Here is a 288,358-nt window from a genome sequence, read left to right as displayed (position 1 = left end):
TCGGCATGGCAGGGAGATGATGGCAACATCTCCATAGCTAAGCCTAAAAGGAAGATTTGCTCTCAAGGGAATATGAGGGAGAAGAGGGAGATTCTCTTCTGAAAACATTTCAAGTGTCTGAACTACAGGTCAATGACTCTCACGTCTGTGCCTAGGGAGATCATGGAGCAGATTGTCCTGGAAATGATGCAAAGCCACATGAAAAATAAGAAAGGGCTTGGTGACAGCCAACATGGCTTCACTAAGAGCAAATCACACCTGAATTACTTGGTGGTCTTCTACCACAGCCTCTCATTAGAATGTTGGCTTCTGAAATTTCTCCTGCTTAATCTTCTGAATTATTCTAGACAAAATACGGTAGCAACCCCAAATTTAAACTTATTTCTTTTGCTTATTTGCATATAAATATAGATGCCTTCCCTTCATCCACGTATCATCTCTGTCCTAGGCCACTTCTGAACTTTTCAAAAGAAACACAGAAATGCTTGTCTTTCAGATTTATATTACTTTGTTTCAATTTATGTAAGCTACACCAAAACTAGTATAGCGCATTTTTCTTCCATTATTTTCCAGTTTTGTCCACCTTCCACTGTACCACTGGCAGTCTTCTACTTACAAGGCCTGCAGGGATTTAGGAAGACAGGCTTAGCTTCTGGAAGGGGGAAATTGAGCTTCAGGAAGCCCACATAGAGAAGATGAAGCAAGGATCTTAAGACAACTGGGGCTTTAGAGAAGCACAGAGGGCTGAACAGAGGAGCAAGCTGTGCTGCAGAGACCTGCAGCCCAGTCAGAATCACCATTAGTTTCTTTCTAAGCTCATCCAACCCTGCTGTTGATTGTTTGCCTTTTTTTTCCTCCCACAGTGCAGTACCACATATGATATAAGCACAGGGAATGCAGAGCTGGAGACAAAGAAGTGTGAGAGTGAGGGAAAGGAAGAAGAATTACTGGAAAGTGTAGTTCAGAGGGGGTCTTCTCAGAGTTCCATTTTTTCCCCACTTTTTTTTTTTTTTGTGCACAGATCCATCTCTACTGCACAGCTTTGTTCCACCATGTATCCTACAAACACAATTTTTTCTAGCAAGGGACAGTCATATCATGTGATTATTGGAAAACGTTAGGCAAATTCTGCTGATGGTTTCAGACCCTTCTCCATTTGCACAGCTGTGAATTACCATTCCTTTTTCTGAATAAGAGTAATTTGCTATGAGACCCCCCAGATAATCATATATAACAACATTTCTGCATCTTCCCTGAATTTTGGAGATACAGCTTAGTTTTGGAAATCCTGACTCCTCGTACATGTATTGATCACTATTAATGGGATGGAAATACATTACCTTTGTCAGTGGTTTTCATTTGTTTTTAACCACCTGCTGCCTTAGTGGCTAGAGATCACAAAGAGACTGCACTGCAAAACATACACTTGGTGTTTCCAGTGACCAAGCAAGGACTTGACTCCAGTCAGCTCAGCAGTATCTTAAATACCCCTCTTAACTGGGCATGTTCCCTTTAAAAGAAAAATGAACACTAAATTCTCAATCTTGTACTAATGAGTGGCGAGGTGTAACCATAGTGGTGGCTCACTAGAAAATGTGAGTTCCGGAGCTCTGGAATAGCTCTTTCCACTGAAATTGCCCTAAAAATACAGCAGCCCTTAATAAACTGTTGTCTGCTGCAATTTGTTTTTATCTCTGTGAACTGACCTCCCTCTGTGTCGAACAGTCTTTGAAGGCTTTGTGGAAGTCTTGGATTTGGGGCTGGGCACATCTCCGTTCTCAGATGGGGTTGTGTCCTTAATAGGTCCTGGTAAAGGAGCTGGCTCATGGATAATCAGGACATCATCTTTATTGTGCTGGCCCAGATGCTGCTTAGCAAAATCAAAGCCTTTCACACTGGGGGCTTGTAGCTGTGAGAAAAGAACAAAGACAAGAAACAGGAACAGTGAGTGACAATGAGTACAAAGGCCTTGGTTCAGATCTGCAAACAATGGCCACTGAGAGGATGGTCAGGCCATGGCAGTCTCAGGAAGGAACACGAGAGCACTAGGGAAAAGAAAAAGAAACTCTCCACAATTCTGTCACCTTACTGCAGTATATGATACACAGTTCAAAATTCCAAATCAATAAATCTAGTTAAAAAACAGACTTCTGACGCTGCTACTGTTTTTACTGCTAGTTCTTTAGATTTAATCATTGTGTGGGGAGCTTTTTGTGTACTTATGAGTGCAAGGCTGTAGACACCTGTGTACAGACGGAAATGGCCACCACCACCAGGTCATATTTCCATTTCTTCCAACCAAAATGGATGCAGGATTTTAGATAATTTGAATACTGTCACTGCTGATCTTTCTCATTTTGAGCTCCCCAAATCTGGGAGTGCTTGTACAAACACCTAGTTCATCTGATGAAAGATAAACACTCTGCAGATCTGAGTTAAACAGCAGCCTGGCAATGACTTGTCAGCCAGTATTGATGCCTCCAGAAAAAAAATGAAAATCTGAATTTTTTATGAATTTCATACTGAACAGACAGAGAAATATACAAAAGGATTTGGGATTTAGAGAAATTATCCTAAAGACCTTATTCAATAGGCATCTTGCTTGAGAAAGACACAGAATTCAGCCTTTTACTTTCATAACTGAATTTATAAAAAAAGCTAATCTCACCTTATCAATGACTTGATTCAGACTTAATCAAGGCTCCAAGTTTCAAGCTCTCTGCTTATTTTTTGGGGGCTTTGGAGCAACTGGAAGATCTGAAGAACTAATTAAAAGAAAGTTTTTCCTCAAACCCCACTCAATTTCATGTTGTTTAGAAGTTGAAAGCAGAAAGAAACGTTGACAACTTCCAGTTGCAGAAGCACATGCACACTAAACCTGCTGCACACCACAGGCACAAAATCCTCTGTGTGCTCCCAGAGTTGATTTCCTGCAAAGTGAAGCAAGTGCTGGAGTGCCTTGATGGGTGCATCTGGTTCCAGATGTTTAAATGAACCCCTTTTCATAAAGCTTGGCATGCCAGCACAGCTAACTGCAAACACACTCCTCTGATACCATGCCAAAGATAAGCTTGCCTAAGGAATATTCTGAAACAATCTCTTCAAAATATTTTCTCAGTAAGCAAACATTTTCCAAATGTTTCTTGCACTCGAGCAAGCTGCCTGTTTAAGCCAGTAGATGGCAATAAAAGCTCTTCTGTAAAATCCAACAGTTTATCTGCTGAGGTTTTGGAGTTAATTTCTCACAAAATGAGTAAGGTCATTATTGGAACAAATCTGGATGTCTTCTGCCATGTCCATTTGTCCTGGGCTTCACAACAGTCCCTTCAATTCAGCATTATGGATGATTTATTGAATTTATGAAATTTATATTGAATTTATGCAAATAACTGCAACCACTGATTCATAAAGGCACCAGGGAGCTACACCAGGGAGCTACACTAGCTGAAGGTGTAACTGTGTCTCCATTTTTTTGAGTCACTGTCATCTAGTGAAGCCTTCCTGAAATTTTCTCCCTTTCAGATGTTAAACATTTCTCTTCAGGACTTTGCTTACTTCATAAAACCCCACCCCCAAAACCCTCCAAAAATCCCCATCCCCTTCCCCAAACACTTCTGAAGACAAACTTTTCACTTCTGCTGTCCGAATTATCAGGCCAGCCTGCACCACTACTGAAACTTCTTAGCTACCCCACCTCACTTAGGGCCTATCTGAAGTTATGTCCATTCTCCTAGAAGATACTCCTGTGTATGACATTCTCCCTTTGAGCCTCCAGTGGCTTCCCTTCTTCCACCCTTTGACACTCCCTGCCTGCCCAGCCCTGCTGCTGCTTCCCAATGATCACACTCTCTGGTTCACTGCGTTCCCCTCCACAGACTCCAGTGTCCTTAGCCCAAAGATGATGACATTCTTTACCATGTGCTAGGCACAATTCTTCCACAAATCAATCTGGTGCTTCTCTACCCTTTTCTTATCAACCTGCAAAGTTACCACTGCTTTTTGAATAGTGTGATGGGTGGGGTGAGGAAGGACAACTGAAGAGACAAACATTCCAGGAAAACTGGAGTTACCAGGATGGTTTTACTAAGATTGCTCCATGTCTGAAACATGAACTTCAACCTATCCTGGAGTCATTCCAGCAGACTGAGTTTGTAAACCTGTTTGGGAGTAAAAAACCATACAAAAATATAAAATTTTCATTTTTTTTTCAACTTTAAATAGTCTTTTTCATAGTTGCAGTCCAACATGACCTTTTATCTAAGCACAGCCACAGGAACAGATATATTTATGTGTCCAGGCACATGTGCCACAGCATATGTATGCGTGAATGTTTATCTGCAGACAGACCACACATCAGCTGAATTAAAAGGCTGTCAGTACTGCAGAGACCAGCACTCACACTGTAAGAAATGGCAGTAAAGATTATCTGAAACAACCACCAACGACTGGATCCTCTCACACACAGGCATTGCAATAAAGTCTTGAGTTAGAACATCATAAACTCAGTTCTTCCAGAAACCCTCTTGCTCTCTCCCACCCTGCTGGATCCTTGGCTTAGACTGGCCCTTCTGCTGTTAGTCAGAGCTGGGCAGAATGTAAGAATGCTATCTGCAAAAGCAGGATCCCCATCTCATTTCACACAGAGGCTGGCAAGCCCCACTGAAAGGAGAAGGGGATGCAAGATGAGTCTTTTATGCATGTTTACAGCTATGGTGGCTGAGACTTTAGAGTTTCATGGACACTGGCTGGCAACAGAGGACTGGCCAAGCTCAGCTATCATCACCCCAGGCGCCACAGAACCTATAGCTATATTCCTTATATATATATATATATATATGTTCCTTATATATATAGGTATTTCCTTAAGTTGGAGCCAGGTAAACTCCTCAGCTGGTGTTACTCTTCCCTTGACAAGCAGAACCATTCTCTCTGCTCCACTCTCTCTTCCTGCCAGCTGCCAGTGCCGGTTGACAGCACCCAAGAACCTGAGGCTCATCAGTCTTTACACTTTCAACACCTGGAGTCATAACAAGCTCTGTGTAACACAACGGAGGAAAAACACTCTCAGCTTTACAGGACAGCTCTACAGACCTCATAAGCACAGAACTGCTGTAATCCTCTGACAATTTAACTGGTAAATCTATAACAGGGCTTTGTCAACCCCATGCAAACATTTTCCTAAACCTTTAAAACTTAAGCCAGAAACTGGCAGCAAAAGCATTTCCCTCACACCAAACAACCTTCTTGTTCTCTTCAACAACCTACACCCCCTAAGGCCCAGAATGTGCACTAGAGCTTCTCCACAACAATTTTTAAAATTCAGACCGAGCATTTCATTTTCTCTTAACCTTGTTCTCTGGAAAACAAACTCTTCTTCTCATCTTAAAAAACAGTTTCAGTATCAAACTGATACTTGAATGGAAATGGGCTGAATGTTTCAAGTCTTACAGAGTTCTGTACAGCCAAACATTTCTAGATATCTCCTGCTAAAAAAAACTTCAGATGGCACTACCAGCTCCAGCCAATACAAAGATTGTATGCATGTATGTATGTGTTTGTGCACATGAACGAAAAAACATGATAGAAAAAGATGACAATACATACAAAACATGATACATGACTCAATAGAAAGATGGTCCTCAAAAATTATAAATTCACTTGTTAAAAATAATATTATTTGAAAAACAGAAATAATAATAGGATTACCACTGTAGAAATAATATTGACATAAGCCTGTTTTGTTTTCTTAAAAACACAATCTACGCTTCTCATACTTCTCCTTGTAGACCACGACAACATTATGACTTAAGTGAGAAATGACAGCAGCCAAAATCCACATTTCCAGTGAGAAGTGTCTGAAAGACACTGAACCACAACTCTGCTTTTTAAAAAAAAAAGACAGATCACTGACTCAGTGAAATGAACGGTGTTACTCCTGACTGAAGATGTTTCCAACGTTTTCTTAGAAATTTCTGTGTGTCACCTGCTGAGTTCCTTCTTTTCTTTAGACCAAGTTATGTAACAGGTTGCATCACTCTGCCCATCTTGGGACTGGTAGTCAGGATACCATGCGTGGATCAGTCATCTATTACTCATATTTTAATCACCACCAAGAAAAGAATGTGGTAGCTTTCCTAGAGCACTTTTAAAGTTTTGCTGATATTGCAATTAAGTTGTGCTGATACTGTTACTTGTTCAGGTACTGAAAATGAGCATCTTTTCACCAGCCTCAGGTGCCTTTACCCAGGACTGCACAAAACCAGTCTTGGCAAAGATTTCTTGATTTAAATATAAGTTGTTAGAGGTTTTAATTTGTCTTTAATATACTTGTGAAAAGGAAAGAGGTAAACTACTCTGAAGCTTACCATCAAAATGAGCGTGTCTAAATTACTGCACTCATAAGGAATTACATTATTATACAAATGCAGAACCTGCCAAAATCTTAGAGAAAGATGATTTTATATTGCTAAGTCAAGAGAGTTTTTAATTCTACTGTTACATACTGAATGAAATATTAAAAAAAAAACCCACCCAAACCAGTATTTGAAGCTCAATTCAGAGAAAAATCAAATAATTTCTGCAGGAGCCAACAAAATCTGTGCACCTCAGTTAACTCGTATTGCATAAAAACAGGGTAATAGTTTCAGCATTGTTCAAGCCACTGAAATACAAAATGGTTGCCAATATATTGTTTTTTGGATGCAGAGACACACCAGGAATGTCAACAACCTGTCTTCAAGAAAGCAAATGCTGCTAACAGTTCTGTGAATAATTGCAGCAGAAAGCAGAAGAAAAGAAATATACTTAACTCAGTATTCTCCCTGTAGTTCCCACAAGCAGCATTTGAATTTGGACACAATATGAAGAATAACGTATCAAGACCATTTTCCACTGATTTTATACCATGGCCTTGCCTTGCTCCTTGTAGAGCCAGCTGAATTGAGCACAGTCTGTTAACATACATTTGTAAGGAAACAGAGGAGCTAAGGAGCTAAGCATGTGCTTTAGTGTCAGTGCATAACCTGCAAACAGAACAAGAAACCCTATAAAGAAGTCCTGCTGACTTACCACCTTACTGTCATGCTAGCATATAGAATGTTACTGGATAAAGAAACTTTTCAGGAAAAAAAAAAGTCTACAAGCTTAAATACAGCAAGCCAACGAGACACACTGCTCTTAAAATTAATGCGGGTTGAAGATGTAAGTCAGCGTGATTTATGACAGCTTAAAGATACTACACATTGCCAACTGACTTCACAACCTGACATTCACACCACCACTCTTGTTCATATCCCCAGGGCACCATAACATGAGTTATAGTGTGAATTCCTTGCATCACTCTCATGACGCATCAAAAAGGATAAGAATTTGTAGTTGCTTGTGTGCTTGGTAGAGTCTTCTTCATTTTAACTCTTTTCATTATGTGTCTACTATTTCATCCAAAAAGTCATCTACATATTCTTCCCACAAGGACCATTCATCCATATGGTTTGCAGTCACTGTTCCACAAGATATTTCAAAATACCTACCAGTCTACCAATAAATAAGAATTTAGAAGTACTGAGGCATGTTCACCTTCCAGAGTCTTATTTTCTTATTCAGCTCATTATTCTATTATCATTCCTACATATCTTTCCACATAAGTACAAACTCTGTATTTTTGTTTGCATTGCTCTCCTTTGACATAAACCCCTTTGGGATGATGGCCAGGGACTGCCTGTAAAGTATGCATACAACATATACATATGATTCAATAACAATAATGCATATCTGATTTAAGACACAAAACCCCTTCATTCATGAGAAAAGCATATTAGAAGATCTCATAGAAGGAGAGCTCTGACTTCACAGCCACCTTCAAAATACTGAAAAAAGACCCACTTGTATCCCTTGAGGTCTTTTTGTCCTTTGTGTCTTTTGTGCCATTGTGTTTCTTTTCTGACATGGGATATTATACAATGTATTTGTACCATAAGCCAAACTTCTTTAAAACAAAACCCCAACACTAAGCATCACTGAGTAATGTGCAGAGGTGTTCCTTCACTTTTGGTGGTTTAGAAAATATGTTTAGGGACCAAAACAAGAAGTAGTCTCTAATTTAAATACCTTTACTTGGTAACAGTGTTGGTATGTAAACGGAAGCGCACATGCAATGACAGTTTCCTGTATTTATTACATCTTACTTGGGATGCCACCACCCTCCCACTACAGTGGGGTGACAGCCTGTGCCCTCTGAGGCAAGCCTCAAACCAGAAGCAGGATTTTGAGACCTGTGGGCCAAAAAAGAGGCTGCAGGTCCAAAATGCCACCCATTTTCTTATCTTAGACCAACTACCTCTACACAAATTACATTTCCCATTCATCATCACAACAGCGCTTCGGTCAACTATTGCCATTTCTGGGAATAGGTAAAGCAGTTGAGCAAACCTGTCCTTGGGGAAAAGAAATATGCCTAGAGCTGCCTGGGTTTCTCCCATCAAGTTGGGAAAAAGTAGGACACTGTATAGCCAGCACTGGCACAGAAAATCAGAACAAGCTGATGTACAGCCTGTGGTCCTCTTTCCCTCTGCTGGAAAGCCAGAACTGTGTTACTGCTTACCACCAAACAAATAGTAAGGAAAGCAGGAATCCCACAGAAAATACCTCCTCAGGAATTTTGCTTCTGGAGTAGGATTAAAAACAAATAAAGAAAACCCCAAACTTACAAAACTTTATAAAGCCTGAGATTCTCAAGACACCTGTCCTGAAATATTTTCTTAAGACGGATTCTTCTCGTGGATTTCCATCATCTCTCTTCTTCTCCTTTGTGCATTTCTTCCTGCCACACTAATATTACCATGACAGCTCAGTAAATTTCACAAAATACAAGAGGGATCATGTTGTTGAAAGCCCATAACTCTGAGTACATATATGCCCACAGGCTGCTGAGATAACTGCTGTAACAGGCAGAATTTTGTTCCTGAATCACACAGTTTTAGCTCTCCTTCTCAGACAGAAATGCCTCTGGGTGGATACTATCTTAATCACACTTTGCACACTGGTTGGAGAGAAGTGTCAGAAGTAAGTTAGAAGAAGATTGGTAACTTTATACAATAGACAGGTATTTTTCATCCCTAGGTTATGTTAACAATTGCTCCTCTAAGTCCATGTACATAACTCCAACACCAGCTGCAACCTCTAAGAGAAGACAGCACAACACATTAAAAAATTACAAATTAAGGGAACTCTTTTCTAAACTTGTGAAGCAAACAAATACATTCTAACATGACTCTCACCATCTGCACAGACACAACACAGTCCAAAAACACATCCTCTTACAAATAATGAGAAATGTTACCACTTTTAACTAGACTTCCAAGATAGAGCATAGGTCAGCAATTTTCATTTATCTTTTCATGCTGGTATTTTGTTGGGTTCAATGATTCACATATTTATATACCTAAAAGGGGTTTAATGTGCACAGAAAGTACATTCCCATGTACTGCAGAAATATTCTGCTTGCTGAAATGAAACTGCAAGTTTCAAACACAAGTGTGCAGTGCATTAAAACCTTAGGCCACAATGATTCAATGTTGGTGCATTTCCATGCTCCCAAAACAGCTAAATTCCACAGTAGATTCTCTATCATGTTTTTTTAGGAGAGAAAAATTTATTTCTCCAGTGTATGAAATGAGGAGTATATATACTCCTCATTTCAGAGGTTTATTATGCTTAGGATGGCACAACATTTACCTGTATCTTGAAAACAGATTCTTTTTGTTTAACTCCTTTTGAAAAGTAACCACTACATAAACATGACTCCATAAATCCACTGACCACCTACATTTTGAATGGTATATTCAATTCTACTCTCCCCCTCTCAAAACAAATGGAACAGAATTAGAAAATGTTCATGTTATTTAAAGGCTCAAATGCCAGTTCAAAAGAAGGGATTAGAAAACTGGGGCTCCTCTGATTTGAAAAAGAGGTGACAGAGACAGCAATATGACAGAGGTCTATAAGTCAAGACTTGCAAAGATGAAGTGCCTAGGAATCAGCTGTTCCCTGCCCCCTCCAATACAAGGACTAAGGGCCATCACAGAAAAACTTAGAAGTAGCAGGATAAAAGCATGGTGAAACAAGATCATGTGGTTCCTCATGTAACATGCTGTGGAAACCCCTGTCAGCAGCTGAGGTGAGCTCAGAAGGACCAAACAAGTTAATGGAAAAGATTTATGTGGAGGGTTGCTAAATATCATCACTTCTAGCCACAAATAACTGGAAGCTGAAGAGTTACTCAAGGCAAAACAATCCATATACTTGCCCTGTCCTTCTCCCCTTCTCTAGGCTTTTCCTTGTGGCATCTGGGCTAGCTGGCCTTTTGGAATGATCTAAAGATAGATACTCAAATGTTTCTAAGAAAGCAGATGGAGACATTTTACTTTTAATACCTATTTGTATAAGCAGCGTATCTAAGTGTGGCATTTTATTTCTACCGCTTGTGAATAGCTAATCCTCATTACAGAAAGAGTTACTACAAAAGACTTCTTTCAGAGGAATTGCCATCAGAGAAATGTATTGTTGAGAAGTAATTAAGATATTGAATACTCTATCCCTTGTTAGAATCCAGCTATTGACTCTGAAGGAGATCCTGTATGCCATCCCCAAGAAGACAACAGTTTGGATAGTAAGTCAAGGTAGCTATTAGAAATGAATGGTATTTGTTATGCAAACATGAATCTCTTGCATAAACTCATGTCAGTTTTCAAGTAGTTTTTATAAGATTGGTGTCAGCTGCCTTTCTTAACATGAGTCTCTTTTGACTGAATTTTTCTGCAACGCAGAGCTGTTGCCTGACATTAGACAGATGAACAAAAGGATTACAGGATGTCAAAACATCACAAGAATTATTTGCATCAGGAGCAGAAGCCTAGTATTTAGCCTCCAGCAGGGCTGGCCTCTGATCTTGAAAACATCCAAGAGATAGTCTACAGACTATACAATAATAAGCAAAATTCTCAATTCAGAGGTGTAAAGTTACACCTGACACCTGACATTCGGATATCAGATATTCCTGCTTAGAGGGGGGAAATAAAAATCCACACAAGTGCCTCTCAGACATCTTGCAGCAGGCATGACTCATTACCTGTGACCGTGAGCAGATGAGAGCAGACATGCAAGGGCTGGTGACAGTCCCCAGGAGATGATGACACTTGAGCTGAGCTGTGCTGGCACAGCCCTCCAGCACTGGCATTACCTGTGCTGCAGCTCCAGAAGGAGGTGCAGGACTTGGTCCAAGGCTTTGAACGCTCCACCTGTGCCAGGTGTAAACACCCACAGGAGGGGCACTGAACCAGAAGGACACTGTCAGTCTCTAGGAAGCACAGTGGCATGCAGAAGGCTCCAGAGAGGAGTGACATCTGACTGGAGAAGCAGACATTATTCCCCTTGGGTTTTATGATGCACCCTTGGATACACAAGGAACTGAGCAAGCCACTCAAAGCTATCACTGCAAAAGCAAGTGACTGACTGACTTGAGCACACCCAGCATTTAGAGGAGAACATCCAAGACTTTCTAAATAAACTGCCAATTAGCTTGTCCAGTTCTTGCCATTAGGGCAGGGAGCCTTTCCCTGAATAATTGTCTATAGCTGAAATTATCTCTGAGAAGTCCTAGGAAGGGATCTGATATTTTTCTTCAAATGCTTGTAACACAGAAAGGAAAGTGAAACCCCTAGAGAAGCAGGCTCCATTTTAATTTTTGGATGTCCAGAGAGAAAGAAATAATACTGCTGACTCTGCTTCCATTGTGAATAACATGTAAAACGGTTGTTTTGCTCTCTGGGGAAGAGAAAAGAAGTGGTTTTGCACAAAAACATCAGAGGCCCAGTACAGGTACAGAGCAAAATGATGGTTCAAGCATTAAAGAAATTCATTGAGTTTTTCATGAAGAAAAATTCAGTTGCCCACAAAAGGCACAGCTTCTTTGCAGGGAAAAAAAAAAAGGCTTGGGACAAGCAAAAGGTTGGGACAATGTTATGGTGGATATAGGCAATGGCAAGAGAGAAAATCTTGTTATTTAGAAATACCATCTTTTTATTTCGTAAGGCAAGGACATCTTAATCCAGTGCAACAGCCCAGGTCACATCAAGGTGAATTTCCAGTAGGATGCTATGGCTTACAGAACAAGTCATGAATATTTGATGTGCCCTTTAAATATCTTAGTATCATCTCTTCAAAAGAATTATCCTTGCACAGACCAATGAATCTTGCATAGATTCACTGCTCTCCCGTTTCCTTAACTCTCAGTTTTAAAAGCATAAAAATAACTTTGATCTAAGCATCTTTTCCCATTTAATCTCCACAATGGAAAAGGAAACCTAACATTTTACAGGTGTTATTAATCCTGTTCTGACGCAAAGGGATGGATTAGCAAATCACAATCTCTTCAAGATCCTTTATTTTTCCTTACTTCATGATGCAACCTGGTTTTGCTAGTATCAGTTCCCACAAAAGATTTCTTTCCCATGTATTTATGTTTATATTCACTGAGGCAGCAGATAAATAAAAAATCCCTTAATAACAGGCTTCATCTCAATATTCTTTGCAGGAAGTAACATTATGAGCCTTTTAAAGCAGGATCCTTGTGCCATCCTGTCTGCAAGACACTGATCCTGTCCTGAAGCTGGAAGGCCAGATGGAAAGAACACAAACTGGTGGAGTGGTACAGCCAAAGTGCAGAACGAAATATCCCTGCTGTTATCTACACTGCCTTGGAGAATGAGCTGGCCTTCAGGGTGGGGCCAAGCAGCACATCTGGACTCAATTCTAGCTTCAAGGCTGGCACATCAGTATTCATGCAATCTTGGGAGATTCTGTACACTTGTCACCACAGGATCTAGGTATTTTTCAACACAGCCATGTCCACTCAAGTGGGAAATCTGCTATTACTGAATATCACAAGTGAGGGACAGTGACCCAACTACTCTAAAGGGGTGTCCACAGAGCATTTAAGGGATCAAAGCCAATTGGCTGTGCTGGCATGATATGCTGGCAGTATGACTGAATTGCTGTGTAGAACAACTCCCTGGTGAGCCTCACCCACCTCACCAAGGTGCACCCAAGCAGCCAAACTCCACACACCCAAAAGTCATGTAGGGTCTAAATGCCAGCAGATAACAGCACTGGGCTCCTTCATCAGAAGACAGACTGTGAGGTTATGAAGCTTATGAATTACTTTTATTGGTGACCATAGGAACACAGAAATCACACTTACTCTGTATAAGTAAACCTTTACATATGAAAGATTAAAAATAAAACTTATATTGCCTCAGTGAATACCAAAATGCTTCAGGAAAATCCAGGAGTTCCAAAGCAGAATGAAACAATTAAATGAAAGCAGAGAAGAAAGGAAGCATATGACCAACACATGGGGCTATGGAATCCAGTAAAATTTGTAGGGTCTAAGAATCTCCCTGAAAAGGATAATGCAATTTGTAAGAGAGATTCTAACTAAGAATAAAAAGCTCCTGCATAACCTGTGGCTTACTTATGCAATCTGCATTTACAGTACATTTACAGAGTTCTCTCTCTCCATGTTCCAAGAAATCAGCCTTTTAGTCTTGTCTGCAGCACGAAGCACACAGGCTTCTTTTAAGTCACAGGTAACATAATCTGCTCTCAGCTTCTACTGTAAATTCTAACAGATCATTATGCTGCCCACTGAACTGCTATGTTAAAGTGGCTAATTGAAGACACTGAAGAAAGACTGGTGACACCCCTGGAGATCCACCAGCAGCAGGATATCTGCTATCAGCTGAACAAGAAACAGGTGTCTCAGTTTCTTATCTTCCAATCAACACACATTTTCAAGCACAAAACACATTACAGACTTATCACAAGGTTGAAAAGTATTGTCTCCTATTTCCAGCCATATCTATGCTAATGAAAAACTCTGTATTTACATGAAATTTTTGTTAAATATTAATGGAAGTGAGAAGAGCTAGCACACTATAAATGCATCTTTACGTTTTTTAAACATGAAATATAGATTCCAAGAGAAAAACTCAGATCTTTAATCTAAATATCTTTCTATTTACAGACGTAGTGCAGGCTTTCACCTTCCTTCAGTACCAAGGTCAAGCTCTGAAAATAGAGAATGGAAATGTGGCTGTGGTGAGGAAGAGGAAGCCTAGTCCATTTTTATAGACATAAATCCCAGACCATTGATGATGACACTCCTTTGATTACTTCTTTGCATTTACTCTAATAAAAAGTATAAAATACATAGAAAATTTTAAAGGGCAGATCAAAAATTTAAAGGATCAGATCAAATGTCCCTAATAATTTCAATGCTGTTTTGAGTGTCTGGGGGTCTTAGGGGGTGGTTGAATACACCCTATTCTGACCAAGAATTCCAACCCACTGTTTGAAGACATGAAATCCCAATGACAGCCTGATAGTAAGGAAGCCAGAGTACTGCTTTTATTCCAGGCAAAGGAGGAAATGGTCTGCAAACTAGGTTCTTCCAGTTGCTTGATGTGCAAAGTGATAAAAATTTAAGACGCTTTTTATGGCTTTACCTCCAGTGGCACAAGGACTGAGCTGGATGTCCTTACTGGTTCTTTCTAGTTTGCTTACAGCAACTTCCCCCAAAGAAGGCAAAGTGACAGGTTCCCTAGGCAATCCAAAATGAGACCTGAATATAAACAAGTTTGAGGCTTCTAACTCATGAATGATTAAGATGAAGAATACTGTGGAAGCAGTGGGGAAAAGCAACTGAGCCATTTTCTTAAAAGGAAGTAATTACATGAAAGATGTTTCTGGCCTTACAGTCAGTACAACCCAACTTCCTTACAAAAAAGCTTGTGCTAGCAGAGAGGAACAGAAAATGTGATCAAACAGAGTACTGAGGGTAACAGCCCTCTCTTGTATGACCCTTCTCAAATTAGTCAAAACTACTGTGGGGAACTTCCTCAGTCAAAAACGTGTGTTACATATTCCCCCAGCAGAGGTGAAACAAGGTACCAGGGGGTGGTGTTCATCAAAGGGTACCACTTGTTGCCAACCTGGATTCCAACACACAGTTCTCAGTCACAACACAAGTGGAAGTTGCTATTGATTTGTTCTGACTGCTTTGGAAGTGTGAGCGCTTTCTGCTTCTCTCATCTTTCACATCATTAATTATCTTGAAAAGAGAGCATGGTGTACAGACAAGGCTTGTTATGGAGAAAACTGTGTGATTGAACACAAGGTCACAGTGCAGAACGTGACTGCAGTACCACAGGATTAGCACAGGCAGATTATTCTGCCTTTATTAATGCTTCTGAAGGTATAGTCTGTAACGAGAATTTCTGACACACATAGGTTCTCTTTGGTTGTGAAAATAAAGTAGCCTTTCAGGCACTTTATCATTCTTTTTACTGAATACATCCTTTGTGAAAAACCTGGATCACAAATTTTTTGATTTACACTCTTGGGCAAGAAAAGGACAAGAGTACTGAATTTCTCACTATCCTAAACAACACTGGCCAACAAACTCACTTATGCAGGCACACACAGATCCACTAATTTATGTCCTAGTACTGCAACAGGTTCTCAAAATTGCAACAAAAAGATCCCTGGCAGAACATAGAGCAGCCAGGACAGGTTCTAGCAAATTCTAGTTCCAGTATGAGGTATGATGGGTGGTGCACTTTAGCTGTCAGATTTGGTTAGCAGAAACTCTCCAAAGAAAAATTCAGCCTTCTGGGGAAAACAAGGTCAGTGACTCAAGACTCAGTACATTTCTTCTTATTCAGTCCCAGCCACAGCCTTGAAATGAAGTGATAAAGACGATTTCCTTTCAGCCTCAGTGCCCACATTTCTGAAGGATGGATCTATCTAATGCAGTATCAAATACCCAGGAGAATAAATAAAACACTATGGGATTCTTAACTTCAACTATCATTAGACTGCTTCCCTCCTTCTTTTTTTTCCCCTCTAAACTGGAATGCTCTGAAACTGTCTTTACACATGCTAGTTAAGGATGCCAGGTGCTCCCCAGAGTCTCACATTCCTTGTTTTTAGAATACCCCAGCTCCTCTCAGCACAGCTTCCCCGTTTACCTTCTGTCGCTGCTGAATGTTGCTCACTGTGTCTGGCTGAAACTCCAGCTTGTCTGTCCTGCACAGTTTCCAGTATAAAATAATAACAATCAGGAGCACCACAGCAACTGGGACTGCCACCCCAACGATAATCCAGAGGTTGCTGTTCTGAGTCTCTGACGTGGGCTCCTTCAGCCTCTCCACAGCTGTGAAGTGAAAAGGAACATAGCAATAGTACATGGTTATATTTCCAACTGAGGACACTTCAAGGTTATGTATTTTTATGTTCCTGTAAATGCTAGTTAAGGAATTTATCAGAAACCAGCTGCACATCACAGGAAATGCCATACCACTGTAAGTTAAGGGATGTCATGCTCAGGAAGCATGGGGCAGGAGATCAATTGTCCTGGCCCACCTTCTGAAGAGCTTACTTAAAATACTAATGAAAATGGCTCTTCTGCCACATCATCCTGTAACCCAAAACTAAGCTGACACAGTGAAATGGGTCTAAAAAAATTACCACTAGCAAAGGTGAGATAGACTGTCCAACACTGCTGCCTGTTCCCTGCTTTAGGCAGTATTACCAGCTGCCTCTTCTCTTTAACATTCTGTTATCAAAACCAATTTGAACCTCCTCCACAAGGTGTATAGTTCTGCCTTGCTGATTACTTTTTTTTCTTCTCTCTGTTTTATTGTCAGTGTGAGATCCTTTGGCCCCAAGCAGAAAACAACTGCTGGGAAGTGTAATCAAACAAGTTATTCTTGCAAAAGGTAAACTGAAATAAATGAAAAACTTTTATTTGTTAATTTTGCACAGTGCTTAATTATGGGACTAAAAATCATAGCAATAATACATTCCTAGTCAGATTTATGTACTTTATAAAAATGATGTTTTTAAGGTAAAAAGAGTATTTCTATTTTTTTTCTATTTATCATTTTATTAGTAATCATTCCAGTGATGAGCCTAGAACTTAAAGAACATAGAATTCTTGTGGTTTAGATATCTAACAGTTCATTTCTGGCATTATGTTTTCTGTTACAAAAAAAAAAATCTTTTTTTGGTCTAGTTTCTTCCAATAGAAGCACTTAAAGATTTTTATGAATCTGTGACTCTTAGAAGAACTTTTAAATGACAAGTCAAAGATAAAAAGTTTCAACATGCACTATAAGCTATGAACACTTTATGAAATTTGTTCAATATTTATCATTTTTGTAAAGAGCATTTATTCTTGCAATGTTTTTCACTTCTGTCTAACCAGCATTACAGTCCATTTATGGATATTGAGGAGACGTATATGAGCTATTGACCTATCTGTACACAACTGTTTTAATGAGGGACAAAATGTAGGAACATATACAGATGGTACAATTATTACTATTTTCTTTCTTTTCTTTCTGCAGAGAATTTTAAATCTCAGACACATGCTTGTTCTGTTGGCAAAATACCCTGTGGTACCATGTAACTCACACCTCCATATTGCACAGAAATGAGAAAAGGTAATTAAGCATTCATACCAATGATGTATTTTGCAGATCATACTTGTCTCTTCCTCAGATACAATTAGGAAAGAAACTTAAAGGTAACACGGAATTTTGAGTAGGTATTCTGTCTCGCTACTAACTGAAAATGGGTTTAATTATTTATATACCAAGCCTCCTGAATGAAGTAATTATATGAGTTTACATGACCTATCCTATTTATTCTGATGGGTATCTAGAAAAAAAATCACATTACTTTTAAATTATATTCATTTAAAGATCATATTGCTTATATACTGCCTATGGACAAACAAGTAAAACCAAGGTCAATCATATTCCACAGAAGAAATAAATGCCCCAACTACCCTTAGTGTACATCTTTCATAGAAAAAATAATTCAGACAAAAAAGCATTGACTGGTGTTAGAATACACTGCTAAAGGAAACACTCAAAACTAGAATACACTCAACTAAAGGAAACACCCATTTCATACCCCTGCACTCCCATCTCCCAGCTGTGGGGTTTGTCCAAGCTCCTGGACAAGACAAACTGTAAATACTGGCCTAGCCAGGATGACATGAACATGGCAGGAAGGTCTTTAGTCAGCACTGTGCTTTTCCAGCACAAGCACACAGTGAATGCAGTGAGGCTGGGCTTAAGGACCCTGCTGCAACCCTTAGCTCAGAGAGGCAAAACAGCACTGCACAGCTCACTGCAAGGCTGCTAAAATTCATTTCCTCAGCAGTGGCAAAGCTGCAGCACCCCAAAAACAAAGCACTGCAACAGTGGGCACCATGCAGTGCCATAACCTGCCCAGGTAAAGCCACCCCTCCCGTTTGCCTTTGCTGGCAGTGGTGTGGGTGGGACAGGGCTTGACAGTGGTGTGGGGATGGCACAGGGCTTGGCAGACGTGTGGGGATGGCACAGAGCTCTGCAGTGGCATGGATGGGACAGGGCTTGGCAGAGGTGTGGGGATGGCACAGGGCTCTGCAGTGGCATGGATGGGACAGGGCTTGGCAGAGGTGTGGGGATGGCACAGGGCTCTGCAGTGGCATGGATGGGACAGGGCTTGGCAGAGGTGTGGGGATGGCACAGGGCTCTGCAGTGGCATGGATGGGACAGGGCTTGGCAGAGGTGGGGATGGCACAGGGCTCTGCAGTGGCATGGATGGGACAGGGCTTGGCAGAGGTGTGGATGGGACAGGGCTTACGCTGTGCAACGCTGCCCTCGATGCGGTACCCAAGGATGATGGCAGCCCGCTGGATGTCCACTCTGTTCATCAGGTCTGAGCACTTCAGAGCACTCAGCCTCTCCCCATCTTGGTCCTCCACGAAATAGATCAGCTCCACGGGGTTATCAACACCAACTAAGCGTGACACGTTCACAATCTGAAAAGAAATTGCAAAGCTTTTACATTTTAAGTTGTATTTATTTGCAGCTCCCATACATTTTGTCTTAAGAGTTCATACTCTCTCTCCTCTGTTGTAACTGAAAGGAAAATTTCAAGGGAAGTGATCCCTTAAAAAATATATTTTTATGACTAACCTTTCCTTTTCTCCCCACTACTTGAATCATAAAAATGTACACATCTGGTAAGTAAGAGAACTGCTTTCACTCTAAAGACGCCAACACTGTGCCACCCTGGAAGCTTCTACTGCCTTTAGCAATGGTTGGTTAGAAGAAGTGTGACTGCACTTTTCCCTTCTCTAAATGCCTACTCTAACTTTGATTTGTTAGTCATAACGCACACACCTCTTTGCTCCAGTTTTTCTAAATGTTAAGCAGCTACACAGGTGAATATTCTGTTAGCATCAAATAAAACTGTTTGCTCTGTTTCAACTTAAGCACTTGCACAATCACCTTCATCCTGCACACAGCTCCCCTTGGCATCCACCCTTCTTCAGGAAGGAATGTATTGGACGCTGTGGGAAGGAATTCTTCCTACCTACATCTAAAGACATTAATAATCAAAAGAATGCATGCTATGAGGAAGCCCTGTAGATACTCTCTAACCATCAAACATCTACATTGCATATGAGAACCACATAACTTTGAATTCCTGTAAAATTACATCTTTTTATATAACGACTCTCCTCTGTTTAACCATTTACCATGTAATGGTGAGCTCAAACTAGAATTAGGATAAACAGTAAGAGGTATGTGATTTTTTTTTTAAAGAGTTTGAAGGGCTCTGGAAGGAATTGACATAAATAGAGCGGAGTATTTTGCTTCCTTCAGAATTATCCTTCTGCTATGAAGGACATACTTAATAATTTATTATCTCAGAAACTGCCCATAGGCCTAAAGTAAAGCAAACACATAAATGTTTGCATGTGAGGCTTACAAAAGCAAATCTTTATATTGTTTTCTTTCCTAGCTTCCAACTAAACAAATCATGTTGAAGGAAAGAAGTACAATTTCTAGCTCAAGAGGAATGATGTTCTGGTTTTGGGGAACAGCAACTCAACATGTCCTAAAAAAGAATTCCCAGTAATGGTAACAACAAGATGTATATATAAATATATGTATATTAAAAAAAAAGAAAAGATGAGAGAAAAACAAAACAAGAGAAAGCACAATTGTCATAAAAATCTTCTAGGACAAATCAAGTGAAAGCAAAAAGTAACATTCAGTATCAGCCATATTTGATGCAAGAAACAGAATATCTACAAATAGAGCAGAAAAATGTGCAGATCTCTGAAATGCAGCAAGAGCTGCTAACAGGACCCATTAAATGATGCTGCTGCTCACCTGAACACCATTCCCTCTTCTACCAGCTAAGGGAAAACAAATCCCTGACTGAAGGTAACAAAACAGCATCAATAAATGAGGTTTCAACACACATATTTGGCAGCTGTAATGCTAAATCTGGCTTCACTGACCTCAAATATAGAATTGGTTAACAAATGCCCACAGCTTTGTATTATATATTACATTACATCTGCTTCAGGAGGGTTGCCACAGCCTGATTTCAGTGCACAGTGCAGCAGAATGTACAGACTGGTATCTGCTCCCAGCACAGACGAAACCTTCCCAAACAGCATTTAACTCACATGGTGGGTGAGGGAGCTGAAAGGCCATGTGGGACTGAAAATCAATGAGTTCTTAGTTTTAATTTTATGAAGCTCCTCTGTGCATAGCCAGAGAATCAGAGAAAATGAGAAAATTCTTAAACTGAGCTGTCATATATTTTACAGCCTGTGAAGAATCCAAGGAGTATAATTATGTGTGTTACACATATCAGGTCATGGTACCAAGCTGCCTGTATGGGTTAACAAAGGAACTTCTCCACAGCTGCCTTTAGAAAAGGCAGAGGGTAAGAAGGACAAGATTTCGGTGCAAGTTGTCACAATGGAAACTGGACAAATTTTAACACAGAATTAAAAACAACAGCATTTGGCTCCCTATGCTGAGAAACAGGGATGAGTGAGAACAGTGAGAGTGGAGAAAGGAATAAGTAGCTGGAGGTATTTCAGCACAGTACAGAGAACAGGAGAACAAGCACAAAAAAATTCAGTGGAGGTGCAGGCTAGTGCTGATGAACTAAACTCACTATTTTAAGCTAAATTTTATCTGAAATAATTTCTTCTGAATACACAGTATTTTATGACTGCTCACACCATACAGAGAGAGAAGCTTCACAGAGAGAAGCTGCAGACAAAATTTCCAAACCATGGGGAGATGGTTATGGATTTCTATTCTGGGAAAGTTGGTGCTTAGCAGGGTAGTCTGGGAGCAAATACAAGACAGTTAGATTTGTACATAAACCCAGTACCTGTGACAATAGCAGTACCTCAATTTTCATCTAGATTTTCCTTACAGATTTTTGTAACTAGCCTCTGAGTTTGCTGGAACACAGGAAATGGCATACTGGCCTGAACTCTTTTAAATCTGGTCAAGGAACTGAGGCACACAGTCACTGTGCCTGTTTGTTACAGAGTTTCTGGATTCTAAGTTTTGTGACACATGGTTCCAAATTATACTCTTTGTGCAGCTTCAGACTGCTTTAGTCTCTGTCCTTGAGAATGATAAGAATGCAAGCAGAGACAAATAGTATTTGCCAGCCATCCAGCAAAGCAGCCTACATGTAAGGAAGCATTTAAGCATTTTACATTTACACTTTGGCAGTGAGAGATGACATAGGGAGAGAAGAGATAGAAGAATTTTAAATGCAGAAAGTTGGGGGGGGAAAGAAAAAGAAGAAAAAACTAATTCAACTCCTGTGTACATAAATGATACCATCTTTGTTGATACTAGATGTGCATTTAACCTCCACAGAGGAAAGGCTTAACTGTGTTCAGGTGTCAGTAAATTTAATTTAAAAAGTGTTTTCAAGTGAATATCATAGGTCAGTGAACAGAGTTGCCTTGGTAACAAAATCTAGTTGGTAATTTCAGGCACGGAAATACAAGTGGTGGGGAAGTTTCCAAGGCATTTTCAGAGTCCTGGGCAGCCAGTGGGATGTCCTGGTCAGCAATCCCCACAGGAGCAAGGAAGGCCTGGTGAGCTGTTTCAGGGTCTGGAAGGCATGAGCACTACTGAGAAACAAGCAGATATGCACACAGCATCTCCAGGGCTCGTGCAGGAGGATTATTTCCTTTTCTTGCCTTCCTTCATCATACTGGAAAAAAATAATTGAAAAAGATGCTCTTTCTGTCTTATTAAGAGTAGGATTTTAGTGTCTGGGCAATTAATTCAAGCTGTACTGTGGTCAGCACACAGAGGTACAAGCAGGCTGTGAGCAACCTGACAGGAGGGGTCAGTTGCTGCCTGGGATGGCTGCTGGAGGGGCAAAAAGCCTCAGAGGAAAAGGTGAAGCAGCAGCAGTGCCCAAAGGCTTCACTTATAAACCTAAAAACTCACAGCAAGCCTTTATTTATAAACCTCAAAACTCACAGCAAGACAGGCTTTCCTCAGCCAGGAGAGACACACAAGCTGTCAGCAGAAAAACACGAGAACAAATTTTTGCCTTAATGAAAAGCTCAATTCAGTCATTGCATTCTCTCTCTCATAAGCTGCTACTCCTCACACACATTGCAAATAAAATGCTGCCTAACATGTTCTTTAAATCAGAACATTGCTCTTTGTTTAATTCACTAGGATCAGCTTTTCACTTTCTATTAGGTTCAAAGGACAAAGTATGTTGAAATAAAGGAAAATTTATTTTTTTTCTTAGCTGCTGCTGTATTTTTAAACTACAATTAAGCCCTCTAATTCCTAAAAAGTGTAATGAGTTATTATAGTAAACTTTGATATAATAAAATATATATTGTAGCTATTAAAATATAAATATAGCACAGATGTCTGCAGATGCAATGCAAGCCACAGTAAGCACATGCCTTCAAATTTGCAGCAATGGAAGATGCTCATTGAAAATATGTATGACCTACTCTGTGAAATATTAATACAATGTCACACAAAAATCAGTGGAAATATCAGAAGTACAACAACTAGGTGTGAGGCTTCAGCAGGGGTTTTTGTACATAATGGTTACAGACCTTTTTCTCTTTTTATCATGGAGTGCCACCTGTTAGCACAGACAGTGAAACAGGAGGGGAAAGCCTGCTATTTGGGTACCCTCCAAAGCTCTTCTTCAGACTGCCCAGGCTTAAAGCATAATTTTTCACATTCTTAGGTACTAACACATGCCTTTAGAAATGAAATCTAAACCTCAAAAGGTATCACTTCTATTTCCTGAGCACGTGAAAGGAAACTAATATGCCTGCAGTAACATTCACAAATAATTGCTTCACCTCTTGACCTGCAGTCCTGATTTTCCACAGAGCTTAGAAATGTCACATTTCAATACACTATAAATATATTTCACCTCAGGAAAAACTCCAGTCTAGAGGGTCACAAGGCAAGTGAAATGTGAGTCTAGTCTTTAATGGATATATAAACATGTTCTGTTAAAACTGTGCAACACTTTTGGTGCTGGCAGCTTTTTTTCTTATTTTCACTGTATTATGCTCTACTATCATAGCAGTCATTGATTTGTGCGCAGGAAAATGTGAATTTAAGCACAAGAAACATTATTAACTCTCCCAGAAGATACAAACACAGCTTATAAACTTGGCTAAGAGGAACAGAATTAACAGCAGTAAAAGGTTTATGGCAGATGCCTATGGACAAGATCCTCAGCTAACAGGGGAACATCCTGGAAAGGAACTATCCTTCAGTCTGGAGCTCACCATCACTGCAGCTGCACACCACAGCCTCTCAGGCTGTCTCACCTGCCACACACCTGAACATCCTGCCAAGGCAGCACCAAGGAGCTGTGGCACCTGCAGGTACCTGCTGTTCTGAGCACACCCAGCACACACACTTCACTGCAAGGTTTCTCTTCAGCCTCCCTCCCTCCACATCTCCTTTGTTCAGCTCTAACCCCACCTGAAAGGGTGGGCTGGGAGCACCTGGAGAAGCCCTGTGATGGTAGGATGTGCTGACTGTAATGAATAGAACCCTCCTCTGCCCAAAGCCAGCAGTTGGCAGGCTCTTTGCACTAATTAAGTGGCATAAATGAGCAGCACTGCTGTCTGGAACATGAGCTGCAGACCTTATCTTATGTCCCAGTACATAACACAAAGTCAAAAGAAAAAAATGCTGCATTTTCACTTTCCAAAATACCACTCCTTATCTAAAAAGGATCTGCCTATAATTTTGTGCATGAAAAAATAAACTACCTGAGCTTTATTGTGCAAAGTCATAAAACTGTAATCTAAACATACACATTTTATAGGCTGTGGTATCTTCGCTAGCAACATAAGGAATATTTGTTTAATTTATATGCAAAAGGAGGACAAAGGCATAATGAACAAAGTGCAATAAGAGGTGCTGGGAATAGGAGATCTGAAGCAGACACCTATTAGCAGCAATTCGAAGCTGTACAGAAGAAAAATAAAATAAAATCTCTATTACTGAAACAGATGTTTCTGAGACAGGAAAGCAGAAGTAAGAATAGCCCAACATCTGGAAATTTAAGTGGTAGCAAAAACCATAGGATTAAATTAAATAAAGACAATAGGTCTGAAATGCAAAAAGGGCATCTGGGAGGTAAACCAACTGTCAATGAATTAGTTGGAAATGGTAATTTTTAAGAAGATGAGCCATTAAAAAAGTACTCTGGCTTTCAGATTGTTGAACTGACTAAAAAGAACACATCAGAATTTAAAACTTTAAATTAAATAGTAAAGTCTTCTTGGACTTTATGTGAATAAATCCACCTGTGACTCTAAAACTCTAAAGCAGCACTGGAATTCAGATAATAGAAGCTGCTATGTGTGCAAAATTTGGTATGAATAATCATTTTTACCTGAAATCCAACCCTGTAACCAGGAGTACTGCAGCAAATAAGAAGTTAAGGGGTAGAATGTACTACTCTACTGCTGCACCAAGCCACACATGATTCTACTTTGTATTTCTCCACCATTGCCAAAACATCTCAGAGAGCTGTGAAGTAGCTGTCCCAGAAGATAAGTGTTTTTCAGATGATCATCCTGTCTCCTTTTGCTAGGCACTTCATGTAAGCCAAACAAGACAGAACATTTTTAAAGCAAGACAGAACATTTTTAAAGCAAGACATTGGTAAAACAATTTTCACTGCTGTTTCTATGAAGCCATCAGAAGTTTTTAGTAATCAGTTATTTGCATTTGTTATGTTTAGCTTAAAAGACATATGTGGTGCCTGAAAGAAGACCCATATTTTGGGTGCAAAACACAAGTATCACCAACTAGCTAAAGGTGACGCATGCTTTTGAGTTATATTTCTTAACTCAAAACCTGAGCACTTTGTTAACACTCATGTTAAATAATTCAGTAATTTATTATCCTTTATTTCTCATCCTCTTAGTACCTGCACAATGTTGCTGCCTGCAAAGCTGGCCCGTCTCCAGATCCTGCCTCTGAGCAAAGCCTCGTTGAACAGGTGAGCGAGTTTCCGCTCCATCTCAGCCCGGAACACTTCCTCCTGAATGCGCTGGTCAACCACACCCAGGAGAACTGCATGGCACAGAAAACAGCCCAAGAAAACAAATTCATCAGTAAAACTTCTCAGTTTCTTCTCCACAACTTCAATTACAAGCTTTGAGTCGCCCTGGGACAGCTCAGGGATAATTCGAGAGCACCTGACCTGTTCAGGTGGAGGTTACTTGCTGAAAAAGGGACACATTTGGTTAATTTGGGGGAAAAAAAAATTCAGGCAGAGGATTTTTTTGGAACCTTAACCAGGCTAGACAGATCCAGGATAGTAAGGAAACTATTTAAATTCTAAAAATGCATAAAATCGTGAGCATCCATCCAATGAATTTTTAAAAGCTGCTAAAAGAGAAAACTTAGTCTAAATCGTCTGCTTCAACTAATTGCAGTCAAAAGTGTTGTGTTCAGAAGTGATACTGAGCTGGGGATGGGGAGGGCAAGGTTCTTGGAGAAAAAGTAGAATAGCAGCACATGAATGAAGCTGTGTATTCAAGTGCAACTCCCCCAGGTAAGATTAACAAGTGTGCCAATCACAGCACAAAAAAATGGTTTGCAGCCTTGCTTACTTGGCAACCAGGTACCCTGGGTCACTGGGGCAGCTAATGCTGAGAGGAATCCCTGAAGGAAGAAGAAAAAAAGGGTGGACTTTTACTAGCAAAATGGCATCCAGTTAGAGAAATGTGGAGTGAATGGAGCAGTAGTCATTCAAATGATCCAACTGAACAATCCTCCAGGACAGCAAACCAACTCACTGCTGACTGCATCAAATAAATTCAGTTTTAATTCTCCTCCACTAAAAATATATCTATTTTTTAAAAGCTGCTTTTTCTGTGTTTGGACATTTATTCTTTTAAGTGTAGAGCTTAATAAAAAGCCACCAGTTAGATAAAAACAATTAAATATAATTTTAAATTTTTAAAATTTTAAACAAATCTATTAAAGCCACGTTTTCAATTTGAAGATTTCACTGCAGATGTCAGAAAAAGGAAACATTTTCATGATTTTTCACCCAGATCAACAGTATCTGTCTTCTGAATTCAATCACAGACTAAGTATCTCAGAATTAAATAGCAAAACAGACAGTGACCTAAGGCTATTATATACACCAAGCAGAAAACTGTTCTTGCCTGTGTATTGGATTTCAGTATCAATAAATTATGTTTAATAGCATGAATTGTATTCTACAACAGAGGGAGAACACTGTATATCCCAGCTTTTTATGACTACTGGGATACATGCACGTATATCGGGGTAATTTGATATTAAAAAATCTTTACATGCATAGATTCTATCATTTTCCCATGTCGTGATTCATTACCCTTAAAATACAAAACACTGACTGAAAGCAATGACTCAGCCAAAGTCTACCAGCTCTTCCCAGAATCCTGCAAGAACTGAGACTACAAAAAATTCCTCTGCAGGGGAAAAAAAAAAAGTTGCTGCAATTTGCTTTCAAAATCTTACAGGCAGAACTTTATTTAAACCCAAGGGAATGTGATTTTAGAGCTGGAAGAAGCCTTTTTTTACTGCAGGAGCTAAGGGAATTTTCAGCAGCAATGGACAATCCTAAAGCTGAGCAAGAGAGGGAGCAGGTAGAGCCAAAAAAGCCAACACAAATCTCTAAGGAAGGATGCCACTGGTTATGAGACACATGTAAGAGATTCTCCCACATCAGTGAGCATTATCTGAAATTCTAAATCTTTCTTCTCTGAAACAAACCATGTGGACATCAGAAACTGAGGTGCAATTTGGTTTCCTGCTTAAAGAGTGAAGTGGTGACTAGTGGGAAGAGATGGGGAAACCTGGAAAAAAGAGCAAGTCTATACAACAGGTGAACTAGAGGTGATAAAAGCTACATGAAGACAAGAGAGTATCCAGTGGGGCACCTGCACCCTAAGAACAAGTTTGGTAGGCAAAGCCTCCTCACCAATCAGGCTTAAAAGCAGCAGGTAAGACCTACAGGAGGGAGGCAACCTCAACACCCTTTGAGCACCTAAATGTGACAGTTCAAGCACATCTGTAAATTACAGAATAAAACACTCAGAAGACTTTGGTGGGAGGGATCTTCTGTGAACGAATCAGTAGAGATCAATGAAATGTCATGAAACTCTTTTATGTACTCAGAATTCATCTATTTTCTCTCTGTTTTTTTCTGGGCATGTTTTGGTAGAAAGTGTCACACAAATAAAAATTTAATTTTCACTTAAAATAGATACCTAAAAATCAATGTGGCATATTGACAACATGCAGAGTAGATACTTTATGCCTGACAGTCTGAGCTGTTTCACTAAGAATGAACGGCCTTGTAGACAAAAAGTGCTTTGTGTGCATTACCATGGAATTTCAGTAGTTAATTCTAGACCAGGGATTTATATTTCCCAGATATTTCAGGTCACTGGGCCTTTGGTTTTAGAATTTATTCAGCTCAGACATGTTATTACCTCATAAAAATGCAGCACCCCTAAGCTATTGATATTTATGCAGGCTAGTTATCCCACTACCAAAACTAATTGCACTTTTACTTACTCACAGAGACCATACATACCTGTTCTCACCCAGGAAGATTTCATCAACTGGGACACATTAAGCTTAGGATAATGAAAGGCTGAAGAAAAAAACAGAATGGAAGAAAAACATCCATAAGAACAGTTTTCTAAACAACGTACACAAAACCAGAAGCCACTAAATAATTTATACTGTCAGCAAGCATCTTATTTACACAGATGCACTTCTGCTCCTGAGGCAATGCAGACACAATAGCAAGGGAAGTGCTCCCAATGTACACTGCTGAGTTTGTCTCTAACAAAAAGAAGCTAAGTGAAACAGTCAGATTTATTACGTGAAAGACTCCAAGCTGCTGCACCGAGCTCATTGCTCCCAGGAATTAAAAAGCTCACTGTCTGAGCTGTGACTCTTACTGAGCTAGCTGCAGGATCAGACTCTCGCTCAAAGGGCAGTGAGGCACCTCCTGAGTGTCTCAGGATGAAAATAAGACCTGCTCTGAGGCAGAAACTACAAGGAAACAATAAATGTAAAGCAGAGAACTAAACATATATGATTTGTGTTCCAGACGTGCAGTTTTTTTACAAAACCCACAAATAACACTGCTACAGACAAACCTCGTGGCTTTTCTGCTTGGCTTGGTGGCTTCAAGTTTTCCTAATTTCTCAATTTTTCAAAAAAAAAAAAAAAGCTCTGCTCTAGAGGGAAATCCTTGCCCCAGTAAGGAAAACAGTCTATTTCTACTGACTTCAGTATAGATAAGATTTTTCCCAAGATTTCCACTGGAGAGCAGTAAAGACATGTTGGGAAAGAAGTGAAGATGGGGGCTGGGCCAACAGTTTCCTCAAGGGAAGTCTTAAGCTTCACTATGGCAATAAGGAAATGGAATGGTCTTAACTTTCTCAAAATATTTAATCCAGATGCAGTTTGCTAAGCATTATACAAAGGTTAATTTTTAAACCATTTCATGAACAGAAAAAAACACAGCACATAACAATTAAATGACCTGGCCCATGCTGGATCAATTTAGAACAAAGATGTCTACAGTTGTGGACTAGTTTGCCACTACTCCACATTTCAGGGAAGTAGAAAATTGAAGTTTTTCTAATTTAATGATGCAAGAATTTGTAGACAAGCCATTCTCTGTCAGTGTACCAAAAATCTGATTCTTTTGCCCATTAAAAAGCTTAGGAATTTTTTGTTTAAGGTAAAAGCAAAAGAATCATTAGTTACATTTTACCTTTTATTTTCACAGATTTATAACTAATTCCTACTGGAAGAAAAAAATAAAAGAAAATTTGGTTATTCCACCTTTATTTCAGTAATAGCAGCACTAGCTTCAAGATGACCACCGGGCTGGGCACTCTGTGACTTACTATTCAGAAGGGTGTTGGAACATAGTCCTTTTTTTCTGAACAGGAAACACTGGCCCTCTATGCAACAGATCACAATGCATTAAATTTCCAAAACTCTCAGACAAGCAAAAAGCACCTCAGAGTCCATTTAAACACACCCATTTATTTTTGGCATCCTGATACTCGATTCTACTGATTGTAGCTTTTAGACTGAAATTCTATTTACTCTAGTCATGCAATTGTTTACTTCCATTTAGAAATGGAAGCTGAACAAAAAAAAGCATAAACTAAACTGAAAACTGATTCTGTTGTTTTCCAATGCATGGAAAGAGCACGATAAGGAAATCAAAAACCTTCCAGTGACCATAATGCTTTGAACTCCTAGCAATTTTGAGTTTTCTCTTCTTTAACCCAAAATCATGTTTCACTTCAATACTTACTGTGCTCTTCACACTTTTTCTAATTAGTACTTGAAAATTATTTAATTCATGCAAATTGCTGGGTGACTATTCGTTTAAACTTTCCACGGAATTAATGCAACTTAAAAATAAACCAACTTGAGCAGAAAATCTTGACATTGAAAAGGAAGATGTGCTGTGATCATTGCCAACTAAGACTAGGTTCTAAAACCTGACAAAGAATGCTGAAAATTGCCAGAAGTCAGCCAATCCAGGTTCCAATTCTTATACCACAGGTCACTCTAGTGTCTCACTGACACACAGACCTTGGGCTCATCTGGAGTCTCAGCACTTGCAGCAAGATCAAATTTGCAAGAGTTCTGATGTCCTCTGGAACTAACAATCACAAACAGCACTGACTGATTGTTATTCTGAGGGGGAAGCTGGATAGACAAAATGCAATTATTAGCTAGATTGCAGCTGGTCTGCTAATGACTCTGGATGCATTAATGAAGTAGATGCTGGCATCATTAGGAGATGCCAACAGGCAGCCCTGGAGCACCATACCGTGTAACAGCATTGATTTGGTGCTGAATGAAAAGGGAAAGGGTCACCTGCTCACCAGAGACATACTAAGAGCAGTCTAAAGCACACCACTCAGGCAGTGTGGCCACTGCCAGATGTTCCCAGGATCTCTCTCTCTCTTACAGATGTGTGGGACCATGCAGGATACAACTGGTGTCATGCTGATCATTCTTATTTCTGATCAACAGAGAACAGGAGTAGAAAGCATGGAGGGAAGGCAGGATGTGAAATGAGAAGGCATTAAATGAAAAGTAAGATTCCATGCAGATACTGGGGTGTGGGCAATAGCAACACACTGTGACTTTAAAACCTGATCTAAAATCCACCCAGAAAAAAATGCCAAATATTTCTGCAGTCTTTGGACCACATCATACAATTTTATATTTATCCTATTGGCCTTGCAACATCTCTAAGATAGCCAAAATAGATGACATGCATCAAAGTGCTACTTAGAACTGAAAAAATAGCAAGTCCCAAGGCAACCCTCTCTACTTAAAGTCCTAAGAAAAACAAAGAGCTTTATTCAGGGTAAGTTCATGAAGGCAAATATTGCCATCTACTCCACAGCTAGCCTTTACCTGTACCCCAAGAAATCTGCTAGCCATAAAGAGATACCAAATATATAGTTTCCTGTTATTTTTAATGAACTAGCACCCAAACCCTGTGATTAGACTTGGTTTTCTTTCTGCTGACTTGTAGGTCATGACCATCTAACCAATTTACAATCTGAAACGTGAGCTGTAAGGTGGACAATGAAAAATAAGCACGAGAAAGGTAAACTGGACATTTGAATAGAAACATGTTGCTTAAGTCACCTAGAAGTCTTGTGAGGAAAGAAGAAAGTCTGGAAGTTTCCAGGTTTTGCCATTTTGATAGCCCTATTCCTGCAAAGAACAGTCCACATCTGCCAAACAACTTTCACTCCTGATCCTGACTCTATGTGAGTGGGGAAAAAACTGAAAAAGAATTCCTGGTGTTAATGATGGGACAAACCACACAATTAAAACTATAAACAGGACATATTATTTATGTGAATAAAAACCATGTGAGGACAGTGTGTGAAAGGCAATGCAAAGTGAACAAGTGGCAAGGAGCAAATGCACTCTTTGGAACAAGGCTCATATTTGAGATATTGATGTCATGGTCTCACTTAACAATGTAGGGATGCACAAGTAGCTTTTCTTGGGTATGATCAACTTCAACCCCCAAGGTTGGGGGTTGAGCCCTGGCACTCGGCTCACCCACAAATAATTTCTTTAGATGCAGCTACAAAGCTTACAAGATCATGCACAAAGTCCTTAAGGGAAAAAGAAAAGCCACTACCAAGAGTATGAATTGTTAGCATGCCTGATAAACTAAGGCACAAATGGCACAGAACAGTATGCCATGGAACATTTCATATTTACATATGAACACTGACATACATAAATGGTTTACATCTAAATATCCAACATTCCTAGAAAAAAAATCACACTGAAAGCAAAGGTTTGCATATTAATTGGCACAGACCAAAGCAGCTATATCAATCTAAGGTGTTGTAACACCTTCCCTGCTACAGTTGCTCTGTAGAGTTCAGGGCCTCGAAAACAAAAACATTTAGGCATCTCCCTGCTAAAGTACCTTTGAGGATCTGGCTGTTGGTCACCCTCAACAGTCTGCTGAATAAGATGTTTCAGGAAGGATCTGCCCAATGCTGCTGAGCCTTTGCACAGGATTTTTGGCTCTGAATCTGAAGACCTAAAACCCTTAGGCTCAAAATCCAGTCACAGCAGCAGTGTAAAAAACTGTAGGAACAGCTAAAAATAACTGGCTGTGGTTGTCTCACTGATAAAAGAGTCTGAACTACATTCATCATTTCTGTGCTTGCTGACAGAAGGACCCACAGCTCCAGTAATCTGAGAAACTGTGTTCCCACTTTGCCAACTTACCAAACAGCACCAGAGCTGGTATTCCAGAACAGTGCCTATTAAAGAACTACTGAGACCAAACCAGACCAGTTCAAACCCAAATATGCTGTCCTACAATGGGCTCAATCTACAGTAAATGTGAGCTCTCCTAACAGCAAGAAAGTTGCTGACAAGATGGTCCTTAATTTAGGACACCTTATCCACCAAATCCTCATGTTTTCTACATTGCAATCTTTGGGAAGATCTCATAGTTCCTAAAAATCCTGAGCTCTCCACTCATCCTGCTTTACTTTGTTTTGTAATTGACATGTGAGTGACCACAGGGCTCCACTGGCACTGGCACCATCCCCACTGAACAGACACTGTACACATGCAGGTAGTAAACACAGGGACAGCTCCTGACATGAGCATTAAAGCAATTTCAAATTTCCTAAGTACCATCAGGAAAGGAAAATAGAATCATAGAATTGTTTGGTTTGGAAGGGACCTTAGAGGTCACCTAGTTCAAAGCCCAAGGAGAAGCATGTACATTCATCTTTAATGGGAATGTCTTCCCCTTATGACCAGCCTCTCTTTCAGGCTACACCAGCCTTGGTAGAAATTCTGTTATCCCTTAATTGCACTGTAGCTCCATTGCACAATCCAGAAGATGGATTCTCAGCAAGGGGCAAGCTGCAAATGCACAAATATAATTTCAGAATATGTGGACAAGACTAAAAGCTGTAAGAGCTGATGTAGGCTCTTATAGGAAAAAAAGAGTCCCTCAACACCAAAAATATTACTAGAGACTAAAAGCTACCTAAACTCAAGCTCAAATGCATAAAAGAGAGGACACAGAGTAAAGAGAGGTGTCTTTCAAGCAATCAAGGCAAGAGCAACATTTTATTTGCATTCAGTGAGCAATAAAGACCATAGCCCACAAATGTGAGTTGTTCTGTGGCTTCCAAGATAAAAAGAAATGCTGGTCATCTATGGACAGGGATTCTCAAGACTTGGTCCTGGCTCAACTAAATAGACCTACCACTGCACAGAGCTCACACTTTATGTGAGACCAAACAAGAACAGAAATGCTTAACAGCAATATGTCAACAACCTCATACTTCTTTTAATTGGTTATGCGAGTAGAGGGATCAAAAATGCTGAAAACATGAAATAAAAAGCTTCAAAAAACTAGTATGTTTAGAGTGCATCCAGTAAATGGGGAAGTATCCTGTGCAACCACCTAGATTGAAAGCTGCTAAGAAGAGCAACTTTTCTGTTGACAGTGACTCTCTTTACAGTAATTTCACTGACATACACAGCTGCATAATGAACACCAGCTACTATTAGACCTGATTTTCCACTAAATGTTTAACTATATTGTAAAACTCACTGTGTCAGATGTTATGCATCTCTACAGCTCCCAGAAATAACTCCGAAAATTAAAAAGCATGGTGAGAGAGGAGAAACGGGGAATTAATGGACTGAGTCAGTGACACCCACCAGCAGGAAAAGGCAAGTACTATTCTCCCATGATCTTGCTTATGTTCCTGAGTCATCTGAAAAATCTAAAATCTAACATAAGTTGTCAAGGCCAAGTGTCAAGCAAGCTCTGTTATGCAGGCAGTTCCCACTCATCTACGTTTAGGATGATGGTGGTCTGAAAAAAAAGACTTGCCATGCAAATGTACATAAAAAGTGAGAAAGGTAATACTTTAAAGCATAACAGACTGCATAGACAAATTAATTCAGACTATGTGGGCAAATATCAACTTATGTAGCCAGCGTACCAGGAGTTTCTAGAAGTCAGAGACATGGTTAAGAGCAGCTGAAAGTACTGAAACTCCTGACAATTAGCAAAGGTCTCTCTAGACATAAGCACAGACACACACCTTGCACTGCACTTCACAGCAATACTGATCTAAGTGATTTTCTTATTTTTAGATCTGGACTAAGACCAATGAACTGATGAAGCCAGGTTAAGCACAACTGACCCAGCACACAAGGAAAGTATGATGACAAAAGCAGCAAGATATTGTAACACCAAAATGTGAGCAGAAACAGGCACAGATCTGCCCTGCAGAACTCATGATTCAAGTTAGGTACTTGAAGCTGCATTATCACTTATGCAAGAAATTATTTAAAAATTGTACAGAGGGAAAATACTGGACAGAAGCATTCTGCAGTACTGGGTAACAGCAAATACTCACGTTCAGCAATCTGCTGCACAGGGAAGCCCAGGTAGAAGCTGAATTCCACCACGGACAAGTTTCTGAGCTGCTCGCTGACTTCAGACCCATTGAGAAAACCGTACCTGTCTCGGATGGCAAAAACAATGCTCACAGGGCCCTGCCGAAATGCCACCCCAGGCCTGCTCAGAGTTATATTCAGTATCTGAAAAGACAGCATTGAAGCAGGGTTAGCAAAATCTAATCACTGCCATTTCCATCCCTTCCTTGACAGACTTTTCTTTTCCTCTTATATGAAGAGGGGGGCAATTCACATCAAGACAGAGGAACATCTGCTCCAGATTTGTTCAGCCAGCTGAGTCTCAGAAGAGGCAAAGTTACATGTGAATTCCTCTTCAAAGAGTCATCCTTTAAGGTCAATCATAATCCAGAATGATCTGACAGCTACAGCCCAAAAAATGATGAGAAAAAACCACCTAGCGGGACAGACAGCAAAATAAATCTAGTTGTAAATAAGTCTTACATGAATGCTTAGATACATGGAACAGAAGAAAGGGATTGATTATGGCAAAAAAAGTTCTGAAAATGGATGTTCTCTTGGTAAAAATTTCCTGCACCATGCACACCCAAATCCACCAGTTGTTAGAAGCCTTTTTGTGGCAACAATATAAACAGCAAATGTATTCATGTAGATAAACCTCTTCTGAAAAATAAGAAGCATTTAAAGTAAGTTGGCTAAGCTAATAGTCCAAGAAATTGTTTTATATGTTCTGTCTTCAGTCTATGCAGTGACACTGTGTTTCAAGTTGTGAGCACTCTTCTATATGTATTACATAGTATTTTAGACACTCTAATATTTGTCATTTTTCTTCCTGAATTTATTTTAGTGTACAACAGATGGGTATTTATGGTGTCAGTAAAACAACATAATAAAATTTTTACTGAGTTTGGTATTACAACAAAGTTAGATTAAATTTAAGAATTCAAACAGAAGAGGGAGTTGATCTCATTAAATTGAATTACTGATTTTCCAGGGAGCTCTAAGCTCTGTTGTGTGATTCAGGGCTCTGCACATGTGCAATACCTTTCATGTGTGAAGTTCCAGTAGCAGCTGTCCCAGACATCATATACTGTAAGTATTTCTAGATCTCAGAAGCAACCAGCATGTTTGCTCACATGATGGCAGGGTCATGTAACTCCTATATTCCCCAACAGGGTGGGGAAAAACAGCATGGCAATGAGACCTGAGAGCTTTCTTCCAACAAAAACTTTTTAACCACACCTTAGTCTTTTATAGTAAACTATGATGGGAGTGACTCTGGTAAGGGCTGTAACAGTTTTTATTTGAGAAATTATAAACCCTATCATATTCAATAATGCTTTTGGATATAAACCATCACCTTGGATATTTTTTTCAAAAAGCTTGTAAAAGCTTGCAATATGTGTCTTGTTATTTTTTAGGGGGAAAAGCCCAACTGACTTCATGACAAAGCCTTGTAGGTCTACATGACCTAGACTGCAAGTGACAGCCAGAGAACACCTAACTCATTTTATTGTCTGGAAGAAACACAGGACAAGCAAAGGTGAGGGGGGGAAAGGGACAGATACAAACCATGCTCATCCTCTCACCTGCACAGTGAAGTTGTAGGACTCCTGGTGCTTGTTCACCTCCAGGAATGCCATTGTCAGCCCCCTCTCAATGCGCTGGCTAAAGGTGCAGAATCCAATATCCACGTTTCGAGGTACAAACTGAAGCACTGAAAGCAAAGGGCAATTATTCCTACAGAAAAGTACTTCCATGAGAGAGAACAAAACAACAGAATTCACAGGGCTATCATTTTCTTCTTTCACGAAGCTAAGGACACCTTCAGTGAAACACCAGATGAAAATACATTAAAAATACATTTTGTGTTGCTGTAGTAAATTCTCTGCTCACTAAGATTGGTTGCAGCAGTAATTAGATCTCTAAAAGATACTAGTGACAAATACTGTTTCCTCTTGTATACTAAAAGACCTTCACTATATACACGTGGCTAACTTTACCTCACCTGACGACTGAGTTGGCCACACTGAAATTCTGAGCACCCAGCCAATCCATGAAAATCTTCAGAAAATAAAGCAACAAATATCTCTTTCTTGTAGCCTGAAATACAGTATTTAGCTTGCCTAAAAGACTACATATTGGATCCATGAATGCACATTAGTATTTGTCTAATACTTTCAAAACACTTAGTAAGCTATCTGTTAAATTTAGATACAGACATCTTTAAATTCAGAAGGAGAAAGAAAGAGCACAAGACAGAAGGAGTAAGGGTAGTGGAAGGTGATCAGGCACACAGACCTTAACTACATGCACATCTGTGGATTTCCACATATAGCCTTACCCAAAGAAATGCTATAGTTAGCTTACAGATCCTAACAGCAATGTTATACAAGGTTCCAACCCAAAAAATACACCTCCTGTCTATTTATACAACCATGTTAAGCAGAGGAAAAAGACATCACACCTGCACAGTTGAAGTGATGTCTTGCCATACAATTATTAACACAGCACAACAACACACAAAGCGTATCTGAACAGAAGTACCATGTTGACATTTATTAACCCTGCTTGTATGCTCAGTCCCTGTCACTACCTCATTACACAGACAACCAACCAGGCAAGCAGTTTTATCATGCAAACAGGGCCCAAAGAAGATTTTAAATGACAACACTGACTCTCAATATCTATTACATGGGTACTGTTTTGCTTTAGATTATTAGCAGTCAAACTTTGCATGAACTGCTGCAATACAGCAGCCATGGAAAGCTGAATACTACATAAGCAACCCTCCTGCTCATGTTATACATGAGCAATCAATCCTCCTGCTCACCAATTCTTCTACATCACAACAACACAAAAAGGCAGCTTTTAACATAAATTTAATCTGAAATTGACACAAGTATTACAAAGTAGCTGCACTGTGATTTTATGAATAAACGTTTCATGGATTTTTTTTTCTCTTCTCACCTTGAGAAGCAAGAGAAAGAGCACAACTATTTTGCAACGTACCAAAAAAAATCCTGAAAAAACACAGGAAGTGATGGGTTTAACTGTTTACAATTTACCACCTCTCTGCCACAGACCTGCAAATTATGTCATTAACAAAAAGAATTAAGATTCACAATAGGGTTTTGACTTGACCTTGCACTGCAAGTGAAGAAGTGTGAATCAACAGGAGCTACCTTTTCCCCTCTGTGTAGGAGGAACTCACCTGTTTGAACCTGGAATCTGTTGTCTGGCACAGTGAAAGAAGGGTGCAGTGAGAGGATGATGGGGGCCTCCCCACGAAGAAGACTGCTGTTCACAAGCACATTTATGACAGCTATTGCCGTGTAAACAAAGGGACCAGATGTCACCAAGAAAGCAAATTTGGGGGAAATTTTATAAACCTACAAAAAAAGAAAAAAATCTGAAATTAAGAAAATCCAAATATGTCAATGTTAAATCTGGCAACATTTTAGACCTACACAGTCTCATGCAGTTCAAAGCCACCTCATTGAGAGGCAGGAAAATGCAGTCTTTATTTTTCAAAGAGCAGCAGAAGCACAAACACAAGTGCTGTGCCTTGCAGTCTCTGCTCCAGTGCATCAGAGACAACTCCCCTGTGCCAGATGCACCTGCTGGAATCTCTTCAGTACAACACACCAATCTCAGCACTCCTTCATTTATCACATTCCCACATATTAGCACTCCCCCTTCCCTACATTCCCCTGGTGTACATAATATTTCCCATACAAAATTCCTGTTTACTTACTGAACTGCTTGCATAGCTTCTGCATTTCAGTCATACATCACATAGTGAATGCATCCTATACCATTCATATGTGGCACACAAGGAGTAAAATACACATAACCAATGTTCCTTAGATATAATTTTCACACTCAAGAAACTTTCTTCCAGGGAACACTTCTATCTGCTTGTTTCAACACAGTTACCACATTACAACTCTCCTCTTCCAATTCATGTCCTGACTTTGAGTCTTCTTAAAAACCCTGAGGAGCCTTAGACATCATGTAAAAGAAATGAGATTGCAAGTTAAATATAAACCTTGAACCATGCAGACACTCTTATCCATCATTTCTCAGCCACCTAAGTAGAACAAATGGAAAGGTTTTATTTATTTAAACATACTGCAGTGTCTTCCCTCCTTCAGAGAAACTCTCTGAACATTAAGAACACCTGTTTCCCCACCATTACTTTCTTCCTTCCTGGGTTACTCCCCCAGTTTGCTTTATTTGCCTGTGGCAGTCACACTTCAAAAGTATTTTGGGATATCCAACATGATGGCCTCATGGATAAATCATGTAAACCAGAGACCCAGAGTTTCTGATAAATTCACTGAAGGGATGCCAGCACCTTGCAGGTGCCATGCTGGTGAAGGGATGTGTTAAACACCTTAAGCTTCAGGAACAGCCTTATAGAAAACCACAGTGCCACTAAATTGCGACCCACATATTCCTTTTTGGTATTTCTGCTGTAGTATAAAGTGATGGCAACTGCTGCTGAGATGAGACAGCAAGCAGCTCCTTCCTGTCTTCTAAAATGCCTGCATTTCAGAGAGCTCATCTCCACCAGAAGAAACTACCTCAGCAGCAGAAGGAAATGAGAAAAAATAATCTATGCTGCTCATTATGCCTTTCTTCTTTCTTTGCCCACAAATATATGCAACATCCAACTTTTATTTTAAATGGATTTAGATCCATAAAACTCAAATTTGTTTGATATGAATAATGTGCACAGCTCCTTTCATTTCCTCTTATCTGAAATTTTATTCTTTTATCTCATGATGAAATAATCTCCGCAGCTTCAGTTTGTCAAACAAACAGCAGTTAAAAATGGGTAACACATGCCAAAAGAAAGTTGCCCATTACTTGCAAATGAGACTGCTTAAAAGGCAAGAAAAAGAGGAATTAGAATTACAAATCTCAGTGACAATTTGCTGGTGATTTCTGAAGCAGTATATGCTGAGGAAGAGAGGGCTGCTGCAGCCAGCATATACTTATGCACGGGAGTTGGGTATTTCAGACACAAAAGCAAGGCTCTGTAACCAACTCACCTGCCTCCATCTCTGACTGGTTGTGCTGCCCCACAGACAACCAGGAAAGCAGCCCTGGAATTAACTTTTTCAGCTCAACAGCTAACACTGGTTCCCTTCTGTGCTGCACTGCATCAGAAGAGCAACAGCAACTCCAGAATGGACATCCAAAATAAAAATCCACTTTTAACAGTAATTTTGAGGTAGGCAGATTAGAACCACTACAAGCTATTTCTGCTTGAGGTATTGCAGGGTTGTCTAGAATTAGCTCTCTTCAGCCTCATCCATATGACAGAAATAACAGACCCACGACAGCCTGATGCTGTCTACAAGCTAATTCACAGAGAGGCCTACAAAATTATCAAGGCTAGATGAGCACAGCTCATGACTCTGGAATCATGATTCATGAATGAGAATAGCTGCTCTTGGCACAGCTCTAATGGTTCACAGACCCAGCCATCCAATCGAGCTCTCTCTTGGAAGTTTCACCTCTACTGCTAGGACAGCTGGATGCTAACAAATTAGGTGGCTGAACCATCACATTTTAGAGTGTCGCTATTAAAGTACACAAGCATGGATTTCTTATATTAAAATGTACAAGTATTTTAACTTTAGCACCTTGGGCCAGAAAGCCAGAGAAGCACACAAAACTCCACGTGCAGTTTGGAGCCATCCTCGCTGCAAAAGCAGAAACCTTCAGCAGAAGCAGAGAACTCTTCCAACACCTCGAGTTAAGCTATCCCTGCTCCCAAGTGCAATGACTGGCCCAACTCTGCTGCTCCCAGGACACAACCTAGCTCATTCCAAGCTACCCTCACAAGAGAGAGCACGTCCAGCACAGAAAGCTTTTAAGGCTCAGTTTCCTAAGGCTAGAAGAGTATTTAGGAAAAGCATGACTGTATCTTTTCTTTGTCCCTTATGATGTTTCCTAAGCATTTGCTATTGATTATTGTCTGCTAAAATACTTGACCAGATGCACCTTTGCCACAACCCAATCCATGCCTACACTCCACTGTACTACGCTATGTAAACATCTGGCAGAAAGCATCAACAACTGATTTTCTCACCACCACCTTATTAAGAATCCTATAAAGAGCCTGTAGAGGGTGTTTAACTTCCTGAAGATGGACTACAAAGGCTCACAGGTCTTAAAATAAAGCTTCTGCTTCTAGGCACGTTAGGATCCTGAGGCAGCAGTTCTCACTGGTTTTGCACACCTCTACAATACCAGCCACAACTTCAGTGAAGCAGAGATGAAGCCAGTGCAAGCCCACAAGGTGGCATCTTTGGAAGAAGCATTTACCTGGCAATGACCTGATCTCCACACTTTGGAGGCAGAGTTCACTGATTTGGGAATATAGGAACTGGTAGCTTAAGGACACACCACCAAACCCACATTAAATACAACAACCTAGTGGCTAAGGTAAAAATGCCAGATGCATGATAAAATTTCCAAGTGCAAATGAGGCTGGCAAAAACCCTTTTCCTGCTGGCATGAACTTAATGGCACCAGGGGTCCTGGCAGTGAGTCACTGCCAACACTACTTTATTTTACACCCCAGTTCAAGTCAAGTCAAGAGAACATTGTCTTACAGATCCTACCCAAGTGTCATAAGCTTTACATTACAGAGTGCTGACTAAAATTACTCTTACTCAGACAATGGGGTCTTATTCTTTTGCAGATGCAATATGTTGAGACCAACTAAAAAAGACTTTGAAATTTTTGGTTATTCTCACTTTGCTGTAAGGATTTTTCTAGGGAAAAAAGTGACAGAAGCTTTTTTTTCATTTGGCAGGATCCTACCTCCTCTTTTTTCCACTTCAGCAACTCACAGTGTTTGAAACAATAAAGTAGCAGAGGCCAAAGTTTCAACTGAAAAAGCTGAGGGCAAGAAATGCTTTAATCCTCCTTTCACTGCTAAACTTGCTTCTTATTTAAAGTGAGCAGCAGTTATAGCCATCACAGCCATGGATTTTATTTTTAAAGCATACATTACTACAAAGTTAAATTTAACCGGACTGTCTCCTGATTTACTGTACATTACATCACAGCAAGGGAACATCTGTGAGCTGTAATAAGAGACACAGTAAAAAAGCAGCTTAGAGAAGTGCACTGCTTTACCATAACTTGCAAACACACACATGGTTTCTAGGTACTTTCAACTAACAAAGGTCAGGTCTGTTTGATTGATTAAGTTTAGCAAGATGGAGAAATTCTGTTTAAAATACTGCATTACATCACCACTCAACACACTGCTGTTATAGACAGCTCTTTTTTGAACCAACAGTTTTGTTAGTATTCCACAGTTAGAGGTGAAAACATATTTGCTAGTGATTATTTTTAGTGCAGAACCCATATGATAGCAGCATTCTAGAATAAGCAAAACTGATTCAGCAAAGATCTCTTTCCTTTAGATAAAAAAGATTTTCCAAAGGATGAAGCTAGACTAGCTGCATTATTTATAAAAACAGTTACTTCTGAGAAGCCTTAGGACTTCTTGGAAGCTTTCTCCCTATTGAGAGCTTTACAAGGCAATAGTAGGCATGAAAGGCAGGAAATTAAAGGGAAAAATATAAAGTGGTATATTGAATGCTTGTTCCAATTAACCTTCAAATATTAAGTAATTGATTTTGTCCTACTGCTGTTAATAATAAGAACATAAGTGCTTCCATATTAATGAGCTGTGTAAGGTCACTGAAAATTAAATGTTTCTATCATTATGAACATCTGACTTCTTCTTGACTATTCCAGTTTGCACAAACTAAAGGTATAATTTAGAGAACCAGAAGAAAAATCTCTTTTATATATATATATATATATATATAAAATCTAAGTAGCTCACGAGCAGTTGTTGCTAAAAAATAAACTACTCATAATTTAGAGAGGCAGCTCACTGTAGCTGAAGTTTGGCAGGAATTTATAACACTCCTATCTTGACTGAGTAGTAGAGATGTGCATCCTCAAACATCAGACAGGAGTTGTTTAATTACTGAGTGCAGTGATCATGGGAGATGCCAAAATTAAAGGCACCAAGCAATTCTGTGCACAGAGAAATGCAAGTTATGTTCAATGAACTGCTACTTGAGTTAACTACAGAACAAAAATGAGATCACTGACTCACAAAAGATCATCTGGTACTGGGCTGTGACAACTAGATGAATACAGACATGCAAAACTGCAAGTGCAGCTGAACGTCATCTACACCAATAATTCTACTGAAGTATTTCCTCACCACTGATTACACAACAAAGGTAACCCCAAACTATCCCTGTGTCTTTTCCTCTCAGAGGGTTTGACACAGAGGGAACAGAGCACCTTTAACCCTTATTTCAACAATTGGAAGTTAGAAAACAATATTGAAATCTTGTTCAAAGATGATTCCTTGAATACCAAAGCAGAGAAAACATTCAGAAAACCCCAAGAGTACAGCTACTCCTGTGAGGGAAGTAAGGACAGGAGTTACACCTACCTGAAGGCTTAGAAATAACATCTTACTACTGCACACCTGATTTTTTCCCCCCTACCTTTTCCATCTGCCAAATCAGGCATTCGGGACTCCACCACCTCCCCTGCAAGTGTTGATGGTCTCACTTATAACATAAAATAGCACAAGGCTGTGCAGAAGGATTAATTTTGTTTAAAGTGCCAATCATGTAATCAGCTAGCAGAACAAACAGATCTGCTTAACAGGTATTTTGAAGAGTAAAAGTTCTTCAGTTTCAATTCACAAGACAAAGGAGGTGAGCAGTAGATTCTGGACATGACTTGCTCACCTCTAGCAAAACCAAGAAAGGTCTGTCCTAGAAAATGATGGCATTCTAAAAGTAAAAAAGTTGACATCATGTTCAAATTAAAAAAAAAACAACCAAAACAACCAAAACATGACTAACATTTAACTTAAAATAAAGTTCTCTGATACAGTATCTAAAGACCGTTTGAATTACTGTTTTAGCTTTTGAACTAAACCCCTACTGTATTATATTGACCAAAGATTACTTGTACACACTTCATACCACTTACCTCCAGCTCTACTGATCTCCTGAACTGAACTCTGAGCACTTCTCTGATGGATTCACTGACATTTCGCAGAACAGCTCTTCGGGCCAGCACTAGAAATTAACGTCAGTCAGAAAATACCTTTTAGCTTCATCTCTAAGGTTTTTGTTCAAAGCTGCATTTTCAACTGTGCAGTGCATGAAAAAGCAGGTAGTGAGATCAGTTGCATCAAACAGGTAAGATGAACAACAAGGATGGGGTGAAGGTGTGACTGTATCCTAAAAAGTGACTGTAAAGTTTAAGGAACTGTAAGTTTATTTTCTCTTGTTTTGTTTTTCCACAGCTAATGTCTTCAGCCTTCTGATAAAAGAAACTTTTAAAGAGCCACTGAGGCATTCAAATGGGAAAGTAGCAGCATATTTGGTCTGACTTGTGAGTGAGTTCGCTGTCACAACACAGTTAAAAGTTTTGTAGGCAACACAAGGAATGCAGATAAGGTCAGACAAAAGCCAGAGAAAATATGCATCGACTTTTCTCTTAAATAAAAAGTAAGCAAACATGACATTAATTAATGAAAGGGATATCCACAGAGTTAGAAAGAGCTTTAAAATCCCCACATCCCAATAGATGTCACGTCTGTTACAATCACACTTGACACTGTGACTGTGGGTTAAGCAAACAACTGGAAAGTGTTGTGTTGTCATCCTGCATTTACTTTCCATCAATTACTTGCCTACAAAAGTACTCAAATTACATTTTAAAAAAGTCTTCCTCATCACTAGCATAGCTAGATCACCTATATATCTGGAGGATGAGATTATGCTCATTCTGCTTTATTTCTTGCAACTAAGTCTTGAGAGTAAAAAAAATTGCTCAGCACGAAAATGCAGCACTTCTGCAGCTGCCCTGGATTAGTTTGCTGGCACTGTTTTGTTAATAAGCTAGGAAGAGGCAGCAAAACACCAGAAAAAGCAAACACAGATGCTAAGACAATTAATTTTCAAACACACTAATGTCACTTTTTCTGGTTACAAACACACCAAATCCAATTGAAAGTAAGTATGGGAGGAGGTAAGATACAAACATAAGCTAGTAAGGTGAAATTATAAACATGGTTGCAAAACCCAAACTTTTTTTAAACCAATTCTCCTCTTAAATATGACAACATTACCTCACATGCAGGTGTTTTTTAATAAACAGCAGCAACAACTGAAAGGAGAAACTTACTCAGTCAGAACAATAAACAGTTTGGCAGAACAGTACCATGACAGTAACATTCATTTACAACCAATGAAATGATAAAGCAGCCTCTAACTCAGCACATTTGTATCAGCAATTTTTGAGGACAATTTCATTCTCTGTGCAGTGTAATGTATTTGTAACTCTCTCTCACAATGGACTTCGTTCAAGTGAACTCTATTATTTTTAACAACAAATGATAAATCAATGCTTTTACAGCTCTTTGTCTAAATTTACACCAGAAGGTTCACTTAGTTAATCCAAAATCTGCAATTTAGCTAGGAGTTCATGTTACAGTGGCTTCTGAAAACCAAAATGAAAATGCTGGGGATATCTTACCTGCAGTGACTAAGTAGGCGTCGGGAACGGTGATGTCGCAGACGTACGGCTGCCTGGTGGTTGTCACAGCAGAGGTCACAGCCACCACTTCAGACAAAGTAGTGGTCCTCAGAGGGGTGGAGGAGATTGTCCCTGGGCTGCCTGTAGCACTGGAGGAGATTGTCCCTGGGCTGCCTGCAGCACTGGTGGCAGCGGTGGAAGGAGCTGATGGATCAGCACCAGCAGTTACACTGCTTCCTGATGGAACCTCATGTCCAGGGGGAGGGCTGGCAGTCACAGGGAATTGTGTGGGAGCAAACGACGAGGTCATGGACAGAGATGCTGTAGGAAAGGGCATTATGCTGATGGCGTCAGCATCTGATGCAAGGATGTCAGGGTCTGTGGGAGGAAGGGCTGTGGGGACACTGCCCCTGCTGCCAGATGTTAAAAGCAGCGTGGGGTTAACTGTAGCACCAATATCCTCATCAGAACCCAGAGCAGTTGAAAGTAGAGATGAAGATATGTTTAAGACAGGAGTTGCTGGGAAGGTAGTAAACGAAGAGATTAGATTTGTTTCACTGAGCAAGATGCTGCTGGTAACAGACTGGGTGTCGGAAGTGGGCAGCACCAGGGTAGGAGCCACAGAGGGAGAGGTGGAGAGGGAAGGCTCCAACTGAGAGGTAGCTCCTGTGGCAGCTGAGGTAAACACAACTTCAGAGCCCACTGGCAGTACCGAGGATGCTTCCAGAAACACAGATGACTCTGAGTGAAACTCTGATGATGGCATTATTTCAGGAACCTGCGCATCTGGAAGGGATGATGTATTTGAATGAAAGTATGGTGTTTGGCTAAGATGTAACTGAGAAACCTCGGCATCAGTGGCAGAGCTGACAGTGGTAGCTAAGTCCCAGCTGGTAACATCCTCAGGAAGTACTGATGTCCCAGTCAACAAGGTCTGAGGTAACAGTGTTAATAAATCACTTTGCGTGACAGAGTAAGAATTTAGCATGGTCACTGATAAAGACAAGTAGCTAGATTCAATAAGAAACGGTGTTGATAAAAGATTGGATGGAAAATCTGAAATATTTAAAGACAGTTCATCACTTGTAGATGTCTTGCCAAGCAAAACCATGGATTCTGATGGCATTAATTCTGGCAGTTCCAGCAAGGTTGTCCGACTGATTGCAAACGACGCAACTGGCTCACTGGGGGTGATGGCAGAGTCCAACAGAGCAGTGGTGGCACCAGGAAATTCTACATGAGCACTTGGAGTCAATGAAATTGTTTCCAGAACAGGGAAGGTCTGGGAAATTGAGATGTTCAGTGATGTTTCCCCAGGGAGCTGATAGAAGGAGGGAGATATTGTTATAGGTGTTGTAGTGTCTCTAGTGCTTAATAAAAACATGCTTGAGTCAGGGATTTCTGCAAGTCTTGAAGAAAATGAAACAACTGGTCTTGATGGAAAAGAAGTATCAAAAATCTCAGGTGTAGGTTCCTCTAATTCATACCCATCAGTAATTATAGTTGTAAATGCAGTTATGCCTTGTACTTCAGAGGCTCTGATGGACAAAGTTTCAGCATCATCGCCTGAGCCCACATCATGTTCTGGGGCAAAGCCTGCTTCTGGCAGAAGGGAAACAGAGTCACAATACAGACAGTAACTGTAGGATCTCGTGAAAGGCACTGGACTCTTGAGCTCACTGACAAGCTCTGATTGACTTGGTATTTCTGAACCAGCAGGCAAATTTGGTGCTGTAGTGGAGAAGTCATGTGTAAACAGGCTGGCATTAAGAATTGTATTTGAGTTCACAGAAATGGCAGCTGAATCAAGAGGGAAAGACACAAGTGGAAGACTAATAGGATAAAAAGCAGGCTCAGCACTGGCTGCTGAAGCTGGTGTGAGCCAGGGAATGCTTGGAGTGGGGTAAGTCCTTCGACTGAGAGATTCTGCTGCCCTGCTACTCACATGGGTGTAAACATCACCATACAGGTCTGCACCTTGCACTGTAGAATCTGGGGCTCCAGGGCTGGTTTCACCCAGCAGCTTGAGATGGAGAGGAAATCCTTCTGAAGCACCCCCAAAAGGCAGAGCTGTTAAACTTGCATTGATGTTTTCCTGTGCCACAACTCCCACGTCAGAAGGAATGGAAGTGAAAGGAACAGCTGTATTTGGAGGGTACGACAGCAAATCTCTGCTTGCTGTTAGTTTTTCAGGATCTGGTACAAAAGGCTTTAGCTCCATAAGAGTGTGGCTGCGTTCAGGGACAGCACTCAAGGGAGTCTTCTGCTGTGCTGTTTCTGAGATATCATACAGTGAAGAAAGGACAGATAATGAAGGTGTTAGCAACACAGTTTCTAACATTTCTCTTGATGGCTCTACTGTATTAACTGAGTGATGATCTGTTAAAACTGCAAAAGACTTCACGGGAGGAGTCCACTGTGCCTTTGAAAAGGAGCTAATAAATTCATCATCACTTAGGAATACCTCATTGCTCCTTACAGAGACATCTACCAACGGCGTACTTCTCCCTTCTGAAATCATGGCTGTTTCTTCTTGGCTAAGTAAAGTCCCATCAAAGGAAGTGGTAACTGATGATAAAACTGTTTGAAGCAAATGACTTTCTTGGGACTCCAAAGTACTTCTTGCTAAGGCTGTTTGTGTCCTGCTGCCTGATATGCTTTCGTGCACCGTTGAGAAAAAGGAAAAATTCTGCTGTTCCAAGGATCTCTCATCTAAATCAAGAGGGAGAGAAAAAAAAAAAAGCCAAAACACAACAGATCAGCACAAGCGGTAAGATTGCCATGAGCGAATGTCACACTGAATATTTCTGGAGACAACTGCCCAGAATTCAAGGGTGAAGACAAACTAAGTAAAAACCCTCCACAAGCAAGTCAGCACAAATAGTAAGATTTTTTGTGAAACTCCATTCCTTGGAAATGAACAGGACAACACAAGCTCCTCTCAAAGCACTTGTATGTCTCTACCGCAGCACTCCCGAGGGACCTGTGGAAGAGCAGAAAGTGCCCCCCTCTTACCTGGGCAAGGTTACACTCCATGGCAACTAGTGGTCTCTCAAAGCAAACACATCAGAAAAGGAAACGAGGAACAATTCACAGGAAAATCTACATCATTTTAGGTGTTTTCCTCTCCTTTAGTATCCCTTAATTTTCTCTGGTTTCATTCTTTCTTAATATTAAGGTCACTAAAAGATCTACTCTGCTCATGAACCAGATCCTCCCCCTCATATCAGAAATGAGTGACACCAGAGATGAAGAAGGGTTCCCTTTTTCATAAGGCCTGGTATCAACAGGAAGAATTTGCTAACACGTTTGTAACATGTTATTTTTACATTGTCCACCATTGCTTCCTTACACAATTGCTATGTTTATTCACAGCCCTATAGGACTGCTCTCTTTAGAGGCCACCTGTAATAAAGCCTTCACTCCCCTAGTTTGCAGAGCTCAAGTAGTAATGGCCAGATTCAAACACAAAGGAGAAAAAGTTGAGAATTCACTACATATTTCAACAAACAAAATACTCTCCTCTCTCAAAAAGCATTCTTGGGTTACAGAGAAGATCTGTATATAAGCTTTTCCAAGAACAGATGAGTTTGGCAGAGAAAAGGCTGATTGCTTTCCTGAAATGTTGAGATTGGATTAATAGCATTCAGAGCTGAATTATTAAAGGAAATCACAGAAAACTGCAGCAGAATAGTTTTCAAGGGTACACACAAAGCATTCATCTTTAAGTTATCTAGCATGCCTGATCACCCTATTTTCACATGGGAGTGTCCAGGCAGTGCTGCTGGAACCCACTGGCAACACCCATTAACAAGGCTGGAGGGGCAGGAATCACATCCAGTTAAACCACCAGGGACCAGTTTAAAGTAAAAACAAGCATACACATTACAAAGCGCTGGACAAGTGATACAGTACACAGCTCAACTGCAACCACATCTGTAACCCTTTAGAGGATGCCTTGAACTCAGTAACTCACAGAAAGTCCTGCAGGAATAGCTCACTCATCTGTCTCCCAGTGTCTAACATCACTTTCCAGAGGTGACAAAACTGCTGTTCCTATCCCCTTCTCCCTGGTCTCTCTGCTGAACTCCTTGACACAACTTTTCAAGTGCTGACACACTGATTTGATAAATTTTGAAGGTGCTGATCTGAAAAGCACAACTAGGAGAGTTAATGCTTACCACTGATCACACCTAAGTTAATGCTGTGATTATATCCTTTATTTTGCAAATTCCACGCACAACGTTTTGTAGCATAACAGATACTATTCTCTCAAGCAGTCCCAATCCATTTTTTTCCTCCTCAAACTCACTGTAGGCATTACCAGCTTTATGATGCTTAGTTGGAGTACGATGATAAGATATCCTGCCTTACAATGCTCTAAGGTGAAGAACAAGAAGACAAGAAAAACACTCTTGTAAAAGCTATGTAAGACAAGTAAACAAGTCCATCCTCAACCTCTTCAGCACAGGTCAGATGCTTGAACACGACACGGTGCAGAACAGTGCAGCCACCATGCAATAACAGCTTTCACAAGGAGTTAACATGAGTACCAGACAAAGCAGCTTCCAAGAAGCACAGAACCAAAATGCACCCCGACACAGCTCTGCTAGCTGACCAAAAGTTGCTCAACTTTTTTTTCATTGCTGAAAGACTCCCTGGCCTCATTCTTTTCTTTGACTTACGCTTCCAACCTTTACTTTTCTCTTTGTGACATTCTGAGTAAGCAGGGAGTTACTTAAGGAAGACTTACAAGGCTATGGACCAAACATTGCCAAAATGAACCACTTCTCTCCCTGTATGCATGTGCATTTCCTTTTAGGCAGCCCTGTAAAATCCTGCCCAGCTTGGTACTTTGGACACCAAACCCTTGCTTACAGTGAATTCCACATTGCAGACAAACATGGTACCAGAGAAGGTTACTCCTTCTTCACCACAGCTTCATGTTGTAAATCTCTGCAGCAGTGCACAAGGCAGCTGTGACAGCTCCAACATAATGAGCACAGTAAATACAGCTGACAGTTAATATGACCAGACAGAGCTGAATACTCATACTAATTAGTAACTGCACTTTTGATCAGGTATCTCCACAAATCTTTGACTCAAAGCTAGAGGTGATGCCACAAAAACAATTCTACTGCCTGGCTATGCCTATACTGTGCACCATGTTCCTTCACCCACAGAGAGCCACTTTATTTTTGTTCAGCTTGATTGGGGAGCTGGCACATGGCAAGATCCTGCTGGAAGTAAGTAAATGTCACAGAAAAGATGCTCTGAAGAGTTAAGGGCATAACCCTAAGCTTTCCAACAGATGTGTAGAACAGGCAAGGCTTTAAATTCTTTCTGACTTTAGAATATGGTTTTTAAATTTTTTGGATGGTCTGATAATATTTTTTTCCTTGAAAGACAAAGGAATAATAAATTAATATTTCATCACACACTTGTGCCTTGCCTCTTAATGTAAAGAATCTTGCCACTGATGCCAGGAAGGAAAGAACACAACTTCTGAAATAAATGTTTCATTTTTTGGAAGGAAAACACATGGTGTCTTGAGAAAGTTACAAGCTCTAGGACAAAGTAAGAGCACTGTTACCTATGGTAAGTGGAAATAGGAAAAATTCACCTACGCATGCAGGATTTTGAAAAAAACCAACCAGCAAGTTTACAAGTTGCTGTTCCACCCTATTTACTCTGCTCAGTGTTTCAGAAGCAGGGAGCATTAGTGATACGCCATTAATAATACAAATTAGTGTTTTCTGTCAACTCCACAGAACAGTGCACCACTTGAATAGCGCTTGTCAGGACTGAGCGTGCCTCTCAGGGAGAGCAGATGGGACGCGTGGCAGATGTGTTTGGGAGCAGCCAGACAGCCCACAAAGAGGCAGGAAAAGCAAAGGAGAAAGGGAAGGAGGAGAAGGCACACCATGGCATGACAATCAGCGCAGAGTGGCCGCTCTGGCTGTGCTGTGGGACAAAGGAAGCAGACAGATTGCACATGTTCTGCTGCATCTCAATGCCATGGCTGCACAAAGCTATTGATGAGTATCAATGCTGACTTGTTTGTTTGCACAGCTGTCACTGTCGGGTGACTGTTCCCCGTTCCCGTTCAGATGGGCTCACATCAGACAAGCCAAACTCCACCAGGCTGATAACAATATGAAAAAGAATAGATAGCTTAGGGAACAAAGCTGTGATCCCAAGCCACAGCAAAGGCAAGGAAAGGCGAGCACTAGTGGCAGGGGCCACAGGAGTCACAGATGGCACTGCTACAATGCCACAGCTCAGACAATGACATTGGGACATGGGAGGAGCAATAACATAGGAAATCTGCTGGTGGCCAAGCTCTCTGCTGCTCCTGCTGCCCCCCAAAACAACTAGCTGGTGTCACAAGTAATGAAACCTGTCACTGAAATGAGCGACCCCTGAAACTGCCAAATCTGAAATTATAGCAGCACACCCGTGCCCCGCTAAGGCTGCTGCAACGTGTGAATTTGGCAAGGACAGAAGCTTCTCATGACTACAGCAAAGGACTGCTGCAATCCACAGAGTTCTTTGGTGACAAAAATATACCATGTCTGCACGCCAGAAAACTACAGCAAGTTCATAAACCAGAAACTAGACTAGTCATTCTTCCAGATAGCAATTACAGGGATGCAGATTGCATTCTTCCTGTAGCTGCAGTGCTAAAAAGTAATGTCTGCTCAGTAACCTGTAATAAATAGAAGAAAGGATGTTTTAAACATATATTTGTAATATACATATATATATATACACGCATATATACATTACATATGTATACTGATATGCTTTTCTATATTCTTCATTTATAACAAATATACTTCCATGTATTTTTTAAATGTAGGATCCAGATGTAATCTCACCTCTGTCAGTGATGCCTCATGTGACTTCAAAAAAGTTGCATCACTTTTCTGCGCTCTGCTATTAAGATATGGCAATTGTACACTACCACAATTCTCAGTATTTACTAAAAAGTCAGTAATTTTCTTTATTATCATGATATTCAAGCAAAGACAGGTACAGGCATGACAACAAAGACAGGAAATCTTTACTTGTAATAAAAATTAGGCCTTAACAATAGAACAAGTAATTTTCACTCTACTATTTTTGAGAAACTAAGTTATGAATAATAAAGTTTGCAAACAATAGAAAATGCCAGCAGACTAGCAGCAAAAAAGCTCAAAACATGTATCACTTAAAAAAAAAATCTTCAGAGTACTAACACAATGACCAACAAAATTAAATTTTAGTAGCTATGTTTTTAAGGCAAGGAGAAAAACTGCTCTGTTACTGCTACCCATTGTTTCAAACAGATGTGTTTTAGGTAGAAAGGCAATCAATGCTACATACATTACAAATATTACGGTAAAATTCCTGACTAATTACATAACAGGAGCTCCCAAATTATTAAAATTAAAGCTATGAGCTCACTAGGAATAGTCACCACTTGAAACATTTACCTGATTATGGCATGGAGCAGCATATCCCACTAAAGGGAAGCTTTTGATAACATATATTTTAACTTTTTCTTCCAGAAATGGGTAGTAGGAAATTGAATGCAGCGTAGGACTCAAGACCACCCAAGGGTAGAAAGAATGATAGAAGCAAATGGATCTGAAAAAAACTTAACTCTTCCTCCTACAGCTTAACACTTAATAACTTCCTAATTTATTTAACAGGATTTAGTACAGCTTCCACCAAAAGAGCTTGTATGCATTAGGTCATTGCAAAAAATTTATATAGCTCCCTTGTGCAAGCCTCTAACTAAATTTCTTAGGTGTCTGGCTTGTAGGAAAATACCAGTCACAGAAGCATGTGCAGACGAAAAGCTGTCTGCTTTCTTCTCTGGGAGGCATTAGGCAGGGATTGAACAGTGACAATAATTACCCCTGGCACACAAAAGCCAGGGAGAGGAGGGGATGGGAGCCTGAACTGTCCCTCCCTTCCCAAGCTCCAGCTCACAGCTGCTCTGCGGGGCTCCCAGCAGATTTTGGAAGGTTCTAGTCCCTGGAGCGTATGCTGCACCCCTGCCCAGTGCACCGTCAGGGCAGCAAGGGACACAAACCATACTAAGTCTCAACAGTTCTTTCTCAAAGATGTTGATTTTCTTACTGTAAAAGAATCTCTCACCATTTACCAGATGCTCATATGAATTTTAACTAATGAAGCTGCTGGTACCACCTGAAAGGCTAAAAGAAAGAGAAAGTAATGAAATTGAAAAATTATGCTGTCTCAGACCTCTTTCTCACTGCAGTTTGATGAAAAAATTTCATGACACAAATATCTGTATTATGAGGAAAATAAGTGTTACTAGGAAGCAGCAGGAAAAGTGAGTGCCTAGGTACACACATGCTCACTTTTACATACTTCAGGTTTGAATACATAGCCAAAAAAGATCAGGAACATCTTGAAGTCATTCTTCACCCACATGCACAGCTGTGGTTCAGCTGCTGCCCAGGTGCAAGTAGACAAGAACCTCTCCCTGCTGCACAGCAAATAAGCACAAGCTTCCATCTCTGTATGAGGAGAAAAAGTGCACCACAGCACAAAGGGGCTAAGACAAACCTGCTGGCCAGCAGAGTTATGAAGGCTTTGTAAAGAAAGAGGTTTAGAAGGCAGCCTAACTGCATTTCATACTCCAGTCAAAACATACACTACAAAATCCTCATGAACTCTTGCATTTGGCAGCCAATACCAAGGAACCTGTAACAGCAGGCACTGGCACTGACATTTTTTTCCTTCTCCAACACTTAAGCCACCCTCAAAATTTCCTTTAGGACATTTGCTAGTAACCATCACGTTGTTTAAGACCTGTAGGCAGTCTGAGATTCCAACTTCCACTCTATGGCCAATGGAAGAGCTCAGGAAGAAACTTGTGATCTATGCTCTGATCCAGGAATCTTCCTAACATGGCCACTGCTGAAGCAGAACAGGACCCTTTAGGAGTTTACAGTAAATGGCAGACTAAAAGAAAAAGAACCCACAGTTTTATTTGTCTTTATTTCATGCCGCTATAACACATTCTGTTTTGCATGAGAGAGATCGAAAACTGTGCAACCCAAGGAAAGCTTCCTGTAACAGAAGGTAACAACAAGCAGACCACCAGGTCAGGCATTAAGGGCAGGAGAACATACAGAAGGGGTCAGAGTGAGCCACTCCACCATCCACTCCATAAACACAAGCACAAAGCGAGATCCACCTCCCAAACATTACTACAACCTTTGGAAAACCGTGACTCAGCTAAGAAGTGGGCTGGGAACAAAGCCCATGCACAGAAGAGTTTGCTATGCCTACACAACACCTGCAAACCCCAAGGATACAGAAATCCTCTCCTGTGGAACTGCATGAAGCTCTTACAGCACCAAGATGCCTCGAGCTGACAGTCCCTCTCTAGAACTCCTCTGAAGCAAATTAGCTGTGACAATTCACTCCCTTTTCCAACATCTCAGAGAGGAGAAAAGTAGATGTTTATGACACTGAAGCCTTCCATGGCCACTGTGCCTTCCTGCAGACCATCACCCACAGCTGAGGACAGCAGTGCCTCCATGCAGAGCTCGGTGCTCCAACAGGACCGGCTGTCTGGCCACGCACACACAGGCACAGAAACCACACATCAAATCCCAGTTCAAAGTGTAGCTTTTGCTGGGAGCATTCACGCTTTTTTTGGCACTTCGTTGTACATGACATCATTGTGTGGGAAGCCATATGCTAGAGATAAAGTACACACAAACTTGAATTGACTTTACAAATGTTAATTCTAAGAAAAACTCTCATCAGATTTGCTCATTGGGATAACCAGGTCACATTTTTAAAATGTAAAAGCTTTCCTTCCCCCCACTTCCTTTTTTTTTTTTTCCTTTTTAATTGCTTTCTGCACAGCAACTTGATTTTTAGTCTCTAAGCAGGCAGTGTCAGTTTTCATCCAACTGAATGACTAGTGAAAAGCTTTATGTTTATACTCAACACTGCAGTGTCCACCAAAATGCAGATCCTGGAAGCTTCTGAAAAGACCAAATAAATTCCTACCAGCCTCTTTCTTAGTGCAGGTGACAGATCACTGAGTGGCATTTTGCACACAAGCAAAAAAATACATCCTTAAAACAAAACAATTTTACTTCTTACACTACATTATCACTATAAAATCTCTACAAGCAATGAAATGAGAGAGCCTGAAGACAAGAGTAACTGTCTAATTAAAACAGATCATACGCTGTATCCTAGAAACCCAGTTATCCACAGGGACTCTCTTCATTGACACATATCCTTAACTGTGCTGTGCTACCAACAGAGGAAAAATACCCTTGACTGAGCTTTAAGTTGCTCAGGTCAGCAGGCTTGCTGCTCCAAAATCCTGTTACTTCAAGGAATAAATGGAAGTCCCAACCTGCAGCACCTGAAAGCAGCTCCTGTGAGAGGCTAATTCACAAGGCTTCCGCTGCAGACACAAAAGCACGATGAAAAAATCTGAAGATGAGATTTTCAGCTGGCAGGGTACCATCACTCTGTATTGAACTCAGAACAACAACTTCATTGCTCCGGGGCCAGATCGCAACAATATGCCTGTACATGCTTAATTTTTCAAACAGTTGTGTATGAATAAGCAAATAATACCAAAAATCTCCTGCTCAGTTGGATATGAAGGCATTTAGTGGTACTCGCAGCATGTATCACTTGGCAAATCAAGGCACATGAAAGAGAATCTGTCAACGCATTTTCCCAGGAAAAGGAGATCTCAAAGAAAAGCTGGGAAAGAGAGCAGAACAGTCCCAGCTACCCCAGCCTTTGAGGCTGAAAATAAGCGTTTCACCAAAAGAGTGCTGAAAACATGGAAAGAAAAGAGACATTCAAAGAGATGGAGCAGAAATTCAAGAAGTACTCATGTACATTTAAGTGGAGGTTACCTAAGCTTTTTCTTTACAATGTGCAATTGTTATTGACCTTGACCTCGCCTGGAAAAAGAGAAATTAAAAAAAAAAAAAAAAAAAGACATCCCACCCTGTAATAAATAGAGCAACTGCATAACACCAAAGATCAGGCTTCTGCCATAATTCATACCCATAGAACTTCCAGAAGGCAATTTCCTGGCAAAATTACTAGAAAGAAGGCAACAGAAGTATTACTTTAAACAATAAGACCTATACAAGAACTTAACCAAAACAAACGAAAATTACCTTCTCTAGAGGTTGTCAAACTTAGGCATCCATTTACAACATAGACAAATTCAGTGCAGATATTTTTATTAGAGATTCTGGAACTGCACTGGCTTTAAGAATAATTATGTTATCAAGGATGTTTTCCTGTGCAAGTATCTCAAGATTTAGCAACTCATTCTTGTCTTTTTGTTCTTTTCTCCTTAGCAACATACTCCAAAGATGACAAGTAAAGAAACTGCAGTAGCTTGCTTCTGCAGAGAAATGAAACTTGCCCAAAGCCTTTCCTTCCACGTCCTTAATGCAATCCAACAGCCCTCATCAGCGCTCTCAGAGCAGTCTGCTGGAAACACGTTATCCTGAGCTACTGCTGCCCAAGCTTCCAGACCTGGGAACAACTTCATGACCAGCACAAATGAGTTCAGCTCAGCCAGCTCCAGCCAGGTTAGACCCTCTTTTCCCAGCCCAGAAGTTGGTGAAGCTGTGACACCACCAGTTATCAGACATACCCACTAAAATACCCAGGATTGTAAGGTGTGAGTCTTCTACTTCGCGGTACTCTTTTTTGCTTTAGAGTCGTGTGGCATCCCAAACTTAGCATAAAGGAGCTGTGGATACTGAAGTCCCCAAGTCATGGCAGTAAGACTATCCTGTAATAAGAACTACAGTTTCTCCATGGCCCAAAGAAACTTCATAGCCTCAGTTAACAACAGGAAAAAAAAAAAGCAGTAAACATTATGTTACTAAGAGTAGCAGAAAAAACCATAAAAGGATCTGCTGGAGGAAACGATGAATATATAGATAATCCAAAAAGAGAATCTAAGCATAGATTATATATTTCTTATGTACAGGACAACCAGGAAGGTAACAAAACAACTGTCAAGAGAAGTATATGGGAGTGGAAAGCATTTCAGTCATACTTTATGGGGCAGTCTGCTCACAGCATGTTTTACAGGAACAATATCTCTTCAGAAACATCGCAAAGTAAAACTTTCTAATTCATATATTGGAATTGGAAAAACAACAATAAAAAGGGCAGGCAAGGAATCTCTTCTTACCAAAACTTAGGACATACCAGCCAATTTAGAAACAATCTTGGGAAACAGATCCATTCATGTGCCTTTCTCAGGCAAGACTACCAGCAGAGCAACTGAAACACATTTCAGAACAACTGAGCATTAAAAAAAACAAAGAAACCACAGCACAGCTCGGAGAAGATGTTTGTATTATAACTGACATTTGTTAGAGGCATTCAAGAAAACATATTTACCTTAAAGCAGCAAGGAGGAAAAAAGTGGGCAAGGCATCATTCACAGGTGGATAACACCAGCCAGACTGACACATTCAGAAATAATCACTGCACACTTGTCACCTTGGCTGACAACGACTATTCAAGATCCTGCAGTACAGCACCATGTCAGCTTGGCTGGGAATTGCTACCAAAGCAAATGATGACACTGAAGAAATGATCCTTCCAAGTCCTTGACAGGACCTTTCCTGGCCCTTTAGCTCCCTGGGTCATCTCATCCCTCCACGTCTCTACTGTGCAAGACTACCTAAGGTTCCAAACTCCCCCCATTAAAGCTCAGACATGAGACAGCAAGGGCTGGAAATTGCAGCACACGTTGATCAAGCACAGGTCCAGAGATACCACTCTATGTACCACACATGGCACTGGTAAAAACAGTCTCTGCTGAAAAGAACTGGGCCAGGTTTAAAAGGAACTCAGGTGAATCTCACATATGGTTAAAACCAGCCTCATTCCCATGCACTCTGGAGAAAGCAACTGGGAAACAGGGCTGAGATGCATTCTGGCTGCTGTGTCTCCAAGACAAAGACAAGTAAAAAGAATAATATCCAGAACAGTAAGCATGGGTGTCACAAGAAGCATACAGGCTTCTCTTCAATTCAGACCTTGGTATTTGTTTTGACACAATCTCATCTGCATTTTAGGACAACACAGAAGTTTAAACTAGTGAAGTGTGATGAGTTCCTTCATTATGTGGGACCTCTCAGGACAGTACACAAAGATTTTAGAAGATGAAATACATACACCTTAGATTACCAAGAAACTTGGAAAAACTGTAGGTTTTTTTCTGCTTATGATGTGGTCAACCTATCTAATTCAATCTATCTACTTAAAAAGATATTGTCACATTGAATCTGGTGAATTACCAGGTTCCTTTCATAGGAACACCTCAGGACAACACTATGTTTAGAAGCTGAAAGAGCCACCCACTGGATTCTAAACTGAATTTAGAAGTTGGGGGTTGATGTCACAAATAGCTACAACCTTTCTACTTAAAAAATATCACTGCATTGAAACTGAGGCTGCCACTGTTCTCCACAAGGTACCACACATTTAAAGCATTTCCCTTCCCTTTCCAGATTTTCCCAGAGGAAGGAAATAAATTCAGTTACATCTGTAATAAGACAGAGCTGTGGGAAAGCACAAGTTCAGTTTTATAGGGAATAATGACCTGAGTTTCAAGAATAAGAACACAAAGTAGAGACAAGACTGATGCACATTTTATAATTTGAAAATATATATGATTTTCCAAGATAAAAAACAGATGCTATTCTGCTTTACTGCATGCTCAGTACAATTTAAAATAATTTCAGGCTTCTTCTGTTGATTTTTCAAAAAAACTGGCTTATCAACACAATGTCTCCAAACAAAAATGAAATGAAAATGACTGCACATATTATTAACTACTTCCACTTTTATCCAAGATAATGATAAAATACACAGTATTGTTAAAATACACTGGATAAAGAAATAACACTCATCTGATAATTTCCATAGTGTATCAGTCTTAAGAAACTTACTGCTCAAAAGAGTCCTATTTAAACCTGAAATGGGTTCAAAAGAAAGGGGAAAATACACTAATGTTCTCTAGTGAGTGTTTGTGACAGAGTACAATGTACAAAAATGCTCCTTCATATATCCCTTAGAAAGTTGGAAAATCCACACCTGTACATAAATGCTCCTTCACGTATCCCTTAGAAAGTTGGAAAATCCACACCTGCTTAAAGGACAGAGACTGCTAAAGGAAAGCACATCAGGTATAACCAAACATTCTCTTAAGAGCCAACCCCAGATCCTGTACATTGGGATCATTCCCCTTTCTTAGGTGGAAGGGCTAAATTCAAGATCCCCATTGACAGTTGATGCATTTTTTTCTAATAACCTAATCCCAAGAAATAACATTACAGATAACTATACGTCCACACCTTTGAAACCACCAAAAGTGCTGAGACACCCCAAATTAAATTTCTTGAAACAACTACTTCAAATACAGTTAAATAAATAAAATTATCTCATGAGAAAATACTTTCCTATGGAGAAGAGCAGCCACAACCAATTAAGTCTTCTGTATGAAGTTGATTTCAATTATTTAAGTGGCTACACATGCATATGGGTATTTTCTCCCCTTACCAAAGCTTGGCTTTTCCCAACTCACAATGCCTAGGTGTCCATTTTCAAAAAAAGGCCAGTGTTTATGGATCACAGCACACACACTCTGTACTACTTTGGCCTGTATTGTCAAGCTAGCATACAATTTTTATTTATGCTAAAGGAAAGCAGGTCAATCTTACACAAGTTATGAGCTACAATTTACTCTATTTCATTCCCTGTGCTTTCAATTCCCCCCACAACAAACAGTCACTTGAGAGTGGACATTTAGCCTAATTGTCTCTCACTGCAATATTCCCACTATCCCATGAATACTCTCTTGCTATAAACTGACCTAATATAGAGACTGGCACAAATACAGTTACCATAGACTTAAGACATAATATCTCCACTCCCTGGATAGAAAAAAAACCACTTCAGTGAGGGTTTTTCCCCCAAAGAATAATTAGAATAAATTGTTCTGAAAACACAGGGAAGTTTCTATACTCTTTTAAAGTGGACCAGATGGGGCTCAAAATGGTCTAAAGAAAAGACTTTGGAGTACAGGTGCTCAGTTATCCTTTGCTTTTAATCTGACACAGGTATTCACACATCTGTCAAGTGCTGTTATCCTAACCTGGGGAGGTTTGCACACAGAACTTCAACTACACAGAGAATTCAGTTCATTAACTAATACTGGACTGCCCAGGAAAGGATGTGGTACAGATAAAATCTGCTAATTAAAATGAAAAGAGAAAAAGCACTGGAAGTATCATAGTTTGAGCTTTGCTTTCAATTCAAATTCATGATATTTAAACATTTCCACTTGCAATGATCTGAGCCTTAATTCAAAATTTGGAGTAAGAATTTTCTTTTCTGTGCAGATTTTCTCCTGCAGGGCCAACATTACATGGCAGCCACCACAGTGGGACAACTCAGCTTAGCAGTCCTAAGCAGAGCCCCCAGAGTGCTTTAGGAAACAGTGGCTCTCATCCAGCTGACTGCACAAGATTCTTCAGGAAGGGATACGAACCCAAGTGGGTAGTCTCATGCTATGATACTAGAAAAGGAATTAAATGAGCTTTTTGTGTGACTTTGTCTAGATTTAGATGCTGAACTTAAGGAAAAATATGGTCTAATTATAAATAATCCAAAGAAAAATACACAAGTGGAGGGACAGAGGTGCTCCAATGAGGAAACAACTGGGATAAATTTGGGATTAATCATCCTAAAAGAAAAATTATTAGAGTCTAAAGAGAAGGTGCAGAATAAAACATGCCAATTGTTTTCAAGCTTATGTAAAATTATAGAAAGAAGGAGTAATCTGTTTTCCACATCTATACTGGATAGCTCAGCAATTTACTACCAGCCATGAGGATGTTTTCCAAAGGCCAGTCTGTATTGGAAAGGATTGCTCCAGGTGATCCAGGAGCCTCCATCACTACAGGTCTTTAAGAACAGTTAAAAGAACCACATCAGGAATTACAATTTCAGCTGATTTTTGCTTTAATACTTCTTTCAGACCTATTTCTTCAACAGGCTGTGCTTATGATCATCCAAACTTTCCCACTACTTGAGAAAGGAACCTCTCTAGGATATGTGAAATCAAAAATATTATCTTATATATAGTGAGATATATAGATATATGGATGTAGATACAAAATATATATATATATATTCACCATAAACATGAAGTTGCCAAGGAAAAGGTAAACTAACACACTTAAAGGTATGCTGAGTGGGGATTTTAATTAGTGATTATAGGGAATTCCCTATAATCTTAACTGGCCATTAGCTGCCCATGGGTAGTAAGCAAAGTGCATAGAACTAGAAGAGCAACAGAACAATATGTTCTGTATTCAGCTGGATAAAAGCATATACAAACAACTTCACACCACTGAGAACTTGGCAGTGAAAGGGACCAGTGTTTGAGAGCAGTATGTGTAGGACTTAGTCACCAGTTGTGCATCCTTTGTGGTGAATGTGTTATTTACAGCATCTCTGAACAACCACAGAAACTCATTATAGAAGCACAACTTGTCTAGCTGTGCTGTCAGGGACCTTTCTCAAGTGAGGCAAGCCTCCAAATTCTCTTTTTTGCCTTCCAGCATTGCCCATTCTCTTTCAAAGGCCACACTGTTCAGTCCTTGATTACAACGGGAATAACAAGTCAAATGTTATGAAAGACTCAAATAAACCAAGCAGCATTTCCACCTGTAAGCAAATCACAGCTGATGTTCAGCTCCCCAGAATTTGTTTCTGCATCTTCTTACAACCATAAGAAAGGAGAAAGAACTTATAACAGTTTCTTAGTTATTACCACAGACATTTTAAAAGCATTCAGTACAAACCTCCATACAATTGTAAAGTCAAAAAAGTCATCCCCTGCCCAAACATGCCACCCTTTACTTCATGAGGCCATTTCACCCTCTCCTTCCCCCACCCTGCTGCTTCCCACAATACCTACAGAAAGGATGAAACCAAATGAAAAATCTATTTCGAGCTGCTTTGGACTCCTACAGCTAGCTAAGAATTTTCTTTATCAGCCTAGGCTGTGGTTATCCTCAGCTGCACTCCCAAGACCTGCTTGGACCTCCAAAACTACACACATTTTAACAACTAGTGCAGCCCTGCAAACAGAGATTAAGAGCACAGTAGGACAGTTCCTGCTGCTGTGGAATGCCTCAAATTCCTATCACTGCTGACAAAAATGGCATGAGATAAATTTCCAAGCATATACTGCACTGGAAGTTGCCCCCCTCCCACCCAAACTTATCCTTTTTGATGCTTCCACCTGCAAAACTCAGATGAGAAATGGACACGGACAGTTACACTTGTGTGCTGCAGGGTGAAGGCTCTGGCACCTGCAGCAGTTGAGGTTATTTCAGCCTCAGCTGGGAAGGCAACAGAGGCTGCTCTTTCTGTGCAAGTAAAACTGGAAGAAAATCTATGTATGCACTTTTTGCCCTGAGAGACAGAGCTATTCTAACATTGCCATCCTAGGATCAAAGAAGAGTGGTTTGCCTCCTCTAGTATAATACACTGACCCCCAACAGGCAGAAAAGTTAAAAAGGGAACTCTTGGAGATGCTCCAAGATAAAGCAGGTGAAAGATATTTTGCTCTCACTTGCTGGTTTGTGGCACCACGTACAGGGCCCCAACAGAGACCCAGACTCCAGGCCTTGGCAATACCTGTTCCATGAAAACCAGCTTAATGAAAGGTACACTAAGTGCTGGCAGGAGTTTTGTCTCAGCCATAATATCATAAATTAAATTTATTCTGAACTGCTGAAACGAGACCCAAAAGATCTTTTCCTCTAGCTTCTTATTCTCCCTCCTTGTAAAGTTAACCACCTGGCACCATTTCAGCTTGAGATGAGCCTAGATTTTATTCGTTCACACACATACACATGTTCATTCTTTATTAATTAGGATTTGGAAAAAGCTAAAAGCATATGGCCACGTAAGCTTTCTACAGATTCAACAGTAACATCTGAGGTTATTTCCAGCAATATTTTCCATTCTGGTCCATCAGATCATCAAATCTTTAACCCACAAATGGTTTTGCTTATTATTTCCTCAAAATGAATGACATTAAAAGACTGGAACACTCAGTACCAAACTCAGCTGGGAGGTGTAAGCAGTAAAGTTTCCATCCAAGAAAACTTTATTCAAAAATAAATAGCCAGGTCTAGTACACATTTCAGTCAAACCACAACCTGCTTAATAAAGAAACAAAAACCACAGAAAAACAGCCATATTATCATAAGTATTTACAAAACCAGAGTACCATCATCTTCACAGGCAGCTGTGTCACTAAAGCACCCATTCAGCTTCTAAAAAGCTTCCTTGAGACCCTCAAGGTCCAGGCACCCCCATAATTACCTCCACAATCTTCTTATGTGCTCAGAAGTCCCTGCTAACACTAGCTGTCAAAAAACCCCCCAAAAAATCACTTTGCCATACCTTGCAGCACTAACTCAAAAAACAGTAACCACACTTTGTGGTCAAGGACCAGTTATCCTTTTAGGAGACAGGAGAAAAATATTGACACTCAATGAACTACCTGCAGTTGCCAGTTCTAGTTTTAGCAGTTTCCATGCCCAGAGACATGGGATGTGGTTTCCTGTTTGCCAGGTCTCTGAAATGTCACATTATACAAATCACCATGAGGATGAAGGCAAATGGAAGGCATCTCATGCCATGAATATATGAACAGTTAAAGGCCTTGGAAAAAGCAGGTGAAGAGAACATTAAACATAAACATACATATATTAGCTCTAGTATATACATACACATAACATATCAATATGTGTATGTTCAAGGTCATTTCTAAGGGTCCTCCCTACACAGCAGAGCTTAAAGCTGGGATCTTTCACCATTTCCTAGCCTGAGACTCAGCTCTTATTTCAGTAACAAATTCTTCTGTCTTCACACAAGAGATCAAAGTACAGGGAATCACATAACACTCGTATCCAAACTCTGCTATGATTTTATGGAGACTTAAATCCTCATCTCCATCTCTCTTCTCCCTCCTCTGCCCAATTTTCACTCAGCAACCTAAATCAAGATGAAGATCTTAATATTCTTGTGAAGATTTGTAAGATCCTGACCTCTGGTATTCACATTGTCTGAACAGAGAGAGACATAATTCTCTCTCCCAGGATTTTTCCTGGGGAAGGCAGTGAGAAGCTCAGAGAAGAAGAGAAAACAATTCTTATCTCTACTTGCTGCTCCTGTTGTTTGGCACATGTGGAATGTGTTATGGAGATTGTTCACACAAAGTGATTTGTTAATTGGACACCTGTGAGGGTTGTTTGGCTTGACTGGCCAATTGGGTAAAAGCTGTGTTGTGACTGGGGCCAGACAGTCACAAGTTTTTCTTTAGTATCTCTTTAGTATAGCATCTCTTTAATATAGCATAGTATTAGTGTAATATAGTATAGCTTCATAAACAATTGTTCAGGCTCCTGAATCATGGAGTCAGAGCACATTATTCCCTATGTCAGGGATGCCTGCATCGATACTGATCTACCTCTAAAAATTCCAAGGGCCTTTGGCATAGTAAGTGAAATTATCATCTTAAGGAAGGCTACAAGAAAACCAGCCAGCAGTAACAACCAAAGACATGTAAATAAAGCATGCTGCTCCTCCTGTCAGAAGGCAGCACTGGAAATGGGCAATTTGAGGAACATGATTGCCAGCCCAGTCTCTGGGAGACACTGCAGGAGCCTTCTTTGCAGATCTGTTTCTAACAGCTGCCAACGATGCACAGGCCATAATCCAAAATCGCTATACTAAGCCTGCTTTCCTAAGCGAGTATGGAGTAACTTATTCTACTTCTGCCTTCTCCAGTAACTTCTGAATCCAACAGCCAATTCAAAATATACTCAACAGAAGTCTAGGAACTCAGAAATAGCCACTTTCATATTTCATGAACATAAGCATCTGAGATGATGAAAGTATAAATTAATCATTCATCTGCCCTTCTCCCCAGAGTGAGGCTCAGGCAGAAATCATGCTTTTAAGATGCCTTTTGGGAGCAGGTGGCTAGCAAACTTGCATACCCACAGTTCCACACATAGCACCACATGTACTGTTTGCTGCCCAGTTCAAATATCTCTTTGACACTGATCTTCTGTGACTGCCCTGGTTGGACAGAGATAAAGAGAGGAGAGGGAAACAGAACACTAGTGTCAAGGTACTAGGATTCATAAATTCTGCCCATCATGGAATATATTTATTTGAGATCACAATGTCCTTCCATCCACCCACTTAGTTCTGTCCTGTGCAGAAACCCCAAATCCACCTAGTCACAACAGTTTCTCAATTGGCCGCACTGAACCTAATCACTTCAGAAAATGAATCCTACTTCCAAGTTACTTCTGCATATGGTTCGAGCACCCCAACTCTTCCAGACTCAAAGCTCAAGCTGGCAAACAATCATAGAATTGGTTAGGTTGGAAAAGACTTTTAAGATTAAGTCAAAACATTAACCTAACAGTGTCAAGTCTACCACTAAACCAGGTCCTTATGAGCCACACCTACACGTATTTCAAATACCTCCAGGGATGGTGACTCAATGGCTTCCCTGGGCAGCCTGTTCCAGAGCTTGACAACCCTTTCAATTAAGTAATTCTTCCTAATACCTAATCTGAACCTTCCCTGGCACAACTCAAAGCCACCATTTCCTCTTATCCTGTTGCCTGTTACTTGTGAGAAGAGACAAGGATGAGGGCACCTCCTTTTCTCCAGGCTAAATATTCCCTCAGTTCATAAAATTTCTGCTCCAGCCCCTACTCCAGCTTCACTGGCCTTCTTTGGAGGGGCTCAAGGTCTTTTTAGTTCAGAGGTTTATTCCCAAAGTCGGTCTATTCAAGACAGGTATAAGAAGGAAAAGCTGTACAGGTTCAACCTGCGGTGTTTGGATCACCTCAGGGTGCCAAAGACAGCCAAATGCCCAACACAAACAATGGGTTCTCACCCAATGAAAAAAGAGGCAATCTTGTTTTCCCCAAATAATTATTCACTTGTTAGGTAAGTGAAAAGATTAGAACAATTGCTTGACAACAATGATGATGATGATGATATTATGAAGCTGTTACATTATTCGAATTCTGACTCCTGTTCCCATTGCAGAAAGAACATACATGAAATGATGGCAGTCCTACAGCAGATTCCATATTACTCAAAACCAAAATTTTCTTTGAAAACTATTGTATTTGATAGTTCCCTCTTCCACTAAAATGAATTCCTGTATCTATGAGAAATCTGCCCTTTTCCAAATCCTGTTTCCAGCTCTAAATACTGCAAAAACTTGACAGTAAACATGGTTTCTTTCTTGGTTTAACAGAGGTACAGTAATACACAGCTCCAGCATTGCCTACACTTCATCCTGCAGCTTGAAGTCCTCTGAAGAGTGATTTCCTTTCTCATTCTTACTGAACATTTTGTTCACTTCACAAAAGAAATAATTTCGTTAATATAAAATTGCAAAATGAGCATCCTACGTGACATGTATAAAAGAAAATAAATTGGAGAGGAGTATGGTTATAAACTAAAAACTAAAGTAGACTGAACTACAAGTGTAACTTGGACTCGGGGCTGAAGTTACAACAAGGTAGATGTTCTCTTCAGATTTACAGAGATCATGAGTCAGATGTAAGTAATAGCTAGGAATTGAATACATCACCGTGCATTAGTCAGAGCACTAAATTCAGCATCACTCAGGATAGGAGAGAAGGATAGAGAATATGCATCTTCATTACTCTCCAAAGCCTTCTGGCCCTAATTTATGTGCACAATTAAATTCTGTGTATATTAATGCATTTAAGTTATTTAATAATTTGACTTGGAAAATCTGTAATTAGGCTTAGCAGTCAGTCCTCATCGGAGAATTGTTATTTCTGGATACTTAGAGCAGCACTGTATTTATATGCACATTTGGAATTTAGTCAGTCCTTTCAGCTTCTAAGGATTAGAAATTTTACTTCTATTTCCAAACCATAAGCTAAATTCTGCACAATCTGTTATCGGATCTTGATAAATCATAGAATCATTTCATTTGGAAAAGACCTCCAAAATCACTGACTCCCACCATTACACAACCCAAATTCATCACTAAACCATGGCACTAATGCCACATTCACATGGATTTTTAACACTTCCAGAAAGGGCAACTCCACCACTCCCCTGGGCTCTGCTTCCAATGGCTGACCACTCTTTCAGTAAAGACATTTTTTCTAATATCCAATTTAAGTCTCCTCCGGCACAATTTGAAACTATTTCCTCTTGTCCTACCACTTGTTACCTGGGGGAAGGGACTGATCCCCACCCCACTACAACCTCCTTTCAGGAGGTGATAGAGGAGTGATGGAGTCTCCCTTGAGCCTCGTTTTCTCCACGCTAAACATTCCCAGCTCTCCCCCTCAGTCTGATAAGGAGCAGCTGGTGTCCCAGACTCTTCTCCAGCTCCTTGCCCTTTTCTGGACACCCCCTCAATGCCTTTCTTGTAGTGAGGGGCCCCAAACTGAGCCCAGCACTCCAAGTGTGACCTCACCAGGAATAGAGGGACCATCACTGCCCTAGTGCTGCTGGCCACACTATTGCTGATAAAAGGAGGATGTCACTAGCCCTCTTGGCCACCCGGGCCCACTGCTGGCTCATGTTCAGCTGCTGTCAAACCAGCACTCCCCTCCAGGTCCTTTTCCAGTGGGCAGCTTTTTCAAAACTCTGCCCCAAGCCTGCAGCACTGCAGGGGTTGTTGTGACCCCAGGGCAGGACCTGGCACTGGGCCTTGCTGAACTTCACACAGTTGGCATCAGCCCATTGAGCAGATCAACATTCCCACAAAACTTGGTGTTCCCTGAAAAGTGAGGGTGCACTCGACCCTCTTGTCCAGATCATCAACAAAGATATTAAACAGGACTGGCCCCTGAACACATCAAGAGGCCAGATCTGGCCTAAAGGCATGGCATTCAGCTTTCCTGCTCCTTACACATTCCAGCTTAACAATCAGAACTTCAATATGCACAGGTTAGACTCTGGAACTGACAGACAGCTATAGGGGGGCAGAAGTCTAAAATCTATGGGCTATTTTCCCAAATCAAGTCACATATGTACAAAAGATTTATCTGTAAGCTATATAAAACCAAAACTGCCACCATCATTTTATGCGTGTCATGTCAGAAGTCAGCCTGTCAAAACACCAAGCAGCAAAACCGAATCAGCCCTTGAAGAGAATGTGCTAAGACAGCAAAGAAAGCATACCAAGCCTCTGCTAAGTGTCTGTTAAAAAAAATAGTTAATTAATATCAAACAATACCCTACCAGAAAAAGATATAGTAGGCTATTTTATTTCTAATTACTCAGAAAATTATGTTGTTGCAGTACTGTGACTAAGTAGGGCAATGATCTTTTCTCTCAAAAATATAGGATTTGGGAGACCCAAGTTGCATGCCAGCTTTGATTAGCACAGCATTCAAGAATCCCACTGTGGTGTACCTTCCTTTCCAACAGAAATTTAACTCCCATAAGGAATCAGAAAGGCTAATGAATTAACCAGCTGCACAGCACTAATTTCCGCATTCTTAGTGCATGGTTCTGATCTCTGCAAGGACATTTCAGTCCTTGAGGGAGGAAGAGGGAGGAGCAGGCTGAACAAGAAAGTCAGAATTTGTCTGCTGCACCTTGGCCTAAGAGAAAATGAAATTAGGTGAAATTCCAATTATATGTTGAACACTATAGTGACAAGAACCAGATTAAAAAAATCCTAGATCCTCTAACATTCTATGGTTTGAACTTTTGAAATAAAACTAAATTATTTTGCATTATTAACAGTTTAGAATTTAAGTTTTTCTTTTAAATACACGAAAAAAGCATCAACTCTTGAAATTTAAGCAGTGATAGAAATTTTCATAACATAGGCTATTACTTGCAGTTAATACTAGTACTATGCTTACATTTAAAGGAGAATAGAAAGAAGATCAGTGCTTAAAACACTCCACACATCCACCTGCAGCAGCTTAAAATCATACGTGTAACCAAAAATGAAGACATTAATTCTTTCCTGAGAGATAACAAGGAGTAAGACCCAGTACAAGATAGAAGTCAAGGAAAACATGCCCCTTTTACATCATGGAGCAGCAAGATAAGATGAAATCCCAGGAGAGAACAAGACTGAAGAGATGCTCTATCACTTAATTATGTAACTGAATAGCTAGCTAAACATAAGGATAATTTCTGGCTTGATATTTGCCCAACAAACAACAACAGTAAGTAAAGACAAATTGGATGTAATCTCTTCCTCATTTCCTTACACACAGCAGTCTAGAAGCCATACAGGATGAGATGGAGAGGGAACATCACAAAATGTTTATTGAGGTGCCAAGAACGGAAGTACTGAAGCACTGCAAATACAATAAATGTAAAGTCTGAAACTGCACAGGACTTCAGATGACAGAAATCAGGAGGACACCGGGCTCAGTCTGGCTAAGCTCAGCTATGAAGGTGAAACAAACACAATTGGTGCTTTACTGATTAAAAACATCTCCGTCTCAAGCCTGCCTCTTCTGCAATTGATTTCAGAAACTGAAGAATGAAATAATGAGAGGCTCTGATTTATTTGAGTGTACCTGTAGCTGTTAACTCCAGATCTACATTTTTTTTTCTGTTTTCTGGTGCTCAGTTTCTAAAAATCCAAAAAGCGGAACTGCAATTAGTACAATTCAACAGCAAATTCCACTTCTGCTGGGTGATGTGCAGTGCCCTTCAAAGTCAGTATAACTACTGAAAATTCTAAAATTCTGTAAAACAGATTTAATGTCCTGTCTCTGAAAGTGGCAACAACATGAAGGATACAATTATTTCAGCAAAATTCTTTGAAAGGTATTAAGCATGTCCAACAATAAAGCTAGTTTATACAAGTGAGCAGCCTACAAACAGCACAGACCTGGCAAAAGCAAAATGGTTTTGCTGCGTGAGTTGGATGAACTGGCTCAGTGGAGAGTCCAAAGTACATCAGAACCACTGAAAAAGTGAAGCTGGCCAACACTCAGAACACTGGAAGGAGGAGAAAGTCAAGTGAGCTGTCCTGTTTCAGCAACAGTAAACCAATTCAGCCAGCTCAGTATCCTAGCAGCAACAGAAAGCTAACACCAAAAAGAGAGGAAAAAACCTAAAAAGGGAAAATTAAATGAGACCAGGTTCAGATCATGTAGTTGAGCAGACAAAATCTGTTTAGCTTATGCTCTACCTCTAGAGAAATGTAAGAAAGAATGTCTGATCTTAATAGTAGCAAAACTGAGCTGTTGGTGCTGAATGATTTATAAGTAAATGAAGTATTAAATTTGTCCTGCCTTTTGCTTTTTTTCTATATGCTAACAACACAAATCTAAACATTCCAATCACTGGGTAGGGTTAATTTCAGAGGAGATCATTCTTCATATTTCATTTAAAAACAAATCATTGACATCAGATTGACATGTATTAGGACCACTGCCACAAAAAGCATTATCTGGCCTTCACCATGAGGAAAAACATGAAGGAAACTGAGTCAGACTCAAAACACCAGGACTTAAAGTGCACAGGAGAACATTTTTTAATTTGCAGTTTTGTTTTTTAATATGCAAAAGTCCACTGTGATGATTTTACCTATTTTGGTAGATTGATTCATTGTGCAGTTGTTTCTCTTTCTCCCCCCATCAAGCTCTATGCTTAACACACTTTCCCTGTACCATAACTAAATTCTGCCAACCAATATAACCTTCAAGTGCTACATGGTTCAGCACTGACCTGGTTATCAACAAAGCTCTATCACAGCATCTTCATGCAGTTCTCACGTCAGGCATGAAAACTCCAAATCATTTCCAATTTGCTGGTTTCTAAGTAAAAATTTGAGCCACAGTCTTCAGGGAATTGCTCTTGGCTAGCCCAGCAGTCCAGCTGAGAGTGCACCACATACAAGTCTGCTTTCAGGAACACAGGTTTGAAGTTCATTAGCAAAACACAAACCACTTAAATCCAGTAGATTTATCAGTACCTTGAAATCAAAACCTTGGAACAAAAATATATTAATAAAATCTCTGCATTTTTTTGACTTGCAACTCTCAGTACCCCAAGGTTCGCTGAATTCAACACACCTGGCAGCAGGAAAAAAACACACTCTTTACACCCCTGCACTCCCTCCTCATACCTCCCATCCTCTCTTCAGAGCATTCTCCTTCAGCTCATCTCTTAACTGGGATACTTCCTTCAAAAATGACATCCTGGTTTGGGTGATGCCAGCTCATTAAAGCTTTACCCAACAACATATAACATAGCAAGTGTAATTTTAGCCTCTCTAAAGCAAAGCTCCTACAACTACTCATCTTCACCACCATTTTCTTTTCTAGCCCTGCTAGAGTCTCTAGCACTTCATCATGAAAACAAGAAAAACCTACACGATAAAAAAAAAAGCACCTGGTTTTTTGGAGGGTTTTTTTGGGGTTTTTTTTTGTCCAGTTTGTTGCAATCATCCTGGAAGGGCTTAGAAATCTTTCTCAAGTCAGAAGTGCCATACAGGCTTCTCTAACTCCAGATTAACTTCTGTACATCCTACATTTAATGCTGTGTAAATTGTGAACATTTTATTTTGGCTTCTCATATTCCTCTAATTAAGACAGCAATGTAAATAATAAACAGCTATTCCTTTTTGTTTGTATTTATTTATATTTACTTAAATTTCATTTATTTTTATTTATATTTAAAGCTGCAAGATGTTTTAAAACAGAATGTCAAATCCTTGGGAGCTTAAAGGATCACTTGATCTAATTCTTTTTTCCCTCCTGTAAAATGGAATCATGACACAGTATTGCAATGTAACAGCTGTGTTGATGATACAACAAGATGTAATCCCCAAGGCTGCACAAAAAACTACCATGTATTTTTCCTTAATAGACTCCAACCTCACACTACAATTTAGACAAAAAAGGGAGAAAGAAAATTGTTTTCTGAAGTCTTAAATCTTGAGATTTACCTGCCATCCCCCTTTTCTTCTTTACTCTTCCACATGAGCAAGAATAGATGTTTAAATCCAAGACAGTCACCACTTAGATGCACTTACCTATGTTTATCTAGATATTCAACAATGCAGCACTTCATGTTTTGCAACAGCTTGACAGCTTTATCACATAAAAGAGTATGATTTTTATCTATTTTTAAATGTAATAAAGACTTCAATTATGCTACCCTTAAGCTGATAAAGAGATTCCAGGAGAGTCTTACAACAAACCAAAATAAAAAACCACCACCCCTGGTTACCACAGCAAAGAATATCCTGAGCATTACATAAATATCAAATATGTACATAATTCTAATGAATATATCAAATGCATCTTTCACTTAAGTACCTGTTTCAAATTAAAGGTTCCTTACAGTCATTCAGCTGGGAAGACACAGCCATTTGAACAGAATGCACACACAGCTTGTTACCACTCTGTCAAACTTACAGCAGTTCCTACTCAAAAAGATCCAATTATCAGTGGTTCATCCACGAAGGAAGTGCCAGAAGAAACACTAATCACTGCTTAGGGTGCAAAAGCATTTCCCTTGGAGCTAATCAAGGTAAAACCTGATTGCTCTCCTCCACCTACATTATTATTTCATGACTCCACAGCAATACTTTGATATTCCTATAGTCCGAAGGGCTTTGCTTTTATCAGACAGGTTTAATTCACAGATCCCAGCATCACATGGTTATGTTCAGTATATTCAGGAAAGTTCAGCAATCTGGCATTCTCCAAGCCCTTTCTATTCTTGTATTCTCCAGAAGAAACCGAATTCTTAAAAATGGGATTAAGTAGATGATGAGCATTTTGTTTCTTGATTTTTAGGTAGTTATGTATGCTAAAGAAAGAATAAAACACTTGGAGAACTATTCAATGAGAACCACATGTTATTTTAGAAAATGTTTTAGGTGAAGAAAAACCAAACAAAATTCATTCTATACTTGAACTCCACATGCAAAGTTTTTGTTCAAGGCAGAAGTCTTTCAGCACGTGAAATTTACTTGCATCCCTCTCCCTCCATTCACAATCGTTTGCATAACCAGATGTTCTATACACTGCAGTTCAGAGCTGCCCCATATGGAATTGCAGCAGTGAATATGCATAACTATGGAAACCGAAGCAAAGGTCAGAAATAAAGTCAGCACTTTAGTAACCTGATACCACAATTTTAAGTTACTCAAAATGCATCTTTCCCAAATGAACCTGATTACAAAATATGTCAAATGCACGTTGCATTCAAATGCCTCTCTATTCTGAAAACCTAAAGATTACTTACATTTTACTTGGAAAAATGTAATTTGGTTTAAGACTGAGCTTCTTGCTACAAGCTTCCGAGTGCTCTCTGCCAGAAGAAAGTACATTAAATACTGACTGAACACAATAGGTTGTAAGTGGTACACCTCAAAACCAAGATCTCCAAGACTATTCCCAGATCTTACTGAGCTGCATCTTTGAATAATCCGATGTATATATTGTCCATACAGCAAAGAGTTTGGTGAATAAGTATCACTTGTTTTTTTTCATTTCAAACCATCCCTTTCTTTTGGTTACAGAACAAGAAGTGGACAGTAGTGCTAACAGTTCAGTAACACTACAAACATAAGTGATCTTACATTTTAAGTTACATTAAATGTTAAATAGAATATGTGCATGTGTCACCACAATCTTTTAGTGAGGAATAAAAGTAAAACACCTGCAAAAGCATGTACAGCTAGTTGGTTTATTTGCTAAATATACCAAACCTGTCATTTATCCTATGCTAACAAAGAATCTAATTTGTGCCTCCAGAAATACATACAAATTCCCTTTCTTGTTATTGGCAAGAGATAACACGAGGAGAAATAGTTCACTACAAAAATACTTTGCCCTTAGCATGGCTCATGACTTCAAAATTAGGACTGCTAGATACTGTCCAGCTGAAATTTTGAAAGATTGTTTATTTTTAGCAAAAATGTAGTTTGTCTCAGCTCTGGTGCACATTACAGAATTAGAAAATAGCTAACTGAGTAAGGCTTTTAATTCTGAAACCTATAAGGCAATTAAGCCTCTTTACATAAAAAGTGAGTATTTTATAAGAGGTCCTGCCCAATACAAATGACAAACTTTAAACAGTTTTTCATTGAAGTTCATTGAAGTTCTCCTTGCAACAATAAGTTGGGGCACAATGGAGAAGTTTAAATATTTAATTTAGACTGAACTGCAAGTCATTAATTTTTTATTGATGCAAATCTGCAATTCATCTAGAGCTAAACAGTTGCAACCCATTCTGGCTGAAAGCAGGATGAATTTTTCCAACAGAGAATAAGATGTAACTCCCCTCTTTCCAACATCATCATCTGCTTTTCCATGGAGATCTCAGGCCATGTCAGACAGAACCAGAACAGCATTTGGGCATGGATGAAGGTGCATCTGCTGCTCATCATTTTGCTCACTATTCAAAAAATGTGTCTTGATCGTGCATCTGGAATATACAATTGCAGCATTAATCTACACAACACTGCTAAGGATACTCTGTGCTTGGAGAATGCTGCAGATACTTTGTGCTTGGTCCTCATCGATAGTGGCAGGATATTATTCATCCAAGTCAAACACTGAGGAAGCAGTGATATTAATACTGAAAAATTAAATATATCTGCATTTCTTTAAGCACAGCAAGAGAGAGGTTTTAGCTATTAGCACATCTACAACTAGAAGCAGTCTGTTGAAAGCAGTTAAGGTTCACTAATTCAACCAATGTGCCAAAATGGTAAAATTCTAAGCTCTTCCAAGTCCAGCCATTATTAAGGCAAATTATTCTTATTTTCCTTTTTAGTGGTTCTAAATATCCTGATGAAAATTCATGTTTAAAATTTAAGTCAGGCTTGCTGCAAAGTACTAACAAGTCTTGACATTACATATACTTCATATAATTTACTTCTTTTCTGGGAAGCAATGGGAGACCTGATACATGGTCATACTTTTTCAAACTAAGCCTTGTTTCCAAGTTCAAAAGCTCAGTACTTTTGTCAGGATCAAGATTGTCAAGTTTAGGTCAGACTGGTCATCCAGTTAGTAGTGAAAAATCTGAACTGATGACATACAGTACACTGTTATGCAGATTTTTTATTCGTCTCAAGTCTTTCTACAGAGAAAACTACTATTCGATTGCAATGGTGTATATGAGAGTATATCAAAGGCGCAGAAGAAACAGCAAATGCAGCTCTGGTAAGTGAATTCCAACTAAATAGAAAGGAAGAAGTGAAACTACCAAAGCAAGATGCCTGTGATAACTTCTAGAACTTAATCTTTTAAATATTTAAGTTGATTTAGTTATAAAAAAAACAAACTTAGAAACATTTCAAAGGCAGGAAGTTCTCAAATGGATAATAAATGTTTAAATTCATGAAAATTTACTGCATGCACACACTAAATATATATTTATACATCTGTACACATACAGAGACAGAAATATCTGGACAAATAAAAATTGAGCCATCAGTATATGTAAAACAAACTGAATCTTCTGAGTAACTTAGAATGACCTTTACACTTTGGGGATTCCATCTTACAATCCCCCTTGATTGGGGGCAAGTCATTAAGTGCTTGCTGGTAGCATTTCAGGTTTATTGCTGAACTAGAAGCTACAACATTACATGTGAAGCATGCTGCTGAGATAGAGGTGACCTGATTTATTTTCTAATGTATATGGGCCTACCACCCACTGGAAACAGGGAAAAAATAGGACAGCTTTTTAAAGTTTGGCTGGACAAGACTGGACTTTCTGCCTTGAAATCAGAACTCTGAAAGCTGAAATTATTATGTGCATAAAAGTTCGGGTTTTTAAAAATTCTTTATATCATCATTTTAAAAACAGATTACATCACAAGTGAAAAGCGATTTGAAATATTTACCATGACTTTAAAAAAACCCTTAATCCCTGAAGGGTAGCAAGATTTCCCTAGCTAGTAAAAGCCAGCAAAGCTTCAAAATATTTAAGATTCAACAATGCTAAAAATGCCACATGAAGTTAGCCATGCTAATGAGAATGATGAATAAAATATGATGTAGCAATATTTTAACTAAAATAATAGTCAGTTTCTCACTAAGAGACCCTCATCACTTCTGAGGTGTGATTTGGTGGTCAGCAGTCCTGGCTAACCAGTGAGGCCCTGGGTGACTGGAGGTTAGCAAATGTGATATCTGTCCACAAGAAAGGCCAGATTTATTTCAACTCAAACTCCTCTAAGATTAAGCTGCACATTGTGGTATAAAACCAGATTTGCTTGCTTTAAATGGTAAAAAAAAATTAGGCCACAAGCATTGAGAAGCTACATATGCAGTAATCCTCTTTTCCTTCAAGACTTTAAGATTGCTATTTTCTGTTTGGTGTTTTTTCTGCATATGTAAAATGTATTCCCAAGCTTTTTGCTCCCAATGCAAATGAACTGACAAAGACATACTCAATGCTGCTGAGCTGCTACAAAAGCCATCCTGCCTCCTCTGCAGCCCCAGCTCTCCCCACAGACATGACAGACTTTTCAGAACTCGGTGCTTATTGTCTCTTCCTTCCTCACTGCTGTGAGGGTCTGAATTTAAAAGGAAACAATGCTTGATGGAATCACCTTTTCACTGAGGCTGTCTCTATCCACACGGATGAGGAAAAGGTGATCAGGAGTAGTCAGCATGTAGCCACTGAATCATGCTGATCTCCCCTCTATGACCAACTACTTAGATAGATGAGGGGAGAGTGGATATTGTCCACCTTGACTTTCAAGAAGATGGTCATAGGCAAGGACCTGCAGACAGTGAGGCAGATGGAGAGCTGGCTGAATGGCACACCCCAGAGGGTCTGATCATGGCACTGAGTCTAGCTGGAGGGCCTGTCAGTGCTGGAAAGCAGCTCTCCATAGAGGGGCCTGGAGGTTGTGGTGGATGGTGGACAACAAGCTGTCCCTGAGCCAGCAGTGTGTCTTTGGGGCCAAGAAGGCCAATGGTATCCTGGGGGACATCAGGAAAAGCACTGCAGGCTGGTGGAGAGAGGGGATCCTGCCCCTCTACTCAGCCCTGGTAAGAAACAATCTGAAGTGTAGTGTCCAGTTCTGGGATCCTCAGGGCAAGACAGACACGGAGCTCCTGGAGCGGGTCCAGAAGAGGGTGACAAAGATGATGATGAGACTGGAGCATCCCTCTTATGAGGAAGGACAGAGTTGGGCCCATTCAGCCTTGAGAGGAGATGACAGGACATCATCAATGTCTCTCAGTATCTGAAGGGAGGGTGTCAAGACAATGGACCAGGCTCTGCTCCATGGTGCTGAGCAACACAAGAGCCAATGTGAAGAAACCAATGCACAGGAAGTTCAACCTGAACATGAGGAAGAACTTCTTTACTGTGCAACTGACCAGAAACTGGAGCAGACTGCCCAGAGAGAATGTGGACTCTCCATCACTGGAGATATCCAAGAACCATGTGGACACAGTCCTATGCCAAGTGCTGTAGGATGGCCCTGCTTGAGCAGATGATCCACTGTCAGGCAACCTGACCCATTCTGTGACACCATAACAACATCAGAGAATGAAGCAAACAATACTCGAGAGGTCCAATTCTGGACTTGTAAAGCTATTGTTCCTTGTATCTGCACTTATAAAAGTACCATATGAAAAACACCCATACAAAAATACACTGATGAATCAGGACACTGTGTAAGTGCCAATACCATGGCAGACAGATTACATCACTTGTCAGTAAGCAGCTGCTTTTCTGTCAGTAGATCGGCTCTACTTTGCCCATGCACAGACTATCTAAGCTCCCATGCTAGGAGACTGAGTTAGGAGGAAAGAGGGAATACAGCCTGCACAAACCTTGCTCTGGATACCACAGGCCCAGCAGGACATGTGAGCTCAGCAGCAGGACTATGAGAAGAGAAGTGCTGGTTTTGGAATCAGCAGCAGAGCAGGTCTGCAAAGCAAGCAATCCCTTTCAAACATCTAAGACTGCTTTGCATGGAGCCATCTTGGACATAACCAAAATGTTAAACAATTTCTAAAAACAGCTATTGTCAAATTCCTCTCATAGAAGGGAAAAGATAAAGGTAAAAACCATAATAGGGAGACAGGATCAAAGTGACAAGCAAGAAACGCTCTCTTTCTCCAAGGTTTTACATGCCTTGGACAGTCATGAAGACATCCCATGCTATTTTTTTGGCAACCTTCTCTGTTGCCCAATTTCTCAACAAAATGTGAATCTTGGCAAAAGTGAATCTCCAGAAGGAACTCAAAATGACTTACAGATGACCTCTAAAGAAATTTCCTTAAATGAAGCACACAGCCATCTCCATGAAGAACTCAATAATTACCAGCTGTAGTTGCAAACTAGGAAGTTATAGGGAACAAGAAATTAAATGAGATCTTTCACTGTTAATACAAAGATCTAGAAAGTGGTTTGTAAGATAATTAAAACTGTGGGCCCCACCCTGCAGCAAGAGATAAATAATGGACAGGTTCTCTCCACTGCATTTAAAAACCAAGAAAGCATTATGTAAATCATCAACCTAAGCTCTAATTGTTTATACACAAAACCCCAAGTATTAAAATCTGTATTCTCTTCCTTCTTTGCAGACTGAAAGAGAACTTCTCTCAATCCAATTACTAATGGAATAACAATCACATTAATAAAAAGCCTTTTTTAATAACCAATCTACAAAACCCATTTTCTGCCTAATTAAATGGGTAAAGTGTTTGTGGGGACAGTTTTTCTTCTCCTGCTAATACATCAAGTATCGTCTTTCAGTGCCATTATTGTTTATTCAATATTTTCAGCCAAGCAGATACTTTGGGAAGATGTGACTATCGATTAAAGCAATAGATATAAATCAGGGGTTACATGCAGAGGTTTGTAAAAGGCACCTCTGTAAAGCCATTTTTGGTAATCAAAAGGCCTAGAAATACTGACTGAAGCATGCTGCTATGAAAACTTAACCACAATTTCTTTTCCCAAGATCATTACTTCATTTGAGTCTCTCTCATGTTTCCCAGATGTAAAACAAGCTAAAAGAAAAGAAGACAACAGGCTCTTCTCGAGGGATACTGAATGTTTCCCTCACCTAAGCCAAGACGCTCACCAGTGTCAAATACTACACAAAGGCCTCAGCTCCACCTTGCTGGGAACACTGGTTTAGCTCACATTTAGTGGAACAGCATCAGAGCTACTTCACGTGTCTTACTTCAAAAGTGCTATTGGTCTACATCAATTCTTGTTCCCTCTCAGGTCTTCCAAAATATCACTGTTGGCCAGCCAAGGCTCAAAATCACTGCCCATGCATCTTCAATGCTTCACTGCTCAGAAGAATTGTCTGTGCAAGCAGGGCAATCTAGTCACATCAAGTGAAATCTAACCTACCACTTAGGTTATATTATTGCATTGCCTCAAGAGCAAAGTCAGATGGACTCACACAGCCTTCACCTCAAGATATTTAAAACATTAAAATGAATTTATTCTGCAAAGAAGTAACTTTTACTCCAACGCTGAATCTCTCACGAGATTCAAAGTTTAAGTCAGGGATCTTCAGCTAGATTAAAGTGTGGTATGAGCAATCTCCAGCAACTAGAAAGGTACAAAGCCAGGCCTGAAAAACCTAAGAGTCCTAGCAGTGAAGTATTCCAGACACTCTGAAGAGCTAAGAAGCATTAGTTGTGCTAAGATGTCTAAGTCTCCAGCATGGATAAGGATGTCTCACCATTTCCCATAATGCTTGGGTATTTCATGAGCATACAGTTATGAGCATACAGACTTTTCAAAAGACAACATTATTTGGGAAAACCTCTCATTTTATAAAACACCATTTTCATAAAATTAATTTAGTACCTGAAAGTCCATTTTTGCCACTAGCTCCATGACCAACAGAATGAGCCAGCATTGTTTAAAATACAATAAGCAGACGAAAAAGGGAGCTAAACCAACCCCACCCTCCTCTCCAGATTCCCTTGAGATAAGGTTGCGCCAAAATCCTATCAGATGTACTTTGATCATTCTTAATTCTTCAGTGTTTCAGGCAGTATGAACTTGGGCACATCTGCATTTCTTTATTGTCAGAATAATGACAGGATAATGGTGCTGGCACTAGGCCAGTTGCTTTTTTGAAACATTGTTGGCAGAGACCATATTTGCAGTACAGAGAGTAAATGGTCCTGCCTGACAGTTATAGAACAAGTCAAGGAAATATCGTAAAACAAACTTATCCCTAAGTTTCCTGCATTTGTAAATAACTCCTTATTAGTTACAATCTTTGTTACTAAGTAGTCCACATAACTGTTTTAAGACTTTTCTGGAAAGTGAGGCCTCTTATATACAGAGCAAGCAGTCCTGTGAAAAGAGAAAATGGACCTCAACTTCCAACACTTAAAAATCAAAGCAATACCTGCAGAAAAACTTGAACAAACTCCCAAAACACTTTTGAACTGACTTAATACCAATGTATTTTTGAGCTGTATGAGAAAAAAAGTTGAAAAAAATTTCAGTCACATACAAAACATGCCCTTGCAAGTCACTGGCAGCCCATAAACACATTTCTACAAGGTAGAAATCATTTCCGCTTCCCTCACCATTTCAAGGAAGCACTTGTGCATTTCAAGTTTGCTCAGTTTTCCCTCTGAAATAAGTGTATACTGAAGAGGAAATGGCAAATCAGTTAAGTTCAAAACAATACTTACTTGAAATGCCACAGGGCTCTGATATAGGAAAGCGACTGTGCCAAGGCTATTTGTGAAATTAAGAAAGTGACAGCCAGGCAAAGCCAATGCTTTTAGCACCACACGGCCTTCAGACTTCCCGTATATGAAAGTATTTCTTATTCATATAAAGGCTTTTAGCAAGTTATGGAGATACACAACCTAAATAGGCTTGAGAGACATTCACCTCCGGGAGCTCGTATCTCTAGCAGGTTTCTGCTACATCCAATACTCTAGTGCTCAGATAAGGCTGTCATGGAAAAGTCTACAAGTCTTACCTCATTACTTCCCAGGCAAAATACAAAATTCAACAGTAAGTGGTTTGTTTTTTAAAATTAGATATTCAGAATAAATATTTTAGCATCCTGTGGGTTCAGATGATGTTACAAATGTTACCGTGTTTAAGATAAGAAGTTTGTCAAGACATCTGATCTAACATAAGTGTACTTAATGAAATGGTATTTATTTGGCTTATGTTTACATAAACAGTCATACCAAAACTACCTGTTTGTTATAAATTACCTCAACAGACTTCAGCTGAAGTAGTTTCAGAAGCCATGTGAGCTCTTCATGCCTTGAAACAAGGATAAAGAGTTCCTGAAATAAATACGCTTACCAAGTTGTAACAAAAAACCTCTATGAACTCTCCACAGCCACCATACTGAGAGCTGCAGACATAAGAATTGGCTGGAATAAAAACCCAACAGGACTCATAGAGAGAAGAAAGAAAAAAGCCCACCAATGAACAACAACAACTAGCATAGAAGATCAAGTGCCATTCAGTCAGAAATGTCAATACCATTGAACACGCTTCAGTCTGTGTCTCTGCCTGCAGAAGTGCAAAAAAGCACATACATTCTGTGGAAATTTCTCCAGTTTAGGCAGCACAAGAGTAGTACCTAGCAATTAGTCCTGAAACAAATGTATTCACTATTCCTTACACCTTGCTAATTTGAACAGAGTGAAAAAACAAGCTGCACCTAGCTTCATCACTGTGTTACCAACCACACAAAACTATAGATTAGGAAAATTTCCAGTTTCAGAGCACATAACTGACCCTTAATATAAAATGGACAGGACAGAATAGGCCAGCTTCCCTAACACAGAAATTCTCTCTAGCTGTGACTTTTTACTGCCCTTGAGACTGGAACCTGCTTGGCCTGGTTCTGCTGAAGCACATCTCGAGCATCCTGCACATGCACTTCTGTGGGGAATAACAGACAGGTGCCTGATACAGGTACTGCAGTCACAGCTCAGAGGAACAAAGAGTGGATAAAGGCTTTCCAAGACTTACCCTTCAACCTGATAACAAACCATTCATGTGCTGCACAGTTCAGGCACTTGGCTCGTTTAAGCTTAGGAACTCCATTAGGTTCCAAAATGTTCTGCTTAGTTTTGAATGCAGTTGATTCTGAAGGAGACTAGGCTGCTTATTGAGCCTCTAGAACTGGGTTTGATTCAAGATCTCTAAAGAATTACCGGTGAACTGGCAGTACCAGGGACAGATACAGTCCTCCTGTGAGCTGCCACCATCATTTTCAAACACAGTAGTGTTTACTTTCAAAAGCTCTCAGGGATTTTATCAAGATGAAGAGCCTGAAGATTCAGGACTAGTTGGAGCCATACTTGTGGTAGTCCTACAAGGTATTTCTAGCTCATTCCACCCTCCCCTGTAACATCCATGCATTCCAATACAAGAAGCTTCCCACAGCAATGACTTTTGGTGGTGCACATCTTCAGATCACTGCTTAGGACAGGCAACAGGGCCAAAATGCCCATAAGACAGTGACAGAAAGAATTAAGATGTCCCACCCTACCTGAAGCATACCGGTGGTCTCAGCTCAGTTCCTACAGCTCTGCTGTGCTAGCCACAATTTTTTTTTGTCTTTTCAATTAGCACTTGCAGTTGAAAACAAGTAAGAAATCTACAGAGAATAAGGAGTACCTGGCAGTACCACTCTCTCCCACCCACCACACGAGGCAAAGTCCCCATCAGCAATGTCTTGCATGGGGGCATTTCTATCCCCACTACACTGCAGCTAACTAGAAATCATATTCTTTATTAATAAAGAATTTACAGAAAAGCCTACGTTAAATGCATGTTATTCTAACTGTGCATTTAAAAATACACTAGTTGCTTTAAAATTTATTTCATCATTCTATGAGGCAAGCACAAACTTCCATTTAAATAGTGCACTTCCAAGAAAGATCAAAACAGTAAACTGCTGTTCTTCACTCAGAAAACTTCTATTGTACAGAACTTTTGATGTATTTTCCTACTCAAAAAGTACTTCAGAGTGGGGTTCTCAGAATGAAGAGGGAGACAGCCTATCAAAGCATTTATTCATGTTACTGTGACAAACATGAACTCAACATTAACAAAGTGATATTGAATTGTTGGGAGGTACAGAAATCTGCAGGTCTTCAACCCCTCAGCATTTGTATGGTGAGAATGTTATGTTCAATATAGTCCTTACAGACAAAGTCATGGCACATCCAGGAAATGGACAGCTGAAAGAGACCTCTGAAGAAGAAATCAGAAGTTAAAGTTACCCAACTAAGTGCATGTGAAAACCCAAATAGTAAGAATGCCTTTAGTAACAAAAGCCGTGACAAATGCCTTCATTTACTTTAATTAATTCATTACTGGATAATTTTTTTTGGAAGAGGGTAGGATGTTCATTTTTAGTGAGGAGCAAGATGGCTAAAGAAGACTTAGTTTATGAATATTTTTTAAACAGTCTTTAAACATTTACAAAATTAATTGCTTAGCCCCCATGCTGATGGGAACTTCACCTCATGTGATGGGTAGGAGAGAGTGGTAGTGTTAGGGCCCCTTATTCTCTACAGATTTGTCATTTATGTTTTAAAGTGCAAATGCCAATTAAAAAGACAGAAAAAGACTGGCTAGCAGTCAGCAGAGCTCCAAGAACTGAGCTGAGACCACCAGTATGCTTCAGGTAGGGTGGGACATTTACAAATTAATTGCTCATTGAAGCCTTAGTCATGCAGCAGCAGGATTCATCCTCCCCACCATCTGAATTACCATAAGCCATGGATTTGTGATAGAGTTATGAAAATAAAATGGGTCTCTTTTTTTATTAATTGAGATATTTTAGTTTTTGAAAAACCAACTTGGACCAATTTACAGAAGCATTGGTACAGTTAATATAAACACACTTGTCAAAAGGAACAAAACTGTGATTTTCGTGTAGTTGAAGCTTCTGGCAGAGTTTGAACTCACAAATTTAGAGAGCCACAAGAATGTAAAAGGCACTACAGGGAATTGTAGCTGAACAGAGAGCACTAAGAATCCCTTGCCTACCTCTGAAATATTTGTTCTATCAAGCAATATCTCAATTAACCTCTCCAGCAATAGTCAGACAAGCAGGAAGTTACAGTTCCACAGCACTACCTGCTATAGAAACCCCAAAACCAATCTACCTTACCTTTTCCTATGTGTTAGAGTATGTGCATTAGTCCCCCTGTAACACAGTAACAGGAGCACCAGGCTCTCTGGCAAATGAGTTTCATAAGGCTTCGTATATAATAATGGGTTTCATAAAGCTTCATATACAATGTGGGTCATTTTAATAGTCACAATTTACAAAATGGATTCTCAGTCCCAAAGTAGTTTCTATAGAAATCGGTATCTGTACAGCAAGGTTTGACTTTGGGTTCACAACCATTTTATTTTCCCATGTTTTATTTCCCATGTTGTCAATCAGAAGACATTTTAACAGATAATTTTTAGAGGCAGGTTACACCCCGATGCAGAACACATACTCCACAGGCATATACAGAGCCAAAATTGTTCAAAACTCTCATCAAGAATGATGAAACACATTGCTTCAGGCACAGAGGAATGACTTACCAGGTAGCTTAAGACATCCTTCCTATAACATGGTGTTCACTGCGCTCTAGTAATGCTAAATATAGTTTGCATTTATTCAAATTACACATAGTAAGTGACTAGAACTCACTGCAGCTCGGGTTTCATAATATTTCTGGAGTGCCAGAGAAATGTCTTGGGAGAAAAAGCAGGCAAAGAAGGGGGACACACAGATGACAACCTGCCCCCTACCTGGCTTTTACACATTAGATCAGGTCACAAAGCACTGTAGTTCTTTTCCTCCTCTTGAACTTTCATGACAAGACAAAGGAAGGAAAAAACCCTGTAACATGACAGTTCTCTTTTCTTTACATCATAAAACAAAGCAAGTAAGTATTAGTGCAGACAGGTCATTTCTCATTATCTCCCAGAGAGCTGAAGTCAAAATAATGCTGCTCAGCCTGAACAAACACTCAAATGCTCCCCTGCCCAGTTCTAACCAAACCAGCAACTTTAGTTTATAATGCACATCTCACAGGGGAAAAAAAATTACCCACAAAAAAATTAAGGACTGCCATCCATCTCAACATTTCAGGAAGTTCTTAACTAAAATACTCCTTTGCCTTAGGAGATAACTTCGTTGCAGAGCTCTCAGTACAACCACTTTCACCACTCCCTCTCAGTGCTCCAAAGGAACAGTGGGATACATGTTGCAGATTACTTGAAACTACCACACCTGGTTTTACTTCGCCTGCTTTGGTGCTGTCAGATCTAGAGCTGGCAATCTTATCCATACTGGAATCACACATTAATTAGAAGACTCCTCTTTTAAAAGGGAACATAATTTCACATGGCATAACCTGAGATTAGGCTAAATATGGTCATATCAAGCTTTTAAGAAAAGGATAAACAAAAAGATGAGGTCTCTTCCTAGGAAATCTATCATTTCTTCGAGCTTTCTTTTGCTTCGAGGCAACAAACACAAACAGAATGACAAATCTCTCCTTGTTTATTGGTTCAATTTAACTGACAGCAAAATGTACCTCTGTAATCACAGAATAGTTGAGGCTGGAAGAGACCTCTGAAGATCATCTCATCCAACCTCCCTCCCCTCCAGCAGGTTGCCCAGGACCATGTTCAGGTTTTTGAGTATCTCTGAGGATGTAGACTCCACAACCACCTCAGGCAATCTGTGACAATACTCGATCACCATCAAGGTACAGAGAGAGGTTCCTGATGTTCAGGGACACCTCCTGTGCTTCAGTTTGTACCCACTGCCTTTTATCCTGCACCGGGCCATCACTGAATAGCATCTGGCTCAGTTTCCTTTGCACCCTCACTCCAGGCACTAACATACACTGATTTTCACCCCCCACAACCTCCTGTCTCCAGGCTGAACAGCCTCCAGCCCTCTCAGACTGGGAGATGCTCCAACCCCTTAGCAGCTCTTTGGGGAACTCTTTCCAGGGTGCCTGTATCTCATTTGCACTGGGAAGCCCAGAACTGGACCCAGTATTCCAGGTGTGGGCTCCCCTGAACAGAAGGATCACTCCTTTGGCCCACTGGCAACACCCCAAATGGAGCTGGGGAGACAGAAAGCCTTCTCTGCCTTTGATCTCAAAGGCCAGCACCATCTTCTGTGTAACTACAGAAATGTAAAAAATGTAACTATAGAAAAATAGTTCACAGTGAACAAACATCTGTGGCTTCAATTTTCTTGAAATACTAAGTTTCCTTGAAAAGAGGAAAATTCTACCAGGACATTGCTATAGCATGCATCTTTCACATGCCTGTACAAAATACAGTGCTAGTGCTCAGAGCTACACAAGAAAGGGGAAGATGAATTTTTTCAATTAAAGGAATTCGTGCCATATACAGCAAAGTAATTCTCAAATGAAAATTATTTATAACAGATGACCTCAAAATTACCTTTGAACAGTCACCCTGTTTTTCGTTTTGAAAAAACAGAAATAAATAGCACAGTGTTTACTCCTAAAGTAATCTTTTCCTATTGAAAAAAAAGAGAACAGAAAACACCTTTGACAAATCCTTTCTCAGACTCAAATATTCCATTAATTTCAAAATGTGAACGTTTAGCAAATCCTTGGACATGAAAGAACAAACGAGAGCTTTAACTTTTTAGCTAAGGTTTTAAACAAACAGAAGTGGCAAAAGATGTCTCATATCCTGTGTGTTCCACCCGTACACGTACTCTGCTTCACTGTAGGTTACTGTGATGCTCTTTTCCCCACATCTTTTACTGCATGTTTGTTCATTTTAATTTTATAAATGGACTGTTGTGCTGCAACTAATTCCCTCAAGGCCAGCCACAAGCTAAGGACATTTTCCTTGTTCCACCCCATCTCTCTATTTCAATGGACCACTCTCACTTACGAGCAGTACTACGTGAGGGGAAGCCTGCACAACTTTGGTGTTTAAAATTGTCAATTCTTGGCTTCTGTTTAGCCAAGCTACACGTGGCATTTAGTCATTTTATTTAAAAAATAAATCCCTGAAATTATTTCCCTGGAATTAAGTAAATGCAAAATCCTTTCACAGGAGCAAAAAAAAAAAAAGTAACAAAAGCCTGGTTCAAAAGCAACCTGGTGCTCTGACAGCTGACGCTGTAAACAAGCCTGCCATTAAAAGGGACTGTTACAGCCGCCAAATTGTGAACAACGGAGAAACATTTATGAAATACTACCTACAATTGGATGCACTTTACCACAGTGTCACGCTTCTCCATTACCATCAGAAGAAATTGGACAAGAACAGGACAATACAGTGTCAAGAGTCTTGTCTGATATGCCTTATCATCCAATATGTAAAAGAGGCACAAGAAAAGTGCCTCTGTGTTGATAATTTACCCCAAAGTGATATATTTAATACTCTACAGAATTACCTGTTATGTAACATGTCGTTCAGTCAAATCTTCCAAAGCAACATAATGTCTTGTTCCAAAGTACTAAATAATTTGCTTTTTGCGTACATCTCCTGTCACATTCAGTAAATCTACTTAAGGTTTCTCTCTGTGCAACAGGAAATTGCCTTAACTCACGCATTCCATTAAAGCAGACAGCCAGTGCCTGGCGCTCAATTGCGCCTTTGTGAAAAGTCTACGGAACGCTAAAATGAAAACTCTGCTGTATCAACATGCACTCTACAGGCTAAAGGAAGTCCGATTTAAGCAGATGACTCATGATAAAGGGATATAATATCAAGTCTGCTTTGTAAAGAAAAATGCAGTTTAAAGATTGCTATTAGCAATTTTATATACATATGTATGTATGTAGGCAGGTGTCGACATATCTAGGGTCTACAAGATCCCCATTATAGCAAATCCATTACTGCATATTTGCACTGCTCAGTAATCCTGAGGAACCCAGAAAGCAATTTTCAAATAGCAAATGGGAGCAAAACTTCAAAAAGGCTTCCCCCATACACAAACATAATTGTTTATGTACAATAAATCCTTGCATTTAATATAACTCTACCTTGATTTCACTATGGAATCAAAACCCCTATTCTCTTCCTAGAGCACAAGCAAGACAAGCAAGATCTTGGTTTATATTGTCCTACCATACCCCATCTGCCCTTTAGCTCAAACTCACAAGTCTGGATAGGCAGATGAAACAGCTCTTAGTAACTTTCTGGTCATAGCTTTTTACACTTTAGAGTCCTGTGTTTTTGGACATAACTCTTACATCATATTTTTATGTATTCCACAAAATACTTATAAAAAGTTTTATTACTCTCTGTCTTTCATGGGGCAAGATTTCCTTTTCAATCAGATTTGATAAGCACAGATTCTTTGGCCCAAAATTTCAGTGCATTATAGAAGTCAGTTTTTGCTGAGAACACAGCTTGTTTAGTACTTAAAATTTACATAACTCAAGTAACATCACTGGCCAAGACCAGAACAGGTCTCTAGGCAGGTTGTACCACATCCTCAGCACAGCCTGCCAGCTCTGCAGCACATGTGTCCCTTCTGAAGTTTCACTAACAGCAGCATAATGTACTGAACACAGCAACATGAACAACCATCCAAATTTCAGATTATTCTGTTTCTTTAATAAGTCTGTTGAATTTAGGAAATTTAAGACATAATGACTCATTAAGGGACTTAAGCGAGACCATAGGGAACACATGAGGAAGCCAATAGCCGTTCTTAGGTTCCAGCTAAATGCAAAGACAATTCTTCAACACTGGATGTAAATGCCTTGGCTCACTAAGTAGTTTACAAGCAAATGTCAATTTAAAAAGAGAAATCATATACTTCATACAAGCCTATGTAGGCTTCCTAATTTCAAAAGCTTATTATAGACCTGAAAGCAAAATCACTCTATGCCCTCCCTGTACATACAACCATTGACACCTCTTTTATGTTGCTTTCAGCTAGACACAGACCCCTTCCTCTTTCATTCCAAGAGCTGAAAATTACATTTCCAGACACTACAGTATTTCAGAGAAGCAGTGTTTTGCAATTGCTTATGCTACCCTATCATTCTGATACACTGATTTATACAAGAAATCTTAGCCGGTGTCTTCTGTTCTTCCAAATTAAAATTAACAAATGTAAATTAACATCAAAATATTTTGATGGAAACATTACCTGTTTTCCCTCATGACTCAGTTACAAGCTCTCACTAAGTATCATGTGATCTGCATAACAATGTGCAGACAGATCACACCAGCTGTATAGAATATATAAACAACGGCTAAATTCAAGTTAAATTAGTTTGTCCTTGCCAACACCCCCAAGGCCCCAACCGCTTCAGGTTCATTGACTCAGGATAATTCATGAAGCCATAAGGCCTGGAAATATTCAGTACTAAAGACACATGATCAATCTGTTGACTCCACGCCCCATCAGAAAACAGCTGCATTATAACAGGGTATAATCTAACCAACATTTGGCCTGACACAAAGTACCAACTGTTGTAGCTGAACCTTTGATACAGGCAAGGCGGCCATCAGGAACACCAGCAGGCAACAGTTTGCAACCCCCACATCACCCCCAGCTCTAACCTCTGCTAAACAAAACAAAACATACACTTGGATCTTTCAGAATTCACATATTACAAATCTACGACACACTCTACTCTGTTTGCCCTAGTAATCGATAAGGAAACTCTCAGTAAGACTCTTTCCAATTGCTATCTTTTGTTTTAACTCCCTAGAGGATGCAGAAATCGGTGTTCTTGACTGTACAAGGTACACAACATGGCATGTTTCAGTCTCTAGCAGCTGCCACCACACACTTAGCCAACAGACTGATGGAACTCTGCACACAGCGAGCAACAGTTGGGCAACCAGCCCAGCCAACAGACTTTTAAGCCTTCAGCAGTTGAGGCAGCCTTATACTGGGGCAATTCAATTCTTCCAAAACTTGGTGGTTTATAATCCAAGTTCTGGGAGGGCCAGCTGAAGTTCCACATGGCCTTCAGAGTAAGAAACCACAGCAGCACACCCCACATGCTCCCTGCAACACCAAAGGGTAGTGAGAGGAGATGTCTCTGATCTCGGACCTTGGTCAAGTGAGGACAGCTGTCACTTGAGATCAAAAGAAAAAGTCCATTTAGAAAGCATGTACACAGAAGCACAAACATTGAAACTACTGCTGCTCTGCGTGTTCTCAGCATCACTGTAAGGTTTGTACCTTGAACAGCTGGATAACCTGGAATGTATGCAGAGTTCTTCAATTACATTCCATAAGCTAGCAAGCAACCTAATTAAAGAGATTTCCATCGACACATTTTTGTTCCCAATTCTGCAGTCACTATTTATGCAAATAATCTTATCAACTGCTCTAATAGACGTCACTGTGAGACAGAAGCAAGTGTTATGCTACTTAAACACAGCTCTCACTTCTATATCTCCCATATTAAGGATACAGAACAATACAGGTAGGGAACCCATGCTACTAAACACAGCTGGGAAATCGTAATTTTTCCTTGCTCAGGGGTTACAAAAGAAAACAGCACACTGTAATTATTATACAGTATATACTATATATTACATAGTAAAAATTAAGAACCCTGTCATCAACAGTGTGCTTTGGAAAGCAAGTGGAAGGGTGCCTTTCAGAAGCTTAATGAGAAAAGCTACTCTAAGTCAATGCCTTAGGTAGCACTGAAGTTTCATTTTACTCTCCAATTAAACAGCAACATTCATAGACCTAATAAGTCTCATAATATTTATACAGAGCAGTGAGCTCATTCCCAGCTGAGATAACTAAAAGGTTCACTGACACCAATGAAAAATTAATCTCAGTATTTAAATTCTAGTATAGTAGGATTCATTATACACCCAGGGATACTCAAAGAGATTCTATCACGATACCTTTCTGATCTGTGTACTTTCATCAAGAAACACAGGAACATGTAGATGGTGCAAGGCACCCTGTAGGGCTGTTGCCTTAAAGAGCATCAACCAACCTGAACCAAAAGGCATGTTCTCAGTATCCTAACTGGAAATTTCTCTAGTATCCTAGATGCAGACAGTTAAAAATATTGCTCTCAAAACAGACTTTCCCATTAGGATGCACATGTTTGACAAGCTTTTATGAGCATTATGTAATACTTTTGCACTAAGTGAGGGAACATAGGAGGGACAAGGAACTCCAACTTCTTAAGATTTCCAAAATGGAGGGAAGTAAATAAATACAACTAACAAGTGTACAGCCACATTACAGATTGAGATGTTGGCCCAAGTCTTATTTCTCCTACCAAACCAGTTACTGTCTGCTGCATTTGAGAACTATGGGATTTGGTTCTACATCAACAGAGGAGGGTCAATACAATCATGTTGTTTCCAAAAAATACACAACACTTGTAGAAATAACCTGTAGAAATAACTCAGACCAGTTGTTCTGCTGCACACTATGTATGTTGACTTTACTACTAACAACAAATGCATCTATCATGAGAACACTGGCCAGCACTACATCAATTCTATTTTCTTTTTTACTTCCAAAATCACAGACTGCAAGAGTTGAAGATGGATATGTCACACTTCCAGTATCGACTGCTCCCACAAACCATCCATAGAATCTTTCATTCCATTGAAGAAACCACCGGACAATTTAAAATTTCAAGTATGTGGTTTAAATAGGAACTGTGCTTTAACATCCCTCTTATTTCAGCCAGTTGGGGCACACATGAAAAATATCTTCAGGCACTGACTCCTTGCACCAGAATTTTAAGGCTCCATTTGGCTGCTATGTGGAAACTGGAAAAAATAATGACAAACTGTACTACTCAATTAATCTTTCTTCTAGTAAATGGATTATATTCTTTGACACAGTTCACAGCTCTGTAAGAGCAAGGTCTTGAAGACAGAACAACAGAACACCTCTGATAGTTTGAGGACATTTTGTCTGGATTAGTTTGCATTCTCTCATGTGTTATGTAAGTTTACAGAAACTAAAATTTGAGTTTTATACAGACAGGTTCTGCAAAACTGCATGAATGCCAAGATACTAAAAAATGACCAAGATTATAATGGAAAAGACATTCAAAATGCAAATTATTTTCAGAAAACAACTGTCAGCGTATTTGCAAGTCAAGGTTTTTTAATGAACTTCATGTGTCAGGTGTTTTCTTACCCCCAATCTTCTCCATCACACAAGTATGAATCAGAATAGAAAAAAACTTTGACATGATCACACATTTTCTTGCATTGTCTGGCATCTCAAAAAAAGTAAAATTCTTCTCAATTAGCAAACATGGCAAGAAAAACAGAAATTGAGCATTTCGTATATCAAGTACTTCCAAGGAAAAGAGCAAATTCCGAGTTTCAGCTCTCTATGCAGTATCAACCCACAAACTCTGTGGTCAGACTTATTTTCAAAGCCCTAAGCAAAATAAAAAGCCTGCCTTAGCCAGCTGCATGGCTTATCAGCCTGCTGTCATCTGCAAGGATTGTAAACATCAGTTGGGATGTTGTGTACGGTTTGTAAGGAAATTATATGACCCTGAACATAACTTCCTCTGAGGATTTCAAGAGGAGAGATGGCTACCATTTATACTGGTTTCCCAATCTTTGTTAATAGGCAAAACCAGATAAAAGTGACAGCTAAGTTTATAATATGAGACCTTGTTCATAAGTGGCCTTGACAATGAAAATATTCAGTCTTCTCAGCAACCTTTCTGGTGCCTTCACAACTGAGATTATTACAGTGGCTTACACAATTTTTAAAAATGCTCTGCATACTGTTGTCACCTTTGGCATATCTCTAGCTGCTTGGGCATGACAATCCAGTACCCACTTACCTTCACACCTGCAGCAAGCCTTCCAGAAGGTTTGATTGCTAACTGCAGCTACATCTGAACAAGGCAAAGGCCACTCCAAGGGCGATGGGAAACCACACATAGCCAAAAATAATTAATCTAACAATAATGCAAAAATCTTATGCACTTAATTCTGGAACAGACAACAAATCATGGCTTCACTTCCTCCAGATACCTCCTCCTAAAAATTCCTCCACAGCAACAGTTGGCAGGATTTGGATGCTATGTATGCACATATGCTGCGTATCCGAGATAAACGGGTTTCCTGTATCAAGAGCCCACTCAAAAGTTGCAGAAAACTATACCCCCCCCCCCCCCCCATTTTTAAGAGAATGATTTCACAAGAGAACATTCACCACATAGGATGATCTGATGAATTACATCAACTCAGCTGCTTGAGGGCAGACTGGAAGGTTATTAAACACACTTTGTCTGATTTTAAGCTGTGAGTCAAAAATTTGTTGAAGATGCATGGGTTTCAATACACAGCATTATTTTGTGGGATCTTAAATTTATGGGCCATGATGCCTACTAACATACAATCCTTAAGTTCACTGATAAACATTTATATCAGAGAAACATGAGAAAATCAATGACAGGATATGTTGAGTTCAGATACACACAGTATCCTGAGGTCCAGATATTCACTTTTAAGTAATTTCAACTAAATTCTCAGCCTCCTTAGAACTGGTATAATAAACATACTGATTATTCACTTCTGCTGTTTCATGGCTGTACATACACATAAAAAAAGAAACTAGAACACTTCCATTCACACAGATCATTTTCATTCACACAGGTTTTGCTAGTGGTACAAATAATTCCGAATTGTTTACCAACTGAATGCAAATACGTATAGCATAAACCAAAAAGTAAAACATTTGCGAATGGTTGCCAATCCCCAAGAAAGCCAAAAGAATAAGTAAAATTACTTTTCTTTCCATTGATAGCAGCCAAGCACTTCAAAGGTAAATCTCACAAGATGCACAAGTTCTGGGTGTACAGCAATGACACACAGCCTCTTATTGGAGAAGGGTTTTATTGACAGCAGACAAAAGCCCCCAAGCTTATCCTGAGAGTACCTCCAAAAAGACCTACTTTTTGAATAAACCCACCTAAAGGTTACTCTTGTTCAGACTGATAGTTTCAAGAGAATAGAGTCCCCTATAATCCATCAACATTTCTATTTTGGATCTGCTACCTAATTGTGTTGCACAGATGGACTAAAGACAATGATCTGTCAAAGAGTTAATAGTTGCAATCTCAGAGGTTCACAAATAATTTTAGTAGAAGTAAATTGTCTCTCACTTGTCAGTGACAGTACAGTGAAGAGCAGTCTGTACACAACCTTAATGCACCTGAAACAATTTAAACTGGATTTTCAGAATCTTTAGCAAGGCTCTTGGTCAAAACTCTTAAATTTAACCACTATGGAGTAAGTTCAAGGTGCCAGCAGAAACCAATTAAAAGCTTTAGAATGCAAAAATATTTCCAGCAGAGGTGCAGCTAGAATGCTAAATGTCCTCAAAATGTGATCAGGAGCAAAGAGGTAAAGTTGACACCATTTGCCAACAGTGTTTCAGGAAAGTCCCCACTGGAAACTGACACTGAAAAAGAGTGGAAGGCTCTTCCAATGCGATGGGTCTACGTCAGGTTAAGTAAAATTCAATATTGGTGAAGACAAAATATAGAAAGGAAGAAAACCCTACCTACACGTTCAACAATAAGCTCAAATTAGCTACTACTAACTTGGGAAAAAGAGATTGTAAAGCATGATCCACCATGATCTCAAAATGCCCATTCAGTGCTCATCAGAAGTCAAAGATACAAAGCAGAATATTAAAGACTCCTAGGAAAGGAGCAGAGAATGAGAATAGAAATGTGTTATTATGCCACACTATATGCAAACATTGTGATCTCATCTCAAGTGCTGCATGGTTATAATTATCACCCCAAGAATAGAGAAACAGACGTGTCTCAGAGAAAATTAAAGATAAAGTGTAGGTACAGGCTGACTCCATTGTAAGATTTTTCAGACTGGAGAAGAGACAACAGAAGTGAAATTATGAGAATGAGGTTTCTAAAACCACAAGCAGGACAGATGTGATGAATTTAAAATAAAAATTAGGATGTTTCAGAATAAAGCGTTAAAAATTCAATAAAGGTATCAACTAGAGTAAGTTTAAGAGTGAGAAATTAGATTCTCCCCAAGCATAATGAAATTGTGAAACTCAATGCCATAGGATGTTAAGAGCCCAAAGAGCATATATAAGTTTTAAAAAAACCTAGGGAAACACTTGGAAAATACTGTATTCATATTCATGCCGCATTCAATTGCAGAAAACCGGAATAAACATCAGAGAAATGAATACTACAAGCTTTCTCTGTTAGTTATGAGTAACAAGAATTAATTTGACCATTGCTACAAAACAGCAGAGAAAGGAGTAATGCAGGAACAGATTTCAGGATCTGCCATGTGGATAAAGTACACTAAACACACAGCCCCAGACATGAAAGTAGATGTGCATGTTATCAAAACATATGGTGCTTTTTAAACTGTTCATTAAAACACTTCTAACACTCTCTGAATTAAAGTTTTGTTGGTAAAATGTTATTTCCTCCTAGAACTCTTTTCAGAAATTAATCTGAACCTTTACAGTAGCAGAAATATCAACCACATAAAGTGGAATCACTACCCTCCTTTAAGAAATTTGCAGCTGGTTGATGAAAGTCAACTTTCTCCTCATGTGACCAGGGAAGATTTGAGAACTTTAGCTCAAGAATTTTATCTTAACACTTGCTTGAAAACTTGCTCCACAACTCCCATGGAAGTGCCATCATTCATTCCAACACTATGAATCTTTACATAATATGTATTCCATGAAGTTACATTACTTTAGAATATGCTGCTCTGTATGCAACATATTGCAACACAAGTTACAGCCCTCAGTTTAACAGGAATTAAAGTTTCACTAAGTCATGAACACACAGCATACCTTTAAAGGTTTGTCAGGTTTTAAGTGACAATCAAGTTTTGTCATTTCAAGAAAAACATAAGGGACAAAGACTTGTCTTGGTTTCTTCCACACTAGCAGTTTTTCCTCGTCAAATGCTCCTATAAATGGCAATATTTTTTGTCAGACAATTCTTGCACAATAATGTATTTGGGTGTGGGAGTGGAGCTTTTGAATAATTTTCCTGAAATGTACTCTACCTATAGAAATGGAGGCTTTTAATTTAGTTTCAAGGGAACACAAGATTCCTAGACAAACTGGTTTTGAAGATGCTATTTTTATTCTCTGTTCTTTTTTTGCTCTTTTTGTTCTATTTGCACCTTTATCTGCCATGCCTTTTTCAGGTTGTCCTCTGCCCTCACCTCTCAGAACACAACCCTGTTGAACCACACCATCTTTCCCCTCCCACTTTTTACATTCTTGCCCAGCGTTCACATTTTCTGTTATCTGTGATTAAAATATAGGGCAGCAGCAATAAAAAACGCTCTCAAGACACATTCATTTCTCCAATGAAAAGCTGTAAAAGTTGCCTCATATTAATCCAGCTGGTCTTTCCCCCAGTCACTGCTTTTCTTGGTCAACCACTGCAGTAAGTTTGAAATCTGGTGTAAAACTGGATTCACGAACCCCAGAAGTCATTACAGCAAGAGTTTTCAACCATTACTTCCCAGTCTCCTGGGGAAGACCACAAAACACCCACAAAAGCAAACTCAGAAGGGAAAAACCCATCACCACCAACTTTTCCTAGCTACTCAAAGTCTACAAGTTAAAGAGAGTCATAGCTCTGCTGCATATGGCCTGTGGACCAGTAAATTCAGTAAGGATTTCTGAACATGGTAGAAATTCAGCATTAAACAACTGAGCTGAACCAACACAAACGAGTTCAGCTAGCAAACAGTAAATGAGCTTGGCCTGAAGGGTTTAGGTGAGATAGTGCCATCTTCAGCACAGCAACTACAAGATGAATAGGACCTCTCCTCAGAACAGCACAGCAAGACCCTATGCTACCATTTAACTTCACAGAGACCTGAAAGGTCACAGCTGAAAACCACACAAAACTACTGAGCTGCTGCTGTCCCCCTCCAATCACAGATTAAAATGACAAATACTCCTGTTAAATGGCTAACAGAGCAATGAAGCAAGAGAGAGTCATTAAAATGATTGAGATTGTTCACCACAGATATCAGCTTCCATAGTGCTGCACTGAATTATTTATTAATAAGTTTCCACTGCTAAAGAAGTGTCAGCTGAACTCACTCCAGCTTCACCACTCTGTGCACACTAACAATTGCCAGTGTACAGAATATGCTTGAGGCGGGCCTTCCACAAATAATAATGGCCAGTAACACCTAAACTTTGGTTTTTTTTAAAGAAATACTACAAATATTCTAAGCAAATTAAACCTTTGCTATAGAAGAGTCACTCAGCAAGGGAAGAATATGTTGTCTGGTCTACTTCCAGTTTTATTTCTAGAGCTACCTCTTACTTGTGGTGGCCTACATCTCTGGGGAGTTTCTTGTTTGGTGGAAAAGTTGACTCCGAGACTTCTTTTCCTTTCCTTCTTCCTTCTTGACTCTCCATGGAAATTCAGAATATCATCCAAACACAACCATCTGCTTCTACACCCACAGAGCCCTTCCTAGCATGGGTACACAACAGTCTGTGTAACACCTTTACTCCTCTCTGGCACCTTCCAAAAAGAAGGGAGAGGCACAGGCAGCCTGGGTGGTAGGGACCCAGCTCACTTCCAGCTCCCCACTGCTGGCACCACCAGCACCCATGCTGTGCCTTGTCACTCTCCAGAACATTGTATGTTCCTGAATGACACTGCAAACTGTTACATAAGCCAAAGTTTTATTTATCAAGCTGCATGTTATGCTTCAATGTCACGTTCTGTAAGTTTAGTGCAATTCATGACCATCTTGATATTTTTTGGTATGCAAGTGAATGTTTCCAAACCACTAAAAATTTGCATCAATCTCCTCTAAATCCCAGCCAAGGGAAACAAACACAAGCAACGTCTCATGCTCTCGGTTGGAGCACGTTTTGCCATTTATTCCAATAGAAGGTGACTGGAGTCAAGGGAAAGGAGAATTACATTCCATGCTACGTGATTAGACTCCATAATGTCACTCTCTTACAGCACATAGCCAGAAACCTTTAAGGACAGAAAGTGACAATGTGATCTTCCATGCCCATCTCTGGCCTAATTTGTTCATAAATCTTGCCTAAATTAACTCTTGCTTTTTAAAGTTTCCAACACAGTAAGTTGCTCTACAGATAATTATTCCTCATTGTTACAAATCTTGTAACTTCCACTCTAATGTTCTTAAGCTTCAATTTCCCCTCACTGAAAACTTCTCCTATCTGGTCCAAGAGCCCTTCCACTACAGAACTAATATTTTCCACAACCAGAAATTAAGTCACATCTCTATTGTTTCTAGAGCACAGTAACTAGGCTGCTATTTTTGACATTTTCACCTGGAACCATCTTTCCAAAGCATCACAGGGATATTCTCTGAACCATTCCCACTTAATCAACATCCTTCCTGAGCAGTTGACATTTGTAGCTACCACACAGCTGGGAAAACTTCCCAGCTTCCACTCACATTTAAACTGTTTTCCCAACCATACCACTGCACGGTGAGCTCCTCTTCAACAGCCCACCAAACTCTTCCTCCTCCTGATACTTTCCCTTCCAGCCCCACATGACTGGTTTTCAGAAATTTTTGCCATCTTATTAATACAGAACTTCACTGTTTATCTCTAGAGAAATCAGTTCTGTCTCCCTGTGCTATTTATTCAAAAACCTACCCACAAAAACAATCAAAATGAAATTTCCTACACATATTTTACTCAAAATATTAGTGAACAAAGCTTGGTATAACATGCTGGTGACTGTTCCATTGCATCTTTAAACAAATGGCTTTAATAAGCTTTTTAATCTAAAGTTAATACCTTATCACAACAGATGTACCTTTGTGGAGTACACTTTTAAGGGCTCAGCTCCCACAGGAGAAGTTATTCCCAACTCCCAATAACATCTCTGCAATTCAGAAAGTCACCTCATGTCTCTTTCACACCTCCAGACAAACCAACATCTCTGACAAGCTTAATGAACCCTAAACCAGCAACATCCCTCTCACGTTTGCAAGCAGTGTGCCACACTTATCATGCACTGGCCTGGTACCTTGGGTGATAGTTTGTAATAGCTCATGACAGAACTGCAGCAGTGCTGTGTAAATGACAATGCACAGAACACCTGTAAAATGCTACCCAAGGATTCATCTCACAGAAACCAGTGGAGTTGCAATAGTGGGTCTTTCCATAGTCATAAAACAGGAGGCTATACTCAAAATATTAAATTGTTCATTCATTAAGCTGGGCTAAAACCACTTCAACACAAATGCAGATGCTGTTGTAACCTAAAAACTGAATGCTCCTGTCTCCACAAAGGAAGAATAAAAGGGAGAAACATACTCAGTAATGTTTCTCACTATCAATAATCCAGTTATGGTAAATGAAAATGTCTGTGGTATCTTTCATTAAACATAGTTAACAATTGCTCCTCCCAGCAAATATGAAATTGGATAATGTCAACAATGCCAAAAGAGAGCTGCACAAGAGTCCTTCCCTCTCCTCACCATCATTTTATTCTATTAACTTCTGTTACTGGGGAATAAAATCACATAAATAGGGGTTTAAACAAGACAGGAATAAAAAATAAAAAAAAGAACCCTCCTTCCTCCTCTGTCATTAGGGATCTAAAAGACTCCAAACCACATGACTAAATATATTTACCATGTTTTATTCTACTGTAATGCCAAGATTCAAGCTTGGTCCATGCACTTTCTAGAAAGTTAAGCCAATGAACAAAATGTTTCATTTCCTCTGCCCTTCCTCCCCCCTTATCCAGTACATTTCCAGGTTAAACAAGCTAGAGGATTTTAGAAACACTGCCTTCTCTCCTTCACCAAGAAGCATTTCACTACATGCACCAGCTATATTATTCATGAAGGGTAAGATCCAGCTCAATAAAGACACTAGACCTTGGCATGGAAGACAGTTTCCAAGGGCTCTAAGCCGGAGATTATTTCATTTTAAGCATTTCTGAGGTAAATTGCATTTCTTGGAGCGTTAATCTCATCATAAACTGAAGTACATGTGAAGTGAAAGAAACTTTTGTATTTAACCAAGCCAAAATGACACTCTCAAGACATTAAGCCTATAAAAAGTAGCCCCAGGTTATCAAATGCCAGCAGTATGTCAGCATCTGTGTTGTGGGTGCCAAAAAGTGATGCTGCTGACAGGAGAACCAAGTTTATCTGAAAAGTCAGCACCTGTGTTTTTGACTCAAGCTTGGTCTAGGAAGAAGAAAAACCTGTATATTAAAAGCTATTGATACCATTTTTTCACCAAACATCTGGGACATCTCACAGCATCCTTACTTTCATGCCTGCTCTCTAGAACGCAAGTGACCAACAAGAAGCAGTTCACTACATCAAGCTTGTGCCACAGTTTCCTTACAGGAGCCTGGTAAATCTGCATCTAAATTCTTACCCCTTCCTCAATTTTGTGTCATACACCACTATTTCTACAACAGGGAACAGGCCAGGGATTAACAAAAATTTAAAAAAAGCTATGAACATCTTAATATTCACTACAGTACCATTTCTGAGCAAAACCACTTTTTGGTGTTTGCTTCAGTGCGAAAAAAGGTCCCAGTAAAGCCCATCTAACCTGAAAAAATTTAATAAAGCTTGGCATTTCCAACACTTGCAGTTTTCTTTAAAATGTCAGCATGTTCAGATTTGTACAGTGCTCTTGAGCCTTCTGGGTTTGTTTTTTTTTCTTTCCTCCTTTCTCTGCACGGGATGAGGAAACTGAGAACTTGTCAGTTCCCCAACTGGTTTACATAAACCAGGCCTAATTAGAGCCTGAACCTGCTAGAGTCAGCATCATGAGAGGTTTCCATATTTCCCTGAGTATCTCAAAGACCACACCACCAGACATTATGGACAGAGAAGCACCTATTACTGATCTCCAAATAGTTATTGAACAGAACCCATGAAAACTCTCAGTGTAAATGAAATTAAATTTGACTGAGATTCTATGCTGAAATATATACCTCTGGAAATTTTTCCTGCATTAGTTCTTGGTGGCAGCACAAAATTTTAGTATAGAAGCTAACTATGGAAAACAGCAAAAGGTCTAAATCTTTTACATCATTATGGAGGGACATATCAGGAACTCTGTTTTTCAAAGAAAGCCTATAATGGCAAAAAAAGTCCTCCTCCATTTTAGGCACCACTGAGAACTGCAATCATGATTTTTTTAAATTCGGTGCCAGAAATACTTTAGAATTTTTAACATTTGCATCCATGTGATGATATTTAAATCATTATAACAAAACCACAAAGGCAACACTTCCAGTTTCACACAAGTCTCTCAAGTGACCTACAATATGCACTGCCTCAAATATCTCACTTCTATTAGTTTTTCTCTGGTGAGGCTTCCTCTCCCCAAGACACTCTTCCACCATTAAGCCAACATGCAAATTAAACAAAATACTGAGTTTTGTATCATTTGGCTTTAAAAAGACCACAAAGACAAAAATAAAAACCATTTACACTGAAGTAAGCAACATGATGGCTTATATTTTTCTCCACAGTATTTCAGTATTCTTTTCTGCTTCCAACCTTCCACACTATCACAACCTTCAGGAAGACTCATGCATTTTCTGTTGTAAAATACATTAGTTTCCATCAAAAGGGTGACATGCCACCATGCTGCCCCACACCATTAATTCAACTCTTATGCTCACAGGAAAGTTGCCACCAGCAGCCACTGCCAGCAAGATCCTGCTGAAAAAACTGCAAAAGTCTGCTGGAATTGATGAGTGTGCTCATTACAAAATATTTTGTCTCCACTATTGACAGTGTTTTCAAATCCTGTCTCTCACATGGTAACATTGAGTCAGGCAGAAAAACAAACATTTCCACTACCTATTTAAAGCTGAAGCTCACTAATTGGAAGCTTGCTCTCTCTTGGACGATGCACAAAACATCTTAAGCAGTGCTAGGCAGACATCATGACGTATGACAGAATACCTGATTGCAGTCAGGTGCTAGACCTTTACCATTTCATATTGGGTCACCCCAACATTTTCTTGCTTTTCACATGGTCCTAGCTTGCTGAATTAGCAGCACTGAGATCTCTGACATGTGTTGGATTCACCTCAGAACACCCAGGCATGCATTTCCTGCCCTACTGACAAGCTTGGCTCGTTAGACCAGAACAAATTCTATCAATGGCCTGATTTGTACACACAGTAATACAGGTGTAACTACAAGGTGGTTTCCTTTTGGACAGCTGAGTGTACAGAAATAGAAGAGAGCCACAAATGCAAGAGCAGCAGTGGTTTAGCCAGTAGCCCAGCTAGCCCTCCACAAGGCAGGAGCAGTGCTGCTGCTCAGGGCAGCAAGCAGATGGAGGGAAGCTGAGCACTTTGGCAAAGCTCTGGGCCCATGAGGCTGCACAGGGAGAGCACATGCAGAAACAGTGTGAAGAAAGGAACTGTCACATGGGGACTGAACAGTAAATAATTCTCAGGCTAGGGCAAGTGTTGAAGCCAGGACTGAAACAGAAGGCATCAACTGTAAAAAAGGATGTACCAAAATGCATGAGCAACAACACTGGCTCTCTATACCTGTCAGCTTGAAAAGGGAAAATTCTTCATCTATGGAGAATTTATGGAGCTTAAACTTTCTATACAAATTATGTTGGACTGAGGACCAATGGGACATTTTAATTCAACCATTGATAGGAATGTTTCCTTAAAGAAAAATTTTTACTATGTACTCTGAGTTGAACAAAGATCTATTTTCATTTCAGTCAATAAAACTTCCAGAAAGACCAACAATTCATACAAACTACTAGTAAGTTATGCAGTACAAACGAGAAAGGAGCTGCTGTTGAAATGAAGGTTTCTCAATAGGACAGGCTATTTAACATCAAGCAAGTTCAAATGCTTAAAAAATTCATTTTGGAATAAAAGAGAGCTGTGGTGCCATTCTGTCAGTGGCAGCTGTGTTTTGAAAGGTTCTTGCCGCTCCCTTCTGTCCCCTGATACTCGTTGATGCACTCAGAGGTGCCAATACAATTGTTTGCATGACTGTGCTCTATTAAGGGTTTTAAGAACTATCCCATTTAAAGTGGAAAAGGCAAAACCAAAACAGTAAAAATATCACAATAAATTACTTTAAAACAAATATATACAAAAAACATACCAAAAAAAAAAATACTGATGAGGCAAGTTAAGACAGAAGTAACAGAAACATCTTAAATTGAATCATTCATGTCTGGCAAGAGACTACACTCCCTCCTCCTTCTTCCTCCTCCCCTTTTTTCCAAGTATTCCCTTCCCCAAGAAGAAAAAACCCCACCCATGCCTAACAAATTCTGCTGTTAAGAGCCTGGAAGAAGTACACGGAATGCAAAAACCAACACAAGATGGAATCAGGTCGTTTTTCCTGGTCTTCAGTAAGAGGTAAGATGGAACTCCCTGCAACTTTCACTCTAAGACACAAGAGATAGCAAATAGGACAGAATATATGGGGGGAAATAAGAGAAGCACTGAGGAAAATAGAGAGGGCAATGTTTGCTCAAAAAAACATCCCATAAATTATTTTCTCCTCCCCCCCCCCGAAAAAAAAAGTAATTGAAGTTTACTATATTGGTTAGAAGAAACCATACTACCATGTTTGTGTAGCAAAATCTCCTGGTCTTGTGTCTCTATTTGAACAGGCACATTTTATGACAATTCAACATTCCAGACAAACATAAACATTGATATGAAACAAGGCTGAGCTCAAAAGACTAGCTTTGACTATTATTGCTGTGTCTTCTGATTAAATATACATAACACCTGCTGTAATGTGTAAAAACAGTGGAAAATCTAGAGGGTTTACTTGTTTAAAATAGAAATTGATTGCTTCACGAACAGCCCACTTACCAAAGCAGGATTTTTATTTAGAAATGTGCCATTTTCCATAAACACCAACAGAGAATAGTATGAAGAAGCCTGCAAGATTTTTTGGATGGCAAACAGACTATTGATATGGCTATCAGAGACTACATCATCACAAGTCATGCTACTCTTAACTCAATTACATGGCCACTGAACAATTTCTGCATGAACATAAGTGTTTAATTAAAAATAAAATACACTCAGCATGTCCTTTTTAACTGCTCAATATAAAAAATATCTGACACATTAAGGCGAACCCCCACCTGCTCCCCCAAGAGACTATGAACAGGAGTCTGAGACATGCACAACATTTATTGTTAATAACATATTCCATTGGCTTTGATATTCTTTCATGAAAGCAAATCAGAAAAAAAACCAAACAAATAAATGCTCTTTTAAAATATTTAGGTTTCAAGCAAAACTTCTACTTCAATATTTCCACCTAGCTTGAGACAACAGAGCTCCAATTTAAAGGTTCTATATTCTTTAGACTGGAAGAGAAAGGAAATTCCTGCCTCAACAGTTTTGAAGCAGTAAGGAACCCAATCCCAGAAGTTACAAAGGATGCAATAATGCCACTTCTCTTCCACTGCAGAAACAAATCAGGAAGCACCAACAAGCTTATGACCTTATAACATTTCCAAGCAAGATAAATCATACTAAAGTTGGCACAATAAATACACTGCAGGTTTTAGAGACAGGCCAAATGGGAACCTTAGTCACTGGGGTTCCCCATCTTATGAACTCCACATGCTCCCTGTTCTTTCCTGCTGACAGCCTGTGTTCCTGCTCCTTCCCACTGCCGGAAAAGAAACCTAAGGAAGGCACTGTAGAATTACCAGAGTAAAGCTGCTCTCAGGTTACTGCATGAGGTAGCTCCCAAGGTGAGCACAATAGAAACAGAATTTGAGACAGCACTTTCAATTAAACTTTAGGAGAGTTCATTTGGCCAAACCAGCACAGATAGGCTTCAACCTTTATGCACTGTTCAGTCATGAAAAATAAACTACCTGATTGAATATTGTCCCTTATCTCCCAAGGGAGGGGGAAAACCCCCAAAACCAATCCAAAACACACATGTTAATGCATTATGAGCATAACCCAGCACTACATGACTCAGCCTAGATGGGGTTTCACAAACACCTACTGGTTTGGGTGGTTGCTTTCCCTGTCTGCAACAAACTATACTTAGCATGCACCTGTGCTTTTCACCTGTCCTCCTACAAATAATTCCATCCACAAGAACGGATCTTAAACACTCTGAAGAATCCAAATAGCTGCTGGTATTTAATTCATTACTTTCATCCTACTGGTAATATCCTCATTTTTACCAGCTCTCTCAAAACTAAAAGCATCAAATCTCAAAATACATTTTCATAAACCCCAAGTCCACTAACGCATTAGAAATATAATTTTTGATTAGGAGAAATGGAAGTACAAGCTATAAGTATTCCCTCAATTCAGCATACTTGGCTTCATAAAACATATTAACTCTTGCACCTGCATTTGGAAGATGTAAAATATTTATTTCTTCTGAAAATATCTAGAAAGCTATTTAACTGTCATATTTACATATCATATTTACAGAGAACAAGTTTTACATGTGGCCTCCAAGGCTGATACTATTTAGGAATGAAGGAAAATACTGAGGAATATTTCTGAAGTATCTCATCTAAGTCACATAGATGTTTTTACTGAATATATGATTCAACATAAGGCTGCACTCTATTCTTCAATGACTGAGTTTTATTTCCAAATATAAAATAATACAACCATTCTAAATTGTTAGTGCAGTTTCACATATCAATAGCATGTTTCAATGATGGCTTTGGCTCATTAAAAAATACATCAAAACCATCATTTGAGTTTTATTTTAGAAAAAATCTGAAGGAACCTCTTTACGGTTTCTAGACCTATCTTCACCTGATTCCTCTGCTTAAACTTTATACATGGTAAATACTAAAGAATCACAAGAATTGGTCAGTACAGAAATTTTTTTCAGTTTTGTTTCTAAGTTTCTAATACTCCCAGGATGTTAAGAAGATTATACCTTCAAGTGACACCGTCTGCTTGGAATCCAGTCAATTCAAAAAGAAACTGGATTTACTTTCATTTCACATTCCTCAGCTTTCCTAATCCTTCTGACAAATTTTACAGTTTTAAGAACATGGTTGTGGTAGAAGCAACAAAGTAACTGCTCACAGAGGCAAACAGTAGACAGACTAATACAATTTATTTTCTTGAAACTTTCTTGCTTGTATTAATATTGGATAAATATTTCTTGAGAAAACTTTGATTACCATGTTGATAAGCATTTATGTAATTTTTAAAACCAAGTTACTATAAAAAGCACACGTACTCTGGAAAGACAAAGGAAAATTATCTTTTTTTGTTCTTTCAGAATGGAACAAATTACATCTTCTAAAAATTGAATGTCAATGGCTGGGAGCCCAATTCTGTTTCATCCTTCACCACAAGCACAGGAAGTAAGGTCACTGACAGATTTTAATTGAAAACATCTTCAAACCAGACTTCTGCTCTAGATCAGGATTTTGTTCTGTGACGTGCAATTTCTATCCTAATATATCACACAAGATAGTCCCAATCCAGCAGCAGCTTCAGTTTTAAGTACAGCCACCACTGGAGAAGTTACCCAACCAGAATCCAGTGTAGCTGACAAACAACCGGCCTGTCTCCCATTCAAAAAGTAACCTAATACCAGCCCAGAGGGGTCTGCTACATAAATGCTTGGAGCTTTGTCTCCAAGTAATGCTCAGCTGTATCCTTGTGGCTCTGCGGTTGAGAAGAGCTCACTGCAATCGGCATACACGAGGAGGAATTTATTTACAAGAGAATTACGAGCCACAGGAAAAGGTGAGACAGGCTCAACATCTAATCAAGTTCACACCCAACCACCCTGCAGCACTAAACAGCTGCCTTTAAATAAGGAAAGAACTTTAGAGACTCTCCACATACCAGCTCAATACACAACTGGCTGGGGAGCAAAAAAGAGAGAGCCTTCTTTTCCTATAAGAATTTGTAACAGTTTAAATTTCTTATTCCATATCAAAAGATTCAGTAAGAAATTCAGTCCAAGACAGTGTGAATTAAGAAAAAAGAGGCTGAAAACAAAAACTGTAAATTGTATCAATACTGCTTAAGAAAAATAATCTTTACCTGTACTATCTACCTGTCCTATGTGACCATTTATTTTCAGAGTGCATTTAGAGTTCTCGAGTTTATCTTACCAGACATCTGAGAGTTTTCTGTTATAACTGAGACCAGCTACCCATTTAGATAAAGCCCTTCTCCACAGCTCTAAGGCAAGCTCTAAAGTGAGGATGCTTAAGTCAAATATTCAGAGCAGCCACAAAAACCCCTCCAAATCTGCAGCCCTCCTCTTAGCTCAAAACTTCCCAACTCAGCCTTCCATTATTGATACCCTGATCTATATTCCCAATTTCACCCGCTCCGAGTACAGCTCCAGCCCAGTGTTATCTCTGCTGTTCCTTATTTCAGTATCCTCCTGACCAAAGTTCATATCCCCCCCCCTTGCTCTCACCCTGCCACACCAACCAATTTCAGAGAGCGGGCACAAAGACAGCCCCACACTGCTTTAACTGTCCAGAAAAGCTTTGTCAGAACTGAGAACTTGACACACCTGAGCCCAGCCCAACAAGCTCCCAGCTCTGGCCAGGACACCCCTGCTGCTATCCTAGCACTTGCTGCTCCCGTCAGAATGCCAGGTGGGAGAACTGATGTCTCTCAGCTTCTGAAGAGCTAAAGATTTGTCTTCTCCCTTTGACACAGACCCACAGATGGCAGCACACAGAACGTGGCAGCTGAAAGCTTTGGTCTGGTGCCATTTCTTTGCCCAGTCTCCCAATTGTCTTGCATCACTTTGGGCCTCTTGCTTGCACCATCACTCCTTTTGCTAAGGACAAAGGCAAATCCTACATTCTGTGCCAGGATGAAAAAGTTCCCAGCTTGACCAACTACACATTTCATAGAAATACCAATAAAGTGTTTTGAGCTCAATACTGGCTCTCTCTCCCACCTCTGAGATACAAAAACACTAGTAATAATTCAGTTGATGAATAAAGACATGCAGACTCACATCCATTCCACTTACTAGCTGTTGTCTCAGTGATAACCTCTCAGTGAAGCAGCATTCTAAAATGCTTCACAAACTGACCTTGCACAGAGAGCAACTTACAAAGTTAGTGTGTTCATCCTGCCTGTTAGTACCATGGATAAAAAAACTATAACAAGGATTATAAAATGTTCTCTGAAACCTTAAAAAATGTTAATCCCAAAAATCAACCAACATAAAAACCACAGATTGTTTTTTCACCTCATCAGTACACCAAAGTTCTCAGTAATTAATGATATTAGTCCCAATGCTGCAGTCTGCACATAAATGACATTTATTTATTTGTTATTTATTATTTGTAGTATCTCACAAAAACAGAACTGCAAAGTATTTCATATCATTGTTACAATCCTCTTCTGTTAGGTCATTCTACAAGCTCATGTCAACTCCAGTGACACATGACATTATTGCCCCAAACCATGCAATTCACAGTTTCATTATCCCCACTGTTAAAAAGATCAGCAGTTAGAAAACCTGTCTTGTCCACTTGAATTCAAGTATTCTTTTCTTCCTCAACATAAACAACTATTTATTCCATCTCCCTTTATGTTTAATATTCTATATGTTTGAAAAAAGTCCTGCCCACCTGGCATTTTTTCTAGATTATACAGTCCCAGTAGTTTTGTGAACAGAACTGTCTCTGGTAGCCTGTCCTCCTTGAAGGACAAGGCCCTTTACTAGACACAGCATTCCAGCTGGAGCTCTTCTGCTATTGAAGAAAACAAATGAGTTATTACACAGGATATGCCCAGTTCAAAACCAATGTGTTCATGAGGCCCAGTATCACTGGGATCCTGTTGAATCCCATTCTGTCCATGATCCCTGATAGACACCAGGCCCCTTAAGGCAACACTACTGCACTGTCCAGTCCCCATCCTAGAGCTAAGCAGGTTTTCAAGTCCTTCAGTATGACACTATTATGCATGTTCCTTATTGAAAAGCATGGATTTCAGGCTCTTGATTTACTGTGTTTCCACCATTCCTTCCTCCTGTTGCCCTTACTTGCAGGTGAATTTTAGCCTCTTATCTATTTCAAACCACAGGACCTAACGTGCTGTCTTGAGCAGATGGCTGAAGCCAAATCAAAGTTCTATACAGGATATTAATTCACAGAAGAGACGCCTCTCTAAACCAGAGGGGAGAATGGAAAAGGACTAAAAGGATTAGAAAACAGTTTGCACATGAAGAGCAAACAGGTAGAGGATGTAAGCTGAAACTGCTAAAACTGAAAGTGAGCAAACATCAGTAACCACGATTTCTTTTAAAGAATATTTGATTTACAAAAAACTCCAACATCAAAATCCTACTGCACTTCGATACAGCATAATACATCTTCCCATCTCTAAGGGAAGTTAACTCCCTAAAAAAGTCTTAGTGTGGTAAATACATCATGCTACACCATCACCGGTTACTTTCTATTTGCTAACAACTAGTTTATTTCTTATACTTGTTTTCTGTAGAGTCAAGTTCTGCAGACTGGTTTATCACCTGCTGGATCTTTTTCTGCTCTCAAGACAAAAATCTGGCTTTCTGACCAACTTTTTTTGCTCAATGTTATTGCATCTGGACATTCCTTAGGATCTCGAAAATCAAATGAGGAACTGCATCTGAGAAATCACATTTTACAAATGGCAAAACTAAGAAACAAGGTCAAATTCTGAGAGCCTAATCTGAAACATTAATTAGTATTTAAAATTTAAGACACAACATCTATTTAAGAACAGCTTCCCCTGACTTCTTTGGCAGCTGGAAGCACTCAGTATTTCTGCAACACAGATCCCAGAGGTCTGACATCCAGTAAATGAGGAACACACACAGCTAGTGACCACCTGTGGCAAGCTTGGTTTAAGCAACTTGAGCATCACTGAAACTCTGCAACAGCAACACAATTCAATTGTCTAGGACAATTACATTAACAGCAAAACCTTTATTCAAACTTCCCTGCCCCTCCCTTCATGTCACACCTCAAACATCTGTTACAGAATGAGCAAGAGTCCTACAGACTTCTTCATTTGCTACCCAGTTCCCATCTTTCCCCAGAAGAGGATCAGTCCTTGAGCACAATAATGGTGCTGTCTGTGTGTAGGTGTGTGCATGTGCAGGTGTCTCTATAGCTATAAACATTATCTGTATGGATACATGCCTTGTCACCATAGCTGTACAACAGCTTGCAGGTACAGAAGTTTACAACTGTATGGGTTAATAGGTTATTTTAATGTCAGTATTTCCAACTTGCTCATTTTTGTCTCTGCAGTCTTCATATGCTGCTACAATTTTTGTGGCGGAATTTTTCCAGTTCTTAAAACAAACTTAGAAAAACACTTCTGTCACAAGGCTGATTCATGCACATTCATGAAATGTTCTAAGGAGCAGCAGCAGATTATCATGCTTCTGGCTAAGAGGAGAAAAGGACCAAGACTCTGAAGCCCTAAATTCTGTGCCAAATTCTGAAGGAAGTGTCCCAGAGCAGCAGGCACACATTTTCCCATTTCTAAATTGCAAGCTTGATGCTTTTGGTCACATCTCCTCCAGACTTATCCCAGTCCCTTGTCTTCCTTGTCTTCTGATTCATCCTTTCAACACTATTTTCTTTGATGCTTATTTTCCTTTTTTAAACTGAGTCCATCTGTGTTTCCCAGTGTGCTTATCCTACTATCAAACTGCAGTGCTTGCTTCACCTAGGATTAATTTCTGCATTGCAGTTTCCCTCATCTACAGACCTATTTTACACTGCTGACCCACTGTCCTGCATCCTACTCTTTGTCCCTGCCAGTTCCAGTTTCTTTCATCTGACAAGGCTTCTTGCAATTTGTGTCTCTTCCCCTCCTACAACTTCCAGGTTTCTAGACATAATCTCATCAACAAGCTGAAGAGTGACTGGAAAGATCCTCAGACCCTACTCCAAATTAAACCTGAGTCCCATGTTGGCTCCTTCTAAAGACTTATTTCTGTTTGCCCCCTTGGGCCTGATGCAATCAAAGACCACCATACAACAGAGCACCAGAAGGCAGATGCCAAAGACACCCTAAAGAAAGTAAAGCATTACATAACAGACATATGGCCTTAAAAACAAGGCAGGCAGGTGCTCAGTTCTCAGTCCTGAAGCTCAGTCCAGTCCCACTTCTGGAGCAGCTTAGACAGACTTTCAGAGCAAATTCCAATCTTTCACCTACCATTCTGGACTACGGGAAGAGTGCTGAGTACATCTGCCCAAGCAACACATATACACCAGGTCGGTACTGACAGGTAGGTGAGAATAGTCCATATTCAAGAACAGCCCACAAGAATAGTCCATATTCAAACTTCAGCCAACAAAAAAAAAAGTCATCTTCTCTAATGTAGCCATGTCTACCTAAATTCAGTCATTACGAGCTTTCAAAAAAGAAAAATCACTTTCAAAGCAAGACTGGAGAAAACATCCCCTCAGAGCAGACACAATCCAGCAAAGTTTAACTGCACTGCTCCAAAGCATAAGGGTATTAAAGTTGTTAAGAAAAGAAGCTGGCAGAACTCAAAGCAGAAGCCATTGTTTTCCTCTTGCCTCAACATCAGCAGTTGCTGAACTCTTTCAACTGATATTTTGCAAAGAAGAAAAAGCTCCAGCCCATAGCTAAATGCACACTTAACAAAATTTCAATTGAAATATTTAAGTTTGTTCTCAACTCCACTGCAAAGCAGAAATATTTCTTAGACACACCTTACAACTTAAGTAAGATCTAGGACAGTCAGGCCCATTTCCAATACTTATTTGGGCATTTTACATGCCATTAATTACACTGACAAATGAGTGATGTGAGTACTGATAGTCAAATTTATCTTTTCTTTCCCCCTAATCTCATGTGTTACCAAAAAAAGACACCACTAATGAATTGCTCTTATAAAAGGTTTTTCCTTAGTCTTCCAAAACAGCTGTCTCCAGTAACATCAACAGCTGAAAACACATGATTGATACTCCCTACATATATACATATTTGATTAATACTCCCTACATATAGGGAGTATCAATCAAATTTGTTATTGAGTTCATGTGTGTTTGGCAATCACTGCAAAAAAGCATAGAAATATATGACTTTTCAAGAGCTAGAAAGGCATCATATCAGGTAACTCCAGAGTGAAAAACTGTCCATACTTACAAGGACTCCATGAGAATGGGATTCTTCTACATGAGCCAAAATAGAAATTGACTGCATAATTAAGTTCATTTAATGCTACTGTTTTACTAAACTAATACAAAATTTAAAGGATAACAATTTCCTTGCAGCTTTTTTTCCTCATACCCAGGTTCCCAGGACACACTGTATTTAATAACTCTTATGCAATTAGCATTCATCATGCTGTATGCCACAACAGGCCAGGCTGGAGACACACTGGTACTTAAGGACACCATCCACAATAACTCTTACACAACCAGTGTTATTCATTCTGTCTGCCACAATGGGCAGAGCTGGAGACTCTCTGCTAGTTTAGGACATCAGCCACAATGAGATTTACTTTCAAATGAAGGAAAGCCATGTCTCCCACAGCTGAAGTGAGACTGTATTATTAAGAAGTCTATTCTGCTTCACTTCTCTCCCAAGCAACTCCCACACATGCACACACATTCTGAACTGACAAGCAAGGATGGGGATGTCAGAACCTGCCATTTACCACAATCACCAGCTTCCCAAGACAAAGATTTGTGCTGCAGCAGGAGTCACTGCTCTTTAGTGTGCCCAGTTCCTGAAATCTATCACCCAAGGTAGGTCAAAGCCTGCTTTGCTAAAGTCATGCTGTATTTCAAGTCCCAGCCCTGCATGAGAAGTCAAAGACTTTGCTTCACAAAAAGCACTCACAAAACAGACATCACTGAACAAAAAGCTGCACTGTCCACTAGCTTGTTTAGCATTCTTACTTCTTGAAAGAACATGCAAACAAAAAACACATTTCCTCTGGCAGGACTACAAGTGTAGCTTGTAGACACGAGGCTGACATAAATAAAGCTAGCACAGCATAGAAAGCAGTCATAAAGAGAATCCTCCAACCATATGGGTCTTCTGTGAAAATGAACTGGAAGCAAGCTTGACAAGCTCAACTGGCCACAAGAGATGTGATGCCAACTCAAGTGTTTGCAACAGACTAATGCAATTAAGTTGAATAAACAATATCCTGCAACTCTCCCATAAGACAGCTACATCTGATTCCCTGCTTGACCTCCACAACTTGCCCTTGGTCCCCGAGTCTCTGAGGAGACTCACTGCAGTCTTTTCAGAGTCCACAACACAGAGTTCTCCTCCCTCCCATGAAAACAGCACGGCGAGACAAGATAAATCCTCCTGATTGTCAGTGCGGGAGTTGTGCAGATTGTGCAATGGAACAAAAGCAAAAACACAGCCTGTGCTGAGCAGCAAGAAATTCAAATAGCCTGGCCAAGGCCCTGCTTCACTGAGGTGCTCAAAGGCAAACCTACCTCCAGCACACTGGTGCCCAACCACATACTAAGAGTACAGCATCTGCTTAACTGGAGAAGCTGAAGCCCTGATTCAGCAACATGTGACTTTTGTGGGAGCTGGATCAAGCATTCCAAAACCCAAGTTGTTTAACTACTAAATTTTCTTAAGTATTGTCCTTGCTATTTCAACTGCAGTAAGTGGCCATTCCACTCTTACTGTATGTTCCTTCTGTGTAACTCAGAGCTGTAGGAGTTTGCTCTTGCTGTCCCTAGACTGGTCAAGACCATATGGCACTGAAAGGCAAATGAACTGCACCCTAGAGAGATTTACAGGAATTGTAAATCTGTTGATCAGTTAAGTGAATGCTGCCCAAACCTAGGGCATTTGATCAGTATACAGCTCTTCTGTTTCACAACATCCATTACCCCATCAAAACATTCAACACTGAAGACAAGATTATGATAAAGATGGTGTTTTCTAAACCTTATGGGCCCCACAAAGAGAAATCAGACTTCTGCCATGCTTTTAAATAAAGCATTTCACCTTCAGAAAAAGGAACAAAATATCCTTGCTCTCTTCAACTTACAGACTTTAAATCTCTGCAACCAATGGGCCATTTCTGAGATGCCAATAAAAAAAGCATCCTCTCAAGAGCAAGTTTACTCACAGCATCCTCAAGTTCATTGCACATGATTCACATGCCCAGTGGAAATTGAAAACATAGAGGACTCTCAAATCAAAACAGCTTAAAGGCTCCTGCCCTGGACTGAGCAGGAAAGCAGCGCTTTGGGCAAGATCTGTTGTCTCTAAGTACTCTCTTCCAGCAGCTCAAACACTGGCTGAGTTACATAATTTTTCTACTGCTGTTTTTAAGTTATACAAGAATGCACAAGAATCACACAAATGTTTACAGAAATTCACAGCCACGTTTAATTAAAAGCTACTATATACCAGAGAAACAAACAAGAGCCTTCAATGACTTACTATGAAAATACAGAAGAAACCCAGCCATTCTCAGAGGCAAAAAAAACCACAGGTAAATTTCCAACTTACAAACCTAGTGCTTTGCCTTCTATTTGTATGCAGAGCCTGTTTTATTTAAGAAAAATCACTGAAGTTTACACTGAAATATCAATTTTCATGCAGCCTGGAACATCTCTCGTAGGCTAGGACGGGAGCTGGAGGAGAGTGTAACTTCTCTGAAAAGCTAACTAGTCACCTCCAAATCATGAACTACTTTCTGAAGTGGAATAAAGGATTATTATAAAGAGATAAGCATGTTTTATAACACCAAGGGTTCTTAAACACCCAACAATAATCACCACAATTCCTGTGTTTGAACAAAAGAGTCAACACTAATTGGTCCGCTTCATGACACAGTTACTGCAGGCTCTTATCACTTATTGCCACTTATCAACAACTTTCTGATGTTGAGTAAAATGTATTACTTTATACCTGTTATCTACCAAAATGAAAATCTAATCACAGCAAAACTGTACCTTTCCATGAAATGATAATTATTACTATTTTTTTTAAGTATTAAAGATGAACCAAGAAGTGCTATGGGACCAGAACCAAATGAGACATCTTTGTGATTAAACTGCCTGCTTAACTACAGACTAATTTTGAATACCTAGAGCCACAAGAGAAAAGACGAGAGAAAAAAAAAGGGGTCACTGATTCATGATTTTTCCGAAACACCTACTGAATACACCACCCTCTGGAGCCCGAACCATTCTCTCCACGCACAAGTCAAGCCACGGCTGTGCTTGGAAAGTCGTATTGGGCGTTTCGAGATGTTCCGAATGCCTCCTTACTCGAAAGCTGGAGGAGAGCCAGGCTGCCCTGCATGTACCCCGCAGGTGCCACCGCAGCCCGACACGGGGCACCTCCAGCCGCCCCGGGCGCTGAGGCCACAACGCGCGGTGACCACTGCCCGGCACAGGACACCCTCCAAGCTCGAAACGCCAGCTGTCCCCTTTGTCCCCGCACGGCTTCTCTCCTTCTCCTCCGCGGCTCGGGAGCCAGCCCCCGAGCCTGGGGCTTGCCGCGGCCCCGCACCGGAGCCTTCGCGGTCTGCCTGCGAACAATGCGCGCCTTTTCTGGCGGAGCTCCCCGGCCGCGCCGCGCCGGCCCCCGCCCGCCGGCACCGCCGCATTGTTACCGGCGCTGCCGCCCCCCGCACCGCCCCGCTCCCGGCACGGCCCCCGGGCCCCGCACACCTGCCCCCGGGCCCTCTTTGTTCCCTTACCTGCGGCGGGAGAGCCCCGCAGCGCCGGCACGGCGAGCAGCAGCGGCAGCAGGGCGGGCAGCGCCGGCCGCCACCGCGCCGCGGCCACCGCGAAGCGTGTCATCCCCTCCATGGCACGGCCCGGCCCGGCCCGGCGTCAAGTCATCGCGGCGGTCCCCGCGTCCCCCCCGCGGGGGGCTGGAAAGGCTGGGCGGGCTCGGCGGCTCCTCCCGGGCGCATCCACCGCTGGCGGGGCTGGGACGCCCGCGGACGGGAGGCCGCCGCAGCACCCACCCTTCCCCACGCCCACCCCGTGGGGAGCCCTCACGGGGGCAGCGCCGCGGCGCCTCCCAAGAGCGGCGGGGGAGGGCGAGCGGTGCGGCTCGGCGCCCGGAGGGCAGGCGGAGGGGCAGCCCCCGCACCGCGGGACAGCGGGGCTCCTCGGCGGGACTGCTACGGCCCTTCACGTGTGAGAAGGCGGCGGCGGTGGCAGCCCGGACCCGGCACCCGCTCGCTCCCCGCCCGCCGGCGACGCGCTGCCCCCGGCGGAACACGGCGCGCGGCGGCGCGCACAGCCGGCCCGCCCGCCACCTGCGCGCTCCCGGCCGCGTCCGCGTCTGCGCGGGGGCGCGCCCGGCCCGCCTCCTCCGCCGGGGCGGTGGGAGCGGGGGCAGGGCCGTGAGGGGCGGGACGGCCGCGGCTCCGCCCGGTGCCTCCCGCCCGCCGCGACCCGGGAGGGCGCTGGAAGTGCCCCGGGATGGCCGGTGGCTGCCGCTGTCTGCTACCGGACTGGAGTGCCCCTGCAGCCGCTGCTCCCTGACTGCGCTCTCCCGCGGCACAGCGAGGTTGGCAAGCCGGCAGTCCCGTCCATCAGCCCTCAGGGCGGGCTGAGTGGTGCCTGGGCTCTTCCCCAGCCGGTGCACGAAGTTTGAGAGCTGGAACGGTACCGGGCATGGCTATGAGGGTAGAGCTCTGTGACAGGACATCCAGGGGATTGCAGACATAAGGACAGGGGACTCTTCCACCGCAGGGTTTGTCCTAAGCCCTGCTCTCCTCAGGAGCAGGCGTGAGTGCAGCAGTCAAAGAAGCACAGACTACACTGAGCTGTGAGGGGAGCCCTACACAGGGCAGCCCCAAGAGTCATACCATGTGCTTGGGAACGTTGTCCAAATACTTCTTCAGCTCTGTCAGGCTTGGTGCTGTGACCACTTCCCTGGGAAGCCTGTTCCACTGAATAACCACCTTCAAGGGGAAAAACCTTTTCCTGATATCCTGGCCAAATCTCCCTGACGCAGTTTCAGGCCATTCCCTCGGGTTCTGTCACTGGTCACCAGAGAGAAATCAGTGCCTGCCACTCTGCTTCCCCCCCAGGCAGGTGTGGAGCGCTATGAGGCCTCCTCCAGGCTGAACTGACCAAGCAACCTCAGCTGCTCCTATGGTTTCCTCTTAAGGCCCTTCACCATATTCATGACCCTCCTTTGGATGATTTCCAATAGCTTTAGATTCTTTTTTATATTGTGGCACCCAAAACTGCACACAGGACTCAAGGTGAGGTTCCAGCAGCGTAGAGCAGAGCAGATCTCCCTTGAATGGCCAGAGATGCTGTGCTGGATCCATCCCAGGGCATGGATGGCTCTTTTGGCTGCCAGGGCACACAGCCACTAAGGAGCACCAACCAGGGACAGCTGGGAAAAGATCCCACTACAGATTAGACCTGGGCTCACATATTTTTCAGCTGCACTCACAATTAACCAGGGCATCAGTTCATCAGGAACACATCCATTGCAACAGGAATAACTCATTCCCAGAGATGGATGGAAGGAGAGAAGGATTCATTTTGCTGACCTACAGAAGTAAAACAATGAGCTATACCTGTACATCACACGATGAACATCACACTCACTCAGCAAAGGAAAATAAAGCATGGTGAGTCCTTGGCAATGGAAATAAGCAAAGCTGAAATCACATCAGCTGAAGGTGTGGCTCAATATAGACACCACAAGTAAAGACAGGGTGGGAAATCTCAAAAAAAAAGAACAACAAACCCTAGTTTTACATTAGACATTTTCAGGGTCAAAAAGTCCACAAATGCCATTTTATCAGAAGCAATCAACTATGATGAGTATTTCAGGCCTTCTAGCACAATACTTTACTATACTGACCTATAATTTCATTCTAAAAGTCGTTCTTGGTCAGCAAGATATAATTTTTTTTTTTCAATTTGTACAGTGGAGAGACATTTTGCAGGATATTTCATGGGTGTTTACAACATATATCTTCAATCTAAATTAAACATCTAAAGTATAAAATCTCATGCAAAGATGTTAAACATTGCAAAAAGAAGACCACAGTAAGACAAATCCCCCTCTTCCCCATAGTTTTTGAAATATCTAACAGAAAACTGGATGCAGAAAAACTTGCATCACATCACCCTTTTTCCCTTTTATCTGAGCAAATTAAAAAATCAGTGCCTGAGGATTACTTCTGTTGCATTAAATTGTTGATAGACAGAAGAATGGCTTTGATATTCCTTTTAATTTACTAAAACCAGAACCCATTAGGACATAATTTTCTTCTTTGCAACTTGCCAGTCCCTGAAAACAGCTCAGCTCAAAAGAGCACTCTAGCCTTTTGTTGTAATTACATACCCACCATTTGTGGATACAAGCCATGTCAGGTACTTCATTGCTGCCATCTCTTTCAGTTACTCATGTCCTCCCTAACTTCTCCTGCAAACCTGCAGCGCAGACTAAACAATAGCCACCAAAAGCTTAAAAAATCCCACATCATTCCAATATGACTTCATTGTAAGCAGCTGTGTGCATGCATGTTTGGCATTGGAGCATGCAGTCACATACTCTTTCTGTTTGCAAAATGTGGTTTTCTTTTTCTTTTAATAAGCTAGCCCTCAGTAAGTGGACAGGAATCCATCTCTCCTTCAGATTCTGTGGGAGATTTGGCAGTTAAGACCCTTGAAATGCTTAATTACAAAACACATTTCAGACCCTGCCTATCATCTTCACCTAAAGATACCACATTTCACTCTTGTCCTAACAGTGCCTCTAGTAACAGAGCACCTAATGCTGCCTTTAGTACATTTCAGATTGCCTGTAGATAATTTGTTTCACCAAGATCCAGAGGTAACTTTCCAGACTAAAGTGTGAGACTTCTCTCGCATTTCTAAGATGTCATCCATAATGAAATACTCTGCAACCACTAACTCATTCACTGTCTCACCTAACACGATTTCTTGCTCCAGTTCCCAGAGTTCAGTTCACGAAAATAATCTCCTTGTCTTGTATTTGGGTTCTTGTTCCCCAGTTTCTGTGTCTTTTGAGACCAAACTGGTATTTCTGTTACTTCCCGCTTCCTGGGGCGATTTAAGAACTGTCACATTCCATCACATATTCTCTATTCCCTTGCAATTTCACACGTTCCAGCAGACACCTCCAAATTAAAGTCCTGTTGTTAAACAATAACCAGGCATTGAAAGAGGAGCTGTGAGGTGGTTACCTGTTATGCTACAGTTCATCCTCTGGTTTGGGCTGCTGTTTCCCAGAAGGTGTGAAAGAATTTCCCTAATCTCAGATGATCCTCTGTCCTGTTTAGCCTCCTCTTTCACCAGAGCCATACTTTGCCACACTGGGGCAATGCATTTGCAGTTGTAAGTCCTACTCCTCTTAGTAATTACATTAACTTTAGGATTTTTGTACTGTTGTTTAGTTTCTTTAATTTTTGCCGTCCTGGAAAGCCACATCACTTGTGTCAACCTGATTGACCTTTACTTCACCCATTCGTCTTGATGAACCAGGGTGGGATTTATGCACATGAACTTGGCATCTTTGTGGTAGCTGACTCCCACTGATTTAAGACCAACTGCCTACTCTCCCTCTCTCTCATCTCCTTTTCACCTATTGCAGATGCACAGATAAAAGATGCTACAGAATAACCATCAAGAACTTCACACAGATGTCCCTTGTTCAGATTACATGCTGGGGTTTGTGGTGGAGGTTGTGTTTTTCCTTTCCCTTTGGAACAGCAAAAAAAAAAAAGCAAAGCCAAAACATCTTACATGCTTCTAATGAGTATCTTAAGAAGGACAGTAAATTATATAAATATAAAAAACCAAAACAAACAAAATCCCCAAAGACCTATAGGACACTTCAGATTCCACTAAAACAGAAATCTGAAATAATGTCACATTTTGTTAGGACATTAAAACAGACCAGAAATAGTGGAACTTTGCAAACTCAAAGAGTGAAAGCAGCTGTAATTTTAACTAAGTTTTAAACTACAGCTTGCAAATGCATTTATCATAAGAAGTAACTGACTTTGAAGGTGAGAAATTGTTTCCTGTGGTATCCTGCTGTGATCCATGGAGCAAGATATGAGACATCCTGCTCAAGGGAAGAGTAGAAGCAATCTTTTCTAACAGTGTGACTTGCAAGGGTTATTTACTTACTGCTGAATGACTTCCCATTGCACATTCACCAGGAAGCTTTTGACATTACTGAGCTTTCCACTACAGCGGCGGCTACTCTGATTTATCACTGGGTCAAGGCTGAGGATGCAAAAAAAAATCAAAGGCTGTGCAAAGTATGATTAGATTAATGATGACAGGCTTCACCTGGAAACTGAGAGTTTGTTTTGTGAAGGGCGTAAGGAGGGAAAAAAAAACCCCGCAACATTTTAGATAGGAACCTTACAAGTGAATATACACAGAGGGACATTCAGAAGCTGCATCCTCAGCTGTGGAAATGTGCACCCACACTGCAGTGATAGAAACAAGAGCGTCCTCAGAAGGCTCTTCTTGGAACTGCTCACATCCAGGTTTTGCTGGAAAGAAAGGTATGAAATTAGACCCTCTTGCCAACCTGGAAACACTTTCCAATCAACTCGCTTTTTGTGGCAAATGTAATACCCAAATCCAGAAACACAATTCTCAAAATTGCACATCAGAACTCCGGTTCAGAGACACTGAAGTGAATCAGAAATCATCAACATTATTTCCCACAGATCCAGACAACTGCCCAGTAATTTAACTTCCAGTTATTTCTAGTTTGGGACTCAGTGACCAGTGCTACTGCTGATATATTTTCCTTCTGTGAACAGTATTTGTGTAAAAAACCAACAGTTTGGCTTTTTTTTTTCTCCTGCTCTTTTGCTGCTGCTTAAATTTGTGCAGAAATAGTTTTTTTTGTGAATGTTTCCAATTTACTGAACTACCCATTGAAAACATATTTGATGGCAGTGTTCTAGCCTGGCTTTGTGAAGACCTTCAAACAGTTTGTTGGACTATTCCAAGCTCTCAGACATCTAGTTTTCTTACCAACACTTGTGTCTAAGGAGCAGAGAATGCTTTTTTTAAAATTAATATTTTCCTTTCAGTCTCTGCAAAGCTGTGTGCTATGGAAAGTCACATGGTATGTGATATAAAAAAGACTCAAATCATTTAGAGAACAATACAGCTCAGTCTTACTGTGCTCTTATGTTCTATTTCTGAATTCTCACAGATTGCTAGATGCAAACCTGTGCTCTGGGTTACTTCTGCCCTACTCCTTTTAACTAGCTGAGGAAGTACAGTAGCAACAACTGCTGGCACAAGAGAAAAAAGCCGAATTTGAAACAGATTGGTTTTATTCTAGAAAAGTCCAATGAAAGTACTGGAAAGTATTTTTTCTAGGTTAAAAAGTGAAAGGAAAAAAAAACCCCAAACCTTCTAAGAGTATCAATGTTTGTATTCCAGTAGCTTAACAAGACTCTCCTGTACAGTCTCATGTTGTAACAGTGTAAGAAGCAATATTGGGAACTGGCACCAGAAACACTCATACAAATACCAGATTCTCCCTATATTAAAAGTAAAAAGACAAGAGATGCATGTGTACTCTGTTTGCAATCCCGAGCTTCTAAGCTGGAGAAATACATGAATATACAGAGGTAACTCTGAGAAATAGCCTTGCATTTTGAAAAAGGTGTCGTCCAATAAATGTCTTTCTTTTACATTTTCCACTACAAATTTCATTGAGACATTAGAGAGACTGCCCAAGTGCATCTCTGTTTTCTGACAGACTCATCATCTTCTTGCAAATACCTAATCAAGTTCCTGGACCTCTGGTATTGGGTTTGCAACACATCTCTGATATACAGCTTCATACTATTCCTCCTAAGATTGATTACTCTGATTGCTTTCCCTGACTCCCTCACTTTCACTACCTGCCAAAGCCTTTTATCTCAAATTCATTTCTCTTCCAGGGAAAATGCGTTACAATAACAGGCTTAGTGTTCCTCCAGTAGAGGTGTGTAGACGTCTGAAGTGTTGGTCAGTTTTCCTTCATACCTTCAGCCAACCTCACCCTTAACTATCCCAATTTGTTCATAATCTAACATTTTGTAACACATATGAACACCATATTCAGAAATTATTGCACCACAGATATATTTTGCTCTATCAAACTATACTTCATTCTTATTCACTGAGCAACTGTAAATAATTCCATCTCTCCTTAGCTAACTTACCCTGTTTAAAATAACACTGTAATAACAATAATGCTATAGCACTGATCATATTAGCAATTAGATTATTTTACTGTGTTATGAAATGACACACACATAAAAAAGAGCAAGCTAGATCTTTTCTGTTGTAGTTGTGTAACTTAAAAAAAGCAATTTTCAAGTACAGTGGATTTACTATAAAATATCCTTGGTAATCCCATTTTGAACACAGTGCTCACTGAAAAGGTCACTTACACGTATATCCATTAAGCTCCTCCCACAAAACACAATAAATGAACCTTCCTGTCACTTTATGCAATGTCAATAAATACATCCAAAAAATACCCAGACTTTGCAAAATCTTCCCCCACATCTGTTTCTAGTTATCACTTTATAATTCAGGATACACCTCCCATCCCATTCCAAAAACCATTTGAACTTCATATAAACGATAAGGCTTTCTCCTGTCTGGCCCAGATATAGTTTATAGCAGAGATTAATCAAATGCTATCCAAATTTATATAATGAACAGGGCAGATCAATAAGTTTCACTAGAGTCAAGGACCAGTGTCTTTTGGAAAGTAAGAATAACTAAATCAGGCAACTGGTAGATGCTTTGCCTGATTTTAGCAGGAACAGCTGGAAGGAACATTTTCAAAATCTTGTCCTTGCCATTCCCCTCTAGTGAGCTTTTGCACCTGCTGACAGTTGCTGCTAGCTTGATCTTCCTAAGAGAAACGCTTTAGCAGCCCTTTTCCCTTCCCTCAAATCCACTTTGATTTCCTACTGTTGATGGTTTCTGGTCCCTCTAGAAGTTCCAACCCCAGGCTCTCTCCCATTCAATAGCTGTCACACAATACTTATACTTCTGTTCTCTCCTCTTTTTTTCTTTGTTCACATTCATCTTCCTACAGTTCCCCTACCTTTATATCACCCTAAAGACCTTTTCTCCCCTTGTTGTTTTCCCACCTTTCAGTGAAATGTCACCATCCAAATCTTTGTTAAGCAAGAAACATACTTTCTATTACTATACTTGAGACCCAAATTCTGTGATTCCTAAACCATGTTTCACATTATTTGTTCTGACAACAGTGTCCCCCACTGAACACCCTTGGTTAGCATTGAACACTGCAGTCGGGGTAATGTGCAACTCCTTGTTACGTTCATTACTTTTTTCTCTTCCAAAAGTAGAGCTTACAAACCCTGCCTGCAAACCACGACCCCTTTGTATCAAATTCAACAGACACAGAGCAAAGGGAACCAGAAAAGATGGTCCTTCTCTCTCTCTCTCTCTCTCTCTATTAAACAGCCAGAGTACAAATCCCAGTTTTGGAGCTGGTTCATTCAGCTTTGCCTCAGGGATATTTGCACCATGGTGTGTTACAGTGCAGCTGTGCCCTAAGTAAACTTTAAAAGACCATTGTACAGACTTGTGACAGGCAGGCATAATAGAGAGGCATAAAACACTTGAAAAGCCTTAATCGACGAGAAAAAGAAGAGTTTGGTAAAGACAATGTTTGAAAGAGAAATAATTTAATCCAAAAAAGCCAGACCTGAGTCAGAACCTCCAGGTAAAATTTCTGGCGGTGGGATAAACCAGCATGGAAATCACCCTCTAAGAACAGCAATAATCCCCTCTTCCTTTGGAATTTCAAGGCTGATGTAGACTGTGCACAGAGGAGAATCCAGGGAAAAACATTAGGTGCCATGAAAGGCTTACTCTGCTGCTAAATTCAGAGACAGAGAAATGAGCTGAAAGCTCTGGTTTTACTAAGGTACCTCTTATTCAAGCTCAACTGTCTTTTACGTTTAATATTCATTACAGGATGCTGATCTGGTGTTTTCTTCTGTACTCTGATACAGATTTTAAGCTGAAAAACCCTGTGAACAAGATTGAATTACTGACACAGATGCATTAATTGGCTATTTGATATTATCATATTCTATGTTCATCACAGAAGTTATTAAAATTATATTCCTTCCTTCAAAAATGGGAGAGAAGACATAGGCAAATGTGAAATTGCCTCTGAAGCACAGAGAGACATCAGTGACATGGGCATTTGCCTCAGCAGTGCAGTGAGACATGTGGCTGGCACATGCTCCTGAGCAGCCAAGTCTTCCATAAAGATAAATGCATGACTAATTGCAGTCTTTCTTTTCAGGTGCCATGGCAGCAGGCATCACTCAGACTGGGGTTAAAGCATTAGAATAATTAGCCTGAGTCAGTGGTGGGCCAGTTTATTTTTATTTTCTGCTGTGATGACTTTACTGCAGTGGAGCTGCCTTGTCAAAGCTGCCTCCAAAACTCTGTAAATGCTCCTTCTAAACACCGAGGCTGAGTCCCAAGGGAAAAGGCAGCACAAAGAGGAGAGACCAAGAAGTTAAGACAAAGGAGGACAAAATAATCCTGTGCCACAGAAAAAGTTAAAAAGGCACGAGCTGCAGCTGCTGCCAAAGTTTTGTTAGGAGAGCTACTGGAGCAAGCAGCTGCAATTTGAGACGAAACTCTTTCCTCCTCCAGTTCTTTTCAGCAATATTTTATGCAATGTTAAATTAAGGTCAGATAAAGGACATATTAGTAGTGTTCTTGCCAGTGAAAACCACAAGTTCACTACTACTTTATATTTATTTACTTACTGTTTGATAAAAAGAGTTTCCCTTTGAAGGTCCATTTGAGGGACCTGTGAAACAGAATAATATTTGGACACAGCTCTGAAGAGTTAATGGAGGTTCTCTGTCCTCTGTCTGAAGTCAGTTGGGGTTCTCTTTCAGCATATTAGTTGAATGTATACACAGAGAATATTTTACTTTGTTTTATGTTTATTGCAATTTACAAAACTTACACTAATAGCCCAATTTCGTGCAATTATCTGAATGCAAAACATTGTTCAGTTGAATTCCCATAACCTAATCCTACTAGTTCCCTTGGCTGTCTCACTTTCAATTATGAACCAAGCTCTGTGCACATCAGATGAAACGCTGCTATTGTAAAAATGTAACCTTTCTTTAGAAGTTATTTTCAGTGGTCTTCTGCCATGCAGGCTGTTTTCATTGTCTGCAACCAAAAGCACTTGAAGAAAATCTGATTTTAACATCACAGCCTTGCAATACATATACTTTAGCTAAAGCGGTTTGTTGTGTTTTTGTGGTAATGAGCCAGTTGTGTTTGCACCATAATTGTACCTCTAAATATCTCCTGAGCTGCACATGTGGGGCAAAGTGTGGTTTTATGAATATACAGGGGAAGGGGAAGAAAAGAGGAATTACATCTTCTTTTCCTTACATATATAACAGAGCTAACACAGTTTTGAAAGGCAAGCAGTGGATGATGTTAACACTCCATTAGTGCCAACTTGGTGCTCAAGTCTGAGTATTAAGATATCCTGAGGCTGGCTAAGGGTTCACAGATGTTTTAGTACTTACTTTTGGTAAGTTTGGTTTGGTTTGGTTTAGTACTTACTTTTTCCTTTTTGGGACCTTTACAGTTTGTATCTGTGAGATTTAGTCCACAATCTATGAAAAAAAAAGTGAGCTTTTTTTTTCTTTTTAAGTAAAATCCAGGATTTATTAAATCATATGACTCCAGCAACTAGAACTTAAAGAAAAATACTAAAGAAGCTGAAACTTGTAAGAGCCAGAGACAATGTGCTATATTCCCCAAATCAAGTTAATGAATTAACCTAGTCAGCTGACCTGCCTTTCTGGAAAGAAAACATGCACCTTGAAAAATGTGGATAGCGCCATATGCAGAGTGTACTTCCTTGAAGCTTTGCAGGGTTTGGTTCTGCTCTAGTACATCCCACTCTTCCTGTTCCTCTGAAATACCTATCCTGCATTTCCTTATTTGTGCTCTTTTACTGTGCTTTTGGTTGATTACAGACCTATTGGGTAGGAGGAAATCATTCTTACATCCACTTTGGAGGGAACAAGCCTTGCTTGATTCAACCAGGACAGATGTAATAGATCATTTTTAAAGTTACCTGAAGTTACCTACCTACATTTCTTTGAAACTGAGACTCTAAACTCCATTCCTTTGTTGTGAATTGAAAGAAATAATATTCATTTCTTTATGAGATAGGGCAGATATCAGCCTCTGGTCTTGCCTGGCTCTCTCATTTGTCTATAGAGGAAGGTTTCGATAACCTGGGCTTTTTTTGTACATCGATAATGTTACATGAAATTAATCTCAACCCTGATGTCATATTTTGGATAGCCATAATTCAAAATAGTAAAATTAAATTCCTTTTTCATTTTTGCTGCCTTAAATATCTTCCATCTTTTTTTGCCCTAAAGGAACAGCTGCCTTTCCAGGCAGTGAAATTTCTGTTCCTTATAAAAGCTACATATTTATCTGATATCATTATTCAGGTCTCCAAATGACCTTCATCATAGAAGAGGAATTTGAGACATCATATTTTGGTTGTTAAAGGGGAGAAAAATAATCAGAAAAAGAGGGAAGGGAAAAAAAAAGAACAGAAAATTTTTAAGCAGGAGAGCAATAAAGAACAAACACAATGGTTTTACCTTTGCATTTCACCTTTTATATACTACTTATATAATCATGATATATAAACACACATAGATACCCTTGTCATTATTATCTTTATGGAATCCTACAGATAGTAAGGCATGACTCTCCCATCTTATTTTGGCTGGCATGCTCTACACTAGTCCCTTGTCACTGAACTTGCAAACATGGCCATTCTGGCATTTTACTTACACAGGATTTTATTTGTGAAATTACTGTTAGCCCAGAAGAATGTCTTGGGGAAAACAAATTTCATTTTGTGCTATATGCCAGCCATCCCCATCACAGATGTCAAAGAATAAAAAAATATATATTGGCTCTCTCAGGATCCTTTCATTTGCTCTGTCTGCTTTGTTAGAGCTGCCACAATTGCTCGTTCCTTGCAGAGCATGAGACAGACACGTGTAACATCTCCACTCGCTTGCACAGGGAATCACTCACAAAGCTGGTTTCCTCTCATTAAGCCTCTCTAAGAAGCAACTGATAGCAATGCAGGCCTTGGCAATTATTTAACATTTTGAACAGACAGAAATAAGTGGACTGGCTGCCTTGATGCCGCAGCACTTCATTCTCACATGACTGTCTGGAAATTCTGCTGCCCTGAATCTCTGGTTTCTAGTGAATGTGTAGTAATACACCAGCCTCTCCTCAGGAATGCCTTTCACAGGCATGGAACTGTATAAAAGCTTTCTAGCATTTATTTGTTATGTGCATTGCTAGCACAAAAGTTTGCATTGGAACAGGCAAGGTAATTAATTACTATTCTGATTTAACATTCCTCTGTCTTTCACATCTTTGCAATACTCATTAATATATATATGTATATATATATACATGCACCCATACATCTATAATATACAAGCATTTGATGCCCTATTTTTGGAGCAGAAATCAATACTAGCTGCCCACTGCCAAGTGGCTCCCCACAATGCATGGCCATGAAATTCTGCATTAACAAACACCTGCATGTAGGATATAGAGGAGAAAAAAGAAACATGTTCAAATGAAGGCATCTTTCCATTTCCTACTTCCAAAGAAAAGAAAATTTCCTTCTTCCAGAAAATTGGAAGAGATCAAAATCCACATTCTTAAAGCTTCTTGTGTATCACATATCGTATTTAATTATACATTTTTCAAAAGACTCCACCTACTCTCTGAGACTAGAAATCTTTTAATAGCATGAAGTTAGTCAATCTTTCTTTCATTAATATTCATATATATGCCCCAGTTCTTACATTTAAACTCACTAATGAAGATTCACTGCTGCTGCAGCCAAACACTGCAGGACTGGGACCCTTTTGTGCTGCCCTGTGTAGCACTGAACTCCATGATGGGCAAACAGCACTTATTAAACAGCAACCACTTCACCTGCTTCCTGCTCCCTTAGCCCTTCTGTTAATTCCTTGGACAGTGCAGTCTCAGTTGAGGGGGGTTATGTTCTCATTGCAGTGATGTGGGAGATGGCAGAGACTTGTATGTTGCTGTCCTCTGTGTTGAAAAGACATTTTTAATAATCCTTGCCAAGTTATTCAATCTTTTCATCTTTTGCAATATAAAACGTTCCCCATTTTATGAAAGAGAGACAACAGTGCTTCTCTTCTTCACAAGGATTTTTTACAATCATGCAGCTTCTGGTTTCCATTTAGCACTAACTCGATCCCTTCATGCAGCACCACACTGGGATGCGTAAACTTAGCCTGGAACAGAGTCTGAAGGCAGAAGAGACCATTATGATCTTTTAGGATTTGTCTCAGGGATTCCTGCATGAGGCTCCACAGTTTCAGTTGCCAAGGAAACAATTATCAATCTTTTCCATCCCTCGCCATCCTTATGCCTCCTTCCCATTTTGCTGTTTCTTGCTACAATAGAAGAATCTTGTCAAATGTTCTGGTCTCCAGCTCTTGCATCCTGACCTCCACCACAAAGAAAGAAAAGGAAAGACGGTTGAGGATCCTTGGCTGGGAGTTCAGTCTGAAGTTTACCTCCTATCCTTGAATTTTGTGCTGCAGGTGGACAGCCCTTTGAAAATGATCCTCTCAGCTGCAGATAGCTTATCATATGCTCTATTGTTTGACTAACATAAGACATATTATTTTTTTAATTACTCAGCAGTGTAATTTAAATTAACACTTGATACATTTGTGGTATCTTTTCTTTCACCATAGTCTTAGCTTCCCTACAACCTCATGCAGAAATGCTTTGAGGAAAAAAGCACACTTTATTATAACATGCAGCTGAAGAGCAAAAGCAATAATGAGGAAAAAAAAGGAGGATGCAAAAGATGGGAAACTGTGTAGGAGGAAGATAGAAGGCAAAAACTCTGCATCAATTAGAGAATAAATTAGATGAAGTCACAGCCAGAGAGAAAATTTTGAAGTCTCAGGAGGTTAAACTTGGGTACCTTCAGGCAAGTTACAGATCTGCGTGGTCCCCTAAGGTCTAATATGTTCCACCTGGATAGTTCATAGCTTCTGACAGTTGCACTGATTTTATGACTTTAAATACAACTCTGATCAGGGTGACTGTGTGAAGGACAGAAGGGTGACTCACCAATGTAATTTGTAATCTGAGGTATTCCCCTCAAATTCAGTGGAATTTTATCAGTGTATTCTGCTCCTCAGTGTGCCCATGAGGGAGGATGAACACAGCAACTGCAGGAAGGGAAAGAAAAACCACAAAAAGCTTATGGGGAAGAGGGCTGCCTTTTGATAATTCATCACTTAGGGTAATTGTCATGCTTTTATAAGTAGCCTAACAATAGCTCACTTAAAGGCAAGCAGACTTACCTTGCAAACCTTTGAAATATCAGATGACCAAAGAAAAGTCAGATACGTAGAAACTGAAATATTCCTCAGAGTATACTTCTAGGGAGAGAGAAACAAGGTAGATCACATTAATAAAACAATTGCTGTTTATGCTGAGGGAGAGATGCTTCAGGCCTTCCTCTTCTAGACACTCATTTTGGAGCTGGCTGAGGGTTTTTTAAAATTCTGGGTGTGTATGAGCCATACCAGGAAGATTCTGAGGATGGCCAAACCATGCATGTCTACACAGAGGGTGTTCTCATACAATCACCACCATGGAAACACCAAGCACATGTCCAGAGCCATTGTGCCTCTTCTGGGACCTCCACCAGCTTATGCCTCAGGACTGAGCTGTGCCAATCCTCACTACAAGCCTGGGAAATCTGGACTTTTTGGTCATTTGGCTCCATTTGTTCAAGGCACTGCACTTAAACAATGTAGCCCAGAAAGATGCACCATACTAAAATCCCTGAAATATTTTTCTGCTGAAATCACTTGCCAATGATTTGGGGTGCTTGTAACAGAAGTAGTAAGATCTCTGTGTGAAAAAAAAAAGATGGAGAAGACAAGTTATTTTTATGAATGTCAACAATATCTCAGTTTTCTTTTTGGTTATTTTTCTGTCAGGCTGTACAGAAGAATGTTAGAGGGAAGCAAATAGGAAGAAAACAACAACAATGTACCAATACAGTTTTCAAATATCACAGTGCTATTAAGAGTAGTATATTGAGGAATATCTTCCCACATACCTTCAGACAGGTGAGTGTTAATTTCTCCTGAATAAATTAATTTTCTCCTAATTTCTCTTCTTTATTCTCCCTTCTCCTGGGAGAATAAAGAAGACACTGAACTGCTGAAAAGCACAGCTAGACAAAGGGAATGGATGAACAGCAGTGTTGAGATGAGTCAGAAAATGCCAGTCTTTAAGAGAGAGTTGGGTTTGGCACTTGACCTTGAACAGGTGTGTTTATGCTCTGTGGGAACTGCTAAAACAAATGTGTTTTCTGGTAAGACTTATGTACAGATGCTCTCTCTTTGTTTCATCTCATGTTTCATCTTCTGATTTCCTTTGGCTGAATAAACATCTTTTCTGTAGAAAAAAATATATATTCTTGAGCCCTGTGGATCAGCTGCTGGGTCAGTCAGTGCTGTGAGCCCCCAAGTGTGTTGGGTCAGTGCAGTGCAAAGCAGGCACTGCTGGCTTCTCTATTCACATGGTGAGTGCTGTATTCAACTACCCTGGAGGGGACTGTGTGGAGGGAAAAAACCATCCCTGGCTGGCAGGGACATGACATGACTTAGCATGCCAGCTGCCTCACAAGCCTGTGCTTCCTCCCCTAGGCAGCAGTACACAAGTGGGAGAGCTCATTATTCTCATACAAGAGAAGCAACTCCATAACAACAAAACAAAGCAAGCAAACAAAACAAAACCCAAGAAATCCCCCCAACAAACAGGTAAACCTGAGAAAGGTTTACTGTCACTTGACTCTACTGTTTCTCCCACTGGGTTGTGCTGCATATTTCCCAGGTGACCGCTCTCCTGCTGCTGCCTGCCCCTGCCAGGCTGAAGGCAAGGAAAAGGGTATCAGTTTGCAAAAAGAGAGCGATCCTACTCCTCACAGACACAGCACAATCTTCCCCTGTGGCAGACCTGAGCACGTTAATCAAGCAAATGGCAGCAGGAGGCAGAACCTGAAGATGCTCTCTTTTTTCCACATTGGCTTGAAACTATTCAACTCCTGTTTGCACTACAGGACGTCTTGGCAATGGGATGCAGGAAGCAGTGTCCTCTTCACATCCCTGTCTGCAGATGTACTGGGGAGGAAAAGAGTCTCTGCTACTTAGGAAGCTTGAGAGGGAGTCAGAGGGGGTCCTGATCATGGAGGTCTTGTGTACTGGATCTTGCCTCTGGATCTAAGACAAACCCGTTATGCACTCTGGATCAAAACCTGCTCATTTCACTAAATCTTCTCTCAGATCTTGAATGTTTCAGACTCATCCACACCACCCACTATGCTAAAACTTCCCTGTCTACTCCCACTCACATCTCCCAGCTTTCCAAGCCTAAGTAGCCCCTTGCTGTCAGACCATGCTTGATCACTCTGCGTGACTGTCTGCATCACTGTCTTCTGTCTTGCTACTCATTGCCAACCCCTGCTGTTACCAAGTGATTTCATGTGCATTTAGATAATAAATTGTTACATTAATGGATTAAACAGCTCCCAGCATTGTCCTAATCTGCATGAGCCTCTCCTGGGCTTCTCACTGGCTATCCTGAGGTGTGTCATTCAGCCTCCTCTTGGTGCTGTTCACACAAGCTGTATTGATGTCATTTTTAGGTTGAAAAGGTAGTGAGTGTATTGCTGATTCATGTGCCCAACACAGTTTCATATACCTTATCTCTATGCAGTTTCCTTTGTCAACCAAATGCATAGTCTCATCAAAGCACAAAACTCAGGTTTGTTTGGAAGTTTGCATATAGGTCCCATAAACTCTGTCAGTGGAATTATTTGTATTCTTTCACTTAGTTCTTTCTTGACTGATGCATACAAGCTTTCCTCTACTTTCTCAGGAACTAAGTCTAGCCAGCCTCCAATTACTGGACTCATTCTCTGGGGCAAAATTATCACCAGTCTTTTTTTCCTCTGTTCTATATCTTTAATGTGCCCTGACCCCACCTTTCTCTGACTGTCCCTACCCTGCTCTCCTTCACAGAGTAGCAGGTTCTCTTTCACTCCTGGAGGCAGGGCAGGGGGCAAGAGAGAAAGCTCTCCTTCACAGAGTAGCAGGTTCTCTTTCACTCCTGGAGGCAGGGCAGGGGGCAAGAGAGAAAGCTGTGGGGACCTGCAAGCCCACAGAACCACCTTGGCACCTCTACAATGTGTTGGTCTGATCCAGAGACAGCCCTGGTCACAAGAGGGACCAGACTGACCCAAAAAAAAGGGATGAGTGAGAAAGATGGAGCTGGGAAGTTCTGCTGCCCCTGCTTACACTGCTCCTAATCTATAAAGGTTTAACAGTTGTGCCATGATTGATGATGGCATAGTCTTTTAGTTGTTATCATAATCCTTTTGATTGTGACAATCCTTTTGGTTGTGACAACCCTTTTGGTTGTTAGCAGAAGGGAGATTCAAATTATATCATTTCTCCTTACCTGCAGGCCTATCCCAAAGTCTGCTAGAGTCCTTTCATTAGCATCAGATCAGAGTTTATGCTTGCATTTCCCTGTAGATGTAAAAGATGCTTGCACTCCTCTTCCTTTTTGGGATACTCAGCACAGTTCTGTCCTGCAGAACAGCAGCAGCATTTGCATTTCCAGAGGAGTTACGGGGTTTCTTTCCACTCACCAGGCCTCTTTCATGCAGCACACAGCTTCAGAGCCTCTGGTGGAGCTCCTTTCCACCAAGCTACATTCTCTGATTTCAGGATTCACCAGAAGATTAAAATAGATTTTCCACACAAATCCTGAAAGAAATCAGTGCTTATTCACAAGGAAACAGACTCAAGATCATGCAGCTGTCCCACCCAGGTAACCTGCCATATGAGCCTGTATAAAGTGCATATTTCAGACCACAAGAGGCACAGGAGAAACACACATTGCACTGTACAGAGGGCAGATGCAGCAGAGTTGGTCTCAGACGAGGTTAGTGTATTCAGCAAAGCACTTCAAGTGCCATTTGGTGAGAAAACCTATTAATAAATGGAGACAAAGGCCATAATAAACTAAAGAGCAACTGCTTCACAGTTCAGAGAGTAAATACAGTGCCCTGGGCGAGGAAGTGAGATGGCTCAATTACAGAGAGCTCAGCACAGACCAGCTCAGACCATTGATAACTCTGCTTATCACAAGGAGAAAAATCACAATGATGGGAGAAAATAAATAAAAGAAGAAAAAAGAAAAGTGGGAGAGAAGGAAGTCACAGAAAATTCAGCTCTATAGTAAGTGTGTGCATTGACCTGTGACACTGTCTGCATAGAGTTAGAGGGCAAGGAGACATGTACCCTATTAAAAATCTCTTTTAAACCCCAGATCCTTTCTCTGCAACCTTCACCTTGTTACAGGTTTCTCTGTAACCTTCACTGTAAGGTCATACACAGTTATGAAAAATTTTCCCCAAATTTTCATTCAACATATGGTGGAAACTGAGAGCAGTTTGCTTCTCAGAGACTCCTTATAAGATACACTTTTTCTGCAAAGCAGATCATTGGCTTCTCAAGTATTTTCACATTGATCAAAACCTTAGAGAGTTTCTTGGTGAAAGCCTGGTCTCCTTTGAAAATTTTGGAAGTGGCAATGAGAAAAATCCAAAACAGACACACTTCTCTACTCTCTAGTTTTTGGGGTTTTTTTTCTCTTGGGGCTGAAATCGGGATGCTGCCTTTGTAGCTGAGGTGAAATATACTGGGGAATTGGGAAAATTTGTGAAAAGACCCCAGCAATCCAAAGAGCTCCTCACCTTCATCAGAAGTTATGTTCTTCATCTTCCTTACTGTAGCCAAAAGCATCTTAGGAGCAATGGATTTAAGAAGCCAGGGACTCCCATTCCAATTCAAAGGAAGGGCAACTGGAATGGATGAAGGGAACCTTGTGACCTTTTGCCATCCAGAATTTGCATTCAGGCAGTTCCATCATTTTGCTGTGAACATCACAATCAATGGTTCCAGCACTAGATGTGTCAGAACTTTTAATATTTGATACCCAGCTAAGGTACTATATATCATCTGTGATCAAAAGCAAGCCCTGTGATCAAAGGTGTGTGTTTGACTCCTTCTAGAGAAAAGCACCAGTGATATCCTTACTTGGGTGTTGAACGAATATTCTGTTCACTTTTGCTTTCCCTCTAGTATCATCTATTTTTTTGACTGAAATCTGTAAGTGGTTTTTTTTGTGATTGTATGTTCTCTGAATCCTTTTTGCTAGTTCTGTTTCAAGGGCCCTGGATTATAATGTCTTCCACAATGTTGCCCTGCTCTACAGAGTTTGGCTGGGATGGAGTTGATTTTCTTCACAGCAGCCCATATAATTCCATGTTTTGGATTTGTGTCCAAAACAGTGCTAACATGGAAGTGTTTTAGCTATTATTGGACATTGCTTGCACTGGGTCAAGGCCTTTTTTCCCTGTTTTTCCCTCTGCACCCTCAGCAAGAAGGCTGGGGGTGGGCAAGAGGCTGGGATAGGACAACTGACCAAAAGATATTCCATACCACAGAACATCACATTCAGCAATAAAAACTGTGGAGAAGGGGGCGATTCCAAGGAGGTTGCCCAGGAACTGTCTAAGATTTGCCTGGCTGGTGGGAGGTGGCGAGTGACCTTGCATCACTTCGGGTTTTCTTCTTTACTTATTAAAGTGTCTTAATCTCAATTTAGCTTTCTTTCACCCCTATATCCATGATTATTTCCATTTCCACCGTGCTCAGCTCTTGAAGTGTTATCCAGCACCAAACTACTTTGTGCCATACGGATGCACAGCACCCAGCACAGCATGCTGGCCAAGACTGACTTTCCAGTGCCCCTTAATTACAGCTAAGGAACAAGGCAGGGTTTGTTTAATCCCTTCACTTCTTGGTACTGACAGCGTGTGCCTTACACCCACTCACCCGAGCCGAGCCGAGCCGAGCCGAGCCGAGCCGAGCCGAGCCGAGCCGAGCCGAGCCGAGCCGAGCCGAGCCGAGCCGAGCCGAGCCGAGCCGAGGGAAGCTGCGGGCGCCCTCTGGCGGCCGGCGGGTCCCTCCGCCTCGAGAGGGCCCGGTGCTCGCCGGCGGCCGCTGCCCTGAGAGGCCGTGCCCGGGGGTTCCGCTGTTCACAGCCGGGAGAAAAACACTTCATTCCAGCACTCCCGTGAACTGCTGTGTGCACACCCCGCTCCATAGGCTGCATGGAGAAATCTGATGGCGAGAGGACTGGATTTTTCCAAGGGGTTGAGCATACAACCCTCCCCTGCAGCCCCACTCCCAGCAGTGGAAACTCAGGACGTCTAAGAATTTTCACTCTCCCATCGATTTTCTACTTCTCTTCAGCCTGCTCCCCCCTCGGCTGTCTTTTATGTCCCCTCGTATCTGCTTTCAAAGCATTTCATCCCCTTTATCCATCATTCTCAGTAATTCCAGACCCGCTCACACATCTTGTCACGGGAGGCAGCATCTCCAGCCTTTACCTACCTGCGAACACTGTCATTCCTGATATTATTTTAAGGTCTTAAAAAACCCAAACCCAGCCCTACGACGCTTGCTTTTCCCATCTCCTCCCCTCTCCCTGCACCCTGGGGTCAGCACCACGTTGGAAGACAGGAAAGGAGGTGAGGAAATGGGATCATGCAGGACAGGGGTCATTATAAAAGAAGGAGGGGGTAATCCTAACCCAGGGAAAACAGGGATAAAGCAGGGAAATGTGACCAGCAGACCGATAGAGGAGAGCAGAGCTCTGGCATCTGCATTTCCACATTGCAAAGAACAGGGTACAGGACAGACAAATAATCTGGCATATGCAGGTGAAGTGTGGTTGAACCTTCATCGATCCTCCTGCAGTCTCCTTGCAGGCCTGCCTTTGTTGTTCCTGTCACTCCTGCTCTGTAAACTCCCGAGGAGGCCTATTGATGTCTGAAGGAGAGAGGCAGATCGAGGATATCTGGGCATGGAAGAAACAACTTCAAGAGAACTGATGCAAGCTTTTCTCAAGCAGCCCCCAAACCCTGGTCATTGGAAGTCCAATTCAGTAAGCATACTCAATCTTTGTGGGAGCAGGAATTCTTCTCTGTGGTTTTCAGACTGGCAATAGCTGTCAAGAGGGGATGAGAATTTTCAATGCAGGGTCCGTACCTTCTTTTAAACTGCACTTCTTCCTTTTTTTTTTTTTTTTTTCCTCTGACACATTACTTCACGTTTTAATTTATTTTTTTATGAGCTTGGAAAAAAGAAAAGGGAATAAAATGACTTCTTTGTATTTAAAGAGTTCACACACCCGAGGCAATATGCTGTCCTAGTCCAAGCGGGAAGTGTTCCAGGTGCCTCCTGGACTTGCAGCCTCCTGCACCCCATACACACATGTCTGGATGTGCCTAGAAAAGCCTGTGCACAAATGCAGCCTGCAGTTAAGTGTACTTAAGCCACCCCAGGTGCCTTTCCACTGGAGCTCCTTACACCATTACCACAGGGGTGAGAGTCCCCATGGGAATGGAGTGCTGCTGGTGCTGGGCTCCCAGGGCTGGCAGTGCTGCCTGGAGAAGCCTACTCCTGTCCCTGTAACTGCTGTTTTGCCAAATGGATTTAAGTGTGGATCTGTGCATCAAGCCCCTCTTGTGGCTGCCTTCCTGTGAGCAAAATCCCCACACAGCAGAGCCTTTGATATATAGTGCAGTGCAGGGGCCTTTAAATAACAGCCTTTATGGCTCATTATTTGCACAGCCACCTTGCAGGAGAAAACATAAAGGGAAAAGCGCATTGCAGGAAATGCTGATGCAGGTGTCTTTGCCCTGGCGTGACCAGCAGAGAATGAGAATTTACAAGCTGCAGATCCACTGCTCCAGCACAGGTTTGCTGTGGAGATTCCACAGTTGCACAAGTAACCAAAGGACAGCAGCCTGTGTTTCACACAGCAGGACCATTCTCCTTCTACCAGAACCCCATTAACAGTTTAATTTGACATTAATGGCAATCAGGATGGCAGAGCTGCACTGTGCATAAAACAAGCTCTTTTTATATGTATAAATACTAATTTAGGTGCCAAACTTCTGACTCAAGTAAATTAAAACATAGCCACTGCACTGGAAAGCACAAGCAGCACATGCCAGGAACAGCAGCACCACTGTGCATACACCACACCATGAGTCCCTCCACCTTCCCAATTTTAAGAGACCCATACCCACCTGGAATAAACTGGTTCAGCTAAGGTGAACACTGAAAGCATCAACAGAGATTCCTTGTGGCCCAGAAAGAGCTGAATGTGCTCAGGTTTGTTGGTGGTAATTTTTACCAGCTGCTCAGGACTGTGGTCTTCAGGTGCTGACATTTACTGCAGCTCCAGTGGTTTGAGAAGACCCTTCCCAGTCTCTCATATGGTGGCTGAAGCCCTTGCTGTTTCCTCTCACAGGCTCTGCTAAAAGCAAGCCTGCTTCAAGTGAGAACCTGCTCTCCCCTCCTGGGAAAAAAGGGTCAGAAAGTACATTCTCCAACTACAATGCATTTTTAATGTGTTTTGGTCTTGGACAACAGTGTGACAAATAATTTTTACAGTTTTATTGATAAGTTTTACAAAAAGAAGAAACAAATAAAGAAGACATCATAACACAACACACACATGGAGCAACTACCCTAGTTAAACTACCTGTTCTGGATTTACATCTGTTGCTGATGTTAGATCATTCACTATTGGCTCTCATATCATGAGCCAGTAAACTCCTCATTTCCCTTAGAGTACTTAACACTGCAATTACCTGTTAGCTGTTTAATAGGACCCATGATTTTAAATTAAACACTGACTTAATTGGTTTGCTGGACACACACAGTTTTAGCTGCTATTGCTCAGCTGGGTCTCAGCCAGCTTAAGTCAGTTAAGTGTCCATGACCTCCTGTTACCAAAAGTTTCATCTCCACCTAGAAATTCACTGCAACAGTTTCAGCAATGCTCCCTGCTTATTCCAAGGAAACATGAGACAGAGGCTGTAAAACCGAGGTGCCAGTACTCACTGATAAAGGAGCCTCCTGTGCTATCTCCAGGTTTGCATCCTGAGGCAGTCCCCTCACCTGGCAGTGCTATGCAGAGCCATCTAGCAGTGATGGTGTTTGCAGCAGCCATTTGCCAGACCCTGAAAGCAGAGTGTGGCCCTGGACCATGGGCAGCCAGTACAGCTCCTGGAGCATCCCTCTGGCTGTGCCTAAGCTGGGAGAAGCTGACCCAACAAGATGAACCCCATGGGCTGGAAACCCTGTCACCATGTTAGGAAAGGCCAGCAACAAACCCAAGCTGGTCTTACTCTCCCTCTGTTGAGAGGAGTTGTTGAGGAGCCCTTGGCCTCCTCCAGGGTGACACTATGGTATAACAGGAGATCCTCTGCAGATGCCTCCAGCTTGCTCCTGAGCAGATCTCCTGGTGAAAATCAAGCCCAGCCCAAAAGGGCAATTACCAACACAGGCTGGTTTCAGCATTTAATGTCTATATAAGCCTTTCAAAGGTCAGCTGGGACTTGGCAAAGAGAGGAAAGGGAGCAAATGAACTGAGGGCTCAGGCTAAAAGAAAATCCAGACCTGTACTTGCAGCTGATGACCACACTCCATTTGGCATAGTAGGATATAGCAGGGAGCTCTTGACTCAGCTGAACACAGCAGCTCTGAGCAGCCTCCTGTCCTTCGGTGAAGCATCTGAATGCAGATGCTCTTCTGCCCTGGGAAAAAAATGCATTTCACAAATCCAAACATGTTACCTCAAAGAGAAGAGTATTTATTATTAATGGTACTATTAGGGCTCTTTTTTCAACTGACTGAGGAGTTTAAATAATAGTATCTGAAAACTAACCAAATGTTCAGGCCAAACTTTAACTAGTGAGAAGACAGACACACAAACTTTGCAGTGACTTAAAACAGTTTAATGTAATTCCAAGACAAAGTGTGATTACATTTCTACACATATACAATATGCATATGTGAGTTGACAAATTCTGATTAATAACTCGTTTCACCTCAGAGACTGAAAAAATGATCAAAAAGAAACTGTGAATAACAAGCTATAACATAGTTCACCACAACGGGACCTCCTTTCTCACCCTACAGTTAGTAATATTACAATTAAAATAACTATATTCTTCTATAATGTATTTTCTGTTAAAATCATCTCATAAATTTACAATGCTATTATTAGTTTCCAAGACTAATATAAATTCACTCCATTTTTCTACAACGAAAATGATTATTAATTAGAAGCACACAACGTCATGATGAAAAACACAAGCATTTTTTTTTAGTAGCAAGAACTTGATTGGTTAAGAATTAGTTTTCTTGTAAAACATTCTAAAGCCAAGTAAAATATCCATTCTTATAACATACCTATAATATGAGACTAAGGAATAGGTTACATATAGGTCTACAACACATCAGTTCGTTTTTGTTTTTTCTTTTAAAAGAAGAAAGACATATTACTAAAAGAAAAAAAAAAGAAAAAAGAGGAAGGAAAGAAAAAAAAAAGAAAACAGAAAGGGACAATTCACATAGGTAAAAAGCAGTACACAAGAAAATACTGTTGCACACAATAATTTCCACAAAGATTAACATGGATTAACACTCTTATTACAGAAACCGTACAGTGAAGGAACACAACGGCTCAGGGCTTTCGTGGGGTTACTGGGCTGAGATGATACTGTAGAGAAAGAACCACTTGAGATCCAGAGCTGGGGCAGGGGCATCTTTTCCCTTGCGACTGCAATTGCCTTTCACAGCTCTGCCCCCACCTTCCCTTAATAATTTTGGTGCAGTGTATATTAACTTCCACTTTCCATCCAGAGTATGCTGGGCTTGTGGGTAGTTGAAAGGCATAAAATGTTCCCTCCATTTCACCCCTCCTGTTTTTAAAAGGATTTTACAGCTCATAAAAAAAAAAAAAAGTTTCACCCATTGGTTCATTTTTAACTACCCAAAATCTAGACTTTTCACCTTCCAAGAGGCCCCTTGTTCTTCTCTCTTTCTCACTCCCTCTCTTTCTCTCTCTCACACACACTCCTTTATTAAAGCTATTAATGACACTTCCTCTCCTTTCAGAAATTGGATTTGGTATGAAATATACAGGCTACATTCTGGTTCTGCCCAAGTAGAATCTGGTACCCAAAACGCCTTGATTGCTTTGTTGGTGAAACATGGGATGTGGAGATCCTTTTTTACACCTGAAATGGCTGTGCTCTGGAATAGCTGTGGAAGTTTTGTTTCAAGAATACAGAGTAAAAAAATATATAGAGAAAATTAAAAAATCAAACACATAAGGGATAACAGGGGAAAAGAAAAGCCAGAGAAGTGTTGTATGTAACCATGTGAGGTGGAAGTGTTGCAGAAGCGCTTTCTTTCCTTGCTGAGGGCAGAGGTGCTGTATGTAACCATCCAGATCCTATGGGATCTGCGTTGCCAGTGTTGGAAACCCCTTCTTGCTTAACAAGCTGCAAGCCAAGGTATTCAACAAGACTCTGTGGCTCCTGGAGTGTGCTGGCATTTATTCGTGAGTGTGACTCCGTCCGGGAGAACAGGGGACCGGGCAGGAGCCGGGCAGTGAAGCCTGGTGATTGAGTGGTGGTGCACAGTGAGGGAGGGTGGATGTTTGCCAGCTGGCCCGAGTGCTGCTGGCACTCCTGCCTTGCCGTGTGACACCTGATGGCTTTGGCAATGCGGCCAGGCAGGAATGGCAACCACCGGAACGGTGCTGAGGAGGAGGAGGAGGAGGAGGAGGAGGAGGCGGGCTGAGCTCCCCGGCCCCAGGGCTGTGATTGTACTGGGAGCAGCACCCGTGCCCAGCTGCAAAGCGTCACGATTGCTCCTTTCCCCACCTCTGCTGCCAGCTGACAAATACAGCACGGTGGAAACGCAAAAGGAGCCCTCCCGTGAGCAGCCCAGCTCCACAGCTGAAGCCCAGATGTACATATACATATTTTTAAATGTCAGTTCCTGTACTTTCGGGACCTCAAAGTACCATTTTGCCCAGCAGACATTTATACCATGTATACCATTTATACCATTGATTACCCAAGTGAGAGAACACAACAGAAAAAACTAGACAGCTAAGTGAGACCAGGGAGTGGGGAATGTGATATATCAAAATGCAAAGTACAGGGTAGCAGCAGTGGGGAACAGTGTTAATGGGGACTGGCACGTGCTGAGAAAACAGAGTTGACACGGAGATGGTGAGTGAACTTTGTATTTTGTTTACTGGTTTAAAACATTTCTGTGGTGGTGAGCATCATTTGTAAGAAAGGGGTGAACAGATGAAAGCCAAATTACAGCATTGCCTCTGAGTGGCTCACACAAACACACACACACACACACACACTTACAAACAACCCCCCTCCCACCCCCCCAAATAAAACAAGCATTCACTAACTCAGGAATTATTTTTTTGGCTAATGATTTATCAACAGTACAATACAATCCTTCTTATGAATATCCTTCATTCTCCTAATGTGGGTATCTTCATCCAAATGAGGATCTTACATAGGACAGTGAATTTTTTATCATGCTCCCTGCTTCAAACCAGGGAGGCCTGATAAAGCACGTTATTAAAACAAGCAAACAAACAAATAGCTTATCTGTTGAACTAAATCTTCAAAGCGGGTGGAGTGTTTTTTAATCAGATTTTGGAACACATTGGATTACTTCATCTCTGGACTGACTTTCCAACACTATGTTATATCTCAAAACAGAATATACATATTAAAAACACACTTGTACTTTTCTATTTTTAACGGGCAAAATTAAAAAAGAGGCAGCTGTACTGAGTTTTTGAAGGTGTCACTTATAAACACAAGATTTCCCTTAAAAAGTACCAGTTTAAATGTAAACTATAAAACACTGTAGTAACTATAAAATGTAGCCAGAAAACTGTTTAAGTAGCCACAGTCTATTACTCAGTTCATATTGGTTTAAAATGTGACTCATTAAATATCTTCTAGAAGGCCAAAGCATTTTACAGTAGCTATAAACATATATACTTACATGTGCATTTTAACATCACAATTGATTAAAATACATAAAAGAGTAATCTATTCCTTGGTTTAATTTTTTTTTCTTTTTAAAGATTCACTGTCTTCAGAATTCACTCAAGCAACAATGACCAGGGTGGGCATTTATCGCTATTCTGCCCCTATGGAGTTCAGAGTCTTTGAATCAAAGTTCAAGCTGGCTACATGATTTCAGAAAGGCTAAAACCAGGATGAATGCCCACATTTGAGGTAATTATTGCCATTAGGTCACAGTTTGCGTAATGTAAGTGTATTTAAATCCTTCTTTTAAAAAAGCAAAAGTATCCCACAGTACTGGGGGATACCCATTGAAGCAATCAGAATCCAGAATCCTGATCAGTGGGTTTGCTTCCAAAGGAGCCAGCAGTCCCAGAGCACAAGGCACTCCCAGAACAGCCACCAACCAGCTTAGAGCTCAGGCAAGCAAGCCTGCAACAAGCCTTTTTTAATTTTTAAGTTTTTTTTTAAAGAAAAGGAAACCATAAAGAAAACGCCATAAAATAGATGGGTAACTCTTCTGATCAGAATTCCAGACCAAAGCTTTTCTATCCATCTTATTCCTTTCCAAACAGTTTGCTGAAAAATCAAAATACATCGGCTTAAATATTAACTCTATGCCAGCACTGCAAAAACTCCTTGGCTACGTTCTAAAAGTGGGATAAGCTTTGCTTTTGCTGAGCATTGTTGCCCCATTGCTTTCTGTTTCAAAGAGGAAACCTTGTTTGAAAGAAAGAAGAGGAAGAAGGAAATGAGAATGGAAATAAGGGGGGAGGGAGGAAGGGAGGGAAGGGAGGGAAGGGAGGGAAGGGAGGGAAGGGAGGGAGGGAGGGAGGGAGGGAGGGAGGGAGGGAGGGAGGGAGGGAGGGAGGGAGGGAGGGAGGGAGGGAGGGAGGGAGGGAGGGAGGGAGGGAGGGAGGGAGGGAGGGAGGGAGGGAGGGAGGGAGGGAGGGAGGAAGGGAGGAAGGGAGGAAGGGAGGAAGGGAGGAAGGGAGGAAGGAAGGAAGGAAGGAAGGAAGGAAGGAAGGAAGGAAGGAAGGAAGGAAGGAAGGAAGGAAGGAAGGAAGGAAGGAAGGAAGGAAGGAAGGAAGGAAGGAAGGAAGGAAGGAAGGAAGGAAGGAAGGAAGGAAGGAAGGAAGGAAGGAAGGAAGGAAGGAAGGAAGGAAGGAAGGAAGGAAGGAAGGAAGGAAGGAAGGAAGGAAGGTCGATCCCTGGCTGTCAGAAGTACACACAAATATTTACAAGGTTTGTGTGAATCTGCACACAGTTCCCCTCACAGCGAAAGAGTTAAGAACAGAGATGTCACAATATTTATCAGTGCAGTAAAAAATATCATTTTTGGAAAAAAATATACCTTTAGTATTGCCTTTCTTAGATTAACTATGATAAGCAAAAGATTAAAAACAAAAACTTTATCTTCAAACACACATGAATAGTCTGTTATAGCAGCACTGCTAAAACTGGAAGGACAAAGCTAACCCGTAAATGAGAAACAGGAGTTTCAAACCACAAATGTCGAACACAAAACCTCCTAGTATGCTTCATAAGACTTCTGAAGAACCAAGCCAATCTACCATTCAAATTTCACTCTCAACACACACAAATGCTCTAAAACCACGTCTTCCCGCTGAAAGCGTTTGACACATGCAGAACCCAGGTCAGTTTACCGTCAGACTGGTTTTCACACCACCACCTGCATCAGCAGCTCCTCACAGGTAACCACTGCCTCTGGGGTCCCTCACAGCAATCACATTTGTCACAGGGGACAAGGAACCCTTGTGCACAGAGCCTTTGTGAGCAGCTCCTGTGCACACTGCCAGGCTTTCCTTCCAGAGCCACCTCTGCTGTGGGTCTCACTGTGTGCCTGGTGAGCATGGTGGCAACACAGCAATACACACACAGGTAGTGGTGGGGAGGATGGACCACAGGGATGGAGACCAGCATGGAAAGCCCAGCTCCTCTCACCCAGTGCAGTACCCCTGCAAGGAGTCTATGCACAGCCACCAACAACAGGACTGGCACCACTTCTTTGAGCACCTCACTCAGAATCTGCAACCCAGGGTGAAATTGTCACCGTCATCAGAGGCAGCTTTGTTGGACTACGGCAGTGGGGGAACCTCAGCAGCAGAGAACCATCTCCTCCCTATGTCTAGAGGGAGAAAAATGATTTGTAGGCACAGAAGTGGGCCTTGAGAAATAAGGTGGGGATTCCAGATACTTGGGACACAGGTCCTTCTCACAGGAGCACCAGGAGGGTGACGTGGATAAGTGCCCAGGACCACATATCAACTGCTTTGAAGCTCACACAGCAAATGGGACCATGGTAGGGACAGCTATGTCAACAGGAAGAGGGAAAACATTCCCTTCCCACCCCTTTCCCATCTGTATTGCCTACCTACAGCAGACCTTGCATACAGGTATCCGGGGTTTGGCCCACAAGTAGCGCTGCAGATCTCTAATGATTGCAAAGCCATGGAAGAACACAAGCCCAAGTCCAACACCCAGCTGTACCTGGCCTGACCACAGCATCACTGCTTGGGATATCAGGAAAAAGTTTTTCACCCTGAGGGTGGTTGGGCACTGGAACAGGCTTCCCAGGGAAGTGGCCATAGCACACAGCCTGACAGAGTTCAAGAAGCATTTGGACAATGCTCTCAGGCACATGGTGTCATTCTTGGGGTGTCCTCTGCAGGGCCAGGAGTTGGACTTGATCTTGATGGGTCCCTTCCAACTCAGCATATTCTATGATTTTATGAACCCACAGGAACAAAACCAGTGTCCTAAATCCAGAGGAGACACTACAGAATCATGCAGAGCATCCAGAAGCTTATCCCCACTACAGAGCTCACGATTTGCACAATGCAATGTCACCACTAAAACAATTAAATCAATGTGAACAATAACAAGAGAAGAAAAAAGTTTTTGACATCCCCTACAGTTTAGGATAGCAGCAATATTTAGTGTGAATTTCTCTGCTCATCAAGCTAGCTACTCAAAAAGATGTCAGAAACTTGAGAGAGAGAGAGAAAAAAAAGAAAAAAAGAAGTGAATGGAAAGATTGAGTTCCACGGTGTATCCTCATTGCCTGGTGCTCATGATTTGTGGCTTCATTTAATTTCTGGAGTAGATGGGAGTCTCTTTCTCTCTTTAAAAAAAAAATAAAGTCTCTTTGGTTAAAGAAAAAAACAGGTTTATTGCCCTTCAAATTGCTAATGGAATTGCCTTCAAACCAAATTACAATACACAATCCCTTGAATATATAAAAAAGGAAAAATTTCACAGTCAAAAGTGTCCCTTTCTTGGAATGTTTTGTGTATTACACCAAAACTACTAGAGAAAGAGAGAGAATTAGAGACCTGCCAAAGCCCAATTTGCTGGGTACAAGCAGGTAAAACCTGCCAAGGAAGATTCAATTGCATTTGCTCTCTCAAATGACTGGATTTAACCACTCTACAGTGAAATCTGCTTCCATTTGGGTTTTCCAGTCTGCTCATGTCAGTGGTTCTCTATCCTCCCTCCTGCATTCTAACCTCACAGCAGGCAACAGAACATCCTCCTGAGGAGAGACAATGTCTGTGCTCCCTTCTGCTTCCTGCACAGGCAGAAGGCAAGAGGACATAATGGGGAAAAGAACCACTTTTTCACTCTGCCAGCCATAAGCCACCCATAAAACTTCCAGTATCTAAACATTCTCCTACCCCCTCAAGTTTCTACACCATGTACTCCATGCACACAAGGAACACCAACTGACCCAAACCATGCCAATCCCATTTCCTCTCCAAAGGACTCTGCAAGCAAAACCAGCTGGCTGTTATTACGTGTGTGGTACCGACAGCATGCAAAGCTTTTACTTCCCCTGCTGAAATGACTGTGTTTCCCCTATGACCAACCACACCTTTATCCATACAATTCCTTTCTACAAGTGAGAGGGAGGAGGTGTTGCTCAGCTCCCTTATACCCACCAGAAAACACAGCTCTCACACAGTGCTGCACCATCAAAGCAATCTGATGGCTGTGCTGTGCTTCTCTTTAAGCAGCATCCCATCACCACGACAGTCTGGCAGACCAGCAGCTCCAGGATGGACAATGTGAAAGGTGGCTTCTCTGACATGCACTGTAACCCTTCTCTCTGCCAGTCTGTGCTGATGTAACAGTTCCACTGCCAAATACTCCCCAAAATCAGATCTGAGCCCATGTGGGAGAGCAGGCCAGATGGGTACACAGGGAAAATGCAATTAATACAAGTAAAGGTCTACTGTGATTGAGACTGCAACCTTCCACGCTTCGCTAATCTTAGGCCAGAGGAGCACATAAAAAAGTATTTAACTTGAAGTTCTTCACTCAAGTGCTTGATTAACTTTTAGTCTTTGCTGAAGTCCTATATTTTTTTGATGGAATTCAAAATCAGTCACTGCTTCCCCCTATTCTAAAAGAGCAGGTGATGCAAATCAAACCATAAATACCTAAACTGTAGCAACCAGAACAGCATAACGAAATTTCACAACAAAGAATTGTAAAAGAAGGGAAAATCTACATCAGGAACAAACAAAGAAAAATTCAAACCAAGCATCCTGGCCTGTGGACACCTAATTAGTCTTCAGTGAGAGGAAAAGAGCAGGTGAGCAACACTGCCCTGTCTGCAGCCCTGCTTTACCCAGCTAATGCCATCTGTGTGTGCCAGTGTGCATTATCCAGTGATGGGACTGAGAGCCACCCTTGCAGCTCTGCTGTGGCTCCTTCGATAGCCCTGCTTCTGGAGAGCCATCCAACCGTGTCCTCCTTTAGGAAAACCAAACTCTTAATATGTAGTGTGGCCTTGTGTTCTTTGCAAGGGCTCAATGATCATGGCTTGGAGCACAAGTCTTAATCTCATATAAATGTTCTTTCAAGCTAAGGGATGGTGAACTGGACCCTGGGGCACCAAGGTCCTTACCTGCCTTTGATCCAGCTCTCCTGACAGATCATTATGTTAGTTGCTAGCAGGTGTTGGCCTCTGAATGAATGTTTCTGGACTTATCCTGAAATGCAGATGTGACCCAGAGGATAACTCCTGCTCCTCAAGGCTGTAACCACTCTCACTGAGCGGTCCCACTCCCCCAGATTAGTGGCAGAGTTTTCATCATCGGAATAATCTCGTTTCTCCTTCCTCCTGCAGTTCTCATAATCACAGTAACCCTTCCAATGCCACTGATGAAGAGAAATAAAATAAACAACAATAACAACAATAAGAGGAAAAAAAAACCCCACAAAGTTTAAGGAATGCGTGTGCAATTAAAACCCAGAGTAAAATATAATAATAATAAAATAATAATCATAATAACCATACAATAAAATAACATTATCTTTCCTTTTCATGACATAAGCAGCATGATGCTCTCGCTCCCAAACTGGTGAGAGAGGAGAGGAATGCAAGAGAGAGAGCAGGGCTTTATTTTCCTGCCTCAGATGAAAGGGGACATGTCTTTCCAAAACAAGAGCGGGGGTAAGGTGCATAGGCTGCTGGGAGATTGCATCCTCATCTACAGTATACTGAGCTGGAATGAAGGACAGGCAGGAGAAGAAAACTGTGCAAGAGTAGCCCAGGAACCAGAGCTAGCAACCAGGAAGGTTATTTGGTGGTTTGCCAGAAGACAATGGCCTTGTTGAACAGCCTAGGCATAGCAGGATCCCTTCGTCTTCCAGGCCAGCCAAGCACTTACCACAAAACAATATATTTGTGCTTGTCCTTCTGTCAGCTTTTCCAACCTGAGAGAGCCTCCTTCCTCACTGCCACTCAGGGAACCCATCCCTCACCACCCTGCCAACAAACCTGCTATTTTCCAGCATCTTGCAAAACACCTGACTACTCCATGCTCTAGTTACAAGGAAATGTAAAGTGGAACTGAGCAGCCCCATAGACTTCAGCTTTCATGGAAACGTTCTACCAAACTCCTTTCTCTCCTTCCTCCTCAGGACATCCACAGGCATGATGGTACTGATGCACCAGTGCAAGTGCCATTACCAGGGAAACTCCCTGCTGAACCAAACCAATGACAGGAAAGGCTCTCTTTAGCAACTGTTGGAAAACAAAACAACCATGTAGCATTCCTTGGTGTGGAGGACCAACCTACTCTCCAGTTCCAGGGTCACTCTGCCATTGCAGGCAGTTTTTCGGGGTGTGGGTGAAAAGAGAGCAGGGGAGGCACACAGTGTCACAGCTATATTAGAGTGGGTAAGGCTCTATGTATTACAATACTCTTTTCACTTAAGAAACCTGAGATTGACTCTCTCAACTGGATTTTCTCATGCTTGCTTTGGGACTCCAGCCCTTTCCTGACCCCTTCTCATCAACAGACACAGTGAGAGATGTTGGCAACAACTAGTGTTTCCCCTTATCAAGGACTAAATTTTTGTTCCCATTTCAGACACATGACCAGGACAACCTGATGATGAGGGTGGACACTGTCCTCCCACTCCATCGAGAACATCGGCAAACAGCAGAATGAGAATTCAGTTTCCAGGGAGGAAACCTGCTATTTCAACAGGACAGAAACAGACCAGTCCACAAATGAGTCCCCAGACTCGCTGGGTCCTCACAACTGACCTGGTTGCTTCTAGCCCATCCAGTGCTTGACAAAACACCCAGTTATATGCACTTCTGACCCCAACGAGCCACCCCAACACCTCGCCAAGTGAGCTACGATTGACGACGTGAGAAAAAAACCCAACACCACCAGCAGGAGAAAATCGGCAGTAACAATCCCCCCCATCTCCCCCCCCAAAAAAAAACAAAACAAGAAGAAGAAGAAGAAGAAGAAGAAGAAAGAAAAAGAGCTGAGAGTAAATTCCAACTAGCCTCAGTCAGTTTCTAGGAGTACCAGTGGAAGTAAACCCTTAAACCGCGTCTGTAGTTTGGTAAGGCACTACGAGGGAATGATGTAAAACTAAGACTGTGACAGTTGTAATGGCTGTGCCGAGGAACACATCACAGAGAGAAGGCAGCATCTGCACTCACACGCACGCACACACACACACACACCTGGACAATCACATTGTTACATGCCTATGTTATATCACTTTTCTTTGTGCAATCACATTGAGGAATAGTCTATTGGTATCGTTGAAGTTCAACACAAAAGAGTAAAAAGGGGTATGACCTGTATAGTGCTACATTCTACCGGGGCTGGGGGCAGGGGGTTGAGGGCAGCTAAAATGTCTCCTCCTATACTAAAATGGATAGGGATTGAAAAGGAACACTTCCAAAAAAACAAAACAAAAAAACTAAAAAAAAAAAAAGCAACTGAAATCCAACATACATTATTAGAGATCTTGTTTAGGAATAGCATTTCTCAGGGATTTATCCAGTGTGTTCAAGAAGAGGGAGAAACACCCCCATTGCTTCTGCTCTCAACCAGTGCTGCATGGCCTGTTTTGCCCAGGTGTGCTTAAGGGTAGCAGTGTTAGGCCCAAATTTAGAGCACTGGGACAATGTTTTGTCCTCCACCCTCAGCCTCCCTTACCCACTTTCTTTTTCTGTTAAAAATCCCCCCAAACCTATGTATACCCTGGGATACAAAAACTGCTGTATAAACCCTTTGAAATGCTGGATAAATCCCTAATCCATATACCTACAGGATTAAAAACCTAATGGATTTCATTTTAGGTGTTCTGGACAACAAATTTCTAAATGCAGCTCACTATTGGATGAAAATAACCTTTAAAAGTCTGTGGTGAAGTTCTTCAAAAGACAGGACCCGCTGGAGGGTCCTTCTCCTTCTCTCTAGTTTGGTGCAGAATGGTTGTTTTTTTTTTTCTGGTTTATTTTTTTTTCTGTTCTTTTTTTCCATTTTCTTTTTTTAAATAAAAATTGTAGAATTGGTTTTTCCCCCTTCTTTCCTCTTTTTCTTTTCTTCCTAAAGTCTCCTTCGTTCAAGTTTCACGCGAGCCTCCCATTGCATTGTTAGTTTGTCATGTTCTTCAATACAAAAGCGGCTGCCTCACTCCCCCCGGGCCGGGTGTGTCTCTCTCGCTCTTTATTCCAGTGTTTAGATGTAAGGGTACTGGTTGACCTTGGTGGGGCTCAGTGGGTATCCAGTGTAGACTGTGGAGGCTGGAGAAGCACTGATATAGGTCTGATGGGCAAACTGAGCCTGGTACTGGCTGGGGTGGATGGTGGGCGAGGGCAGGACGCGCGGGCCCATGCTGACGGGGACCTGGTGGACGATGCTGGCGGGGTAGGTGGTGTGCTGCACCGCGTGCCGGGCCGAGCCCTGCGAGGCCACCAGGTGCGCGACGGTGCCCGTGGAGCCCAGGGCGGCGGGGGCCGTGTATGTGTACAGGTGGGGCTGGGTGGGCAGGTGAGCGGCGGCGGCCAGGTGGGGATGGACCGTGCCGTGGCTGGGGCTATTGTGCGGGAAGGAGTACGGGGCCTGAGCTATCGTTGGAGTGATGTAGGCTTGCTGTCTCCGGTGACTCCCTGCGCGGTCAGTCGAGATGTGCTGCTGGCCCTGGATAAAGACAGCAACAGTGATAGGTGGTTACAAGACAAGAGATGGCTCTTTGCCTCCTCAGTAGGGTCTGGGAGCCTCCCTGCAACACCAGGAGAACCTCAGAAAAGTCTCCTGAGCTCCTCCTGACACCCTCAGCATCCAGCCAGTCTTCCCTTGAAAACAGGTGACAGGATCCTCACAAGCCCAGGATAACCCTGTAGTTTCATACATTGACCAAAACTACAGGGTATGAAACCCTGTAGTTTCATACATGGACCAAAATGACCCCCAGAAGGTAAGCAAGTCCCCAGTTTGAGCTACAACCTGCTGACACACCTACCAAAAGACACAACCTTGGATGCCCAGCTCCCAAGTACATCTTCCTCAAGTCCAGTTGCTCAGGCAACAAGTGTTCAAGTGTTTTTTGCTGGTGAACTCTCTGATGACAAATTGTGGTCTACAGATAGCTCAGGGGAACGAGATTGCCTAACTATGCCTGGAACAGGCAATTTATTTGCAGTTAATGATTTCCTTGGTTAGTAAAAAGAACCACATTATTTTTTAAGGAGAAAACTCTCAGCTTGATTAGATCCTGCAGGTGCCTGGTGCCCTCATTGTCCTTAGATAAAATTACTTGAGCACAGGAAACTTCTAGCAGTGGAAAGGGACCAATATACTTTTTTTTTTTCCAGGGATTTTTTAAGTTGTTTTCTTGCATTGCACACAAATGTAGGGAGTTTTCCCAGTCATTTTTAGTCAGAGTATTAAATTACTAATAAAGCAGAAATTAGAAGACAAGAAGGAAAATGCTCCATGTTATTTCCTTCTACTCTTCCAAACCTTTTCATCTATTTTGTAAGTACTCTCTGTGCCATTACTGTGGAAATATGGTAGCCACACTCTTCCTCAACTCTTGCAAAGAGCATCTTGCCCACTTCCTCCATTTTCACCCACTTTTATTTAAAATCTGTTCACATTTTTAAATTTCCTCTGCATATTGAAGGAGAACAGACATTCTTCTCCACCAAATTATTTTTCTTTTTAAAAAACAGTTCTGCTAATATCCACCTCTGGATGCATGCCAGCACCATCCTCTGAGCTCTCCAGACTTTCTCCTCTTGAAACACTGGTACCTGAGCTGTAACTTCCCTACTCTTCTCAGCTCACCTCTGGGAAGAGAGAGGCCCCAGGTGCAGGATGTGAAAAGGGCATTATTTCCTGCAGCTCCTGGGAAGCTCCCTGAGAGTTCTGATCACAGACTGGGAAACATCTCAAGAACTGCATGATGCCAAGAAATGGGATTTGTCCAGATCTCAGCCCAGCTTAATCACAGGATGGATCAAACTCATTACATGAGGTCACCTATATACATAGAGGCTCTGGTTTGCCTTGTCCCACCTGATGGGGACTTCTCTCCCAGTCCCAAAGCCAGGCTCATGCACTCTCTTCACTTGGAAGATATTCTCCCCACAGTTACTTACAGCTAAGGAGAAGTCAGTCCTTCCTACATGCTCCTGCTCCACTCCTTTGTGGCTGAGTCACTGCATTTCCCCTCTCCTGTTATTCCCACTCACTCTTTTAGACCACCAGGCTTCAGAACACACAGGAAGAGTACCCCCAGCCCACTCAGGGGTGTGATCTGCACTACCTCTGCTGCCTGAGCTGGCAGATCAAGGTCTGCAGTCAAGTAGAAACAAGTTGATCAAACTCAACACGGGGTTCCTACTGCCACTAGACTGGAACAGGACAGCCCACGATGGAGGAGTGGTAGGTAATAGCTGGATGATGCACCACCAAAATCAGTTTTGGTTGACTTACCTGACTTAGATTTAGAGGCTGCTGCTGCTGGAAATGTGCTCCTGGTCGCTGCTGCCTATAGGCAACGGCTCCAGACGAGCTCCCTGAAGAGTGACCGCTGGTGGAGGTCACGGTGCTGGAGGACTTGGACTTGTAGGAGGATGAGTGGTGACTGGTGGTGACTGTGCCAGGAAAGGAAACACATTTGTAGCTTACATGACATTGTTTAATTGCTCACCCTACCTTTTCCTCACTGAGTCTCCTCCAGAGTGGCTTTTGGGAGGAGACATACAACAGAAGCAGGTTAAGAAAACTGTATCTCTCAAGTAACAGAACACCTCAGTAGGGCTTGATATACACCACAGACCTGTTATCCTAGAGGCAGACAAACAAACCTGATTAACTGGACCCAAAGCAGGTCTGGAGCAGGCTTTATAGATCCTTCAGAACCATGAGACAATGTTCTGCCAGCAGAACTGTACAACGCAGGTACAAATCCCAAGGAGAGGAAGGAAAGTATGGTGTGCACAGCTTAAAAAAGCCCTGGCTTGCCTAACGTCAGGTGAGTGGGAAGGGAAGGAGAAGAAGCTGGTGGGGAGCTCGCCCTTCGAGCCTTTGTGTTCACCAGCAGTGCATCCAAAGCAAGGACTGCCAGGTAGCTCAAAGCCCACAGCTTCAGGCCAGACTTCCACCATAAAGCCCTTTTCAACACATCACACTATCTAGCATTGCAGAGGTTCTGGATGAGCAAACGTCATCAGTCCACAGTGAAGATCCTGGGGAAATGTTCTTCCCAGAAACATCAACAAGTTGGGATGAAAATTCACACGTTTTCAATCTCTTACCCGTTTTAACGAAAGCCTATGGAAAGGCAAGGCAGCAAAGGTTCACACTTGCATTTGGGTGCCTTTCATGTCAAATGTTGGGCTAAAGGCTGCATTCTGGGTTTGTACAGAACTAACTGGGACCAACACTTGACCCACGACTCCTGAGTGAACCAGGGCACACAAATAATGCAACATGGCTACCAAGAACAGATGTGTCACTTGAGAGAAGTGCAGGAGCACAGTTTCTTTGGAAAACAAACCAACCAAACAAACAAAATGAAACTGAACAATGAGATTCTTCCAAGATAAATCATTTATTTCTTACTAATTTTCTTGACGGAAGAGGTGCAATTTACCTGGTGCCAGGCTATCGCACTCTACCAACACCTCACTGGCCTGGGTTTTCAGTGGTGGCACGATGATGGTTCGGGGGTTCCCACTGCAGTGAGTCTCTGGAACCCCTTTGGTGTCGTAGCTGTTCCCATTGTTCTGCCCTGTGCGGTGCTGCACGGCGTAAGGGCTGTTGTTGCTGGAGGAGTCGGAGTAGGGGGAGTCATGCACAGTGACACAGCTGATGACATTCTTCCTCTGCTTGGACAAGGTGCTGCAACACAAGCAGACAAGTGGAAAGAGTGAACAGGCAGTGATCAACTCGACACCATTAGAAGGCTCTGCCCGTGGCAGACGAGCTCCCTAAGGACAAAGCACAGCCTTCAGTCCTCTGCTGGAGAGAGGCTGCTTAAGCCAAATCCTGGGCTTCAAAACTCCCTCATTACTATTCCAGGAAAGCCTTCACGGAGGTCAAGGAGTGAGTAAGATGTTGTGGATATATCTTATATTCACACTGCTTAGAATAGCACTGAACCAGACTGCCAGATTTATTTTCAGACTGCTTTTTATGTATGTGTGCAGTAGAAGCCCAGCAGTTATACTATGCTTTGTTGCAAGTCTCACCACCCCCACAAAAACGTGGTGGTTTCTCCCAGCCTTTCAGCAATGATTTAATAATAGATGCTATGGCTTTTCATGCTTGAATTCCATGAATCTACAAAACACACACCATTCTATTTACGAAGATGGTACAATGGACACATATTCTCAATAAGCATTTGAAAATGAGGAACGAATGAGAGAGAAATGAACAAAGTATGCAATGCTCTTGATTTTCTTCAATTTCTCTGAACAGGCTCTCGTTCTCCTGACTCTAGTGTAGATTATCAAGGTCCTGCTGCAACTAATCTATCTATGACATCAAAAAAGTGATTAAAAAGGCACATCAACACTTCCAAGATTAGTGCTGGAAGTTCATTAGACTAGACTGCATGAGTACGATTGGGATTTGCTCAGGCTATTGTGTCTAATTATTCCTCATGGTTTCTCCTTCCTGTTATGAGCTTGTTTAGGGAGAAAAAAAGAGAGTGAGAAAGAGGAGGGAGGAAGGGGGATGGTGAAGATTTGCTTAAATGGCTCACATCCTTGACAGTGCACAGACCTTGACTACAGAAAATAGCTGTTATGTTTCACTGATTGCATTATGTTGTTATGGCAACTGAAGTTTTTAAAATGATGAAAAGAAATGGATAGCACATAAAAAGCTAAGTAATTAGGCTTAATGGTGGAAACAGCCCCAACAGGAACAGAAATGCCATGGAGAAAAAGGAATCTTAACTTCATGAGTGTGCACTTTAAACAGAGAGAGATCTCTTTCCCATGGAGCGCCCTTTCCATTTTCTGAGTCTGGCTAGTCCAGTCAGGGAACAGCTGATTAATCTGGTCTGTGATGGAGCTGTTTGTTCCCTGGTCTCAGCACTGCTTCTTTCCCAAAGGAAGGTGGAGCAGACACTGAGAACAGTTTCCTTCCAAGGACATTGTTTGCCTTATTTATTTTTCACAGTCCTAAAGGAGCACTGGTGGGTTCCCTTCAACTTGCCCATGCCCAAAGCCTCTCTGTCAGCTTTCACAACCTGCAACTCACCCCCCCGTATCCCAAGACTCAGGGTTGGAAATCTATTTTCTTTTCCCTTTAAAGAACACCTTGGGTTGCTGCATTCACAACCAAGTTCCCATCACACAGATGTTCCCTGGGCTATCATCACAGGGTCCTGGTGTGCCCCAAGGAGGACAAAGGACCATGTAGTTCTACTCACAGTGAAAAACATGTTTTGAGAGGCCCCTGCCATCCTAAAAGATTGTAACTTGAAACAGGGCAGATGATAGAAAAGGAGAGGGAGCTATTGCACAGTTGGAAAGAAATCCTTCCAGGGGCAGGGATGGATTGACAAGGAAAATGTACAACAGCAAACCCTCATATTCTGGCTTTTCACAAGGAGCTGGAAAGCGCTGGATTAGAAATGGAGAGAGCAGCAGTGCATCTTAGATGGACAATGACTGTGTGTGAAGAAAGATGTAGCAGTTTGGATATGCTGCTATGAAAGAAGAATATTAAGCCAATAAAAATGACTAATATTGCATCAATATTCCCCTCTCCATCAGTAGAAAGGCCTGTAATCACACATTTATGAGTATCCATGCTGCTTGCCCTTTGCAGCTACCCTTGGCTGCCAGTTGGGAAGAGAGATATATTCTTTATCTCTGACAGTTATTACATTTTATAAAGAAAAATCAAGTCACTAAAGAGTTTTCTGACAACTGATAAGGTCTAACTGTTCTTTTACAGTCCCTTCCTGATCTAAGTGGCTGAGCTGCTGAACTGGAAATACTTGCTCTCAGCTGACAATTGTCATGAGAAAGTTGAGCTGTAGAACTGGAAGGGTAATTTTCTGTGTAATCTGTGCTATTTATTGTTTTAGTATGGGCATATTTTTCACCAGTTTGATCGAGGGCTTGTCAAAGCAGGACCATGGGATCTTTCTCCTTCAAAGTGTTAAAGCTCCTTGGTTACAATAAAAAATTCAAGTATAACTGTTTGATTAAATAAGTAAGTGACCCCAAACCCAAACATTTCCAGAGAAAGGGACCATATCAGGGTATTAACTCATTTCATGGATGGGAATCTGAAAAGGACCAGAGCTATGGTCCTGCCAGGCCTTATGCAAGTGCTCAGCACTACTAATACATGTCATTTCCCAAAGTCAACTGGACTATTCCTGTAACAGAGCTAAAGCCCATGGGTAAATATTTGCAGGATTAGGGCCCAAGTGATCAGCCTCTCGATTCAGCAGGCTGCATCATGTCAAGCACACGAGGAGTTCCACTGAAAGCAGATGGATTTCTGTCTCTAGGAAAGGTAACAACTGTGGTGAATGTTACAGCAGGCAGAGAAGTCCTCACTCTGGACTAATCACACGTGCCCACTCTTAATCTCTGGGGAAGGCTCTGGTATAGCAGGTATCCAGAGCTCAGCACCTGCTATACCAGAGCCTTCCCCAGAGATTAAGAGTGGGAATTTCAAAAACATCAAAGGCCCAACTCATGCTGAAAATCGGTTGATTCACAGGCTTAAAGATACACTTTAATCCAAAATGGAGGCTTTTGAACATTGAGCCCAGCAGTTAGCATCCCCCCTACTCAAAGCCTTCTTGGCAGCCAGCAGCTTTCCCCCTTCCAGCTCCCTCTCAGCTGCTCTTCCCACCTTGCAGTAACCCAGGAGTTATCTGTGTGAGGCCCAGGCTGATGGATCACCATCCCTGCTCACAAACTATCGGGACTGAGAGCTTTTACCTGTTGACACAGCACTTGCCTACTCAGCAAGCTTACTGTATTCCTATAACTCAGCCACAGCTTTTGGGATGTTTGTGCTTACACAGAAAAATACTATTAAAAGTCTTGCCCCCTTCCCATTAAGCTCTCTCCAAGCCTGGTAATTGCTTTCCCTCCTGCATGCACAGAAGCAGCAGCAAACGTGATTTAGTAGTTTGGAGAGTTGGTCTGTGCTCCTGGGCAGCTCGTGTGCCTGCCTGCATTGTGTGGGAAGGTGTATTTAAATTCTCCAGAGGAGGGAGGGGGGAAGACTGGTGAAGTGGCAGAGAACCTATCCACACAGAATGAAAAGCACTGAGCCAGGTAGGCTTTTTAACCCTTACTGCCAGGGTTTGTGTCAGCCCTTTTGGGGGAACACAGATAAAATGAGCATTGCTTTGTACGTTTTTTATTAGTTTGTGAGTAGTATCCCATTTCCACCTGGTCCTAAAGAGCTTATCCTCAAACTTAGACCCAAACCAGTTCATGTCTGTCCAGTGTGCAGACACAGAGCATGACCGTGCCTTTTAAGTGGAAGCAAGTCTTGGAGATGGCTCTCTAACATATACCACCCTTGGGAGTGCCCAGCAGAGATGGATGAGGGTCCCTATTCCCTCCAGCAAGGAGAAGCCTGACAGAGGAAAAGGAAGGAAGACAATCTGTGCACAGGCACCCTGCAAGAAACTAAGGTGGTCACCTGAGATAGTGTTAATGGAAAGGTGCTGAAGACAGATGTTGAGAACAAGGAGTGATAGAAATTAAGGAAAGGAAGATGCTGAGCTAGGTGCTAAAATAATGCTGAATCCACCTCAATAAGCCAAAGATAAGGACAGAGACAACAACTCCTGAGATGATTTTTAGTTGCTGAATGCCTACCTTAAAAGTTTGGTATGCAGCAGCATTGTAGGAACAGGATCTTTTTTTCCCTGAATACCTTGAGTTACAGCAGAATCACAGAAAAACCAAATGGTGTCTAGTGGGAGCAATTCTTCAGCAAATGGCTCACTCCAAGAGCTACAAACCTTTCAGTGCTGCTGACACTGTAGCAACAGAGCCTTTGAGCTCTCAAGGTCACCAGCATTTGGGGATGAAGGCAGCCATAGCACAACTGTACCTTTGAACTGGTGTGCATATACACCAGGGCATGTTAGCTTTACCTCACATCACAAAAACTCTGTTCTAGGTCCCTGAAAACTTAATGACATGAAACCCTTTCAGTTTGCTCCTTCAGAATAATCCACCTATTCTAGGAAAGCATGGAGTCAGCCAACAAAAACTCACACCACAACTGCAATCAGTCTCCTCATGCTGAAATCTTACGCCATGCATAGCTCAGTGCTGAGAACGTGCCCCCTCTCTTCAGCTCAACCTCCATCCTGACCTGTTAATCTGCTCTCACCTTCTTTATGAATTCGTGATGGTAAGAAATATTTATCAAGTACTACACTGAGGCCATTTTATTAGGCTATACAGCATGTGTCATTGCTATTTAAGTCATATAAAAACTGAATTGCTGAGCAGGTTGTAAAGGTCCTGCTGCTGAAGGTCTGCTGACAGAGCTACTGTCTATTTCTGTAATTTTAAGTATTAGCTGCATGTCAGTGTGTTCTGGAGATGGAAGGCAGCAATCTTTTAACCAAATGACTGTGGTTAGTCAGGGTATTGCTATGCAGAGTCAGTGCATTACTATGCACAGCAGAACACAGCCACAATAGGCTGGATGTCAAAAGAGAATTACAAATGGTGTTTTGCTCCTCACACATGCACATCAGCAAGTTGACAAAAACACCTGGTTTGTGCCTGCCAGCAATTTCTGTGTGTAAGTCTTCTGAAGTGGGCTCCACCACCACTGCACTACGACGTGAACAAGGTGAATAAAAACTTGCTTATGCTCTGTTACAGAGGTGAGACTCACACAGAAACTACACCACAGAGCTTGCCATCTTAAGAGGGAGGGGAAACTCCCCAAGTCCACAAGGATTTTGTGCCAGTGAAGATGGTCAATGAGCATGCCAACACAACAGCAGTGGTCTGTCTGCCTTGTCCAGAAATACAGTGATTACTGTCAGGATCCCATGGAAAACCAAGCTGGAGTGATGTTACCTATGACACCAGCACAGGCAGTGGGGAACTGAGGGGCTCTCCTGCCTCTTTGGAAGCATCCCCAAAACCGTCCAGCTGAAGGCCATCATTGTTTTGTTTCAAGGAGAGTCATGTTTTCCTTAACTGCTGCCCTCATTGCTTGGAGGGGAGGTCACCTGGGCATGTCACAACAGCCACATCCACTCCCCTTCTTTCCACCCCTTCCTCCTGCCGTGCTCTGCAATGCATGGATGCAGAAATATCACTCATTGGACCACCAGTGCAGCCCAGTGCAACCCTTCCCAGGACCTTGTGTGCTCTCCCTCCCTGCCACAGTTCCAAGGTGCCTTTGTGCCTCTGTTCCATGTCTCAGCTCTTGCCTTCTCTCCACTTCTAAGCTTCAGAAATATTTAATCAAGGGAGGATTTACATTTAAACCAGTGCAGCGGGTGAAGCTGCATGCTGGGGAGCAGTTAACCCCTACTATGTGCTACTTGCTGAGTGTGTGCTCTGACCACTGTGACTGCACTTGCACCATCAGTCAGCTGCCCTGTCCACTAGACTTTCTTGCAAGAGCAAGTAGGGAAATTAAAAAGGAGTACATTTTAAAAACAGATATCAATCTGCTTTCTGTCTCACTCTCTTCACAGTGCTTTACAAGTAATGGTTAGACACCTAATATCTTCCATTCAGAACAAATAACAATTGGAGTTATTATCTTACAGCACAACACTGAAATCTCTTTGGCCTATGAAAGCTCTCTGTAAAGTATTCTGAGCTGAGAGTGTACAAGCTCATTAAACAAACAGAGTGATAGAACTGTTTCCTGTTCTTAAAATGCTCTTTATATGCCACTATTTTCCTGCTGTTCTATAGGACAGAATATCACATGCAAAACTTTGTGAGCAGCAGAAACCAGGTAGAAACAGTTCCATTTGGTAAAAATGTTCCCTTTTTATTTTGACCATTTCAAATTAATTTTCCTATTATTTGCTTACATTTTGAAGGAACAAAACACTTCATTAAACAAGAAAAGGGAAGTCTGCTACTTAATTAGTTAACTTCCTGGCACTTTCTTCCCTTAAACCAAGGTTGAAACTTTTTGTAGTTTTGAAGCTCTTCCAGATTTCACTGTGTTGAGGGTATTACTAGAAAAAAACCCTCAATGTAGCCAGCAAAAACACCTTGTTTTTGATGAAATGGCTTTTCTAATCAGGAATTTGCCCCCTGAAAATCTCTGGCCACCTCTGTGAGGCTGGGCCCTGTAGCTGAGTGACTGTGCCTTAGGCACAGGGCTGGGGCCCAGTAGATGGCCCCCTTTGACAAGGCTCCAGCGAGCAGGTCCTCCAGAGCTCATCTCACACCTCCTCCCCTGCACCTCGACCCAACAGGAGCCCAACATTTTGAGATGACTATCGATTTTATAAAGATTACACCAAGCTACACTCACCAACAGTGCAAAATGAAAAATGTGCTGTCCTGCCTTCCTGATCAGCTGGTATTTCATAAACACACAATGCTTCCTACCCTTCAGCAGGAAAAGGAAAATCCTACCCACTTCACAATTTTTCAGATTTTTCTTTCACCAATAAAAAATGTGCATTCCCTGTATGAGAAAAGCTCTCTCTGCTTCTGCGGTATTACAGAAAGGCTTTTCTGTCTGAGTAAATCCAAGCTGTAGGGCTCCTTTACTGCATCAGCAGTATCATATTTTAGCAACATTACCAGTACTTCTTAAAGCGAGACTGACAAACTTCTACATCAGCAAAGGATCTACTACTTCTCACAACCAATCTCTTTTCAATGAGCAATCACTAAAATAAACATTTTTAGTCTCGTGGGTCAAAGGGCAATTTCTAGCCTCGGAAGAAATAAAAGAAAGAGGTGCTGTAGCAAATTCAGGAGCTGATTCAATGACAGGGAAGGTAATGCAAAGTTACCACTGCTATCAGTAAGATGTGATCAGGCAACTACCTTTGATCTGCCAAATGCCATTTGATTTCTATATTCTAACCTAGAAAAAGTTAAGGTTTCTAGGATATGAAAATAGCACGTTTCAAGTGATTCCTTGAAATTTTCACCCCCACACCACAGCTATTACCCAATATGGTAATATTTGCATATATGAGCCAGACAATGCATTCTTTGCATGGTTTCATTTTCTACTCAGATCCTGAACCTTTGGGCCCTGATTACATTAAACACATACTTCACTGTCAGTCCCATTTTTCTTGGAGCCAAAAAAATAGGCAAGAAAACTTAGAGGCATTTTCCTGAATGACACAAACTTTCAATGAGAAACAACTTCAGCAGGGACAAAGTTCATTGGCATTAAATGCTGATACAGCTTCCTTGACTGGAAGTTACACTCTCACTCCAGCTGAGAACCTGGTCTTACATCTACCCATGTCAAAAGGTACTGAGCAAATTGATTTTGCTCTCCTGGAGACTTTAGCCAAAAAATCCTCATTCTGGCCATGCTGTTTTTAACCTGTGTCTCTACCTCTGATTCTCCATTTGCTCTCGTTACATCTGCACAGGAAATTTAACTCACTCATGTCCATACATAGTGTCTCCATGTGGCTCAGAAATTAAATCTAGCTCTTAAGCTCTGGCCTCTCTGGAATGCTGGCACCCTGGCACTCTATAGATGCGCCATATGGATACAAAAAGTAGCCAGGGATCTGATCCCAGGCAGGAACGTGTCCGGAATATGCTTTAGTCATATCAAAGCCAGTTTGTTTATATATGTCTGGCTCCCAGGACAACTTTTCAAGCCCTTCAGCAGACTCTAATCTTTTAATATCTCAAACTCTCAACTCAGTTTCTAGACATGTTCCTGAACTTTGTTCTGTCTTTCTGGAGAGGTGCTGAGTAACAAAATTAGTCAGATGGCAGCAAAGTTGAAACAGAGCAGAGAACCATTGGCTCAAGGGGCTGCAGTATTCCAGTTCTTTCCTTCATCCCTCTCTGGACCCAAGAATGACACTCAGATGGTAAGTTTAAGGATTTGCACATAATGTCCCAAAGCCTGGAATCAGCACTATGGGTAAACTTGCTTTAAAAGAGCTCTCATGACCCTTGAGTTTTCACCATCTCTTTTGTCTTGCCCTTCCTTTCCCAGAAGAGCCCTGGAAGTAGGGACTCCTTATTTATAGTCCCCCTGACTTTTACATCAGTCTTCATGTAACTCTTTCTGGAAACATGCTTTCTTCCCCCATCTAAGCATGGAATGTGGCAGCAATTTTTAATTTTTTTAAAATTTATTTTTAAAGTGAAATATGTTACACTGTCCTGTGAACCACTGCATTCATGGCAAGGCTGGCTTTGAGAGGCACTGAGCCCTTACTGCCCAGTGGTTTCACTAGCACAGAGAGAGGAATGGGAAATAGTGGTGGCTGTTGGGAAGCATGTTGACATTCCAGCCTGAATCATATGGCTTTTCTTTACAGATTTTTAGCTCCTGGGGGCCAAATGTGTCACATCTGCTCTGTGCACATTTACAAGCTTTACTTATCACCACACTGCAAAGATGCAGAGATACAGAGAGGTATCTCTGGTGATTAAAGGAAAATCTAAATCTACTTATTTAGACCGTGTTCTAAATAAGTAAAAAATAATCCTCTCTCAACAACACTGGAAGGATAAGGTTAAAAGTTTCCTATCTCAGTTACCAATATAGAGATGGTATAATTATTCAGCTGTTTGCAAAGCTACTTCTCTACATCTTATAAAGCAGAGTGACATCTTGTGACTGGCATCAGATGGGAAACCCAGAGCACTTCCATGTAATGAAAGGTGCTGAAAGGACAGTTCTAGAAAATTAAGTTCTTTCTGATTCACAAGGGATGATCAACAATCCCCAGGCAGCAGTCCTGGGCTGTGCTGTTCACTTGGATGAGTTAATTCCCCGAGGAGCAAACTCAGCCCCTACTTTCTAGCCTCATCTATGCCTCTCTGCAGAGTCAGACAGAAAACAGTTTCTGCCACTTTTACTACAGTTCAAAGATATTTTGGCAACACAATCAAGATTAAGCAACTCTCTTGCGATATATTTATCATTATTGAGTATTTATGACAGAACTGCTGTTTTTGAGAGCTTTTGAAAGAAAACATGAAAGAAACATATGGAAGATGTCATTCAATGCTCTTTACAGATGCCTGGATCACTTAGAAAGAGAAAAGGCAAATTTAAGGTCCCTTCCTTCTATGCCCTTCTTTCTGTCCTTGTTTCAAACAGATGTCCAACTTACAGAGGCTCACCACCATAGGCTAGCTAAAGTCTTCTTTCCACAAAAAGGAGATAGAGAAAACTGCTCTTTTCTCTTACAGATGAGAGACTACTGCACTTCTCCAAGGTAACACAGCAGAGGTACAGCACAGAAGGGAGCATCACCTGAACCTATAGTCCTCAGCTAGTCATTTTCCTCACAAATCAAAGACAACCTGGCTGATGAGACGCAAACATAGCCCCCGGAACCACTTCTATGTCAGAACCCAGGACATTCCTCTGGCTGCCCTGGAGGACTTGAGACCCCAGCAGGGGCTCAGAGACCTTGGCAGGGAGTCAAAGACACCCGTGCCTTCAATTTTAACCCATGGAAACAATTACCAACTTTGTGTGAGGAGTTACAAGCCACAAAAGTTTGAACAGAATGATAGTAAGTTTATCACCAAGTGAAAATGTAGAATTTTGGGGTTTTTAGAATGGGGGTTCAGGAGGCAAGATGGAGGAATCTGGGCATGTACTTCTTTCTCCTTCTTGCTCTTTTTCTCCATCTTCTGCTGTGATGTTGGCACTTTTGGATTGGTTTAGGGTAGAGACAGACTGTCTAACATAGGTGATTGATATTGGAAAATTATTGTAAATAAACACGTAGTTTCTAGTATAAAAAGATAACACTGCCCCGAGGGCGGTCAGTGTGCCTCAACCTGACCTGCTGAACAGACCTCTGCAGGTCTGAAAAAGCATGTATTAGATAAGAGAAAATAAACAACCTTGAAAACCAGAGCCGAGGAATCCCGATTTCTTCTTCGAGCGTGGGGCTGTAAAAAGAGACTTTTAATACCTCGGGAGCCGTTCCAACAACAACAAACCCGGCACTTCTACACCCCTCTCTCCTTGCCCTGCACACAGAGAGCAGCAGCTCACCTGGTGGGTGCATGCTTCTGCTCTTCCTCCTCGTCGGTGTCGCTGCTGATGGTGATGACGCTGACGGCGGGGCTGGGGGTGTCGGGGATGACGATGGTCTGCCGCTGCCGCTCCCGCGCGCCGCCGCCCGCGTCCCCCCAGCCGCACGTCAGCGAGGTGCTGCAGGCAGGGCTGGTGTGCACCATGGCACAGCGAGGAGGCGTGTTCTCCTTCACTCGTTTCGACCGCTGGGGCGAGCTGATGGACTGGGAGGATGAAACTTCATAGGTGGATGCATTGCTGGAAATGAGGGAAGGCGTTATTTGGTTAGAACTCTGCGTGCTTGAGTCGCCTGTTGCCGTAGTTTGGAGTCCTGGCTCAGTAGCGCTGATTTATGGAGTCTAGGGAAACTGCAAAATTGGCACCGTCACCTCTTCAAAGAAGACAGTGCCTTGCATCACTTATTCATGTAATTGTCTGAGAAGTAGTTTATTTCAATAAAAAATTCAAATTTGTTTTCCCTGGAAATTTCCAGATAAGAACTGCTGCCTCTCAGGAGTTTGCACTGGGAGGGTAAAGGCCAGCCACAAAGCCCAGACATACAGAACAAAGGCAGGCACAGCATGGCTGACACAGGAGGGAGAACCACCCAAATGATAATCCCTTCCTCCTGCATCCTGCACGGATTCATCATGATAGTTTTTGGTCAGAAAAAAATAGAGGTAAAATTAGAATTTGTTGTGGAAAACTACAAACACTTATCAGGAAAATCGCTTTTTTCAACAGAAATGAATTGCTGTTTAAGGATCTTTTTCAATGAACATTTCCTGCTCAATACTTTATCCTCTAGGACAGCAGTGTCCCACAGATGAGAGCAGGCAGATGGGAGGACATATACTCAGTTTCATTCCTGTGTGAAGCAGCATACAACATATAAATCAGAAAGAAATAAACAATATATTTTTTACACATTAGAGAAACATTCCCAGTCTTCCTACTTCAGCTTCCCTGCCTGACCAGTTGGAAAAGTGACACTTGGATCAGGGATCCAAACACAAAACTATCAGCCAAACTATCAGTGTGGGTCTACAGATGGGGTTATTTACCAAAGCACACTGACTAAAGCCCATTTCACTCATTTCCCACACTTCCTTTCTTGGTCGTGTTTCTCTTTGCTATTGCAGAACATCTGGAGATTCAAAAAGGAAGAAAACCCCAAAGTTCTGGTTTTGTTCTCCTGTGGGGCCTGGGCTGCATGTTCAGCCTGGCCCGAAAGCTAACAAAAGGAATAGGTGGCATCCATCAAAAGGAAGTCACCCTGGCAGTATATCACACTACACCAACTTACACAGGCTCTTTTGCATAACAAATGGCTGCACAGTAGCATTCAAAGTGCTTTTTGAATACCAATGAGCAGCGTGGAGCACCCTCCTCTCCAAAGGAGCACGGTTCCTCATTTGGCACAAAAAGAGTCACAGTCAATGAAGCTGTAGAAACCCTTTACTCTGAGAGTGCCCCATTCCTGCTGGACACAGCCACCCCACCCTAAAGTGACAGGAGAGGGGAGGCCCTGCACAGGCACACTGGCTGACACAGGCACTCTCTTTTGCTGGCTAGCTGGGGACAGAGCTGCCTCTCTATGTTATGAATAGACTAAGACAGCTGGAGCCCACCCAAAGTAAATCCAACATTAGAGAGCAGATAAATGGGAAGGATTTAAATAGTGGCCTCTTAACTTGAGTTGAACTGGTTGTGAACTCAGAGCCACTCTGGCACCAGTCCAGTCACCCAGGAAAACCACAAGCTCAAGCTATTGCCACTGCACAAGTGGTGACCCATTTTGGTTCTCTCCCCTGCAATGTTTTGTGTTTTTTGATTTTAAAAAAGAAGTGTGTTAGTTGCACAGCCCAGAGGACCTTTTCCAGAGCAGATGCACGTACATCTTGATGAGGTCTGTCCTCTGAACAGGATTGCAGTGCTGTGACAGGCACTGCAACCATCCTAACATCTGAGCTGTGCAAGAAACCCCAGAGTTTCTCCTACTTCCAGAGCCAAAGGGTCCTACTGAGAGATGACAGATGCTAAGGACTGCTCTGTATGAGATACCCTTATAAAATGCTCCCTGTTTTATGCTGCCATAACTATAATAAGGCCAGGGTATAATAATGGGTGTCTGTTGTTGGTGTGGACTGTTGAAGAGAGGGGCTAATGACCTATGTTAGGAGCTAGAGAGCTTAGGTGGCCTAAAAGCACCCCAGTCCTCCACTCCCTGTGGCAGTAAAGCTCAGAAGACTGGCATCACCCCACTGCTTTTGAAAGGGCAGATCTGTGTGTGCACATCAGGCACACACTCCTGAAGATGCGGCCTCCTCAAGGTGCATGTGCTGCACAGTGGAGGCCCCGGAGGGGCTTCTCCTAAGTTACACCCTATTGGCTCCTTCCCCTGTTCCTATGCCTGAACAGAGGTGTTCCTGAGGCTCTCCCTCCCTTTTCCTTGATTGGGCCTCACCTTGATGCTGCCTGGAGGCCAAGGTCAGCCGGGAGGCCCCTGGGGGAGAGAGTGGGACCTTGGTGGGGGGAGTGGGTGTTGGAGAGGGGAACATCTCACCACATGGCTGAATTAAACATCTATGCATATTATGCAAATGCCTTTTTTGCTTCTTTACCCTGGACTTTACTAGCAGCCATTCAATCTGCAACACTGCACCTCAGGAGTGCTTCTTCCAGAGGACATGGGAAGAAAAGGTGTGGCAACTGGGCACTGCATCACACTGACCTGAGAATATGGTTATGTTTTTAAATCATCGTGACCACAAGGCTCTGGGCAATTGCAGCAGTGTAACAAGCTGTATGAACAGGGCCTGAGCCTCTATCTTCATTCTGCATCTTCTCCAGCCACTACCTCCCACACAAAACGATGCTTGCTGGGTATAAAACACCCCTGGGTATAAAACACCCCTGGGTACCAAAGACGTGAGGCAGCAGAGACCCCCATCACGGAATGTGTGATCTAATCCCTCTCTAGCTGTGGAACTAAACCTGTTTTGCCCCACAGGTGTCAGTGAGCACCCCTGTTGCCAGCAGGTCAGAAGGGGCTGGGCTGGAGCCGCGGCACTCACCGTGGAGCCGACTGGTGCTGCTTGCTCTTCCTGGCGGAGGCAGCGGCGGCGGGCGGCTGGCGCATGACGTGAGCGACGCCCACGTTGACGGGCTGGGCGGCGGGCAGGGCCACGTGGCTGGCCAGCAGCGTGGGCTGCTGCATGATGGGGTTGTAGTGGCTGCCGTGGGCGTGCGTGTTCCTGCACAGCGGGGACACGGGCACACGGTGAGATTGCAACCTGCAGGCTCCTCCACGCAGCCTCCCACCACCCTTCACTGAGGTGCCCTCTCCTCCGGGGCCTCTTGGGTTCCCAGCCTTCCCAGGACGGAGCCTTTTCCCCAGGGAACAGACTGAAGGCGTGGTGTGGGCACAGCATTCCACTCCAAGGGCATGGAGCAGAGAAGTCTCCCACACCTGTCAGACAGTGGTGTCACAGGCTGCTGCCCTTCTCCCTTCAGCCCTGTAGCCTAGCAAGACCCCAGCCCTCATGGCTCCTCCAAGCCTCCCCAGTTTACCTCCAGTCTGCCAGCGGCTGGGTGCCTGCCATGGACTCCGGGATGACGGTCGCGTGCTGGACAGAAGTGTGGGTGGCCACCCCGGTCAGCTGCTGCCAGGCAGGAGGGAGCAGGATCTGCTGAGTGCCACTGGGCCATGCTTGCTGCCAGACAGAGGGAAAGCAATTCCTTAGCAAAAGGCATCGAGCACTGAACGTGAGAGATGGTCCACACTCATCCAGGGCCTCTCATAGTGATCGTGGTCATGCTACACGGCTCTTACCACCTTTCAGTCACTGATAGGAAACCACAGTATAAGCAGGTATAGTTATAAATATAGAGAATGCAAAGGAGGGGGCAAAAAAAATCCTTGCCATACAAAGCAGCAGCTGTGTTTTAGGTTAAACAGGGAATAGAAGGGATCAAAAATTGTTGGCATTTCTAACCGAACATCAAATTTTTTAGCACCTTCTAATTTTGACTCTCCAGACCAGCTGGACACTATGGCTCCATTGTTATTTTCTCCTTTCTATACAGCCAGCTTACTTTCTCAAGTAATGCACAGCTACACATTGCATACCTGTCCCTCTCCACGTGTTCTCCAACTTTTTCCCCCCTCTTAGAGGGTGGAAAATCTCTGCCCTTTGAGCTGAGCCATCATTCTGCTATGCAATCACCCCTCCAGCTGTGCTGCCACAGGCATGACTCAGGTTGCTCCTGCTCCAATGACTCCATGCAAGGCAGATGATGGTTTTTTGGACATGGGAAACTGTCTTAGCTATGTGCTGCCCAAATGTGGCTCTGGCAGCTTTTTGCTGCTGGGCTGAGGAACTCAGGGGTACCAACTACAGCCCACCTTACTCCCAACCTGCACTACTATACTGGAGCTGTGTTGTGTTATCCCACTGCTCTAAGGAGGCTAAATTTGAGGGGAGGCTTCTCCCAGGCATGCATTTATCCCCTTCCCCACCCTCACAAGGATTGTGTTAGCTGTCCCCATGATTCCCCCCTGTCCCCATGATTCCCTCCTGTCCCCCAGTAACACAAACCCCAAAACAATCCACCCTGCAAAAACCCATTTTTTTCCCAATTCTACTTCCAAGTTTGATCACCTTCTAACTTTTTGTGTTGCTGAGTTACATCAAAAGGCTGCTATAGTGAGGCCTCTCAGCAACATCTGCAAAGGATGGAGAGTCACAAGGCTCCTGAGAGCCCTTCATCAAGGGAGCCACAACCATGGACTGGTGATGCTTGGAACAGGTAAAAGGATGAGGCAAAGGCACAAAAAGATCAGAGAGGAAAAAAGCCTTCTTATTATTCTCTTTCCTTTTTTTACCTCAGCTTTGCTTTAAAAGAGGAGACTGAACTACTGTTGAAGTCAATCCCAGGGGACTACCTGGATTTCCTTGCAGACACAACTGCTTCCTCCCTTTTCAGGAAGGGAATGGAACAAATCTAAGCTCCTTGTCCGACTGCAGTGCATAAATTTAGATGCAGTGTCAGGGCCTAGGAACAAATTCCTCACTTATTAGGTAAGGACCACTGAATCATTTAATCTGCAGATAAGACTTGTCTAGGCTGATCCACCAGCACTGTGTGCTGTGCTTACACATGGAAGGCTTGTCCTGGCAGCTGCAGCCTGTTCCCAGTCAGTGCATTACTATGAAATTTTGGTGGGGTGGTGAAGCAATGCTCTGGCCCTTGTCCTCAGGAGCTGGTGGGTCCCCTGGAGGGACCAAGATTGTACTCTAGACATAGAGCAGGAACAACTAACAGAATAACATTTTGAAAGCCAGTGGCAGGAACTCTGTAGGAAATGTTGCTGGGAAGGAGTTAAAAGGAGAGAAAATCAAGAATCCAGGGTGTTATTCAAGGGCAGGGGACAGTTCTGGGTCACACCATAGAAGCCTGCTAGAAAACTGTACAGCTCTGCCTCTTTTGAAATCTGAAGCTGCAGTGAGCTGTGAGTAAAGACAGGATCAGTCTCCTTTCACTGGTCTCTGTGCATACAGTATGTGGACCACACCTGCTTGAGAAGATGAAAAGAGACCCAGAGAAGTTACAAACAAGTTACTTTAGCCACTGATCCTGCATCTTGCAGGCTGCTTGCTCTGCCTTGCACTGCCTAGCTCCATGCCACAGGCTGCAGACACACAGCTGCCAGACACGATGCTCGAGCTCTGTCAGTGCCTCCTGCCCTGGATCCCTCTGTTCCTCATCTAGGACATCTGGTCTTGTACAAAATGCACAGGGAACTGCATGCCAGCTGCACTGGGATGCAGTAAGGCTTTATCTGAGGAGTGCAAACACGGAAACCTGTGCCATGTGCTGGGCATGTGGGGAGAAAGCCTGACAGTACTCCACAGTGCTGGGAGCACAAGGAGCAGCACCATGCCTCATCAGCGGGACAAATAAAGCAGGGGACAGACACAAGGGGGCTCTGGAGGCACTGCACTCTCTGCTGGGGCCAGTTCCTCTTGCATTCACAGCAGTTGCATGGCCCAGGCTGAAGAGCATTAGATAAGCAGCTGTGCATGAGAGGAACAGCTCTCGGCTGGGAGAGCGACACGCAGCCGCCAAGATCAGATGTGACTACAATGCATCACAAAGAAGCTGTGTTTTTCCATTCAGGAAACTGGAATTGGGTACAGATTTGTTTATCAGAGCAGCTGCTCGGCCCGAACCGAGCGAGGCCCACGGACACCAGATGCCAGGGGCATCAATCAGAGCACCCTGCCTTCAGAGACAGCTCGCATTTCTCACCGTGCAAGACAAACGGGCACAGCAACAGGCACATCTCCTCTCCTTTACTGCATAAAAAATTAAAAGTCTGTGCAAGTGAGGAGTGATTCTCAGAAACAGCCAGAATTCCCCTTTGGAAGTGACAGTGAATGAAATATCAGTAGAAGGCATGAAATGGGACAGCCATGAAACAGGTGTTCATGTGGCAGAGGCAGCAATGAAATCAGTAACCTGTGGGCAGGAGGGTGCTCAGGAGGAGCTTTACCACCAAACATTCCCCACTTGCATAGAGCCCAGCAAAGCCACCACGAGAAGAAAGAAGGAGCAGGAGGTACTGGGATCCTTCAGGATCCTGCTGTCTTTGAGATGTTTCAGATCCAACCCTCACCCCTTCAAGCCCCAAAGGACAGCACACCACACAGAGTGTGTGTCCTGGCAGAATGGTGGGGGCATGTAAAGCTATCTCAGTGACCTCCTTCACTCACTTGCCCTGGCCGACTTCTTGCACAAGCAAGAGGTGCCAGCCACTGAGCCTGCACAGACTGCTCCTTGCTTTGCCATGGCTTTTGTCTCCCTGCCTTTAAGGCTCTTCTTTCCCACCAAACAAGGGAGGTGGCCCATGTCAGTTGTTACAACAGGCAGCAGCACAGATTGGTTTGATGTTTCAGACAGCTCTCTGACAAAGGCTCTTCTATTGGGAAGGGGCAGGGCTGATGGAAATCACACAGGCTGCAAGTTGCATTTTGATCTGTCTTTACCAGATAAGTGTGACTGGCAGCTGGCAAAGGAAGGCAAGTGTGTTCGCAGGGGTTTTCAGGTGAGGGAAGAGACAAGAATGTTGCCTCCATGTTCAGAAAGCTTGATTTATTATTTTGTTATATACATATTACATTATAACTATACTAAAAAGAATAGAAGGAAAAGTTTCACCTCAGAAGGCTAGCTAAGCTAAGAATAGAAAGGAATGAATACAAAGGTCTGTAGCTCAGACAAAGAGAGAGAACCAGCTCTGCCGTGACTGGTCACTAATCCCAAACACCTACACGAGACCAACCACGGATCTACCTGTTGCATTCCACAGCAGCAGATAACTACTGTTTACATTTTATTTCTGACGCTTCTTAGCTTCTCAGAAGAGAAAAAATCCTAAGAAAAGATTTTCACAAAAAAATGTCTACGACAGGCAAGAGCACCAACAGTGCTTACCCCAGCAATGCAACACACAGGCATAAAGCCTGAACTCTGCTGGTTCCTGACTGCATATGAATGTGCTGGCATGGCAGATCAAACAAGCCTGAGACAGAGACGTGCCTTTGTAACTAGCTGGTCATCTTTTTCAGCTTGCACAACTTAGTTTCAAGTATACTAGGTAGTTTTTTTTTCCTGTCTGGTATCAGCAGAGGTACCATGGTGCCAGCTCAAAAACAGTTGAGGCAGATTCACTGAAGCCTGCACAAGGAGGAATGAACTGCTCCTCTGGTTTGAGGAGCTGGGGTACCCCTTGAGGATGTGCATGTAATCAGTAATACCCATTCCTGTTTGGTTTGTTTTTTTTTTTTTAAGGAGGAACCATGCTTTTCCTGTGAGAACATTTCAGAGAATTGTGCCAATAAGAACTGCTGACAAGAGAGCTCCTTGAGTGTGGGGCCCTTGCCTCTGCCTCCTACATCTCTCTCATACCTCATGAGCAGAGGTTCTCATAAAACAGAATGGTGAAAACTTAAAGCATGAAATGTATTTATCAGCAGCATGCAATTCATCAGTGCAACTCCTGGCTGCAAACTACCCCCAAGATTTTGAGTTCAGGAGGATGCAGGAGGTTATTATAGGTTCCTTCTCAGCAGAGGCCTGACACTGCTTTCCCTGAGGCTTTCCCGCTGATTTCAGTAGAAAAACAGAAAGAAAAAGGGTTTTTCCAGTGGCTTTTGCAACTCTGACATAGTCTTTGAGCTGAACAATGAGCTGGGGAAGATTTTGACATTTCAGAGAAAGCTGCAGACCCATATACAGTTGCCCAAGTCTCCAAACTACATCACAGAAGGCCCTCAGAGAAAGCTTCTCTCCTCAGCCTCCAAGAGCCAAACAACACAGTAAATACCTGCTGAGCTCAGTGCCTTTAGCATTCCTTACCTGTGCAAGGAGTCCTGGCTGGATCTGAAGAGGCTGGGCCCCAGGAGCCTGGGTGACAATGGGGACGGCGTTCTCCATCCGCACCGAGTACCCGGCGTGCTTCGAAGGGGACGCCTGTAACCCTGTTCCACCAGCACACAAGGGACAGCATGAGCCACCAGCAGCACTGCCAGCCACAGGGGCTGGCTCTCAGAGGAGCCTAAAGGCACTCCCTGATGTCCACTTATAAATTGCAATGTTCACTCCCTCTGAATAATCAGCTATCAGAGTGCCACCTGTTACACCCTGGCCCAAAGATGTCCAGCAAATGTTCACAAAAATTATATGGGTATAAGAGTGCAGAAAAAACATTTCCAAAGGCAATAAGGGATTAGCTGAGTTTGTATTTTAGGGTACCTCAAGCGCATGGGAAATATTGCAATACAATGTGCACAGGCAAAAAGGAAAAGAGGGGAGTGAATGGCTTCTCTTCCCCATATTCTCTGGTTTAACAAGAAGAAATGGTCTTTATCAGGCAAAACCCCTTGTTATATGAGAATGCTCTCTTTGCACCCAAGTGGGATGGGAATCCAGAACTCCACACTCCCTCAGCCTTGATGGGGACAGATTATTTTCTCTAGCACAGTTTCTTGGGACTCATATTTGAAAGGCTCTAGCATACCCCAAACTCCAGTACTGCTGGCTGAGCCCCACATTAGCCTAACTGAGCTGGAGGAAGCTTCCCTCTCCAGCACCTCAGTGCATGGCACAGCCTGTGCTGCCTCCTCTACTTTGGAGCCTTCTCAAAGCAGCAAGTTGAGGATAGTCTCTTATATCCTCCACTTCTGAAGTCAAACCCTTGAGATGCATTTTAACTATGCTGAAGAGGTCTAGCTAAACTTCTCTAGTTCAAAAGAGCTTTGATAATCTTGCAGAACATTTAACAAGTGCCTGGAGACTAATGCACAGACAGGCTTGTAGATATGAAGAGCAGAAGTTGCACCAGCTGAACTGAGGTCTATTTAGACCACTTCCTACAGACACTTGGCAAGTTTTCCCAAATTGCAACAGCATGTAAAGTTAACAGAAGGACAAGTGGTTAAAACTGAGCATCTCCCAAGTTGTCTGACAATAGCTCCTAACACTAGTATACACAGGCAGAGCTGTTTGCAGCAGGGCTGGAGCTGAGGGAATTGCCCTCATAAATGGTCATGGCATCTGTTATGGGGGAGAACCCTCATATCCACCAGCAGCACACTCCCTGCTGCATTACCCTCGTGAGTTCCCCTTTCAGCAGTGGAGTCACTGAGAAGTGACAGCATGACCCATTCCATACATAGGTACTGATTTACTGGTATTGCATGGGAAAGCTTTCAAGTTTACCAAAGTATGGCAGAAGAGTCTTAAACTTTGTTCAGGGCAAAGAATGACAAGTACCACATATTCTCCCCCAGCCCCTTCTCAGTATCAGCTGCCTCCAACTCAGGACGTTAGAGGTGCCTGCAAGATCCTCTGCCAAAGCAACAACAACCCCGCTGCTCTGATTTACCAGTCCAGCCCTTTTTTCTGCCATATGACCTGCACTGAGGAAACTCATTTCCAACAAGAGCTGGCTGAAGGAGCAGGCCAAGGCCTGGTGAGGCTGTCCCTTACCTTGGAAGCCTGGAGGGCAGACGATGAGGGCTTGCTGTAAGGGGTCTGGCCGGGCACAGATCTGCGCTGTTCCCGTCTGCAGGGGCATGCTCCGCTGGGCCACCGCAGCCATGGACGCCGCTGAGGGCTGGTAGAGTGCAGATTGGTAATTTAGTATGGAGACCTCGGGGTTGGCTAAGGAAATAGTGGCACTGGAGGAGGTGGGAGCCAGGTTGGTGGTCTAAAGGAATGACGGGAATTAAAACAAAAAAAAAAAAACAAACAAAAAAATGAGGGAGATGGGTAGGCTGGAAGAAGCAAAATCCAAAAAAAATAATAAAGTGAAGTAGTGTAAGATAAAATGAAAACCAAAACAAAACAGCAAACAAGGGGTAGAACAGGACACTGAGGAGTAAAGAGACAAGGGCAGTGCTGGGGGAAGGATCACAATCTGCCTGAGTGTGCCATTGCTGTACCATGCCATGGGACCTCCAGCCCATAGACCCAGCACATTCCCTACAGCAGAACTGCAGCCCCATCTCTCACCCAACTGCCTCTGACTTGCAGCATGAGGAGGATGGGCTCAGAAAATGTTGCTATCCACGAATCACGCTGTTCATTCCTCATGTACATAGCTCCAGAAGCTACTCACATTTCTTAGGGAAAGTAGACTCAGTACCTCCATACCCTGTGAAATCTCATCCTGAGAGGGAAAATCCATTCTGGCCTTTCCTCTTAGATACCTTGTATCTAAGATGGCACATGCCTCTTGAATTATGTTTGGAATTTGAAGTAATCAGAGGGCATAACAGGAGGTAATGCTAATACTTGCCAAGTCCAAACTTCGCTCGAATTGCCTTTAAAATCTCTTAGAGCAGAAACTCCATTTGGGGATGTTTCAAAGCCAAGAAAATCAACTCAGAGTTCTGCAAAAGTCTAGAAATCCGAAGACTTTTTTAAAACTTTATTTATTTGGACCGAGTCTAACAGTTGCAGGCAACTAGACAACTTTGCCACTGCTCCACATATATGTTCTTAGCATGCATGCCTAGGGAGCCAGACACTACCACACTAGCAGACCAGAGCCCATCCTTCCCCTTTGTCCAAACATGCCCAGCAACACTGCTGGAGATAGCTCAGACAACACTTTCTCATGGTGAATGTATGAACCCAGGAGGAGGCTTTGATCAAGGTGCAGCAGAGAGCAAACTAAGCATTTTGCACTGCACTGGCTGCCACTGGACCTACACTGCACTGCCACAGCCATGAAGGATGTGACAACAAAGTATTTCCTCCTCATCCTTATCTCCTCCCAGTGCAGGGGCTGTGCAGTGCAATCTGCTCTCCTGTGCAACACACTGAGCAGCAACCACAGCAGCTCCCAAACTTGTGATCTCAGAAGCCATAACTGGAAGGAGACAATCCCCAGATATTTTGCAGAGACAGGAAACAAAAGCCAAGACAAGTGGTATGTTGAAGAGAATTGTGAAAGGCCTAGACCTTGTTCAAATTAAAACACCCTTCCTGGAAATATTTCTGCCAATTCTTCTAGGAACATTGGGCATACTGGTTCTGCTCAGAACACACACCCCTTATGAGAATTCAGAAATGACCATGGATCTCCCCAGCCAACAGCTGATCTTCATGTCAAGTGAAATGCGAGGAAACGAAAGCAAGTCTGCCTTTCCTACAAGTAACTGTGGTACAAGCAGTGTCTCTGCTCTGCAGCTGGGGCCTAGGGGAGCACGTAGCGTGCATTACTTTAGGCAGCATCTCAGAAACAGCCTAGACAGGGACCTGGTGTTTGTAACTGGTACCCTCTCACACCAAGTCATGACCTGTCTCTGCCTGTGCCTGCCTGAATTGTTTCAAAAGACCTTCTGCGATCACATGCATCAAGACCTGAGTCAAGAAGTCTGGTTTTCTCACTGACAGAGGAGCATCCTGCACATCTATACAGACTCCTTTAGCTCCCTTCCTTTCCAAACACCATTTCCACAATGCCACCTGCAATCTCTAGAGTGAATCTGGAGCAGCCTGTTCCCAAAAGGCTTCAAAGCAGCAGCTACTTCTTGAGCTTCTGTCTCCTAGAGTGCTCTCCCTGGAGAGTTTCCTTTCACTGCTGCAATACAGTACCACAGCAAACAACTTAGCCACATAAAATCTGTTAATGCAGCACCCCCCAACACTGGGGCAAGTAAAACTAATACAAAGCATGACTATAAATCCAGAGCCCACCAAACTGGAGTGCAATGTGTTCACAGTGGGGGGCACATGCACATGGTCCCTATATCAACTGTGGTCCCTTGAGTAAAAACAATGAGAGATAAAAATAAATATTTTCGCTATTATCGCTAAACTCTTTTTTCCTGTTGATCAGTTACAGTGCTCTGTCTGTTACAGAGGGTTTAAATTCATTTTACTTCAATGCCAATTTGAAGAAGAGCTGTAAGATCACAAATACTTCTGCCTGACCCAGGGAGCGAAGTACTGCTTGCTGCATTAAGGGACTAATGAGCTTTTCCCCATAGCAACCTCCCAAGTAAGCAGGATTTATCACCCCAACAACAACATAAACAACGAGGGCAACATTTCACCGTCACACAAAATGTCACAAGATTACTGCTTGCCTGAAGAAAAGAGAATGAGGAGAAGAGCAGAGGAAGGAGAGCAGAAAGGCACCATCTCTTGGCAGGCATGTTAAATGGGATGCTACTCTGCTTTTCATCTTCTAGGCCCTCCTGACATAAATGTTTCAAGCGCTGGCTGCTTGTGATTGATGGCCTTACCTGGTTGTGGACTGTGTTGAGCTGGTTGTTAAAAGTCATGGTCAGGTTCGTCGATGTACTTGGGGCCACGTGGGTGATGAATGGTGTCTTGCTCTGGTTCACCGTGTCGTACATATTCACCCGCCGCTTGCAAATCTCCATGTTCTGGAAGCAGGACTTGACACTGCGCGGGGAAAGGGGGACAAGGAAGGCACAGAAAAATCAACCAAGCGACTCACACAGGTTACAGTTCATCACAGGGGCCCTGCAATAGGTCTCCATGGCAGGCTTAGCACTTTCTAGGCTCTTAAAGCCCTTTGCTATTTTATGCAGGTCTCTCTTAACTGGTGAGAGTCACATTAACACTCTACTGAAGAAGGCCAAGATGAGAGCAGCTGCCCTGGGACTCCTGGGTGCTCCCACAGGTCTCTGCACTGCAATACAAGTCACAAAACCAAGCAAATTGGTTGCTCTTTAGGGGACAGCCAAGAAATACAAAGTGGCTATATTAAAAGACTGAAAGAGACTGAGAGCAAGAAAGAAAGAAACTTTTTTTCCTGATGATGGAGCCTGAGAGGAAAAGAAAACTCATGCTTTTTGCCTCAGTGTAAGTGTAAAGATAATTTTATGCATCTCTTGCAAGGAAGAATTTTACTGTTGTTGATCACTGAGACCCCCTAAAAAGTCATCTTTGTTGTTCTAAGTAGTTGTTCACCAAGAGCTGAGTTCAGCTAAGCAGTTAAAACATTGCCCCTGTCTGGCTAAACGCCTGTGCAGATGCTTATCTTGAAGCATGACATCTCCTCTTGCAGTCAATGGGACAATTAATATCAAAAAGTTATTCCAAAGCAAATTCCTCAATGCCCTGAGGGAATCTGGTTCTGAGGTTATCTCACACTGAGAACTGGATCTCTGGGGGAATGATTACAGCTTCTTCCTCTACACTGCCTTTCCCTTAAATGTTATTGATATAGCAATGGAAATTTTGAGAAGTATCCTATTTTGTGTTCCAGTAAAGGAGATTAAATACTCTCTACATTGCTAGAGCACAGCAGGCATCTGGTAGATGACCATATTTCATTAATTAGAATACCAAAGCATACAGAGGTTAAGAGACAGCAACACAGTGAACCTGGGCAACACCGTATTTTTAGGACAATCTCACTTTTGATATCTGAAAACCAATACAGGTTTTCCACAATTCTTACACAATAACTGTTTTTACAAATGACCTCAGAGTCTGAAACACAACCTCAGAAAGTATAAAGGCATTTATTTTATTTCCATTATCCCAACATGAAGAAAGAGAAATTCCAAGCAGTGAAAATCAGCTGTATGCTGACCATTTTGTAATGAGCTGAACTGCTGGAGGTAGGGGGTATATCCTCACATCACTTTTAAGAAACAGTGTCCCTTCAAAAGGAACAACCTTATATGCTCCCTAAGGCTGATGAAGAGGACCTAGATCTTTTTATCCCTGTCTTGTCTCTTACTCAAATGGTCACCTCTCTTATCCTACAAGTAACATCTTGGTAACTGGATCTGGGCCATAAACAACCTGCAGACAAGCAAGGCTCAGGACACTGTGCACAGCTGCCCACTATGTGCATTCACTTCCAGAACTATATCTGTTGGTCACAGAATAACCAGCAGAATCAAAACACTCATCAAATAAATACAGAAGGCTATTGGATCACTTCTTTTCAGTCAAGTGTGAATATAATTCTCCTTGCACAAAGAAGAAAGCACTGGGAGGAGTATAGGTTCTGTACATGGTGAATAGTGTGTGTCACCAAATGGTTTTATGTAACAAGATGTAAGCTCCACAAATGCAACACCAAGTTCTCTGCTTTACTTTAAAAAAAGGTGGGAGAAAAAACCAGCAGGGACAAAGCAAAACAGACAAAGTCTGAGGAGCACTTAGCAATTTAAGAGCAAGGAAGTTAAATATGTGAAATGGGAAGCTAAGCTCACTTTGCTGTCTGCTTTTAAGAAAGCAGAACAGCCCCTCTTGCACTGCTTGAACTTGCAGCCTCTCTGGAACGTGCCACAGCAGAGATTCCTCCCAGAAGCTACAGCTTCCGTATATTCTCACTTTTTCTGCTGCCCAATTTATTTCCAAGAGAGATTATAGCTCCCTGCATCTTTCAAGGCTTTGAAGTTTCTATTCTCCAAAGCACAAGGAATCACTAACAAAAGCTCCATCCACTTGCCATGCTGGTTACAGCTTATTGCTCCCTTTGCCAGTCACTGTTTCCAGCATGGAGGGGCTTGTGGGGTTACACACCCAGCTGGCACACACTTGGTATTCAGAGACGTGATGCTGAATTCTTTATTTGGCTAAAATTCTCACTGCTGTTGGCCCCAATGATATTTTCAATCTTTCTGGGGCTTTGCCTGAGCAGCCACAAGTGAGCACTTCAAAAATGAAGATGTGGTTACGGACTGTTGCGTTAGTGGAAAGATTTCTGACGGCAATGCATTAGCTCACGAATCTCTCCTATCTTACACAATCAGTTGTTGCACAGTCAGAAGGACTGTTGCAAATTAAAAGACTTTTGTCTATGATGCTCACTCAGTATTTTTGCTGTCATGTTTTATTCATGATTTTTTTTTTATATGAAACTTTACTTTTTTCCTGTTTAGCACAATCATGCCTCATCTTGTTTTCATTTATCACTTACTATCTATTTATAGGTAACAATGCTCAAAGATGGCTGTGCAGGCTAAGTCTGGGTCTACACAGATCGTGCACCCACTACCTTCTGGTAAGCAGATGCTCTTATCTTGTGATAAATGTAACAAAAAGGCAGCTACAGCTCCTTCAAAGGGGGAAAGCTACCTTAAACTCAAAATACTGCAGCCACCCATACAGGCAGGGGAGCTGACACAGTTACCTGTTGCTCTGCAGCTCTTCAAGCAGCGCCCTTTAATTTTGTACCTGAGCTCCTGACAGCCTTTAAAACACTCATGCAAATAGCGCCCAAAGAAAGTACAGCACTGTGCCAATAATTGTTCTCCTGTCAAGGAGAAGGGACAGCCTGTGAAAGCACCTGGATCTGCTAAGTGCTGTAAAGCAGGATCTTCAAAGCTAAGTGTCCTGAATGCTTTGTAAAACTCCCACTATGTGTCTGCCTTCTCCACTTACACCTGAGAAGCCTGTCCCTGTGTGAACTGGACATGGGCAGTGGGCTGGGGACAGGTATCCTACATTTCAGACTGCTGTACTCTGTGGTGCAGCCTTAGGAGAAGGGCAGTCAGGCTTGAAGATGTGACTTCTCATCTCCATCAGGCAGTGGAGCCCGTCCTCATTCTACATGTGTCAGATGAGGTCAGAACATGGTATTTAAGGTGACACAGGTGGACAACAACCAAGCTGAAATTTGAACTCCTCGTCCTGGTGCTTATGCCTGTAAAACAGCCTGCTGCAGATCAGCTCTTCCCTTAAAAAGCAAACAGCCCCAAGCTGACTCCTGGCACGATGGGAAGGTTCTGGGAGGAAGGGTCGGCTCCCCACTGCAGATAAGGTTGATTACTCCAGTAACAATCAGGACTATATTACTTTGAAATAGACTGATACTTTCAGCACTAATTGCATAATTTCTCCTGCATTTTAATGCAAAAATATGTAATTACTGAATATTTACATAATTAATGTAGCACACACTGCAGCGTTTTAAATGCCAAGCACCTACAACACAATTCTTGCAACCTTGAGTTGGCAATCATCTTTTCCTTTTTAAGCAGGAAAAGATTAAAACTTGGGGATTAAACATCTTAACAAAACCCCTCAGATACACTTGGTCTCCACCACCACCAGCTCTCCTTTTCACCCCGCCATTCAAAACCTGAGGGGAACAAAAGCCACGTACTGTGTGCTGTGAGGGAAGTCGAGCAAGTGTGTCATGGTGACAAAAGGGTGGCTCAGAGTTTCAATGGGGGTTATCCTCTTATCCGCGTCTATCGTCAGCATCTTCTTCAGCAGATCTATGAACTCCCGCCGGTCTGCCTTCTCCACCAACATATCACTGCCCTCCAAATCCGTTGTCATGTTCACCTGAAGGAGAAGGGACAGGAGTGAGTGCTGAAGGGGAAGAGCAGATGGTCAGGTCTCCAGCAAAATGTGTTCACTCCTCCTTGGAGCACACACCCTGAGAGCCCCCCTGTGCAAAGGAGTGGCTGCTGAAGAGCCACGCTGTTGGGAAAGATGAAACAGGAAAGCCTTATAAATATGATTGTCTGGCAAAAGATTTTGAGAATATAGAAACTATAAGAGAGATTGAAATGAAAGCAAGCTTTGAGATACCTCAGTTACTGAACAACTGGAAAACAATGGTGTGGCTGGACTGAAGGTAATCCCCTTTTGATGAAACAATACCCTCTGCTTGCAGACAGGACCAAGAGTCAGAGCAGACCCTACTAGCTTGGCAGAAGGGGTCCAAAGAGGAGTTTTTAGGGTTTAAAATGTAACACAGTACGGTAATGTAGTGACTCTTATTGGCTGTATGTAAATGCTATAGCATTTGTATATTGTACTAGATTAGTTAGTGAGAAGCAGAATATTCAACACAGAAGAAGATTTATTGTATTTTAACAAAAACTTCATTCTCTTACCCCTTTTACTCTCTTATGCTTTTGCTCTCTTGTCTCTCTTACGCTCTTCCCCTCTCATCCTCTCTCCCCCTCTCTTCTCTCAGGCCTGCTCTGAGCTGTGGCTGGCAGCTCCCAGCAGGGCCCTGGCACCCAGGCCCTTTGCAATAAACCCCAAGTTCCACGACCTGGCTGCAGAGATCTCTCATCTCCGTCCATCCCGACCGTCCTACCCCCGATGCTCCTACACCACGCCAGGCTCCGTGGTGGCCGCTCATCTGGCTGGTGCATGTCACAGCTCCAGAGAGACTCTTAAGTGTTCAGCTCGCCTGGGTCAGTGGCTAATGAAACACTTAGTCACCCTCCACTGAGGATGAACAGCTTCCATGTGGTAGCAGGCAAGCTCTGATAATCACAGTATTTATCATATACCGTGCCATCAGATACTTATCTATGTGTCCTATGAGCAAAAAAATATATAAAACACATAAAAATTGTCAGTAGGTTTATGAGAAACATTCCATTCATGTATCAGGTGCCAGGAAATAAAGACTTGTTATATTATTTCGCTAATTATCCAGTCTCCTCAGATTCCAGTCCTCCATTCCTGCATGCCTACATGTTTTACTTGCTACAATGTCTAGACCTTGCTAGCACAAACTCCAGTTTGGTGCTAGTGCTGGACCAGTTTCGCACACTGGTGTGTCAGCACAAATTCCTGTCACAGGGGTGGTTATGCTGGGATTAGCTCTCACAACGACATGGAACTGATACAGTGAATTAGTACTTCCCATTCTTCCCCCAGCCAGCACACTCTTCTGTGGCCATGGTGAATATTTCCACTGTCACCCTTTAACAAATGGGAATATTAAAGCATAGAGAAAGCAAGTGACCTGCCAGTGGTCATACAGAAGAGCACTGGAGAGACAAGAGAAAATGCAGGATTTCAACACTCAGAGATTTGCCTTAGCCACTTTCCAAGGCTGCTTTCCTACAGCACCCATACCCCTGTGTGCAGTCACTCCGACAAAGCAGCACATAACAGCGAATTTGGTAGGCCTAATCCTGGTGTTTTTCAGGAGCTGGCCCCAGAACAGGATACACAGAGAACTTGCATAATTCCCTTTTGTTAGTGTTGCTGGAAAGCACGTGAACAGTTTTGCTGGTTACTCACCAATGCTCTTACCTGTGCCATATCATCCAAACAGTTGAAAATATACTTTCTTGCTTCCTTTGACTTAATCCCCGTCTCTGCCTCATGATCATCTGGCGTCTGCTCAAAACAGGACACAGGCATTGACCAACGCTGCCCTGCAACCAGCTGCACGTTATGTGCCACTTCCGACACGTGCCTCATCCTGTCCTCATCAGGGACCATCATGCCTCTCTTGCCTGACCAGACACCATTTACACCATCTCCATCACGGTTATGTGACATCTTTTATGTTACAATGTGATTTATCTCTTCTGTTTCACTTCTGAGGGTCCTCCCAACTATGGTTACATCCACCCTGGTGTTGAGGTACAGCATCCCATCCCAGCCAGAAGCACACTGGCCTCTCTCCTTGGGGGGAGCATGCAGCCAAACCCACTGGCACAGGACACTCGGCGCTCACCTGCTTTACTGGAGATTTTGACTGTAGAATTGAGATGTTGCCTTTTTCTCCCCCTCCACAATAAGTTAGATATTAGAGCAAAGTCTGCTCACTACACACCAAATCATTGACTACTTAGAGGGTCAACTCTGGACTTAAATTTTCTACAATGCCAAGCAGGTGTATTATTTTCTCCAAATTTTGGGGATGGCAGTTTTACCTTGGGCAGTACCCACCCCTATGTTTCTCCTGGACTGCAAAAAGCAGAAACTTAGGCTCTGAGGTGACCTGAGTGTCTCCTCACTTCCAACCAACAACTCCAAGGTAAAAGAAGCAAGGGAATGTCTTCCTACCTTCAGCCTCCACAAGGGATACGGTGAGTCTGTATCCCTGTTGAAAAACCTCGTGGTCTTTGTCCCTGCGCTTAACAAGTACTCTGCTGGTAAGCCCTGCGTCTGTGAAATGTAGCGAATCTGCAAGAGAAGGATGAGAGGTCACTGTTCATCGTGTGGAGATCTCTGGAGGTCTTCCTTGAAGGAATTCAGGAGGCATTTGAACCAACAGAACAGACAAAAAAAGAAGATGTAGCATGTAGAGAAACTTCACGCCAAAAAATTCAGTGCAAGGAATGAGAGGAAGAGAATTTCTGAATGGAATTCCCTCCATTTATCCCATACATCACTGGAAACTCACACTCAGATTGCACTCCCACAAGGCCTAAGGATGAAAAGAGGAAAGTTGCTAAATTTTTAAAGTTCAAAGAGAAGGACCCACACAGTGATTTTAATGGGATGTCTCAACACTTTGCACCCTCTCCTCTCCAGGAAGTCATTTCAGCAATTTGATATCTGCTCTCTAACTTCTGCCATTTTTCTTCCACCTGAGCACACATCCTGCCCTAGGAGCAGTCTGAAGTTCCAAACAGAGGATTATGAAGTGACTGCCTTTGAACTAAGGTGAAATATACACTCAAACCAACTGATGGTATGGAAAGTACTTGTCTCTACTGACTACATGACGTTATTTGGGTTACATCCACAAGCATGACCTCATTGGCACCCACACAGCTAAAAGATACACTATTTGTGTTTCCAGGATCTCAAACTTTTATTTATTTATAAAGGAGAAAGAGTCTGTGATTACACAATTAAAGACCAATGTCACATATGCCTGAGGTGCCACACAAAACCTTAACTTTGGCACCTCCTGTGTCCTGCATGGCTTCATTCTGCAAAATTGCTGCAAACTCTGCAAAACTACTAAAACCAGTCACCTACTCTCGAAAACGCTAGGGAAGAATGGAAAGTGTTTTTGAGAGAAGAAACAGAGAGGGATATAAACATCAACTACATAAAGGCACAGAAAGCAGCCGTGCTTTCAATCATTTCCAAGCACTCAGGCCCTGGGTCACGGTGCATGGCTTGCTCAGCTCTGCAGCCTCTCAGGTCCATCAGAGCTCACACACACCTCAGAGGCACCAGGTTCCTGCCTGCAGCCCAGGGCCAGTGCTGCAGCCAGCAGCCAGGATCAGCCCCTACCCCTTCCCCAGCTCCCCAGGAGCCCTCGTCACACTTTACCAGAGGAAGCTTTGTGCTGGGCAGTTAAGCTGGCCAGTAAGGTACGGTGATTTCTTTTCCAGCTGTGTGTTTTATGGCTTTTGGGGTGCAACGGGGAAGAGAAAGAAATCTACTTTTCATGCTTGGTATGTGATTTTCAAACGCTTGTAAGTTTCTCAGCTACATTTGATTTCCTTCAGAGTCACTAATAGCCCTGCTCTTTGCTGCAAGTTATTTCCCCTGCCAAATTTTACCTTTAGAGCTCTGATTAAAAAAATACTGGTTTCAAAAGAAAAGTCAAGAAAACATTTCAGTATGTGAAAAATTTATTTATTTTCCTTCCTTTTTTCAAAAATTTATTTCCTGAAAGAAAAAAGACCCTTTTCAGGCTGCATTTTCAGACAGCTAAGATCAGCCTGAATACTATGGGAATGCAAAGTATTCTACAGCCCTGGCTCTAGCTGCCGCTGCATTATCGGTTTTAGGACTACAAAAAGGGCATGAAAGCCTATAGGGAGAAAAGGGACGACAGCTTATATTAACTGGAAACCTACATCAATGCCAACATTCTCCTTCTTGTCATTGCTTTTAATATGCACTCTCATAAAAGGGGTTATGAAATGCAGCTGAGTTCATGCAGTTTCTTCTAACAAATAAGGCTTTATACTGCACTTGCTGTTACAGCAGAGAACGGGTGCCTGGTCTGCTCAGTGAGGAGGGACATGTACAGAGCTCTCCAGTCAATGGCAGCATTGCCTCTTGACTGAGATTTCACTCAGGCAGCCTGGTCTTAAAAGGCAGTGTACCAAGCTGCACACTGGTTACCTGGAACAAATACCCAGGTGCATAATGACAATGTTGACTTGGGAGAGCAAGAAATACGGATCCATCATTAGCCAAAGTGAAAAAGCTGGCATCTGCTCACTCTGACAGGAGAAGAGAAAGAGATGTGTGCACTTACCAGCACCCAAGGCAATATCCACACCCACCTGATCGTACTCTGAAGCTCCTGGGTACAAGGGCCAGCCCAAGAACAGCTCTGCAATGACACATCCCAACGACCACATATCGATTGCTTCACAAAAGGGTAAACCGAGGATGATTTCAGGGGCTCTGCAAAGAAAGAGGTCAGAAAACATCAGCAAGGGGAGCAGAGCTACTCAGCTGGCATTGGGCAGCTGGTGCCCATCGTGACACTCGCAGAGCTGCCGCCAACAAGTGTCACTGCTGTGACAGAGCTGAGGGACTCGCTGGTCACCGGCACTGCTAACCAAACATCAGTCGGTGAATATTTAGCCTTACAGAAGAGTACTCTGGCCATATAGAGCCAAGAGACAGCCTTACATCTGGCAGCATTTTGTAAAGGAGGGAACTACCACTGCTTTCATCCAGCAAGTGGGAATATGCAGGCACCCAATCAAGGCCCCCACTCGAGGCTCTCAGGCCCAGCTCACTGTCCTGTGGAGAACTGTGCAGATCCCCTGCGGTGAAGCATCCTCTGTTCACACAGCTCCGTGGGCTCACAAACAGCCAGACATTAAATAATCATTACAGGACTGGTATAAAAGGATTACTGACTTTTTAAACAAATGGCTGTAACAATAAAACAAAGAAATAATGTAATTAGATCTATTAGACCTAAGCCTTTTCCTCAGGAGGAAGTAGCCAAGAAGCCTTCCTTTCCCAGTCTGTCCCAGGCACCTGATTAGATTTCCTTTTCCCTTTCAGCCCAAACAGCCAAAATGCAGCAGCTCTCTGGCTATGCATTTATTGCTGGCTCCAGGAGATGCCACCAAAGCACCTCTGGTCCCTCCCCTTGCAGGGGAATCTGTCCCACTGCCTTGGGGTGGTTGGAATCCTTCTCCATCGATGCTGAAAAGGACTAGAGGATGAGGTTAATGAACTTCTCAACTCCAGTGGCCAAGGTGAGACAAGATGAATCCTGACCTATGTGCCCCAAACATTCTGCGTTTCAAAAACTTCTGTGTGAAAGAACCAAAAATACTTTCCAAATACTGAAAACCTTATACACAAAACACCTTCCTTACTTATCCCACCTCTGCCTAAATGTCCACATGCAGTTATATGACACAGTTCCTATTTTTACAAGGATCTCCTAAAGCTTCTCTCCTGTTCTTGCAATGCTTCTAAAGCCCCAGCTTCTGGTGTCATGGGATGTACAGCAGGATGAATAACTTACTCGCCCATACTCCTCTAACTATAAAGAAAGAAAAAAGCAGAAGACAGATAAAATAAACACACACTGATTTAAAACTTTCATCATTTTAAATATAGCCTTGGGATTTCTCAGGCCCTTATGCATACTTTGGAAATGCCTATGGTTGGCTATTGAGCAAATCAAGTGCCACCAAGCAAAGCTCGAAATAGGACCCATGGTTCCCAGTTCCCCATTTGTCATCAGGATAAGATCTGACACTAGTGAGATCATACTAAGGATTACCAATTGCAGTGGAAAATATGATGTTTTAATCACACCATTACATAGTCATGTCAAGACAAGTCTTTAGCCAAGAAACCAAGCAAAATGGTAATTTTTTTCCAAAGAAGCAAAGACTGTAGCAAGAATCCATGCCCTGTCTTCAGTCCACAAACTCCCTCAGTTTTGGGGGGACTTGTAGTGATAAAAGTCCCAAACTACCTCTTCTTAAACCAGCAATGCAGAACGTAAAAATTACAGGAAATTCTGGGATTTTAAAGTTCGAATTCTTTCTGCCATTCCCACAACAAACAAGTCAGAAACTTAAAAAGTGGCTACCTTTACCCCTTCTAGCTTCATCTGTGCTTGTCATTGTCATACCCTATCGCTCTTTAGCCCACTGTGACAAACTTTTTATTCTAACAGCAATCTCTCCTCAGGAACAAGGGGTTAATTTTCCTCTTTTCCTCCCTATTCCATCATCCCTGTCATCCCTACACACTACCCGACACCTAGACAAAATGCAGAGAGAAAAAGACAGCTATGGTGACCTGAATCTCATTACTATGTAAATCCTGCATTCAAAGCCATCTGCCTCTCCCTGCCTGCCTTCCACATTGTGAAGGAAATGTCCCTGGTCACTAATGAGAACTCAGCCACAAATCGCCTCAACTTCAGATCCCTCCCATTAACTCAAGTGGAGGGGTGGACTACAGGGAAACTCCCAACATGATTTTGTGTGGAAAACTCCCTGTGCATAAAAGAACAGTTGCACTGCTGTCATATGCAGCACACACCTCCCCTCCTCTCTCCCCACACTTAGGCTGCCAACACCTTCAGACCCCTGCAAGAAGGGATGACCTAGAATTTGAGGTTCCAAAATCTCTTACTTTTTTTTCTCCTGAGTCTTTGGCTGTCAAGTGGGTTTACCTGAAAGCCCCACTTTCTGAAGTAGTAAGGAGAGAATTTATTTTTTACATGCAGAAGTTTTCCATCTTCGCTATTGGGGAGAAAACCACAAATCTATGTCCATATTATTTAAACACAAAGAGTGCAACTAAACAGAACACCACTCATTCTATGAATTCTAACAATGGTGAGAAGGCCTGTGAGAAGAGGCTACATCTAGGTGATATGGTGCCTTACATACACCACAGCCACCACTTGCTGAGGTTTTCTCCCAGCCTTCATGCAATCATTGTGATTTTTCCATGGAGAGGGAGTGGCCCTAAGACAAAAAGATCTTGTTAACTTCAATAAATAGTCATTAAGACACCTGAAGAACAACAGGTAGTGGACACCACACAGAATTCCAGATTTTCAGACAGCAGATACCTCCTGCTTGCTGTGGGAAAGAGGGAGCTGCAGTCACCAGGAGCAGTGCTCTGCCTGCCTGAAATGGCCAATGCCAAACATTTTGGGGCAGGATGCTATGAGCTCTGTATTGAAATAACCTCTCCACAGACAAATACCTCTGACTCTCCACTGTGGTGGATATTGTTCTTTATACTCAGTTATGGATGCATACATCCTTCTGCACATGGTATCTAACATGCAACTCCTCTCTTTCTTAACATAAGCATGTCAGTTTTTTAAGACAAGGTGAGATCTTGACTTCCATCACATGTTATGGCACAGAGTTCCACAGGCAACCTTCTGCTTTCAATAGCATCTTAGCTCAGCTTTTTAAAGCTTGATTTTCCTTCATCGGGTTTAAATTCGTCACCTCTCACTTTCTGTTCACATCGATTGGTTTAGAGGTGAAGATGGAAATGATTGAATCACCTGTCCTTTACCACAAGCTGGTTTTATATCTTTGCCCTGTTCTCCCATGTCTGCAGCAGCTTCTGCCTTCTCAGTGTACCATCCCATGGATGTTGCAATTCAATCCACTGCCTGACCCTGCAACTGCTCTTCCTGACATGACTGCTTGGAGACAGGCTGAACAGACCTAGAACGAGTTAAAACACAAGGATATTTCCCAGACTTATTTTACACTATTTGCAGAATGCTTTCACGTTCCAGTCTTCCCTAAGCTTAATATTTTGTTTGCTTTTGGAGTGACACGAGGCATTTCAGCAGATGTTTTATCTGGGAGATCCTCTGAGACACACAGTCCTTTCTCCAGAGAAGCTGCAGTTAATTTAGGACATAGAATTATGCAGAAATAGTTCATTTTTTCTCTTCCAATGTTTACTGCCTTTCCGTACTGCACTGATCTAGCATAATGTTTTCTGTAATCTAGATCAAGTCCCTTAAATGCTCCTTGCTATTTTCTGCAGCCTAACCTAAGACAGTATGTGGTATCTGCATGCTTGAACACTTCACTACTGGTCCAGCCCTTTTTACAGATAATGAATACATTAAATAACTCTGGTCCTAAAATGCACATGCAGTCCACTCCTCAACTGACCCTTGTTTTCCTAGAAGCATCCAGATTTAGTTCAGCAAGAAAAATGGTGTATTTTTCTTTCCCAAAGGAAAAGAAAACAGTTTCCACGTCTGAAACAGTTCTTGTGTGGGATTTCTGCATTCTGCAGCTGCTAGCACTGTGTAACAAGGGAAAATGCCCTATGAAAATGTGCACATCTGAGTATTGCAATCATAAATCGGAAGGACGATTCACGTGGCAGCAGATGCTCCCAAACAGCACTGAAATCTTCAGCAGATCTCTCCATGACTGCACAGAGAAGTATTTTCTGTACCAACGATACAGGTTTTTTAACACAGACTCACCAAACCTTTTGACTGTGGTGAGGGATCTTGCCTGACAGCACACAGTGGAGCCAGCTGCCAGACACCTCAATACATGCAGGAACATCCCCAGTTCCTGCTCTCCACCCATTTCTTGGCTGTGCATCTGCAACACTCCTGGCACAGCCAACTCCTGCCTCCAGTACAAGACACACAGAAGGAAAACAAAAAACTTTGCCCTCCTGTCCTTCCTCTCCCATGAGCTGCTGCCCTCGATGTCTTCCAAAAAAAGAGACTCCCCTTCTGCACGCACAGGCACAACCTGTTCTACAGCTCACACAAATCACACCAAAGGTCTAGAAACCACTTGCCACCAGCCTGGGAAAGACTGAAGAGCCCTGCCAAGAGCCTCTATCTCTAGGACAGAAGCAGCCATCCCATCCCCATTTCCACATCTCTACCCGTTTCCAGCCAAATTACTTGCCTGGACAGCAAAGGGTGACCTGCTCCTCGGCCCAGCAGTGAGTCCAGTCAGTCCCCATCATTTCAAGCTGGGCTCCAATGTGCCTGTGTACACCACAGAGCTCTGGTGCTGGTGCCCTGGGCAGCAGGGTCCCCGTGCTGGCAGCACCTGCAGGTCCCTAGAGGCACCAGTGCCAACTCATCATTAGCTTGCACCTCACACACGACCCCATCCTGCTCTCAGGCCTGCTGCTGGTGGAGTATTTACTTTAGCAACCCTGCTTTGTGGCAGGGTAATTTCATTGTCTGGTGTTTCTGTCAGGAAAATTAATTACCAGTCTAGCTTGCTGGCTTTTTCACCCACACATCACAGGACATTAAAAACAGACGCCAAAAAAATTCATTTCCACAGACTCGGATTCAGAGAGTTGGGCTCTTTCTGAATTTTAAAACTTCCCAGCAAACTGCCCTCCTCAGGGATAATTTACCACCTCTGGTAGGATCTCATGGCCAAGTGTGACAGTCTCAGCTGAGTCCTTCATGGACAAGTATACACCTCAGACAAAAATACAACTCAAAGCTTGATACTTGCTGGCACCTTGAGCAGAGAGTGCTCGGGCTCCCAGAAGAAGGCTGGGGCCAGCTGAAGGCGGTGCAGACAGAGCTCCAGTGAAGATGTCTCTGAGCTGAACACACTCACTAAAGCCTGAACTCTGAGAAGCAGCAGCTTTCACATCTCCACTCAGGAAGCCCTAGGCAGAGGGCAGAGAGGCAGAAGCTGAGCTACTCTGCCCAAGCAGGGATAAACTGACCAGCTGCACACCCAGGGCTTCACCCCACTCAGAACTCAGGCACTCCCATGCACCAAGATACCTCTTGTGAGGACAGGGAACTGCATCCTTTGTGTGTCTTACAAAGGGGTTTTTATTCAAGTGATGGAGTTCTATCCTCCTCTCAGATGAACTCTTCTTTGGCATCTTTATGGACTCTTTCTCATACCTGCTCACTTGACTCTTTTGTATTTTGTGGAGGTGTCCACCTTTTATTGCCATGTACTGTAGAATGCAGAGTACCTTTAACTCTTAGGAAATTGAGGTGGAATGCACAGAGAACCTTTTTTTTGTTCCTCTGTACTTCTCAGACTCCAAATCATTTCTTAAGTGAAGGGATGTAAAAGGAGACAGGCTCATATTCTGGAAGTAAAATGTTAGAGTTATCTCCCTCACCTCTCCACTCACAGAGACACCTGGAAGGGATGCAGACATCGAATATGGATGACCCCCAGACTAAGGCCATCCTCTGCTCCAGGGCTGGGCATCTGCAGACTTTTGTGTCTGTGATAAAGGCAGCCACCAGGGCCAGGGCATGACACACCTACAAGCCCCAACAGCTCCTGCTTGCTCACTCCCCATCCCATGGACAGGAAAGCAGCTCTATGCCCCACTCGTGTCACCCAGCAGGGAAATGCTGGGCTCACCCTCATTGCTGGATTTCTGCATTTCTCCTGCATCCCTAGCAATGCAAGGGACAGCCCTGGTAGACAAGACTCATCCCAGAATATGCAGGCACACTATGCCTTTCAGATTCCAGCATAAAGTTCCAACCACAGAGAGGCCAGTCAGCACAGGGTTACTCCTGAGGGAGGGAAAAGACCACACAGGAATGCCACAGTATACTGTTTACCCACGAAGATCTATTGGTTTGAGTGATGTAGTGCCACTACAGGGCTCCTAGAAGGCTCTGTATTTCACAGGTCAAACACAGGTACACCTGGTTCCTGGGTGTAAGGACTGTGGGTGTAACTAGAGCCATTTCCAGGGCTGCCAGGCCACCTGTACAACCACCACTACAAGGGAGCTCCAACAGTGCACTGCTCACATTGCTCTTGCCCATCCCTCAAGATTAGTCTGCAGCACTACAAAAAATATCTGAATCAGCTCAAAAGATTGGAAGCTGGATCCACTCAGCCCTCAGTGATGGTTTATGTTACAGGACATAAATATAAACTGGAGGCTGGTAACCAGTGAGGTACCACAGGGGTTTATCCCAGACTGGTCTCATTTAACATCTTTATCCCTGACCTGAGGAGGAGGCAGAGTGCATTCCCACCCAGTTTGTGGGTGATGCCACACTGGAGATACCTTGCCATGCACGTGAGGGCAGGGCTGCCACCCAGAGGGACCTGGACAGGTGGGAGGCATGGTCTGATAGGGACCTTCTGAAATATGGCCAGGAGAAATGCCAGGTCTGGCCCCTGGGACAGTGGAGAACTGCTCAGCTGGAGTGGCCATGAGCACCTTGACTCAAGGGGCAGTGGACTAGAAAGGAAGACCCTGGCAGCAGCAGGACCAACAGCATCCCTGAAACAGGGCCAGCCGACCAAGCAGTGTGGTAACCCAGCTCCAGCCACATCTGGACACCATGCTTGGCACGGGGATCCCAGTAGGAGGGTGAACTGGAGCAACCTCATGGTGTCCATGACAGCAGCCTGCTCCTCCTCCTCTGCCACATGGAGAAAATGGTGCCAGGCTCTTCCCTCAGGTGGGTAGGAGAAGGCAGAGATGACAGACAAACTGAGGATCCCTCTGTTTGGGATGGAATGGGGAACCACCTCCACTGTGCAGATCAATGAACCACCAGCACAGGCTGCCCTGAGGGACCCTGCAGTTGCTAACCTTGGAGGCTTTTGAGACCCAGCAAGATGAAGTCCTGATCTTGATCTCATGGCAGACTCTACCTTGACCATCAGGTTGGACTAAATGATCTCCCAGGGCCTCCTGTCCCCTGAACATCTCTAACCCTATAAGGTCCAGTAACCTAACATTTCTCACTAGGAAGGTCACCAAGATCCTCCAACACACAGGGGAAATCCACACAGCTGGGACTGTTTCCTGTGGTACAGGGGGAGGTCCCCAGGTATTTTAATCAAGTGTAGATGCACAAAGTCATCTCCTTTAAAAACAGAGAGCAAGTTACACAATGATTTCTTCCAAGCCTTGTGATCCTCTTATTGCTAGCTAAAGGTATTTAATAGCAAATATCTCATAGAAGCAGATTAGACTACCCACCCCTGGCCACTGCTCATGTTCCACAGGGGTGCTGACTGGGAAAGGGTGAAAATACTCCAGAGGATGGTGTCAGGGGCAGACAGGGCCAGCCTGAACCTCAGGGAGGTCACCCACTCCCTCCCTGCAATGCCTGTGTCACTCCTGGCAAGCATTCAGCTAGCCTGTCCCAGAGACCTCCCATGGTAGAGCATCCATAAACTCTGCTGTGCCCCAAGGGAGCTCACCCCTTGTAATTCTAAGGAATAATACAGCTGTGCATAGCTGACTTTATGTCATGCTTAATTACAACTTGTTGTCAATCTGGCATCTATGTAATACATATGGAAAAACATAATTTAATACATCTCACTTGACTTTGCTTACAGCTGGCTTTCTGCCAGGCTGCACCTCCTCCCTCTCCTCACTCTGCTTCGGCCTCAGCACACACTCAGTACCTATAACCTTCTCTCTTTTTCTCTCTTGCTCACTGTGTCCGTCTCCTTTTCCTGCTCCATCTTTTCCTCTCTTCCCACACTTACTGTGGACATCCCACACAGGAGCCCCCCACCCTTGTGAAGGGGGGTGCACACCCTGCACCTGGGTGCACAACCCTATGGTGCTGTGGGTTTGCATGCAGTTTGAAAAATGGGGAGTCACAAAGAGACCTATCAGGGACCCCAACAGGATCCCCCTGCTCGCTGCCACCACCCACACGAGGCTCTTGGAAAAAGCAATTTCCATAGGTTAATCCTGGAAGAAGACTTTCAAGTAAACCACACTTACATATCAAGCACTTGCCATCCCTATGCACCTTTCCTGGGATTAAGAAAGCTGGATTCAGCCACGAACAAAGCCTGGGTTTCAACAGGGAGGGAGGGATCCCTGCTGGGAGGCTCTGCACCTCTCCGCTCTCCTATCTACATTGTCCATACACACTTCATTTAGGTTAGGGCCTTAAAGGAAACCTCCTGCTCCCCCTCAGCAAGAGCATGGGAGCAAACAAATGACTGAAGCTCAGAGCTGGAGAAAGCAGTGCAGCTGTTTGTGGAAACAAGACAAAAGATTTAGAAACACTTGCTTTTATTCCCCCCCTCTCCCATGTCAGGCTGTTTACAGAAACCAAGGGATGAAATTTTGCAGACAAAACCACTGAGAGCAGCCTGTCAGTCTCGAAGGGAAGGAGAAAGGGAGGGAGACAGAAAGGGAGTGGAGCGTAGGCTTCTTTCAGGATTATGGATCATTGCTAAATTGCTCTATCAATTATTAAACCCATCACTCAAAGTGCAGTAACCAAAATATAGCAGATAAAGCCTTTCTCATCCACTCTCTACCAGCTGCTCTCCTCCTCCTAAAGCCAGAGGGGAATGAAAATTCCCATAGTTTATATTTTATAAAGATCATTTTCCCCGAGCCTTGAAAATAAAATATTTTCTGGACAAGGCACAGTGGAACCGAGCCCATGGCAGGAAGACATTAAAGGAGGAATTGCCCTTTTGACTAACAGACCTAAAGAATAAAACAAAATCTCTGCAATCAATATGATTTCTTAACACTGACAGGTTAAAACATTTGTCTGTGAATAAATGAAGAAGCAGGCCTCAGTCATCAATACCTGTTAGTTGCTGTTTGCTCTTTGCCACTGCTGCTGAACAGATCTGAGACCAGCAGCAGGGTGGGCATGGTCCCAGGAAAGGACAGAACAAAGGGGCACGAGGCACCTGGTCTGGCCAGTGGCTCCGAGGAGAAGAAAACTGCAACCATGCATCCAGGGTGAGGCTGGAAGCCCTGGGTGAGCAGTGCTGAGAAGGAACCACACGGGGGATAACCAGGACTTGACATCCCACTGGAAAGGCTTCCATGTGGCTGCCAGGGTCTGGATGGACCTAGTGATTCTGTGAGTTTCTAGCAGCACCACGTGCACTTGCTGGAAGCATTTACCAGGTGCATCATCTGAAGCAAATAGATGCCTGAATCCTGGCAAGGGCCTGGCTGCAGCTCAGGTTAAACCTGCACTCGTGTTTTGCTGAACCTGGATTCCCTAGCAAGTCCTTGCTGTGATTGAGCTGGAAATCACAAAAGGCAAAAAGATGCTAATAAACCAAATAATAGAAAAGAGAGCCAGGCCCTGGGTATGACCAAGAGCCTGATAAGCTTATCCCAGCCAAGACTCTTTGTATATCCCTTGAGGAAGCCCCACTGGACTGACCACAACCATATTCACCTCTTTGCACTCAGAAATGCAGGACTCCATAACCTTGAGAGGAGGTGCCCAACACGGAGCACCAGGACCATCCCCCTGGGGGTCGAGGGCTCCACGCTGAGCCAGAAGCACAGAAACACGCACAGGGGGTGATGCAACAACAGCCACATTCAGCACAGCCTGACCTCTGGTTGTTCTCCCAAACAAAGGGCCATGCAGGGGGGGAGGGCTAGGGCTTTCCCAGGTTATGGAAGAAATCAGAGAATAGAAAAATCATAATTTGAAAACAAAAGCCCTATGCATGCCAGGCAGTGAATGGATGAGCCTCAACGTATTGGGTGTAGAAATCCCCTGAAGGAGGCATCTGATCAAGAGGGGAAGAATGCCAATTATGTGCTCCCATTCATGCCACTGCAATGAAAGCATAATTCTGACTCTGCTTTCTGACCCGCAGTATGCAATTTATGCAAATCCAAGCTGTTCTTGCTTCCCTCAGAGCCAAGTGTCCACCAATGCCAGAGCTGGCTCTAACTTTTTGTTTTCCTTTTCAAATCTATTGTTTTCACTGCTAAATATTTAAGACCTTTTGTTGTTGCTGTTGCATTTCTTTGGAAATGAAATAATAATTGAAAAAATCCCACAGCACACAGAAACAGACAAAAGTTGACTTCTCCTCTCTCCAGCCATTCTGCCACGCTCAGTTCCATCCCAAGCCCTTATCGTCCCAGCCCAGAGCCTTGCCATGTACTGGCCAAGTGAAGCTTCTCATGTCTGATCTGCAACGCTCCTGACACTTTTGTTCACAGCAAATACTGAAAGTTGCACCAAGCTGCATGGTGGTTTTATAGGATTAGCCTGAATACTGAGCCAACTGTCAATATAAGGCTCCAAAAGATTTCTATCCCTGGCAAACACGGATACGAACCAGACTCAGGCCATGATCCTAAGATTGGCTTCACAGAACAAGTAGCAGGTCTGAGGCTAAAAATATCAAATTACTGCAGCCTTCTTTTATTTTTTTTCTTTTTTTAATCATGTCTACTGGCTGCCTTCTTTTTTTATAATTAGAAGAAGACAAAGACAAAAATAAAGTACTTATCCTGCCTGCTCCTTGGAGAAAGGAGCATTGCCCTTTACTTATCTCTGAAGAGACACACAGATTTAATAATATTATTATTATTATTAGCTGCAACTATTTGTATTTCAGCAGAGCCAGGAGCCTCACAATGCTAGATGCTAAAACGTGCTAAGGGACTGTGTCTGCTCCAGAGAATTGATGATCTAAGACAATGTGTGGTGACAGGGGAACAGATTGGTGGAGCAGTTCGCCCAAGATCATACAGTGAGAGCACAGCAAAGCCAAGAAAAGAAGCAAGGTCCTTGTGAACAGCGTGCTGTATCTGTCAGACCACGACTCCTACTTATTATAGCAGGGAACAACAACAACAACAAGAATAGTAATAATAATAATACATGGATTTGAAGGTTCTTTTGAAACAGATGGGTATTACTGAGGTAAGGCAAATTTCAGGTCAAAATGACCTGTAGGTATCACCCAGCAAGACAGCAGCCATGCTGGGAACAGCACATGAAATCCAAGGTCCACTTTCAAGCCCAGCACCCTGCCTATGCTCTGAGGACCTGCTTGGTCCACAGGCAGGAGTTTAAGGAAAAGCCTGGGAATGCCTGCTCATCTGCACATGGAGATCTGCATGGCAGGGAACAGCAGGGACACCTCGGAGCTGCCCCAGTTGGTTACTCCTGCTGCAGAGGGTTGAAAATTCCCACTTTCAACTCAAGCCCTACTTGAGTCAGCACAGTTGGTGGAACGGGTGACAACAGCCCCCTGTACAGGCAGCAGGGCACAGCACAGATTGCAAAAACGCAAATCCACTCGGAATTTAATTTATTTCTATTGCATTTATATTAGGGCTAACATCTGGAAATGTTAAGTAGAACCCTATGCTATCAGATGATGTAAAAAAAATGGAAGAAAACAGTTCTTGCACTAAAAACTTGCAACCTAATTTGGGATCCCTCATCATCCTGGAAATAAAAGCTCTGGGACTTGCTGCTCAGCATCTGCTAAGACAGGAGCTGCAATCAAGCCTGAACAAAACACAATCTGACACACTGGGGTGACCACTATGAGTCTAGATGCTGCAGCTACCATATTTTAGAACCAAAGACTGTAATTGCTCCCTTGTCCAGAGATGGAAGAGGGCCCTTGTAGCTGTAGCAGAAGAACCACTCTGACTTTATTAATGTCACACATCTCAGTGGAGCCAGACAGAAAGCCAGGATACAATCAACAATGCAAGTGTGGTCTTCAAATAGTCCCGAAGGAACCATGATGCTTGTGGGAAGAAAGGCACCTCTTCAGAGGAAAGACTTTTAAGACAAAGTCTTCTGCAAAGTTAAGTTCATTCTTTATTTAAAACCATCACATAGAAAATTCAATTGTTCTCTAACGCATCTCTGTACCAAATCAGGAACCTAAATTCAATCATTAAAGTGTGAAGCTGATGAATTTAAATCCATAGTAAGTGCAAATTTCAACACAATTTTAAGTAAGGAGTCGCTCCCAACACCTTCATAACATGTCAACACATAGTCATATATTTGTTTCTAGGACTCTTCAAATGTCTCCTTTTACTGTTTCATTTTTTTCTTGCCAAAACAAATTCTTAAAGCTATCCTGATGCTCTGAAAAAACATAAACATTTTCCGCATGTTAAAATCTAAGGTGGCTATGAGAGAAATTTTGGAAAGACAAATCTTGCAGGAAAAAAAAAACATCATACAAAAGAAACTTTTCACTATACACAGGGGGAATCTGAACTGATTCCCATCTGATTAACTTCTAATTTGTCCTTGGATCTCACTGCAGTACGGATGTCATTTTTTAATTTCACTGTTTTGTAAGCCGGTACTGTCCTTGTAAAGGGCGAAGAAATCCCCATATATCAGGAATGCTTTTGGCTGACAGGAAGTTCAGTAATTATTCCAGAGAAATAAATACAACAATCCAGAGTACTTCCCAGGACATCAAGGCAAAGATCCACCCTTTCTTGAAAGAAGGGGCTGTCCTATGTATACATTCCTATCTTCAATTATTGTGACTGCCTGTAACATTTAGCTCGCTGTAAGTCAACTGCAGGGTTCAAGAACATTTCCTGGCATTCTTCACATTTTTTACATGTTGCAATTTTATCTGGTGTGTATCATATGCTTCCCCCCCAAAATGCCTGAACCAAACCCTCTTCCTCCTGACAGAGCAGTTCAGGCTTCGTAAACTTGACTGCAGCTCTCAGAAACCTCACCACATGAGAGCTGTGTTAAAAAATTACTGAAAACAGAGCAGGTTTGGCTTTGATAGGTAAGAGCTCAAGCAGCAGGGCATGCAAATGGACCAAAGCCTCCCTTTAAAGACACTTTCAGCCAGTTCTAAGCCTGTGAATTTATTGTCCCAATGTCTTGGAGCTTCCCTGTCCCTCCATCATAAAACCTTAGTGTACATTTTGTTACCTTTACTGCACCCTTCCCCAGCTCTATCCCTGCAGCTTCCCTGACACCCATTTTAGCTGTGGAAAGCTGTCATTTCGGTTTATCTGGGGCTGTGACAGAGCTGGTGCCTGCAGCACATCGGGCAGGAGCCTCCAGCTGGACGGGGGCAGGACAGAAGGGCCCTGCCTGAGGGGCAGCTCACTGCCCACCTGTGATTTACTGCCAGCACACAGCAATATTTAGGGTGCAATAATAAGGTGGTACACATAAGTGCATTACCAAGAAACAAGACGGGGAAGGGAATAAATGTATTTCCCCTGTTGTTCTAAGGGGAGGTTCACCAAAAGGTTAGCGAGGAAACAATGTAGGCCCATTGATCACCGGGACAGCTACCCTAGAAAGGTTACCCCGTGTTCCTGCCTCATTTTTCACATCTATAATTACCCTGCCGCTTCTCCCCGCATCCCACCCATCGGCAGGCAGCAAATGCCAACCACTGCTGCTTTTATTAATTATGTATTTTGCTCATGCCCATTGTCGCCGCCCCACAAGATGCTACAGCAGCGACAGGATTAAGTGGTACAACTTCTGCGATCTCCGCAGGGTGGTGTGGCCAGGGAAGGGGAGCTGCAGGGCTTTCCTGTTTTTCCTTCACCAGAGAGGGGAAACAACCAGCTCCATATCCAGTTGAGGTGGGATGGAGGTGGGAGGGATGCAGCTCTTTACATCTGCCCAGCAGAGAGAGGGAGAAGCAATGGAGGGGCATATGAGGGAAGACTGCTTCCATTCATGAAGGGCTCAGATTTCTCTTGGATCTTCATCCAACTGAAACAAAATGCCAATATTGCTGAACATACTTAGCACCTCCTAAAGCGCAATCCTACTCTGAACAGTGCCTGTCTAAAAACAGCAATGCCAGGCTCCTTGTTTACTGTGTCTTTCTGCTGCCCAATCTGAATGTCTCAGTTTAAAAGGAAAAAGAGGAACAAAAAGGAATTTTTTTATCTACCAGTCCAGCAAACCCAGCCACGGCTTCAAGAGCCACTCTGGACTAATTTCTTGCGTATTTATGCAAACAAACACAAGCAGCCAAATTCAGAGTTATGCAGAGATGGGCAAGGGAAGTGCAAGACAATGATTTGAAGACAACAAATTTGAATGGAACCCAATATGTTTCTACTCAAAGTACAGCATCACGTTCCTGATTCAGGGGAGCCTGAGGGTTTTTTTTGTTGGTTTTTTTTTTTTTTGCTTTGAGGAAACCTAAAATAGCTTCCTTTGAGAACATGCATTCTGTAATCACCACTTCATCCTTCTGCAATATTTCTGGATTCAGGCTTTTCAGTTGTAGAATAATAGTAAATATGTATAAAATAGGGAAAACTTCTGCTTGACTGAGAGGTAATTTCTGTTCTTGCTTTTTTCCTGTCTCACCAGAAACTAAAAATTAATTTATGTTCTAACAGTTTTAAAATCATTATTTTCTAATTGTAATCATTTCTGCAAGAGAACTCAGGGTTGATGCAAAGGGGAATAGAAAAGAAATTGCTGACAAAAGCAAAAAGCCAGCACAATGACACAGAGCTGCATGTGTGTCCTGTTTTGGACCACAGAGAAGTTCACACCTGTTGAATGGTAATGAAAAAAAAGAAACACCCTGGAAAACCAGTAGGAGTAGACTCAAGAGGAAATTAACTACAGTATTTCTCTTGAGAAAAAACCTAGATCGAAAGCTTCTGCAGCATCTTTGATGCTGCTGAGCTTGGAGATGCTCACCTTAGGATCCTGACAGCAAAGTACTTGGCACAAGTAGGATCCAGAAAAACCAAGGAGGTGTAGCCACACTGCCAAGAAAAACCAAAAGCATGGCATCTGCTGACCTGTAGCCCTTTGAGCTAACTCTCTGTGTGAAATGTGCTCCACAACACATCCCTGAGACTGGAGGTAATCCAGGCACCTCTGCCAGACTTGGCTGATGGCTGAAAGCAAGGGAAAACCCACCAGAAGCCCTGGCTTTTTGCACTGGTGTCCATCCCACACACAGACAAGGCATGTGTTGCTCCTGACCAGAAGTCAGAATTACCATCAGCAGAAAACATGGATCACAGAGCTCATTTAAATGCAAGAGAGTGAAAGCTACCTACACCCTCCATCCATGTGCTGACTTCTCCAGTCAGGCTGGAAGAAACCAGGCAGATCCTGGATTGTAGTGATCTTCCTTCTTCCCCTGGAGAGGGACAATGTCAGTGAATCATCAGCCCCTGAATCCATAAGGCAACACTGACTTTGTCACATGAGTGTCAGGACTGACACTGTGCCCACCCCTATGGTTTGTTGGACTAAGAGGGAAGAGAACCCTCAAGAGTGACCAGGAGATTCCCTAAAGCTTCTGGTTTTGACACTGCCTGTGAGATCCTCAGGGACATCAAGAGAAGAACAGGAAATGCCTTTATTGCAAGAAAACTTATGAGAAAATGTTACTATCTCACGTATGCTTATTTTAAAAAAATCTAAAATTTAATGATGGGAATTTTCTTGCCTTCCTGATTAAGCCCACTTACAGTTCTTTCAGGTTGATTGTTTATCCATAAGCTGGGGCACGTGTACTTGAGGACACTTCTAGGTTGTTTCTTTGAATTCCATTGTTTACTTATTTGTTACAGAAAGAAAGAACAATCAACAACATGGTACAGAGCCACATGTTTCAGAGTGGAGCAACAGCCACAGACCCTTCAGAATTGAGATGGGTCCTCTGAGGATCTGTCTCACTCACTTTTAGAAAAATCCCTGCTTTCCCACTTTTCCTTGAAGCAGCACACTAGACGAGGAAAGGATTAATTAGCTGATGTTTCTAAACCTCTTTGAAGATGAAAAGCGTTATTTTTATTTTCAAGTCTCACCAAGTGAAAAAAAAATCTAAAAAGAAAAGGCCAAAGAAAGACTTCTGCTGTTTCCTACAGAGAGAGGGTCTCAGGACTGAGCTCCTGTACAGAGACACTCTTCCAACACCATTTATTAACCTCAAGCCAACACCACAGCCCTTCCTCTGGGCCATCCATTAACAGGGGCTCTGCCCAGCTACCTTTTTTCATGGAACATGTAGAACTCAATACCACTGAGACCTCTCCCCCTGCATCAAATTTGCTGAACTTGTTCACCAGATTCAAAACTTCAGGGGAACAAAGCAGCTGTGTGATCACACACATACACCTCATTTTTGTAAAAAAGCAGACTAAAAGCAAACGAGGAAGGCCCTTGAATACAGTTGCAGGATGTCCAGTACGGACAGAACACAGATAGGCTATTTCTTCCTGAAGTGTAAATTATAGTAGTGATTTATCTTTCTTAAACACCTTGTACCTCCTATGGAATTTCTCTATGTCTCTATTTTTTTCTCCTTTGTGGCATCAGGAGGATGCACTCAAGCAGCAGAGGCTTGCTGTGGAGAGGACTAGGATCCCCTGGCAGGTGGAGAGCAACAAGAAGCTTACAGGTAGGGTGCCCTGCCCTAGAAAGACAAAAATAGCAAGAAGACAGACAGGATTGCAATGTATTAGTCAAGATGTGCTTAACACCCAAGACAAGGATGACAATGAGCTGTTACAGGTCAGGCCTGAAATGAGCTGGAAACCAAGAAGGGAAAGACTCCCATGTGTAGCCCATTTACAGCTCCTTCAACTCCCTGATCTCATCAAAATCTCACCACCACCAAATATAAACAGGATGCTTGCTCTGAGTTATCCTGTTAGGTAACACTGAATATTCATCTCACTGATGCCCAAGGTCCTGCACCAGATGTATTTCTTCCCCCTGACCAGGCAGAGCTGGCATGACCTGTCCTGAGCCTGCTTTCACCAGAATTCCTCTCCCTCCTTTCAGCTCAGCAAGGCAGGCACAATGTGCGAGAGCTGAGAGGTCCTGCAGAAAAACAGCCATCTGGTGAAGGGGCAGGAAGAACCAGTTAAAAACAGAGTAGCTCCACCATATGGAGAAAATAATTCAGTTGGGCAGTGTAGGAAGAAGCAAACCCTATTATAATAATTGTGTTGCCAAGTGATGTTGCAGACTTGTTTTTCCCCTCACGGCTTCTGCACTGATTAAGAACAGAGCTTCCCCCATAATATGGCACAATCCCCATAGCAAGAGCAAACTGTTCCAACCGAGCCACTTGTGGGAATATCAGGTTAATACCAAAATGTTCACAGCATGAACTGACCATGGAGACAGGAGCATTGCACCCCCACCTTGCCTATCCTTCCATTCTGAGTTAAAATACCAAGCCTTTGAGATAAGCCAGCCCAGTTCAGCTGGACAGCACCCTGAGGAAAGCTGACTCAGACTTAGCACAGGAGGCAATTACACAAGTGACAAGCTAGGTTTGGAAAACTTCTGGCCCACCAAACCCAAGGACAGGTAATGCAAAACCTGCTTGGGGCTAAGGCACCTCTCTTCCTACACATGGGAATTCTGCCCCCCCACCCCGTAATCATCCATATATTCAGAACAGAGTAACTTAATAAAGCCCTGATTATACACAAGTCCTTCTAGAACAGCTCCCTTTCTTCTTCAGGCTGTTGATACAAATGGACCACATGTGGCAGCTCCAGAAGTCCTCCTTCCCCTGCAGACTGAAGGTGACTCCTGCCTGGAGATCCCCCTATCCTCCCACAGCAGTCATTACTGCTTGGGCTCCCAGGCTCCTGCAGCCAGACTGTCATCACTAAGAGCTAGCTCTGTGCAAATACTGAGTTTCCAAGGTCCCCCCTGGCTCTCCTGGTCACAGTGGCACACCCCTGTTGGGAACACACTGGACAAGGGATGCACCTCCACTGCTGCTCCCTGCCCACTCTCCAGGATGCCCAGCCAGCAGTGCAAAGTGAGGTGCTGGCTCCATCTCCTCAGTTAGCACACGCTGCTGCTGAGCCCAGCACACCAGACAGAACAGATGCCTAGGCCAGGCTAACGCTGGGGCAAGGACAGATCCAGATGTCAAGATAGTCACCACACTTTTTCCTTTGTTTCCAGCCCCCACCCCCTTTCTTCTTTCTCATTCATTCCCATGCTGTGGCTTTCTACTGGCTGCATTTATTTCCAGAGACATGCATGCTTGTAAACAGAGAGATTTCCTTGCTTGAGCAGTCTTGCAGCTTCCACCCAAAATGGACAAACCCACTCATGTCTCCAAGGGTGTGGAAGACAGAGAGGGGGAAACACAGCCTCTTGCTGCAGATATCTTTCCCAAGCAAGCAAAACCCCAGTCTGAGGCCCGTTAACGTATTAGTCATTAATTCTGGATAAAAGGAAACATATTTGCATGGCCCTGCTTAGACAAGACTGAAATCTTAACATGCCCCTCCCCCTTCCCTGCTCTCCTTTAAAACCTTATTAATATTATACAGCAGCACAAGCCAACATGCAAATAGAGCTCTATGCAAATACAGCTCAACGCAAAGACAGCTGCACTTGGTTCACTGCCTTACTGCAACTCCAGAGGAATAGCCAGGGGAAAAATAAATCATATAGATGATAGAGAAAGCATGTCTTAGCTTCCAGATTTCCAGGGAGAAAGCCATGTGTGCACGTCTGTCAGGGCAGAGTTTACCAAGTTTCATCAAGGAGATAAGGTAGTTAATACTTGGCTTAATTAGAGGCTGCAATGTTCTCTTTGGGATGCTGAGAGGATTGCCCTCTTAAGTATCTAAGGCTCTGTCTTGCAAAACCTAATTCTAAAGTGGACTTAGAAGTACAACCCTGCTCACTTAAAGGAATAGAGTCAGCTTTCCTGTACATTATTTCTCTGTTTAGTATTTCACATCAGATATACTTAGTTTCTAGACAGAAGCCTTGTTACAGGTTTTCCCCAAAGCAGCGGCCTGCAAACAGAAACCCTGAATTTGAAAGTCAATCACTTCCATTCCTTCCCTAGCACTGTTACCAGCACTGCATTAATTGCTGCTGGCAATCAACAGGTCCCCAGGTACAACACTGACAAGGGGAAGAAGTATTTCAACCAAGAGTGTTGAAGACAATGAACAGAATGGAAATTTTACTCTGACACATTTGTTGTCTGGCCCCTTGGAGCAGGATGTAGATCAAGGGTGCTCTCAGAGCTGCTGGTAACTACTATAGCTGCCTGCAAGCAGAATGAAGTTCCATTTCACTCTATCTGTGAGAAGCAAGCCAGCAGGTCAGCCCTTAAGGTGTGGATGGTATCAGAAAAACTCAAACATTTTCCATTTCCATGAAGACAGCTCTTGGATTCTCTTTCTAAACTTTAATATACCCAGGTAAGGCAAGTGCAATTTATTAATTCCACTTCATGGTTGGGAAGCCTACAAGATGTAGCAAAAAAAATAATTACAAGTTCACAGAGGCAAACAAGAAAACAACTTCCTTTGTCCCAGCCTTGTATGTTAGCCAAAAGATCATCTTTGGATACAAGTGCCAAGTTTAATAGTAATGAATATCACTGCAATTGGTGACCGTGCATTCAGAAATACTTCTCAGCTGTAAAGGACAGCTGAGAACGCATTAAGGTCACTTGGTGCACTTTTTGAGAACAAGCAGTCCAAGGAATGTGATTTTTGTTGAAGAACTATTTGGAAATGAGGTTCCCAGCTGGAAAGCTCATCTGCTAGAAATGGCAAAGGAACGAGGGCATCTGTCTTGCCCAATAAATACTGAAACAACATGTCCCTGCTCTTCACACAGGAACCATGAGTCTCCAAGGAGCTGGAGCTCAGGAAAGAACTGAGCAGAACACCTTGCATCCCTTACTGGCATCTCTTACAGCTGACACCACCACTGAGCCTGAAGGAAGGGCTTGCACAAGTTCTCTCCACACGCTTCTTCCAGGCACTGGGTTTTAGATTTTTTGCAAATAACTTCAAAATAAGAGAGAGAAGAAGGTTACAAAACAATGTAACAACTGAAATATTTACAAAGCAACATCCTGTCTCTGGTGATCATTGCTTCAAGCCCAAGATGTGTTACTTTGCTGTTAACTGTACTCCATACTGTTATCCCACATACTGTTTTTTATTACAGATAATGCTATAGTTCTATGCTTGCTCCATGGGCAGGGCTTTTATTTATAAATATCCATAGGCAGGCATCTGGCGTGTAGCAACACGTCAGAAAGGGCCTCAACAATTTTATTTTTATTTTTCAAATTTTGGTGCTACCAGTCCTTTAGCATTTTTCCTTTATGTAACTGGGAAAGGGCTGAGGTGAGAAGGATCCCACACAGAAAAAGAGCTGGCTTGCAATGCAGAAGAATGAAAGCACTGCTAAGAAAATGAGAAGACAGCTGGCTGCCACAAAGGGTGCCAGACCTCATGTCTAAAATTAAAGAATCTCATGTTCTGCGGAAGGCACCTAGTCTCACCCTTGAGTAGAAAATTAAAAAGCTAGAACTGGAACACAACAAATTATCACTGGCACCCAATAAAAACCTTCTACAAGCTGGGATCCAGACTGAACCCTATACATGTTGATAGTACCTGACAGGCTTTATTCTTCAGTGCTTTGTTTCAAGACCTGAATGAATGGCTGTCAATGGCCAAGGGCCGGACCTACCTTACAAGAATAGTCACTTCTGGTAGCACAGCTGGGCAGCTCCAGAAAGGCCAAAGCCAAGAGAGTCATAGGGCTGGCTTAGCTCTTTACCTAGATACAATCCCTCCAGATCATGCAAGACAAAAAAGAAAACAGGAATTTTACCCCTGCTCCAACACTGGTCATGCTACCAAACTCCCCACCTTCCCTTGCATCCCAACCTTAACTGTTCTGGATTGGAGGAAGACATCCTGATTAACAGAGATGAGTAACAAAGAAGGTACCAATACAGGCAACTCCTGTGCAGCTCTAGTCAGACATCAAGTACCACCTGCAGAGTTGGAGTCTCACCTCCATGCAAACCTCAGGGAAGCACAGTCCCAGCCTGGCTGCTGTGGAGGCTCTGGTTTCCAGACACATCTCCTCCTGGTGGCACTGCTGTTTTAACCAGCCTCTGCCCCAAACCCCAGATTCCCCTGCTGCTTATGACAAGCTGATACAAATTCTCAGTGGATCAGGGGAGGGCAGATGGGCTCTGACGCACCGGGGAGATAAGATAGGGAGAGGGAGGCAGCAGTTCTCAGGCAGCCGCTGTCACCAAAGGGCACGTGGGTGAGCTTGCCCCAAGAAGACAACTTGGTGAGCTCAGGACCAAGCTATCACACACAGGTATGTAAAAATCAAGCCAGGGCAATGAGCAGAGTGACAGAGATCAAAGTGGGGGAACACATCGCCGGCCCACGGCTCATTTCTCCTACGCTCCCAGCACCACAGTCCTTCAGGTGGTGCCGGGTGGTTTGGACATTAATCGCAGATGAAAGGTATTTTCTCCTCTTGAAAGCAAAAACCCCCCAGAAGGCAGCCTGCCAGAGTAGGCTGTGATTCACCCAGCACCCAGAGGAGGGATTGGCAGAGGCATGAACCTCATAAGGGATCCCAGACTTTGTGCTGTCCCCTGCCCTCGCCCGTGGAGCCGCCAGGGAGGCGAGTTTGGGTTTTCATATTAGCACACAGTAAATTAAATCTCTTTTCAGAAGGAAGGGGGGAATTTCATCACCTCTCCAGTTTCCCAGCACTTTCATCCTGAATGTGTTTCCCACCAATAGCACCAACAATGCATTTCACATTCAGAAGGCAAAGAACAGCACTGAGAAGGAAATTGAAAATTTACCACTCCTGATCAGGTAACATATACGGAGAAAAACATCCCTGCCAAACAGTCAGAATTACTTTGGAGGAAAATCTCTCATGCATTACCAACCTCCTCTCAGATTGCTTCTGTTTACAGAAAACCCCCAGCAACAACAACAAAAAAAATCAATCAATCCACTGTCATTGATGGAATCCTGAAAAATTAGTTTTGCACCTACTTTTCTTGAATTGCTTTAGCACTGACTCGGGAGTTCACATACTACTCCAGTCTTTGCAGATTTTCCTTCAGACATATTTTCTCCCTGGCTCTGGGCCAAGCCCTGGTATTCTTTTTACTTGGGGAAAGTCCTCAGGAAAGTCTGTCACAGATTTGTTTCAAATTATGGGTCTTTGCCTGTAAAGATTCATCTCTTCCCATCACTGACTAACACATGAAAACAATCAAGATCTGGTTGTTGGGAATTTGGCAGGATCACAGAAATTACCTAGCTGTGGCAACCCTGGCTGCAACAGGCTGTGAAATAACCTTCACACTCCATGGGTCAAACTGCAAGAAGCCACCTGAGAGTTCACGTACGCTGTTATCGATATTAATAGGGCAATCAACACTTATTTCCCCTGTTCCTCTTTTCCTAGAAACTACAGTGACAAGGTCCCAGGCAGCAGCTCCCCTTGCTCATGTGGTGGGCGACCAGCAGAAGATGGATGCAGACCTTCTCTCTCGCTCCCCATCCTGCCGTGCCCCTGCCCAGGCACCCCCCAAGTTCAAAGTCGCCCGGAGGCCTTGGTGCTTATCATGAAATGTTCTGCCAAATCAAATGTAAACAAATGACATGCACAGTTGACATGGCAACAAAGCAGCCCTGCACGCAACGCGGCAGCACTTAACTCTGCCGGGCTGGGCACGAATTTGCAGAAGAAAGACCAGAGCATGCAGGAAACTGCAAAGGTAAAGGACAGAATCTTCTCTGCTTTCCTGAGATGCCTGGAGAAATACACTGCTCAGCACCCAGGGGTTTGCTGAAAGAACAGCCAGACCATCTCCTGGAAGAGGTCTTCAAATTTCCAGGTGGTTCTGGGTGGCACAAGAAGAACTCCAGAGCATCGCACATGCTTATAGATCTCAAAGCCCCTCACAAAGCAGTTTAGCATTTTAGATTAGGTTTTCCTACTGAAGACTGGCAGCATATCCCTCTTCCTTCATGGCCCACTCTTGTCTACAGGCCACTCACAGAAGCAGAGCCCAGGCATCCACCACACACACAACGATGATAAAAAACCAGGAGAGAGAGTGAAAGGGCTCAGGGAAGGGATGCAGCAGCACACTGGTACAACCACTTGGTATACAATATTGCATTATTTTCCCCCTTTCTAATCTCCCACCAAAATACAGCTCTAGGCACATGCATAAGCAATAAAGGGTGTCAGAATAAAAGCTACCATTGCACTTGGGCTCACCCTGGACTGTGCAGCTCCCTTACATTAAGTCAAATTTAACAGAAGCTTAGAGCCAAAGATGGGTATTTAACTGCAAGCACTTTGGTGGATGGACTGCAACAGTGTTTTTTGACACTGCTTTTCTCTACAGACTTCATAATCTTCCAATTTTAGATGCCCAGGACAATTTTCATGCTTTGACCTAATAAAAAAACCACCCTGTGCTGCAAAAGAGCATCTTATTTTTACAAGGTGGGAGCACTGTTCCAGGTATGGGGGCACAAAGCCTGCACAGGGTGTAAATACTTCAGAAACCTCAGCACTGGGAAGCATCTTTTTTGGGGCAAACTAATTTGGTTTCACCTCTCTGAGGAAGGCTTGCAATCTCTGAGTGCCCTTCCAGGCGAGCCTAGCAAGGCACATCAAGTCTGCAAGGCAAAGCCCCTTTAAATAAAAGCAGCTGCTGATGTTAAGATAAGCATCCAAGCAGTAAAAATAATGACGCTGGCTCTTAAATAATGAGTGCTGATGGCCCCCTCTGCTTGCATTCCTAGTCTAATTACTTACATGGTTAGCTCAGCCCTATATGCCTTTCAAATGCTGCCATTTAAAAATGAAAGTTAAATCCACTTGGAGAGGACAAGAACTAATGGGAGCTACAATGTGTGCACATTGCTGCTAGAGGTGAGGGTCCTGCCATGGGGGCCTTTCCCCTGCGTCTCTACTTTCAACAGAAAAACACAATTTAAAAATCAAATGAGGTCCCAGCTTACAGATGGAAGAATAGCTCTTTAAGATGGAGGAATCCGCAGTTTTTGAGCTTGGGAATTCAAACTGTTGCCTGGTTTGCAGTACTGTGAGGCTTGGGTTATGGTGCTTGTGCCAGGGAAGGCAGGAGGAGCAGCTCCTGATGGTGGAACCACAGGCTCAGGACACAGCCCTGCTACTGGCCTTTGCTGGACCTCCTTTGGCTCTGCCCAGCTCCAGGAGGGCACCTGCAGCATCCTCACCCCGTGTGGTCCATGTCCCAGTCACACAGACAGGCCACCACTGGGAATGGACACGTGTGTGAAATCCCACCAGCACATCCAGGGCTCCTGAGATCAAATCAGAGTGTTAAGGGCTGCTGGGGAAAAACAAAAAAAAAAAAAGAAAAAAAGAAAACACAACCCCCCAAGAATGAGATAGGACTGCACATACTGAAGGGGATGAGGAAACAGCAGGAAGAGGAGCAGATAATGGCTTTGGGGAAGAGGTCAGGGCCCAGAGCATTGCCCCATCACCACAAGACTTGTGCCCACCTGAAGAAAGGCTGAAAGGAAGCACCCCAACTGGTGTCTCATATGTGCTCTTCCCATTTAGTCTGGCACCAACATTTTGGCTCCAGAAGCAACAAATTCTTTGCTGAAAATTTATCACATGCCTTTATACAAAGCTGCCAGAATAATTTATAGACACTTATCTAACAATATCTGCTTTTGACTCAGTCATTAAAGAAATAAACAGAGACTGGAAAAGAATCAGTATGGAAAAAGGGCCTTTGCTTTGGAGGAACAACAGGAGTGAATGCTGCTCTGCCTCAGAGACAGGCTAGCGTGACAACAGTGATGGATTATGGAGAGGGATTGCTTCTCCAAATGACGTCCAATTACTCTTCATGCCCAATCAAACTGGTTTTAAGTTATCCCTCAAGTGAAAGAAGCATTCCTGACCTGGAAGAGAAGGCAGGGGCTTTGTGTGTAAATAAATAATTGGAAATAAACATAGGCTGATGGTGCAGTTGCTGGGGTCTGTAGAGAAGAAATGAGAAAAAGCAGCAGTAATGGATTGCTTTCTGTCTCACATCTATGAGGATTTTTTCAGAGACCTGCAATTTATGACAGATTGTTTTTATCAGCCAGTAAACAATGATTTATAACATTAATAAGCAGCAATAGGTAAGTTGCCCAAATATGATTCCCCTGTGTACTTCCCCATGACAGGGATGGAAAAGATTTTCCTTTCTAATAGGAAGAGTGAATCTCACAAAACCATTAGCACCACCCAGTAGCCACAGAAGCAGTCCTGTGTGCTTGTCAGGGACACAAACCCTTTGCAGCCTGCCTTTGTCCCCATCCCTGAGTGCTCACCCCAGAGCAAGGAGGAGGGAAATGATGGCTGGGCTCACTCACGCATACAAGTGCATGGAACTAGGGCTCCTGGCTTGCAGTGTAATTGGGGATGTGCTGTGCCTTTTGGAAATGAAGCACCAGCTACACATCTATGCTGCTGGATGTATTCACTGCAGGCACTACATGTCTTCAGTGCCAGTTTTCCTGCAATTAATAACTCCAGAATGACCCTGATCACCTCAAGAAGGGATATCGAGGAGGGTCTGACAATTACTTTTCTTTTACAACCTAGATTTGGAATAAATGGCTTGGAGGAATCCAGAATAACTCCCCTTGCACTTTTTTCACAAGTCCTCACAAATTTCATACCTCCAAAAAGCACCTGCAACCAGCCAAGAGCTCAGACATAAAATACATTTGTTAATGAAGATGTGCCTCTACTTCCAGAATGTAATTCATTAGGAGAGGAGTGAAGGGGAGGGAAAAAAGAAGGAAATCAAACGCACCTCCCTTAATGTTCAACAGTATTCTATGAGTCCAGTTCGGGGGAATACGAGCAGTAAATTGCTGAGCGACTTTCTAATCTAATTATTTCACTTGCAATTCAAATTATTTTCCAATTAAAACCAAGCTAATACATTCTGAAATGTAAATCAGACTCTATTACCTTCTGTTAATTGCAATGCCGAAACTATTCCCCTTTTCCCCTTAATTGATAGAAGTCAGGGGGAGATTTCCACACATTCTTTCACAGTCCTGTAGGGTTATCTCACACTGGCCTTGCTGCTCTCACCATCCTTCACCTCTGCCCTTGTTTCCACCACAGCAGAGGTGGATGCTCACTGCTTAATAAAGCAAAAAGCCCAGAGAAAAAGGCAGAGGAACAGCTCTTTTTCCTCTGCCTGATGGCAAATGCACAGAGGTACAGAGAAAAGACCTCCATCAAGTGGCAGCTCTTGCCCTATAAACAGGGTGTTCGTCCTGGTGAGTGAGGAATGGACAGCCCTGGTGTGGCACACAGAGCAAGTTCCTGTGGCTTCACTTCTCCTGCACTTGATGGCTGCCTTCATTCAGGAAAAAAAAAAAAAAGAGGAAATAAGTAGAGAACATTTTGTCCATTGAGCCAGCCCAAGTCAGATATAAATACATGAAGAATGAGCAAGGAAGCCTCTTCTGTAAAGGGAAGCTATTTTTGATTTAGGCAGGGCCCTTTCCGACTGAAAACTTCTGAATAAACTTGCAACGTCTATATTACTTCCCTTTTCTCTCTTAATTACAAAACTAATCCTGCAGATTATCTCTGCCTCTAAGCTTCTCTCACATCCTACATTTGCCTTCTTCTTCTCCAAGTTTTTCCAAGTACTGGTACCAATTCTGACCTCAGCAGCTGCTCAAGACCCTCTTGCTCCAGGGTGGTTGTCCCTGCTCTTCCCCAGTACCTGTGGTGACCTGCACAGGAGCTGTGCCACTGCATTCCTGCCCAGAATTCTGCTTGGGAAGTGGCCCATCACAGCATGCCCACCTTCCTGCAGTGCTGGTGGAGGACCACACGGCACTGACTGTCACTGCTGGGACATGGGATGGGAGTGGATAAAGCAGCGGGGAACAGCCTCAGCCCCAGCCTTCCCTCCTGACCCCGCAGATCACAACGTGATGGACAGAGCTGAGCAAGCACAGGGGCCATAAGGAGTGGGTGCCCATCCCAGAACGAAGTGAAAAGCAAAAGTGGAAACCAGTGAAGCCACGCAGTCACACCCCAGCTGTGCGGGCAGCTGCTCCAGCCGTGATGGGCTGCGCTCTTAAGTGCTCCTCTTCTTGAGTCAGAAACGTGAATTAAAGGGAAAAAACATCCCAAAGACACAAGAATAAGGAGTGGCTGACATTCAGTCTGGCAGACAGTAACTGCATTGACAAGAGCAGCATGAACCCTCACCTGTATTCCTCTATTAATGGAATAAATTAATAGGGACTACAGCTGTGGAAAGGCTTGTCTTGAAGCCACAAGATGCCTAATCCAAATTCAGGGTGGATTTACACTTCCCACAGTCACACTGCCTTCAACAAAGCTAATGGAGCTACAAGTCAAAGGAAGCCACCTTTCCCTTTGGTGGAAATACGCCCTTTTCTGAAATTTAACTTTTCAGCATTACCTCTAAAGTGCCCTGGGAATTTTCAAAATACAGATTCACTTCATTCAGTGAACACCCATTCCCTACTTGTGCTCTTCCTGAAGTTTGATGCTAAAGCTTGTATTGCTTTGTAGCTTACATCACTGCAACACACTAGAAATTATTTGAGGAATACAATTTATTAATTACTTGCCCTCACACATAGCAAAAAAAAAAAATAAAAATCAATAATCAATGGTATATGATTATTTCTTTCAGGTTAGTCCTCAAGTGAAGTATTTAATCTGAAAGAAAAATTCTCTGAATATTTAAAGTATTTAATACATGTACAAAATACTGAACTTCATATCAGGCATTTGGATTTTTGAGTCAGAGAACTATCCAGGCAGTTACAAATTGGGAGGCCTTTTGAGTCTGAACTACCAACACCTTTTAAGAATTGTATGTGGAGATATTTTTAAAAAACCCTGGCCATAACATACAGTTTTCCAGAAGTTATATCAGCAAATGGGTGGTGATCTGCTATTACAGAAGCATTTTGGACTTCTGATTTACTGTATTGATTAAGGAAGGTACAAACCCCCAAATCTTACACATGAAATCCCCATTTCCAGAGTAGCAGGGAAAAAGAAAAAGGAAAAAAACCCTAGTGGGAATTTTATCTGTTAAATAAATCATTGGCAATCTTGTCATGATCCAGGTCATGGTAATCCAGCCTGTTTCTCCCTCTCCAGGACTCTGGTGCCCAGCTGAGCTCCCCAGGCCACAGTGACATCCCTCAAAGCCACTACAGCCCATTCTGTTTTTCTCTTCTGGGTTTTAAGCCATGTGTTGCCTGGGATGGCCAGTGCACAGATGAAGCAACACCATCAAACCCCTCCTTCCCAACTGGTTTGCGACTGTGGGGTGGTTTTGTCCCTCCTGGGTGCCCGTGGTTTCTGTGTCTCATTACTTTGGTCTCTTCAACTCCTCCTTGCTGCAAGCACATTTCTGAGAGAAAAAGCAAATGCAGGGAGGCAGTGGAGGGTTTGGTACTTGGCACTTGCAGACAAGGAGGTTTGAGGAAAAGAACAGAGCAGGCACAACCTCGCTGTGCTTCTCTCCTGCACCAGGGTTTTGTTTTGCACCTGGCTACCCTACCCTGAGGGATTCCTGGCACAGGGCTTACCACCTTCTCCCCTGGCTCTGCTCACTTTCTCCCCTCAATGGATGCTGTAGATTTTAGGAGTCTGAAAGGCTATGGGCAGCTGTGCACTGAGGAAGGATGCTCACCTGGGCAGCTTCCACTCACCAGGGCCAGGGCTGGCAATAACATCAACCACCCCAAAGCCCTTTTCACAGGGGATACTCCAGGGCCTGCTCAAAGCAAAAGGTGTAGCAAAAACACTGGTCCCAGGACATCCCCCAGGCAAAGGGAGATTGTTCTGTAAAACTGAGAAAAGCAGAAAAACCCCCAAAAACCCAACCAAGCCAATCAATCAACCAACCAAAAAAAACCATACATACTCTGGACTTCCTCAGCAGCTCCTTTTCAGAACTCAGGAAAATTCTGAGAGCAGATTTTCCAAGAGCTGTTATTTCAGTGAACCTGAACCACAAATAACTCCACAGCTGTTGCAGTGGAGATGCATGGATTTAAATCAAGAGAAGCAATTCCGCTAACTTCCATATCATGGAAAGCCAGAGACATATTCTTGTCCCACCCAGGCTGTTCCTGAAGGTTTTCTCCCAGGAAAAAAATAACCTAAAAAGTCACCTGCTAATCACCCAAATCATGAGAATATAACAACATTTTTTTCTAGGAACATACTCAGATTTTTATATCTAGCTTGTTTTCAAGCTCCTTTTTTTGCAGTAACATTGAAATCTAGAAATGTTTCACTGTTTTTTAATGTTGAAACCCAGATTCTCTCAGGTAGGTAGAATGTACTACCTGAAAAAAAAAAAAAAAAAAAAAAAAAAAAAAAAAAAAAAAAAAAAGAAAAACCCCCAAAACTAAAAAGGCAGATTATAAGGCTTGATGAAAACATAAAGTAACAGCGTGCAGTGTTTCAGTTGGGCACTTTCAAGGTAAATTAAGTGCAATTAAGTGCAGTGTTTCAGTTGGGCACTTTCAAAGTAAACCTCTCAGCTGCTCCCACTGCAGAGTTGTCTCAGATGAGCACAAATGAGCATTCACCCACTGAACAAGAACTAGTCCAAATCAGCCACCCTTGGACTGTCCCATACAAGGCTGTTGGGTCCTTGACAAAGGATTTGCTCTCCAAACCACCTCCCACCTGGCCACACTGATTGCTAAGGCACACAGAGCCATGGACTTGTTCCTTGTTCCCTGCCATCATCCATTGGGAGTAACTTTACATTTCACATCCCTGTGCCTGTACCCAGAACAGTGAAAATTCTCTTGTGCCTCCCTTTACGTGGCAGAACACAAGCACGGGCCAGATTTATCACATGATCCTTCAGGAAGCCCCAGAAAGGATTAAGAAAATTAATGGAAAGGGTTAATAAACATCTGTAACAGGCTATCCTGGTTATGACATTTAGCTTCCCTGCCACAAACGAGTTATCCGGTCTCTTCTCTAGAGCAGAGATAAATGTCAACAGATATCAACAATCACGTATTATAAATATGCAATGTCTAATTTTTTTTCCCCTGCTGTTTTGAAGCACTACTGCTTTAGATGACAAGCATGAAATACTTAGAAACTTTTGGAATAAGATGTTCTGAATCCTCCTCAACTTTTAATAACTTGCAAATTGTGCTGTCATGCACAGGACAGCACCAGAAAGGTGCCTGTGCCAAGCAGCAACAGCCAAAACCCAGTTCCACTTGCACTGCACCAAGCAGGTCCCACTTCCCACAAAGCAGGCGTTGTAGCCCTTGGGTGTCAATTTGTTCGAGTCAGACACCGGGGTATTAAATGCAAAATAATGCAAAAGAAAATTTGCAGAAAAACCATCCAAGTTCAGGAAAATCTTACAGAGAGTTCTCAGTGAAAATGATGCTGGCTTCTCTCACTGTCTGAGAAAGCATGTAGAGCCCACACAGGATATGCTTCCATAGAGGAAGGCAGGATTTGCTTTACAGTAGGCACACATGTGCTAGATAGCTGTTGTTTACTAGGTCATGTTGATTTTGCTTTCAGCTATGTTTTCTTAGGCACCCACGTCTCTTCATGTAGGAGTGCCTTAGAAATTACAAAATATTACTCCCACTCAACATGCACTCGTGTGTGTATACATTAGGTCTGTGTGTACATAGCTACAGAGATGCCCACCATAAACAAACATTTGCATCCATGAGCTTTCAGAAAAACAAAGGTATTTTTCCATCCCTTCACAGGGAAGGGCTGCACTTGAAGAGAGCAAGAGCTACATCCTCACTGCTTTCATCCACTCCCCTCATCCCAGAAGTACTTTGGGATCCCAGTTCCTCCGTGCCTCACTTCCAAAGGGACCACACCCTGTTGGCCACCTCCCTCCGGGGGCAGATGGAGGAGCAGAACAGGAGGTTCCTGCTCCCCTGAAAGCCTTTCCCTGCAATGCAACTCGCTTGCAACTCAGCGTTTCCCCACAGAGGGGCCTCCAAATGCGGATAATTTCACTCTCCTCCTTGCTGCCTCTGAAGCATCTCTTCTGCTAGCTGTGGAAAAGCCCAGTTTCTTGGAAAGCAGCAGATTCTTGCTTGAGATCGGAATTCCTGTTACGGAAGCTGATCCCAATCAAGCCCTTCCCTTCTGCCTCGACCTCCACCCCAGTTTAGGAAATTGGTCTTCCTGGAAATGCCTTGGCTATAAATACAGCCCTCAGAACAGCCTGTGACATTTTTCCCTTTACTAGATAAACTTTCCACTTGCCGAAATCCTCCCACCCGAAGCCAGCACACAATACAATGCGGGTTGAGCACTCATCCATCCATCCATCCATCCCTCTCACACGTGGATTTGCAAATCTATAACCCACCCAAAGGGTTCAGCCTCCCTGTGCTCGTCCCCTCGGCCCTCCCTGCTCCCCAGCTCGCTGTCACACCGGGTTTGTTTCATTTTGCGAGCGGCGGCTCCTACAGAAGCCACACAGCAGAAGTTATTAATGCAGCTTTGGTACGGGGAAAATCTCATTAACGTCAGCAAAAGGAGGAAGACTTCTGAAAAGCTCCCAGCTAATTTGCTTTCTTTTAATTTCTTGCAATTACAGTAAGCAGCATAACGCTCTCCCAATAAATGAGTCTTTAGCATTGTGGCAGAATCTTCTCCCCAATCAATTCTCGCTCAAACTTTTAACCCTTTGCTGGATTGCTGGAGAGCAGAAATGACTCTGACATGCACCTTCCCAGAACAAATGGTTTTCAGACATTTCCAGTAATTTCTCCACATGGTGGAAAATCCCTGTTTTGGCTGTGCTTTTTTTTTTTTCCTCTTTAATTTTTTGCTTTGCAGCCATCACAGCAGTACCAAGTTGGTGCTTCCCACATCCTTTGCTTGGTCTAAATTCAGTTTCTCTTACAGTAAACACAGTTCCTAAAGGCTGCAATCCAGTTCTTTTCTGAAAAGAGGTTCAGTGTAGCATATCCCACACACTGGCTGATTTTTAAAACTCGCTGTGTGATCTATTTTCCCTTACTGCTTTGAGAAGTTGAAGAGCAACAATTCTATTTCAGACTGCAGCATATTATTTTTACTCCACTGCAAAAAAATTAAATTAAAATTTAAAAAATGAATAATGTTGAAGGATGTTTAAGCATACAGTCTGGAGGGTAGTAAGAGGATAAGGGTTTGGTTTGCTTTGTAAAAAAAAAAAAAAGGCAAAAGTTATCCTTTCAATAAAGTAAAATTGGATTGGTTTTTCATCCACCAAAAATGCTACAGTAAAGCCAAACCCGAAATTTCATTTACTTAATTTCATTCATAGTGGCAGGTTTTCAATTAGAATGGAAGAAAAAGATGGGGTAGTTGTTGTAGGGGTTTTTTTTTCATAAAAAATTTGATGAAGTGGAATTTTGGAAGGAATTCACATTCTGATTCGCCTTATATGAGATCACTTATTCACATCAAAACAAGTCAGAGAAGACTAAACACTATTATTACTATTATTTGATGACTCTTCCAGTCAATACTTTTTTTTTTAATTCTCAGATGTGGATTCATCAAAAAAGCTTAGCTTTTCATTTTAATTGAGTTTCTAATCATAAAGCTCCACCCAATAAATCCCAACCTGAAATACAAAATAATCTGCTGTTATTTTTCCCCCCTACACACAGACTGACCAACATATTTTACCCATTCCTGTACTAGCTCACAGGGAACCTGGGACAACAGGAGTGCCTGGGAAGAAGCAGAACTCCTGCTTGGACATTTGGAAGTCTCTGCCTGGATTTAAACATTGTCCAGCCCTCCCAGCAAAGCACACTGCTGTCACTGGAGAGAAGCAGCACGAGAAACTTCTTGTCCTCGTAGTTAACAGAGGCCTCTCCACAATAAAAATGACCTGTCTATCCTAGGGACTTCACAAAGGAAAAGGAAAAAGCACATCCTGGCACATTCTAGAATACACTGAGTTGTTTGCAGACTTAATCAGCACACCAGCACATAGGAAAAAAAAACCCCTGCTGTATTGATTAAAAATAGTATCACAAGTGGAAATTAGGTGGTTAACGAATTGCTATATGACTGGAACCCTTTGCTGAACACATTTCAGCCAAGGGAAGCTTCTTTCACTGATTTGCAAAGCCACAGAAAACCCCACTCCTGCCAACTTTTGAAAATAATTAAGTAGGACCTTTGTTGTCTGTTTCTGGAAAGAAAATAAGCCAATAAAGATACATTTTTTAGCTTCTTTTAAATGATATTTAATGATCACCAAGTTTCTTGCACGGATAGAACTGTATTTTCACAGTGAAAAAGGGGGTCCACCAGTACACACACACATGCACTGCACTGAGAAACAAGTCGTGCATCATTTATAGCTACTCTGTGTACTTCATAATGTATGCATGGATGAGCTATACTGAGTGCAGGACACTTAAACTGTCTCATTTGTCCAGGCCACTCACAATCACACAGTTAAAGGATGGCCATAAAGAAATCCTCACTCAAACAGAGAAGAGACAGAGAAGATTAATTTCCTTGTTTTCTTAGAAATGTGCTCCCCCTCCATTTACAAGTGAAATCCAGGAGTGACAGGGATTTACAGTATTTAAAACAAAAAACAATCAGGAAATTAGAAGTGGGTCAGGCAAAGCAAAGTCAGAGGATTTCACTGGACAAATCCCAGGACTGTCATCCCAGCAGAAGTTACTGTCAGGAACCAAACACCAGTTTAAGTTTTCCTCCTTTTTGTGGAGATATGAAGACATTAGAAACACAAATCTTCCTTTCAACTCATCACTACTCCAGCATTTTAAAATGACCTCTTATTTCATCTTGGAAACATAGCGCACCAAAACAAACATTTTTGGAGGTGCAGTCAGTAGGAGAAGGTCTCTTCTAGCCATCCCTTCCTGTTCAGGACCCAGAGCTCCTCAGCTGCCAGGAGCATTAGAAAACCCATTCTGTCATACAGCCAGAAATTTCTGCTCTCACTCAAAACACTGAGCTCGCTGTGCTCCCAACAAAGCCGTGTTCAAAACAAGCACTGGCATGTGCGTTTATGAGAGATGACTGAATGGCCCTGCAGGTTGATAAAAGGTTCTGGAGTCTTTCACATACAACTAAAGTCATCAGTTTCAACCCAACCTGTGTCAGTGGTGTCTGGAACTGGCTGCAGCAGGAAGACTGTTCTATTCCATCTCACAGAGTCAGAAGTATCCCTTTGTCCCCTGGGAGACAAATATATACACTGTTTTGGGGTGCTCTGCACAGTCAGGACAACACTGGTGGCATGGATTCTGATAAACCCTCCATAGATAAATTTTAATTGAAAATATTCTCCATGTTGTCAGTTCCTACAATCCCACAAATCATTTACCACAGCCTCATGGTCTTATGGATGACACTTCAGTGTCCATGAGAACATCCTGGAAGAACCCATTCTTTCCACATCACACAATAAACTCCTGATACTGTTAAATCTGAAGATCATATCTGAAGAAGTTGTAAATATAAAAACCCAAAAAGAATACCATCCATCTGGAATCTGCCCTTCCCTCTATCTCCCAAGGCCATGACCAATCCTGCCAGTCAACCCTCCCACATAAGCTCAATATTAGTACACTCAATCTGCCACAAAAAACAGACACAGAAACATAAACTTCCCATCCTGTTTGTTTGTATGTAAATGCTTAGCCTGAAGGAAGCAAAACCCTATTTTGCCTGAAACTCATTTCTGAGAGCTAAGGTCCAATCAGACTGGAGAACCCCAAAAGTTATGGCAAAACCAATTGTAAAGTCATACTGAAATAAAGCACACTTTGGATTAAACCTCATTTTACTTCAAACTGGTCTGGTTTTAGCCCATTTTAACAGCCTCACACAGACCACTTCAAAACTCTTATTAACCTGGTGAAAAGTACACCCTAGGCTTTACTTTCTAAACAGTACTAGGCTGCTCATCAGCCTTTACCAAAATGACAGAGAAATAGAGTGATCCTCCCTGTGTGAACTACAGGCTTTGCCCGAGCCTCGCTGAGGTGGCAAACCCTGCTGACTTGCTCCCGTTCACACAGACCTGCACATGCTCAATAACACCATTGATTTTGTTTGTGCAGGCAGAGAGAATCCAATTTTAAAAAGCCACATTGATTCCCACCCATTAAAAACAGAGCAAACTGCAGCATTTGCTAAATGGATAGAAAAAGACTGAGGTCAGGATGGAGGGGTGGGAGTAATGTCATTACGCTGAGCTCGTTCTGAAGGACAGAGAATTACAAAAACAGACAATAAAATTTGACTTTTTATTATTTGTTGTAGTTTCTAAATCACAAAAATAACATGTCAACAACCAGGGAGTGCCCGAGCACAGTGACAAGGGATGCACAACAAGAGGCATCCTCGAGCATGGAGCTGTGATTAGTTGCATTTGGAGCATGAAGACACGCACACAGAGAAAGAGGGCACGGACACAGGAACCGGGAGAGAAGCTCTGTGACTATCTGCAAGGACCCTGCCTGCTTTTCAGTGCTTTGTTTTAGCACATTAAACAAACAGAGCCATCATACAGGTCACCGAGGATCTTCCTTCTGCAACTGTGGCCCCAGCTGCACTGCACACAAAAACTATTATTATTCTCTAATGGCTGCACCTTTTGGACAATGATTCAGTGTTTTGGGGTTTTTTTTCCTCCTTTTGTGCCGTGCCACTTAGTCTTTTGCTTCATTTTATGTTTTATTTGCACACTCTTGAAATCTTCATGTAGTGACTAAAAATTCATGAGGCAGCCTTAAGTAGGAGCCCCCGCTTCCCTCCCTCCCCTTTTCCTACCCGTAGCAAGCAGCTGAGGAGGCACTGGGCACATGTCGGTGCTGCCGCAGCAGCAAGGGGGTGGGAGATGCTGCAGATGGGGAGGGAGATGCTGCTGCAGCCCTGGGGGTGCCTCCTCATCCTGCATCTGGGAGCACAGGCTACAGACAGTGCTGGGTACTGAGGCTCATCCATGCCCAGCAAACACATCCCAGAGCAGAGACACTCCGTGCTCGATGTGCTGGTTGTGCTTCAGCTGCACGCCCAACCACGAGCCTGCCCGTGTGCTGCACAGCAGTCATTCATCTCCCCAACTTCAGCCCAACAATGCCAACAGGCAAGTGCTTGCTAGCATTAGTGAGGCTTTCATAATTGGTCCCAGCTGGTTAGTTGTAACACGCCTTGTTGTTGAGCAACTACCTAGTAACGCTGTCAGACATCCCCTGGTTGCATAAGGAGAGGTAGTATTTTTATTAATTATGGGCTGCCACCAGCCTGTGGCACTCTCCACAGATAAGAAAGTCTTTAAGCTCCTGGTCAGCCAAGGCCTTGCTGGAAAATCTTGTGCCAGCTTCAAGCAAAGCAAGCTCAGGCTGCAGCCACAGCAGCCTCCTGCCTTTGCTGCCAGGGTTCCAGGTCCAGGCTGCCACGGGGGCTGCTGCCAATGCCAGCTCCTTGCCAGCTCTCTGGCCACTACGTGGGCATGCAGGAACCCTGGCTCACTGCGAGGCACGTGGGCATGCACAGTCAGAGCAGGGCAGACCTTTCAAAGCCTTCTGCAGAAACGCACCCCAGTGCCTGGCTGGGCTACCAATGGCAGGAGCAAATACTACAGTGTGGCACAGCTCCAAAACGCCAGGCAAGGCAACACAGGACCAAGGAAATGCACTGTTCCTGGTGGGGAAGGAAAAACCCAACCATGTGGATCTCTCAAAAGGCAAAAGTGTGGAGGAAATATCATGGAAGTGGCCATTTCACAAGATACTTGAGCATACCTGTGGCTCTGAAAACCTCAGTCAAAGTTTGCAGCCATCCCCACTCCCCGTAGCCCTCACTTGCCATGCTATTTCATCTGTGTGATACAGCAAGTCTGGGATATTTTCTGCTGAAAACCAGGCACTGGGCTCTTCTGTGCTGCTGTGACAGCCCCCTTCCAAAAGCAGTGACTAGAGTTATATCCTCCACACAGGATTCTTACACAACTTCAAATGTCATTTTGTGGGCAGTAATCAGATCCTGTAGCCCCAGGCTAAGATAAAAGTTGTGACTATGTCTAGGAGCTAGAACTCAATAGCTGCTCAAAAGCACACCTTGAACTGGAAACAAACCTCTTCAAATCCCATGTTAAGACCAAACCACAGGCTAGGGTTGCAAGGAGTGATCTGTTTGGCTGCCTAGAGCAACTCTGACCTTTGCCACCCGCTGTTTTCATCTGAACCAACCTCTCATATCCTGGGTTTGCTGCTGCTTTTCCCTTCTCTGGCTTCTACTTTGGCTGCTCTTCAGAGCCTGAGATGGGCATCAAGGTGCTAGGAAAAGATCCTGACAACTTAGATGGGGCAGACACTGCTGCACTTCTAGAGCTGCTGGAAAAGCAGCTGGCAATTCCTCTCCCTTCTCTGATGAGGGGGCTGAAGGCTTGGGTTTGTTCAAGGGCCACTCAACAGCAGCTCCCCACCAAAGTGGCCCAGGGTGGGGGCTGTCAGCTGTGTCTTGATGCTTAGCTGCCACACACTGCAGATGGATCCTTTTCCCAAGCTATGAGCCATCTCCCCACGCACACACAAACAGCAAATCCACTGCACCACTTCATGCTCATCACTACCATTTCCCATTTAAGCAGCAATTCAACACATCTTGAACATTACCCATGCCTCTGAAAGCCAAGAGGGCCATTCACATAAACTTAATCTTAGTTACTCTTGCTGGATCATAGGTACTGATGCTGGAAGGTAATTCTCTAAATCCAATGTAAATGTTTAAAGTTCATTCCCAAAGGATTTATGTAGACATAAACATACAGATTAAAAACAAGCAAGATGTCGGGAGCTTTTTACTACCTCCTAAAGTAGCCAGGCACATGGATATTTTATCTCCCCTTTTGGATCTGCTTTCTTCCAATGGTACAGTTCAGGGATTTCATACAGATCAGAGGCAGAGTTCAAGGCTAGCACTGACAATTTCATTAGAAAAAAAAAAAAAAAGATAGAATTGTGTTTTCTTATGTTCTCTGCTCTTTTATTGCTATTTTCAAAATGAAGAACAGACTCTACCAAAGTGCTAAGGGCTGAAAACATAACTCTAAATGATACAGGAAACTCAACTTTGTGCCAATCCATTTTTATCCTCTCTTTGTGGCCATAACAAAGCTGAGAACAAGAGCCAAACAATGGAGAAGAAAGAATAATTTCAACATAATTTTTTTTTTGCTGAAAGTAACATCAGCAAAAATAACAAGAATCCATTCAAAGACAGAATCTTATCTTCCAACACAGTTAACATGCCTTTCTTTCTGTTCCTCATTATATATCTTACACATCAAACTGTACTTTGACCTCCTTACAAAGGAATACATTTGGAGCCACCACATCCCTGCACCCACATTGGCATTGCTAAGTGAAATCCAGCCCATAGTGCCATTCTCTTCCCTGCTCCCTCACACACCTGCCAAGAGGAGACAGGTTATCAAATGAGCCTCCAGAAAAGCAATATGACTACCTCCTGCTCTTGCTTGTGCTCATGCAGCCCTTCAGAATCCAGTCCACTAATTTAACAGGCTAACAACGACATGAGTTGTGTTTTTGACAACTATGGGGATGAGATCACTTAGATAAGCTTTATTTCTGACACAGGCCATCACCATTATTTCCTTCTACCTACTGAAATCAACTAGCAGTATTTCATCATTAACTTTTTAGCACAGTAACCAGCAAATTCATCTAGCCTCAGCTGAACCCGTTTACATTTTAGATTTCATCTGCCCCTCTTAATACTTTTGTGAGCACCAAAGAAATACTACATTTTCCTCTTAGATGACTATTCTCTGTTTGCAGTCTCCCACTGGCTAGTAAAACACTCTTAAAACTAAATATATTGAAACTTTTCTTAACTCATCAGATGCTCCCTGCCACCCCTCTCCCAGACTTGGAGTGCAAAGCTCTGCATGAAAGCAACTATTGGAAACACAAATTCCTACCCTGGTGAATCCAAAAAAGGCCATCAGCTTTCCTTCTGTACGCCACCTGTCCCATTAACACGTGTGCTACCCCTCATTGTCATATGTACTGTTATACCCTACCACCCTTTTGTTCAAGGGCCTCAGCCACAAAATCCTTGTGCACGAGGTGCTGTAAACACTGCCCTGCTTCAGCAAGCACAGCATTCCAGGAGAACAGCACAAGGTAAATGGCACAGACACATCTAGACTGGAGGCAGAAAACATGGTGTTGCTCAGCAGTAATACCACAAGCCATCCAACCATCCTGTGGCACAGTTACAACAATTCAGTGCAGTGCAGCTCCTCCTGATGTCAGCTGAAACACTGCTAACTTCTCCTTGCCTGCCTCTCTGTGAGCACAAACATCAGCTGCTATAACACACAATTCTCCTTATCCTCAAAAGGCTTCAGCTGGTGACCTTCTTGAAGCTGTGTAAGTCACTAGAGTTATCTGAAAACTGCCCCAAACCTCTCACAAAGGTAGAAATTCAGTGATGGCAGTATAAAACTTTCAGCACTTCTCATGTCTTATCAGGCCTGGGGTGTTATACTTGCTTTTGAGAACTTCTGCTTTAAATCAGCTACAAATGGCAGTGGTTGACAAAAACCAAAATAATGACAAGGAGCTAACCAACTCTTTGAACTACAGAATTTTCAACTCAGAGTCACTTCAGTTAGCTTCAGATCAATTCCACCACATCTACTCTGCCTCTCTCCCTGAGCAGAAGCCTTTGGAGAGAAACACTAGATTTGGTAGTGGGTAGAAATCTGCTACTATCTGGCTAATGCAAAGCAGCAGAAGCAGGGACAGAACCTGGATGTCCACCCAAGTACTGTCCCATGCAGTCACAGAGGCAAAACAAAAAATTAAAGGTAAAGCAAAATGACTCATGCCTGTAGGTAAAACAATGTCTGGTAAACAGGTAAAACAATGTCTGCAATTACCTTTGTCCTTCAATAAGCAAAAAGAAAAGGTCAAGCTGCTACTCAAGAACTCACAGATTACCTTCCAGCCCATTGCAGGAGAGGGATGCTGTCCTGATGGAAAGTGGCTATCTCTGGCCTTGAAATCTTCAAATAGCAAGAAGGGGGAAACTTCATCTTCTTTCCTCCCACACCTTTCCTTATATGGGGAACAGCAACTTCAGGTAACCATGGTCTGTAAGGGGATTCCTCCTCTGCCCTTCCCCTCTCTCAGTTCCTAGAACCTCTCCCTTTTTACTTCTTCCTCTCAGAACTGTGAATCTCTCACTGTGGCTGAGAGATTATATATATATTAGTATGGATGCCTCTCTTCAGCATTTCTTTTTTCCTTTAAAGCACCACAGAACAACTCTTGTAGGATCTGGCCTGAAAGGCAAAGGACATTTTCTTGACCGTCCCTCTTAAACAGGTAACAGCTGTGGCTATAACTCAGCCTAAGTCAGGCCACAAGATTAGTGTTTTTCAAGCAAGATAACCACTCTCAGCTGCTTGAGAGTTACTCCTTTTACCCAGCATGACCTGGAGAAGGAGGTAGCTCCTGAGCCCCCACCTGAGAATAAGGTGCCTTTACATGAGCTTAGGCTAATTTGAGGCATCAGTGCAGCAAATGGTTTGAGAAGACAGAAACTGGGGACTGGAGTTATGTCATTCAGGGGTCTGAAGCTGGGGAAGGCATAACCCCATATTAATTATATTAATTGTTGCATCTTCAAGTAATTTTTCTCTTCAGGTAACCTTCTCTCATCTGGTAATGACTCATTCATTTATAAACCAATGCCAGTCACTTTTCTAACCTCATTGCTAATAAGCAGCAGAGCAGAAATACTTTCTAACCAGAAAATGCTCTTCAGTGTAATTCAGCTTTCCAGCACTGCTGTGCTGGGGCCTAAAACTTGTGAACCTAATGAATGCACAGACATCCACAGTAAGCTTCCTCCATGTTACATTTACATCTCTTGCCTGCATTGAGCAAATGTACAGGGGGAGGTAAAAACCTGATAGGATTTAAATACATGGTACTTGAGCAAAGTGGCCCTGAAATCCTGTGCAAACTGTGTTGCTAATGCTTTTTCATACTCAGGAGAGGATGAGGAATCTCACTGCTCATAATTCTTTTATTTTCACACTTGGAGCACCAATCTCATCCCAACAGCCCCTCACCTCATTTTGCTTTTTAGCAGCCACCTCTGCCCTTGGCCAGCTACTGCCCTGACCCAAATACACATTGAAGTAAATGTAGGAAGACATAGAAAATGCTGCTGGTGTATAAGTGTGACTGCAGTGCACTCTCCTTCACTGGTCACCTATTGCTGGAGAACATCTGTGGTCACCACACCACTGCTCCTATCAGCTGCTGCTGCTGTTTTGGCATTGGAGCTGAAAACAAGAGCACCCTCTCCCTGCTCTGCTTCCTTTGCACTTGGTGAGGAAGTGACTTGAGTGGGAGGAGAGAAAGGAGGGCAAACACAAAACCACTGAAGTAAGCAGCTAGAAGCAGAGACCAAACTTTATGCTTTTCATACACAGGCACACAGGCAGCTCTGATTGCAGCTGGCTCTCTGTAGCCCTGTGAGTTGTACCTTCACTCACACTGTCACTGCAGCTGCTTGTCACCACACTGAGCTTGGTCACGTCCCAGCCCCTGAGCTGAGCACAGGTATCTTTACCAAAACACTGTGTGTCTTTTATGTACTACAGAGATGGAGACTGAAGTGCTACAGCCAATAGCTGCAATAGGAGGTTTTTGATTTCTTGTAGGTAAATAGTTCTTTTCAAGTAAAACAAGCTGGCTATTTGCACCTGTTTCAGGCTTGCCCTGGTACAGTAAATACAAGAGTGACCTTGATTTTTCACATCATTTCTCCAGGCTCCTGCCTTAACAGGACTTACTGTATTTATAAAGCTTAAGAGAAGAAAAATAGACAGCAGGAAATCCTGTGACAGGCTTGTTTTGGTGGTGATGAGAGAGAACCAGTAGCAGAAGAAGAAAGGGAACAAAAAAACCACCAAAAACCCATAAACCCAACACCTGTAGCCAAATTACAAGTGGGGAAAGTGTGCCCTCCAAGCCACTCCCTGATCCTCACAATGTTACTGAAACTACTCTGAGAGCAAGAGTAAAGAAGGTAGAGAGTAGTTTAGGATTCTCTGCTTGGTTTAAAAGAAGAAGGTTTGTGATGTTCACATTAAAGAGTTCCCAGGGTAGTACACAGACTGGTAAGAAGTGTATTTGCACACTGCCTCCTCTCTGCAAGCCCTGAAAGAAAGCACACAGGGAACTCCTTCTTACCCCATTTGAAATGTTATTTGTTTCCAAACTGTAAGGTATTGCTTTTGGGGAGGTCAGCCCCAGGTGTGGCACTGTGTGGTGCAAATGGCCTCAGAGGGAAGGTTTGCCTAAATGTGTCAGTTTTGGAGTAGAGGGGGTGGAGGGAAAGGGGAGCACAGGTCTAAAATCATGTCCCTCTGGAGGTGATGTGGAGAAGGATGAGGTGAGTTACCCTAGTTTGGGCAGGACCTGTGTCAGATCTCTTGCCTGTCTGCTGAGCCCTGCTCAGCAGCCACATCACCATGGCTCTGCTCCTGTTCCCTGCCTGAGTTGTCCCCTGAGGGTAAATGGGGCTGCTTACATCCAGAGGACTGCCTTTCCCTTTGTGGGGGTCACTGATGAGTTTTAAAGCTGCGGCAGCCTTGGGAAAATTACATTTACCTTTTTCTCCCCAAGTTTTCTTTGCTCTTTTACACCAGAGCCCCTCAGCACAGGGGTAGCACCAGCTGATGGAAGAGCAGTCCTTCCAACCCTGGTACCTGCCTCTGGCTGTGCTCACACACTCATCTCTGATCCAAAACACCCTTAATGAATTGATCCCTGCCTGTGGACACGGAGGTTCCTTCCTTTCCAGCCACCAGGACAAAACTGAGATGTGCAGGAGTAATTACTGTCAGTGCCCCATCTTTCCAGAGGGAGGAGAGGGACTGAAGGGACTGGCTCAGCACTCAGTTGTGATTTTTGATTTTCCACCTCTCAGACACAGATAAGGTAAGAGGAAACAGCATGAGACTTCTCCCTTCCTTGGTCTACCAGAGCCTTCTCTTTGCTGGGGAAAGGCTCCCTGTCAGGCTCCTTGCAAACAGACCTTTGGTACAAATCTTCTTGGGCCCAGAGGCACGTAACTGGGCATATTTTATTCCCTTGGTTAATAAATAAACAGAGCCCTGCTGTGACAGACAGCCTTTCTGACTCCACACAGGGCTCCTCTCAGAGCAGGGCCAGCATCACGAGCTGGAGCTGGGCAGGAAGGTGCTGTGGCAGCCCAGGGAAAGGGGCACATCACCAGTTTTGAGAAGATAAAGGAGGAGCTGGCCTATCTGCTCAGAGCAAAATAAAAAATACTTAGGGAAATAGTAAGAAGGTTTCAGCAGAGAAAACACTAGGGAGGGTCTAGTGTGAGGATATTGTTTAGGCTGAAATACAGGTTTTTCTGTTTTAATTTAGACCCCAGGTAGGGAGCACAGACACAGTGGATCTCCAGTTGGATGCACCATGAGCACAATGTTGATTTACCATCCCTTCTCTGAGGTGACTTACACACAAAGGAACTTAGCAGAGAACTATCTTTGCTTGAGTTCTGTAAAACCAAAAACCAACTTGGCCTGACCATCCCAAAGGTGGGTCAAAGCCAAAAGCTTTCAGCTAAATGTCTCTTGCTTTCCAAGACTCGGTAGTCTGGGTACAATAAAGCTGAGATTCAATTAATCCTGATGTTCATTTTGAAAAAAAAAAATCCTGTTGAATTTTGATTCTGAAAAAAACAACTTCAAATTCCAAGGGTCCTTGGGAAAGAAATTAACAACTGCTTAAAATAGTGTAGCTTGAAGTCTGCTTTCCTCCACCAAGTCTTCTGCAATGTATTGCCAGTTTTGCAAGCCTGCAGTCCTACCAGGCGTGATTGTCACCAAGTGAAACTGAGCTTAACTTCAGCAATGAACTTCATGGTTTTACTCCAGTCCCCACAAGAAACTTTCCTCCTCAAACCATCCTGCTCTTTATCTTGGAGAGGCAGAGTCAGGACAGCAGTGAATGTTGCAGGTAGGAGCGAAACAGACTGGCAGAACAATGTGGCTCCCACAGCTGCAAACACAGTCAAATCTGAGACAGAGGTGTTTTTGCAAGTCCAGAATGGCAGAAGATTTTGAAATACAAGTGTATTGAAATATAAGTGTTGTAGAAGGACATAGCAGATGCCAATTCAGTGAGCAAACAAAAAAGCACAGCCCATCCCTGTGTCATTACAACTGCCTCATTTAAAGGGCAGTTTTGACCAGAATGACACATTTGTGAGTCACACAATGGGGAACAGGTTGTGACTTTGCTCAGAAATCTACCTTGCTTTGGCTTCCTGTCAGCACGGCTGAAAGACCAATACCTGTCACGGCACAATGTCCATGTGTGGCAAGAGGGACCCAGTTTAACCCCCTGTATCCCTCAGGACCTGCTCTCACCCAGCTAAGCATGCAGAGCCAGTTAAAAGCCACACCTGCACACTCTGTATGGGTGGTTGACAACATGCACGTAGCCTTTATGCATGCATGTTTCCTTGCAGTGTCTGAAACCAGGCTGATAAACACCTCCTCAAACTGGTACTCAGCTTCATTCTCTGTTATCCAAACATTTCATCAAAGGCCACTTACCTACAAAGCAGACACCTCAACCCAAGCCAGACAAGCCACATACCAAAAGCCTTTTGAAAACAAAGAACCAAACCTGAATTTATTTGCTAATAGTGAAGGGGTGACAGCCGTTATTTTATACCTGCAATATTTTGCAAATTCTGAAACTCTCATAAGGTGATTACACCATTAATTAGCAAAACACTGTCATCCCCGAGGTGCCAACACAGCAGCTGTTTCAGCTGAACAGAAAAGAAAAGCCAAGAGGGCAAGGTAACAAAGCTGGGAGTGCTCCCACGAGCAGCCCAACTGCTCTGAGCACCCCCATGCTGCCAGCCCACGATAGGGAAGTGCTCCTGTTCCAACATGGGGTGACTTCACCTCTCCCTCTACCACCCCAGAGGGCTGTACCCCCTCTTCCACCTGGGTGCATGAATGGGGGCTCTGACAAAGAGCCACCTGTTGCAGCCTGAGCCCTGTATTTCTCAGGATATGGGTCCTCCCAGGAAGCTGGTCATAAATAGCTGATTAACCCAGAAGGGATCTCTCTGGGCATTCATCCCTCTGACCCTCTGCAAAAGGGAGGGCATAGAAACTCCCTCAATGATCTCCCCTTCCAACTGCAGCATGAAAAGAACCAAAATAAAATCCTAGGAAGTTGCCCTGTGATGCAGAGGCTATCACAGCTTTGTGATCCATTACTCTGTGAACAGGGCTTCATTTCTAGCTTAAGCATGTCTGGCTAAACCTGCCAAATGCAGAGCCTGCTCCTGAACTCTGACCTGGGCAGAGCAGCCCTCCATCATCAGCTTCAGTTCCTCACCTTCTCCTTCAGGCACCTCCAGACCATGGCTGCACCACCACAAACCTCCCTGAAGGGTCAGTGCTCAGGCCAAGGTTGATGCAGCTAATAGTAAGGGACAAGATGAAGGACTATGGTGATCAGGGGGACAGGCTGGGACCCTTCCCCTAAGTAAGGGACATTTGGATGGCCACCAGTGAGATCCTACACACACTGACTAATGTTGTCATTACAGTGCAAGAGTTCTACTATCATTACATTGCAAGGGCTCCATATTGCTAGAGTTTTGTACCTCCTTGATGTTGCTTGTAGGCAGCTCCTCTAGGCACTGACTCTTCCTTGCCCTCACAGCAGCCAACTAACTCCAGTTCCCCTCAACCAGCCAATCCACTCTTTTATAACACTCTTCTGACTGGCTACAGGTGTGGCCTGTTAAAATCAGGCCTGCTCCTAAGCCTTAATAATTGGCTCAGCTGCATCTCTTTAGGGGGCAAGATTACTTTCTATACTACCTTTATTTACTTATACTCTATCCCCCGACAGACTAAGGATGCCACTTTGCACCACAGCAAGGTTTGCACCCCTGGCTGCAGATGGGTGGGCAGAAGGAGGATGATCCTCTTCACAGCACTCCCCCTTTCAGATGACAACTCTGACCACAGGCTGTGATGTCCTTTGTCACATCAGGCAGGGCCCCTGGTGTGACCCTGCTGGGCTCATTCCCTTCTCTGGATGCCTGCAGCAAGCACTGGAGACACAGCAGCACTGCCCTCCCAGATAGGGATTCTTGGCAGCAGGGCAGTTCCTGCAAAGCCCACCCCAGGCTGTCATGTTCTGCCTCCCACGGGCTCCCTGCAGTCAGAAGCAAGGGAGAGAGATCTCCTTAGTAGTACCTGTGGCAGCAGATCTAGCTTGGAGGAGGCTGTATCCTCTTAAGAGGGTTGGGAGATAAATTCTGCTGGACTAAAGACATTTTAATCTCATTTTTGATATTTTTCATCCCTCTCTGTCACCTCAATGCCATTACCATCCTTCCAGAGTGCATTTGCTTAGAAACATCCCTGGTGGGACAGAAAGAGTTCTGGGTTTGGGGCACCCAGCCCCTGAGGGCCCCTGAGCAGTGCCAGCAGCACAACAGCATCTGCCCACCCTTCTGACAAGAAACTGGGCTGAGGGATCCTGTTCATCTTCAGAGCACAGCAGCAAAGGCAAATCACCCGTGGAAAGTCTGCAAGCAGCTCTGGGGCTCTCTGGTTTATGCTGGGTTATGCAGATTCAGGTCAAGAAAAAGCACAGAGTTTGTTTAAAGACATTTTGTCTTCCACGTTCAGGAGAAGAAAACGGGCCTATCATTTACAGGAAGAGGAAAGGCCTTACATTGCTCTGAGAAGGAGCAGGATCCCACACACCTTTCAATCCTTCTAAGGATTTGGCCATCACATTCTCAAAAGCAGTGATAGGAAAAAGAAAAAGCAAGCTGTTAATAAAATATGGAGACAGCTTAGGAATTTGCTTGTGTAAGTCCATGATAAAAAACCTCCAGCTGAGATACAGCTTCTACTTCATAGTCCCCTGTGCTCTGCTTCATCTTTCCTTAAATGCAAGGGGCACAGGGCTTCTGTCACTCCTTGAGCATGACTGCTTAGTGTCTGAGAGGTTTCACTAGTCTGAGGAAGCTTTTCCTTCACATTCAACTTAAATGTGCCGTTTCTTGAAGGCATCCCCTTGTCTTTCATACTCTAGCAAGCAGAACAAGTGTAAATTAAATGGAAGGCACGTGAAATCTTTATAAAGCCCAGTGTTTCCCTTACCATAAAAGTTCTTTCATTTTAGAGTGGAAGGGGTCTTTACACTGTGCTGTATTTTCCCCATCAGAAAATGAAGAACATAAATTTTCCTCATGACTTGAATTTAGCTTAATCAGCAGCCCCCTGCTGATGTAATTCAACCCTATGAGATTTTTCTTTTTTTTTCCTGGTGAGCTGCTGCCCCTTTTCCCCTCCTCCCACCAATTCAGGCATGGAAAACAAGGAAGGAACTAGACAGAACTTACTATCTATCAAGCTCTTCAGACTGGGCAGGAATAACATTTAAAATATAAAAAGCAAATTTTATGAAGTCTTTTCCTCCCCAGAGACTGCCACAAAAATATTCCTTGTTTGTCACTGACAATGAACAATTTTTCTCTTTCATGTCTGCTTTCTGTCACATATTTCACTTCGGCTGCCCCTTCTGTCTTTCAGCTAGGGACATAGGCTGCTAACACAGAATCACAGGTAACTCAACAACAAAATGCCTGTATTATCTTTCTTTTTTTTTATCCTAGTCTGTCAAGTAATTGCAACTCTAAAAGCTTTTGCATATTTACCACAGAAACATGTCTCTCCTGGAGGATGGGACTGTCATCAGATAGAATATCTTATTTAATAAGCCTCTTCTAAGGTATAAACTAGGGCTGGGGATTTTTTCCTGGCCTCCTTCAGAGCAAAGGACAAGCAGATAAAGATCAGCTGCTGCAGTGCTGCACTAAGTTCCTGTTCCTGTGAAAATTAACCCTCTCCAAGCTCAGAGGTTCAGGTAGGCTTTGTCACTGTGAAATTAATTAAGTAGGAAAAGAGTCTGTTACCAACTCATGTTGGTTTTTGAACCCCAGTCCTCACCATGTATGAGACAGATTTCTTCTCTATTTACAAACAGTTCAACTACCCTGCTTTCTTGTAACCCATCTGATGAGCTGTGGATGCTGCCAGGACTGATTCTCATTAAATCCGGCATGAAGGAGGATCGGATTTTCTCTCTTTGCCCCTGTTTCACAGAAGTGCAATGACAAAAAAATGTGGTCTGAACATTTCTAAATTCAGCTGTTATCTAAAGGCAAATTCCCTTCACCCCCTTCTCTATTTCCCTCCACCCCTGAAGCAGCAGTAGATCTGCTTTTCTGGGTCCCTGGAATGCTGAATCAAGCTGACTGCTACCAAAGAGAGGGTCTGAGAACATCTGCAAGGGAGACTTTGTGTCTTGGGAGTCAAGACAGAGGGCGAGGATGCCCTGCCAGGGGCTATGAAAAGAGGCTGCTCTGATGAAACTGTTCAACAGGCTGAAGAGGAATATACCTGGTTCACATATTTCACTTCAGGCACACCTGTGCTGAGGTCACAGCTCCATGCTAGCCCGTAACAAAGCACTGTGAGTGGGAATCAAAAGACAACAGGTCCTCACTCCAACACGAAATCGCTGACAATACTTGCCTGGAGGAGAGCTGACAAGAGCCAGCCAGAAGACTCCCATTGACTCAGAGCCTGTGTGAAAACTAGCCCTTGACAAACCACCTTCTGCAACCATACACTTTTCCTGTGGGCCAGCCTTACACTTGTTAAGTCCCTGGTTTCATATATGAGTACCGACTGGAAGACACAATTGAGACTGTTTGATTGACCGTTTAGGTTCAAGTAATTCTGAAACCAAGGACCTATATCCATTGACCTGGAATAGAAATGTGGACATCCCCTCTCCTGGAAACAGTTCCAGAGAGAACAAACTGATAGAAGTGAAAGACTTTCTAAACTGTAACTGGCAAACTCTATTTTTGCAACACTTCATGATGATTTACAAACTTAAAATGGCTTTCAATGCAAGTAAACTCCTAACAAGAGGTTAGGACATCATTTTTTCTTATCATCAATAAGCTAATCAAAGAGCCATCTCTGTTTAGAATTAAGGGATGAATCTCACTCATTTAAATGAATGCAAGAAAATTCCCATAGGTAAAATACTTCTTCTAGCAGTGTTACATGAGCCCAGTCTCTTACCTGTAGTATCTGGATTGAAGGTAAGTAGAACACACAGCCTTAGACACATGGCTAGCTGAACCAAAGTCTATGACCTTGACCCTGTATGGCTGTCGGGATGGGTCTACCAGCATGATGTTCTCTGGTTTGAGATCAGCATGAATCAGTCCCAGGCTTTTCAGCTTCATTAGGGCAGTTGCTACCTGCTGGAGAATTGGCCGAATGTACTTAAGGGGCAAGGGACTGAATTTATTTTGTTTTAAGAAATCATAGAGGTTCTGCTCCAACATTTCAAATACCAAGCATGTGTGATTCTTGTGCTGGAAGCATTCATAAGCACGGACAAAGTTGTAGTCATCCGCGCTTTCCGTGCTCAGCCGAGCCAGGATGCTCACTTCAATCTGGCCTTGCCGGGCATATGAAGGGTGGTTTTTTAGGATCTTGATAGCCACAATCTCATTAGTGCCACGTTTCCAGCATTTGACTACTTGTCCGAAGGTTCCACGGCCAAGAAACTCTAACACTTCGTACGTGTTGGTCATGGAACAGAGCACCTCATGTTGCACCAGCTGGTAATCCCCTTCACTGTTGGAGCCACTGTTTTTGGAAGTGGCCGTGGAGGTGGTGGCGGTGGCTACAGTGGCCCCACTGGCATTGTTCTGAATCATTGGCGGATGCTCCTCGATAATCTGCACGCTGCTCGTGTTCTCAATCTCCTCGCTCTTGCGCTTAAGTCCACATTTTTGGTAGGTGTCCAGAAGGCTCACAGTGCTGCGACGCATCAGGTTGTGCGGCCCGCCCAGCGTTTGCCCAGACACCGCAACCACGCCGGAGGTGCTGTTGGCAGATGTAACCACGATGTGCCCCGTGCTTGCTGGGAAGATGATGGTCTGCTCGTAAGGGATGCTGGGGTTGGGGATCTGCAGGGAGGCGTTGACGGCTGCTGCGGCGGCTGCTTGGGAGGACTGCACGTTCTTGCCCTGGTTGTAGACTTTGCTGTGTGTGCCGTACCCAGTCATATCCCAGTTCGAACTCGGCTCCACTTTCAGTTTCTTCACGCTACAGAAGGCACTTGACTGAAGGGTATGAGGAGAGAAAACTTGCACATGCGAGGCCATACCTGCAATACAACATCAGAGTGAAACCACTGAGTCAAGATGCCTTCCCCAGCTTTTTTCATTTGCCCAGTGGCAGGAAAGGGAAATGGGATACAGGCTTCAGATATATTACATGCACACACACAAAAAGCAAGTTCTTCCACAAATATGTATTTGACACAAGTAAAATATTATGCTCTAAAATAAATCCTTACCCCAGATTGAACTATACTAACAACATCCAAGATTTCTGCTGTCTTGCTCTCTGCCTTTTCATTTTTAATAACAGGAATGTGCATGTTATTTTTACCTCCTCTGCCTAAAGAGACTCCTATTCCCATTGTCTCCAGGAATATATCTAGCTCTCTGGAAGAACTCATGTCAAATACTGCAAAGTATTCTGACTACAGAAGCCAAATCTCAAATCCTCAGGCTCATCCAATCTTAATCAGTTTGGTGGATCTGACTTAAGCCCTCCACTTGTGCCCATAAAACCAGTGTGTAGCTTCTGGCCTGCAAAGAGTGAAGATGGGACCAGGAGATGATACACTGTGGGCAAATGGAGGTGCATAGATAAAGTTGAGGAGCCAGAATAGAAGAAGATGATGTTTCAGATTGCTTGCCAACTCTGTGAGTGGGAATTGTGCACAATGCTAGTCTGTGCTCAGGGACACTGGAGATGGGAGTTACACAACATGAGCTTCACTGTGTGCTGTCAGTGCTCCCAGATTTATAAAATTTTGTTCATCTATTCTTATTCACAGTGACAATACCACCACTGGTAAGCAGATCCCCTGGAAATGAACAGCATTGTTTATGAAGCAACATACACATTAGCATGTGGCAGAATTAGCTCCTAATATAGCTTTATTTTTACAGGAAAGACAAAATCCTATTTTAATGCAAGCTTATTTGGTTTCAGAAGAGTTAATGATCTTCTAAATATTTTTTAAAAAAACCCAGACCATCAAAAAACAACCCCACAACCTCATAACCAAAGTGAAAATAATGCATCACTCAGACAGACTTACTGAAGGATTCTGAGTAATATTCCACTGAAACAGAAAAAGTCCCTATTCAGAGAAGAGAAGATGTGGTGCACGGGGAAGGGGACAGCTAAGTCCTGACTTGCTGCCAGCTTTCCCTCCCCAGGGTAGGGATAGTACTGCTGGGGCAAACATTTTGTGAAGAACACAAATCCATGGGGACTTCTGGGGAAGGAATCAGCACCCGGCAGGAGTTAGAGCAGAAAGGCACAGCCTCCTTCACCCTTCTATCTGTCATCAGTGTTTCTTTTTAATAAACCAGAATGACTAGGGAAGAAAAAGACAATATGCTGAGCTGGCACCATTGTTGAATTATTAAGCACAAACATAACCTTGACTTGTTTTCAACTTAAAAAAGTTAAAAGCTGAATGAATGCTTCAGTAACAAAGCCACAACAAACTCTGCAGTGCACATGGATGACTTCTTCATGTGGAGGCATGACAATTTTTGACTTGGCCTGCTCATACCTCACTAGTCCATGTTCCTCTTCAGAAGATTTTCTGGAGCTCATGTGTACACAGACACACTCACACACATGCATGCATAAACTTGTATTGAAAAATGTGAATGTCACTCCACACTCACAAAGCTCAGTAGTCAAGTTAAAAGATCTAAACACACCCAACTCTCTTTTTCCACTTAATTCCCAGCAGCCCAAAGGCCAGGAGGGGCTCAGGAGAGGGGTGCTGTGGTGAGGCAAAACCTACAAAGAGTAACTACTCAGAAGTAACAGGCCAAGCAATCTCTCCACTTTGCTTCAGCACCCCTGCCTTCACCCCTTCCGCAGTGAGGAGTTTCTGAGGACAGAGCAGATGCAAAAGAAAACCCCTTCAGGACACATGGGGAAACCTGTGATGGTGTTCACAGGGGTTCTTGGATGAGGGAAGAGATGAGAATGTTGATTCCATGTTTCAGAAGGCTTGATTTATTATTTTATGATATATATATTACATTATAACTATACTAAAAGAAATATAAGGAAAGGTTTCACCTCAGAAGGCTAGCTAAGCTAAGAATAGAATGGAATGAATAACAAAGGTTTGTGTCTCGGACAGAGAGTCCAAGCTAACTGGGCTGTGGTCGGCCATTAATTGTAAACATCCAAGATGGGCCAATCACAGATTCACAGATCCACCTGGTGCATTCCACAGCAGCAGATAACCATTGTTTACATTTTGTCGCTGAAACCTCTCAGCTTCTCAGCAGGAAAAATCCTAAAGAAAAGGATTTTCACAAAAGATGTCTGCGACAGAAACCCTCCCCTGGGCTTGAACACAGCACACAACACCCCACTGATCCCAGTCTAGCAACAAAGCCCTGAAAATCATAGAAACCATAGCATACTTCCCTCTGCAGACATGACTCCTGTCTCTAAGTGGATTTAGGATTGTTTACTGTTGTTCCTTTTACCCCCTGCTCCCCCAACCTCCTGGCTGCAACTGGATGCTCAGACACCCTCCAGCTCCTTGCCCTGCTAGAGAAGTACCTTCTCTCCTCTCTCCTTTCCACAGAGCAATGATGCTGTCACCAATGCCATGGCATGTGGTGGATGGTGAGCTCAGAGCACCACAGCAGTGCTACTCAACTTGTCATCCTGGACACAAAGATCGTGTGTGAGTGAGCCAAAACCGTGTTTGTTTTTCCACTGATTAAGAAGAATCACGGTGTTCCTTCTCGTACAGTACTGACCTGCCTGGAGAGAGGGGGTGGTTTGATGTATGTTTTCCCCCTGGACGCAAATAATATGGCAGATGTAATTGGTAACATATTGTGGACCTAGCAGAGGTGTAATTTATAGTTTTATGGCTTTCATTCCACGGCGTGCTTGAGCAATCTCTCCTCGTAGAAAATGAAAAGGGAAAAAATGACTGACGCAGAACAAGGCGAGACGTTCTTCCCGCACTCTCCTCTAAAGATAACACCAAAAGACTGAGGCATGGCAAATTAAAGTCAAGGATGTGAAGCACAGCAGCTGCAACTTTCTCAGTGCCACTGTAAAAATCAGGATAATCGCCACCATTAAGGGACAGGCTTTCAACTGGTGCAAACTGGCAGGGCTCCACTTGATATCAGCTGATGCTAAAAACAAGGTCAGCAGTCACTCAACATTGTCAATGTCAGATGGCTGCTGCCTGTGCCCTTTGGTGAAACGAGCTGTTGTTAGGGACTGGTTTCCACATCAACAACCAGCCCCTTGCTGTCCCTGAAACACTGCTGGCAGCCTCAGCAGAGGACAGGAACAGGGGATAAACACTGACTCACCCCAAAAATGGAGGGGATGAAAGAAGCAGTGCTTCTGTGGATAAAGCGAGGAGTTTGGACTCCTCTGCTGCCAGTGCTGCCCTCCTCAGAGGTTACATCTCATCACAGAAAAGGTTTTTTCTTTTTCTCTAAAAAAAGAACTAGGAAATCTTCTTCCTTACATCCAAAATTATTTTCTCACATTTGAGGTTTTAAGGGCATGCATTGTAAGGAAAATAACTCCGTGAGTTCTTCAGCACACTCCGATACCAAGAAATTACAGGCTGATTGACAGCTCGGTGATGGGAAAAGGCGGCTTCTGCAGAAAAGTAATTTTTATTGCAAATTTTCCTGTGCAGTTAATGCGAGAAAAACACAATCCTAAATTTCCTGAGGACACAATAAAACTGTGCTGGTGGCATGTTGTTTCTTTCAAAAAGGATTTTTGCTCCATGGCAATAGCAGGAACAGTAATAAATGTGAATAAAAGTTGGATGGTTTTGTTACAGGAATCAAATTCCTCATTACAGCCTGTAATATGATTTACACCTTCAGCCTTTTGATTACACGGGCTGACAACAGCTTGCCACAACATCCATGAGGGAACACGCCAGCAGTAAAGGGGTGATCCATGCCAGCCAAGCCCAGTGGCACCAATGCCTTAGAGACAGTGGGAATGTCCCCGGGGAGCATTCCTGCTCCTGGGGTCCTGGAAAGACAGAGGGGCCATAAGCTGCTGAGGGATGGAAAATGGGATGTTTCACTCAGGAAAAGTTCTCTTAACCCCCCATTCACAGGTCTGACAAGAAACCTCCTGTGCAAGGCTGGGCCTCTCATATCACTTCCCTTCTCTGCAGGAAGATCCCAGCAGTCAACTTGCTGCATTTTGCATGGAATGCCCAAGGCTGGCACCTGGCTCCTGATCTTTCTGCACTCTGCCAGGAGTGGAGGGAGTGAGGATATTTGGCATGAGCAGCTTCACCCACTGAGCATTCCTGCCCACCTGAAGCCCAGGTCAGCAGCCCCACCTACACCACCAAAAGCTTTGGCTGGGCTAAGCCAAGTGGCAATTCCAACTGAGCTGGTCCCTGCCCTGGCATGGGTGCAAGGCAGGCCTCTATTAGCCAGCCAGGATGAAGCCAGGATGCCACAACAGCTAAATGCATATCCTGAAGAGTGTAAGTCTAAGTTTTATATCACCCCTGAGCACAGCGAATCTCTGGGCTGGGAGCAGAATCAGGGCTGGGCACCATGCATTAAATAAAATTGATAGTTCCTTTCTTTAATAATGAGTTTAGTGTAGTCATTTAAAGCTCTCACAAAACTGATAGTAACTGGACTTAATGGGGCCTTCCCTGTCCTTGATATGACTCACATAACTCCTCATAGCATCTACATGAGCTGAAGTAGGTAGGGTGCAGCCAGGGGACAGTGTTAAAACAGCTGGAATGACTTTTTTTAAAGACTTGAGGTTTTTTGTTCCTGAGAACTCCTCCCACGTCAGCTTTCACTTAATAATAATTTAGCAGGTGCTATTTACAATTCAGATGTCCCTCTTCTGCATGCACACACAAATCACGCAGCCGCCCCACTTGTACTTCTAACAGGTTTCAGGAAAGCAAATGAGGTAAAGTTCCCTATCCACCCACGTCACCCCAAAGGGCAAAAAATACACTTTGGGGACTAAAGAAGGAACAGTTTGAAAGTCTCTGATGTTTTCTTCTGGTTTACTACCAGCACTTACTGCTGATTTTTAAGTGTGGCCTTTGAGGCGGCAAGAGACCAAGCTGGTGCCGTATTGAGAAGGAAGTCAGACCTTCTGCAGTACCTGCAGAGCTGCCAGTGCTCTGTAACCAGAGGCTGCTTCCTGGCTGCTGCCAGAACGACAGTGCCTGCTTGAAAAATACTGTAGAGAGCACATGGTGTGTGTTCAGCATATAAATGATGCTCGCAAGACAATACTGAAATAAGTATCTTCCACTCCTCCCCAGAGAGGCACAAGCCTGCAAACCCATACACACGCCCAGGCTGAGAAGGCAGTGAAAAGGGGATCTGCCAGGTATGGCTAATGCATTGCACCTTCAAAACAGCCATGTCTCAAGCACAGCACCCTCCTTCACAATGGCCTCTGTGCGGCTCCTTTTGAGGCATTGTCCCCAATACCACTGCACTCTCAGAACCTCCTGAAAATTTATGTCCCTGGAGGCTATACAAATTCTTTCCCTTGTGCTGCCAAATGTTTGGAGACAACGTCAAAGCAGAGCTCAGACCTCAACAGCCTCAGCTCCTTCCTGTTCCTGGTGAGCCTAAGATGTCAAAGGGGCCTTCAATCCAGGTGAAAATTTCCCTGCCTTCCTGTTCTGCTTTTCCTGTCCTGCTAGTAAAACTGTCTCAGCCTAATTAGTAGTTTTCTAAATGTAGTGCACAGCAGTTCTCAAAGATGTAAGATGTGACAGAGCACATCCCCTGCACTGCTCCAGACCTGGATTCACACGGCTCCAACCTGCCATGTTTGATCCATGTCTTATGGCCAAATGAAAAAGCAAGACTTCCCAATGCACAGAGTAGCCATAAACAAAGCCAAATGGACAAAGCCAAGCATCCATCTCCTTCCCTCTCATCCCCACCCAAAAAGTACATCCCTCCAGTGCCATGGCCAGGACACCCTCATCATCATCACCTTCAAATCCCTTATCTCCCTGACAACCCAACTGCCCTCCTACATGTCCCTCTCCTGCATTTATAGCATCAACAAGCCTGCTTCCTGTTTCATTCTGCACATCATGACTTTCCTTTATAGGTATGATGAAAATTATCAACCAGGACTTACTAAGTACTCCTGAGCATGGAGGTGGTGTAGACAGTTACTCCCTGTTGTGGCCTGATCAGGTTATTTTGGCATGTGGCTCAGGATACAGCTATTTTTTCCTCACAAATAATCTTTATTCCCTTCCTCACTCTCCCTTTAACTCCTTAAATCCAGGGCAAATTGTCTGCTGGCTACTGAAAGCTTCTTAGCTGTAATTTAGAAACATTACAATTCTTACTGATCCTTTTGGGGTGGGCTCAGGGGCAGATGAGTCTGAATAACAAGCTGTGGGCTCCTCTGACATATCCCTGGTTTTAGGCACATGAAGCAAAATCTCAGGGACAAATACATACATTTACATTTGAATACTTTATTACACCTCAGTGCAAGATTCTTTCAGGGTCACCTCCATCTCCCACTGGAATAAACTCCAGTAATGACAAGAGATATTACAGATTTCCTCAGTTAATCACATGACTAGTTTATGTTTCACATTATAGTTAATTAACTATGCAACACCTGAGAACACAGGTTAAAATATACCTCACCAGAGAGCCCCATCACTTCCCTGTAGATGCTGCAGTAAGTGGACCTGACATCAATTTCTAGGTCTTGGTGTGAGAAGGTCCAGCAGTCCAGTCTGTGCTCCCCTGAGCTGAAAGATAACCCCTAGATACCTTCTTATGGGAAAACTGGGCACAGTTGGAATAGTGCAAAACTTCTCTTCAGGATACCTCAGTGTTACTGTGTGGAAAGCAAATGAAGGCAGCAAGGGAATACAATTTAATAGTCTACAAAACAGAGTCAGACCCTAGTAGGCAAACACCCTTGCCATGTCTGTCAAAGCTGACAGAAAGACTGTCACCTCTACAGAAATCATGAAATGAGACTGCAAACGCCCTACCAAGACATCAAAGTGCTCTCCAGACACAAAGTGAGAAACCTGGGAGTCTGCAGTGCCCATGTCAGGTCTCTGGGGCTTGAGAAGGCCGATCATAGCCCTGCCAGAGGTACCCCGCTGAGCAACAGTCCTCCAAGCCAGGGGGGACTTCTGGTGTCCCAAGAACATAATGAGGTGGTGAACAATAAAGATGGAGGCAGGGGCAGCACCTGAAAGCCTCCAAGGTCTGCATGAGTATGTGAAGGAACTTCTGCACAATGTAAGCATAAAGACGTTTTTGGAAAGCAGGTGTCAGTAAAGTCAGGAAGAAGTTTTACAACCAAATGATCAGTACTCCCAAGAGCCTCTGAGGAGAAGAAAGTCTGCTTGGGAGTCAGAGATGGGATGAGAAAGAAAGAAAAAGATGAGATCAGACAGGTGGGATTGACAGAAGCCCTGCTTTGAAGCTTTATCTTTGGAGGACACTGAAGGATGTCTAACAAATGCTTTGCTGAAGAAATCCCTCGTTCAGATTTCTTGGAGAGAGGCCCAGCAGAGCTGAGGCAAGTGTGGAATGCTTGGCTGGGGCTGTGCTGCAGGCTGCTGGGGAACCCACGAGCAGCACCACATCTGTTTAAAGAGCTGAAGACTGCAGCAACACCCACAGCACCGCTGAAAATGAGGCATGACATGATGAGGCTCCTATAATGCCATGCTTGAATGAGCTCCTGAAGCACTGGGTACAGCCAGAGGAGATGGGGAAAACAAGCTACCAAGGAACATTTCCTCATCCTGAAATCAAAATGGAGCCAGAAGAGTCCAAAAGCAGCTACTCACATCAATGGGCCAGGTAGGACTGTTTGGCAGCATCATATGTGTTTGGGGCACCTTCCTCCTTCCCATCTGTCCTCCACCATCACAAAGTGGAACAAACAGTCACCACAGCATTTCTATAGCACCCAAAGCTCCCTCTGTAGAACTACACAAGACAATCTCTGCAGTAAACGTGAAACTGGCCATAGTTTGCCTTGTAGTCCAGCCTAATGTCTGATCCCTACATTTAACCTCCAAACAGGTCTGTAAGGCAGGAAGCTCTAGATTCCAACAAGCTCCATCTCTGATTGCTACCTGCTAACAGAGTTACATCCTGAAAGCAGAACTAAAAGAGGGATGACCTTGGCATGGCTCTGCTTTCGAGGCAGCATGGCTCAAGTCTCTGCTGCTCATTTTCCAAAGAGGGGTTGACCACAGTACCCCACCCTACAGGGGAAAGAGAGGACTTTCTCAACCTTCCCGACCCCAGACTTCACTGGCCATCCCACTTGGCCCTCCATTATCTCAGTTTCTGGGAAAGGGGACCAAGGCCTCTCAAAACAGAACCAAAATAAATCAGTTTTCTTTTGCTGCTGTGGTTGTGCCCCCCCTCACCCACACAGCACTGGCACATTTGTGGCTTCCCACAACTGCCTAGTGGAAAGGATATTTTGGCTTTTTCCACGATGGCTGTCTCCCCACCTGGATGACTTTCCACCTGTAAATATTAACTTTGTAATGTCAATGACTCCAACTGGCCTGCAAGTGTGGTGAAACCACAGGGAATGCCTGGCACCTCGCATACCTCACTTGTTAGAAACAACACTACTTGTGAAGGCAAGACATGGGCAAGGCTCACTGGAGTCTCTGGCTGAGCCTCTTACTCCCACAGGATTTTTTCCTAACTGTTTTATTTGCAAAGAGGCCACTGCATGACATTCAGCCCCTGCTTTGTTTATGAATTCTGAAACTCAGCTCTAGCTGGGCTGAAAACATCAGTTTGCCTATCCACAAGGTCTCTTCCTTCATTTGATTTCCATTAGGATACAGATCTTTGGGAGGGAAACAAGCCCCTGGTGAGGTCTGGATGGAATACACAGGATCTGGCCTGAAAAGAAAGATGAATATGCAAGGAGAAAGGTGGGGAAGCTGGGCACAGGGCTCTGCCAAAACAGAAAATTGAGACAGACTGATTTGACCTCCTGACAGCCACACACCACCTTCAAGTAAGAATGACCAAACACAGGACCTACAGAACTCTCAAACATTGAGGGTGTGGGGTGTTTTAGGAAATGAAGAGAAAGGATAGTGCAGGTTGATCACTTGACCTCCAGTTTAAGGAGTTGCAACAATTTTGTAAATAACCTGCCTTCCCATCATCACACCTGACCTGCACAGACAAAAGCTTTCAGTTCCTCAAGAAAACACCTTGAGCATTTTTCACTATCTTCCAGGCTTTTGGGCCAAGAAAACACCCCCAAAGTTACGGCCAAACCAGTCAGTAATCTTTTCTTGCTGTCACCTGTGGCTTTTGGTTTGCATTCCAAAGTAGGACTATAAACCCAGAAATGCATGATGTGAAACGGGCTGTGAGCTGGAACCAGAACAGGCGCGGTAGGACTGAGCCAGCTGGCCCAAAGCAGAAATCACCATGGAGACACAAGGTGCAGGATTGGGATGTGGACTCATTTCTCCCCAAAACAACTGCCTCTCTTGGTCCATTCACCTTTGAGACTGGAGAGTGGCTCTTGTGTGAGACACAGCGATAGGGAGCTGCTGCAGCCTCCATGAGAACTCAGTGTGTTGAAAGGTTTATCTGTGGGAAGCAATGATTCAATTTGCTGTATTTGGGGTTGTACTGACCTCTGTCATACAAAGCACATGGTCACACTCAGGCACACATAGACATGTAAACACTTGAGATGACCCACAAAGGCAGTGAATCTCACAATCCCCAAAAGTAATGAGTGATGCTACCCCAAACAATCCCATAGAAGTGCCTCTGGACACCTGCCTGCCCCAGTGCTGGCTGGCTTGCTGGGGCTGGTGCACTCCTGGTCTCCGCTGTCTTCACATCAACTTCATTTTTAAGCAAGGTCTAATAGAACAGAGGCCAGATCAGTGTACAGAGAAAAGGCCTGTTTGGCCAAGGAAATACAGCCTAGGTGATGTACAAAGCTCTTGCTTACAAGAAAAACCCCTTGATTTTGGGGGATAAACTACATGAAGGATTTCAGAGCCCTGAAGAGTAAACACCCAGAAGCTCAGGAAAGGCTATCTACTTGAGAAAGGAGGATATAAGGCCCTTGTGTGTGATGAAGAAACTCAGGGACAGCACTAACAGCCTACTCCCCCTCAAAGCTCTAGAAGAAAAGAAATCAGTCCAAGGGAAGTCATTAAGAGAAACAAAACAATAAAAATCTCCACCTGTATCAGCAGAACTCCCTGGCTACCATCAGTCTCTCCCCCAGGTTTCTCCTTTGTGCAGGATATGATTATTTATTGACATATTTATTTACTCAGCTCTGCAGTGCTCAACACCATGACTGCTGGGCTTCTTGCACTGTCAAAATTAGTGCATGACAGAAGCTAAACATGGAGATCCACAATGACACAGGCCAAATGCCTGCTGCAATGGGGACCCCACAGCCAGCCTGGACAACAAACACTCCCTTGGTGTAACCTTGCTCCAGATCACTCAGTGCTTTCAAGGCCCTGCACAGCTCCCTGCAGAGACCCAGGCACCAGAGCACACCTCAGGCCCTGTTCAAGTGCTGACCATGAGCACCTGCTGTGCAGCACTCCTGCTGAAACCAAACCTGCAGAACCAAAAATCCACAGCAGAAAGGAGAGATGGCTGCAGATGACAAACCAGCTAAAGGGGCTGTCAAGCCTTCTCCTCATTCCTGATGCTACATTTAAGAACTGACGTGTCACTTTGCGCCTCCAGCAGCACACAGCCACTTGCCCAACCTCTTCAGAAGCATCTTTTTGGCACTGCTACAACTGTTTTGCAGCCATGTGCTTTCAACTCAGAACATTCAATTCTTTCCTTTTCCTACGCAATGAAATGAAAGGATTCAGCTCAGATGCAGCGGGACAATGAGTTCAGAATCACCAATGTGTCGGTGATGTTGCAGCCAAGCTGTCCACAGTCACACCTGTGGGTTTTAACTAATGATGGAAGGGAAGTCTGGCCAAACTGAGTCATGGGGGAAAGAAGAGTTTCTGGGAAAATAAGCTCTGTATGATTTTCTCACAAGGAGCAAATATACCACTGTTTCCACAGGTTGCAGAAAAAAAAATCAAAACAGATTGGTAAAAACTTGTGGTGAAATCACAAGAACTTTCAGGAGGTCCAGGAGAACACTGGGCATCTTAGCTTTGCCATAGTCATAGGAATGACTAGGGGGTAAAATGACCTGGGGTGGGCCTATGGGTTTTGCTAGAAAAACCATGACACTCCCAGCAAATGAGAGAGGGAAACTGCCATTAAAAAAAACCACCAAACCAAAAGAAAACAGCCAGGGGAACTAAAAAGTCCTGTGAACTTTCATTAGACCATATGAACTCAAAACTCACTAAAAACTTTCCAAATCCATATGGATGAGAAGTAAGGGGAGACTGAAAACTAGATGCAACAGAAGCACAATAACTGTGCGAAGAGTTTCAGTGGGAAGCAGCAAATTTACACCCAGTTTAAATGCCCAATTAATTCGATGTTTGCAGTACTCCTTTGTGGACACAGTCCTTGGTTTTGGTAATTTTTCATATCTGAAAATAGCCCCATTTCCCTCTTTGGTTCTTCCTGGGCTCATGGGGGACTGAAATGAGTCACCAGAGGATCAGCTGAGTCATCCAGCCAAATCTTGGAAAGCAATACAAAATGTGTGGTCATCACATCCTCAACTGAGACGTGGATGACGGCAGCACCCCTAGCAACCCACCATGCATTGGGCAGAAAGGGCTGGAGACCAGTGACATCATGAGCTGTCACTGTCAGCCAAGCAGAAGAATGTCTTAAATGAAACTAGGACAATGCAAACAAGAGCTGACAAACATGGCCAGAGCGCAGCCCAGAGGAAAAAGGACCTGGGAGTGCTGCTTGGCTGGCAGCTGAACATGAGCCAGCAGTGGCTCCAGGTGGCCAAGAAGGCCAGGGGCAACCAGATCAGACACTGTGTGGCCAGCAGGACCGGGGCAGTTACTGTCCCTCGGTGCTTGGCACTGGTGGGGGTGCACCTCAAATCCTGTGTTCAGTTCTGGGACCCTCACTAGAAGAAAGACCGTGAGGTGCAACATGTCCAGAGAAGGGCAATGGAGCTGGTGAAGGGTCTGGAGAGTGAGTCCTGTGAAGACCAGCTGAGGGAGCTGGGGTTGTTTAGTCTGGAGGAGGTTCAGGGTTAACCTCATTACTCACTACAACTACCTGAAAGGAAATTGTAGCACATTAGGAGGGGATCAGTCTCTTCTCCCAGTCAACCAGCAACAGGGCAAGAGAAAATGGACTCAAGTTGTGCCAGGGCAGGTTCAGGCTGGGCATCAGGAAGAATGTTTTCCCTGAAAGGGTGGATAAACATTAGAATGGGCTGCCCAGGCAAGTGGTGGAGTCACCATCCCTGGAGCATTCAGGAAACTACTGGAATGGCACTCAGTGCTATGGTTTAGTTGGCACGGTGGTATCCAGTCACAGGCTGGATTCAAGGATCTTAGAAGTCTTCTCCAGCTTTAATGATTCTACGGCTGCTGGTCCTGCACCTGACACAAAGCCCTTCTCCATCCAGTTTCCCCATTCCAGAGGCATTAGGAAAAAGGGATGGCCATCTCCATCTTCCAGATCATGAGATATTCCTAGCCCATTTTCCAACTTCTATGAACCAAAGTTCCAATTCATCCAATTCCTCTAGCGTATCATCAAATCTTAACAAGACCTATTTCGATATGCAATCTCCCTGACAACCAAATAACTGTGACCTTTTAAGAACACAGGTCCATGTTTCATTTTTATGTCTAGTATCTGCAGAACAAAAAGGAGTGGGGCAGTTGCTTTTGGGCAGAGAAAATTTATTTACCAAGCAGGTTTTTTATGGTGATTACAAAAGTTTAACAATCAAATTCAGGACAGTTGTTCTCTTTGTGCTGTCGTGGAAAAACAGCCCCAGTTTTCAGGGACTGGGAACCCTGTTCCTGCACAGCTTGCTGTCACCCTGCAGAGCTCATGCCACAATCCACAGCAGAGCCAAGCATGGAGGACCCTGAAGCACCAGGGGGTTACAGGAATAGCACATGCGGCACATCAGTATACAGGTCCCTCTGTGGCTCACCCAGAAAATCCACTGGCTGGAGGCTCCCATGACACTCCTTTCACCTGGCCAAGCACCAGCAAATGGTGCTCAGGGACTAAATGTGAAATGACACCAAACAGGTTTTCATGAAACTGCTCAAAATTTCCCAACTAATGATGTCACTCCTGTTTTGTCTTGATTCTTCTCGCCAGCTCATCCCTGGGTTTCAGCAAGGCCATGATGTATTCACCTTGCTGTGCCTCTTCTCCCAGCCTTCTGCACCTTCACTCCTATTTCCTTTGCCAAAATTATAAAAACCACTTTTTAAAAAAAGGAAAAATAAGAGCTGAAAGGTTCAGGTGGGCATCAGTGGATGATGAACTCCACAAGACAGAGTAACACTTGACAAAAGCAGGTATAAAAACTGGTGTAAAAAATAGGTTTAAGCGAAACTCAAGTAAAAAGATACAGAAGCTATTAAAGTACCTAAAATCCATGGGGGTTTGATCCCAGTTGTAAGAACCTGGTATTATTTAGTCTTTTAAAGGCTCACTAGTAGAGACTCCAAGCTGTTGAAATGCTAACTTATTCCATGCTCTGCAGAGACAGAAAATAAATGTGAAACTGGATCCTGACAGCACCACTAGATCCCAAAATTGACCCTCCTGCTTTCTGCTCTGCCTGCTTCAAAGAACATGCTATTCCTGGCAGAGTTTTAAAACATAAAGCCCAGGCAAGTGTTCTCATGTCCTCTCCGCTTCCCAAAGCTAAGGCGAGCAGCTCGCTGGAGCTGCCCTCCCACACACATCACCCTCTGGGTCCTGGCACTTGCCAAGAGCTCTGCACTGGCCCCACGGGCTGGCCTGGCACCAAGCACGAGCAGAGCAGCGGCCGCGGCACGCGGCTCAGCACGCTCGAGCTACAATAAACCTGTCAGACTGCGCGAGACATGAATCATATGGACTGCCACAACAGCAACCCAGCGTGTGCTAAAGCAAACAAGCAAACAAACAAACAAACAAACAATCCTAAGACATCTCAAAACACAGATGTAGGTAAAAGGCACTCTCCTGAGGCTGCCAGTGTAGTTATACTACAAGGCAATCCTGGAAAAATATACTCTCTCCTGACTTGTGACAACTCAGAAATGCTTCAGCAGAGCTGTAGTAGGGGGCCATGGGAAAGCAGGACCAACAGGACTCACTGGGAAACTGGACCATGACCAAGCAAATGCCTGGGTTTTCCAGGATGCTGGAAGTGAGAGAAAACACCTTTAGCAAAGGCACATCAGTCACTGAGGGATGTGCCTGCAGAGGTTGCTCAGGGTCTTTTGGAAAGCACATCTCCAAGTGCACTTAGTCAGCTGGAGGTGCTGCTTCTCTCACACTGCCCAGGAAGTTATGCAGCAGAAACAAGAGCATCTTTTCCTGCTTAAGGTTTTCCTGTAGTCCTTGATACAGCCATGAGACTGAAGCATAGAAATAATGCTACAAGTGCATCTGAGGGACTTGCATGCTGCCTGTGCCCTTCAGGGCAGCCTTGGGAGTGGATGACTGCTCCATCTATGCTTGTGGGACAACAGGGCATACCATTTCATACCATGAACCTGTGGCTACACTTTGGATGTACATGTATTTTTCACTTGTATCATTGCAATACAGTCAATGGGTACAGTGACCGTTTCTCCATCTTGTTTTCCTCCCTGCTATTTAATGATCTTGTGGTGTCACCTCTTAAGCCACAATCCTCCAAAGACTTGCAGACACCCCTCACCTTCCAACCAGCAACTGCAAGGCTGTGAACCATGAGATGAATTAGCCAGACAAAAGCACAGGGAAAAGGTTTATGGCCAGTCTGTTTGCTTTTCCTGGCAGATTCAGTCCAGAGACTTCAGCTTTTCCAGGTGACAAGTGTCTTCCAAGACAGTGTCTGCATCACAAAATATTCTGTAAGATCTTTATTTAACTGCTCCCCTAGGAATGCTGGCTAGACCCTCACACTACTGCCACATGTGCCTGTGTCTGAGCACATGAATTGCCTCAACTGACTTCATCAGGACGACTCATGCACTGAAAGCCCACTACATGTGTAAACGTTAGCAGGAACAGTGCATTAATCATCTGCCCTTGGGTTCTGAAAGGGAATTTTTGTAAGAAAAAAGCAAAAAAAACCTCCATAAAACTTGTGGATACAATTCAGGTATCCAAGTGATGCATTAATCTAAATTAAACCTCCACTCTCCCTTTTAGAAAAGCAAGTTCTTCTCTACGAATGTATAATCTGTAGTTAACTGATGTGAACTGATTTCAAAAGAAATCCTGTGGAAGGTGAAGTTTCCAGTATCCGTGCCCACCCCACAAGCAGCACACTCAGAAAATCTACATTTGGTTTTCTTGCAGATTTTTCCTTCCCTTCCTTCTCCATGACTAGCAATATGGATAGAAAAATATTCTCTCTGCTCTTGACAGAGTGGCTGCTGCTGCTGCTGCTGCTGCTGCTGCACATTCTCCACCTGGAGTGAAAATTCTCCGTTGTCACGGCAGCCAACAGTGATGTCACAGACTGAGTATTGTGACTTCAGCTGGAAAAGGAGCAGCAGAGCAGATGAACTCTGAAAACAAAGATATTGTTTTGGTGTAAACAGCCTTCCCTGAAAAGAGGGGGAAAAAAAGAAGGAAGTATATATAAACATCTGACAATTACGGTTTTCTCAAAGAAGTATAAATATATGAAAAATAGGCAAGTATCTCGAAGGTCCAATTAAGTACTGAAAGAATTGTCATTTTGTTTCTGTTCTGTTAAGAAATGGGACCCTTTCAGGTTTTGAAATACACGTTTTCTATTCTTTTCTTTTTTTTACTTTTGTTTTTAAAATTTTCTTGTCTGGTCATTGTCCCAGATTCAGCAATCAGCATTGCTGTGTAGAGGAATGTCTCAGAAAATAATGCACATGTTTCCAAATGCTTCATTAATACACAGGCAACTTGCAAATACTGCTGTCTGTCTTGACAAACCTTTCTGAAAATTCACATGCAGAAGAAGGGGAAATACTGGTAGGACTTCAGTTACCAGCTTCTCAGGGGACAACACAAATAATAAGCAGTTCCCTCCCCAAAGTACCCTAATGATATCCTAGCTTTACAAAAAATTATGCTTGAATATTTTTTCTGAAATATAAACTTGCCACGCACAGTCAAAATTAAAAAGAAATATGGGGCATTTTAAAGAGAAATTCCATGGGGAAAAGCAACTGTGAAATAGCCAAACATCAATTATGAAAACCACATCAAGAAGAGGCTCTTATGCACGGGCTGAAGGGTTTAGGGATTTCAAGAAAATGTGCATCCTAGTTTGACTCATAATGTAGGCAGAGAATGAGCAAGTTTCCTCAACTTAAAAACAGCTCAGTGAGTATGTAACCCTTTAAAGTCCTAGCATCTATACAACTCTCTTGTATCTCACAGCTCCCAGCTGATGGCAATCTTTGCTCTCCATGCCCAACTCCTCCACAGGACTGGAGATGGATTACTTCCATCCTCAATTAGTGCAGAAGGAACAGCTGATACTCCTGTGACATGGGCAAACTTCTGAGGTGTGCACCACAGCCACCCCAGAGCTTGCTCATTGGTGCCATTATCACTATCCCAACTGCAAACCTTCAATCAGAGCCTTCTCCTCCCCTGCTGCTGCCCACATACAGCTCAACAGGCTGTGGGCAGCACTGCTTCCCCCTACCTGAGGGGAGAGCACAAATGTAAGGAAAGCAAAATGTAACAAAGTGAACAAAGACAAAGAGATTTGGGGTTGATTCTGCCTATAAGTCAAGTCTGGATCATTTTCCCAAACTTAAAGATTATGGTCTCATGAGTGTACCATTTGGGACTTCCACAGGGCAGGATCTGGGAGAGGGAGTACCCAGGGTAAAATCAGGAAACACCTTCCCACAAGACCCAAAGAAAAAGCAATGGCATGAACTTGTTCTGCCTCAAAATAACTTGCAAGTCGGTTGGTTTGTGGCATTGCTGTTCAATGGTACAGAGCATTATTAGAGAAAAACAGCATAAACCAGACAGTTGTCATATGGGAGAAAAAGGTATCTCAGTTCATTTCTGTTTTTCCTCCAACCCTGAACTTCTACCTCAAGGGTCACACTTGCTCCTACAGGGAATGTCTGGATAAAAGGCTTCACCAATTTTCCTCTCTGATGACAAATGGCACCAAACACTTTCCTGTCTCTTCTCCCAGAAGCAACAGCTGTTTATTGTTCCTCATTCCCACTCTGCATGACCAAACAACTACACAGAAAACAGAGATGGGTGAAAGCAAGACTATTTAAAGCTGCAAACCAAGAACACAAGGCTTAGAAAAGCTCAGCTTTATGGCTGCCTGTGCAACCTTCGACCCTCTTTCCTGCCCGTGCACCATGGCAGAGCTGTTAATCACATAATCACAGGCTATTTTTCCAAGGACCTTGGCCTCACCCAGTGCAGCAGGATCTGGGTGATCCTGCTAGTGATCACCTAGTGAGCACCCAGTTACTATTTCATCTTCTCAGTGCTGGTGGAGGTGTGGCCCCAGCCTTGTTTACTGCATACCCGCCACGCTCTGCTCTGCAGATGGAATTGGTAATTTACTCATGGCCTTTCCTACAGTACGCATCATTAGAGTAACTGAATGTTCCACAAACATAAAGGAATATATTTTTGCACTGCCCTTATAAAGTAAGACACTGCATTATCCATATGTCAAGGGCAGGGAAGCAAAGCACAGGGAGATTAATGTGAAAAGCTTCCACTAGTTTTAAATGCTCTATTGAAACTCTTAAGTGCAAGTTCTTCAGAGATATGTTTTGCCAGTTGTGGCTGTGGTGACAACCATTTTTTGGGCTGATGCTCTCAGAGATAGCAGAAGTGGTATCCCTGACATTTGTACCATTCAAATTTTACTGGGTTGTTAATGTGGAGGCTTGCTTTCTCACTTCTTTGTACATTTGTTGTATTTAACACGCATCAGGAAAAAATTCAGGAGAGATATAAAAGAGCTGTTTTCTAAATATACATTCTGAGGCAGGTAGCTGGGATGGAAAATTTCTGCCCAGACAGTTTAAGTTTAGTAAAGTTGTGAACAACTGAAAATGAAGGTCTTAAAATAGGGAGGCTGTTGGACGGCCTCAACGACAGGTCATTGCCATAAAATACACTTTTCTTTCTCTTCTCACTTTTCTCTCTTCTCTTTCTGAGAAGAAACAGATGTTACACTAACAGAATCAAATCAAACTGAAACCCAAACTGCAACTAGAACTTTATTTTATATCCTGGTTCTGTTCAGATAAACAAGATCAATTTATTCTTACATTTAAAGCACAACAAAGTCTTGTTACTCAATTCCAAACAGGGACTTCAGCTTAGAGAATAAGCTCCACCTTTCCTCCTGCTCTCTCAGAAAGAGAAAGCAAGTGTCAATCACTTCTGGCAGCACTGGTCATAAGCAGGATATAGGACAGGCAGATGGACAGTACTCAGGGGTAGTGAATCTTACATTGATATAAACTGATCCTTCCCCTGATTATTTGCAGGGAGATTCAAAAATTCCTATAAGGGAAAAAAAAGCCCATCTGAAAATTTCAGGCAGTGATTTTATCTGTGCCAACACCGGCAAAGAAAGACAGACAGACAAAAAGACAGACGGTGGGGGGGTGGGTATAATTCAACCAACTGCTGGTGCCAGCCTTCTTCAGAGCAATGAAATAATTTTAGAGACACTTCTGTAGGAGCCTAAAATCCAACCTTGCAACTGTGCACAGGACTCGGGACACACAGACACATACAGACACACAGACAGACATACGTGACACTGGACAGCAATGTGAGACAATGTGGGAGCTGGCAGAACTGGTTCCTCCATCATCTTGGGAACATGCAAGGACAACCCTAGGATAACTCCTGACAATTCCTCTTTGCCACCCAAGCTGTATTCCTGGCAAATGGTGTTATGAAGTGTTCCTTCCCCTGATACATACCATATCCACACAGAGAGGAACACAGACCCAATTTCTCTGTCCTGCACTGAAAACCCTCACTGTATATCCCTGCTTTTGAGCTAGTCATGTCTCCTGACTGCACTAACTTAGACTAATTTAGTATTTTTAATTACAGAGGGATTTACAGCACTGCACTACAGTGCTCTCTTTTATTATACCCAGTGTTTCTGCTGAATCTGGGTGCACTCTACATACAAAGTTGCACATTAGACAAATTACACTGCACATTAAGTAAATCTCTCTCTAGAAATAGGATTAGATGAAGAGGCAAATCTTCCTCATTCCTAGTGCATAAATTAATATCTACAAAATCAATATAAAGAAAGAGCTCCATATCAATTTATGAAAAAAAATAGTTTAAACATACTCCACAATTAAACAAATTTATGTAGGAGATGCATTCTTCTTCTCCTATTTTGCTTAATAAATAAAACAGCTGGTCCAAGGAATCAGGTCAATCAGTGTCTGGAAAAAGCCCCATTAAAGCTGCTATATAACCTAGTTTCTCAAGCTGCATAAGGCATTCTAATATTGAAGAGGCAGAAGTCCATGCAGAGACAGCAGGGATGGCTCAGCTTCTGGCCCTTCAGGGTTATGGAGGATATTTATCACAGAAGACAACAGTAAGTGAGATATCTTGCAAAGATCTAAGGAGATGGGCTCTGAAGGACCACAACAAAGACAACATGATGCATCCAGACCTGTACATAAAACAGAGCTAGTAGCCTTGGGCACCTAAGCTCAGGTCATCCAACATAAGAAGATGGTAAAGGCCCAGATTTTCACGTGTGCTCAGATGCCCTCAAAGCTAACCTAGCCCTGCTGCCACAGTGGGTGATAACACCTCTTCCCAGGGCACTCCACAGCGCCATGGTTCCATCCCTCCCGTCTCACGTGGGAGGGTGAATCCGGCAATGCCCAAAGCTGTGGGCGTGTTTTGTGGGCACAGAGCCTATTCCAGTGCAGGCAAAAACCCCTCAGCATCAGCCCTCCTCCTCCTGCACAACACACAGCACACAAAATGCAGTGCCCAGGCCCTCCTCACCTCAGAAAATGTATATTCAGTAGGTTTGAAAATATTTTGCAAAGGATATCACAATCCACATCCTATAGAGATAAAAATGGAGCCAGAAGAAAGTGACTTGCTTAAGCTTCAGGAGCAAGGCAGCATCAGAACTGGGAAATGAAACTTCCTGGTCCACAAACCTAGGTTTTAGCTTCTTAAATAAGGATTCTCTTCCCTCATTAAAAAACTAAAAATGAGAAAAGAGGAAGGAATATTCTGTAGACAGAATGAACTTCGCCCTCAGAGGACTAATGACCTGATAGACTTTTTTTCCCTTCTCACCTCCATTTCCCCTCGCTAAAGTTACAATAACTTCAAGGACTATCCTTCTTTCTTGGTCTGCTTTAACCTAGTGTGTCAGCTCAGCATCCTTTTCCCAACCACCTGAAGCCAGAGACCATCCTTCCATGAGAGGAGATTACCTTCTTGCTTTCAGTCTCTCTGGACATCCTTGCAACATCCTGGACTGAGACTACTCTGCTTTCTGCATTGTGCTGAGGGACCCCAAAGTCCTATCCACTCATCCCAGCCCATAGTACGTGGCAGCCTGAAAGGGTACCCTGGAGGTAAAACCTGCTTGTTCTCTATTAATTTTTCATTTTAAGAATGGCTCCAGGGAAAGGAGGGAGATATAGGTCAGAGACTTTGGGGGCTGATTAGTAACTCTGTACATCTTCCTTCCTTTTTTTTTTCCCCCTCATTATTTTTTTCTCTTCCAAATTGAGAAACAGAGGGTTTTCCCTCCGTATTTCTCATTTACTCCTTGAGCATCACTGGCATTAGTCAGCAAACTCCTGCTATTTCCTCACAAGCCCCTGACACTTGCAGAGTGACTAACCCCCTGTGCACACACTTGGGTTCTAACAGTTGCATCTGCTTTTTTCCCTCATGAAAAATGGATCTCAGCATTGCACAGGCGCAGTTGTCCCTGTGGTCACTGTGAGGGTGACAGGTCACTCCCTGTAAGCTCCTGCTGCCAGGAGGCTGTAAACACCACCATTTTTCACGCACAGAGCCAAGGAGCCAGGAGGTGATGGCAGGGCCTGCCCTCAGGTCACTTCATAACTCACCATCACAGTAGCAGCGTCCCTCACGCTAGGAAGAAGTTAGCTCCTGCTCCAAGCCCAGGCACGTGGAGAAGGTGATGGAGGAAGCCTGAAGCCACCAGCTCTGCCAGGTGACACCGCCTTTGCGTTGGCCTTTCCTTCCAGCACCAGGAGTCTCTGCCCCCGTTATGGTGCCCGGTGCCTGACATGATGTGCAGCAGGCCTCAGCTTGGCTCCCGAGGCACGAACACAGGGTGAGTGAAAACACAGCTCCTTGTGACTCAAAGCCACCTCATCAGAGCATGACAGAAGGCTCCTCCTGGCCAGGTGGGCTTGCACAAGCTGCCCACCCACAGCCATGCTCACAGAAGACCTTGCATGCAGCTCATGCTCGCGTGGGCGTACCCACAGACCTGCCCACACTGTGCTCTTGGTGCTGCGCTCGAGCACACTGCAAGTTTGTTGTGTCCACCTTCCCAGGGTGATGCCAAGAGCACACAGACCACTCTTCCTTACATCCAACATGCAAACAGGATGTCTTGCCCCCAGGCAATGGTAGGTGCTACCTGCTGCCACCCACACAGGAACAGTCCACATCCAGAGCAGAGCCCATCAACAGGGATCAGTGGGAAGGCTGGTGAACTTGGTGCTGGAGAAGTTTATTCCCCATTTAACCTTGACACCCTCACACCCCGTTCCCACCACCCTTACCTCCGTCCCCATTGTAGGAGAGACTTCTGCATTGCTGTGTAGGGAGGCATGAAAATAAACCACCGGCTCCAGTGCCACACTCCCTCCTGGCAGATCTGTTTCTCTCTTCTTAACTGTTTCCAAGTGCCTGGCTGTTTTATAATCCCCAGTGAGCATTCCCTTAACTCCTTCCTCACTGAGTCCTTCCACTCTCCCTCGCTCGCTCTCTTCTGAAAGGCAGAAAAATCCAAGGCGGGGTAGGGGGTAGAGAAAGCAAAGGAGGGGGCCTGAATCAAACAGGGAACATCTGAATCAAAGAGGGAACATCTGAATCAAACTGCACATATTAGTCATTTCCCCAGCCCTCTCTTACACAGACAGACTGACTCTCCTGTTAATGTATTTCATTTTTTCTTCCCTATGGACATTTGTATACCTTAGAAACTTCTTTGCTAATCTCCTCCTGCTTTTTCATACCATGAGGTCATATGCTCCTGCTGGTAGCATGACTTTAAATCACACACCAGCTTGCCCTTTGAGGTCTGAACAGAAATCACTGTCTTAGATCACAAGTAAATATGAGTTGATGGCTTCAAGCCCAATGTCACAACCGCCCCACTTATGCATATTGCAAAATTCGAGAAGAATCAAATGCAGGTATTGATTCCCAGTGGAAAGGACTTGATCACTGCAAGGGCTGTGAGAGGGCCATGTGGAGGAGCTCAGGCAGAGGAACACATCCTCCCTGTTTCCAAGACACTGCAACTGCCCTGAAGTGACCTGTTGAGAGTCACACACACTATGGGTGCTAAAGGCCATGCACTGCATCTGTGCTTGTGCACGTCAGTGAGTGCAGACGTGGGGCACGGAGTCACCTGGCCTGAGACATTTTGGGAGGCCCACAGGTCACAGCTGCACTTGGCCACACTGCAGCACAGGTCACTGTGTGTGTGCCAGGGTGTGCTGGCAGCACGGCGTGGGGTAGGACAAGCACGGCGACCCAGCAGCTTTGGATTTCATAACAACCACTACGTGCAAAGCAACGTCACACAACGCTCTGGTGCTTACGCTGCTCCTGTGAGCACATGAATAAAGAGGACAGAGGAAAAAAAAGCATTGGCTTTCACATGTCCCCTCTCAGGTGGGAACATGACGCCTGCAGCTGGCTGCTGCTCTTCCTCAGAGCCTATGGCTGCTTCTTCCAGCATCTTGAGGTTGCCCCTGACAGCTTCCACTCAAAAGTTTACCGAGGTATCTTTTTCCCTGACAAAATGAGCTATTCAAAATGAGCTATGTCACACCAGGCTGGGCCTCAGGGCTTTTAAAATCGGTTCTGCTGATGTTCAAAGGGAGCAGCTTGCTGTGCAGAGGAGTGGTAGAGTTAATAGCAGTAGGATCAGCACAAGCTCTTACCCTGCCATCTGCCTTCAGCTCAGCCAGGCTTTCTGCTGAACAGCCAATGTAGGCTGGGGCCACTGGAGTGAGCAGCAACTCGCTGACATGAAAGACTGCCTGGGTTAGTTGATTAAGAATAAGATTACGAGCACAGGAATCCTGTATAGTGCTGGTACTGACTCAGTTCAAGGATTTCATGGGGATATTTAAGCCCAGTTTTCCAAAGAAGTCTTTTATTTTGCACAGGTGGGTGTTTGTGTGACAGCTTAAATAAGCCCCATGAATCGATGACTCCAGAAACAGGGGTCACCTCTGAAACTGCTATGCTTTCTTCCTTGGCCACCCCCACTCAAAACCAGGGATAAATAACACTTAACTGTCTCACTCCCCTGTAATGTTTAAGTCCTTTGCACACAGAGAGCTCTTGAGGAAACACAGGAAAGCCCACTGGAATGGACAGGGATGCCTCTCACAACGGTGGGTCACAGATCCTTCTTGTTCTGCCTTGTGGACTTCTTTTAAGTGCTGGCCACTGACAGAGACTGCTCAGCTCTGCTCCTGCACATTCAGACTGACAGCTGCCTCAAGAGTTCTCCCTCTTTTTAACAATAGAAGAGTCACTTAAGGCTTGTGGATGACCTGAAAGTACCAACTGCTGACCCACCACTGAAGTCTGAACCTTCCAGTGCAACCACGAAGAGCAGGGCTTGGTCCCCTTGAGGGATGGTGAGGGCAAAACAGTTCTGTAGGCCCATAACAAAATACTGAGAGTATACAAAATACTCTGATGTCGTATCATTCTGTGGGAACACCCTATAGCAATTTAAAGGACTGCTGCAGCTGATCTCCAAACCCAGGAGGAGACAGCTGGAGGGAGCAGCAAAAGGGTGCTGGTCTGAAAGAAAGATGGGGGATCTGGGAGAGTGAGGGCACAACCTGCCTCATCTGAAAGTGAAAAGAACAGAGAGGCCCCTCCTTTCACAGATGCAGGGAGGAAAAAAAGCAAGATGAGCAAAAAGCCTGGACTTAATAATGAAAAACAAAAACTCATCATTTATTTTCATATCCTCTCACTAATGCTGGCATAATGCTAACAGTGGAATTCTTATGGCATGCATGTCATGCCTGCAAATACCAAGTGAATTACTTCTCAGCAAGGCTATGGGCTATGGCACTGAGCAGCACATTCGTTACAAAAGATTGGATGATGAACGACAGTTCCCAAATTCCTCCTTGACAATGCTACTTGCATTAGTTGTAATTTAATGAGTGTGAGAGTTTTGGCTCAAACCACAGAAATAATACTGCCTGCTGCTGCTTCCCACTGGGTCTTGTATTAACTCACACCACCTCCACCTCCTACTTCTCTACCTCCTCCCTTTTCACACCTATCCTCAGGTGCTAAAAGTCGTGTCATGAAACCCATCAGCATGGCAAGAGAGCATGTAGAAGCCCCCAAGCACATGCATTCCTTCTGGCTAAAAGGTGGGAGAGGACACAAACCTCTCCCTCATCTCTGAGGCAGGCTGGGGTGGTTCCTACAGCAGCCAGTCTCTGTGTAGACAAGCCACCAACTCTCCTTTGGCTCTTTCCTTCTAGGGAGCCAGTGCAGGTGAGAGACACCGAGCTGGCAGTTCTGGAAACAGCATGAAGCACAGTCTGTATGAGCCATGTTGGTGCAGAGCTCCCACCATACACCCCTGCCAGCACGGTCCTCCTGCCTTCCCAGAGGGAACCACAGCAGGGTAGCCCAGCCTCATCCTCACCTTGCAGGCTGTCTTAGCTGGTCTGTTGCTCTTTTAAACAATTTTGAGATCTTGTAAGCAGCCAGTAAGTGTGAACATAACCTTTGCTAGGGGGTAAGGCCTGCAGCAGTATAAATGTGCCATCACTGGTGACCCCCAGCAAAGCCAGCAATCACTGCCATGCTGCCTCCTCCTGAGCTCTAGGGTAGATCTGTACCTCCAACTTCTTCAGGGCATAAATCAAGCCCCTTTTCTTCACTCCATGGACCTTGACACAAAGGGGACAGCCACAGCAGCAGGAGCATCTTGCAAGTCTCTGCCCTGGACTGGCCAGTGTCACCTCCCACTCCTGTGGCAACCTTACGACAGAGCCTGTACCCCTTCACATGACAGGACATTTATCCATCTAATGACCCTGCACATAAGGTTCACACCAGAAACAAGACCCACCATGTGAGGTCTCCTGTGCTGGGCCAGAAGAAAGCTGAGAGGTCTGATCTGAGCAGCAGACTTCCAAGAAAGCGACTGCAAACATCACTACTACTCTCCTGGTGTATCCAGTCTCCTCAGCATTTCTCACTGACAGAGCCTAAATGACAACCATCCACGGATTCCTACCCAGTGGAGCATCCAGAATACTCCTCATCTCTTCTGTGCCAAATGTAATTTAAAAGCCCCCCTCCCACATTTTGCAGTGTTTTGAAAAAAACAAATCCAAACAAAATTTACATGTTTCTGAAACACAGGCATAAGCAGAGGAAGGGAAAATGCCCTTAAGGATTGGAACCAAATGTGTTTGTGCAAATGAGACCCAGGATTTACAGTTACCTTCCAGCCTCCAGCAAGTGCTACAGTCTTAGCTTTGACTTAAAAACAATCTGTTTTCTTGTAAAGGTTGAAAAGCACCAGTGATATTTTCTCTAGTGTACTGGCCAAAGTCCCACAGCCGTGGCTGGGAGAGGAGGGTGGACACTGTGTCACAGGACACTCCCAGGGACACGTGCAGACACAGGTCTGTCTGGGCACACAGATGCACATTTGTGCATCCCAGCAATACAGCAGGCACCCTGCTGGGGGCCACCACCTTTAGGAACTACATGGACACAGATCTGCCCCTTGTCAAAATCCCCCTCCAAGCCCTTGTGTAGCACTGCACACTCTGTGGCTTTCCTAAAACTCTGGCTGTGCTTTGAGCAGTGACCAGACTCTGAAATAAACAAAGACATGCCTTGCTGAAGCGACCCTAAGTGAAAGCAATAATACTTGGCACAAAGAAATAAACAAGCACCATAGCTGAAAATCAAAGAGGATGAAACAGTGAGCCTGCTGTGACTAACTTTGTGCTGGGCAGCTCACCCACCCCAGCAGCATGGGAGCCACACATCCCCCCAAGGGGCACCAGATAGAAGGGGTCCCTTTGCACTCAGCAAGTGTGGGGAGAAGAGCACACAAGCATGAGAGGAAAGGGGGGCTCCTGTGACAGAGGACCACCACAGTGGCTATGTGGCCTTTAGGAGCCTTCACAGGGGTGCTGTTACCTGCTACTAGCCTGCAAAGAGAAGCAGTGACCAGGCTGGAGCGATGAAAAGCAGTTATCAGGGGCAGAACTATAGGTATGAACATACCTAGACAGATGCAGACCTGCTGGACTGCCAGAACAGGCCTGTTACTGCACAGCTTCTTTGGGCATACAGTGCAAGCCACAGCAGCCAGAACTGCCAGCCATGGTTTATCACATTTACAGTTTAAAACCCAACCAAATCCAACACTTCTGCTGGAAGCAAGTTCAGCTGAAGGTTCCTGGCCCAGCTGGGAAGGCAGAGGCTGTCCTGCCCCTTGGTTCCCCTCCTGATAGGCTGCTGTGGCTCAGGAAGGGTGAAGCTCAGACACAGCACTCAGTGTCACACTTCAGCTCCCTTTAAGCCTTCAAATTAGGGCTTACACGGGGCTTAAGTACAGCCTGTCCCAACACAGGGTTGGATTTCACAGCTCTCATGAGCTGCTGCTGGGTTGCCACTTCCCCCTGAGAAGGGGATGAGTGCCCTGCAGGCAGCCTGGCAGGCAGTCCATCCACCCAGACACCCTGAGCAGGGGATGGGGAGCACCTTGATCCCTGCAGCCCTTCCCATGTCCCTGGAGGGTAAAACAGGAGGGCTGAGATCACCAGGACAGGCTTCTGCTTCCCTTGCCTCAGCTAGCCAAATAACTCCCGATATCCATCTTTTCAGCGAGCATTTTGTGGTAAACACAGAATATCTTACTTCTGTGATCAAGCCTGTGTTCTTCTTCCTCCACATCTCTGCTGACCCCCCATGGCTCACCTTGAGCCCCAGGGTGACCACAGGGTGACCACAACCCTTCCAGCCCATGGGTTGGGATGCCTGACATGCAGCACTGAGCTCCCACATGAAGTCAGCGTGTGCTCAATACAGGGCACGGCCACGAACACCTCAGGGGGGCTGGTCACCTTCCAGCAAGGACAGCTGAATATGACAGGGCTGGGCTGGGGAGGGGGCAGCACAGGGGAAGAAGCTGCCAGGAACAGGAGAAAGGACACAAAACACACCAGGAGAATAAGGGCTCCATCCCCTTCACAAGCTCTGCAGTAACAAGAAGGCAAGAAGGACAGGAGAACCAACCACAACAAAACCCACATGAAAAACTGTGACCTGCAACTTGCTCCAGTGATGCCATGTAACAACTGTGGCTAGGAAACACACTTCCTAGCTCTCCATCAGTGCTGCCACAAGCATCTGCTTTACTGTACATGGTATGAAAAGCATCAGGCATCCCCACCTGAAATCATGCCCTCTCCTGCCATTCACTCACATCCCATCTTCTTTTCCCTCACACTTTATTTTCTACAGGCAGCAGCTTTTTGGCAGGAGTCTCTGTGTCTGTTTGCAACAGGGCATGACAAGGGAAAGCAGACATCTCCTCATAAAGCATCCTCTTCCTGAAACCCCTTCAACCCTTCCTGGCTGAGAGGAAATGCAAGGATTGGTAATGACTCAAGTGCTCCTCCGGGAAATAGCAGTGATTTTAGAGGAACATGAAATAACTTTTAAGCCAAGCCTGGTCCTGAAGAGGGGAACTCCACACTCTGTATCTCGAGTTCATGGCTGAGCATGCACAAAGCCAGGATTCAGGTGCCCACTGGCAGAGATACTGGAGAAGATACGGCTCCTTTATTGAGGTAGTCTCACCTACATTAGATACACATTAGTGGTACAGTAAACACATCTGAAGGGATACAGATTCCTCAGGGGATACTGTACTTGCATACAGACCCCAGTGACATCCCACCAGTGGCTGAGGTCTCAGATAACTGAGGATACAGAGATAGACCTGAGATGCTTTAGCAGAGCTGAAGACATATCCAAGAACTGGTTGGATATGTCTTCAGTTGGGCCACCAAAACCTGGCACTGGGAGAAGATGCAGAAAAGATGCCTGCCATGCAGCTGTTCTGCATCAGGATAGAGATGAGCTGGTGGATGTGGATTACAGAGCATCCTCCATCAGAATGTCTGGAATGATATTTTTCTCAAGCTTGGATTTCTAGTAACCCTTTTGTTCAGCCTGAAAAGTCACATTGCTTGGAAAAAAAATCTCTTCCTGCCTTTTACAGGCAGAGTGGCAGTGTCCCCTCCTGAACACACTGTGATTTACAGTGTTCCACACTCACACTGGCAACACAAGCCCTTATGCAGAGACTGCAGACAGCACTCCTGCCAACACATGCACTGCCACAGCATCGCTCCACATAAACACCCTGCATTCACCTTGTTTATATTTCCTCCTGCACAGGCTGTGACAGCTCACAAACACACACAAAGCCTAATTTATATTTACAATAAATCTTCCTTCTTCATTCACTGCAGTGGAAAAGAGCCCTGCTACAAATACAGTTTGTTAGAAAAACAGTGTAACAGCGCTAAGGAGAATCAGGCCCATAGATAAAGGGGATGAAGCCACACCAAACACGTGTGTACGCTCCTGGAGGTGCCTACACACATGGAAGGAGTCCCACATACACACACACACACACACACATACACACAGACATTCTTCCACCTGTGCTCTCACAAACAGTGCTCAAGAACAGCACCTGCTGTCCCTTCTGACTCGCACGTGCTCGCAGGCAGCACAGGCTTTTGCAAGGTTCACTTTCATTGCACAGGTGCTCACAGCCTCAGATAAGCGACAGGAAAATGACACTGCAAGAGAAGTGCTGTCATCATCAATGGGATATGCTTGTGTCTGGGTCTCACATTGTCCTTTCCAGGTGGTGCAGCTATTTTAAAATGGGGGTTGCAGCCTGTTTCTTATCTGCACTTGCTAAATACACACATATTCTGCTGTTGAAAGAATGAAGAGCGGGAGTTAGGTGGGGAAGGCAGGTTTCTGGTGGTGCCACTGATTGTGCTAGAAGAGATGAAGACTTTTTTTTATTGTAGTCATGAAAAAATGTGATCCCCAGTTTCTTTGTAGACTTGGAGGATTTATGAGGTCTTTGGTTCCTCCATGCTATCCACAAGCTAGCTGTAGCCAAGAGCTGTCTTACTGTTTTAATTTGGTTTCACAGAAAAGGTTGTGATCTCTCATCTCTCCACAAAGGACCTTGTTGCCACTTCCCTAACCTCCATCACCCTGAGGCCTGACTGTGGCAGTACACTCCCCACAGGACAATGTCAGCCTGTTCTGAAGCTGGCCCAGTGTGCCATGTGGGTGCTTGCAGGGGAAGCACACCCAACCAGCCCTCTGTGGTCTCTGGCTCCCAATGAGCTTCCATTAAGGAGACTTAACTACTAATTCCTGCCAAGGTCTCGTGTGTTCTCATGCCTTCTGTACAGCTCTACTCCCGATGGCCTTGCAGAGTGTGAGTGACTCAGGCAATTGGTGTGATCTGCCACCTTCTCCCCATCCTGGCAGCACTAAGCTCGACCAAAAACTTCACTCTGCATCACCAGCAAGCACACCAGCAGCCTGCCCAGCTACCAGAAAGTTCCTGTGTATTGACACATTGGGAACTGCAGGATCACCTCATCCCAGCACTTTTCTGCTGCTGACCCAGGGCTCATCATGTGGTGAATTCCCATAATGGAGAGAACACCATTGCACGCTGCCCCAGCCAGCTGGATTGCCAAGGCAAGCTGCCACATCACCTGGCACTGCTGTGCTCAGATCCCTCCACTTCCCTCCTCCCTGGGGCACCACGGTGGTGCCTCAAGGTGGGATCAGTTCTGTTTGTCAGTGCTAAGGAGCTCAAGTGTGTCACCAGAGATTTGCCAGTTAGAGACCACTCTGCCCCAGGTATTCTAAGGACTAGTAGTGGCTATTTAACTCCCCAGAAATTCTGCCACGAGAGGAAGATTAAAGGCTGCACACACACACACACACACAGAGCTATGAGGATATCAAAGACGGTTTTCTTGGAATTTTTTTCTCCAGCTTTTGAAGTCTAACATCTATATAGGAAAAGTAGCAATGATGGCTGGAAATTACCACTATTTGGAGGTAAACCAGAGACCTGCTGAAAATCCTTGCCAATCTATGTGGAATTTGTCAACACTAAATGCTGCCTAGGAGAAAATAAAACATCATGTATTTTAGCTGGACTTTCTTCTCCTCCAGCCTATTGCTTTAAGCAAACAGCCTTCCTGCCATCATACATATGGAGCAATGTGGGCACTCACCCTTCTGCAATACTGCTGCTGTCAGCTCCTGGCAGAGGGATAGCCCAAAGCCATGAAAGAACCACACAGATGGTCAAAAACCAGCCCACAACCCATCCTGGCACAGCTCTTCCACAAACACCACTGCAAAAAGCTAACCCTGGGATGAGGCTCAGACCACTCTCTGGGCAGGCTGAAACAGTCTAGAAATCACAGTTCCCCTAATATCCTTCTGGGTCCTTGTCCCTCTTCTCCCCATGGCATCTCTGGCTGATCTGAGCACCTGTCACATCCCTTCTCAAACACAGTTGTGTGTTCTCTGGGGCAATGCCATGTCACAGTTGTCCATTTTTTGGAAAATCTGCAGCACAGAGATCCTTGACTTCGGATCCCAGCTGCTAGTGGCTATGAATAATTGGTAATTAAAGTAAAAGCAATGCCATACCAAGGGACTGTTGTGCCTCTAAGTTTTCTCCAGACTACTCTCAGGAGACACAGGAAAGCTACCAGAGGTAAAAAAATAAATCTCAGCCTACTAGGTTTACACAGAGACCATCAAAAATATGCGTCTGTATTGTTTTGACCTCCAGATCTTTTTTCCTTCACATTTTCCTAACCTTTAAAAGGCATGTAAGATAAACAGAGAAGAAGCTAGGCAGACAACATCCTTGGAAGAGATGTAGGAATATAATCAAGCCCTCAGACACACGCACACAAACACCATAATTTATCTCTTCCTCCTCCTGTTTGATATTATCCTCTGTTCTAGTATCATAATCTGTTGCTATGGAAACAGCTATGATGTCACTACAAGAGGTTTATAGATGCCTTGAACAGGAAGGAAAGGTACAAAATGTTGGGAGAGGAAAAAAAAACCACCTACAAACAGCTGCTGAGCAGGAGATGTTCCAGGAATGGTAAGTGTTAACAAGGAAAAGATAAATACATCAACATGCTGGAGTTGTTGCAGACAAGAGCAGAATATAAACCACACTTTAAAAATAAAGAATGCTTACAAATTTTGCCTAGAATTAAAAATACTCTGGGCAAGCTAAAGGACCTTCCTGAAAAAACAAACTTTCTTTGTTCAGCAAGTTCTCTGGGACTGGATATTCTCTGAGTATTGCGCTCGAGTCCAAGTCTCCACCAAGCTGCTCCATCATCTGCTGTAACATTCCCTCCTGAAGTGAACACCTCATCAATGCAGCCAATAGTTAGGGAGCTTGCTGGCTATTCCCCATCCTGTGTATGCCTCTACAACCTGTAACTAGAAAAAAACCCTCATATCCTCAAGCAAAAATAAACAGAACCATAAAATTCCTTAGGTTGAAAATGACCTCTAAGATCAGTGAGACCAACAGTTAACCAAACACAACTAACTGTGTCCTCTAGAACCACATCTTTACGTCTTTTAAATACCTCCAGAGATTTTTAAATACCACCACTTCCCTGGGCAGCCTGTTCCAGTGCTTGACAAACCCTTTCCATAAGGAAATTTTTCATAACATCCAATCTATATTTTCCCTGGTACAACTTGAGGCCGTTTCCTCTTGTCCTGTCACTTGTTACCTGTGGAAAGAGGCTGCCCCCCACCTCATTACAACCTCCTTTCACGTGGTGGTAGAGAAAGATAAGGTCTCCCCTGAGCCTCCTTTTCTGCATGCTAAACAAACCCATCTCTCTCAGCTGCTCCTCCTAAGTCTTGCACACAAGATCCTTCAGCAACTTTGCTGCCCTTCTCTGGACGTGCACAGGCACTTCAATGTCTGTTAGTGCTCCTGTGCCTTTAAGCTTTGTTTCTCGGAGAACATCCAGCCTTCCCAGACTCCTTTGTCACTCAGGTCTGTCCCAAGGGACTCTATCAATCTGTCTCCTAAACAGGCCAGAGTCTGCCCTGTTCAGAAGTCCAGTGTAGCCCTTCTGCTGAGCCTCCTCCTCATTTCTTGAGTACAGAAAACCAACCAGTGTACCCAAAGCATCCTCCAAACACCCCATCACCCCCAAGTCCTTCTCTGTTTGCATGAGACAGGCGCAGCAGGGAGCCTTCCTTTGGCGGCTCACCCACCAGCTGTGTCAGGAAGTTATCTTCCACACACTCCAGGAACCTCCTGGACTGCTTCCTCTCTGTGCAAAGACATGCTGAATCCACTGGATCACATCCAGCAGCAAACAAACAACCTGACCCCTAACTATAAGCAAAAAAAGAGCTCTTCTTGCTGTCTTCACCCAAGAGAAAGACCACAACCTTACAGACTCACTGCCAAACATACTGACACACCTGACATGCCACTAGAGAGAACAGTGTGTTGAGCCTCACATGCTTGAGATGTGCCATGCACACCCATGTGCAGGAGGATGCACATGTGGCTCTCACCGACGAGGCTCAGGTGCTGATGACTGGGTTTCCATGCCTGTAACTTTTTTTGGCCACCCAGACTGATGGTGAGAGTAGAGCAGACATGATGACAGAGAGGGTGGGGCAGTCACATATGTCCTTAAATACAACATATGCAGGCTGAGGGAAAATTCAACATGAATTTTGGAGGAAGGAGGATGGCACATCAGATTTGTCCTGCATAGACGCTGTTGTCATGGGAAGAGAAGTGGTAGGGAAGGAGGAAACCACAAGGATCTAAGATCAATGAAAAGTGCTTGTGTTTCAGATAATCTCTGTCCCATCAGAGTTTCCTGAGCATGGTGAGCTGGATCAGAGATTTTAAGTGAATGTCACAGCATCAGTTTTGCCTCTGGTGTCAGCTCCAAATGGGGAATCCCCAGACAGACTCTCTATTCTGCCTGTGAGCATTAGGATATAGGTAGTGTCTCCTGTCCTCGCTCACCTTCTCTTCCAAAGATGTTAGAGACAACCCCAGCAGAAAAAACTGAGAGAGACTGAAAAAACTGGGAGAGACTGAAGTCTGAAGAGAGTGGGAGAGACTGAAGTCAGTAAGGGCAACTGCAGAAACAGTCCAAGATGGGATCTTCAACATTTCAGTCAATTTTCCATTCCTGCTAGCCTTGGCTGTGATAGCCTCAGCCCCTGAAGATCTCAGGGATCATCTCACTCTATTCTGTTACAGTTGCTTGCCCTCATCTTTGTTCCCCACATGTCTCGCTCCTCCTGTTCCTGACCTACTGACTTACTCCTTCTCAATCTTCAGCCCACCCTTTCCTTTCCCAGAGCAACCTCTGTCACAAATATTATGGAAAACCCACACATTCTGACTTCCTCTCCTGAAAGTGTCCCAGCAATTTGTATGATGCACCCTCCTGTTTCTGCATCTATATGAAATGCAAATCCTTTGGGGTGGTAACTATCTACCCCTTCACGTCAATGTCATGCCCAGTACAGTAAGGTTCTGCTTTTGCTTGGCACAGCAAATGCAACTGTTAGTAGGAACACCTTAAAAGCACCAAAGTAGAGAAAAAGAATAGGTATGAAAACAATGCCAAGTGTTGTGTATGTTTTCCAGTTTCTTTTATATTTTGTGGGCAAGGGTCTCTTTCTGGTTTATATGAAACCATTTCTTCTCTTCTGTACTTTATATTTGGGACTGCAGAATTGACAACAGAGCTTACAGTGGTGAATAAACAGAGACTGTGCTTTTTAAATTGGCAGGTGACATCAAGCAGGATTACAAAATCGGGGGAATTATCTAATCTGAAAACAATCGTGACAAATTGAAGGGTACAGGATGACATTCAAATGAGATCAAAAATCACACACTTAGGTAGGAAAGTCTACCTCCAGACATGCAATAGAAAATGGTTCATGAGGCATCAGACTTCTTGGACAGGATCTGTGAGCCACAGCACACCACAAGCTGCACAGAGATGAACAATGTTATAATGCAGAAGTTAAACCAAGTAGGAACACTGACTGTAACAGACACAAAGGAACACTTCTGCTCTCCTTGGCCAGCACAGGACCCAAATACAGCACTCTGCTCTAGCAGTGCCACTCGAGAGATGGACCAGCTGAGGGGAGCACAGAGAACCAGGAGAATGGTCAGAGCTGAAGGGGAAAAGATACAAGAGAAAGAGCTGAAGAATGCATTCAAGATATGATTTAGCCTAGGGAACGCAAAGGAGGGACATGACAAAGACAAAGGAATGGTTTTCCTACACCCACAGTAAAAAGGACAATGAATCAGAGCAAGCAAAGCAGAGAGGAGTTACAGAGGGGTAAAATCCTTTAAGTGACAAAGCAAAGGGCAATGATGACAGCCTGGACATGCTGTGGACTGTCCATACATGGGGAATATGCTGGGCAAGCCTAGTTAAAGAACATGCTGGACAGGCATTTGATATTCTGCTTTTAAAAAATCTTTCCTTTGCCCATTTCCTATGATTTAAATGATTTTGGTGAGAGGTAAGTTTCTTTGGCATTTCAGCATAGTCCAGAGCCCAACCTGTCAGCCTTCAGGACCAAAGGAGATGCTAGCCTGCAGGGCTCTTCCAGGTAACACCATTGTTCCAGATCTTGCTAGCACCTTTATCGATTGAAATCTATGAAGAACAGAGAAGGCAGCTGCCCTTCATGGTTTCCCAGGTATCTCTGGCAAATACCAATGCCTTGTGGGATGACCTTTCCTGCTTTTCAGGGAAGGAGCTGGATGTGACTGCTGTTATTTTGTCCTTCCAGAGATAGACGTCAGCACAGGCCCTGGAAGGTGAGCAGGACAGAGAACAATGTGTAAATAGAATGAGCTTCAGCTTCTCCAAATGTATGTCCCACTCAGTGGTGATGCTGAAGAAAACCAAGGGAGCAAACTATGGCATCCTTCACCCAGCATAAAACTCCCTCTTGCTCCAGAACACAACACAGACAGGCTAACACTCATCACGTGCAGACCCTGCTTCCCCTTGTGTAGCTCCCTGGGTTTCACTGACACTGCTGCTGATCTGGATCAGAATCTAGCTCAGGAGCAGCTCAAGGGGTTCACTTCTTGAAGATGCTTCCCTTTGGCTATTCTGCACATGTCCTGTGAGCAAGCAAAAGATTGTTCTTTGGCATCATTCAGTCAGTGACATGATCAGACAGCCACTCTTTATACAGCACCTTGAACATATACAGCACTGTAGAAATACACATTGTTACAGCTTATTGTTACTTCCCTTCAATAAAGAAATCCTAATGGCACACATAGCTTTTTAATTTAGTCCTGACTGTGGACTTTCCCAGCTATTTTGAGATGTGGAAATGCCTTTGATGGCCTACAGAGACAGAGGCTGCTCCTCCACTCACGTTCATGGGCAAGTCTTAGTAGAAGTGGTTTTGCCATCAAAATTACCTGATTCTGCAGGCTACCTGAATTCAGGAGTGGTCCCCAAAGAGAGGCACTGGTGCTTTCCTGAGGATGGACCTCAGTTTGCTGATATGGCCAAATGAGGCAGTAAGCAGGGGGAATCCATGCTGCAAATGAGGGGTAGCAGTAACATGCCTCTGGTCTTCCTCCCTGACAAACAAATTGCTAAATGCCATGTCTGGAGTGAAATTATCATCTGTGTTTATTTTCAAAAGAAAAGGTGAATTCTGTACGCTAGGGGAAATAGTTTCAAAAGAGAAGGCTTCCAGTTAATTACCTTGGTCCACATTAGGGTGTGTAAACAGCTCAAGAAACAACCTTTTCTCTAAACAATGTTTAATTCTCACTTCTTGTTATTGACCAGCTATCCTTCCAAAAGTAAGAGAAAGACCTATAAATAATATTTTGCATTCAGAGGGCAGAGATTTCCTAGTAAGGGTGAGGAAACAACCTCATTTTATAAATGGAGTGATTAGGCTATAGAGGCCATGAGTCAGAAAGGTACTCCAGCGTGCGGCCAGCTTTAAAGGCATAAACAATCCTAATGAAGTCAGCAGCACTGTCTGTGAGCTTAAATTTAGGCACAGACCTGAAAATATCTTCTTAAATTGGGATCAGAGAGGAAAAGCGTCAAACCTTAAAAAAAAACCCAGCAAGCCATTCTTAGCCTACCTGTTCACTACAGACACAGGGATCAGGACACCCTAACAGCTGTAAGCCAACCACTGGATGCCTTTGCAAACTCTTCTCAGGGGCCTTGCCCATGGGCAGCACCACCACAGTTGCCTTGAGTCCTGTAGCTAGAAGAAGCTGTCTCATCTGCCTCATACTGGTGTCTTAGCCTGCTCTGAGCAGAAGGTGACTGCCCTTCCTTGACCTCACCATCTGGCAGGACAGCTCTAACACCATCACCTGGGACCCACCTGATGAAGTCCACAATCAGGAAAGGGATTTACTTCCCAGCCCAGGTCACCAATCCTGTCATGATTTGACTTCCCAACTGTCCTCCTGACCAAATATTCACATGTCTTTATGCACTACTGCTGTGATGTGGTCAAAATCAGGCCTTATTCTGTTAGTCTCCCAAGTCCATTACCTATCTCCAAATACACAGTCTAACTTCCCAGGGCTGAGCTTAAGTTCCAAAGCCTCACAGGCATCAAGGAGGTCTCTAGGCTGTTCCCCATCAGTAGAAGAACCTACACTGAACATCAGACACAGGCAATTCTTACACCGTTTGGATGGAACCAAATCCAGTGGTCTCACAGCACCACGTAAAACCGGGCAGTAAATAACAATGGGGAAAACTAGTGATAGAAAAATGAAAATTATTTCACTTCCCAGGCCAGCTGAGGTGTCCAGCTGAAGCAAAGTGAGTCTTTCCCACGTGTCACAACCACCAAGAGGAATGCAATGCACAGAGTCCAAGGGTTGATGACTATGGTGAGTACCTGAGCTTGCCTCTTTGTCTGCTCACCCCAGCCCCTAGTCCCAGCAACGCTCTTTCCCCTTCTGAAAATAAAACAGCATTTTTCACCCATTACATAGCAAACTTGTTTAATCACTAGACACAGCAGCATGATAAGAACAATAATTTTAACTGGAGGGGGCTTCCTGTTATCCTGGCTATAGCCATATCCTGAGCAAATAAAAACTCAGGCTTTTAGTCCCGGCACTGACATAGCTTTAGTTCTGGTTATTATTTCATAAACAGGAAGTGTCTCTGAGTTATCTCCCTGCATGAACTTTGGGGTAAAGACCTTTACTCCGCCTCACTGGGGCCACCTCCCTGATGAGCAAGTTTTGTGTGCTTTGGTGAGATTTAAGGATGCATTCGAAGCCCAGCAGGGCTGGCCTGTTTCTAGCATTAAATGGGATCTGATCCACAACGAGGACAGGGTCAGATTTTCCAGCTTTCCCAGCCCCACGTGTGACAAGGATAGCGTGCAGGCAGGTCCCTGCCTGTGCTCAGCTCAAGCAGCCGCACCGGTGGTGAGGTGCAATTTACAAATATTACCCAGATTAATTCCATGAGCCACCCACAAAGAAAACTACCGATGTGGCTGCTAAAAATACACCCTCAATTGCAACAAAGTTGTCAAGAATAAGTAAGGAGCTAAGCGAAGAGGAACGAAACCAAAACAGAGGTAATCACTGTTTAGAAAATAAAGGTTAATACATATAAATACCTCTATTTACGCAATTGTGAAGGATGCCAGGTACCAGACGCCAAGGAAATCGCTGGAGACACCCATCCTAAGCAAAAATCCACCCACAGCCTGTGATGTCTGGCATACCCCCCTCTTAAACTGAGGTCTCCCCTGCACCACAGAGCCTGGCTCTGCTCTCTGCACAGTAGGAAACGTCACAAGGTGAGTGCACAGGTCAGAGTAACACTGCCTGGAAGAGGGTCCAGAGAACCAGATTCTTGCCTGGCTCAAGCCATCCAGCTCCTCTGTACCAAGCCAGTACAGCCACTCCTGATGAAGCCACATCTCTGGTGCTCAGAAGGATGGCAGCCACCAGCTTGCCCCAAGTCTGGAGCAGAGGCCATGTAGGATTACACCTGATGAGGTCTGCTTTGAAACTCAACTCATTTCCTTGTACAGCTCACAAACGAAACTAAAAACCAGGTCAAACATTGCGCAGCAGTGTTACTTCTGTTTTGTTTCACTTGTTATATTTTTATGTCCTTCATTTTGCTGCTAAGCTCTCCACCACCTAGGAAAAAAAAAATTAAAAAAAAAAAAAAGAAAAAAAAAGAGCAAAACCTCCAAATTCTTTAAAACAAATGGGAAAATTCTCCTGGCTCAGTGTGTGTGGGAGAGGATTTCACACCAGATAGTCACTTATTTATGATGCCTCGCCTATTAATATCAGGTGAGGCACCATTCTGCTTCCCAGAAATGGTATTTAAGCCAGCTGCTCTGCACAAGCACACACCACCCTCACCTGCACATCAAGAACGCTGGGTGACTTTCTGCTTGTGCTCTATGTTACCACTCACTTCAATTTCTACTGGAACCACTTCATAAGGCCTTTGAGGTGTCACATTTCCTCCCGGGGTGCTTTTTCTGTCAAAGAGCCTATGTTCTGAAATCGGTACGGCGGGGATACGGTTTCACCTCCCCTTCGCCTGCCTTGCGGTGGTGGCGGTGGGTGTGCATGTGTGCCACCCGAGAGCTGTGCCTGCCCATCGCAGCACCGATCCGAGCCCTCGGTTCCTGCGCTCTCCTCAGTGCCCTGACTCTACCTGACGCTCCAGAGGAGGGCTACAGACCGAACTGCTTATGCACACAAACGTGAGGCTCGCAGAGGAGGATGGCGGTCCTTGCCTCCCTCCAAGGAGGAAATTGAATCCTCTGCGATAAGTAAGTTTTTATCTATGCACTGCGATATTGCAGGGAATTCTAAGGACCTCTCATGGCAACTAGGAGGCGAAAAACAATCATTAACCCCTCCTCCACCTCCCTCGAAGCCATTCAGCAGCAATTTAACCCGCAAGCATACAGCAACACAACAGAGATAAAACAATTTCTATCAGCCTTTACGCTATCTCCGGCTCCTGCCATTTAGGATATTCACCTATTTTGAGGCTTAAGGCATGCTGCAGAGCCTGGCCGCAGACCGTTCCGTATCTGCTGCGGGGAATTTGTTTCTACGGGTCACTTTTAGGGCATTTTTTCCTATTTGCTCTCTTTTTGAAGTCAGGCAGAAGCAGGGGCGCCGCTGAAGTTAGGATGCTCTAAGGAGCCGCTAAACTTCCACCGCACCCTCCGGTGCAGCACCGCCGCCCCCTCCTCAGGAAGAAGCCGGCGCCCTGCTCGCCCCGGCAGTGGCCGAGGCCTCCTCTCCTCTCTCCTCTCTCCTCCCCTCCCCTCCGCTGCCCTGCCCGGCTCCGGGGTGGCGGCCGTGCCGGCGCTCGCTCACTGCGGCGCGCCGGGAAGGGGAGCGCGGCCGGGCTGACCGCAGGCCCCGCGGCCGCTCCGCCCCGGCTCTACTGACCCGCCGGGCGCCGCCGCTCTCCGAGGGGCACCGCACCGCCCCGCACCGCCGCCGGATGCGGCCCGGCGAGGAGCGAACTTCAGAGCCATCGCCGCATGACCCCCCCGGCTGGCGGCGCCCGCCCGGGAGGGGCTGGGGGTCTCCGGTGCGATGCCGGCCGAGCCTCAGCGGCCCGGTCACACCGCGGGGGGGTCAGGCGCGGCCCCGGGGGGCCGTCGGGCGGAGGCCGGGCAGGTACGCGCCCGGGCTGCCAGCTCCGCGCCGCGCCGCGCCGGGTGCCGGCGGCGGTGGCGAGCTCCCCCCTCCCGCGGCGGGGCCCCGCTGCCGGGGAGGCGCCGGGGGCGGCCCGGGCGCGGGGCGGGGAGCGGGGGGGGGGCTGCCCGGCCGGGGCCGGGGCCGCTCGGCGGCGAGACGCGGCCACCAGAGGGCGCCGCCGCGGGCTGGCCTCGACCGGCACCCCGGGCCCGCCGCGGCCCCTCCGCCGGCACCGGCCCCGGCACCGCCGCGGGCCCCGGCTCCCCGCCGGCCCCGCGCTCCGGCGGCACCGAGCCCGGCCGCGGCCGGCGCGGGGAGGGCCGGCTGTGCTGTGTGCGCTAACGAACATGCTGCTCTTTGTCTGCCCGCCTCCGGCGGGGTCCGGACTCCGAACAGCGGGTGAGCCCGGGGCTGCCCAGAAATAACCCGGCGGGCCACCGGTAACTTTACACCGCCCGCCGAGCGCCCTCCGCGCGGGCGCCGCAGCCCGGGCTCGATTTCCTCCTCAGATAAGTTTTACCGGCCTCGCCATGGGGAGGAAAGTGCCGTGTCCCCGTGCCGCCGCTCCCCCCCGCGCCCCTCCGCGCCCGGGTCTCCGCCGCCACGGAGCAAGCGGCCCCCGGGCGGGATGGCGCGGCCGGCGGGGGATGTCCCTCCGCTTTATGTAACGCTCCCCGGGCAGCGCCGAGCCGGGAGGGGTGACGGGGAAGGGTAAATGCGCCGCGAGGGGATTTAAATTAACCTCAATACATCTCTGAATTTTTCTTTTTGAACAGACACCCTGTACTACACATCGATCTAACACACACAGCCGTATATATACACACACACATATATAAATATGTATATATATATATATATATAATTATTGTGATTTTTTTAACCTGAAAGAAACTAAGTTGGGGTACTTGGGCTTCTCGCCGCAGCCCGGGCTGGACTGAAGCAGAAGCCAGAGGAGCTGACAGCAGGCTCCAGCAGCCCCGTCCCCCGCCGCCGCTGCCCGCGGAGTCCCCGCGCCTCGGAGGAGAGGAGCCGCGGCGGGGGGAACTCCTGGGAAACCGGCGAACGGAGAGGGGCAGCCGGTCCTGGGAATGCGAACTGCGGCGAGGGGCAGGCAGGCAGCAGGCAGACACACACACACAGAGACACACACACACACGGAGGCGCAAGGCAAGCTCCGTCCACCTCATTGTTCTGCTCGGCACCGGCACGGACTTCACCCACCGCCCCCCGCCGGGGACCGAGCGCCCGGGACCGCGGGGCCGGGCACCGGCAGAGCCGGGGGGCGACCCGCGCCTCGCCCCGCTCCCGCCGGGCGCCGGGGAGGGCGATGGTGCCCCGCCGCCTCCCGCAACATCGGCCGGGGGCACGGCGAGCGGCGGGGACCCCCTGCTCCCCCCTCCCTCCCTCCCCCGCTGCGGCCGGGCCAGGGGTGCCGGCGGGGCGGGCCGGGCCGGGGCTTACCTTCGTACATGGGGGCCATCGGTGCAAGGACGCCTGTTATTCATGGCAACGCCGCCACGAACGACGCGAGATCGCAGCCCCCCAAACTCAACACACATCTGCCATCTTGAGCGGGTGTCTCTCGGCGGAGGCGAAGCTGCCGCCTGCCTTCTGCATCGCTGCCCACCTCAGCGCGGGGGGAGCCGGGCACATCCAGCCCCGCTGCCGGCCCTCCGACGCGGCCGGGGCGGGCGGGCGAGCGGGCGGGGGGCGGCGGCGCCGGGCCGGGCCGGGCCGGGCCGGGGCCGGGGCGAGGCGCGGGGCCGGGCAGGGGCGGCGGGCGGCGGGGCCCCCCCGGCTCGGGACGGCGGCGCTGGGGAGGGAGGGAGGGAGGGAGGGAGGGAGGGAGAGAGGGAGGGAGGGAAGGAGAGAGGGAGGGAGGAAAGGAGAGGGAGGGAGGGAAGGAGGGGGGCTGGCGCCGTGCCCCCGCTCTCAGCGCGGCATGGCTGCGTGTACCGGGGCGCCTGCAAAAGTTGCGCTGGGGGTGAGAGAAAGGGAGAGAGAGACGGAGGGAGAGAGAGGGAGACGGAGACCGAGACGGAGAGGAGGAAAAAAAAAAGAGGAGGAAAAAAAAAAAAGCAGCGAAGGGAGTTTGCAAATAATCAAGCGCCGATGGCACCGATCGTGGCTTCCCAGAAGGAGCGGGAGCGAGCGAGAGAAACCCTCTGCTGAGATTATGTGGGATCTTGTTTAACAACACATTTCAATCAGGAGAAAAAAGGAACAGTCAACAGAAGTTGGTGAAACACTTCTGTCTTCCCCCCCTCCTCTTTATAGAAAAGAGAGGAAAGGAAAAAAATAAAAAGGCAGCTGATTGAAGCTTTGCAACTCGCTGGCTGTGGGGATCATATAATTTGTGCTCATGCTTTACAATAGCATGGAAAATTCCTACCTCTCCCCCTCTCCCCAAATAAATCTTCTGTTCCCTCAAGGCATTTCACAATCTGGTTCACTGACAAAAGTTCCAATTTATCTTTTTTTTTTTTTCGTTTAGCTTACTCTCAGTGTAAATATTTAGCGGATGCATTTAAAATAAACATACGTTGTTGCTTTTAGGAGTCAGGTTGTGTTTTTGTTTTGTTTTGTTTTGTTTTTAATAGGAACCACATCAAAGAAGTGTTTACTAACTGAGATTGACAGGCTATTCTTCCCCTCCCTCTCTTCCCTCCCCCCCCCCCCCCCAACCCCTCCGTTTTTTTAAATTTTAAATCATCCTTCTCTCCGGTTGAGCTCTTGCTGTAGGAGCACCAACCCGACGAGCATCATTTTTTGTCAGTGCATAGAGGAAAGCTGTAGGTGAAGGCACAGGAACCCCCCTTTGCCTGACAGGAGCTTTACAAAGGAAGGTCAGTCACCAGGTACCCATTGCGCAGGCAAAGGAAGCTGAGACTCATGCAAAGCCTCTGGCAAAGGTGGAAACAAAACCTCGGGCTGTGATCCTGCATTAACAGCCGTCTGGATCTTCCTGCCTGGAGCTCCTTGCAGATGAGCAGTCTGGGACTGGACCGGTGAAGACCTAACTCCCTTTGTGCCTGCTGTTCCTGCTGATTCCCCCAAAACGCTGCCTATCGCTGCTGCTGGTGCCTCCCAGACCTCTCCCACCGCAGCACTTGGTCGCAGCAGGGCTCAGCACCCGGCTACTCCCACTGATGTCTCGAGGACGAGGCAAGAGGTAACTTTTACTGGGGGGTTTCAGTGCGAGCCAGGCGCTCCAGCCAGCCTGGCCCTTGTCTCGGGGTGCTGCGGGTGCCTAGGCTGGCAGACTAGAGCAGTCAGGGAACATCCATGCTGCCCGGCCGATGGAGCAGGATGGCCATGGCTGTGCTGCCCAGGATGTGATCCCCAGGCTCCTCTGGGCCATCTTTGTTTGCAAGGTATCTTCAGCGTTTTGCATGATTTTTCTCCCTCCCCTGAAAAATGCCTGAAACTACGGGAGAGCTGTCTCACGCCCCATTAGCATTCTGTTTGCAACATGAAGCTGAGGATACATTTTAAATGTGTCAGGGAGTGCCACGCAGGGCTGGTGGAGGCGATTGAGGGCTCCAAAGTGGGCTGGGATGGCGCTGGAGAAGTACGTACAGCAGAGGGAGCAAAACCTTCTCCCGGCTCATCCCTGCTTCATTTTGAGAGTGATCCCGAGATTAACCATCACTAAATCTTGGAAAGAAATGGACCTGCCTTCAGCTGGACCGTTGGAGAAATCCAGGCCAGAGATGGAGGGCAAGCATGCAGATGACAGCAGGAACAGTATTTGAACTTGTTTCCTGTCCCTCTTTTATTTAGCTATGGCGACCCTCAGGGTTCAGCTCTAGGCATGAATTGAAAGCCTCATATTTTACTAAAACATGTTTCTGGTCATTGTAATTCTGCACTGCTGCCTTCTTTATGATGGAGAACCTTATCTGCTTTCCAAGGCTACTGATGCTTCTGATCCCAGCCTGCTTCCCTGCAAGGGGAGACACACAAGAGGAAATGTGGAAAAGTATTGGAGAAGTCTTGGAGAAGAGCAGAAGAGAAGACTAGAGGAGTGGGCTGCTATGGGAACCAGCTTCACTTCTTGGCACTGCATTCTGCTGCAGCATGGCTCCAGGTCAGCCACATCAGCCTCGCTCTCCTCAGCTGCAGAACAGGGGAAGATGTACCAGTCTTTGCTGTGTCAGACTGCACTGAGAGTTTCTTCTTCCTTTCTTTCACCCTGGGCTATCCCATAGCCTGTGGGGTCTGTGTTAACTCCACATCCATCAAAGCTGGCATGACAGGAGCTTCAAATATAAACCAAACCCACTCCTTGCCAGAAGAAAAGGAGGAAGGGGTCGTCAGAGATGTCTGCAGGACTCACCATGTGTGGCCTGGGCATGAAGTGGTGCCCCCTGGCCCTGTGGCTGGTGGGTGTAGCACGAAGGGGGACACAGGAACATCCAAACCTGTGTGTGACATACTTAGGCAAATGCTAAAGCTGTTGGCTTCAAAGCACAGGTTAATCTGCTTGTCTTAAGGAAAAGGTGCTGAACTTGATGGACTGCTTGGCTGGTCCAGGACAGCAATTCCTGAATGCCTCTCAGGTTCAATATCACCTGGGACATTATAGACTCATCCTGTTACAATTTGTCCGAAGATAGGAAAATTAACGGGCATGTTTTCACCAACAAGGACTGTTCTGATCTGAAATGTTTTTAAATGTTGTTACCAAATGAGGCCACATTTTGTAAATAAAACCCAGCCCAAACAGGTCCTGACCTCGGCCCCAGACTGGCTGTGAAAACATGGTGCATAGACAATGCTGGTGTTTTCTGGGCATGTAGAGGGAGCAGGGATTTGCCCAACCAGGCACAGCCTTCCTCCCCAGCTCACACAGGGGCCTCCTTCTGACTGTGTGAACAGATGGGGATGCACTCTGGAGATGGCCCAGCTCTGAGCCTACAACCTTCTTTCCATTCTCCCCAAAACTGAGCATCCATGCAAGGATGTTACTGCCTTTGTCATCTGGGTCCCTGAGCCAAGGCCAGAGCTGTGGTGTGAACATGCCTGTGGTGTGCACACACCTGTGGTGTGAACATGCCTGTGGTGTGCACATACCTGTCAGGAGCAGTCAGCAGCAGCACAGCTGCAGCAGCCCTGAGGCAAGGCCATTCTGCTGGAGACATCATGGTCCTCTCTCTTCCTGCCTGGGGCTGCAGGGGTGTCACTGAAATTTTGAATCCTGAGAGACTTTCCCACCTCAACAGACTACCTCTTCTCTTTGTCCCCTTCACTTTGTGGGAGGATGGCAAGCCAGCACAGGAGAAGCACCTTTTAATGCCTCATCTGGAGGTTTTGTCATTTCTCCACTTGCATATTTGGGTCTCCCATGAACACAGCCCTAGGCTGGGTGCAGGTGCTCAGCTGTGTCATGGAGCATCATGTGCCACCAAGGCAGCAGCATGCCCAGCTGTGTCTGACCTGGCTGCTAGGTGATGGTGGCAGGCACTAAGCCAGGGATACCCTTTTTACAGCACTCAAAGGATCTCCATTTCTGCTCCACATACACAAATCTTGGTGGTCTTGGCATCTAACTGCTCCAGAAAGGCACCTGGTGTTTCACTGCTGTGTCTCAGGGGCCTGCTGGTAACAACCTGAGCCTTAATTGCACTGGGAGCAGCAGGAGTTACTGTTTCTTGCTGGAACTGGAGAGAGTTTGGGCTTCTTTTTCTTTCCCCTTAGAAATTATTACAGATTTTGAAAGAGAAGTTTAAGAAGAAAGGCAGATAAGTTTTAAAACATAATTTTTGGTCATCATTCCCATTTTAGGGGAGTTGTGTGAGTGGAAACAAGATGCCCTTTGGTCTCTCAGCGCCAGAAATGCTAGGGTGGTATCACCTCCTCTTCTTTGGTGCCTCTGCCAGACCCTGCTTGTGGGGCATGGACAGAGGTGCCTGCTGCTGAGATGCAATTTCTTCCTCTTTCCCTCAAAGCTGGGGTTCTGTGGCTCCCAGCTCTCTTGGTTCAGTGCCCATAATATAATAATAAATAATATAATAATAAAATATTAAATAATATAATAATAAAATAACTGCCCATCCACTCTAGTTATTTCTTTGGAGAGTTTGAGCCCAAAACTGTACTAATAAAAGACTATATGATACATTAAAAACAACATCAACAACAAAAAAATAAACCAAAAAAAAACCCAGAAAAGCAGAAGAGAAAGGCTGGAAGCACACAGGGTGAGCATGTCCCCTTCAGTGACAATCTTTCATACCAGCTTGCCTTCACAGTGCTTCATTTTGGTGGAGCTGAGATGCAGCAAGTTGTTAACAAGAATCGGGCCCCAAATCTTTCACATTAAGCAAAGCAAATTTTTTTTTTTTGAAAACCAGGAGAAGGTTTCACAGTGAAATACACATAGTTGTTTTCTTTTTAAATGTAAATCAGTGAGGGAATGGACAGTTTAATTAAAAGCAAAATTATTAGGTAAGTGCTGAGGGAATCTACATTATTTGCTGGGTACACTCACATATTTTTACTGGTGAGTCAATTGTAATTTTTAATTTCTTTCCACCTAGTAAGACTAGCTCAGAAAGTAGCCACTGTGATGTGGAATATTTGGAGAAGGATTTTTACATGGTTAGCAGGAATGTCTGTTCTGTGTGCAAGCTGTGGATGCCCAGGCAGCCTGCTATGTTATGTCCATTACATTCTGCTAATCACAGAATATTCTGAGTTGGAAGGGACCCACAAAGATCATCATTAGCAACCACTTGCTATAGGCTACCTCTTGGCATTACCTGGAGAAAATTCTGTCCCTTGTGACAGGGATTTTGGGTTGCTGCTAGTGACTGAGGCCTTCAATGTCATCTATCCCTCCACAGAGAATCTTTTTTGCCAGGCAGGTGTTTTGTGGAAGCCCCCCTGCCCCTTCCCTCCAGCCCATGTGTCCCTCTTTCACACAGCAAATGATCCAGATGGACTTCCAAGCACACCAGAAAACAGCCAGTGTACTGGGCTGGGATATGACTGCTTATTTTGTAAAGTTCTGAGGGAAGGCCCTTATCTTTGAACACATATGGAAAATATGCTGCATACTGGAGTAGGGCTGGGGACCGATGGCTCTGTCAGAGCTGAAGTTCAAAATAACACCACAAAAACCTACAGCACAATTATCCCATGCACCAGCAAGTGGAGCTTTATAAGAAGTCAGATATTTTTACTCAGTCTGAGCATCAGTGGCTTCCTCAGTGCAGCTCATGTGATGAAAATGTCCCTTTCAGGGGTAACAAATGGATCTACAGTGCAGGGCTACAGTGGGATGAGACTTAATTCCCACTGTGAAACCAGATGAGGCTGATAAAGCCTCAGTGGCTTCAACAGATGCACCCTGATGAAGAAGCGGGACAGATGCTGTGAAATGCTTTGGGTACCATGGATGGATGGAAGGTGCAATGCAAGCACACAGCCTGATCAGGGCTCCAGGGAAGGCAGAGATCTGGGTCACCTCAGCCCAGCCTAACACCACATCTGATCACATTCCTCAGCTTGCTTCCCCAGCAGGAGCACTGCTGAAATAAATGCCCTAAAAATGACGTGGCCTCTCTGTTTGAGGGGTTAAACACAATTTCCCATCGTCGAGCTTTTGCATTTGGCTCAGGTATTGTTGCAGGATCTTGGATCCCTTTCTTCTTATTATTAATAAAAGAAACTTTGAAATATATTTTAAAGAAAAGTGCTTATCAGATAATGAAATTCTAGCTGTGGTTTTCTTTCAAACAACCAGGGCCATGATTTAATTGGAAGTAATTATAGACTTTTCTGAAGTATAATTTTTAGGGTATTTTTTCCCCTGACATTTGCAGTGTGGAAATTAAAAATAAAACGATGTCAGAATCACGAGATTTCAATCTTTCTTCAAACAATAATGTGGGCTAGTGTCAGAGGTTTGTCCTTGGCTGGAAGAGAGAAAAACTCATAGAAGAAGATCCTTCTGGTGAAAATCCCCAATAGCACCTACTGGTGCATTTGCTGTGCTGAGAAATTCCTGAGAGACTCCTGCTTCCCAGAGCTCACTGGAAACCCTCCTACCTACCTCTGCTGCAGTGGGAAAGGGCACATCAGTTCCTAGCTCCTGAGAGCACCACATTTGTGATGCAGGCTTTGTTAATTGTTCCACCTGTAAAGCTGTATTAAAAGGTACACTTAGAGCAAGGAAAAATTCCATTCCACGCAACAAAAAAATAAATGTAGTCCTTGTATCCTGCTGAAAAAAATACTATTTCCATAGTTCTTTTTCCCCCAGTATTTTTTTTTTCAAATTTTTAAACAGGAAATTTTTCAAATTCTATCTTTCTAAATTTTACCCTGTTTTCACTTTGCAATTCCTCATCCTCCTTTGGTGAAACCATCAGTGTATCCCCTAAACTTTGGCTCATGCTTTCTGTCTTACTGGAATTGCCATTTCCAAGGGAGGGACAGTCTCTGCCAGCATCAACTTAACCTTTTTAATGGTCAGTGGCATCAGCAGGGCCCCATGGGCAGAGCCTGAGCTCCTGCCAGCCTGTGGGGCTCTGCTGGTACTGGTGATGCTGTGATGCCCCCAGACACTTATGCAAGCACCCAGTGGACAGTTTGGCTCAGCCTCCTAAAACACATTCTCCAGACTTCATTTCTGTAGGGATGTGGATGTACACGTGATGAATCATCTTGTACCCCAAATTCTCTGCTTCTGGATCCGAACTTTTATAACTAATGCCCATTTAAAGTCCATTCCAGAACACCGGTCAAAGGGAAAGGAAGCGACTATTTCAGATTAAAAGGGCAACACATATAAAAAGAAAAAAGTTCCATACAAGGCTGTGATTCACTCTATTAAGTGCTGTAGAGGATTGTATGAGGGATGCCCAGTTCTGCAAAGTGTGTTGACTTTTTGATGAGGCATTAGGTGAGGTTCCCTATCATTACAGGCTCTATGGAGTTATTAACAGAATCATTTACAAGCCAAATTCCCACTTGGCAATGCCTGCCTGGCCCACTCATGTACCCCACCTCAGTGCTCAGCTTTATTTATTCCACTTCACTCTCCACCTTAAAAATCCCATTGCGTGGCCTTTCCAGTGAAGAGCAGCTATATTTCATCTCAGACGTGGCTTCAGCAACAAGGGAAGGGATTTCCCACTACTCTTCAGCCTCCAAAAACGCCTTTTCAAAGAGAGACATTTTATCATATGGGAAAAAAAAAAATTACAGACTGATGTAAAAATTTTGGTCAGGCCTTATAAAACAAAAACAATGACCTTAAAGTAATAAAACTTTCTGTGGCACTTTGCCAGAGCTGATCTTCTGTGCTATACTTCAGGGAGAAGTTGGGATGTGCTGACAGAAACCTCGTGGCTTCCAACCTGTGCGATGTGCAGAGCCTCAAGGGATTTTCTGGAAAGCAGCTGCTTTTCCAAAGTCAAACATTTTTATCCCCCTTCCCAAAATGGTCATCAGACCAGCAGTGTTTCAAAGACAAGTACACGTGTCTACTTCCACGCCTTTCATGCCGCCAACAGAAAATATTTGAAATTGCAGGCAAAGTTTCCAAGAAAGCAGAGATGGAGATTTTCTTTGCTTTAAATTTCTGAGTTCCTTCCAGCAGTCCTTCCTTCCTTGCATCCCTCCGTTGCTCACCTGGAGGTCTGAATCAATGACCTGACCATGGATCTGAGGACTCTGTGTGCTCAGGTGCTGTGGGCCAAGGAGTGCATTTGGTACAGGCAGTGCCAGCCACAACACAGCCCTGAGCTTGGTGGGATCCTTCTGGCCAGGGGTGGAAAACTCTTCTAGCATGTACACTTATTTGGCTATCCAGTGGATATTATCCTTTTTTCCAGCCCAGATCTCTATGAGAGCCAAACCTGGCCATGCTGCCCACTACATTTAATGCTGCACCAAAAGCCAAGCTATTGGTGAAAGTTTGACACAAAAGCATCATGCCTTGCTGATTACTCACAACCTGTGAGTAGCACAGCTTTAAAAATTGTGATCATGAGGTCTTGTCTTGAGACCCTGCTGCCCACCCTCTTCCACAGAGAGAGAGAGAGGAATAAATATTTACTACTTCTCAAAATAACACCCAGCCACCCTCACCCTTACTGCTGCAATGTAGTTCATCTAATTGAAATAAGAACATAAGTGAATTGTTTGTCAAGGCAGTTTATTAGGAAGAGATTGCTGTGTCAGGAGCTCCCTCACTGCGAGAGATGCTGTGTTGTCTCTCTTAATATTTAATGTCATTTTAATAATATTTCCCAGTTAGGGGTGCAGGCCGATGCTATAGATTAAGGCCTGCCAAAGTGGGGAGGAATAAAAGCTTGAGGTCAGCTTCATTCCATTGACTTTTCCACCTGGAGGCTGGGCAAAGAGCAATGCTGCACTTTTTCCAAGGGACTCAGCCACTCCCTGGTACTTCTCTCAGCAGCTTTATCTCAGATTTGTGGATTTTGCCTTTCACTCACTCAGAAGGACACTTTAAAAGATGAGGACCACATCCTGAGGAGGTAGAGATGAGAAACCCACCTTTTTTTTCTTTGACAAATCCATTTCTCTTTGTGATGCTGCTCTACTTGGGCTCATTATTCAGACAGTACCATAAACTACTGAATTTCTCCCAGGCTCATGATTGCATCTGCAGCTACAGCACTCTTGACCCTCGGTGAGAGGCCTTGTTTTGGAGACCTCTGGGTTAAAATCAGAAGAGTTTTAGCCCAAGGAGTGGGGACCTGCAGCTTAAATATCAAAGGTCCCTGCTCATAAAGCACCCACCAGCGCTGCCTTGGTGTCACCTCCAGCCCTCACAGACCTGCCCTGGCTGCTGCACTGATGGTGCCTCAGTCCCCATGACATCCCTCCAGACATCTCCTGGCAGCAATGGCTCTTCCTTGTTGTGAAAGACTCCTGGTTGAAGGACTGTGGAGTCAGAGCCTTTTGAAGCTGCTGCATAATAAGCTGTATTCTTTCCCCAAACATCACTAGACAGTTCAATAATTACATGAACTTTGTAATCAGCCAAACCAGCATAGCCATCTACCTGACGTACAGGCAGCACTTGTGAGTAACTTTACATAAAGGGCAGGTACTTTTGTACTTAGTGCACAAGCCTTGTGCACAAACAGCTATAGAAGGAGGGCCCAATTATAAATAAACTGTCCTTAGTTGTCACTTTGCTGTCTCTGACTTCCCACGCATTCAAATGGTGAGACTGATTCATTTAATCTTACTCTAAAGCAGCAAGCCACAGAGTCAGTTTCCTGACAGTTGCTTTAAAAAGCGTAGCTGAGCTCTCTTGAATTGTCTTCCCTTGTATTATATTTAGACATTGTGATTAGAGTATCTGTCATGATATGCTTTTACTTTAA

The 288,358-nt window shown here is 43.5% G+C and overlaps 2 protein-coding genes and 2 long non-coding RNA genes across 10 annotated transcripts in view; 1 reads left to right on the top strand and 3 right to left on the bottom strand.

The window, feature by feature from the left end:
• Positions 1-116,010, bottom strand: part of KIAA1549 (KIAA1549 ortholog) — a 141,987-nt gene extending 25,977 nt beyond the window's left edge. For all 3 annotated transcript variants that reach the window (XM_066549631.1, XM_066549633.1, XM_066549632.1), the window contains exons 1-11: positions 115,899-116,010; positions 45,087-47,798; positions 43,533-43,621; positions 37,687-37,864; positions 36,062-36,189; positions 34,454-34,637; positions 28,063-28,122; positions 25,396-25,541; positions 18,754-18,931; positions 16,086-16,270; positions 1,707-1,909 (exon numbers count right to left, since the gene is read on the bottom strand). In XM_066549631.1, the coding sequence (XP_066405728.1) occupies positions 1,707-1,909; positions 16,086-16,270; positions 18,754-18,931; positions 25,396-25,541; positions 28,063-28,122; positions 34,454-34,637; positions 36,062-36,189; positions 37,687-37,864; positions 43,533-43,621; positions 45,087-47,798; positions 115,899-116,010 (4,175 nt within the window). The remainder of the gene's footprint in view (positions 1-1,706; positions 1,910-16,085; positions 16,271-18,753; positions 18,932-25,395; positions 25,542-28,062; positions 28,123-34,453; positions 34,638-36,061; positions 36,190-37,686; positions 37,865-43,532; positions 43,622-45,086; positions 47,799-115,898) is intronic.
• A 12,666-nt stretch (positions 116,011-128,676) lies between these two features.
• Positions 128,677-129,989, bottom strand: LOC136556426 (uncharacterized). The gene is made up of 3 exons (XR_010783676.1): positions 129,684-129,989; positions 129,448-129,548; positions 128,677-128,810 (listed from the first exon to the last, which is right to left on the bottom strand). It is a non-coding gene; the product is annotated as an uncharacterized lncRNA (long non-coding RNA).
• A 7,875-nt stretch (positions 129,990-137,864) lies between these two features.
• On the bottom strand, positions 137,865-278,680 carry HIPK2 (homeodomain interacting protein kinase 2). 5 transcript variants are annotated; one of them, XR_010783744.1, is made up of 16 exons: positions 278,451-278,680; positions 235,608-236,706; positions 185,985-186,108; positions 183,793-183,912; positions 183,031-183,117; positions 181,127-181,311; positions 177,276-177,438; positions 174,508-174,727; positions 172,876-172,997; positions 168,025-168,167; positions 167,529-167,708; positions 164,431-164,709; positions 153,854-154,101; positions 152,692-152,852; positions 150,100-150,891; positions 137,865-139,081 (listed from the first exon to the last, which is right to left on the bottom strand). XR_010783744.1 is itself a non-coding variant. In XM_066550882.1 (15 exons), the coding sequence occupies exons 1-15, from the start codon at positions 278,467-278,469 to the stop codon at positions 150,430-150,432; spliced, it is 3,612 nt and encodes a 1,203-aa protein (XP_066406979.1). In that variant the 5' UTR covers positions 278,470-278,680; the 3' UTR covers positions 149,212-150,429. The 5 variants fall into 5 exon arrangements, 4 of the variants coding, with proteins under 4 accessions (XP_066406979.1, XP_066406981.1, XP_066406980.1 ...); XM_066550882.1 differs by lacking the exon at positions 137,865-139,081 and having other exon boundaries at positions 149,212-150,891; XM_066550884.1 differs by lacking the exons at positions 137,865-139,081; positions 278,451-278,680 and adding an exon at positions 271,830-271,990 and having other exon boundaries at positions 149,212-150,891.
• A 1,068-nt stretch (positions 278,681-279,748) lies between these two features.
• LOC136556924 (uncharacterized) lies at positions 279,749-281,725 on the top strand. The gene is made up of 2 exons (XR_010783716.1): positions 279,749-280,161; positions 280,904-281,725. It is a non-coding gene; the product is annotated as an uncharacterized lncRNA (long non-coding RNA).
• Positions 281,726-288,358: the final 6,633 nt, after the last annotated feature.

This window comes from Molothrus aeneus, chromosome 5 (assembly GCF_037042795.1).
Source record: "Molothrus aeneus isolate 106 chromosome 5, BPBGC_Maene_1.0, whole genome shotgun sequence".
Classification (NCBI taxonomy): domain Eukaryota; kingdom Metazoa; phylum Chordata; class Aves; order Passeriformes; family Icteridae; genus Molothrus; species Molothrus aeneus.
The sequence above is the reverse complement of the archived record's forward strand: the minus strand, read 5'-3'. Positions and strand labels throughout refer to the sequence as shown.

What these genes read in the sequence shown, in the direction of transcription:
- HIPK2 (XM_066550882.1), bottom strand. An exon ending in CAGCACCAGTCGGCTCCACG is followed by an intron (nt 164,710 to 167,528) that starts GTGAGTGCCGCG and finishes CCTCATTTCCAG; the next exon opens with CAATGCATCCACCTATGAAG. An exon ending in GTGCGATAGCCTGGCACCAG is followed by an intron (nt 152,853 to 153,853) that starts GTAAATTGCACC and finishes TTCCTGGCACAG; the next exon opens with TCACCACCAGTCACCACTCA.